This window comes from Melanerpes formicivorus, unplaced genomic scaffold (genome assembly GCF_026170545.1).
Source record: "Melanerpes formicivorus ecotype bairdi unplaced genomic scaffold, bMelFor1.0.p_v2 SCAF_56, whole genome shotgun sequence".
Classification (NCBI taxonomy): Eukaryota; Metazoa; Chordata; class Aves; order Piciformes; family Picidae; genus Melanerpes; species Melanerpes formicivorus.
In genome coordinates, this window is record NW_027142408.1 from 1474292 (window position 1) to 1686568 (window position 212277).

The 212277-nt window shown below is 46.9% G+C and overlaps 7 protein-coding genes and 1 long non-coding RNA gene across 12 annotated transcripts; 6 read left to right on the forward strand and 2 right to left on the reverse strand.

Annotated features, from left to right (window-relative positions):
- Positions 1 to 26803: 26803 nt before the first annotated feature.
- Positions 26804 to 35097, forward strand: LOC137452618 (uncharacterized). Of its 2 annotated transcripts, none has more exons than XR_010990120.1 (3): positions 26804 to 27729; positions 31788 to 31982; positions 34504 to 35097. It is a non-coding gene; the product is annotated as an uncharacterized lncRNA (long non-coding RNA). The 2 variants fall into 2 exon arrangements; XR_010990121.1 differs by having other exon boundaries at positions 31846 to 31982.
- Positions 35098 to 35986: 889 nt separating this feature from the next.
- On the forward strand, positions 35987 to 85535 carry RNF19A (ring finger protein 19A, RBR E3 ubiquitin protein ligase). 2 transcript variants are annotated; one of them, XM_068161147.1, is made up of 10 exons: positions 35987 to 36178; positions 66589 to 67340; positions 71559 to 71767; positions 73669 to 73813; positions 74327 to 74489; positions 77567 to 77681; positions 80023 to 80184; positions 80724 to 80937; positions 82479 to 82622; positions 83297 to 85535. In XM_068161147.1, exons 2-10 carry the CDS (start codon positions 66724 to 66726, stop codon positions 83976 to 83978), a joined length of 2451 nt encoding a protein of 816 aa, XP_068017248.1. In that variant the 5' UTR covers positions 35987 to 36178; positions 66589 to 66723; the 3' UTR covers positions 83979 to 85535. The 2 variants fall into 2 exon arrangements, with proteins under 2 accessions (XP_068017248.1, XP_068017250.1); XM_068161149.1 differs by lacking the exon at positions 35987 to 36178 and adding an exon at positions 40267 to 40288.
- Positions 85536 to 86283: 748 nt separating this feature from the next.
- Positions 86284 to 113797, reverse strand: SPAG1 (sperm associated antigen 1). Its single transcript, XM_068161146.1, has 20 exons — positions 113783 to 113797; positions 112533 to 112636; positions 111708 to 111849; positions 110514 to 110673; positions 110037 to 110162; positions 108354 to 108421; positions 107056 to 107174; positions 106485 to 106590; positions 105469 to 105599; positions 105122 to 105228; positions 103905 to 104067; positions 101260 to 101682; positions 100832 to 100931; positions 99273 to 99425; positions 94717 to 94892; positions 93857 to 93998; positions 92496 to 92622; positions 90168 to 90332; positions 88031 to 88402; positions 86284 to 87463 (listed from the first exon to the last, which is right to left on the reverse strand). The coding sequence occupies exons 3-20, from the start codon at positions 111845 to 111847 to the stop codon at positions 87332 to 87334; spliced, it is 2910 nt and encodes a 969-aa protein (XP_068017247.1). The 5' UTR covers positions 111848 to 111849; positions 112533 to 112636; positions 113783 to 113797; the 3' UTR covers positions 86284 to 87331.
- A 3004-nt stretch (positions 113798 to 116801) lies between these two features.
- POLR2K (RNA polymerase II, I and III subunit K) lies at positions 116802 to 119078 on the reverse strand. The gene is made up of 4 exons (XM_068161031.1): positions 119020 to 119078; positions 118657 to 118720; positions 117871 to 117963; positions 116802 to 116977 (listed from the first exon to the last, which is right to left on the reverse strand). The coding sequence occupies exons 2-4, from the start codon at positions 118715 to 118717 to the stop codon at positions 116955 to 116957; spliced, it is 177 nt and encodes a 58-aa protein (XP_068017132.1). The 5' UTR covers positions 118718 to 118720; positions 119020 to 119078; the 3' UTR covers positions 116802 to 116954.
- Positions 119079 to 125703: 6625 nt separating this feature from the next.
- FBXO43 (F-box protein 43) lies at positions 125704 to 130331 on the forward strand. The gene is made up of 4 exons (XM_068161032.1): positions 125704 to 127189; positions 127992 to 128094; positions 128923 to 129108; positions 129194 to 130331. Exons 1-4 carry the CDS (start codon positions 125724 to 125726, stop codon positions 129440 to 129442), a joined length of 2004 nt encoding a protein of 667 aa, XP_068017133.1. The 5' UTR covers positions 125704 to 125723; the 3' UTR covers positions 129443 to 130331.
- A 9297-nt stretch (positions 130332 to 139628) lies between these two features.
- LOC137452560 (regulator of G-protein signaling 22-like) lies at positions 139629 to 153491 on the forward strand. Its single transcript, XM_068161045.1, has 7 exons — positions 139629 to 139703; positions 140320 to 140348; positions 142652 to 142714; positions 148112 to 148333; positions 152496 to 152581; positions 153175 to 153328; positions 153429 to 153491. The coding sequence occupies exons 1-7, from the start codon at positions 139679 to 139681 to the stop codon at positions 153489 to 153491; spliced, it is 642 nt and encodes a 213-aa protein (XP_068017146.1). The 5' UTR covers positions 139629 to 139678.
- An 18-nt stretch (positions 153492 to 153509) lies between these two features.
- Positions 153510 to 196441, forward strand: LOC137452561 (regulator of G-protein signaling 22-like). The gene is made up of 23 exons (XM_068161046.1): positions 153510 to 153596; positions 153680 to 153785; positions 154798 to 155410; positions 155970 to 156131; positions 157039 to 157219; positions 159906 to 159979; positions 160457 to 160562; positions 162615 to 162740; positions 164288 to 164389; positions 170696 to 170890; positions 175098 to 175190; positions 175715 to 175881; positions 179310 to 179472; positions 180097 to 180255; positions 183814 to 183975; positions 186352 to 186531; positions 188578 to 188739; positions 189650 to 189760; positions 189879 to 189992; positions 192127 to 192234; positions 193881 to 193983; positions 194683 to 194790; positions 196288 to 196441. The coding sequence occupies exons 1-23, from the start codon at positions 153510 to 153512 to the stop codon at positions 196305 to 196307; spliced, it is 3402 nt and encodes a 1133-aa protein (XP_068017147.1). The 3' UTR covers positions 196308 to 196441.
- An 8253-nt stretch (positions 196442 to 204694) lies between these two features.
- COX6C (cytochrome c oxidase subunit 6C) lies at positions 204695 to 211322 on the forward strand. Of its 3 annotated transcripts, none has more exons than XM_068161150.1 (4): positions 204695 to 204801; positions 205958 to 206083; positions 207121 to 207259; positions 211196 to 211322. In XM_068161150.1, exons 2-3 carry the CDS (start codon positions 205970 to 205972, stop codon positions 207238 to 207240), a joined length of 234 nt encoding a protein of 77 aa, XP_068017251.1. In that variant the 5' UTR covers positions 204695 to 204801; positions 205958 to 205969; the 3' UTR covers positions 207241 to 207259; positions 211196 to 211322. The 3 variants fall into 3 exon arrangements, with proteins under 3 accessions (XP_068017251.1, XP_068017252.1, XP_068017253.1); XM_068161151.1 differs by having other exon boundaries at positions 204713 to 204818; XM_068161152.1 differs by having other exon boundaries at positions 204734 to 204835.
- The last annotated feature ends 955 nt before the right edge of the window (positions 211323 to 212277 follow it).

Here is a 212277-nt window from a genome sequence, read left to right on the forward strand (position 1 = left end):
TATTCTGACCTCCACGAGGTGAAGATGAGTGTTAAAAGGGGGTTCTCTCTTTGTCCTTGCATTTCCATGTTGGTCCTGTCCTGTCCCTGCATTGCCAGTCCAGGCACTCACCCAGGAGGGCAGTGCCTACTGCAGCTGGGTGGGCTGTCCCCAGGGAGCACAGAGGACAAGCAGGCATGGCACTGCAGAGGTGGAGGAGTGGAACCTGAATAACCACCCAGCTCCCTACAGCAGGCAGCTGGGTGCTGTGGAAAATCAGTGCAGTGAGAGAACTGATCACTGTAACTGCAGTGAGGCTCAGCAGCAGCAATCACTCACAGTTATTCCTGCAGCCTCTCTTAACTATGGGATTGCAAAGCTGCCACAAGGAAAGAACCAAAACCAAACACAAAGCACACACTAAAGAGCTCCCAACATGTCAAAGGGTTTAAATCAAGTCTCAAATCAACACTTCCCACTTGGTATAAATGCAAACACCATTGTGCAAACAAAGCCTCAGTTAGTTGGCAAAGTCAAGCACTCAAAGTCACAAATGCATTTCTGTCCAAACTCATTCTTGCTGGCTTTCACACAGGGACTGCACCTCTCAAAGCATCTTACAAACACCCCAAAATCTATCCTGGGCCTCTGTAAGGAGGTGAGGTATGGGCTGGGTATCATAGGAAAGTGGCAATGAAGGGGATGGAGAGCTGGCTGGGCTGCCTGCCTCAAAAGGTTAGCATCAGCAGCACAAAATCCTTCTGGTAGCAGGCCGCTACTAGCGGTGTCCCTCTGGGACCAACACAGGACCACACAGCAGCTTTAGAACAAAACCTAAAGACAAACCACAGGCACACTGCAGCTCCTGCATCTCTGAAAGGGAAGGCAATTGGGAAGACAAAGAAGTTGGCTGGTGTTTGGAGATGAGCATCCCTGACATGTGAAATATCTGTGGCTGCCCCCTGCCTTGGGACAGGAGGGAGCTTTGCTGTTGTCTTGCACACCAGTGATGTATTTCATCTGAGCAGGGACTTCCCACAGGGGAAAAAAGCAAGAATAAGGCTTCAGGCTTTCAGCTCACGTGGCAATCAGGCATCTTGTGACTGGAGTGCTTTCATGTGTAGTGGTAACCACTAGTTTTGGAGCAGACCTTCAGTGCTGAAGACTAGTATTGTCTTCCTTGCATCATTCAAACAGTGCACAGAGGCAGACATCTGTCCTAGATAGGACCCTGGGTGAGAGAGGTGATGCACAGTTTGGCTGTTAAGCTGTTAGCCTTAATAACCAGTTTTGTCTCATGGTGACAAGAGCAGCACCTCTGATGAGCCTGTGGCAGCAGCCATAAGTTCCATATCCACACCTCAATACCAGGAGCTTCTTACAGGGCAGAGCCAGGGAACAGGGCTGGGCACCCATCTGCCCTGGCACCTTGCATTCAAACAGCAGCAATGCTCATGGGGTAGCTTTCATCAGAGGCTGATGCCAGCCACAGTTACTCCCTCCTGTGGCCCTGTGTCATGTCTCTATTACTGGGGCCTTCACCAGAGGAAAAAGAACCCTGAGGAGCAAGGTAGAGCTAATTGGATCTCTGGATTATGTGGTCAGCACTGCAGGAGATGGCCTTGGGAAAGGTGTCTGAACCATCTGAGGTTTCAGAACTTCTCATCTGCAAAACAACCCTCTCATGTTCTTCCACATGTTGTACCTGGAAGCAGATGTGCCTCCAGGTCCATCCAGCCAGATGGATTCCCAGATAGGCCTCTAGGTCCATCCAGCTAGGTGGATTCCCAGATAAGCCTCCAGGTCCACCCAGCTAGATGCATTGTTCTTCTTGAGCTTCTGGATGGGAATCTTCTTGAGCTTTTCATGACTGAGCTTCATGTCTGTGTTATGACCTTTTGATATGTGGCCTTGTTTTGGGAAGGTGAGGTGGAATGTTTTTGTGTTTGTAATTGGTTTTTCACTGTGCAGCTCTCCCTAGAGGAGGGGGAGGTAGCTGTCATGTTTTTGAGAGGCCTTCTCATGCAGGCTGTGTCCTATATGGGGACCTTGTACCAGAGTCTGGGAACATTTATCCACAGTGTTCTCAAAGCTCAAATCTCAGACCAGTTCCAAAACAGGCAGCCTTTGCTCAGATGCTCCAGCACCCAGCCAGCACAGCTTCTCCTTCCTTTGGGTCAGTAATGGCCTACAGGAAGAAGGTAACACATCCAGCTCTTGCTGCACACTATTGCTGCTCTCTGACAAGCTGCTGGCTGAGAGGAGGAACCCCACAGGCAGTTTCTGTGAGGAAGAAAAAATAACAACAAGCAGGTTTTGTACTGCAGCCCCTTGCATTTCAATAGGAAGCACATGCAGGAGTCTGGTTCTTTTAGAGCAGAAGAAGTAAAGAGGAGTGACAGAATGCTGGAGCTGGGAACAAAGACATTGTCCTTCAGCCAAAAGTCTGTACTAGGGTGTGGGGATTTTTCCTGCTATGAAGACTTCTATGTTTGTCTGCACTTAATTGCTATCTTTTTCTCCCTGCTGTCTCTGCATGTCTTTCACATTCACACAAAGCACCAGAGATAGGGCAGGAGCCACTCTGCCTTTGTGAGAAGGCAAAATGTTCCTTGTTTGTGTGATCTGGTTCCAGGAGGGAGCCTAAGCCTTTCTACAATGCCCCGAAGAGGCTGAGTCCAGCCCCTGATGTTACCTGGCATTGTGGTGGCTCTGGAGGTCTAAGGACACAGCAGGGAGAGCACTGGAGGTCTGAGTTTCCATGAGAGCAGCCTGTGCACGCATAACTACACAGAAGTCTTTGGGGAGCCCAGCCTTTGCTTTACAGCTGAGATGGAAGCTGCAAGTTTCATGGTGCTGGTTAGAAATTAAGCCATTTTAATAGCCTATGATAATGACACCCCTGGTCCACAGAGGGATGGATGGTGGCAAAGGGAAAGGTGACAGAAGTGATATGCCTGGGGGGTACAGGAACAGGCAGAGAGCACCTGAGGCTCAGTGAGTGAAGGATGTGTGAAACCTGTGCAGCAAAGGTCTCTGCTGATCAGCTGGATTTCAGTAGCTACTAGAGGTGAATGTTATTTCTTAGGCTTATCTTTGGCAGGTCTCCCCAGAAGTGGGGGGTGGGGATAGGCTAGTTGTTTGGTGAGAGATGGCTCTCACAGGAAGCTGTTGTCTTAGAGGGGCCACCCTGCTGCCCAGGAGCCTGGGCTCCCTCCCTCGGAGCCTGCAGCACCTCACAGCTGGAGCTGTCTCCCCTCGCTGAGGACAACGGTGATGAGGAGTCCCAGAGGCAGGCTCCTGGGTTTTCTACTGATTTTGATACTTGTTCTTGTCTTGTCTGCTCAGCTTGCCCAGCCATCCCCACCTCATTTGGAATATCTTTCCTGACACATCCCAAAGCTCCCTCCCGAGGCCCTGCAGGTCAGCTTGGCTGCGGCAGGCGCTGATGTGGTGAGGTGTGGGTGTGGTGCAGACATTTGCTTATCAAAACAACCCCAGGAAACTAATTACAGCTTTTAACTGTCCTTGCAGTCCCTTTTCTGGAAGAGAAATGTTCACATGAGTATTTCTTGCACTGGAGGTGAAATCAGACACACACACACACACCACACACTTGCTGTGCTTGGAGCCCTGCCAGAAATCCCTTTTTAAAAGGCATTCCTGCTGCAGTGTGTCACCGACTATTCCTGCCCCTAGCTCTGACAGGCTTCAGATGGGAGCTGGAATGCAGACCTCCCAGTCACCCAGAGGAATGGCAGCACTGCATGGGCTCGCCTTGCAAGCTAGAGAAGAGAAGCATCAGGGCAGGGGCAGTGCTGCATGAGAACGACAGGGAGCAGCAAGCAAAACGCCAGGTGTTGCCTGTGGGGAGCTCAGCACGTCGGCAGCTCTACGGAGGTGCATTTAACACTGGCCACGGAACACCCAGTCTCATGTTTAGCTGGGGTTCACACGTGCATGCTACTCTTAAGAAGTTCTTTTCATTGCTTTTAGAGGCAGTATCTCCACAATGGAATGGGCTTTCTAAAGAGGAGAGTGAAAAGCAAGGAGAGTGGAAAGCAACTGAGCTGGGTTAGGTGAGAAATAGATTGTGGAAAACTTGTGAAGGCAGAGCAGTAGAAGCAGAGTCCTCTACATGAATCTTCTGGTCAACCCATCTCCCTTAGAGAGGCTCCCCTGATGGGAGGGGAAAGAAATGCACACATACATATTCTGGGGAGAATTTCCTTGTAGGCTCTTTGTTTCAAACAAGCAGATGCACACCCTCCCAGTAAACATCTCCTGCTTCCTTTGGGCTCCTGTGGGATTAAACCTGGAGCAGCTTGTAGAGATCACCTGGAAATCGTTGTGGCTTGGCCAGGTAGCTGCCATGAATATTAACACAGCAAACAGAACAGCCAGATAATGAAAATGGTGATCTCTGTGGCTGCTGCAAGAGTGGCATTAAGTGAATCTCCTTGATATTTAATTTGCAAACTGAATTGCACCTATTTAGGGAGTGGAAAACACTCATATTGATGAGAAATTCTGCATCTAAACCCACTCCTTATTCAGGATTCAAACCATACAGCTCCTAGGAGCTGTAAACAAGCTCAGGCTTCTGCACACTAATCCATAACCTTTATCATATGTACAGAACAAGAAGTTACTCACAACCAGATGTTCCCTCTGCCAAACCCATTCATTTAATGCACATTTGACTTTCCAAGCCCTAGTTAGCAACTTTCTGTAGTGGGCAGATGACATGAAAGGATGGAAAAGCAGGGATGAGTTTGCCTGCAAAGGAGCAGTGTCTCTTCATGTTTGTGCTGCAGACTTTTCCATCTTGTCTTGCAGTGGAAGAGGTACTCATCTTGAACTTGCTGTCACTGCCCTGGAGGGCACTCAGCTTTGTGTTTCCAGGCACTCTGAGAAGCCAAACTTGTTCTGTTACCAGAGGGCTGCATCATTAAGTGTACTCTGGAGGGACTGGTAATGAAGCCTGGCACTGCCAAGTGCTTGAGTTGTGCCCTGAGAAGGCAATTACCTTGCCATAGGTTAGAGGTGTACCCAGAGAAGGCAACACAAAGTTCTGCAATCATAGTCACACAAGCAGCCCAAACATATTCAGTGCATGAATATTTACTTTCAAGAGAGGTATCAAAATGAGGTTTAAAAAAGAAAGCAAGCAAGCAAACCTTCAAAAGCAGTTCAGAAAGCAAGAGGGGAACAGGCAGCCCAGATGCTGACTGCAAATCCTACATTAACATCTCAGCTAGAAGTTGTGCCACAACCTGAGAAGAAAACAATGTGGTCCAACAAGGCCCTTTCCCAGCTCAGGAGGAGCTATCCCAGGCCATAAGTGAATGTCTAAAGAATGGGAAGCTTACCCAAATTAGGAGAGCAGGAAAGGCCATAAAGTGTGGCAGAGATTCTCTGTGCTCAAAAGGAGTGGGAGCTGAGCCTTGCAAAGCCTGGTGGCAAACAGATCTTTCTACAGCAAAGGCAGGAAGCCAGCTAGGTTAGTGAGAGATGTGTGAAAGGGCACTTGGGGAAGGCAAGGAACAGCAGAAACACTCAGTGAGTTTTAGGTACCAGTCTGCCCTGCTGCAGACACAAGGGACAGCCACTGACCCAACCTATTCTTGATGGCAATTCATCAGAAGAGCTGGAGCAGTCTGAATGGAATCCATTGGACATATCAGACCAACCAGATAAGCTGGAAGTCAGTAAACCAGCAGGACCAGGCACCACTTCCCTGCCAGTCCATGTGTGAAGCTGCAGAACTGCTGCCCAGGGTGTGTCAGCTCAGCCTGGAGTGAGGCTGTGTGGGGTCTCCTGCCTGGGTTCCCTAGTCTGGGGAAATGCTGAGCTGTTTGTGAAGCACTCCAGGAGCACTGAATAAAACCAAGGCAGGGGGCAGAAGTGTGGCACGTGAGCTTCAGCCTGGGTGCAAGAATCTAAACCATATTTACATGGTGCTGAACTCATGACTGGTAGCCACTCCTCAGCAAAAAGCTCGTGGAGTCCCCCTTGACAGTTCCCTGAAAATCCCAGCTGAGTGGGCTTGGCAGCTAGAAAGCCAGAGAAGTTACAAGTGTCCTCAGGGAGACTGCTGAGAAGAAAACAGAAGGCCCCAGCTTGGTGCACCACACCTAGGGCAGTGGCTGTTGTTCTGTGCTCTGCAGCTGAGGAACGCAGAGGGTTAGAGAAGGGCAACCCAAAGGGCCAGGGGATCTGTTTCCTGGAAAGCCAGGGCTGTTCACATTAGAGGGGAAATGGCTGGGGCATGACCCAGGCTTTATCTTTGAGGGTGCAAAACCTGGTCACCTGGCATGAGGGAATAACTGGTGCAAAGCAGTTGTCTCCAGGAAGCCAGAGGCTTTGTTGATGGTGGTGGTAGTTCCCCAAAGGAGCTTGTTGTCACAGAGACCGGGACTGTGCCTCTGATCTCATCACACTCTGTGCCCAGGAGGCTCTGCAGATGACTAAGCAGCATCTTGTGTTCTGCAGGAAGCCAAGTTTGTGCTCTGTCACTCTTGAGACAGGGCCTGGCCCGCTCCGTGGGTGTGCAGCAGTGCTGAAGCTTTTGCTTGGGAAGAGGCAGAGGCCCAGCAAGAGGGCTGAGGCATTTCCACCAGCGCCAAGCGCTTGCTGCAGCCTTCTGGACAGCTTGTTTTGAGAGTCTTGCTTTGTGTTTGTGTCCCAAAGGAGAAGAAACTCTGTGCATGCCCTTTATGCTATTTAGAGTGTGTTTCAAAACAGGGGGGTGTGGGGAAACCTTTGTTTTGACTTTGTGGACTTGTTTTGTTTCACTGGTTAACGTCATCCTCCATCTTTCCTGCTTCTGCTGCAGGACTTCTTCCATGGCTCACAGAAGTGCCCTGGAAATTAGAAGGCAGCATGCTGCATCCTGAGCACAAACAATCTTCATTTGTCACTTGAGTCCTTACTGCTCACCGAAGCAGACAGAAGAGATTTCACTGCATCCTGCTGCTTTCCTTTCCCTTTCCCCTGGAATTCTGTAACCTGCCTCCCAATGCTTGTGCAAGCTCCAGAAGAGGCTTTTGCAGTTCCATCACAGCTCAGCTGGAAGCCTTCCCCCAAACACATCTTCCCTCATCCCACACTTTCTTCAGCCCCTTGCTAAACACAGTGGAACTTTCTAATCACCAGCCCACATTTTCCCCTTTCCCTTCACTCCCTGTGCAAAGCAGCTCATTGCCCTGTTCAAGAACCCATCTCTGTTGTTTACTGCATAAAGCCAGGCTGATTTATGGACACATCCCCCTGCTTCTCCCTAGCAGCTGCTCTCAGGATCCCCTTCATATTTGTTTCTCCACTCAGGCTTGTACTTGAGCTCCTGGGCATGACCCTCTCTCAATTTTCCAGGCCTAAGCAGAGGGGTTTCTGCCACATCTACTCCACAATGTGAACATCTTTGGAGATGCTGAACCTTTTGCCTCCCCTAATTTAGCCTGTTTGTGTTTCAGCCAGGACAGTCTCTTCTTAACCATGAGCCATGACTGCCAGGACCAGCAGTGGCAGCCCCCTGCCCCCTGGCCCAGTGAAGCAGCATTTTTAGCTCTTGCTCTGCGTGCACAGCACATGGTGTTTGTCTCAGAACTTGTGGTAACCCCCACTTGGCTGGCCTGTGAAAGAGTCACTGGAGATGGTGGCAAACATCCCCATGCCTGCTGTCCCACTAAGTGTTAGAGGTAGTCATGCCCCTGCAGAGCAGCTGCACAAGGATTCAGCAGAGGAAGCTGGCTGAGCACCAGGCCTGGGGAGCACCTCTGCAAGCTGCATGATGTTGTTTGCCTTGGTTTCCAGCTGCAGTAAGCTGGGCTTGGCTGAATGCTCTGAGGGAGTTCAAGAGAAGGGCTGCACACAGCAGACTCACTGGAGTGATGGAAAGAAACTGCCAGCAGAAATCTGTGTGAGTCATGCTAAAGAAAGAGGCCAGAGAAAAGGGTGGGGGTGCTTTGTGCTGGAGTACACAGGAGCTCCTCAGGAGCTTCTGCTTGCCTGCTCTGCTGGAGCTCCAGAAGGAATCTCTGGATTTCTGTGTGCTGCTCTAGGTATGGATGGGCTCTGCTGGGAACACGAGGGGCAGCCCAAGCTCTTACACCTCTGCTCTTCTTACACTCACCTGGTTCTCACCTGCAGCAGAGCCATAAACCTGGAAAGGCTTCACTCTAGAGCAAAGGTCCAGGGCTGCACAGAGACAAAACTGTGCCCAGAGACCTTAGGGGACCATGGCCTCAGCACCTTCCACTCTGAGATCCTGAATGTGTGGAGGAAAGGAGCTGCTCTCCTTGGGCAGAAGCTGGGAGCACAGTGCTGCTAGCAGCAGGGCCGTGTTTCTGCTCATGATCTTACAACAGGAATACTCTTTGGGGAATTATGATCTGTGTCTTCCCAGGCTAGTCCAGGAATAGTGGCCAGGTGAACAAATAGAAGTATAGCCACGAGGATGAGCAGAGGGCTGGAGCACCTCTCCTATGAGGACAGACTGAAGGAGTTGGGGCTGTTCAGTCTGGAGAAGAGAAGGCTCACAGGTGACCTCATTGTGGCCTTCCAGTATCTGAAGGGGGCTACAGGAAGCCTGGGGAAGGACTGCTCAGGATCTCAGGTAGTGATAAGACTAGGGGGAATGGAATGAAGCTGGAGGTGGGGAGATTCAGGCTGGAGGTGAGGAGGAAGTTCTTCCCCATGAGAGTGGTGAAGCCCTGGAATGGGTTGTCCAGGGAGGTGGTTGGGGCCCTGTCCCTGGAGGTGTTTAAGGCCAGGCTGGATGAGGCTCTGGCCAGGCTGATCTAGTGTGGGGTGTCCCTGCCCATGGCAGGGGGGTTGGAACTAGGTGATCCTTGTGGTCCCTTCCAACCCTGACTGATCCTATGATACTATGAATTCCCACAGCTTCTGCACATGCAGGGCTCCAGCAGCTGTATGAAACAAGCATCTGATAAATGCAAACCCAAAGGGGGTTCTCTGCAGACACTGCAGCAATGCCAGGGCCCTATTGGGGGGTGTGTGTGTGTACTGTGCATGTTGTGCCTTCCTGTGCCACACTCTGGTGTGTCTGGCTTGGGAGGCTGAAATGCAAGCAGCAATGGTCACATTTCCTTAGAAATCAAGAGATTTCAGAAAGTCAGTATGAGGTGAATTCTTTGGCTTCCACTTTTCAGCCTTCAAGTTCTGCTCTGAGCTATACTTTCAAGCTCAAAAAAAGAGCATTGTTGAGTTTCCCATAATCAAAACAGAGCTTGAAAAGACACCATTTGTCATGAGCCACACACTGAGGCTGCGAGAGCTGGCAGCAGCAACAGCACTGCAATTAAGGATAACATTTTTTCCAGCTAGGATAAACACCATTTGTCACTTCAGAAGCTTTAGGGGTTTCAATTGGAACTACAACTATTTCCTTCTCTGCTGCAGATGTAGAAGATGTTGCTTCATCTTCTGACACTGCAAGTGTTAGCAGACATCATTAAGTGCCCTGCAAAGCCTTCCCTCTTCCAGCTCCTCTCCCTTATTCCCTGACTTGGTGGACTGGCTTTTTGGGCATTGATGTAGAAGCCACCCAAGTGCTATGCTGCTGATAGGCTGTGCTGCTTCAGGCTCCAGATGCATGATAATAGAAAAGACAGGTCCAAAAAGGTTGGCAAAGATGTGTGTGGGCACACTTGAAGTGTCCAGTCTGGTACTTGTTGTGGCAGAACGTTTCAGAACTGCAGGGCTAGGGTCTGCATGGCAGAGGGGAGCCTGCAGCCCAACTGCATGCCTGCATATGTAGCTGCAGCCTGCATGGAAATGGCAGGAAAGCTGTTAGCTGTTCAGGGCATAGGGAGGTGACCACATCCAGGGCTGCAGCTGGGAATGCTTCCTGCAGGAAACCAGCAAGGACCCCAGCTGCATCACCCAGGAAAGCTCTGAGCTCTGGGAGTGCTGGGTGTAGGCTGGTCTCAAGCACCTCTGAGACCCCTTCAGCCACTGAATAAAACACAGCTGCAGGCTGCTGGATAAACCATTGTTTTTCTCAGCAAAGGTAAACAGGGATCTGTAATGACCCCTGATAAATAGGATCCAGGTAATGCCTGTTGCTGCTGAGATGTCCCCTGCGGGCCAGAGGTGTCAGTGGCTGTGTGAGCCTGCACTCTGTACTTGAGTCAAGGACAGCAGGAGTGAGCACCAGCGACCTGACCCTCCTGAGGGAAGAGCAGCTTCAGAGAAGGCACTGCATTGAGTTATGGCTCTTGAGAGAACATCCTGGAGCTAGGACTAGGAACAAAGCAATAACTTTGTGGGGTCACAGATGCCATGTCCCAGAAGATGAGGTGAAAAGCTGTTGGAAACTGCCAAGTGACATAAGGCCAAAAGCTGAAGTGAGCTCTGTGCAGCGGGCAGCAGGCTTCACACCGCCGCACTCGGGGCCCTCGGCGAGACCCAGCACGCTGTGACCAGCCAGCAGTGCAGCAAGTGCTGGACACAGGCCTCACCCAAAGGTTCAAGGCCTGCTTCTCTGCCCAGCAGGGAAGCTCAACCTCTGCTCCCACAGCAGAAGCAGTGTTGTGAGGCACAGAGCCCTGCTTGGTCCCCAATACAGCACCCCAGTCCTTGGGAGGATGGGCACCAGTGGAAGGATGGGAGCCAGTGGGAAGGATGGGGGCCAGTGGGAAGGATGGGGACCAATGAGAAGGATGGGAGCCAGTGGGAAGGATGGGAGCCAGTGGGAAGGATGGGGACCAGTGAGAAGGATGGGAGCCAGTGGGAAGGATGGGAGCCAGTGGGAAGGATGGGGGCCAGTGGGAAGGATGGGAGCCAGTGGGAAGGATGGGGACCAGTGGAAGGATGGGGGCCAGTGGGAAGGATGGGAGCCAGTGGGAAGGATGGGCCTGTCAGCCTCTGTTCCCACAATGCCTTACACCAGACTTTAGGATATTGAAACAGCCTGGGATCTTAACATCTCCACTGTCTTTGATCCTCTAACGCTCGCTCTGGCTGCCTGCAGTTCCCAGCCTGGGAAGGATGGAAATTTGATGATGGTGCCCCTCCATTTAAGCAGGTGGCTGTCCTGGCATTGAGTCATCCCTGGGGAGATGATTTGCAAACCAAAGCCTTGCTGACCTGAGCTCTTTGCTGCATTGCAACACTGCCTGCCCCCCTTGGGCTGTGAGAAGAGCACTCACAGGCACAAGTGTGTTCATGATGTACATGCTGAGAAGCAGCAGCAAAAGCATCGACTTGTGTGTGTGTGTTAAGTGCACTGGAGCCAGCTCAGTGTGGGGCAGCCAGGGGCACAGGTACCTTTTGTGCTGGAGGGAAAAGAAGCCTCACAAGCCTTGTGATCTGCCTCAGCAAGCAGCATCAGCACAGACAGGGAAAGATTTGGAAAGGCATAGTGTAACAGCTGAACAGCAAAGTGTCCCAAAGTGACAGCTCTGATGGCTTCAGAGGCAATCTGTGTTGTGCCTCACCTGCCCCTCGCTTTGCATTGTGTGAAAGCCTGAAATCAGGCACAGTCAAAATGTTCTGGAGAGGTAAATGACTGCTTCCTTTCCCCACTGCTGGCATCCTGCCTGGGGTGAGCTTTCTGCATTCTGAAGTCAAGAGAGAGAGGGATCCATAGGATGGGATGGTTTAGGCTGTATTATTTGGGGCCCTTCTGAGCGAGGAGAGAGACAAAGAGATGAGAACAGTCTTCCCCTTTGGCCTGAAACCTTCCTGCTTGCCCTACTGCAGTGAAAAATCCCCACAGCTATTGTCACCCACCTCCCACTAGCTTTGTTGTGACTCTGGGCCAGGGAGACCTCAGCTGTGTAACCAACAAGATGGAGGAGACCCTGAAGGACTGTGATTAATTAAGGTGTTAGCTTGTGAGCACATTCAGATGAAAACTCCTGGGAAGAGAAGACAAAACTCCCCAGCAGCTGTACAGTGGCTCTTTTCACCAACCTTAAAGCACAGGAGCACATCATAACTCACAGCTGTGCAGAGCTGACCCTCATCTAGCTCAGCTGATGCATTATTTACATCCTCCTCACTGGCAGTGGAGCTGGGCAGAAGTGGGGCTGGTATCTGTTACACCTGAGGGAGACCAGCTCACACCTGCAGAGCTCACGCTTGTGACCCTGGAAGGCGGAGGAGGAGGAGGTGGGAAAGCAACTGAGCTTGGAGAAGCTTGAACCCTTCAGAAAGCAGGAGAAGAGGGGAGGAAGATACATGTTTGGGAGTGTGAGCAGGCACTCAAGTGAATAGGAGAAAGCAAACTTGCTCACTTTACCTCTCCACAGTGCTGCAGCAAAGAGCAAGTGAAGAGAGGCAGGGGTGGAAGGTCCTGCAGCTTGAGGCAGCTGCATTCTGAGAGGAAGCTGAAGCCCTTGCTGGTAGCATTCTCTGACTGACATTTGATGGCCTGTGATAAAGGTAAAGGGTCAGGCATGCTTCTTGGTCGCTGGCCCAGGCAGTGACTCCCTGGCTCATAGACATCTGATAGGCACAGAGGGCCCTGGCATGCCTCTGAAAGGGGTGGAGAGGCCACCACACCCTGTGGTGCTCAGGTAGCCTCCTGTCATCAGCTGTCTGGGGACTGATGTCACGTAGCCTGGTTGTGGTGGTGGCTTTTGTATGGGTGACTGCCCATGTGGAAATGGATGGACACCACCAGCAGCACTCCTGCAGAGCACTCTGCAGCTGGTGGCAGCTGAAAACTTCCCTTCCATCCCAGAGAGGTCAAGAACAAAACCATGGAGAGATGCATTTGCAGTGCCTAAATCCCATTTTGGCTCCTGCCATGGTGCCCTGTGGGAGGCATAGGACAGATTCTTTCTGCTGTCCCGAAACAGCCGCTCCAAAGTCCTCACTGGACAGCAGAGACAACCTTCTCGGGGAGGCTGCCAGGCAGAGTGGTTTGGCTATTGACAAAAAGATATTCCAGGGCCACATCCAGCCACAGGCAGGGAGCAGGCACAACCTCCCTTACACCATCTGCTCCAGAGACTGCAACCAACACCCAAAGCAGCAGCAAGGTGAACAAATCCAGGTCAGCTGCAGCCAGATTCTCCCTTTGCATCAGCAGACCTCCAAGGATTCCTTCTCTGACACATGTGGCAGCAGAGTGAGCAAGATGAAGCTTGCTTGTGTCCTGCTGTGAACCCCAAGCAGAGGCAGCTTCAGTGAGTCACAGAGCAGTTTGTCCAATTGTGTCTGGTCCATGTGGGTCATGGAACAGGAGTGCCACGTTGCAAGAGCTCTGTGGGCCAGCCTGGCTGCAGAGGAGGAGCGTGAGGAAGCAGTCAGTGGTGTGAGGCTCAAGTCAGGTCAAGTTCCTGTACACATGGAAGGTTCAGATTCAAGTGTGCCACCAGCTGCAGCCCTCCAAAGCAGCCAAGACTCAAGAACCAGAAAATGTCTGTGGGGGAAGGTCATGGTAAGAAAGCAGCCTGGAGCTGTAGCAAAGCACCCTGCCTGTCCAGAGGAGCTCTGAGCAGTGGCCCCTCAGGGAGGCAGAGCTGGCAGTGTACACAGTTGCCAAGAGTTTTGAAGGGAAAAGCCACAGCACAGTCTGACTCTTGCTGTTGTCCAGATCAGAGCAGCTCTGGGGGTTAGAAAATGTGTCATCAGGGGGAAGGACAAAAAGTTCATGGGAGCCTCTTCCAGGACAGCCTAGCAGTAGGGAAGGGATAAGCTGTTAGGTACAGACAGCCCCTGTGAGACTCATGTAACGGTCACTGACAGCCTGGCAAGCTGCCAGCGGGCTTGGGGAAAGTGAGTACAGTGTGCCCCAGAGCAAAGCACAGCTCCTGTGCCTGGGCTGGCTCTGTAGGCTGCAGCACCTCTCAGCTGGCTCCGCTGCCTTTGCCCTCCCAGGCACCTGGGCGGTTTTGCTTGCTCTTGCATCTTCTCTAGTGTCTCGTGGTGGTTTGGGATGCCTCAGCTTCCCAGGACCTTCCCTTGCAAGGCTTGCGCAGGGCAGCTAAACTCTGTATTGCAGCCCTCCCTCCCCAGTGTCACATGCAGGGGTGAGGGACAGATGTAACCCAGCTTGCTGCTTGGAGCCAGTCCCACACTTGAGACCTTCGTCTGACTCTGCCGACTTGCCCGGGCTCCGTGTGACTGATGCGAGCCCCAAGACAAGGCTGCCGGGGGGGAATGTGTTTGTTAGCACATTCCACCCCACTGTCCACAGATGTTTAACAAGGCCCAGGAAGGCACTCATGAGGCCAAGCAGCTCAGGCCTCAGCTGTAATTGCTTCCTGTGCAGCAAGCTGCAATCATAGGAGAGCTGCAGACGTGAAGATCATTGCCCCAGCAGGACCTCACTGCGATGATTCTGGTGAATCAGAGTCCACATGTGCTGTGAGAGTCACAGTTCTTGGGCTGGGTCCTGCAGGCCTTGCTCAGGAGCCATGCAGAAGCTTTACCTAGCTAACCACTCGGAGAGCAGATGTCCTCCTCTCCCTCAGCAGGTATCTAGCTCCACAACAGCCTGCCTTGCTTTCCAAGGGACAGAAGAGAGAGAGGTTCTCTGTCTGAAGAAGTCAGAGTCTAGGAGCTGTCAGTAACAGGAGGATGGGCAGCCTTCAGTGCATTAGTTCCCATTAACCTTCAGGTCTTTCAGACTTTGCCATGTTTTGTAACAAACCAGAAGTTCCAGCATTGCAGTGAGTCCCTTTGGAACCTAAGGCAGCAGAGCATGCTTGCTTGTCTCGTGGTGAGACTGGGCTGGCAGGGCAGCTGCAGAAGAGGTCATGCTCTGGCCTTCCTGAAGTGATGGAAGGCACTGACTGGGGGCAGGTTTCTCAGCTCTGCCAGCAGCATGGGGAGAGAGCTGGGGATGAACAGGGGTTTGATTCCTCACACCAAACCAAACCGTTCAGTACTGTGTGTGCCTGCTGAACCCAGGGAAGGCAAGGAGGCCTGTGGCACTTGGCACAGGCACTCAGCCTAGTAATAGGCTCCCCCATAATTTCTTGCAGAAGGTGGCAAGAGGTCACACAGAAAGCTGTTTCTTCTGTTGTAATTTATCATTGGGGCTGAGCCTTGTTCAAGGACTCCCTGTCCCCCCATCCCTGACAGACTGAGTTCAAATAAGAACACAAATCTCCCTGATAAGGTTGCCAAAACATGCCAAGTGAATGTCAGGTATGATTAATAAGGCAGATAATGGTGATGTGATGGGTCATGGGGAGGAGACTGCTAAACCATTGTAAACATGGAGAATATCTTAAGGGAGGCAGCAGGCCAGCCAGAGTGAAGAGCAAAACACAAACCTGGGTGCTGCTGCAGGAAACCTTACTGTAAGCACAGCAGTCCCTTGGGAGGGCCTGGGACACCTTCAGGGAAGCATCCAAATGCTTTGGGGACAGCTTGGGGGACACCTGTGATTACACTGCATTCAAGTGGTGCATGGCATTCCCTGGCATACTGGTGTTCAGCTGGGACATCTGTCCAGCTGAGCTCTCTCTGACTGGGGGTGAGTTCGGCTCTGTTGCACTGTGGTTGTGCAGCGGACCAAGGGTATAGCAAGGAGAGGAAAGCTCTACACATGCACCAGTTGCAGGTTTATGAGTACAACTACAAGGGCCACAGCTTCCCTGCTCCTTAGTAGCATCAGCTGCTGTGGCACACATGCTTGAGGTCACCAGGGATGGCCACAGGCCTCCTGTCACCAAGATCCAACCCATTTGCACGAGAAAAGGCTGGAGGCTGAGGTGGAGGAGGAAGGGAAAGGCTGGGCACAGAGTGCTGCACTGCTCTGTCACAGAGAGGAGGTGAAAGGCAGGACAGGTTTTACAGTGCCCTTTCAGCCATCCCTAAGTAAGGTGAAGTGCAGTGGAATTGCAAAACTGTAGGGGAAAGGAATGGGAACGTTTTCTGAAGGCTTCTAGGAAACTGCCTTTCCAGTGAGGTTTGGCTGGAAATGTTTTGAAGCAGCATTTCTAAGGGAAAGGATTTGGAAATGTATTCATTTGTCTTTTTGTAGGAATTGTCCATTTTGCTTACTCAGATTGGGAGAAGGGAGAGCAAAACTTGATTTGGTTAGTTTCCAGTGTGCATTACAGGAAAATTGAGACTTAAATGTATGGGTTTTAATATCAGGAAACACTTTTGACTGTGACAACACTTTTGACTGGCACAGGTTGCCCTGGGAGGTTGTAGAGTCTCCATCCTTGGAGACATTCCAAAGCAGCCTGAATTAAGGCAGTGCTGGGTAACCACTTCTAAGTAGCTCTTCTTGACCAGGGAATCTGGGCAGGTCCCTTCCCACCTCAGCTGCTCTGTGATTGTGTTTGGCCTAAACCTCTAGCTCTGATGATTTGGATTTCTTGTTTATCTAATGTCATTTACTCTCATCTGGGAATGGCTGGTGGGACTCAGTCATTTTCATTTATCTTTGAGTCATTAAACCCTGCAGGTTTTCCAGGAGAAACATGGATTTATCTGCAGTGAAGTGAAACCTAACCACAGGAAGTTTAATTTTCTTATTCATGGTTTACTGAATCCCCAGGTCCTGGGTCAGAGGACAGCAGCAGGGCTACAAGCCCCCAGCAATATAATTGTTATCATTAACAGCTCTTTATTTTCTTAGAAGGGCTTTGAGCTGTGTGAGGCACATTCAAACAGCTACCAGTGAGTAATGTTTATCAGAGTACACTGAGACACAGAGCTCTGCTCCCATCCTTTAGGGCCTGTAAAGCCCTGAGGGCTGCTCTTGGGACACCTGCATGACCTCCTCAGTCTCCCTCACAGCAGCCTTTGCTTCTGGCTTCCAGAATGGTTTGTTTCTGGTGTTTCCTGGGTTCATTTTTGAAGTGGACAGTTGTCTGTTTAAACCCACCTGTGTGCAGACTAACAAAGCAGTGCCTGCAGTGCTGACTAATGCTTCCCTTGGGTCTGTGTCATCTGCTGTGCTTAGCAAACCTGCCTTTCCTCATACTCACCAGTGTAAATAAAGACTAACTTACCTGCAATCAGGGGTTGTACCAGCGACAAACTGGGCTGTAGTAGGATCTGATTCAGTCCCACAGGGGTGAATATTCAGTTATTGACAAATGTGAGGACCACAGGCCAATGCCTCAGCTTTCAAACAGACTGAGAAGCCTTGAAACTGTGTATTGCATCTGCACCAGCTAGAGCCTGCTCTCCCAAAGGAGCCTTTTCATCCTGACCTGAAAGGGGAAGGAAGAGGAAAAAAAATCCCCTGGTCTCTTTATTCTGTTACCAGTTAGCATTTCTGTACGTGTTGCCAGCACTCAAAATGCCCACCCTTCCCTCAGGCCTTGCTGTGAAGGGTGAGTGAAAGAGGAATGACTGACTTGGAAGTGGAGGGATCTGATGGGCCATGAGTCTAGGAGGCAGCTCCTTCCAGAACCTGCAGGGATGACAGGGAGGGGGTGACATGCTCCTGAGAGTCTCTGCATGGCTCTTTTCCTCATTCAGCTTCATTTCACAGCTTCATGCAGTTGCTGCAGCCTTCACACACTGACCTGAGCTCGACTGCCAGTCAGTGCTACCAGTGGTCTGGCTCTGGCTGCAGCTGGCTGCTCTCACTTGGCCTTGGTGTCATTCCTGGCTGCCTGAGTCCCCTCTTGAGCACCTCGCCTTAAGGCTGCAGTTAAACGCAGAGGTTTTCCCCCTGTTTCTGAGCTGATCCACTTGAAACACCTGCACTCAGCTCAGGAAACGTCTGCTGCTTTGTGTTCCTTGGTAGAGGCCCCTCCAAAGCCAGCAGCTTTGTGCTGCAGTGTTTGCGAGAGGCGCTGGCTAAAGGCTGCTCTGTGTCCTTTGGGCTGGCATTAGGATTGCAATGAATCATTGATAAAGCTAATAATGTGCTCAGTTTAATCTAATATTATAGCACAGAGGCTACACCCAGTGCTTACAGCACAGGAACATACAGAAGTAATTAATTGTACGCTGCTGAAGCTAACTGCAGCTGAACTTCTCCAGGTTATGAAAGCTTGCCAAAGCAAGTGAGGAAAAAACTCACCACAGACTCTGCAGGGGCTGAGCTTCAAACAGCTGGGGCAGGCTCAGGGGCCCTTTAACAAAAGAGGATGTGATATAGGTCTAATGTGTCCCAAGCAGCCCACAAAAGAGCCATCAACACCTACATATGAAACTGAGCTACATGGGAGGCATTCCAGGCAGACATTGCTGCTGCCCAGGCCTTTGATGGAGCATGATGGATGTTTACTGCAGCAGCCAACTCACTTCATTTGCAAAGTAAGAATGGATAATATGGGCCCAAAGTAATAATAGCCCTGAAACCAGCTCTTTTGTTGGTATGTACCATAACAGCTCTTGGATGGAGTCACACAGTCCTGCACCAGATGAAGCCCTGATCCACTCACTCCCTGAAACAGCAAGCTAAGCATTTCCCTAACAGCAAGCTAAGCATTTCCCTTGGCATTAACATTTTTTCACTTAAATCAGAATGTTACACTCCAGCTTACTTACATTTAAGTGGTATCTACAGACAGACAGCTCTTGTCATCTCATTCCTCTGACAGCAGAAGCCAGAACCAAATGTATCCCAAATTCATGCAGCTCTGTGGATCACTACAGCCCAAGACATTCACAAGGGAGTTTACTGCTACCTCCCCAGCAACAATGCTGCACCTCCTGCTTCTTCAGACACTGTAATGTTAGCTACACAAAAGAGGCAGTGGAGGACAGGGCAGGACAAGGATATGTCAGTGATCACTGACCCCAGTCTCCCACCACATGTAATTCTTTTAGGAACTGTTTCCAACTTTGAGTTCAGCATCACATTACACATCTGCCAGGCTCACTCTCAGGGAGACGCCAGCTGAAGCCTCCATCTCTGAGGGAAACCATCTTCTTCCTACCTAAATGCCCAAAGGAAAATCAAACAGATGGACTAGACAAAACAGGAATTTATTGGGCAGGAGAGCTGAAGAGCAGAAAAAGCTCCCCAAAGACAAACAAGCATCCCACAGCCCCAGTGAATAAAGGCTTGCCTCTCAGTGGAGGCTTCTCAGGCCAAATGGCCTCCACCCTTCACTGCATAGGGCAGTCCAAGCAGAGGTGTCCCTCTCCTCAGCCCTCTGCAAACTCCTCTGCTTCAGTGGCTGCCATTCAGTGACACTTTGGTGGTGTGCAGGGAGAGCAGTGAGTCCCCTGCCTGGCAGGAAGGCTTGCTAAAGAGTTTAACTCAGCCACCATTTCTTTACCTCAAGGTGACAAAAGCTGCTACTCACCCTGCTCCTGTGGGGTTGGTTTGCCCTCTGTTATTGGTACAGAATGATGTATTTTACATCAGGTTATGCCATGGCTACTCTTCTTCCTCAGGCTACCAGGGCTAGGTTCAGCCAGACATAGTGGGACAGAACTGGGCATCAGGTTCTCACAAAGTCAACAGTCCCCCCTCCAAACATCTACCAGGCTCCTGCTCATGTTTAGCAGCAACACTAAAGAAGCAGGAGAGCTCAGTGGAAAAAACAGTCCAAAGACAGCTATAAAACATTAACAGAGCTGGAACAACACGAGGAAACAAGAGTGCTGTAGCCAACTGAAATAACAGTGACCACTGGAAACTTGCTATTAATCTGGGAGATAACCTGCCAGAGCTGGAAAGCAGGGCTTCAGCACACAGCCCCCTTGGGTTTGCCCCCTCTCAGTTTGAGCTTTAAAACTAATCCACTTTGCAGTATTTATTCTACAAACCTTGTCCTGCTGAGCCATGGATGAGTTTCACAGAGGAAGCTCACTGTGTTGATCACCAAGGGGGTGAGCTTTGCCAGGAGCACAGCTCTGCTGGCAGTGTGTTGGGTTTTACCGTGCTGGTCACTTTGGGCTGTTATTCTGAGCATCCTGCTGGGCAGCCTTTATCACCAGGACCGCTTGTTTAAACAGAGAAGATTCCTACAACCTCCCAGTGTGGCTTTTTACCAGGAAAAGTTTCCACCATTTTATCTCTAAAGTTGCCATAAATTTCCATCAACTGCTTTCCTCTCTCTTTAGAGCTAATCTATAATGATAACAACAGACCATAAAGAGCTATGAAAGGTCCTAGACAGCTCATTTCTATCCAGAAAGGCAGAACCTGCTTTGACTGCTGACCCCACTGTCCACAATTCCCTTCACCAGCTGAAGTCTCTTCTGTCCTCTGCTCATTTTCTTGCCATGTGGCCTGTCTTTCTCCAGCTTCTGTCTCTGGCTGAAGGAGATTAAAAGGAGGGAAAAAAAAGAATAACTAACAAAAAAGACCAAATTACTTGAGATGATTTTTCTTCTTGGTGAGAACTTCTTCTGTCTCTTCAGAGAGACCAATTAACATAACCATCATCTCTCTGGACCTAATATAAATATGAATAAAATATCAAACCCTTCCTAAAATTGTTCTTTGTTCTTCTTGCCACACTGACATTAACTCTTTGACATGATGCCAGGCAGAACTTCAACACAAAATGCACAACTGCTCCCCCTCCACACACTGAAATGCCACTCCGTGTGTCACTGGGCAAAACCCCACCGGCCCTGTGTGACCATTCAGAACTGGTCCCAGAGCCCGGGGCTTTTGTCTGCCTGGGTTATAAAACCCCATTCATGACCATGCCACGGCCTCTTTCTTTGATCTAGCCACACCTTTGGCTTGCTTGAAGAAAGGAGCTTGTACTGAGCACTGAGCATCTCATAGAGGGATAAAGAAAAGCTCCTCTGTGGGAACATTTGCAGGGGTTTTGCTCGTTTCTGGCTAATTTATGGTCATTTCCACATGTAATTACCCAAATTGCTCTTGCAATCAATGTAATTGTGCTAAGTTGTTTAAAAATCAGTCTCATTAGGTTTTGCTTGGTAGAAATGTACTGGGTTGCAAAACCTTCATTTTGATCTTAGGTTAGTTGCCAACAGCCTTTTAAAGGCAAACAGGTTTTGTCTGCCTCCTTTTTTGTGCGTGTGTGCACCACTGTTCTTGTACATTCATTACAGCTTGGCTGTGCTTGGAGAGTTGTCTATAACCTCCTGTGGGCGCCTGTCGTGTGTGTTTGCAAGTTACCGCAGGGCTCTCTTTCCTTCTCAAGGCTCTAAAAGTCTCCGATCTCTACGGTTGTGGAATGAGAAGAATATGTCACAATGTGACTACTGCGTGTTTAGGTGAATTCCCCCCGGAGCCTGTGGTGGGCCGGAATAACAACAAGCAGAGCCCTGCGTTACTCCTGCTGCGAGCACACAGCCGGGGTTTGAAGGAGCAGAGCAGTGTGCCAGCAGCGTGTCCCCCGCTCCCGCCCAGCAGCTTCAGCTGCCTTCTTCCCAGGATGTCATGCACGGCCTCTTCCTATCCGACCCCAGCATCTCTGCCTGACCATCCACCTTGCTGCTTGCGTTCCCGTCCCCAAAGGTCGCCTCTCTCTGCCCCGCCACTCACAGCGGGGTGGCTGCGTCCAGCGCTGCGCTCCGGGCCCTGCTCCCGCTGCGAGTCACCTGCGGCTGCTGCTCGGAGCCTGCCCCAAGTGGGGCTTGTGCCCTGCGGCCGGCCGCGCTGTGGAGCTGCCCGAGACCAGGCGGAGGCTGGACACGGCTCTGAGAGAGACTTCGCCCCTGGAGTCAACCTGGCTGGCACCCTCCGGGGTGAGAAAGCCATCGCTTATCTGCGCCGCAGCGCCGGGTGAGGCCGGGAGGTGCGGATGGTGGCAGGGTAGCGGTGGGAGCCGTGCTGAGTGTGAACATCCGCTGACAGCTCCGCAAGCCTCTGTCCGAGGGGTGGTTTCTCCACGGTGTTTTCTGTTGGAATGAAAGCTGTCTGCTCACCAGTGGAAGCTGCTCGACTCTCTCTGTTTTGTTTGAGCTAAAATCAAACTCTTGCAGCCCTGAGGACACGCCGGGGCGAGGGTTTGCTCTGGAGAGAAAGGCACAAGCTGAAGGAAGATACAAAGAGAGTTTAATTCAACAGGACCTTGAATTTGGAGTGGGGCACTCACTGAGCTGCTCTCCCTGCCTTCAGTGCCTGGAAGTGATTGGGGTGTCAGGAGCCCCTTGATGGGCTGCATATGGAGCCAGGCTGAGCCCCTCGACTCTCCAGCCTGCAGTGCAATCCCACGGGTGTCAGAGCAGGACTTGATCCCTGTCTGCCTCTGAACAAAATAAATGACAAGCATAAGCACAGCTCCAGCTGATTTTTCTCTTATCTGAAGATCTGCAGCTTTCCATGCCTGCCTTTGACTGTGAAGGAGGTTATGTTGGAGTCATCTGTAACAGCTGCATTGTGAAATACCTCAGTCATGTGGTTTCAAGCAGCCAGTTCTTTAACGAAAGATACATGTATTCTTGTGACTTTTCCATACAATGGCAATTTTCAAGGGAGCCAAATGCTCATTACTACACAGGCTGTTCTTCAGAGGCCAAACCTGACCTTTAGTCAGAGAAAATTCCCATCTGGCTGGGCTTATTCATACAGCCTGCAGTTCTCTTTGAATGCTGCATTAGCTGAGAAAATGTTAAACTAGGCTGGAGAAATAATTAGATTATTAAAAAGCTGTGCTCTGGCAGAGAAATGGCCCTGCCTCTGGAGCTGAGGATCTTAGCCTACATGTAGTTTCCAGGGACCTAGCACCTCCAGGGAAAAGCACTTTATAACAGGGTGTACCAACTGCAGGGAGGAAGGTATGAGGGTATAGAATGGCCCCAAAGAGGTTAATCAAGCTAGGACTTAAAAGGCCACTCACATGTCCAGCTTTTCCACATGGTAGGACACAGGTCAGCAAATTCTGTTTCCCCTGCTTTCAGGGTTGTGGGATCATCTTTTCCCCAGTCCGCGCTCACACGATACTCCTGGGGCAGTGTGTTCATTATTTCTGTGGAATATCGTTTCCCTCTGCTTTTGTTAGAAGCTAGCAGCTGGAAAGGATGAGGAGCCAGCAACATGTGACCAGACAAGCCTGTGGGGACCACCAGGCAGCTCTCCACAGATCGCAGTTGGAAATTTCTGGCCAGCTTGGAAAGCCTTGGTCGCACTCCTGCTCCGTGCACTGACACTGAGGCCTTATCTTTAGCTGTGCCAGGAGGGATATTCAGCAGTGTTCTCTGGGCTCAGTTGTGGGGGTTCTGACATTTTCTATTAATAAACTAAAGGCAGGCACAAACAGCATGCAAGGTTTCCAAAGCTGTGCTTAAGTCTTGGCCATTTGGATAAGATGTTAGCAAGCAGGAATGCTCATTTGGAAAGCAAGAAGGGACAGGAAAAACCTGCAAAACACTGAGGGAAAATAAGCTCATTAAAGGGGAAGAGACATAAGAGCTGAGGAAGTGAGTGAGCTGCAGAGAACAGGGCCTGCATGGTAGGGCTGTGAGCTGCTAAACTCTGGCCAAGTCAGCCAGAATAGCTCCCCACAGTTCCCAGGGAAAGGAGGTACCTTCAGCACTCTCCTCAAAGCCTATCTGTGTATATGAGAGAAGGGAAGGAAAGAGGCTTCTTCCTGTACAGCTGGGTTTGACCTGGTTCTCATTTACCTGGTTCTAGACAGTGGCACTGGCATTAGATTATGTACCAAATGATCAGGTTTATTTGTTGATAAAATAACGTGCCCACTGACACATTGAAATGTGCAGAGATCCTTGGGCAATAGGGATGAGGGAACCTTGGAGTGGAAGATGTTAGAAGGAACAGCTGGGTGCTTTTCCTTAGCAACAGGAGCATGAGGCAGTTGGGATGCCCAAAGGTTTGCCTGACTCCTGCTGCAGCATTACAGATGGTTTTCTTGTTGCCCTGCTACTTCATTTCATAGATGAATTATTGTGGCTATTCCTCTGACAGGTGGTACAGAGGTACCTTATGCTCTGCTCCTGTCCATGTCAGCTTCAGGAAACATTATGCTTGGGTGTTCTGGATTATCCTTCTCTCATTAAGCTGGCTCAACGAGTTCAATTGCTCCATTTGTTTAAGCTCAGCTCCATTTGTGGCTGAGAACTTTTTTGTTTTCTCCAAAACAGGGCAGACTTGAGTGAAGTTCCCTTTGCCCTTAATTCCCCCTGTTCCACAGATACCAAGCTGTTCTCTCCCAGCATTTTGCTTAAGCTGATTTCTCAGCAGAATGCAGCATTTTGTCATCTTCTTCAGAATTCTGCAGTGCTACAGAGGTGGCCAGAACCGAGGCTCCATGCTCTGGCTGTGTGTGTGCCTGTGTGTCAAACAGAACACTAGAGCTTGCAACAAAAATACACATTCAAATTACAGGTTTACTGGCATCATGTCTTCACACTGCACTAAAATAATCTCCTGCACTCTATATTCAGTCCTTCTATTTATGCATCCTGTGTTTTGCTTAGCAGTAAGACAGAAAGAAAGCAGGCCACCATGGGCATAGCATGGTGAGGATGTTAACCCCCTCCTCTCTGGGCTCTTCCTAACCACTGAGGGGGACTCCTGTTTTTAGCAGTATGTTTAGAATTATTCTTGACTGGCTTCTGTGCTGGCAACTTGGGCTCAGACTCAGAGATGCAATGAGGCTGAAGAGCAGATGCATTCTGTCTCCTGGGTTTATATCATTCACTCCCTGAGAGACTCCAAAGGGAATCATGGAAACCCCTTGCTGGCAGTTTAGTCACTGCTGAGCAGCCCTTGCACTTCTCTCCAAGGCTGGCTTCGAGCTCCTCAACAGTGACACAAGCAGAGCCAATGCCTGAGAGCTGCTGGGTCTCAGTGCCCGTGCCAGCTACATCCCACACATGCCAGTCCCTTCCCTCTCTCCAAGCAGGAGATACAAATGGTCTTTTGGGGAGCCCTATCTCCCTTACTAAGCTGTATAGCTCACCCTGGATCCTTCAGGAAAAAGAGGCTCTGAACAGGGTAAAAATGCCAGTTCAGTATGGTGCAAAGACCTGGGACCTTGCACTTTCTCCTTCTGCTCATTCCAACCCTCCATTGGTGCTGGCATGCTTTAATCCCACAAGGGGCACTCTCGATGCCTTCCTTGGCTGTAGTGTCCCTTACACAGGGTGCTGCACAGAAACTGCACCAAGGCTTCCCGTGCAAGAAAGGGAAATAAAACCCACCAACTGGCTAGCTCACATCTTTGCACAGCAAATGAAACCCATGTGAAGAGTCCTCACTGCTTCCCTCCAGCTGCCTCTTGTGATCTGGCTGACAGAATCCTCCAGCTGTGGGGAAATTGGTTTAAGGGTCTTAGAAATGGGCTGGGAGTTTCTTTGCAAATGAAGCTGTGCAGACTGTCCTCACTGCCTGGGTGCAGTGTTTTGCTTTTGAAGTGTGAGCATTTATTACACAAATCATTCTGCAAGAATCATTATCTAGAGTTTTACTAATTCCATGGAGGAAGGGAGAAGAACATTTGCTATCTGTTTTGATATCGGGCTGCTCTGAGGGCAGAAGTCATTCCACCTAACCTTAACTGTTCAAACAGTCAGCATGAATCGAAGCTGATAGCCTGGGCTTCCTCTACACTGAAAGAAGAAAGACAGAAGGTGACTCATGCAGATTCTTCACAGACAGCTGACAGGAGGCTACAGTATGCCATGGGAAAATGGCTTGCCTTGGCTACCTGATCAGATACTTGCATCAGGGTCAGAACATTAACTGTCTCCAGTCCTCACAACACTATGGGAGGTGCTGGGGCTCCAAGTGCTTTGTCTTTCCATGGGAAGTAAATAAAAGTCATTGAACATCAATCTTTATGCTTTCCAGATGACAGGAACTCAGTCTGTGAGCTGCAGGCTTTCTCCTTTTTTGTCAACAAAGCATCCCTCCATCCCTTTGACAGCGACCTTAAACTCACTGCTGGGGTAGGGAGAGGTGTTTCAGGGGTGTGAATTGCAGCCCAGTCAAATGCTGAGGGTGACACTGGCTTCTAAGCACACAGAAAGAAACTGCAGGCTGGAAAGCTATCACACCAAAGCAATGGGAAGCTGCAAGCAAATAAGATGGAAAATGCTCAAAAAGGAAAACAAAAAAGTACAGAAAGCAAAGAGGAGATGGCAAGGAGTACAAAGATTTCATCAAAGCAAGTTTATTGTCATTGTGCCTTGCTTTTAGGCAGGGATGTTGGTTGTTTTTTCATGTAACCAAGCAATCCAGCTGTCATGAGGCAGGTGGGGAATCAGAAGCAGGAGCATGTTGTGAGATCTCTGCTATCAGGCTGTAACTCAGCACTCTGAAAAGGATTCAGGTTGATGGCAATGCAGCGTCTGTCGTTGTGCCTCAGCTAATTACTCTGCTGAGCCCCATCTCTATGCTGTGCTATGGAGACTGGGTGCATGTGTGGAGGTGCAGATGATTCCCTGGAGGGTGGTTAGTAGCTGGCATCGTTTGCTTATTGTCTTCATCAGCTCTGTAGTTGTGTGAATTTCCTACCTGACACAAACTCATCCAGCTTTTGTTCATGTCAGCTAAGTACCTGGCTGCAGTAATGGCTCCCAGTCACCACCACCATCACATTCTGTACTGCAGTGCCCTGACAGGTGGTGAACTGGGGTGACCTAAAGCTTAAAACACACACTTCTGGCACTGCAGAAAGACCTCCACATAAGCAGGGACCTCTGCTGCCAGTTTCTGTTCCAGGCAATAGTTTTGCACCAGTCCTCACAATCTTTGCTTTGTTCTGACTCAGCATTCCCTGCTGAAGTAAAGGGCAAAACAATCCAGCAGCAGTGGCAAGGTGAGGATCTCCAGATCTCAGCTGCCTGACTCACTCACTGGCAGCATTAATGCTGCAGCCACACAGAGCACTTCTCAGCCTGCAAGGCTGCTGAGCTGTTGCTCTGCCCTGTGCTCTGTGGTGGCACAGCCAGCTGACCCCATGTAGAGCAAGCCTAAATGCATCTGCATACCCTGCAGAACAGATAACCCCCACAACAATGCCAGAGAGCCTGCTGGCTAAGCAGCACAGCTGCCCCTTCATTGCTTCCAGTGGAAGCCAGGACTGCCTCAGCAGTTCAGCTTTACTGAAACTTGGAACAAAAGAAAAGTTTGAACAAGCTTCAGTGTCAAGTGTCAGTCCTGACCCTGTAGGCATAACTGTGGTGCAGAAATACCTTCCAGAAAGCAAGGACTAGCACAGCAGCCTCCAGAGGACTCACTTCTGCAGGCCTTGTGGTAGACTGCATCTGCAGTGAGTACAGGATTAGGGATGGTATCTGAGGGGAAAATGATCTCCCAAAAGGCAGGTGAAACCCTAACCCTTCCTTCTAATCATCCAGACTTTGTGACTCATTATCCTTGGGTGAGGGGAAATCTCTGTCCGTGTATCTTGGCCAGGAGTGAGTGGAGGGGGTGGGGGGATGGAGTGGGTGAAGTCTTAGGTGTCATGTGTTTAGCTGATCTAATGCAAAAATAGAAAGGAACCAAGGGGAAAGGAACCCTGTGAAGGCAAGCCAAGGGGAAAAGAAAGTTATAAAAAGGAAGCACCACCAACACAGAGAGCACCTTCTGCAGAGTTAGAGGCAGGCACAGTCCTGAGAGGAGCCAAACCCACTGAATCCTGCCTTGATTATTTTGGGATAGGAGGCAAATTCTAGCAGGAAAAATGTAAGATGCTAACTCAGGACACCTGGTTCTAGAGATTAGCAGCTGTGAGCTAACCCACGTGTTAAATGTATTTTAAACCCGTTCAGCTTTCTTTTTGAGGAGGGCAGGCAGAGTCAGCACGGCACCCAGGAGCTGGGTCACCCCTTTGCAGCATGACAGAGGTGAAGCCAGATGGAGGGCCAGCTCCTGGTGGGATCTTGTTGGACAGCAGGGAGCAGAAGACACATCCCAGCCTTCTCCTCCTTCTGCCAGTGATGCAGGTAAAGTCCCTTGGGTACAGACTGCACAGTGTGTGTTCTAGTTCTGTGGCTTGGAGCACCATGAAGAGGTGGAACTGCACAAGACTCTGCAAGGTGTGGTTCTGAGGATTATTCCATCCAGAAGGTTGTTAGTGTGGAAGCTGTTGTGGCCCCACTGCCCGTTGTCACCCATGTACAGCTGTCCTCTCATAGTTTGCAGCCAGTCTGAGGTATTTCCAGGGATGTTCTGCCAGCTATGTAGCTGAAAGGCTAATGGACAGCAGAACCCATGTCTGGTTCCCAGTCAGCCCTTCTATCCATGGAGCTGGTCTTTAAGGAAACTAAAAGAAGCAAGGGCTCACACAGTGCTGCTGTGGCCTTCTCACTCCTCACAAGCCCTCTCAGTGTGCAGGCTGACTGCTCTGGACTTGGAAAGAAGCAGCCTGTGGGATGTGTTCCCTCCCTGTCCAGGCCTGGAGCTTTCAGGGGCTTTCCTTGAAGCCTCACTCCAGACACTCCGTTGGTCATCTGCCAGTTCAGCCTCCTTCCTTGCACATGTAGGAGAAAAGATTCCCCTCAGGCTTGGATCTGCAGCTGATGGTAACACTGCTGGAGACAGCTCTGTGTCATTCCTGTGCTGTTGTGTCCTTCAGGTCCCCACTGCAGCATGGGCCCATGAGGTACCTGTGATGTCACCTCAGGGCCAGCACTGCAGCCTTGTGTGTGGATGCAGGGGCTTGGCTCACCCTTTGCAGACTGCATCCTGGGAGCATTTCTTGGAGCTAATCTCCAAAGCCAGCGACCCAGGCATGTGGGGGAGGTGTCAGGAACTGGAGCTCAGCCCTAGACAATGCACATTTCTGTGAGCACTAGCTTAGGCTGCAGGATGAAGCAGCTTGGTAGACAGAGCCTCACCTCTATCAAGAGTCTGGGGCACTGCATCAACGATTTTCCTTGATACTTCTCTTTCTCTGCAGCTTGGTCTGAGTGGTGATTAGACTGAAAACCTTTGGCTGCTTCAGATACTTTCCCTTGCTTGTATGTGGATGGGACATTTGAGACCAGCAGTTCCCTTCCAGTCATGTTGCATCATGGCCAAACTAGGCAGGTCCTGGTGTGCTGCCTACCATGAATCAAAACTATTTGGAGCTCTCTGTCAAGAGTGGTGCTGTTTCTGGGGAAGCTCTCAGCACTGCAGGTGTTGCCCTCTCTCTGTGCAATGACTTGGTCCAAAAGCTGCTTGAAGTCTTGGGAACTGTTTCAGAGATGATTGGAGTTGGATGCTCCTGGCCACAAGAAATTGCTGTTTAGCAACTTGTGTCTGAAGTCAGCTTCATGCAAGGAGGCAAGAGGTTCCCACCTCACTCTGGAGGGGGCTCTGAGAGGCCTGCTGCTGGCTAGCCTGAGGAGGGAGGCACCACAGAGGAGACGTCTGGGCAAGAGGTGAAGGCCACAACTGCTCCTTTGTGAGTGATCCCAGTAAACAGCATAGTTGGCAGAGATGTCAGAAAGGAGGCCTGGTCACAAGCACAAGACTTATGGTGAAACTGCCCCCTGGCAGTGGCCTCAGAGTGCAGAGGAGAGTGGCTGTGCCTGGTGATGCTGGGGAGAGCCAGGCTGCCTCATGTCCTCTGCCCAGCAGTGGCTGGGGCTGCAGGGTGTTACACTGCAAGCAGGAATTGCCAGGGAGCCTGGCAGAGCTGTGCTTGCAGCTCCCCATGCAGGGCAGGTGACCCTCCCCACGAACAGCTCCTCTGCCCTGCTGAGGCCAGGAGAGGATGCAGCTCTGCCAGGCTCTCTGGGCAGAGGCCCTGTGTCCTGCTGCTGCTTGGCTCTCACTGCCAGGTACCCTCTAAGCAGGGGCTAAAGCCAACCACTCCTCACCAGCCCACACCTCTGACCTGTTCCACCAGCACCACAGCTGTACACACTGATGCTGCAGCCAGGGCTCTGCTTCTGTCAGCTCCTCTTGAAGCCAGACATAGTCAAAGCTGTGTGGACTCTCTCCATGAGGATGTGATGGGGCCCTGGGGGCACCCACAGCCCAAATTGTCCTTGCCTAGGGACCCCATTTCAACCCTCTGGGGCCATCAGCCCCTGCCCCAGTGACACAGCAGGGCCAGTCTCCAGCTCCTACAGCCCTGTTCTGCCTGTCCACAAGTCCCACTGAGCCAGGCCCATCTGTGAGCTTAGGGCTCCAGCCAGGCCCCAGGGACATGCTGATGCCCAGGGCTGAGGCTGCCCTGGTGCCCTCCTGCTGCCTGGTTCAGGGCTGGGGTGGGGTGGGACAGGTCCTGGGCTCCAGGACCTGCCACCATGAGAAGTCCCTAGCTTGTGCTGCTCCCTGACAAGATGGTTTTGTGGCCACAGGAGTCAGCATCTGCACACTGCAGGTTCAGCCAAGGACCTCTGCCTTGGTTCAACACTTGCTCATGACAGATGTGGAACAGCTGGCAGGACCACAGGTGACAGCATGCAACAAGGTGTTGTGTGATGCCATGCCTGCCCAGAACCTCCTCCTCATGCTGTGCAGGCTGGCAGTGTCACCCTGAGTGCAGACTCTTGCTGCCTTCACACCCATGACATCCTTGTAGCTGCCCTGCCAGCAGACACTGTGAGGTGCTGCCATGGAAAAGCGCTCTGCTGCTGCATGCCCCAGGCACAGGGACAGAGGTACCCTTTGGCCCCTGCCACACAGATGCCTGTGAGGGACTGCTGGTACTCAGCTGTGGCTTGAAGACATGGAGAGAGACAAGGCCACAAGGCCTGTTGTGACACTTTTGGAGGCCCTGTACCGTCGGTAGCAGACTGTGGCCATGGTGCACACTGAAGTGGGATCCCCCTGGGCACCAAGCACCTCCTTCAGCAGCCTCCCCTGTCTGAGTTCATCTGTGGATACCCTGCAGATGAGCAGCCCCAGGAACTGGCAGTGCCTGGCCAGCTGGTGGTCTAGGACTTTGTGGTGCAGCATCTTGCCATGAAAATATGAAGGCAGCATTATAGACTCAAAGGACAGCTGAATCTGAGCAGATAACAGGGCCCCAGGGCAGGCCAAGTCTAAGTGTTCTTTGGCTCTGCCACAGATGGAGCAGGCATGCTGCTTGAAGGACCCTCTGACTGCTTTAGGACCACCTCTAGAGAACAGCATGGGGTTCTTGCCATCATGATTGAAATATTTTCACATCTGGAGAAGCTGGGGACAAAAGTTCCTTGGAAGGCCCTCAAGCACACTTACCTCTGTGCAATGTTTGCCCCTGCCCCACTGCTCTCACTCTGAAAATGGCAAAAATCCTCTTGCTCAAGATTTCCAGAAACAGCTTCACTCTAGGCAGAGGCTGAGCACATAGCTTCCCAACCCAGAAAAACACAAGTTTCAGGCTGCTCTGAGTTAAGAGATGAGGAAAGCTCAGGGGACTAGAATGGAAACAGTGTTGTGCAACAGAAGTGACAGTCTGCTGCTTTTCACAGTCTAATGCTTACTGCATTTGAGTTTCTGTCTCCAAGAAATTGCACTTAGCTAAGGATACAGCCAGTGAGAGCACTGACCTTTAACAAGGGCTAGTGCCAAGGAAATACACAGGTAGCGCATGTGCAGCTCCTGATTTCCAGAACAGTCTCCAGAACTTGAATATTACACCCAGGAGTAGAGCTTTGGATGTTCAAGAAATGCTAAGGTCACAAACCAGCCTTGTGCAGAGTTTTGGAGCCTTGCAGTTTGAGTGGTTAGGATCCAGCCAGTTTATTTCTAGTCTCTCTCTTTGGGGCTAGAAATAAACCTATTAAACTGAATCATAAAGTCAGAGAATGTTTTGGGTTGGAAGGGACTTTTAAAGGTCACCTAGCTCACCCCCCCTGCAGGGAGCAGGGACACCTTTAACCAGATCAGGCTGCTCAGAGCCCTTCAATGTTCAGGGATGAGGCATCTACCACCTTTCTGGACAATGTGCCAGTGTTTTACCACTCTCAGAACAAAAAAAAGTCTTCCTAGTCTAAATCTCCCCTCTTTTAGTTCCAAACCATGGCCCCTTGTCCTGCTGCAGCAGGAGCTGCTAAACCAACTGTTCCTGTCTTTCTTACAGGCCCCCTTTAAGTACTGAAAGGCTTTGCTAAGGTCTCCTGGGGCCTTCTCTTCTTCAGGCTGAACAACCACAACTCTCCCCCAGCCTTTCCTCACAGGAGAGGGGTTCCAGCTCTCTGATCATCCTTTGCAACCTTTCCAGCAGATCCACATCTTTCTTGTGCTGAGGACTCCAGAGCTGAATGCGGTGTTCCAGGTGAGGTCTCACCAGAGCAGAGGAGAGGGGGAAAACCACCTCCTTTAACCTGCTGGCCACATGTAATGGATTTAAACAGGTTTAGCAGGTTTAAGTGTGTTTTCTTTATTGCAGTAGGCATGTTCTGGGGGCTGCAGTTGTAGACATCTTGAGTTTTCTCCCCTTGCTTTTTCTTTATTGACTTCTACAGAAACTGTGTACCAGATGCTGTAACACTGAGATATCTGAGATGTGTGAAGGGGCTGTGGAAGACTTCATGTCTGAAGCTCTCAGCCTGCACATTGTTTACTGGTGTCTTGCCACTTTGTCACTTGGATCAGTGTGGCTGCACCTGTATCAGACAGCTGTTTGACACTAATCCCTTATCCTAGGCTTGTCATCATGGTAACCCTCTATTTGAATATCCTTTCATTCTTATCAGCACATTAATGCTGCCTTCTGAGAAAACCCTAACCTGGTTTTCTTATGGGGTGTGCATTCTGTAAGCCTCTGCTCTGAGTACTGCTGATGCCAATCAGTGCATGGCAAAGAATCTTTCACCAGGGGTGAGCAGAAACCTGGCAGAGTTCAACACCTACTCCTGTCCCCTGCGATTTGTATCCTAGCCATGCAAATATATCACAGTTATCAGTTCTATATTGCTATTGATTAGCATTGCCTATTTTTGCCTGGCTGCTCTGCTGTCAATGGCTATTGCAGATATTTTAGTTCATCAAGGGCTTTTAATCCTTCCCTCTTTGGTTTCCAGTCAGAATGCATTTCCACACTACATTTTCTCCAGTGGAAAAATTGATCTAGCGAGTTCTCATCCTTCCCTGTGCCACTTGTTCCTGCTGCCACATCAATCTTCTGCTGTGCTCTTTGTGCAAATGCAGCCATCTGTGGGGCAACACTGTAAGACAGATCAGGAAAATCTGGGGTGCTAAAAATAAACTCTCCAGGAGGGGAAAAAAAAAAGGAGAGGAAAAACTGGCAAGACAGTTGACCTGGAAAATGTAGGAGAGTGGTGGATCCCCAAACAAAGGGGGTTCTTCAGACCAAGATGAAATAAAGGTCAGGGACACAAATATGGGAAAGGCAGAGGATGTCTCCTTTTCCCTTAAAAGTGACATACTGGAGACCAGATGATGGTCGAGGCTGCAGGAAGTATAAACTGATCTGTAGCAAAAATGAGCTGGCCTTGCCAGTTTCATGCTGAGGATGGTGCTTGAATATTCAGATAAAGATTTCTAAGAGGGCCTCAGATGTAGGATCAGAGATGTAGAAACATTAACTCCTCATATTTGATACTGCTCCAACAGGAGTGTAAAGACCATAAACACGTGAAATCCTGGCCCAATGCGCTGGATCTCAAGTCCCCTTTCAAGTGAGATGGCAGTGTTTCCCATCTGAACACTAAACCTACACTGAGGCCAGCAGCCCACACAAGCACAGACTATGAGGGTATACTAAATTAAGACCATGTCATACCCTTTCTCCAGTCCCTACCACCAGGGACTGGAGGAAGGGCGCTGTTCTTCCTCAGTCCTGTCTGCCCACCTCAATTTTTGCCCATCCACATTTGGCAGTATGTTCTGTGTCCTTCCATCTCCTCACAACATGCCAGGTGCTTTGCTTGGAGGGCAGTGTCTTTGTATTCTGATATAATACTTCATACTTTTCCGCCAGCAGCTGAATTAAATACCCAGACTATTTCAATCCTAGATATTCTGCAGAAAGAGCCTTGGAAGGACAGGCTTGTTTGTGTTGGGACATCTTGCATGCTTCACAAAATGCAGCGTGTATGAGGCATTTCCTCCTTGGTAAAGGCTCTGGGCAGCCCCTGCTCTTCCCTAACACCTCTTTGTCATCCAGGTCTGTAATGCTAAGCAAGCAAGCAGATTAAGTGTATCTTCCCTGCGTCTCAGAACAAACCACTGCCAGTGTTTGCGTACTGCTTGTGCAGGATTGTCCCTCCTCCTCCCTCTGCTTTCTGCAGTTTGTTAATTGACTATTTTAAATGCTTCTGATGAAAAGCACCACCGACTCCCCTCCGGGCTCTGTGCTGCAGAGCTCTCAAGAGGGTGGCTGGCTGGAGGCTTGCTTTGTCCTGCATCAGCTTGAAGGAGAAACCATCTGACCCCCACAGTGACCACTCTCCATCTCCAAGTGCAGAATTTTAAAGCTCCTGGGCTCCATTTCCCTGCAGCTCTCCAGCATTAGCCCAAAGGCTTCAGAAGAGTTGCACTGATTCGCTCAGTCCCTCTGGGCACTTAGAGAGCAACGCACGGCTGTACTGCAGTGCCTTGCTTGGTGCTGGCTTTGCTTTGTATTGGTGGTTGCACCTTTGAGTTGATGGAATGGTTTGCCTCTCCCATTCCAGTCAAGATTTGTTCACTATCCTGTCATGCCATTGATATGCTAATGTTTCTGTCCCCTTCTTAATTTTCTTCCCCACATTCACCCCCTGCTCTTGGCTTTCCTTTTTCTCCTCTCATTTCACAAATGTTAATTCTCTTCATTCAATTTTCCTGTACACAAGAAAGTGGCCAAGGTTCTACCCTGCAAACAGTTCTGTGGAATACTCTTTTGCATGCTGAATACAACGGCACCACTCACGTCCCTGAAGGGGCACGGACACGTTTGTAGTACTGGAGCCTGAGGAACTCACCTTGCTACAAGCAGAGAAGGAGCTGCCCTGGTTCAAACACAACACACCAAAATTCCAGCATAATCTCATTGCCCTTACCCTCATTTCCCATTTCCCCTCCCTGTTTCTTGTAATCGCCTCTTCTGTCATACCAGATCAAGTGTTTCACCACGGAATGACTTCCATTCACTCTTAATTTGATGTACTGGAAGTAGTTCTATTGACTTAAATGGAACTATGCACATAAATAAAGGCAAGTCCCCAGGCAAGCCTGTGCACTGGAGATCCTGCAGGGCAAGCAGGGTACATTTCATTAATTTTACTTAATTAATTTATTTGCAAGTGTTGGGTAATTAGCAGCTTCTTCCAGAGCAAGCTTTCAGGTTTGGTACTAGCTCAGTGGAAGCACCACTAGTCATCCATAAGCACAGGACACACTACAGTGCCAGAGGATTCAGAGATTACGTCAGACAGCATGAATGATTACCTGGAAAAAAAAAAGGGGGAGGGGGAAGGGGGGGGAAGGCACACGACTTCAACGCAATGCAATAGTAATGATGCTCACATATGTCAGAGACAGAGCTGAGGGATTCAGAGCTGCACCAGTGGAGGTGAGGGGCAGCCAGCAGGCTGTGGCAGAGGGCATCAGCTCAGCCGGGACTGCGGGCAGAGGGAATCCCGTGAAAGACTTGGTGAAGGTGGGTGGCAAACGGAGACACCGAACAATGGGGATGGATGACGTACGCTGCACAGGCGGTGGCAGATCGGGAACTGAGCGGGCGAACGCCAGCGCCAAGGGAGCCAGGCGCTGAACTGCACTTAACTACAGGGAGCAGAGGCGTGCCAGGGAGGAAGAACTGGGGGCAAGTTCCGAGAGAGCTTCTTCAAACGGCAAGAAGCCGGGAGAAAAGAAGAAACGCCTTATGTTAGTGCTTTAGGACTAACTGAAAGCAAGGTGGTATGGGATCAGTGCTTGGCCCTTCCGGCGAGTGAATCAGCATTCGGCGACACGACCCTGCCGGAACGCCTCAACAGCTCGTTTCTCGCTTTGCACTCGTACGTTTCAATGGGTGCGAAGCCCCCGGCAGAGCCAAGAATGATTCGGTGTTGCCGCTGCTGGCGGTAGCGCTGCGGAGCCCCCGCGCATCGGCTGCCACCGGCGCACAGACACCGCCCCAGAAGCGGCAGAGAGCGAGGAAGGGGGAGGCTCGCCCGGCTCCCACCGCCCCCGCGGCCGGGCAGTGCAGCGGGGAGAGTGGCAGCGCCCCGCGGCGAGCGCGACGCCGGCGGCCTGCTGGGGCCGCCCCGCCCCAACGGCCGCCGGGGAGGGCGAGGGGCGGCACCGCCGTGCGCCTGAGCTCAGCGCGTCGCGGGCACCGGCCGCCCTCCCCAGGCAGAGCCGGCCCCAGCTCCGCGCCGCCGGGCTCGGCACGCCCCGCTCCGCCCCAGCCGCGGCAGCGCCGCCCCGTCCGTTCCTCACACACACGCACACCGACACCGAGACGCTTCCTGCGTGAGGCCGGGCCCGGGCCGCTGGGACGGCGCCGTTTCCTCTGCCGCCTCGCAGGTACCGGGGGTGGGCCTGTGGCGGGGCAGGAGGCGCGGAGGGGCCCGGCGGCGGCGCGGAGCGTCCCCCGCCTCGGGCCTCCGCTGGCGACCGGCAGCCGCCGCCGCCCTGAGCGTGGCGGAGGGCGAGGGGTGGAGCGGAGCCTTCGGGCCGGAGCCGCCTCTGGGCGGGGGCCCGAGCCCGAGCCCGGGGTGAAGTGGGCCCGGGGAGGTTCCCGCTGCGGCCGTGGGAGCCGCGTCCCGGGGGCGTCCCGGGGGCTGGGGGGAAGTCGGCGGCGTCCGGCGCTGCTCCTCACATTGCTGGAGGGTGAAGTCATCGTGCCCATTGTCTCCCCTCGGCTCCCCCCGGGCCGAGCGAGGGGCCTGTCCCGCCCGGAGCCGTGGCGGAGGAAAGGGGCACGGCCGGCCCGGGCCTCCCACCGCCCGCGGTAGCGGGGAAGCCCCGGCTGGATTCCGGCTGGGCTCGGCGCAGCGGGCGGAGGTGTGCTGGGAGGAGCTGCCGCACTGAGCCCACCCGGGTGGGCCGTGGCGCCGCGGGGAGCCCCTCGGCGGGCGCCTCGCTCCCCGCAGCGGCATCAGGGCGCCCGCGGGCCCCTGGAACTCCTGCAGTTGAACTTACAGGACACGGGCAGAGCAGTGCGAGCCTCTCCCGGGCCCTCCGCGCAGCCCGGGGGGCAGGGCTTGCACGGCCCCCTCCCCACCGCCCGCCAGTTTCTAGTTGGCCTCCCTGTGCTCCCATGGCCACCCCGGATGCGGGGGGAGCGGAGCAGCGGGGGGCTTCCCGGTGACGAGGGTGTTGCACCTCGGCTGTGAAGGCGGTAGGGGGACGAGCGGTGGCGATAGCCAGCGTCTTGCCGAGTGTTTTCCTTGCCCGGGTCCTGCAGAGCTGGGAGTTCTCCACCTGGCCGTGTGCTGTACGCACAGCAGCTATCGCAGGCACGTCTTGGGAGGGCTGGGGAAAACGGATAACAAACAAACAGCGTGAGTGTCAGTGGGCTGAGGAGGTGTCGGTCGGCGAAGGGGAGGTGTCCTCCTGCCTTGCCCCTCCTGCTCCAGTGCGCTTTTGACAGAAACAGCCGGGGCTTTGCCAAAGATACGGGACTGGAGTTATGGGGACATGCCGAAGGGAAAGTAGTAGAGAATGCAGTTGGTGCCGAGCAGAGAAATCAGAATTTGGAGCTTTCGTGGCCTTGTGGTCGCTTACTGGAAACGCGCCAGTGTTCCTCTGTGGGGAGCACAGCAGATCTTGTTTCTGTTAAAACACTCGGGTTGGCATTGGTACTGATTAGTGCTTTATCTCCACTGCCATCAAGGACGGCATGAGTTTGGAAAAGCAAAGGGCAGTTTGGGAAGTGGCTCTTGCAGGAGCTAAGTCAGTACACAAAACTATGAATAAATTCATTTAAAAAAATTACTTCCCCCCTTTTTTTTTTTAATGATGAAAAAAACCCAAACCATATTTGAGTATCTGATTAAAGGATTTTCACTAAATTCATTGGAAAGGCAGGTTTTCAGTTTAATACCCAGGTCGAACTGAAGTACGAATTGTGAGTTACCCAGCTACCAGAATTCCCTTGCGTGCTGAGAAGTGATGGCTGTGTAACGTTACCCAAGAGCTTCACAGATCTGACCGTTATTTAAGTAAGCATTTAAGTGCTTGTACTTGCAGCCTTCAGAAAGCCCTGCTAAAAAATTGCTGCGTGAAGCAGGCCTGCTCAGTGCAGAAAATGAAAACGAAAGTTTGACTTCTGCAGGCTGGCAATAATGCTGCATTAAGAAGCCCGGCTGGCTGGAAGGCTGAGGTGTGTGCGACTCTGGTGTGCGTTTCTTGAGGTGCAGCAGAGTTTCAGCTGCGCTCTGCCCAGCTCAGCGCTTGTGACATCCTGCATTCTAACTGCTGTGTTTGTACGGTCAGCTGGTTCTGAGTTTCAGGACATCAGATCGTCGTTTCTAAAGGAGAGCATTGAAATGTGTCTGGGTGGGTTTCTTCTGTTCCCTTTCCCTTCCGTCTACCAGACCAGTGGCACGTTTCTGACAGAGAGCCGTCATCAGCTTTCGGTTAGTTATGGTGGCTGAGGCTCAGGAGGGAGCAAGATGCTGGGCAGGTCTGTTTGTTTACCTTTGCAGTGTGTACAAATCCCGGCCTCTCCATTAGTAAATGAATCATTAAAGGCCATTAGCTGTGGGATTCCCAGCTGGCATTAATACAGGCATTAGGACAACTTGGTTTATGTGAATATTACCAGCCCTTGAATTCTTCTGGCACTTGGGCCTTTTGTGATGCAAATGTGTGTAGAGGTTTTTTTTCTCTTATTTAAGTGCTGCTCGTCACAGCAGAGGCTTCAGACTGAGTTTGTTCGGTGTGTTCCTAATCAGTCCAGTTTGTTGTCGTTTTGTTGGGGTTTTTTCCCTCTTTGCAGGGGCCTTTCTGATCCTTAGTCTTGCTGAAGTATTCCTCACAAAGATTCTATTCCTCCCCCCCCCCCCCCCGCCTTGCTTTCCAGGGAAACAAAGTAGGATGCCTCAATCTTTTCAAGTGATTTTTGAATCCTCTTTTGGAGGTGCTGAGGAAGGATCTTTGAACTTTGAAGTACAACTCCCGTTCAGCACCACTGTCCTCGGAGGGCTTTCAGCCAAGCCTGTGGTCTCCATTATGGGGTCAGTTTACTCCGGCCCATGGTCACACATCCATAATTAGATTGGTGAATTGTATGTAAACACCACATACCAGCCTAGCAGAATACATTTTAATACCTGACTAGGACAAGTTGGATGCATGCTTTAGGCTCTTTTGAGTGTGTTTTGCTTTGCTGCTGAGTTGCAGGTCAGTCCAATTCTGCCTCGGCGTCGGTGAAGGCTCCTTGAAGGACTGGTTTGCTTTGCTTCCATGGAAGTCATGGCATAGTTCTAAGAGGATTTAACCCTACCCTGAGGTTTATCCATGGAATAAGAAAGAGGAAGAGTGCTTCCATTGTAGTTTGTGTTTTGCATTGGAAAGACTGCTGTAGGTTTTCCTGCTCCTAAACTGTGGGTTGAAGTCAGTCACCTGCCGGGTGGCCGATGGTGTCTTGCAGATGGCCAGAACGCTGCAGCCCTAACTGCGATTTACACAACGTGAATAGCTGTAGAGTTGGTTTGTTTTTCTGAAGGGTGAATTTCCAACGGGTTCACTTCACATCTAGATCCCTGGCACCCATCTGGACAGCTGATAGAAAAGTTGCTTTAACCTGAAGCAACAAAGAGGTTTAATGAAGTGAGCTTAAATAAATGTTACGTCTACACAGGTGCTTCCTCAGGCGTTAGAACTTCCTCTCTATCGAGGCCCAGTGATGCCTTCAGCAAGACATTTGAAGGGTATCGTGCAGAAATAAGTGTTTGTACCAGTTCAGTCTGGTGTAGCCACTTGTTTTTGCTTCCTCAGTAGAGCACAACTCTGTTAATGCAAGTATCCTGTTATTGTTCAGCACAAGCTGTCATTGTGGGGCTATGTCAGTTCTGGTCTGTTTCCATTTATAGCTGAAATAAATTGCTGTTAAACAAACATTCTTCCATAGGTCCTTTGCTCCTTCCATAAGGCAGATTAGAGCTCTTACTCTAAATTGGAGCCCCTGGCTGTCCTCTTCAGTCGTTGTGTTTAGGAGGTGAAGAACTGCTTCAGCAGGACAGCTGACCGGCGAAACTGTCTGCAGCAAGGATCGCGCTGCTTTGTTCTCGCTGTGCTTGCTGATGCTGCATATCTTAAGAAACAGAAAGTGCCAGTTCTAAGGTTCTCGGTTAATGATCAAATTTTTCACATCAGACCAAACTCTGTCAGCCACAGCAAGGTAACTGCCTTCTGGTTTTATCTGAGAATCATTACAGAATACAGCATTAACCAGGCTGGAAAAGACCTTTGAGCCCAATCTATCAGCCAACGCCGTCTAATCAATTAAACCATGGCACAAAGTGCCTCATCCAGTCTTTTTAAACACTTCCAGGGATGGTGACTCCACCACCTCCCTGGGCAGCACATTCCAGTGGCCAATCTCTCTTTCTATGAAGAATTTCTTCCTAACATCCAGCCTAAATCCTTCCTCTGTAAGATAGTTCCAGCTGTACAGGAAGACTTCTGGTGAGACAGTTTTATCTCCTGTATGTTTTCAAGGAACGGTTTGTAGGGAGTGTGAAGTGGCCTTGCACTTTTGGGGGGGAACTGCTGAATATTGGAGGTTCAGGCCTGACTGAGGGGTTAAGTTGCAGCGCTGCCCGGACAGCATTTGAGCTGTGAGATCACAGCCCTTGTGTGCTGCACCTTTAGTTTGTTTTGAAATGTTTATATGGACTAGCCACGTTAACTGCTCTTAAATGAGAGCCTTTCTTAGCACCAGCGTGGTTGCATTCCAGGGGAAGAGACGACTGCTGCTGCAGTGCCTGGGTGCCTGGTTCGGCCATTGCCTTTGCTGGTGGGAGAGTTCAGTGAAACTGGATAAGGGGAGGGATGCTTTAGCAGCTCTTCTGCGGTATTGTCATTCAAAAGTCAGTCTTGAGAAGAAACGTTTATACCTTTATTTAGGAAATAGCAGGCTTTTGTTCTGTGGAGATTAGGTAGTTGGTGACTACTTGGGGCTTTCTGTGACCTGAAAATTGAGGGCCATATGCTCAGCCCATATTCAGTGCTGGAGCTCATCCTTGTGTCAAGATCTAATTGTACCTCGACAGTAAATGTTTTGGGTAAGTGTTAACTGAACACCTGCGTGGGGGCTGTGTGTGATAAGTGATGGTACTGGGAGTGCCTGTTGAGACACGTTGTTTGGCTTTTCTCCTTCATATCAGAATGCTTTATGTAGGGACCATCCTGTTGTCCCTCCAACACCTAGCAGTGAAAGAATGCTTGGGTAGGAGTAAACAGTGACTGTAGTGAGACCACCCAGCTGTCCAAGGAGAAGCCTGCTGAGAAACGTTTTCGTCTGGACAGCCCTGGGGATATCTCTTACTTTGGGTCTGCCTTTCACGTTTCTGTAACGAGCAGTCTAGTCTGTTGATGGGTGCTAAGAAAGGGGACTGTGAGGCTCTGTTCAAAGTTGACAACTTGACTTTTAGCATGTGTACTGGAAAAGTAATCTTTAACAAAGACTTCTCTACTCTGTGTCCTTATGGAGGTGGCCCTGACTGTCTCTTCCTCGAGTCAAATACAAACAAAGGAAAGCCTTTAAAATTACTTCTCTTCTTGCTGAGTTGAAGACCTTCCTTCAGTTCCCCGAGAAGAGCAATTACCTTCTCAGTTTCCTTCTACCTGTGAAGCTGTATCTGATGCTTTTTGTTTGACTTTCCATTCTCAAGTAGAAGAGTCAAGCTTTCCTTTGCATGACACTGCTAAAAGTACCATTTAGGAGAGATGAGGCCCTTTGATTCAGGGCCAGAGATTGAGTTAACTTCTGGGTCCCTTTTAAGCAGAGAGATATTTAGTGCTTATAGCCCGTGGAGCCAGGCTGTTTCCTTCCTGAGGGGTAAGGTTCTGCAGCCAGTGCAAGGTTATCTGTGGGACTGCAGGGAAGGAACCTGCAAAGCTGCTGTGCTCACCCTTTCACTTCATTTCACAGCAGCGCAGTTTTAAGCCATCTCCATTTGGACTGAAGGCTTTTTGTATCAGGTGACCAAAAATATTTTCCTTCCAAAGTTCCTGCCTGCCTGGTTACTTTTCTGTCTGTCTTCCCCTTCCCACTTCTCTTTGCTGTTGCCTTTCCCTCCCCTCCCCTTTATGTGGCAGTCCCCTTTGGGTCAGGCTGTGGCTGTGGTGGCTGTGCGTAGCTGCAGCAAAGCAGACTTTGCCTTCTGTGACCTGGCACTGGGCAGAATTTCAGCCAGGGTAAGAATAGAAGTGAGCCCTGTAAGCTCAGCACAGGAGTCCTGGGTCTTTCCATTATTAACAATTAAAGATGATACCAAGGTGAATTAGGTAAAGGATTAACTAACTAATGAAGAGAGTGAGGATGAAGAAAGAAAATGGTCCTGCCTTGCAAGAATTCGTGGTACTAGGATTAGGTGCTGCCTGCCTGTCTGGCCAGGCAAGGAGGAATCCTGTCAGTGTTTACTTAGTTAGTAGATAAGGTGTATGATGTGCCAGATAAGCTTATCTTCTGCTGATGAATTTGGAACTTTGCAAGGAGGAGTTGCTTGGGGGTGGGGGGAGGAATGGGTTAAAAAATAGAAGCATCCCTTCTCATCCTCCCCAGCAGTGCTTCAGCTTTTTCTCTAAACCAGTAGGCAGTGAAAACGGTTTCTTCCCACCTCCTACACCCTGCTCTAATCAACATAATCTCTGGGCTGGATCAAGACCAAGAAGTATTGTTTGAGTAAAATACAGAGACAGCTACATGGGTTTGTTTCCACCGTTGCTGTTGTCTGCCTTGTTCTGAGGTGTGAGGTCCTGCTGTACTTTTTAAGGGCTATACAGCCATATCCTTTTTCTTATCACAAAGGCCATACAGCATTACCTTTCTGTTTTAAGGGTAACAGTTTTGAAATCACAACTGCAGCCTACATTCACTCAGACTGCTCACAGTATGCATTTTAAAGCCATTTCATGGGGGGGGAAAAGTGTGAACCACAGGAGGCTGTGTTTGTGCTGTGGATTCTCTCAAACCTTCTGCAGATTTGCCTTGGTCCATCTCTAGTGCTTAAAAGTAAAAACAATCAAGAGTTTGTATTTGGATCTGGTTGGTGTTCCTCCTGAAATTCAGGAGAGCACTCTTGTGAGGGGACACTGAGTAGCTTGGTTGTGCCAAAAGGCACTCTAGTGAGAGCAGGAATTTGAACTCAGGAAGGAGGGAGCTTCCTGCTGGTGGTGCACTGAACAGCCCCACCACACTCCATAGCAAGCAAGCCTTGGTCGGTGCTTGTTTCATCTGAAAAAAGCCATGTAGGTGGTGAAGCTTTCTTCTGAAGCAGGAACTGTGCACCTTTGAAGTTTAGCTGAGATGCCTGCTTTGTCTGTATGGTACTGCTGTAGAGTAGTGGAGTGTGGGGAGTTTTGAGGAGTTTGGTGATGAAAATAAAACTTGGGTGATTTGATTTCCTTCCAAAAAGAAAGATTCTTAGCTTTACTGCAGCAGTTAGCTGACTGACTTGCTCTGCTCTTGTGATGTGCTCATGTCCACAGAGTGAAGATAACTGCCATTCCATGCATCTTACTGGCATTTTAAGGTTTCAGATCAGGTTCTCAAATGTTAAGAAATGCCAGAATTAGGGTTGAAGAAGTAGCTATAGTTTGATTACCTTCTGTGCCTGCCTTTATTAACTTCTAGTCCTTAATTCTACAGCTGTGCTTTCTTGATTCCTGCTCCTTCCCTGCAAATGCATTGCTCAGTACATCTACGCTGTCCCCTGGGGAGTCCAACTTAGTCTGTAGGACAGTTCCTGTGTTGGTGCAGGCTTCAGTTGTCCTTGCAGCTACCACTTCCATAGTTTGGGTTGTAAGATACTTTTTTTTTTTTTTGGGGGGGGGGGGTATAGAGTCCAGCCTGTGCTCAAAGCAGGGCTGCTCCTAGGTCAGGTTGCTCAGGGTCATGTCTCAGTGAACTTGGACTGTTTCTGTTCTTGGGGGTGTCTGCTTTTTGGCCCTGACCTCTCATCTCCATGAGTTTAATTATTCTCCCCCTCACCATATCTGCTTAGAGCATCTTCTGCATCACTGCCATTTAGTAGTGGGACTTTGGAAAGGATGTCAGCTTCCTGGCTGTCTCTTCTGGTACTTTGACCCAGCATATAGAATAGAATAGAATAAACCAGGTTGGAAGAGACCTTCAAGATCATCGTGTCCAACCCATCAACCAATCCAACCCACCTAAACAACTAACCCATGGCACCAAGCACCCCATCAAGTCTCCTCCTGAACACCTCCAGTGATGGTGACTCCACCACCTCCCCAGGCAGCCCCTTCCAATGGACAATCACTCTCTCTGTGTAGAACTTCTTCCTAACATCCAACCTGAACCTCCCCTGGTGCAGCCTGAGACTGTGTCCTAATACAAGATGTGCTTTTTGCTGAAGGCAGAGTATCTTCTGCCATGCCCAAAACGTGTGAGCACGTCTGTTGCCACCTTGGTGGAAGGCTGGTGAAATGCACATCCTAGATGCACAAACCAGAGAGAGTGCAGATTCCAGCTTCAAAGGGTGCTAGTGATGAACCTCTCCAGGGGAAAAAACCTGCACATTGGGGATAGAGTTTCTTATCTTCATTAAAGTGTGTCCTGGGTTTTGGGGGGAGGTTTGTTATTTGCTGAAGTAGTTTGGTTGAAATAAGAGTGCTGGGGGGGAAAAAAGTGTAGAACTTTCTGCCTAGTTTGGGAAGATTCTAAGCAGCTTTGGAAGTAGGATGTTGTGGTGGGAAGTGTCAGGCAGTCATCACAGTTACTAGCCTTCATTTTAATAAGAAAGTCTTCACTTCTGCAGAGAATGACACACTGAACTGTGCAGATGAGGTGAATCCCAGTGCACTTAACTCCTCTGCTTCACTTTCTGGTTTGCAGTCACATGGTTGTATTTTTTGTCGGTTTGACTTAATCTGTCTGCTTACATTCTCCTCCCCCATGACATCTGCTGTTTAACCATGAGAGGCTGTATCCATCCTTGCTGGAAGCCTGCTGCTGCCTTTTGTAGGGCTGCTGTACTCTTTTGTGTGCCTGTGGAGTAAGCTCTGGCAAGTGATTGCCTTTGGGGAGTCAGTCCCACAGAACAGTGCAGCATGGCAGCTATGCTCTCAGAGCAGCCTGCTAACGACAGTATTGATTTATCAAATAGCTGCAGTGGCTCAAAATGTTAAACCTGTTACCACCTCCTATGTATTAATGCCCTCTTCTTGGAGCCTACTAACACAGTCATCAATATAATGAAGGTGAGGCCCTTGCTTCCACTCAGATCTGGAGACTGAGCTGAAGCCTCTCTTAGAGGCAGCTAGAAACTGAACATGACTTCACTCTGAGGAGTGGGAGGAGGCCCTCTTCTGAAACTGCTGCAGGGTAGGTGAACCCACAACAGAGACACAGCATGGGCTGCTTGTGCTGGTGTACACCACCTTCAGGAGGTCTTCATCTGTAGGACTCCAGAACTATGTAGCAAAGCTTAGTGAGCATAAAACCCCTCTGTAGCAGAGCCCCTTGCTCTGGACGTTGCAGGCCATGCATTCCCTTCAGTGTGCTACATTTCAGAATGCAGGGAAATGACTTCAGAGCTTTCTGCCTTCCTGGGGAGCTTGTCTGCCATGTCTCTGTCTGCACCGAGTTGTTTGTGCATTGCTGGAGGAAATTAACGTATGAAAAAGCTGCAAGCTGCCTAAGTGCACATGGATATCATTTTGTAAAAGGCTTTTTCCCACAGAAATGCATTTTGTGAAGTTATCTGGGGCTTAATTAGCTCTAAGCAGCTCCAGGTGTTAGTGAGAGCTGCTTTATAAAAGCAGAAGGGAGGCTGAAATAAAAGAAGGGGACATGGAGAGCGGTGTGGGATCCTATGGAATTCACTCGCGCTTGGAAAGCTTTTTGTGTGGTGGTGGTGGTGGGGTTTTGTTGTGTTTGATTCTTGTTTGTTTGGGGTTTCCTAATCTGTCATGTCCCCAGGTGTTTTATTTTACTGTGATTTTGCCATTTCATTGTAGTGCTGTTGAGGATCATCTCCATCTAGGCACAGCTTGAAATGACATCCCTGTTTCCCTGCACCGTGAGCATTTGATTTTGTGCTCAGGGCCATGGAGCAGTGCCTGGGAAAGAATCTCCTGTGGTTGCCTTCCTTCTGTTGAGTAGTATGGTAAATATTCAAGTGTATGTTCTAGCAAGTAACTTAAGGAAATGCTTGAAAGAGCTCCTGTGCTGACAGACAGTTCCTTTTGAAGAAGTTTAAATAGCTTTTCAATGACATTATACACCTGCTTCCTCTCCTGCATTTGTGTAACTATTTTCTTTGGAACTGTAGGAGGAAATAAATGGTTCCACATAAACAGTGAAGCTCCTGATTTCAAAGAACTTCCCTGAGAAGTGAAATAACTTCACTTTCCTCTCACAACTGAACCAAACCCCAAACCTACCTTTGTAACACGCTTCTATGCTCCACGTGTGCAGATGTGAAGGGTTTGCCTCTTGGGGCTTTTCTGGGGAACAAATTACTGACACAGACACCTTGAGTGAAGTTCCATTAGGGCCATGGTTTAGAGGTGGACTTGCTAGTACTGGGTTGATGGTTGAACTTGATGACCTTGAGAGTCTTTTCCAACCTGCTTGAGTTAGTGTTGGGAAAGATTGCCTGGATTTACTCTCATTTGTTGCATGTCTTTGCTATGGTGATGTAAACAAGCAGGCTTCACTTGGACAGGCTCCCTGGATGAGAAGAGGCAGCAGAGCTCCCTTTTTTTCTGCAGTGATGCTGCAGGGCAGTGTCTTTTCTTCTTCAGTGACTCCTTACCTAGAGTATCCCCAAAATAGCCTAGATAGCATCTGTTCTCATGCTCTGCTTAACCAGGACATTACTTAAGGAATATAATTAAACCATAATAGTTTGTTGGGTTTTTTTTCCCTGCTGGCAAAGGCTGCTTCATTAGGATGCCTGCAGATATTTGATCTTCCAGCACACTTGTATATGCACCACAGCTCAAGATGTTCAGATGTTGGGCTCCCGTTTGTTTCCATTGTCCTAGCAGTAACTGCAGTGTTGGATGCTCTGGAAGTTGTAGCTTGCTTGGCCCTTCACTGGCAGCTCAGTTCTTGTGCAGAGCTGACCTGTGAGGGCTGCTAACCCCAGCCTCTTAGGCTGCCCAGTGCATGTACTCTTGCTGTGTCTGCAAGTGCTGAGCATACACTTCACAAAAACCTGATGCTTGTTTTTGTTTGCTTTGGTCTGCTCTCAAACCCTTCTATTCAAGTCTGCTCCCTTATTGTCATGGTCTGTAACCCAGTGCTTTCAGCAGCCTCCTGGAAGGAGCAGAATTGCTGAGATCTCTGTAAGTTCAGCTCGACTTCACAGCAATTTTTTTTGGTAGTTTGGGAGAAACAGTTTTCTAAGTCCGTGGTTAGTGAACTGCTGTGTTCCTATCACAGAGTGGTAGGGCTTGCTGTAAAGAATAAGAAAGGGGAATCACCTCTGAGCTACAGTGTGGTGCCTGTTTTGACTGTGGGTGCATGGTGAGGTGTTCAGGAGGTATCTGAGTACCCCTGCTGTATCCTTGTTTTCTTTTTCTTTCAGCAGCTGATGGAGTGATAGACAGGTCCAACTTCCCCTCCACCTTCAAAACAAAAGCAAACCAAATCCAAGTTCCTTCCACAGCCTGGACTGACTGGGGAAGGGAAGGAATCAGGCTTTGGGCTGGGGAGACCCTGTTTCTTTTTCACTGGCTACTTGGCAGGGGCTGGAACTTCACAGCCTGGGGTTAAGCCTCTAAACCAGACAGCAGAGTCAGCTGAGAGACATGCAGCGTGCTCCAAGGGAGTTGCCACACCTTTAACAATGCTTTGCAAATGGGAAAAGAGTGCTGGCAGTGTGCTGTGCAATGCACTGTGGTGACAAAAGCCTTATCTCCTCAAGAGGCAGTTTGGAAAAGGTTTGGGTTTTTCCTTCCCCTGTAGGTTATTTCTGTATAATCGTGAGGGGGGAATATTTCAGTCCAGAGTTGAAATGGAAGTGATTAGTGTGGTATCTAGTTGGGGCTACAGCCTGGCTCTGTTCTTCTGTATGTGCAATTAGGCAGCTGTCTTAGAATGTCCTGTGACATCCTGAGTGAAAACAGTTTGACTTTTGGCTCTCTCAGGAACGTTTTGTGGAAAGGCCTTTCCTTGAGGAGCTGGCTTGTGTGGTTTGCACATGGTTATTTTTCACTCCTCTTCAATAAGAGATGGGACAGGGGACAGCCCCAGGTGCTCAGGGGCCTTAGCATTTTCCCCTTCCCCACACCTTGCTCTGTCTTTATTCTTTCACTGTGAAAACTTGGTTATGAGCATTGTCTTTAAAGCCTAACACCCATGCTTCTGAGTACTTGACATGCAGCCAGACTTCTTCAGCCACTGTAGCCATTGGGAGATTCTTACACTTTGTCTCCCAGCTGGCAATGAGGGACCCAAGTGAGAAGGGGGAAATGCTTCCTCTGCTCTTAGTTCTCTGCCAGGTCAAGGGGCTTGAGACAGAGGCCTGCAAGATGCCTACTGCCAGCTTAGAGGAGGTACCAGAAGAGGTGGTGAGGAAAGGCAGCAGAGGGAAAGGGCTAAGTGTGAACCTTGAGGAGGAGCAGGAAGAGAAGGTTTTGTGCTGGGACAGGGGAGTTGTGAATGCTGAAGCTACTTAAACAGCTGCTTTTAAACATTTTGCTATTAGATCCCCCTGTTTCCCCCTGTTGTTTCCCTCCTGCCATACCTGTGTCTGTGGCTCACCACATTGAGCATTTGCAGAAGAAATGACAGAAGACAAGCAGAGGCTGCCCACAGCTGTTAGCCTCAGCCCCTACTGACTGCTGGCCAGCAGCTGGGCTGGCAGTGCCATGTGGATTTGGTGCCTGGGGAAGGAGGGTTGGGAAGGTTAAATGAAGCTCAGCCCTGGGCAGCCCTCCTGCTCCCACCCCGTGTCTGTTGTTGCAGGAGCAGGGATCTGTGTCAGGATTTATTGCACCTTCTGGTGTTCCTCCGTGAAAATGTATCCCCCAAGCTGTGGTTTGCAAAGCACTGCAGCACACTGTGTCTGCTGGGGGGAAGGCAGCTCCGTGGGGCTGTTTCCCACTTCAAAACTGCTTGGCCAGTAGGAATCAAATCATTCATGAGACAGAAGTTTCAGAGCAGCTAATTCTGCGTGACACTAGCTAAGCTTCTCACCTGGTATCTGCACCTTACTACATCATAACGTTAGTGTAAGAGAACACTCTTCTGCTCTAACAACAACAAATGCTGTTAACATATAAACCCTAAACATCAGCCACTGTAATCAGAGCGTGCCTGGGTAGAAACCCAGAAGGAATGCTAGAATGCCAAGAGTCTGTGGCAGCCTCTTCTGTAGCATGGTGGTGGGCAGGGCCCTTAGGAGTTAGATTTTGTTCTCCTGCATTCCCATCTGTAGGCATTCAGGTGTTGGTCTGTGGGCAGCTCCTGCTGTCAGTGCTCAGCAGTTTTGAGCCTGCACAGTCCTATACTGACACACAGCAGCCTTAGTGCTTTGGCAGCCTGCAGTATCTAAGTCCTCTTTCAGGTGGCAGTTTCAGCTTTGGTTTCTTGTTTCCCCTTTTGCAAATTAAAACAAAACAAAACAATCTTTCATTGCAGAACCCCTGTGAAGATTTCACTGGAGTGCTCCTGGTCATGTTTTTGAAGCAATGAGTCTGGTGAAAGTATCTCCTGAGCTTGTGTTTGTGAATTCAGTGCTGTATGTTGTTGCAAAGCAGAGGATGGGCAGCAGTAAGGCATGAGGCCTCATTTCAGAGGGAAGAGAGGAGCAGCCATCCCTGGAATGAGGCCAGTTCCAGAGAAATCAGGGTGTCTCTGATCTAACTGGAAGTTCAACAGCCAGACCCAGCCTTTAGGATTCTTCCACCTGGCTTGGTGGCCTTCTCCCTAAGAGCTGGAAATGGCTGCTGGAGCACCAAGTGGGCTCCAAGCAGCGGTAGTCTCACTGAGCTTCACTGTCCTGGTGCTGTGCTCTCAACTTGTCCCTGTAGTAAGCAGCCAGCTGCTTGGGTGAGAAGAAACTGGCCCCATTTAATCTACCCATCTGCCTGCAGCACCCTGGCAGTTGGATCTGTGTTGGGGACAGAGGACAGAGCTGGAAGTGGTGGCGAGGATTGGATGCTCACATCCAACCATCAGATGTGCTGGGGTTGGACCATTGCATCACCTTCCAGTGCATCAACTGTGCAGTCCAGTGGGATGCTGATTTGGGTTTTTATGGACAGGTTGCATTCTGGTACCCTTAATTTTTGTGCACACCAGTGTGCAGTGCTAAATGTCCAAACAGTTCTTGGTGTGGCTCTGTACACCTCTGTTACCCATAGAAAGCTGTGTTTCAGAAGCAGGTGGCACGAAGTGGTGTCTGCTGCAACCACTTCAGCACTGGTGAGGTGATGCTGGCAGCCTTGCTGTGCAGTTCTGCCAGCTGTGGCATAGCTGTGTTGGGCTGGCTGGCAGTGCAGGTAAGTACACTGCAGGAACACTGGGCTCCATGTGGAAACCATCTTGCTTATCACAAAAATGGGTCTGTCCAGGTCATTAGAGAAGGCCTGGGTCGCTGAACTGTCTTGGTACATCTTGATAGTCTAGACAAATGTAAAGGGTTCTAAAAGATGTCCTTACTCAGGTGGCAAGTTGAAGTAGAACCCCTGGTTATGGCGAATGCTGAAACAGGCATCACCCAAATGCGTGTGGTTGTTAGCGAGCGAAACCGAAGGAGGGGGAAGATGTCTCACACAGAGCTGAGGGAGAGCCTGGCAACAAAAGGGCATCTCCCAAAAACCTGTGCTTGCTTTCTGTCCTGGGAACAATTCCTGTCACATCCTCCCCACCTTTCCTGCTCTCAGTAATCTGTATGCCATGGTGTTACTGCTGAGGTGGAGCTGGTGAACCAGCAGTACTGTACCAACCTGCCAGCTGGGGACTTGTGACTTCCCTGGTAGCTTATCTCTCACTCTGCTCACTTGGTGTTTTCTTCTGTCTTTCTCCTTTTCCCCTCCTCCCCTTCTGTCTTGTCAGCACAGTCCTCTGTGGTTCCTGGGGTGACTGTGACTGGACACTTGGAGGACATGAAACAGAAAGGAGAGGGATTGTACCCAGACAAGGCAAGCTGTCAAGTTTTAATGGCTCGCTGGTTGTTTCCCACACAAACTCTTTCCTGTTCCCTTGAAAAGCCACAAACGTAGCTGAAGCTCCTAACAGGGAAGTGTGGGCAGACATAAACTACTCCAGTGGTGTCCAGACTTCAATTTAAACAAAGTGGTGTCTATTGGAGTGCAGCTGTTCTCTTCCCAGGCTGGAGGATGTCAGCCTGACCAGCAGTCCTTCCCAAAGGCTGCGCTCAGCATCGTTTTGGTTGGAGTTGAAGCCTGCTAGCATAAGGAAATGATGACAGTCTTGTGAGGTGAGATGGAACAGCTCCTCCTTGGACAGCCCTGTGCTGTGTGAGCTGACTTGGCAGGTTCTTGTGCTGCTTTACTTGCATTTATTATTAGTGTTCCCTAACCATTTTGATTCTGTGCTTCTGAGCGTGCCTTGAGCTCCACTGCAGAACTCTGTTACACAACTGCTGTGGCTCCAAGGTGAGGAGCTGCTTTTGCTGGGTAACAGGTTTGCCTCTTTGAAGAATTCTTTCATAATGCTGGTAAAAGCTTGCAGCTGGCTGCTTCTGTAGCTGCACACAGCTTTAAAAGAGCGAGGAATCATTTATGTTCCTTCAGCCCAGGGTTTGACAGCTTTCCTGGTTGGAGGCTGAGGCTGAACAGTGGGATTGCAAAATCAAAAGGGTCAGGAATAAGGACAGAAAGGGACTGAATGGTCAGGAATACTTCTACTGATAATGATGATTTTGCTTAAAAGGTATGAGCAGGAGAAAGGCCTGAGAGGAAAGGAGGAGGAGGGGAAGAGCAGCTAAAAGAACTTAGAACTTTTCAAGTGAGTTCTCAGTTACAGGCTTCAGTTTGTTTTGTAAAACAATGCAGCATGGAATGATTGGTTAGAGAGCAGCCTGCAAACCCTCCTTACTGGAAACAGACTGAGGAGAGCAGAAATGCTTAACAATTTGCCTTTTTTTTTGGCAGGGTGAGTAAAATTTCTGGAAGGATCTACTGGTTTGAATCACGAACTTGAAGCTAACTAACAATTAAAGCCTGAAAATGCCTGCTTTAAGGTTGGACTCTATGGTCTCTGGAGGTCTTTCCCAGCCTTGTTGACTGGATTCTAACTTCTCTGTGCAGAGCTGATTGAAAGGCCTCACTTTTAGACTGCTAGGACTTCATTTGGACGTTTTCTGTGCCCTGGGTGAAGTTGTTCACTTTTTTCCCCAGTGATTTTGAAATTTAATCCTGCAGTGGAACCAGACTGTGCTGTGGAGCTCTGCTGCTCACTAGCAGTGCTTGGGCCTGGTTTATTCTTTTGGCAGCTGTACAGTGTATGATTCATTTGTCTCATGCAAGGAAACCACACACATTGCAGCATAACAAGCTTAGAGAAGTACATTTAGTTTTCATTCTATGGAATTTTAGCCCCCTGTCACAAAGCAGACTGGGGGAGGGGGGGGAAAAAGTGCAGCTCTTGCACACAGGTTTCACCTTCACTGTTGGCAGTTCTGTACTGCCTGAAGAATGGAGCTGGGCATAATACTCCAGTCTTGAAACCTTAAATGGTTTTGGAGTTTGTTTACCCTGGCTGTTTCCTCCCCCTCCACCCCCTGAGAAAACATACTCTGTGTTTGGAGCTTCTCTCACTAGCCAGAGGAAAGAGCCGGGCTGGGACTAGAGCCCAGGATTTATACCTGTGGAGTAATCCTGAGAGCTGTGGGGAAGGAAGCCACGGTAGCTGGATTTTCCATGGAATTCCATGGCCTTCTGGGAGATGGCAAACACAGCTTGGGCCAGGTCACAGTCTGCTGAGCTGGGGCAGGGGCTGCGAGTACGCTGCAGCCGATTCCAGGGAGTGCGTCACAGTGTCACCAGGTTATCTGGAGGCAGGCGTGGCCTCCTTGAGCACCCAGCTCCTTGGGTTTGGTTTGCATTCCAGTCTCACCATCGGCTCTGGGGAGCTGCCTTCTCTGTCAGGTGCTGCTTTTTCTTTCTCCCAGGAGCTGGCTTTCCTTCAAGACTGGAGTCACATCGTCAGTGGCTGCGGAAGCAAAGTGGTGTTACCTCTGTCTGTAGGTTTGTAAAAGCCCTGCTGTAAATCGATTCCAGCTACTGCTGCCCCCTCTGAGGGCTCTGCTGTGTGTTGTGGCACTCACTACATGGCAAGCTCTAGTAGCAGTGAAGAGCCTTTTATTGTGAGTGTGTGTGGGCAGCTGAGAGTAAGGTGTAAAGATGGCTTGCAAGGTGCAGCGAGGTGACTGCAAGTGTCTTTTGTGCAGGGGCTTGGGTTCCAGGACCTGTGACATGAACCATCAGGCTTGTGAATGTGCCTTGGCGTCTGTGTGGCTTGCTGGGAGGGAATAGAGGAGGCTTCTGAGCTCCTATTTGAGGTGTTTCCAGCAGTCTTGTGCATTCCCCAGCCAGCCAGCCTGAGGTATTCTGCCACCACTGTGGGCATGGTGTCTGCAGGCAATTTCGGGAATCCCTTAGTCTAAAGTGATCTTCAGAGTATACAAACTGTTAGCTTTGGCTGCAGTTTCTGCTTGCAGCATAACTCACATATCTCTTACTTGAGGCATCTGTTTTGTTTTTGGAGATGGAAGAGACGAATGCACTGCTGTCTGCCCTTGCTCCGTCTGGGTCAGGCTGGGTGGCTTGCAGGGACAAGGTGTGCTAGCTAAGGGCTTGTGTTGCTTCCCTGCCTTGCCTGTTCTCTTGTCACTGCTGAGTTGGTTGCTTCAGCTGGCCTCTTCTTCAGCTCTTAGCAGCACTGCTTTGTTCTCTTCCTGGCCCTGTGATGCAGAGACTTTACCTGAGAACGATCCAGCCAGAGGAGAGGCTGTGCCTGGTGCAGCCGACGTCTCCCCCTGAAAAACTGAATTTGTCATCCCCCTCCTCCTGCTCTGCATGAGTTCCCCAGCTCAGGGATCCAAGCTCCGAGGTGCATGAAGTCTCCACTGTGCTGTTCCTCCTTCAGAAAGCATCTGCTGGCAAGCAGGCTTTGACGACAGCAGAGCCAGGCTGAGGCTGTGCTTTCTGCACAGTCAGCTGCCCTGGCTGCAGTGGCTTTGGCATGTTGGAATGGAAGAGAGTTGGGGGAATCTTTGTGTGTTTGCTGTGTCTTGTGGGTAGGAAATGTCCTTGACAGATCTTGTCCCACTTGGTTATTGCAGCCAGCTCAGGTGGTTTTGTTAAGTGTTTGTGCTTAGTACTGCTGGCTTGCAGGATATTACCTTTAGCACTTTAAACTGGGATTGCAGTAACAGCTGTCTGCTGCTGATCCCAGGGAAGACCTATTCAGAAGGAGACTGCATGTATTGCTCAAGGAGTTTATGTCCATCCCAGCCCTAGCTTTAGATAAGCCAGAACAGCAATCAGTAATCATCTACCACCACTTTAAAGTCGTAATGGTTAACCTGCAAGTAGAAGGAAAGCAAGGATTTAAAGCACTGTGTGAATGTGTCACCTGCCAGAGCAAGTGGCATTTTGGACTTGGGATGAACAGAGGACTGACTCTTGTTGCTGATGAAACAAGTATTTGCAACTTGGAAATGAATGGGAAATCCTGTGTGTTCCATTCCATTTGAGGTGCTGCTTTCCCCTGAGAGTTACCTGGATGCAGACAGCTCAGGAGAGCTGTGTTTAAGGCCAGTGGGGCAGAGCTGTGGCTGTCACCGGGACAGGATTCAAAGCCAAGCTGGAGGAGTGCAGCTGGTTTCAAAAAAAAATAAGCAAGAAGCTTTTGGAGTGTTTAAAACAATATTTACTCTGCTTTCTAAAGGAAAAAGTCATCCTGACGTTTGAAGACTCAGGTTTAGGCTAACAGGAACTCTTGGCCTGAGGCAATTCAGTTTACCAGATGTGTGTGGTCTAGGAAGCTTTTAGGTCTGACTTAAGGCATTGGGATGGCTTTTTGGAGCTTCACTGAGAAGGATCTGGCTGAAGGCAGGTTGCCAATGTCACTATTTACACCCCACAAGGTATGGGCTTACCTCAGCACCTGAACTAATGCAGGCTGGTTTGGAGACTGTCCCTAGAAAGTGTTTAGCTGTTTGAAGTGATGGAGAAAATAGGCCCAGGAGCTGTTCCAGGAATTGCAGCCTCCTTCCTTTGTTTCTTTTCCTTGTGTGAGTAGTTTGTAGTGGATGATGTCTCTGCTGCACAAAGGATGTGTCCATAGCTGTGTAGGAAGAGCTGTTGAAGGTGCTGCTGTGTGGAGAGCAAAAAGGTAACATCCAAAGGTGTATTTAAAGATGTGGTAGAATGTGAGAGTTTGCATGGGGAAGTGCGGGGTGGAGGGGGAAAGAGACTCTGTAATCCTTCCTGCAAAGAGGCCAGGGGGGTTGTATTTCAGAAATACTCCCTGTGTTGTGGGGACTGGCAGTGGAGCTTTGTGGTTTAAAAGCCATGAGGAAAGGGAAGGGTGCAAATCCACCTTGACCCACACTTCCCTGTCCCCTCTCTGGCAGCTGCTCACCGGGTGTGCCACTAAGCACTGCTGAGCCAGAGCGGAATCACCGCGGATCCCATGCCCTTTCCTTCTGATGTGCTATGCTGCTGTTCAATGTGTTAATAAGCACAGCAAGGAACCTGTGAGGGGTTTGTTTGGTGTGAAGCATTCTGACACTCCGGAATGTGGCAGCATTGCCAGGGCTTCACCAGCACCGTGGAGCCCGGAGTCTGTAAGGCAGAGGGGGTCGCAGGCCCTGCCGGCTTGCGTTGTGCTGGGATGCCGTTAATAAGGACCAAAAGTCATGAGGAGAAGTCCTTAAAGCCAAGAGCTGGGTGGCTTTGCACTAAATTTTCTAGCCATTTTGGTCTGTTTCTTGCACAGAGAAGCTCTGCCTGGTCCCCAGTCTGTTACAGTGACACCACACTGCTGTCGGGGAGAAACGTTTGGAGAAGCTTGCGTGAGACTGGCTCAACCCTGCTGTGTGCTGACATGGCAGACTGCTTGGCATAGGTGCATGGTGGTGTTGGAGGTGGAATAACCGTGCTGGCAGAAGCACTGCTCCTGGTGACATGTATTTCCAGCACAGGTACAGCAGCAGCTGGTCTTGAACAAGCCCTGAACTTTGTTGCTGTGTGCCTTTGATTGAGTGTTTGCACGGTCCATGATGCCAGAGCAGCCTGCCTGTGCAGATGGCTAGACCATTGCCCTTCTCCTGCCTCCACTCTGCTGAATGGGCTCTAGCTTTTACTTAGTTTCAGCATAACTGGAAGAATCCTCTCTATTAATTTTCTCCCCAAAGAAGCATCAGTGAGATGAAACTTTCCCCTCGTGTATTGACAAGCACAGATGTGTTTGGTGGCTTGTGAGGCAGTCGTGGTTCCCTTCCTTTTCCCCTCTGCCCCAGGCTGTGCTGTGGGGTGGGTTTTGTGGTACTTTGGCCATCTCCTGGCGCTGATGGTTTTTCTGGAGGCAGAGTTTCCTGTCTGGAAGCTGCAGGCAGCGTTCCTGGCAGGATACAGTATTTTTGTTTCCCCAGCTAGACCTTTCCCTGTCTTTGTTTTTGTCTCTCTTTCTCTCCCTTGTTCATTATCTTTTTGATCTTAGTCTGTGTTTGAAACTGCACCAGGTCAGCTGGGGCTGCCATTACAGAAAATCTGGGCTTGGTGATTTGAAATCCATCCATTTAGGAATTCTCAGTGACCATGCTGACAGAGCAGATCTCCAACCAGGCAGCAGTGGAATTAAGCCTTGTTACAGCAGGGCTTGCTCTCATCTCTCCTCTGGAGTGCACAGGAGCTCTTGGTTACCCTGGTGGAACTTTGTAGCTGACCTCAGGGTAGTTCCAGCCCTTGCAGCAGAATTCAGAGCGCTGTCTGTGTGTCCTGGGCCCGCTGCTGCCATAGCTTGGCATGGCTTAGTCACTCAGCCACCCAAGGTTTCCTGGCAGGTTTATATTGAATTGTATTTATCAAAAGGAGGAGTTTTCTGTAGAGGCTCTTCCACCACCGAGATCAAGGCACAGCAGCTGTTCAGCTCTCCAGGGCTGAGTTTCCAGTGGCTTAGGAAGTTGCTGTGAGTTGTCACAGTGGCATCCACACACCGTGACCAAGCTCTTATCCCATCCCATGGTAACACAGCCCAGCTTCAACCCACTGCAAGAATTCAACACCTATCTTGTTCCCTTTTGGTTCACTTCGTGTGTTTTATCCAAAATATATCTCAATACCCATTTTGTTAGTAAAACTGGTGAAATAGGGCCAGGGGATTAAGAGCTAATCCATTAATTGTTTCCAGCACTTCTTACTCTGAGGCACTGCTAGTTCAAGATCAGTGTGTGGCTTTTGGTTCTCCACCACCCTGAAAACAGAGGCAAAGCAGAGCTGGGGCATGCTGCCAGCCAGCTGGTCAGTAAGATCTATCCTTAGTGCAAGGCAGAAACCTCTGGCTTTTGCTGAACTTACAAATCAGCAGGAGCCAAGAGCTGAGATCTGTTACCTCTTACTTGTCCCCCAAAGTGCTGTCTTTCTGGTATGCTGTTCAAATCCTGTGTGGTCTCTCTGGAACTCCTGCTCTTGGTTTCGGACCCCTCTACTACAGTTTGCCCCCACCTTCTATCTTAGTACATTTTGTTTGGCTTGGCTTTATGGTAGGGCAAACTTTAAAGCCTGTATTAAATTTTTTAGAAGGAGAAAAGAAAAAGAAAACCAAGGAGGGAAAAAAAGGTGGTCAGAAAGCAGGATGAAGCCACGGCTGTTTCAGTGGGCAAGATGAGACACCTCAAATCCCAGCTGTGTCTTCTGGAAGTTGTGAGTCTTGGTGGTTCTCCTTTTGGAGCACTTTTTCTGCATGAATGATCTCAGCATCCAGGAGTGTTGCAATGTTTTCCATTTGCAGGACTGGTGGCACAGGAAGCAAAGCTTTCTGATCCTGTTTCACTGGGCTGTGCGTTCAGTCCACTTGCTCTGCAGCGTAGGGTTCAGAATGAGAAGCAGCTGCAGGAAATGCCAAGGCATCACTGGGCAGTAGTTTTGAGGAGTAAAGCCACACATGAGGAATGCTTGCTTTTCAGCTGAAAGAGAGGTAAAACCCCCTGAAGATCTGCTTTGGGACTGTGTTGCTATTGCTGTTGTCACATGAGTTACTTGGTTTCATAGATGCTTGTTGTAAGACTGCGTTGCTGAAGTATCTGGGTCTGTTCACGCCATCTAAGCATTGTCAGGAGGCAGAATTCAGATTGAGCTTGTTAGTTGTTGTATATTGACTGCTCCTACAGATGGTTAGTGTTTTCAGAGCAGAATTGAGGTTACATTTTTACCTGAGGGATGGGAAAGGTGATGGGTTCCTGGGGACGTTGGTCTCAGGCAGGTCAGACAGTGATCTGTCAGTCTTTTGAATGCTTCACTATGCTGATTTGAGCTGAGGACAGAGAGTGCATAATTGGTTTAAAGTGTTCATGCAGTTGGATGAAAACATTTTTTGGTGCACAGGCAGCTTGTGCAGCTTCCACTTTCCAGACCACTGGCTGGTCAGATGTTGTAGCAAATTACTCTGGGTGTGTATCTGAAATGAATCTCTCCATAGCGCTCAGAAGTGAAGGTACGTGCCCATCGCTGCACACAGGGATGCAATCCCACCACTTAGGCAAGGGTGAAAATGTGCTGGTATGAGGATGTTAACAATCAAAGGATTAAAATAGTTAAAAGTTGTGATGACATTTTGTTTTCTTCAGTGTTTCCAAGAGTGGTTTCTGCTGGCTCCGTTCGGTGCCCGTTTGCCTGCAGCCCCGCACCGCAGTGCATGGGATAAGCTTTCAGCACAGCGAGCAAGGGCAGGGGCAAGCAAAGACTGCTCTGCTGGGTTAGATAAGGGGAAATTGATCCTGTTAGTCTTCTTTGTCACAGATGTAAGCCTGGAGATTCACAAATAGAAAGCATCTCTTCACTGAGTTCTTAGCTCTGGTCAAGCATTGCATTCAATATCCCCAGAGTTGATGCTGCTGGTTTAGAAAATGAATGCTTTTAGAATGTAAGGAGTCCTTGCCTCTGACATTTGTTAGCAAAAGTGTCATGTGGGCCCTTAGAAGGAGCTCCATCCTCTCCTGGCTCACCTTGCTTCTGAAAGGGCTGATGAAGTCTTCTACTGAACATTTAGATCAAAAGGCAAAAGCTGTTTCTCTTCTCAGCACTTTTGGTTAGAGCCTGTTCCTCTGTGGTTTAAAGGGATGGTTACCAGCAATCCCCCAGCAGCTTTACGTGCACTCTCTTCGTCACAGGCTTTGTTTGCAAGGGGAACAGTTGTGCTGGAGTTGGCAATCAGTTACTCAGAAACTTTCAGAATGATCTAAGCAGCTTGCAGGACTTCCTTTCCCCAATAGCAGCCCTCATGGACACATGATCCAGGAGATATTGCACATCAGTTTCAAAGGAAAAAGCAGAACTTTCTTCTTCTTTGAGGTGTTGAAGATTGGATTTGCCTGTCTACCAGGGCTGGTCTGCCATGTGCTGTATGCCATTCTGAACATTAAAATGGAACATTGTGTGTCACTTCCCTTCTGGCAGTCCTGCAGTGCTCTGCAGGCTGCTGTGTGTGTTAAATGCTGTCACTCTTTAATGCCTGGTCCGTCTGAGTGGCTCAGGCTTTGAGCCCAAGTGGGTCCATAGTCTGTTTACTTCATTGTTTTACAGACAATATTGCTTTGTTCTGTAAGTGAAAATAGAATGCCCAGATAATTAACACAGGACTCTAAGGGAAGATGAAGTACAGTCAGAATAAACTGGGGCATGGTAACAGTGCAGCATGGCAGTTGTTCAGAGGTTTAAAGCACTGCTGCCTCACAAGTGCTCTTCTCTTAAATTCTTGTACAATACTACCCATGAACAGCAGAGGGGTTTAGAACATGGTTTAGAATATGGAGTAATAATCTGGACATGAAGGGGATTGGAGAAACCATCATGTTGTAGTGTTTGTGGTGGAGTCGCCGTCATTGGAGGTGTTCAGGAGGAGACTTGATGGGGTGCTTGGTGCCATGGGTTAGCTGTTTGGGTGGGTTGGATTGGTTGATGGGTTGGACACGATGATCTTGAAGGTCTCTTCCAACCTGGTTTATTCTATGTACATTCTATGATTTACAAATGAAGAGGAGTCCTGTGCTTCAGTGACCACCCCACCTGAAGTGCAGACAAACAGCTGAGAAGAGAGGTTTGCACGTGATGAGGGAATTGCCCTAACCTGTTGGCTGCTTTTGGTATCTAGTAGTAGTCTTCTGCTGAATTGTAAGAAGGCATCACAAAGCATCTCTAAACTGATCCTGATTATTGGAAGACTTTCCTAAAGTAACCTGACTCTGCATTATACAAACTCCCATAGGTTAAAGCAAGTCCATCTGCTCCTGGTGGATGCCTTGTGAACACTCAGCACTGCTGCAGTGGCCTATGAGTGTCAAGCAGCCTTGTCCTAGAGGGTGTCACTCCCTTTCAGTTTATGCATAAGGACCATACTCTGTTCTGCTTATCAGTTCTGTGCTGATACAGGCGTGTCCCAGATCCTGTCAGCACCTTCCCTGAGCCCCCTGCAAGCTCCAGCGTGTGGGAATGCTTGGTGCAGCACTTGCAGGCAACTTAACTCCTGGTCTTTTGCATTTGCACACACTAAAAAAGTGGAATTGTTTGTCTGAAGCTGCTCCTGTGTTGTCTAAAGGTTCTCTCTAAAGCTGGAGAGTCGAGGTGGCAGGTTTCTAAAGGTTTTTCAAAACTCACCTTTGACCACTTGTGGATTTGAGAGCCCTGGTTTAGAAACGGTGGCCCCTGGGCAGCTATCAACAGTCCATTGTAAGCATAAAGAAATGAGAAGCTAATTAAATAATTAAGCCATTTTCTCCTGTAAAACATTTGCTAGTAGCAGAAGCAGCTCTGGTAACTTGTAACAAATGCTCTTTGTACTTGAAGAGAAGTCCTCACTGCTCCTCTACCAAAGCAGAGACCCCTTGCAGAAAGAGCTAAAATCACTGGGTTTGCTTGGGTAAAGCCCATGAAGGGTCAGCTGCCATCCTGGTTCCCTCTTGCTGTGCATGGCTGGACTCTTAAAAGCCTCTGTGTGAGTGTATTTTAACAGTAGCCTCGCAGCCTGCAGTTTGAGGGAGGTGGGTGATGGCAGGCACTGGACATTTTCGCCTCCTGGCTTGCTGTGCCAAAAGTTTGGTATCTGTAGGTCTGGCTTTGTTTGAAGAGCTTGAGAAGTCTGCTGCTACAAATTGCTTAACTTTACACAGCATACACTTTTCTGTTTAATCCAAATATCAACCCTTTAGTTTCACCTCTGACTAGAAACAAAGCTGAAGACATTTCCATGGTGCGAGGTGTTTTGGTGTCTTTACAGTATTCTAAGCATGAGGTGGAACACGTTGCTGTCCTGTAGCCCTTGAGAGGGAGCACATGCAAGGGGTTAGGAGTACTCTGCTGATTGTTAGAGCTGAGTTTCACCTTCTGGTGCAGTATGCTACCACTAAAGGATTTTCTTCCCCAGCTTAGTTCATCTGAAAGCTCTCCCAGAATCCTGGCGGTCTCCACGTCATTTCCATTTGTTTACTTGCAGTCGGTTCTGCTTGTGCTGAGTGCTCTGTGATTAAACCCCGTGCAGTCCTAGCATGCTCTCACAGCAGGGCATTGACGTGAGTTAGGGGTTTCAGTGGGACATAGTACTACAGGAGCACAGAGCTGTCATAGCTGCTCAGCTCTTCCAGGCTGTTCCTCACTGCTTTAACTCTGTGGTGCCAGGTTTGTAGTTGAACTTGAGGCATGTGGTGAAGCCCTGGAGTGGGTTGTCCAGGGAGATGGTTGGGGCCCCGTCCCTGGAGGTGTTCAGTACCAGACTAGATGAGGCTTTGGCCAGCCTGATCTAGTGTGGGGTGTCCCTGCCCATGGCAGGGGGGTTGGAACTGGATGATCCTTGTGGTCCCTTCCAACCCTGACTGATACTATGATACTACGTGTAAAGCAAGCGGAGCTATCCTCTTCTACAGATCCTCAGCAAAAGTGTTTGGGTGCTTCCCCTAGTTTTAAAACTCTTGTGACACATGAAGAATGACATCTCTAATTGAAATGAGCACCTTGGTTGCTGGTCCAAAGCCCTGTGCTTCAAAGAGCTTCTGCATGCTTTTGGTTTGTGTTTGATTCCACCATTTTTACAGTTCCTACACCGTGGATTAAACACAAAGCACAGCATGGCTTTGATGCCTCTTTTGGGTATTTAGAGGTACTTCTGTGTTTAACACAACATGGCTTGTAAGTTCCAGGCTACTCTGAGACTGGAAGAGGGAAGCAGAAATGTGCCTCAGATCCAGGATGCATTTTTGGTGCATGAACTTCAGGCTCTGGGTGTTGGGTGTTTTGTTGCAGCTCCCCAGAACAGAAAGCAGCTACAGGGTACAGAGGTTGGGAGTTGCAGCTGCCACAGGAGGAAGCTGTTAGTAGTCAGTTTTCATCAAGGAATAGCTTTCAGTGTGCTCACACAAAGCTGATGCTTGGTTAGACTGCCAGGAGGGGCCCAACATGAAGAGTGGTCATCTGCAGCAGGGCAAGGCAAAGTTTGCCGTTCGAGCACCAGTGCCCAGCGTTTAAGGGTTGTAGTGAGGATGGAGCTAGAGCTGTGTTTGTGCTGGGGCTGCTTCTTTCCTACACAAATGTTTCAAGCCTGCTTTCATTACCAACTGTGTGAAACTGCTTGTCCTGATGGCAGACTCCCTTGTGGCTTCTGTACACCGGGTTGGATGTGTAATGGAAGAGCAGGCAGCCTGCAGAGCTTGAGCCTCTGGTGTGTTTGGAGGGCAGGCCGGAGCACAGAGGAGTGAGTGTCCCCCAGCAGCAGCCTTGCAGAAGCGGGGCTTTGGCAGTGCCTTCTGGCACAGGCATGGGGTTACACTCAGGTCAGTGCTTGTCCAAAAAGCTTTGAGAATGGTTAAGGTGAGACAAGCAGTGGTTATGGCACAGGGGGCCATGCTGGAAGAATCAAAACCTCCCAGGTTTCCTTTCCCTCTGCTGCCCATGACATGGACAAATACTGTTGTCAGCAGCAGCAGTTGCTTAAAGCAGCGTGGGTGACAATGGCCTGGGTATCAGTTGGGCAAACCCAGCAAGCAGCTGAGAGAGGCTGACTGAAGCAGCAGGTAGCAGTGAGGTGCTGAGCCGTGCCTGAGTTACGTAGTGAGTGTCGTGTGTGCTCCTGGAAGCCTTCAGCCGCCCGAGTCTGTGTGCGCTGCCGCCGCAGCTCTTTGTGGCTGCCTCTGGAGCCAGCAGAATGCAAAGCACGGCTGGAATTTGGATTTGTGCTGGGGTTTGGGGCATGGCAGGGAGCCAGAAGCATGGCTTTGTGTAGTCACTGAGGGCTTTTGAGGAAATGTTGAGGGCAGTGGTGAGCTTAGGTTTGCAGAGTTCCACCCTGTGGCTTTTCGAGCCCTTCACTCCTGCCCGTGTCAGCTTCCTCGGTACGCCGACAGCTTACACTGGTCCCTGCAAGAGGCAGGGAGCTGCTGTGGGTGCTGCCTCTCAGAATGAGCTTGGTCGTAACTGTGGCCACAGCTGTGTGGCTTGGCTGGTCTCGGCTCTTAGGATTTCCAAGCTTCATTTCTCACACAGCCTATCTCCTTCACGTGGACTCACTGTTACTGGCATGACACAGACGCTGTGTTCTGTGGCACTGCAGAACCAAAGCCATTTCCCTTCTTTTTGTCAGCAGGAACTTGCAGATGCTGCCAGATTGCTCTAGTGAGGCTGTTAAGGTTTGGTACAGTGCTGATCCTTGCTAGCAGTGGGCCATTTGTCTTCATTTTTTCCTGTAATAAATCCTCTGCTGGATCTTTTTCCCTTCAGCAAAGCGATCTTTGGACGTCACTGAAGTGGCAATCCAAAATGACTAAATAAGGAGAGGATGGCTTTTGAACCTGGCTGCATGCATTTAGATCTAGAGAGGCTGAGTGGAGGTTGTCTGAAATCACTGGCAGCTTCTCTAAGCCAAAGTCCTGCCAGTTTGAACGTTTCCTTTCCTTCAGAGGCTGCTTACACACAGTGCTGTGGGACCTGCACGGGACAACCTTTTTGTTTATTGTTTGTTTGGTTTTAAAAAGTCCAACTGCTTCACCACCAGAGCTGCTGCTCCTTGAGTCTGTCCATCTGGTGGAGCTGGCAGAGCTGCTGTAACCCAAGTTCTTTCCTCTCCAGAGAAGAGGAGGGGAAGGCTTGTAGCCACGGGCCTGGCTGTGTCACTGTTTACTTCCTGCTTCTTTGGATTTCATTTTTGCTTTTGACAAGACCTCACCTCCTTGCCTGTCAATGTGCCTGCACTCACCCAGCTTGGGGAGAAGGGCACTTCCCACTCTCCTGCTAGTGTCTGTGGACATTCAGGTGTTAGGAAGTGTGTAGTTACAGCAATGCCTTTGAGATTATTCACAAACTGACTTCAGTGCCTGCCATAGGCTGCAGCATTTGTGTGTCTGTGGTGTATTTCTGCCAGCTGCATCTGTCTATGACATGGATCACAGAATGTTAGGGGCTGGAGGGCACCTCAACATCATGCCAAGATCCTGGAGGGAAGTTGCCCTGTCACCATGGCTGAGCAGTGTCACCTTCCTGCTCTCCATAAGGGAATGGTTTAGGTTAATGAGAGAAAGGGGTTGTAAAACTGTTCCTTTGGTTCGGGAGCAGAAGCAGGTAAAGCACCCAAGATTCTTTTTGACTAGATTTTAGGCTGTAAATGTTCCCTTAGGAAGAGTGTGTTAGGTTCTTGGAACAGGCTTGATTTAGACCCTGAGAGGAAAGTAAGAGTGTTCTGGATACTCTTCCATGGAGCTGAGATGGTCCTTTCTTAGGGGAGCAGGAGAAAGACTATAGATTGGAATAGGTTATAGCAGCTTAAGACAGAAGCCTAAGGCAGGACCTCTTCAGCAGAAGCAGGTGCCAGAGGGGGGTTGTTGCTGTAGGTTTTTAAATTATCACTATTGTTAGGTATTGCTGAGATTTAATGATTTTAAAAATTTCTTTTTTCCTGGTGTTGTTTAGAATCCCTCCCCTGGGGGCAGGCAGTGTCCTGGTGGGGCACTGCTGCACTGGCTGGTGCCATAAAGTGAGCAGCGCCGGCTCGGCTACCTGCGGGGACGATTCTGACATCACCCTGTAGCTGTCTGAAGGGGGCCAGCAGTGGGTTTGCTGCCTGCCTTGCTCTGGCCAGCTGGACTATTTCTGTACTTCCCCTCTGGGGAGGGATTCCTGTTTCTGCTGCTGGTCAGTTTCCTCTGAAGCTTCCTAGTCTTGACCCCAGTGGTCATGCAGTGCTACCCCAGAGACAAACAGCATACAGCTGGCTGGTGCACAGGCTGCTTGTGCCCTGGTAAATGGAGCCACTCACGTCCCTGGTGCATTTTGCCCTCCTGTCTGCTCCATACCAAGATGTGTCAGTTAGAAACTGGGGTTTGTACCAGCAGTAGTGTCCCTTGACATTCCCTTTTTCTGCCTTTTGACTTACTTTTAGCATCCAGTTTCTGACTTTACCATTCTGTGGCAAAACTACAGAAATCCAGGGCACCCTCTCTGGGAAGTAAGCTTGGGAGACACCAAGGCAAGCAGTGGTGCCACCATCAGTCGTGTCCAGAAACACACCAGCAGTGTCTCTTAAGCAGTGCCTTCTCATTCTGCTGGTGCAGGAGCAGGTCACTGAGAGTTAGAAAAACTCCTCTTGTACAAGCAAGCTTCCAAGAAGTGGCTTCTCACTTGGCTTGTTTGGGTGATGCTAGTGTGTGTGGTTGGGGGTGATCTGCCACCTACTGCAAGCTGCCTGCTGTTGGGAGGAAACAGGAAACCAGCTGTTGCTGTCTCCTCTTGGAGCCAGTCAGCTAAGCAGCAGGGAACAGGAGGGAATCTTGTACAGAGGGAAGAGTAGAGGTGGGATATGTGCTGGGAATCTGGGGTTGGGTGTTTTTTTGGGGGGGGACTCTCTCTATCTATCTATTTATAAATGCAAGTCAATGTAATGAACAATTCAAGTGCTACCTTAACTCTATTCTTTGCTTCAGTTGCAACAGGCAAGTGAAAGAGCAAGGCAGTGTCAGCTGTCACTGGCTCTGCAGCTCTGCTCCCTGAAATACTCAGGTGCCTAGCATAAATGTGCAGCTAGATCCCTCTCTGACAGCTCTGAGGCTTTGAGAAAATCTGGAGTTGTTTAGCCACAGTGACTTCCTTTCTGCTGGCAGTCGACATGGATTCAAAACCCACACATTTGGTTCAAGGCATCATGTGTGTTTAACTACCATGTGTGCAAAAGGTGAGGTAGGGAAAAGAGGGAAGTTGGCAATGCTGAAAGCCTGTTCCTGTGCTTCACAGAAGAGCTTGTCCTGCATTTACTGAGTTGTCACCTCGGGCGATGGTAGTTCCTGCACACACACTCGGGGAGCAGGGCAGTGAAGATGCTGCTCTTGACGCTGCCTGAGTGTAGCAGAGGCTCCTTGACCACTCCTTGACCACAGGGAGATCTGAGGCTTGTTAAGATGAGAAGGATGTAAAGGATAGAAGCAGCTGACAGAAAGAATTACTGGGTCAGATGGTGAGAAGTTGGTAATGTGAATAACAGATCACTAGAGTGCTGTGATCTCTCAGTGATGGTTGTGATTCTAACCTAGCGTTTCTTCCTCTCCCCTTTCCTCCTGACACAGGGAGCTCCTCCGAAGGCTTTGCTGGAAGCAGACAGGTGTGAGCTGTCTGCATGAAGGCTATCAAACTGGCTTCCACAATACACCCGTGGCCTCTGACTCTCTTGCTTTGATGCTGAGCCATGCTTAGGGCTGCCTATGAAATCTGACCCCCTTCTGGTGAGTGGCCTCGCCATGAGTTTGCACCGGCAGATGGGCTCCGACCGGGACCTGCAGTCTTCGGCCTCCTCGGTGAGCCTGCCCTCGGTGAAGAAGGCCCCCAAGAAGAGAAGGATTTCCCTGGGCTCCCTCTTCCGCAGGAAGAAAGACCCCAAGCGCAAGTCGAGGGATCTGAACGGGGGCGTGGATGGCATCGCCAGCATCGAGAGCATCCACTCCGAGATGTGCACGGACAAGAACTCCATCTTCTCCACCTGCACCTCCTCCGACAACGGCACCGTCTCCGGCAGCAAGCCCAGCGGGGACTTCCTGGAGTGCCCCCTGTGCCTGCTGCGGCACTCCAAGGACAGGTTCCCCGAGATCATGACCTGCCACCACCGCTCCTGCGTGGACTGCCTGCGGCAGTACCTGCGCATCGAGATCTCGGAGAGCAGGGTGAACATCAGCTGCCCGGAGTGCTCGGAGCGCTTCAACCCCCACGACATCCGCCTGATCCTCAGCGACGACGTCCTGATGGAGAAGTACGAGGAGTTCATGCTGCGCCGCTGGCTGGTGGCCGACCCCGACTGCCGCTGGTGCCCCGCGCCCGACTGCGGGTAGGTGTCTGCGGGTAGGTGCCTGCGGCAGGCACAGCGCAGCCGGGCAGTGCCCACGGCAGCCTGCCGCAGACTGGGGGTAGGTGGCCTGCTGCCTGTGGCAGTCACAGCACAGCTGGGCAGTGCCCGCGGCAGCCTGCCGCAGACTGGGGGTAGGTGGCCTGCTGCCTGTGGCAGTCACAGCACAGCTGGGCAGTGCCCTCAGCAGCCTGCCGCAGACTGGGGGTAGGTGGCCTGCTGCCTGTCACAGCACAGCCGGGCAGTGCCCACGGCAGCCTGCCGCAGACTGGGGGTAGGTGGCCTGCTGCCTGTGACAGTCACAGCACAGCCGGGCAGTGCCCACGGCAGCCTGCCGCAGACTGGGGGTAGGTGGCCTGCTGCCTGTGGCAGTCACAGCACAGCTGGGCAGTGCCCTCAGCAGCCTGCCGCAGACTGGGGGTAGGTGGCCTGCTGCCTGTGTCTGTGACAGTCACAGCACAGCTGGGCAGTGCCCACAGCAGCCTGCTGCAGATTGTGTGTAGGTGGCCTGCTGCCTGACAGCACAGCCAGGACTGGAGCACTGCCCTATGAGGAGGGGCTGAGAGCCCTGGGGCTTTTTAGTCTGGAGAAGAGAAGACTGAGAGGGGATTTAATAAATGTTTATAAATATGAGGGCTGGGGGTCAGGAGGCAGGGGACAGGTTCTGCTCAGCTGCACCCTGGGATAGGACAAGGACAATGGATATAAACTCCAGCACAGGAGGTTCCACCTCAACATGAGGAGGAACTTCTTCACTGTGAAGGTCACAGAGCACTGGAACAGGCTGCCCAGAGTGGTGGTGGAGTCTCCTCCTCTGGAGACTTTCAGGACCCATCTGGATGTGTTCCTGTGTGACCTGTGGTGGATTCTATGGTCCTGATCTGGCAGAGGGGTTGGACTGGGTTGTCTTTGAAGGTCTCTTCCAACGCCAAACATCCTGTGACAGGCACCTGCTCCAGCCTGGGGGTAGGTGTGCTGCTGGCAGTGTCTGCAGCAGTGAGAGCACAGCCAGGCACTGCTCACAGCATCCTGCCTCTGGAGAGGGCCATGGTGTGACTCGAGCACTTTGTTACATGTTGGGGGAACGAGCAAAGGGCGGAGTTCTCTCTGAAACAAGACAACACAAAACAAGCCCCAGCCACAACCCACTCGCCAAAGGAAAACTCTTCAGGCAGGAGTTTTTTTGCTGCACACAGGGAATTTCAGCAATGTAGACACATAGCAGCCACCTACCAATAAAGTTCATGACAGCAGGCCACAAAAATTCAGATGTTGCAGTGCCAAGGCAATGGAGCAAAGTTCAGGCTACCAAAGGGACTAAATTAAAAGTGGTCACCACGCTTTCAGCTCTCATCAAGGAAGAGCAGGGATTTGGGGGGTGGTGACTGTGGCAAATGACTGAAAGTTACTTTATTTTTTCCCCATAGCAAGACCTCTCCAGCTCCAGATAGGTTCTGTCTTGTGGCTGCCTGAGACACTACTGGCTGCCTGTCAACAGGATTCTGATGTCAGATAATAATCAGCTTGTTCCTGCTTATTATCTGAGGGGTGTGAATTTTGCCCTTGCTTTAATAGCAGCTCTGCAGGCCTGAATCCTGCCAGGAGCAGGCTGCACACTACTGAGCAGCTCCTGCTGCTGCTCTGCTGGTGGTACCTCAGTGCTGGTTGCTGTTGTAGAGGTTGTTTGCTTTATCAGTGTCTAAAGGTTGTAGCTGTGGCAGTGATCCAGATGTGCAGTGCACACTGGACTCCTAGAAGATGACAACTGTTTCAAAGCCTCACAGGTGAGCAAAAGGTAGAAAGAAGGAAAGAAAGACCTGTTGGAGAAGCCTCAAAGTAGGACTGACTGTTAGGTAGATGGAATATTCCAACATGAATGTTCAGATGCTTCCTGCCTGGGAGGCTTTCACACGTCAGTATGTGGAGAAACACATCTGGAGTACAGGTTTGCTTTCATACCTGCATTGACACAGAATGTGCTGGTGTTGACCAGATGCAGGGCCTGGAAAGGTGATAGCTTCTTGGGCCCTCTGACCCAGTGGGGATGTAGTTTGGACATCACACTTGCAGAAAGGTCAGGACCAGATAAAGAGTGAGTGATGATAAAAGCTCTGATCCTGTGGGGGACAGTGAGAAGGAAGAAAAGGGAAGGAGGGCTGAGCAGATGTTACAGTGTTTGGTTGTTTTCTGTTGTGGGTCCCTTATGTCTTGGTAAAGAGCAAAGAACAATTGGGTAAATAGCTCTCTTGCAGATCTCTTTCACTGTTTGGGGTAAAAGCAGGTCCTAGAGATGGTAAAACTGAAACCAAAGAGATCTTGAATCCACATTACCTGCTGTATTAGGTGTAGTACTACTTCTCCTGTCCCAGGGGAGAAATTCATGGTCTTCCTCAGAAGAGAACTACAGATAAGTTTGGAAGAGAACCTGTTGCAGTAGCCATGCCCTGGACTAGCTGTCCATAGGCTGTGATGCCTCTGGCACTAAAGGACTCTAATGCCAGAAATGGTCCACACCACTGTGCCCCCCTGGACTGCTTCATCCTTGGCTTTTGTTGCACACTGAAATGCATCCTGAACATTGTTACCTGAAATGGTGTGGAAGTGCAAAGCAGCTGCAGCCTTGCTGCAGTGGCTTGGCAGCAGACACTAGAACAGAAATGATACTTCCCAGGGGAAGGAGCATGGGTGAGGAAGCCTCTTGGGCTTTGTTCCAGGCTGGCTTTTTGAGGTTCTGTTTCTTCACATCAGTTTTCTGGTGCTGTTTTAACAAGCCTCAGGAATCAGTAATCCCAAATGCATTCTGCCTTTGCTGTCTGGATTATTGGGTGGCTTTGCTCAGTTTGCATTGTTGGCATCAGCAGAAGACAGCAGCAGTTCCTAGATTCTATCTCTGTTGAGTGAAAACACAGGTTGTGCAAAATAGTGCAGGTGCTTCATTCCCTTCCTCAGTGCCCAGCCTTTCTTCAGTTCATTGATCTTTGCCTCTGGGTTTTGTTTTACTCCTTATTACTTGGGATTTGGTTGCCTGTCCCTTCTCTCAGCCCGACAGGAACTTCTGGCTTTCACATCACCCTTAGAAATGAGTGCAGAATGTTGCATTCCAACCTGCCCTCTTGTACACTTTGAACTGAGGCTTGCTTTGTCCTACAAAGTTCCTTTCTGAAGGTATGCCAAAGCATCACTGCCAAATGGGGACCTGCTCTTGACTAGCAGTGGGGGGCAGGATATAAAATGATCCTTCACTCTGCTCTTCTGGTTCTTTGGTATAAAGTTAGCCAGTCTGGGATGTATCCCTGCATGTCCAAGCAGCACTTGGATCAGTCTCTTTTGTGTACCTGCAAAGCAGCTCTCTCTCCAGCTGTATCAAGGGGGGGAAATAGAGCTGATTAACTTGGCAGCAGTATAGAAGAGTCACAGCATCACCAAGGCTGGAAGAGACCTCAGAGATCATCAAGTCCAACCTGTCACCACAGACCTCCAGCAGTTATTTCCCCTTGGAAAATAAGCAACATTTTAAAGCAGCAAAGTATGTGTCAGGCTTCTGTTTGCCACTGCATCACCTGTAAATTAAAGGTTGAGAAGTCTTAGTTGTGTGCAGAGCTTCTTGGAGGGGAAAACCCCAAACATACTGTTTTAGAGCACTAATGAAAGGAGCAGGGTTGACTTGAACCTTACAGAGCTTCAGCTCTGGCTGCTCCAAAGTAGCTGAATTTGCCTAGGAATAATTTTGTTAGTATCATTCCCAGTGAAGAATATTTTGCATTCATCTCTGCAGCTGCTGTAAATTGGGGTAAAAATAATCAATGCAGTCTGTTAAGGTGAAACTGCCTTCATGTGAACAGCCATGGAGTTAATCCCTGCTGCATTTGTAAAGCAGGTGAAGTTCATCCAAGGGGAGCAGCAGAACAACACCTCTGTGTTAAGTGTTCATAGCACTGCACCTGCTGTTGTTTTCTGTTGGAAAGAAAGCTACTGCACAAAATTGTTGACAATGTAGTTGAACCATTGCTGTACAGTCTTAATCTAATGCAACAGTGATGGAGTTGTGGCAGGAGGTGGTAAGGAGCCTGTGCTGGCCACCTGCTGTCAGCTCCTGACCTGCGCTGCCCTTGTACCCGCTTCAGCTGCTCTGCTTCGCTCCCCGGGCAGGAGCAGTTTCCATTAACAGAATTCTCTTTTGCCTCTCTTGCCTCATTCAAGGTATGCTGTGATTGCTTTTGGATGTGCCAGCTGTCCCAAGCTTACCTGTGGACGAGAGGGCTGTGGAACTGAGTTCTGCTACCACTGTAAGCAGATTTGGCATCCAAACCAGACCTGCGATGCTGCTCGCCAGGAGAGAGCTCAGAGTCTGCGCCTGAGAACAATTCGTTCTTCATCCATTAGCTACAGCCAGGAGTCTGGAGCAGCAGGTACTCAGGGTGAGGGCTCTGTGTCTGTAAAACACACTTCAGTACCTTGGTGCTCAAGGACTCTGGAAAGGAAAGAACTGGGTGGTAGTATGGCAGTTGCCAGCTGCTGTGTTTTAGAAACGAAGCGCACGGTTTTGAGTTGGAATTCAAATGTTCAGTGCTGTCGTTTGCCCTGCTCTCTGACCACAGCATCTCCTTCAGTCTTACACTTGTCACCATTTAAAGTACCTGAAAAGTGTGAGGTCAGGAGGATGCTGCAAAGCATTCCTTGTGCTTGGCAGGCTGGCTGCACACTAGTTGTGGCACTTCACCATTTATTTTCACCGCTGAAGGTGAAATTTCCCAAGGCTGCTGATAATAAAAGCTCTTAATAATGAGACTCAAAGCCACTGACTTTTCTGTTTTCCAAAGAGCCTGCTGGTCTGCTGGCTGTGGTGCTTGACATCTGTTTGTCAGTCCTAATTCCTCTTTCTCAGTAAGATGCTCATGTGTGTTGGCTCCCAGAAAGTGAAAAATAGCATCTCAAAGTCGAACGAGTTTGTAACCCTCCCAAGAAAGGACACATTCAGAAGAGTGTTCTGTGCAGCAGCAGCCCAGTTTGCTATTGATGAGAATTGGCTCCAGGTCTCCCCAAAGTCTGATCCCCTTGGCAGCTTTTGTGTCTGCCTGACCCAACAAGGTAGACAGTTACAAAGTCTCTCCTGCACCTTGGATGTGCCTCTGGAGCTGGCGTTCTCCAGCCCAGCCCTGGGCTCGGGAGGCTTCCATTTGTTGTCTGTGCTGGCTCACTTAACAAGGCACACTCTCTCTTGTCTTTAAAACTGGCACCTTGCTCTAATTCTCAAATAAAATGTAAACTTCAAGTGAAGTAGCATGCCAGCTCCATTCCTTGCCCCTTTGAGGTGCTCCCAGCATGAACAGCAGTAGATCTGCTGTGCTGTCAGAATTAGCTCAGCGTCGTTCCCCTCCTGTGGGGGTGTGCTTGTGTTCCCATCTGGAAGTGCATCCTTTCAGCTACTCACTGACTTTCTGCACTGCAGTTGGCAGAGGTACTGCTGCTGCTGGGTCTGCACCTCTTTTGGATGTTCTTTATACCAATTGCAACTCCCCTTTTGCCTTTAATCCTGCCTGGTAGCACAGAGGCACCGAACTCCTGCGAGTTATTTCTGCTGCTGTGAGTAAGTAGCTTGTCCCAAAGTGCAGATGCTAACCCCTTGTGTGAAGGAAGAGAGACCACAACTGTGGCTGTGCCAGTACTGCACTGTGCCTCAGTGAGCCCTTGGTGGTTCCTGGCAGAGCCAGGGTCACTCTGCATTTTGCAGTGTTTGACCTGGGAACCAGGGGAGCCTCCAGCATTATTCTTTATAGACAGTAGTGGTTTTTTTCTCCCTAGGGAGTGAGTATGTATTAAGTAGGGCTGTGGAAAGGACTCAATTTCATGTTGGTGACATCAAGAAAATGCACTTAATGTGGAAGGGAAGATGGATTTAGATAAGAAGGATAAATAACAGAGTGGAGGCTGAACATTGAAGTACAAGATCTGTAAAGGCATGAAATGCCAAAGAGGATTATGTTTACAAAGAGCACACTGGCAGCCCTGTGCTAACACAGATACTTAATAGCCAGCTGGGAGAGGCTGCGCTGAGCTTCAGGAAGCCCCTGAAGGAGTGCAGGCATTAACCACTCAGCTACCTGAATGTGAGCTGATGCCTCCTCCTCCTCAGCTTTACATCTCCAAGGTTGACAAAGGGCTTTGGAGTTACTGCCAAACCAAGATTGGTAAAGCACCCTTCTCCCATTTCTCAGCTAATGGTTCTCAGTTTCCCAGATGTATGCCTGTGTTTGGCTCAAATCTCCTGCTCTAAGGAGCTGAGCTGATCTTGCTCTTCCTTTTTGAACAGCTGATGACATAAAGCCATGCCCACGCTGCGCTGCTTACATCATAAAGATGAACGATGGAAGCTGCAATCATATGACCTGTGCTGTCTGTGGCTGTGAATTCTGCTGGCTGTGTATGAAAGAGATCTCAGATTTGCATTATTTAAGGTACATTTAAGAAGAAAAAGCTCTCTGTGGTGGGTAATTTTGTTTTCTGAAGTATACAGAGGTCAGTTCTGGGTGCTGTAAGTTTGGCTTCCTTCCTGTTGGCCTGGAGACTCACAACTGAAGCATCCATAGCTGAGTTGTTAGTTTTGGAGGCATGCATTTAAGTGACCCCTTTGTTACTTTGCACTGCAAAACACTTCTCTGAGTTTCATGCATGCAGTGTGTACTTAGGGCAAGAAATGAAGTGTGTCAGGTGCACATAGCTGCTATTTTTACTGTGTCTTACTACTGCTGTAGTCTTTTGTTGTGAGGAATAGAAAGGCTCTGTGTAAGCTCCTGGTGAAGCCCAGACTGGCATGTGGTGCTCTGCAATATGCTGTAAAGGGAACAAAATCAGACTAAATGGTGACTGATTTGGTGTCTGTAACATCTGGAAGTAGAGAACAGTTCAGTGCTGCATAGCTGTGGTGACGGATGTACAATTCCTTCACCCTTTTCTTTCTTCCTTCAAAGCCCATCAGGTTGCACATTTTGGGGGAAGAAGCCCTGGAGCCGGAAGAAGAAAATCCTGTGGCAGCTAGGGACACTTGTGGGAGCTCCTGTAGGAATTGCCTTAATAGCTGGCATTGCTATTCCTGCTATGATCATCGGGATCCCTGTCTACGTGGGACGGAAGGTAACGTGTGCTCCAGCTCCCGGCGGGCTTCAGGTGTTGCCTCCTGCCTTGGCTGGCACTGCTGCCTCCCTTCAGCCAAACCAAGCCACCAAGCCAGCCCTCAGCTGGCAAAGGATCTCTCTTTCACTTGCACTGCAAGGAGCAGCAGTGGATTTCAGGATGTTCCTCCTCTTGAAACAGGCAGAGCAAAGCACCAAACCATCCAGTTGCTGCATCTTGCCATGGAAGCTCTCACACGCTCTCAGAATCGCTGGGTTTAACCCCAGGCCTCCCTTAGGATTAAACAATCCTTAGAGGAGAAGGCAGGCAGAAAGAAACTCTGTTTTACTTTCTTTTTTAAAGCAGATCATGACCAATGTTTCAGTGTAGAATTCTGATGCCATTGAGCTGCTTCTTAGTCATTTCAGGCCGTTTGTTTTCAGCTTCTCAAGCCTGGTTTGAGTTCTGACATTGCAACTGTGCCAGGCTGTACTGGCCTGAAAGTCAGCGCACACATCCTTCTCCCTCCATCTTCCAGGTTCATGGGAGCATGGAATACTCTTGGCTCCAGGTCATGTGTTTTGGAAAGGTACAGGGTGAAGAGTTTCAGTTTGGGGATTAAATCCCCAGTGGCAAGTGGGCTGGTTTCCCTCAGCTCACAGGAAGCTGACAGTAGTTTGCTTTGAGTGCCATGCAAGGAAATGGCAACATTTGATTCAAGTCAGTGTGTGGTGGCATGGGCTTCTCTCCATCCTCAAGGCCAGTTGTCTTGTCACACAAGGAAATCAAACTGACATGAATTCTACTTGGGGAAAAAAACCCCAAACCACTGTGGCTTCTGTGTTTCTTCATTGGCTACAGCTTCCAGGTTTTCAGAAGTTATTATTAGTGGCTCTGGAATTGGGCCTGCTGAGATGTGCTTGAGATCAGATCATGTGAGTGCACTCTAACCTGCTGTTCTCCTACAGACCTTATTCCTTTGTCCCCAGCCTCCTGGCTCACAGTTGATCTTCAGTGACAGCTGAAGGGAGGAAAATTGAGCACACCTCCAGTTTCACCTGCTGGCTCCTGCCTTTTTCTTCAATAGCAACCTGATCCATTTTGCTCTGCCTCTTACTAGCAGTGTACTTGTAGGATTATTTCTTGCTGACTTTTTGTCCCCTGCTTTTTGTCTCCTCTCTTTAACCTCTCTGGTTTTGTCCTAACACCCTCATGCTGTTCCTTTGTACCCATTCATAGCAGTCTGACCTACTTTCTATTTTCTGCTGCTGCTTCAGAAAAGGAAGCTTGGTTATTCTCTTACAACATTCTGTCTGTCTTCTGTGTTGGAAGAGTTCATGCTTGTGCTTAAGGAACTGCTGGTCCTCTCTTTCTAAACACAGGTCTCACAAACTACCAGTCCTCTGCATGTATTGAAATCTCTCCTCCTGGCCCAGTATTCTGTTTGGGTGTTCTCTATTCCTTACTCAGTATTCTGAAGCCATTTATTTTGTGGTTGTTCTTCCAATCAAACCTTCCAACTGGCTGTTTTCAGTCAGTCCCTTTCATAGAATCATAGAATTGTTGGGGTTGGAAGGGACCTCAAGGATCATCTATTTCCAACCCCCCTGCCACAGGCAGGGACACCTCACACTAGATCAGGCTGCTCACAGCCAGGCCTTAAAAACCTTTCCATGCCTTGTTATTGCTTTAAGGAATCCAGGAGCCTGTACACATAGCTTTGTTGTTTGCACTTTGTTTCAGTGGTTAATGTTGCCCTTAACACTAAAAGTCAAGGCTTGAGATCATCAACTGCAGAGAGCCCCATGGAACCTGATCTTGCTCAGCTTGTGGTTCTTACACCCTGGTAGTGTGATGGTGTTCATGGTCAGTTTTACCATTTCAATCCAGAGGCATCCACACTCCTTTAACCCCCATTCAGGTACTTCCTTGCTCCATGGTGATCTTTTGTGAGCCAGCAGATGAATTCTCATTGCACAAAGGGCAGTGTCTGCTCTTGTCCTTGCCTTGCCTGTCCTGCCTGAACAAATGCAGCTGCTTTGTGTGCTCCAAAATGAGAGTGGCCCCACCAGATCCCTGCTTCAGGTTTTAGTCTGGAACACACCACATCTGACAAAACTTGCAGCTCATCTTTTGTCATTCTGTTGGATATGGGTTTTATCCTCAGTACTCTCTTGTGCTGCTCCCTGGCAATGAGGAGTTACATAGCCTGGTGACAGCCCTTGAGGTAGTGACCTGTTGCTGCTGTGTAACTGCATCCTAGCCGAGAATGGAGGCAGCTGAGGTGCATAGGCCTGAATAGCCATGTGCAGAGCTAGCAAATGAAACACAAAGCAGGAGGTGTCTGTAAAGCAGTGAGCTTTGAAGGCCTTTTAGGTTCACTTGGGACTGGCAGCAGGCAGTTTGAGGCAGTGCCCTTTTAGAGTTACTGCAGACTGGAACCATGAGTAAGGGTTTGGATTACTGGATTCCCCTGTAAATAGTAGCACAGCTAAGGCTTGTGAGATTCAGGTTGGCTGAAATATTTCCTGCCTCAACAACTTCTCATGAGGATGTCAGAGCAATGGAGTTCTTGCTCTCCTCTCCTCCCAGGCTGCCTTACTACAAGGCTTTCCTGACTCTGTTTCCTCAGGTCTAATAAGCTGTGAAGGTTTCACTCTGCACTGTTTAGGGGAAGGATGGCTGGGAATAGGTGTCAGGTTGATGTGGGAATCCTTTGATCCTGAAGCTTGTCTGTTTTTCCCAGCCATGTAAGCTGGAGCAATGATTAAACAGAAAAGCTGTTCAGTGGTTCAGCTCTTCTGAGTGGAGGCTGGGTTCAGCTCTTCTGAGTGGAGGCTGGGTTCAGCTCTTCTGGGTGGAGGCTGGGTTCAGCTCTTCTGGGTGGAGGCTGGCAGTCGATGCTTAGCTGCTGGGGCAGAGGACCTCTGGCTTTAGGAAATGAATACATTTTCCTTCCTTTGAGATAAGGAATAAATCATGACACAGAACATGGGCTCCCTGGGAGCATAGTGCAGATTCCCAGGTTTCTGTCAGTTTTCAGTGTATTGCTGCTGCTGATCATGCTCTGAACCCCTCTCTCCTTTTCCTCCCTCCAGATTCACAACCGCTATGAAGGCAAAGACATCTCCAAGCACAAGCGAAACCTGGCTATAGCAGGTGGTGTGACCTTGTCTGTGATTGTCTCTCCAGTTGTAGCTGCAGTAACTGTAGGTAAGCAAATAATATTTGATCTCTTGCCAGCACCTTGCAGCCAGAGCTCTGTCAGCACTCAGCAAACCCGCTGAGGAGTCCTGCAGTTTCCTTTCCTTGGTGAGGGAGCTGAGGGGGCTGAGGCTGAGCATTTGCCGGGGCAGAGCAGAGCTTCAGGAAGTGCTGCATCAAAGTGAAGAATTCAGAGGCTTTTGTGTCCTGCAAATGGAAGCTTGCACACTGCCATATCTGGCTCTTAAAAATGAAGTGGTTTTGTTAAATGAATGGCCAAGACACAAAAATACTGTTGCCACAAAGCCTGGCCCTGCTCAAGTAACTGTGTGCCCAGCTGGGCTCAAACTTAGCTGTTTGCCCTGCTCTGGGAGCTGGTGTGAAGTCTGTCCCATTCTGGCTCTCAGGGATTGTTGAGGATAGCTCTGGAGGAAAATCCAACTGTATTTCAGAGTAATTGTCTTCCCTGACCATGTGATTCCAGGATCACTGTAAGCAAACCCTGACCCTCTTGGCAAGAGGAGACTTGCCCAGCACTCACTGCCTTCCTCCTCCTCTGTTGCAGCACAGGCAAAGCTGCCACGGATAAGTGATGCAGGTTAAAACCCAGCACTTAGTTTGGGGCTGGCTCAGTCCCCTGATCCAATATGTGGTGTTCCCCCTTGTGCCACAAGTGGTGCTCAGAGAGGGAATGAGTGGCCTCAGGCAGACACAGGGCCACTTTCAGCCGATGATGATTTAAAGTGGCTGTGAAGCTGTGGCTTTAAACTGCTGCTTAAGGGCCGAGGAGCCCTGTGCACATGCTGTGTGCCAGGCACAAAACTCTCTGCTGGCTCTCCACATTGCTTTGTTCTCCTGTAGCTGTGGTGTCAGACCCCTGCTAAGCAGGTAGTGGGACATGAAGTCTCATGGATGGTTTCATGTAGGTCTGCTTCACCTCCTGCTTTCCAGCTGTTCCTTATTCCTGACCACAGACAAAAGTTGGCTTTCTGGGGCAAGTGCCTGGGTTTTGTTTGGTGGTGGTTTTGCTCCTGTGTCATCCACACATGGCCTGCAGCCTCAGGGCTCTGCATGGCTTGCATGACCTTCAGAACATGGATTGCCTTCCTGAATGCTGAGGACTTCCTGGTGGAAGAGCCTTTCTGTACCTGGAAGCCTTTGGTCAGACCAAAGAGGTCTGCTCCTGTCCCCTGCCCTGTTCAGTAGGTGCCAGCTTGCCGTGTTCCCAGCCTGCCATTTTTCTGTGCCCTCTGTGTACATCCATCAGCAAAGCCATGCAGTGCTTGCATTCTTGTGCCAAGGGAGTGACTGTCAGAGCCTGCTGGAAGTGGTGGGATGGATGTGTGTGTGCCTCTGGCTGCACTTCAGCCCCTGGTTCCTTTGGCTGGCTGCTCTGCATTCCTGCCACCCTGTTCCACAGAACTGCTGAGTTGGAGGAAGACTTCTGAAATTTACATTCTGAAATGGAATCACAGGGATCCAGGAAACAGGGAAGATCCCACAGTAATACTAACATTCTGGCCTCTTAAACAGCCAGCAAAGCCCTCTCTGACTTCAGTGGGTGCCAAAGCAAGCAGAGGCTCTGACATGCTCCTCGAATTACATTTGGAGTAAATCTGTTTCTGCTTCTCAGGTGGAACATTATTATCAGCCCCCAAAGAAGCTTATAGGAACCTTCAAAGCCCTTCCCTTTTGTTTGTGAAAGATGTTAAAGGATGTTATAGGAGAGGGCTGGAGCACCTCTCCTATGAGGACAGACTGGGGGCATTGGGGCTGGAGAAGAGAAGGCTCTGAGGAGACCTTCTTGTGGCCTTGCAGTATCTGAAGGGGGCTACAAAAAAGCTGGGGAGGGACTTTTGAGGGTGTCAGGGACTGGTAGGACTGGGAGGAATGGATCCAAGCTAGAGGAGGGGAAATTGACATTAGGAAGAAGTTGTTCCCCATGAGGGTGGTGAGACACTGGCAGAGGTTGCCCAGGGAGGTGGTGGAAGCCTCATGCCTGGAGGGTTTGAAGGCCAGGCTGGATGTGGCTGTGAGCAACCTGATCTAGTGTGAGGTGTCCCTGCCCATGGCAGGGGGGTGGGAACTGGCTGATCCTTGAGGTCATTCCAACCCTAACAGTTCCATGATTCTAAGTACCTGAGGTGTGAATTCCTCAAGCTCCTCTGCCTGCTGGTGCTGGTGGAGGCCAGCTCTGCCTGCTGCCAGTCCCCGGCACTTCACCTCGGTCCTTTACCAGGACTTCTTAACTCTGCTCCCTGGTTTCCCTGGAGCATGCAACACTCAGTGCTTGTGGAGCATGCAGTAGCTGTGTGCAGTCCCAGGTGCTGACAGCTGCTTCCCTCTGCAGGCATTGGCGTTCCCATCATGCTGGCTTACGTCTACGGGGTGGTGCCCATCTCGCTGTGCCGCAGCGGCGGCTGCGGGGTCTCGGCAGGCAACGGCAAAGGCGTCAGGATAGAGTTTGATGATGAAAATGACATCAACGTTGGGGGAACAAATGCAGCTGTAGGTAAGAACGTGCTTTGTCTCCTTTTCTCTGCCTGTGGGCTTTGCAACCCCTGTCTGGTGGCCTTAGAGCCTTGAGTAGTGCCTTGCAGTACTTCTGCTGGGAACCAAAAGCCCCCTCCCAGCAGTGGGCAGCTTCTCTGGGTCCCTGCTGTGCTCTGATGCCAGCGCTGAGGTTTGCTTGCCCAGCTGAACAATCCAAGTGCAGCTGCTCTGGGAGAGGCCTGCTGTGTGGAAGCTGGCTGGGCACTCCACCTGCACCTGGGGGAACTGGAGGCTGTTTTGTAATGACAGGGCAGTATCCTTTGTGACAGGCTCTGTGTTCCTCCTCTCCAGGTTACCTGTCCTCTGGCATGTGGTGTTAGGTGTAACTGTGACAGCAACTGCACAGAAAGGTCTCTCTTGTCTGGGGACAGTTCTCTTTCTGTCTGTGTTACAAATCCTTGCTCTTGGCATAGTTTCAGGAAGGGTTTCCATGGGCACCTTCTGGACACTGCAGAGCTGTGCTCCCCTAACTGACAAGGCCTCTTTGTCTCTGCCCAGACACCACTTCAGTAGCAGAGGCACGGCACAACCCCAGCATAGGGGAGGGAAGTGTTGGAGGACTGACTGGCAGCTTGAGTGCAAGTGGCAGCCACATGGACAGGATCGGAGCCATCCGAGACAACCTCAGCGAGACCGCCAGCACCATGGCCCTGGCTGGGGCCAGCATTACAGGCAGCCTCTCGGGGAGTGCAATGGTTAACTGCTTCAACAGGTGAGGGGCAGCTGCTGGGGCAGGTGAGGGGGGAACTGCTGGGGCAGGTGAGGGGCTGGCTGCTGGGGCAGGTAGGAGGCTCACTGCTGGGGCAGGTGAGGGGCTGGCTGCTGGGGCAGGTAGGAGGCTCACTGCTGGGGCAGGTGAGGGGCTGGCTGCTGGGGCAGGTGGGAGGCTCACTGCTGGGGCAGGTGAGGGGCTGGCTGCTGGGGCAGGGCCGAGGCTGCTGCTGTTGGCTGAGTTTAGGTTATTTGTGTACTTGGGTCCCATTAAAAGGAGCTGTCTCTGGGAGACAGAGGCAGTCCCTCTCTGGCAGCCTTCCTGCCACACCACAGTCCTCAAAGAAGAGGTTGGATTTTTTGTGTTTCCCAGGGTAAGTGGGGCCTGAGACCTTGTTCTGCTGCTTCCCTGCAGAGCAGCCTCTGGCCAGGAGTCAGCATGTCACACCTCAGGTCTAACCCAGTCCTGCTCACCCTTAAATCAGAACTGCTGACTTGTTCAATCGTCTGCAAGTGCCAAGCTGTGCTTTCTAGCACCTGGGTGGAGCATGGGTTCAAAGTGCACTTCGGCAGGGAGGGGAGGGAGCCTGGCCCCTGGGCTTGCCAAGCTGGTAACTTCATGTCACTTCCATGCTCAGTGCCTGCTCTTACTTGGGGCCTTACTGTTTGCAAGCCTGCACCCTGGAGAGAAAGGCAGTGTCTGGAAAGGACATAGAGAGCTCAGGGTGGAATTTGCTCCTTAAATCAGGTGCTAGAGCTGCTCTTTTCCTTCAGTAATTCAGAAGTCCAGGCTGTGTAGAATAGGGAGGGCAGGAGAGTTTCAAGAGTTCCCTTGTGCTGGGACAGGTGATTGAAGGCATGCCTGGGAGGGAGGTGTTCCTGCTCTGTTCTTGGCAAAGCTGAGAGTGGGAAGCAGAGCAAAGCCCTTGCAGTTCCCTGGCTGAGCACAGACCAAGCAGGCATTTGGCACAAAGCTGCTGGTTTGATTTCTGCCTTACCTGCTCAGCCCAGCTGGGATTGCTCAGGTTTCTATTGCTCTTGTTGCAGCTGATCACAGGGCAATGGAAAGCAGGGCAGGGAACAGAGTTCTCTGCCTGGTGTTTGAGCAGTAGTCATTCTGGGGCTGCAGAAGCCCTGGAGCTGTCATCTCTTGAGCCTGGGCAGCCCTCTGGTGGTTTTTCCCTCTGTAGAGCACAGTGCACTAACTGCTAAGAGCTGCAGCCATGCCTGCAAGCTGTCCTTGTGAGTCTCAGGGAGGGAAGAATCCAGAAGCTCTGGTTAGCAGAGGTGGCTTTGCTGGGCAATGAGCCTGGTTTTGCTTTGGAGTGGGCTGTGGGGGTGGCTGTGGGTTTTGTTGTTCTGTGGTGTGTTGTTTGAAATCCCAGCCACGTTAGGCATGGGAGGAGAACCTGCTTCAGGAGAGTAAATGTGTGTGTCTAGGCTGGAGCAGGCAATGAACCCTGCTGACACTGGTGCCCAGCGAGGGGGCTGGAGCTCGAGCAGCAGGGTCTGCAGCTTGTGTTTGTGTTTTCTCTTCCCCAGACTGGAAGTCCAAGCAGATGTGCAGAAGGAGCGCTACAGCCTGAGTGGAGAGTCTGGCACGGTTAGCCTGGGAACAGTTAGTGACAATGCCAGTACCAAAGCAATGGCAGGATCCATCCTCAACTCCTACATCCCTCTGGACAGGTGAGAGCAAAGGATTGAAAAGAAGATGGTCAGCCCATGCTTACTAAAGGACACTCTAAGCATGCCTCATCTGCTCTGCTTCAGTGGTGGTCCTTGTGACTGCCAGGGTTATTTCCACACAGGGAGGCTGCAGCTCAGTGAAATGTTTTGTCTTTCAGGCTTTGGTTTTCTTTGGGCTCTTCACTTGATGAAACAAAAGGCTTTCTTTTGCTGGGTAGCTTGGGAAGCAGTGAGCTTATTGTGCTCCCTTAGCTGGCTGGCCTTAGATGACTGCTCTGCATCTGGAGGTCGTCTCACTCTTCAATTTTTAGCACAAGTGTCTTTCCCTGGAGGTTTTTCCTTAGCTGTCTAAGGGCAGGAAGGGAGCTGTGGTTAAGGTTGAATTTCTGACTGTCCAGAAAGGAGGTGTGGTGAGGTTTGGAAAATCAGTCTTCAAGTTAAGATAGAAAGAGTTTCTTCACTATAAGAGTGGTCAGGCACTGGAGGGAGGTGGTGGAGTCCCCACCCCTGGTGGTGGTCAAGAAAGGTGTGGCCATGGCACTTGGGGACATGGTTTAGTGGCCATGGTGGCATTGGGTTGAAGGTTGGGTTTGATGATCTTGGAGGTCTCTTCCAGCTGAAACTCTTCAGTGATTCTGTATCTGCTCACACTCACAGACTCGTTCTTGTTCTAGGGAAGGCAACAGCATGGAAGTGCAGGTGGACATCGAGTCGAAGCCAGCCAAGTTCCGACACCACAGCGGCAGCAGCAGCGTGGAGGACGGCAGCGCCGCGGGCCGCGGCAACGCCGGCTCCTGCGTGCCAGAGGGTAAATCCAGCGCCACCAAGTGGTCCAAAGACGCAACAGCAGGGAAGAAATGCAAAGGGAAGCTGCGGAAGAAGAGCAGCATGAAGATAAACGAGACCCGGGAGGACATGGATGCCCAGCTGCTGGAGCAGCAAAGCACCAACTCCAGTGAGTTTGACTCCCCCTCTCTCAGTGACAGCATTCCCTCAGTAGCAGACTCTCACTCGAGTCACTTCTCAGAGTTCAGCTGCTCGGATATGGAGAGCATGAAAACCTCCTGCAGCCACGGCTCCAGCGACTACCACGCGCGCTTTGCCGCGGTCAGCGCGCTCCCGGAGGTGGAAAACGATCGCTTGGAGAACTCTCCGCAGCCCAGCGGAGGCCCTGTGCCTGTTCCCACAGCCCCGAGCACTGATCTCCCACAGCTGAGTTACATTGCTGAGGAGAGCATTACTCATGCATCTGCCACAGATGTAGATCTGGGTGCTGGGGAAACACTGAAGGAAACAAACAACAACCACTCACAACATGCTGTGGAACTGAGCACTGCTGTTCAGACTGAAATCTAAGCCTGTAAGTGCTGCAGAAATGTATTTACCACTAAAGAACCCTGTCTGAAAGCTGGCTGAAGTACCTGCCACTTCCCTAGGCACAGGTGACCAGCAGAAGCAAGGTTTTGATACAACTGCATTTTCTATCTCCTTGTCTGGTAAGGCAGAACACTTCACGTGGAGTTGGACCTGTGTGCAGAGACAGGAAGGCTTCAACCAAGTGCATTACAGCGGTGCAGATACGTCCTTGTTTTGTATTTTTGCCACAACTTTGCTTGAAAGCATCTCCTTGGTGTATTTAGAGAGAAACTGGTACAGTTCTTCACATGTTACATGCTGAAAGGGGCAAAATGTCCTGCACTGTTCCTTTGGAAACCAGGGGGTTGGGGTAAGTGGATGTTAGCTGAGCATTAGTGACTTCAAACCATTCTTGTGTGAACTCATATTTAAGGGAAGCAAAAGTTTTGCAGAGACCTCTACAAAGAGAGTGCAGCAGTGAGTGTGTGTGTGATAACTGGTGGTGGTGGTGGTTGATAACTGGACACACTCTCGAGTGCATGTGGAAGGAGCTGTGGAGCTTCAGGTGGCTGTAGCCTGCGCCAGAGGCCTGTGTGTGTGCACACTGAGCAAGGTTATGACATCTAACATGAATTTGAGAGAGAAGAAATTGGTTCTTAGTACAGGGTGGAATGGAGGTGTCACCTGGGAAGAGCAGTGGGGTTACTTATTTATTCATGCAACCAACCATGCAGCAGATGAGGCTACCCTCTGGTGTGTGACACCTGCCCAGCAGCCATCCAGTGATGGGTAGCATTGCAGGACGGCAGCTGCAGTCACCTGTCGTTAGGGCAGCAGGAGGGTGCCCCATCAATTCTTGGTGCCTTTGGAAAGACTGGGTTTGAAGTGCCTGGTCGCTTGAGGACGTTACTGTAGAGCTTTCAGAGCGTCCTCTTTGGCCACCTCGGATCACAGAAGAGCATTCTAGGGAATCAAACGACTGTGGTAGATAGATGTAGAACAATAAAACAAGTATCAGCCTACCAAAGACTCACTCAGGCTTTAGAGGATGTGACATCTCTGCCAGACATGCACAGCTTCAGGCCCAGGATCAGGCGCAGTGCAATGACTGCCCAAGTGCAAAGATGGGTTCCAAATATGCTGGGCTTTGGTTTTCCTGTGGCATATGGAATCTGTACAGCTGAGCACAAGCTGAGCACAGCTGCAGCTGGCCAAAGCCCCTGCACTGTTAACTCCGTTTTTGTTTTTGCTATGTAATTCACTAAAAGGAAAAAAACCCCAAGTGAGGCTCCCCTGTTGTGACTATCAGCATAGCAGTTAGCAATGTTCTGTCCTGTGTTTCATGTATTGCCATTATGGTGCTACTGGGAGTTTGGTTGGATGAGAAGAAAATGCCACGAGCTGCAGGGCTGTCCCATGACTCCTCACCAGTTTCAGTGGTGTGCTTACAACACTAGTGCCAGTTCTGTTCTTGGGGCATGCTGGGGGCAGTGTTTGTAGATTTGCTCAACACCCTGCCTGTAAACTGCATATCTGAAATAAATGTCCAAGTACTGACTCCTGCTGCTGCCTTCTTCACTCTGCTGCTCTCAGCCCTCTAAAGCCCTCCCTGTTCCCAGAAGGAGCTTTCTCGTCCCTGTAAGATGCTGGCTGCTGACACAGCTTTGAGTTTGCATCGGGTGGAAGGAACCCTTGAAGATCATCCAGTCCAACCCCCTGCAGTCAGCAGAGACACCTCCAGCTGGAGCCCACAGCCATGCCAGTCTGATGCTGAATGTCTGCAGGGGTGGGCCCCAGTCACAAGCAAACCTGTGCTGCTGCTCCTCAGCTGTGTCCTGTGTGGCAGTGTCTCAGAGCAGGGGTCCCAGGCTATGAGGCTGGCACCCATGTGCCAAGCTCCTGCATAACCCTTCTGGCTCCACTGCTAACCCACCACAGGAGGGCAGGTTGGTGGAGCTGGGTAACAGTTGGGCTTCACCATCCTAAAGATCTTTGTCAACCAAAATGATGCAGTGGATGTGCACAGCAAGGGGCACAAGGGATGCCCTTGCCAGCCTCCAGGCTGATACCTAAGCTGTGATCAAACCTGCCAGCAGGAGTGAAGAATAGAGCTGGCACTGTGGTGGCCAAGTGGCTGTGCATGGGGCAGATGGGGGACAGATCTCTCTTGAACACGACAGCCTCATCAAAAGAGGACATTTAAACCGTGGACCCATCAGCTGTAGAGAGAGCAGGAATCAAGAGGCACTCCAGGACAAAACTCCTGCTCCCCCTCTCAGAGTGTAGAAGCAGCAAGAAGCCAGAATTGTACTTTTCAAGAGAAAAAAGCTTTATTGTTTAAATTAGCATAGACCTGAGAGACCTTTTCAGTCAAACAACATTCCTCATGCCCTCTGTGCAGTTGGATCACGTGTGCAGAGAAGGCATTGGAGGCCTTCAGACATTAAGAAGCTTCATCTTGAGAAGAGGAGCTGTCAGAATTGACTACAAACCATTAAAGTGCTGTCTGAAATAAACCCTCAGTCATGAAACCAAGGGGTCAGCTTCCTTCTGGCTTTCTGTGTCTGCAAACACACCTAGCTGCTCTCTCCCATCATCTGCTACCAAAAGCCAGAGGCCAGTACTCCCATGGCTCAGTGCAGCCACTTGCTCCCCTGTGTGTCACTCTCATGGCTAACCAGCAGTCCTTCCACACAGGAAAAAATTCCCTGCTCTAAAAATGCCTCCTGTGTTATCAGCCTTTCAAACAGCAATTTCTGTGGTAATTAATGATTTTGACTCAAACTATTCCATGCCCAGCTGCTCTGCCATGCCTTCACCTTTGCTGCTCAGCTGTACCTCACCAAACCCCTTTCATCCTGTGTTGCACAGAGCAGGGAGAGCAAAGGAGCAGGTTGCCTGCTGCAGTTCAGCTGCAGGACATGGAGAATACTTTGTGTAAACTTTGAGCCAAGCTGCCTCCTGCCCCACAGATCCTGCAGCCCCTTTGGCACAGGGACACCCACCTCAGAACAGGACACACCAAAGGAGGCCTAAAGTGCGTTCCCTGGTACCACCTAGGTGTTCCCCATCACCCATGCCCTGTGGAGTGTGGTCTGTCCATGGAATCAGCACAGCCTATCTAAAGTCAGCCTGTAAGAGCTCTGGTCCTGAGCACCAAGACATTAAATCCTAGAGACTAAAAGTGGGTTACAGCTACAAGACAACAAAGAGAGCCAGTTCCAGATCTGCACAGGCTGCCAAACTGGAATTCACTCTGGGTAAGTCCCACTCAACCCATGCAAGGCTGCAGAGTTCCTGCCTCCACCTTACCAACATGGCCTCTATGCATGCAACCAGTAACATTTCACTTCCTAAAGTTCATAAACCTCTTTCAGGCTCTCCAGCTCCTCCAGGGAGTACTGCTTGCTGTGGCTTTCAGCAAGCAAAGCAAACAGGTGCTGCACCTGCTCTCTCTCAGTTTTGCTAAGAAGGGCCAGCACCACCTGGGGAAAAAGGAAAAGAAGAATTTATAATGAGCCCTGAGCTCCACTGAGGCTGCAGCAGCTCTGCTCTCAGGACTGGCTCAGGGGGCTGGGCTTGGGCAGCCTGGAGAAGACTCTGGGGGACCTTAGAGCTGCCTGCCAATAGCTGAAGGGGTCCTACAGGAAGGCTGCAGAGGGACTGTCCTGCAGAAGGTGTCTAGAGACAGGCCAAGGGGGAGTGGTTTGAAGCTGAGGGAGAGCAGGGTTAGACTGGAGCTTAAGAAGAAGGGTGGAGAGACTCTGGCACAGGCTGCCCAGGGAGGTTGTGACTGACCTCCCTGGGGGTGTTACAGTCCAGGTTGGATGAGGCCTTGAGCAGCCAAGTCTAGTGAGAGCTGTCCCTGCCCATGGTGGGGAGGTTGGAGGAGATGAGCTCTGGGGGTGCCTTCCAGCCTGAGCCATTCCAGGATTCTGTGATTGAAATTGTGTTGCCCAGAATAAGAATCAATGTATCCTTCCCTTTTGTGACAGGAAAGTTTCCCTTAGGTTCCTGTGCAGCTTTGGTACCCATCCAGTCCAGGTTCTTACCTTGAATCTTTCTGCTTTACTCAGGTAGAAAAGGTGCTGATAGACAAGGCCAGGATCCTTTCCAACCAGGTAATATTCCATGGACTGGATGAAAATCAGAAAGATTTCTCCTTCAAGCTTGTTGCTCATCAGTGCTGGCAGTTTCTTTGGCTCAGTAACTGTCAGAAGCTCTGCACAAGCAGCTTTATCTTTCGTGGTGTTCACTGCATTTACCATCTGCCCAAAGTCATAGGCATTAGATGCTTCAGAAATAGGCAGCTTCTCAGAGGTCCTCAGTGGCCCAGCCTTTTGATCTGCCTCCTTAGACGTAACAGCATCAGTCAGAACATCTTCTGCTGTGGCAGACTGCCTCTCCTCCTGGTCATCAGTCACCTTCACAAAGAAAATGGCAGCAGATCCTTTTAATGTGCCTGTGTGGATAACCCAAAGCTTGCTGCAGTGCATGCATGTTCCCATCAGCCTTGTCACTCGTTCAAGTTAGCCCCTCACCCTTGGCAGGAGAAAGTAGCCACCTTTGTCATCTCTTATGACACAGCTTTTCTGCCCTAGGTCACCTTTACAGGTATGTAGTCTAAAGTGCACAGTGGGCACTTCCTTTCCCTGCTTGCCACTCCACTGTAGAAAGCCAGCTGAAGACCCCCAGGAGAAAGCCGAGGTGGACTGCATGCATGCAGGCAATGTGGAGCTGTGGAAGGAGAAAGCTCAGCGTGGTCCAACTGCCTGGCACCCACTGAGCTTCTCCAGAGTTTGCAGCCTGGCTCAAGTTTCATCAACCAGTCCCTGGAAAATTAACCCTGGGTTTAACTCCACTTACTAAAATCTATTTCCAGCTTGTGGAAGTAGGAGTTGTAGTCAGTTCAGAGTAATTCCACAACTCTGGAGCACAGGGAATCTCTCTTCAGAGCATGCCAAGTGTTCTGGAAGGTCTGAAAGGTGCATAGCACAGGGGAGCTTAGCTCAGTCCCTGCTGGGAAATGCCACCCTGGGCTCACAGGCAGTTTGTTCTGTTTTCTGCTATGAAGAGAGAAATCTTGGCTGTCTTCTGTATAATTACAGCTTAGTTAAAACGAAGCAGTCCTGCTAAATCCCAGCTTCTCATTTCCTCACTTTCCTCTGCAGTCTGTTTTCATGGGCTGTCTGGCACTACAGCAGAGGACAGGGAGGGCTCTGTAAGGGGGTAGCTGTAGTTATCACAGCAAAGATAACTGCTCCTGCCCCACCCCTGGAAAATGACCACTGCCAGCAATGCAGGCAGGGTGAGCTGGGCTGTGAGCAATGCAGTAGCTTCCTCTAAGTGTTCCTCCAAGCACTCTGCAGGTCCTTCTGTCACAGCTCAGACCAAGGCTACCCCAGCTTACAGCACACCCAGTGAAGTGTTCCAATAAAGCAAAGAGTTTCTGTCCTCAGGGCTGCACTACCCCTTAGGCCACTGCTTGGCAATGCCAGCAGCAAATGGCAGTGTCACTGTGCAGCCTGGGAGCTGTGTATTTTAAACTGACAGGGGGAAAGCCCCACATTCTGAAAGGACAGCAAAGCTACAGCCCAAAGCCATCAGGTGACAGAAAATCCTATTCCTGCCTAATTCCCCCCAGCACTGCAAGGCTGACATTTGGATCCAGCACACACCACCACATCACAGATTTCTTTCACAGCTGCTCCCCCACACTCTTGCTCTTTAAGGTAAGATTCCGTTCTTCAGCCCAGTAAGTCACTGCTGGCAGGCCTGTTGAGCATGCACCTCTGCCAGCACAGCCCCAGGGGCTTCCCCAGCAGCAGGGACTTCAAAAGCCAAGCTGCTCTTTGGCAGCTGCATTCTGTACAACAGGTCTGTCACAGTCTAAGCAGCTTTTGTTTGCAAGGAGCAGATCCTGAACTTCACTGTCCTCTAAATGACACTTGTCCATTTCTGCTCTGGTTCTGAATGCACTCCAAAGCTTTGCTGTAGAGCTGTGGACACTGACACTTTCTATGCAAGAATCCTGCCTAAAGGCCCTCAGAAGACCAGGACAAATACAACCTCACACACACCCCCACCCCCCCAGCTCTACAGCTAAGAAGTGCAAAACAAAAGCTGTAGCATTGTCTCTTCAAATGTGTGGCTTCTGCAGTGCCTGCTTTTAGAAGTGAAGAGCAATACCTCTTGTATGGTTATTTTCTTCCTTTGCTTCTGCTGACTGCCAGCCACAGCACTGCTGCCAAGGTTAAGCAGTTGGGTTACCTCCTCTAGCTCCTTTTTTGCTTCCAGGACATCTGGATCTATTAGGAGTACTCTGTTGAAATCATCAACACTGGCTTGATAATTCTGTAGGTAGAAGGGAAAGTAAGTTTTAAATAAGTAAATCAGCAGGAAAAGCAATCTGAACTCCCAGCCTGTCCCTTCCAGCTAAGGAACATCACAATACTCTAAGTATGGGGTCCCTAGAGGGGGGCAAAGGAAACTGAGCCTGAGTTTGACTTAAAAGCATTAACAAATGACAAGGATGTTTCAAAACTGGAGATCAGGAATTAAGAATTCTTAGACTATGTTTTCTGTAGAGACAAGGTTAGTGGCATCAGTTCTGAGGAGGGCTGGAATATGTCACAGAAAAGTCAAGATACCTTGAGGGCTGGAGTAGCAAAAATAAGGCTGAAATACAGCAGTGAAGAGCAGGAGACCAGACAGACAGTGAAAGATGAGCATCATGCACTTGTGTGAAGGATCTCATGTTTTCTCTGGTCCCCAGCAGTACCATAAGGTCACTGTAAGTCATTCATACTATCATGGACAAACCCTCCTGTACCAGCTGAGCTGTCTGCTCAGCACCTCAGCTGTACCAAAGGCATTGCTGGCCAAGGCCCTCACATTCTCTTCCCTACACAGAATGCTCAGTGCTGAGGACCAGTACTCAGGCTGCAGAGGCACTGCAGTAAGTCTGTACATGAACTGAAGTCTGCTGTACCATGAAGGAAGAGTAAGTGTCTGGAAAGTGAATGCAGAAAGGGGGCAGACTGCTTTAATTAGAGCAGATGATAATTAAGGTAAGCCATTTGAATTACAGATGTGAAGAGTCACAACCACAGAGAAATGAGATTCTGGCAGAGGCTTCTGAAAGCAATCAAAGGGTCAGCAGGCACCCAGCCCTCCTGCATGTCAGACTGCTTCCTGACAGAGCTCTCAAGCCAAATCACCCAGATGCCTGCACCCAAAGCAAGCCACTTGATTTGCCACAGAGGAATTGTTTGTTTCTCATCTTCCCTGAGCTGCAGCTCAGTAAATCTATAATCCCCACTCTACTACATTCAGTTCCACTGCAGCTTAGTTCAGGGCCTTTGCCAAACTGCATGCTTTCAGCTCTGACAGTTCTTCATTAGACAGTCACCTCTCAGCCTCAAATCACTTTTCTTTCCTCCTCTGTTTTTACACATCACCCACATCCCTGGAATTAGCACTAATGGAAGCACTAAATCCAACCACAACAAAAGGCTTTGGGAGCTCCTGCCTCAGACTTATCTTTTTCAACTCCAACAATATAAGAAGGTAACAGGTGATTAATACTTGGTAGCTGAGTACAGTTACAGGAAAGATTTTACTCAAAACCAAAGCTTTGCAACTTCTTTGGTAATCAGTCAGAGCAAGCTTTCAAAGTTTCACAGCTATGGTACCAGAGGAACAAAGCAATCACAACCAGAAGCTCCTGTGGTTCCTATGGCTTCCACTTGAATGCTGACATGGGATGAGAACAGTTCAGTGTATTTCTAAGCACAGGCAGACTGTCCTCAGGTGATTAGTGAGAGATAATCAGGTAACTTTTTAAGACATCAAACATAAAGGAGGCCTGAGGGAAGTATTTGTTTGATGGACGCTGCTGAAACCTGGTGGATGCCTGGAGTGCTCACCTCCAGTTATAAAGAGCAACAAGGGAGAAAGACAAACACCACCCCTGTGTGATGGGAAGGAAAAGGCTGAGTGCTGACACATCCAGGGTGAGAAAGTGGATCACTGACAAAGGTTTGTAACATGTTTGGGGAAGGGAGAGAGAGAACAGAGATGATTAACCCCCTGATTTAATAGGACTAGGGCTCAAATATGAGCAGATGTCACAAGACAGTTTGACCTTTTAGTCTGGGTAGGTGAAGAGAGACTTGGAGAGAACCCATTGTCATCAGCAAAGATACATGGAGCACCTTGACAGCAAAAGCAGCCTGGGGTCCCCAGAAGAGTATTAGAATGAAGTTGAAGCTGGGTGGATGCATCTCCAGTCCAAGCTCATTGGTTTCTGCAGTGATCACACACCAGCAGGCAGGGCTGGTGCTGCAAAAACATGGACACACTATTTCATCTGTGCCTGATGCTCTGCAAAGTAAAAACTCAGCAGCACTGCCTGTTTGCTGTGTATTCCCCCCTTGGCTGCAACTACCTGATCACCTTTGAAGAGGATAAGCAAGTTTAGAAGTGCTTAATACCTGCCATGGTCTTTGTCCTCACCTGTAATCCTTTGTACGCTAGAGCTCTTCTATAAAAAGCTTTAATATTAGAATCTTCTAGCTGAAGAACATGATCACAATCCTGCTTAGCCTCTTCATATTTATACAGTTTCAAGTAACAGAGAGCTCTAACAGAAAAAAAGAATACACTGCAATAAAAGTCAAGTCTACAGTGCTGTAGTGCCAACAGTATCTGAGTCATCAGTATTAACTGTGATACTTCACACATTTCAGTCTCAACGTGGCATTGGGCAAGTACATCAAAGCCAGGAAGTGTTAACAACATCACTGCACAGGCTTGGAGAGGGACAGACAACTGCAAGGAAGCAAAACTTCCAGTCTGGTTCAATGCTTCAAGTTAGGCAGCCACCTAAGTATTTTAAAAGCAGAGCCCATGATAGTAGGGCAGCTGATAGAGTGTCACAGAATGGCTCAGGTTGGAAGGGACCCCAGAGATCATCTCCAACCTCCCCATCATGGGCAGGGACACCTCTCAACTAGACCTGGCTGCTCAAGGACTCATCCAAACTGGCCTTGAAGGCCAGAGAGGAGGCAGCCACAACCTCCCTGGGTAGCCTATTCCAGAGTCTCACCACCCTCCTACTGAAGAACTTCTTCCTCAGCTCCAGTCTAACCCTGTTCTCCCTCAGTTTCAAACCATTCCCCCTTGGCCTGTCTCTGGACACCCTCTGCAGGAAAAGTCTCTCTGCAGCCTTCCTGTAGGATCCCTTCAGCTATTGGCAGGCAGCTCTAAGGTCCCCCCAGAGTCTTCTCTTCTCCAGGCTGAACAACCCCAGCTCCCTCAGCCTCTCCTCACAGCAGAGCTGCTCCAGCCCTTGGATCATCTTTGTGGCTTCCTCTGGACTCACTCCAGCAGCTCTGTGTCCTTCTTATGCTGGGGACACCAGAACTGGAGGCAGGATTGGAGCTGAGGTCTCAGCAGAGCAGAGTCAAGGGGCAGAATACCCACCCTTGCCCTGCTGCCCACACTCTTCTGGATGCAACCCAGCACACAATTTGCCTTTGGGTAAAGTAGTGCTGCAGATTAAACAAGCAATACTGCTTCTGCACAGCAGTACTTGGAAGTCTCCCATTCAAGTAGTGGCCTAATCAAATCCTTCTTAGTTTGTGCAAGCTGATAAGATTACAGCATAAAGAATTATGCTGCAGAATTAGGTCAACCTTTAAAATAATCCTGTTGTATGACTGTGCTTCTGCTGTGGTTTGCTCCAAATGGCATCAGAAATGGTCAGCAGCTAGGGGACAAATCCCCAGGGACTGAGGGGATGCAGAGTCTGTATTTGCAGTGGGACAATATCATTATTGCTGTCTCCCAAAGAGGGTTAGATTCTGGATCTTTACCTGTTTGTGTAGATGGTGCATTCCTCAGAGTTTAACTTCAGGCACTCACTGTACTTGTTTACAGCTTCTTCATATTTACCCATCCTGACAAAATCATTCCCTTCAGTTTTTAATGTCTTGAACTTCTCCTCAGCCTTCTCACCTGCAGTACAAAAGGATCACAGTGTCACCTAAGAAGGTCACTTCATTAAAGGGAGATGAAGACTCTACCCAGACTAAGAACAAATGCCCAGCAACTGGAGTATCTTTATAGGTCTGCACATGGCCATTTCTGTCCTCTAAGAAAGGCAGAAGCCACCACAGCCACATTTGGCACAACACTGGCACAACAGACACTTCCCCATGCAGCAGAGTAACCATTTGGCTGGAAACAATGGGAATGCAGTTTCACCTCCCTCTGTCTGCCCCCTCTGTGTGGTGAGGAGGGGCAGTGTATCCCCACTGAGATACCAATCTTGTTTTCAGTGCTTGATCTGGAGCCTTCCAGATCAACACCATCGCACCAAGGTGGCCATAATTTGATCTAATGTTCTTTCTGCAAGCAGCTATCCACCTTGTTATGCTACACTGCCAATGACAAGCAAATCACCACATCACAGAGGTCAGTGAGTCAGCAGTAACAGTCTGTTCATGAGTATGCAACAAAGTGCTTTGAAGAACCTGAACAAACCTAAATAAACTTCTTTCAATCATGTTCTTCCACCTTTGTCCTCCCTCCTAAACTCCACATCAGCTGTTGCATATCCTCCTGGCTTAGACTACAGGTCTTAGCTATGTTCTCTGACATGATTCAATTGCATCCATGTTTCACTTAACAGGATTCTCTTTGGTGTCCAGGGATTTGCCTTAGCTCTACGTACGGTTCCTCTGCAGCTCCTCTTCACTGCTGCTGTCTGCAGTGCTTCTTGGGTTGTCCTCTGAAGCCAAGGTTCCTCCATCCCACCTGTGCAGCTGAGCAGTGACTGGGACAGCTGGAATTGGTGGCAGTTTCTCTCTCCACCTGGGGCCATCCTGATCTATTAAAATCTTTGTTATCCTGCAAAAGACAAGCCCCATCATCTATTTAACCCAGGCTTGAAGGACTTACACTCCAGTTAAGCAAGGTGGTGTTCCAGTCATTCAAAAACCAACCAATGATCCTTGAGACTAAGTCTCAAAAAAGACTGCCCCACCAGGCAGCAGTATTGCACTCATTTGAGATTCAGACTTTTGCCACCTTTTAGAGTATTCAGGCTAGCATTCAGAAGACAAGAAGCTGACTTTAGCATCATCTGGAAATATTTAAGCACATTCCTGCTTTTGCCACCAAGCTCCAAATGCTGCCTGCCACATGCCATGAAGAAATAGGGGAAAGCCAATATACATTGATTTTGTTTCCTTTTCTCAGCTCTTTATAGCTGCTATCTGTAACAAGTGTAGGTTACAATATCTTCACACCTCCATTTGCCAAGGTCAAATGCAACCTCTGAGGCAACAACTCTCTTAAATAACCAAGGCAGGCCACAAAGTAGGTATTAAATCAGAAATCTGTCCCTCAATCATTCTTTATCCCCTTCTGAAAATGCCAAGAAAGCAGACACAAACTGTTCAGCCTTTCTGGAACAAACACACACCCAGACAGGTCAAATACTGCTGCACATGAGGAGTGGGCAGCACTTCCAATGAGAGGTTCCCACTGCTGTGATACACTTTGGAGAAAGACTTAGCAAACACCAAGAAAGCCACAAGACTTCATGGTTCCATTACTGTTTCTGTGGGTTTGGGGGTTTTTAACCAAAAAAAGCCAAAAAATATCAATTAACTATGAGTGATTGCCCATTGGAATGGGCTGCCCAGGGAGGTGGTGGAGTCACCATCACTGGAGGTGTTCAGGAAGAGGCTTGATAGGGTGCTTGGTGCCATGGGTTAGTTGGTTGGGTGATGTTGGATGATAGGTTGGACACCATGATCTTGAAGGTCTCTTCCAACCTGGTTTTATTCTGTTATTAATCTATTCTATAATAGTAAGATACACATCTTTTAATCTTAGAATGAGTTCAACTGGTGATAAGTCTAATATCCAAGAAAGGGCAATTCCAAGTTAAGTAACAAAGCAAATCACATCAGGGCTGCAGGCAATAAACCTGGAATTTGGCTATTTGGTGCATGTCCACCTAACACAGGTGTAAAAAAACAGACTACAGGAATCCACACCCAACCCCAACCCCCCAAACAACAAACTTGAATGTGCCAGGAAGAATGAGGCAGCAAGAGCACGAATTACCCAATGAGTTTTCTTGCCTAATTTTGTTCTGTTAAAATATTTGAGCAACACCTTTAAAACTAACCAAAAAACAACCCCAAACCCAAGTCAGTTTCTTCACCTACAGAATATCCCATCCCACATCCCACAGCACTCTGTAGCTGCTTGTGTTGTTTTCCTGGTGAGTAAGAAGAGCATTGCTCTGTGTGGCAGCTGCAGTGCCCTCCCAGGGGCTGTATCATTCCTAAGCAGCATTTCACAGGCCATCCCAACAGAGCATCCTGCCCAAGTCAGGCTTTGCTCTAATTTCAGTAAAACTTAAGGGTTTTTTTTTAGTGATACTTTGAATTCAGTTGTTAAGGAAAAAAAAGGTGGCACACCAACATAAATGAAACAGCCCTAAGCTTTACTCAGGTTGTTTTGTTAGAGAACAGAACTGTGCACTTCATGTTAAAAAGGCAACTTTTTACATGTAGGTATTTCCCATAGGCAGTGAGAATTAATCCCACTGTAAGCCATGGTTCCATTGGCTTCCTGTTTAATGTTTCTCCATTTGCCAGAATGGGCTTAAAAATATGAAGAAACTGATCCAAGTCATGCAAATCAACAGAAAGACTCCTGCAGTATTGGATGATCAATTGATTTCTTGTAATACAGTAATTCAAGCAGAGCCCTTTGAGCAATGCATGCCTGTGTGCCATGGTTGGCTGAGAAAGCACAGGCATCCTCTGGCAGAGCTGAGACAAATGCATTGGCTCTCCACCATCCCCACCCTAGCTTGACCCAACCACCCTGCAGTTTTGGTGTTTCTCACCAATCACCCAACCACCCTGCAGTTTTGGTGTTTCTCACCAATCAATCACCCAACCACCCTGCAGTTTTGCTGTTTCTCACCAATCAATCACCCAACCACCCTGCAGTTTTGCTGTTTCTCACCAATCAATCACCCAACCACCCTGCAGTTTTGGTGTTTCTCACCCATCTGTTTGTGGAGCACCATACTCACATGGGACTTTGTAATAAAAGCTCCCAAGCTACCTGATGCAGTTTGCCAACTGATAGGAAAAGAGCTGAGGCAACTGGAATGAAACTTTAGTTTACTCCATGGAAATGCATCAACATATTGCCCCACCCCAGAGTTTCTGCCTGTCTACAGTGGGAAGCAAATAAGGCAAGGCTCACTCCCGAGGCAATGGAAATACAGACAGGAGGAAATGAACTGCTGGTCACAAAGCTGGGGAAAGGCCATTTGTTACAAGCCTGCTGGAAGTGACTCTGCCTTGATTTGGTACACACCACTCAAAGAAACAGTCCTTACAATTCCTATAAAAAACACCTCAGGGGGACCAATAAAACATCCTCTAACCAACATGACAAACACTCAGGTAGCTGTTGACTCTTGCTCTCAGCTGACTTCTCATTAAAGCAGGTACTTGCATCCTTTATGATTGCCATTTGGTTGCAAAATGGTCTGGTAAAAGCTTTGTACTCTAAATGCTACTTGCTCTTTAGGTGAGAATTACTAAAAGCATCAGACTGAACACCTCTTCAAGTCTAAAAGTTTTGGCAGGCCTGCTTAGTTAGATCAGTGTAAAAAGCCAGGCCTCACTACAACCTGGGAAACCCACCCTCAGACACAGGTAGGATGATGAGCTTTCCCTGTCAGCTGCCTGCAGCATCACCATCCAACTTCCAGCAGCAACTTCAAGACAAAGCAATCCTCCAGGTTGTTAAGACCTGATATTCCTGGTATTAAAAAGATCAACTTACAGTTTGTGGTTCTCCTTTTAGGTTAAAAGGCAGGAGGGGAACTATAATTCTTTTGTTACTTGTTTAGCAGTCTTTTACTTTGGAAATGAATACTTTGGTAAACAATTTCAGTTTAATCTATAAATGATAGAAGATTAAAAAGGAAATTAGAGCAAAAGTTCAGTTATGCACGAGGGCTATGCTTCAGAAACTAAGAATTTGCAAGCAAAAATTAATTACCAGCAGAAGAGAAGGAAGAAGCAGCTGAAATAAGGTGATGGGTTGCCAGGGAGGAAAGAGTAATGAGCAGTGAAGCTAAAAACATAAGGAAGGCCTAGAGAGGAGAAAAGGAAGAGTGTTAAGGTAAAGAAGGGAAATAAGCTCATTACTAAGCCACTTACAAGTCAAGGAAAAATGTCAAAAGAATATCTGCAGATGAAATAAGCAAGGGAGTTTTTAAACAGTGGAACAATCGGTTACCAGGACAAGCACTTCCCTCACCAGTCCAGGTGTAGATACAGCAGGGTCAGCAACAGTTTGTTGTGTTACCAAGAATAAGACTTCTAAGAGGAGGTGATAAAGTACCATGACCTCCTTGGGTCACCTCTGGTTAAACAGGTAGAGTTTAAAGGTATGAGGGACTTTCGAATGATGTAACAATGCAAGTGTGCACGGCCTTGCCTTCACACCAGAAAAGGCACCAGAATCCACTGTTAAAAGTCATCTGTATGTGGGTTCCTGCTCAGTGGTTAATGGCTGTTCTGCTTTCAGAAATACTTCCCCCTCCCCACCCCCATTAAAAGAAAGAAGGCAAGAAAAGGGAATGTAAAATCTTATCCTTCACACACTTAAATGCTTACCTCAGGTGAGCACACAATTGCCACAGTGTGTACACACTAATTCTACACTACTAACACTTAATGATAGAAACTGAGACCTCTCTTGGCAGCAAGAATTAATGCTGGAAGCATTAAGACTTCACTTAATATTCAGTTATATTTTTTACACCTCTTAACAACCACTGCATGGAGCTACTTTGGTGTTCACACAACTGCAGCATGCTCAAGGGGTTCACACCACGTGGATTTCCAACCACCACAGAAGACTGCTAACACAGAAAGGAAATAGAGATGTCAGAGAAAAGAGCATTGCTTTACCTGGTATCAAATGCAAGTCAGGAAAGAACAAAAGTTGGACCACCAGTGAAAAAGGACTTTAGAATATTGTATTTTTAAAAGAGAAAGTGACCTGCTGCTGGCAGAGAAGTGTGAAGAGAGGAGAAAACAACTAAATAAAGCAGCCAGTCCTCTAGCTGTGATGACTTGTGATGGCCTCTGAGGGATACAGAACAGAGGCAGCATGTAAAATACAAACCCAAATTCTACTCTTCTGTGACTACCAGCAGAAAAGTGTCAGTGGAGTTACCTATTAGCACTGTCATTTGCTGCCTGGATGCTGCTGTCTATCTGCAGGACTGTTTTATAATCGATGTAAGCCTGTTGGTACCGCTCCAGGGACTCACTGGCCATCGCTCGGCGCAGAAGAGGCTTCAGGGAGAAGGGCTGAAGCTCCAGAGCTCTGGGAAGACAACAGAGGGGAAGTGCAGGAGTGAAACAGTCTCTGAACAACAGTAATAAAACTGCACACAAGAACTCTGTGACATAACCAAGGCAGACAGGACCAAGTTATTCCTATCAGTACCTGAAGTGGCGTACAGCTCGGGATCTCAGGATCATTTTTGGTTGGAAAAGACCTCCAAGATCAACCAAGCCCAACCTTATGACACTGGTTAGTGTCACAGTTACTCAGATCCCTGTCTTCCATCTGGAAAACTGCTTTCACCACCATGATCAATGAAGTAACAGCTCCTTAAGAGCAAAAGCTTACGTTGTGCCTACATCTAGGGGGCGTTCAAGCATGTGGTGCCTTTGCCTACATCATTTGCAGTTCTTCTTCCTCTAGAGGTCCCTTCCAACCCCTAACGCTGATTCTATGATTCTATGGGGAGAATATGACCCCCCAAAGCTTTGCATTGCTGATTTCAGTTACCAGACTTCAAACCTGCCAAACAGCCAAATGTGCTGGCTGTCAAGCATGCCACCTTGATTTATCAGCCAGCTTGGTTTATCAGCCATCTACTTTAACAAAAACTTCTTAACAAGTCTGCTTTTTCAGATGACATTTTCAGAAATCTCTTCTGTCAGGCAGAATCCATATGGTAAGACAAATATTGAGGTAAAACAAAGGTATATGCATCATTTGTTTTCAGACTGGGGGGGAGGGGGAGGGTGTTTAACAGTTGAGTTGTGCTGTAAAGAAACCCCAGCTGATCAGTTAATATGATTTCTGTCTTGGGATCCTTCTTTTGAACCATAAGCTTCAGTCTTACTAACCCTATCTGTGATAATACACAAAAAGCTACCCAGAAAGCCAGTGATCATTTAGTGGAAGGCAGTGTTTGGGATTTATTGAAGGTGTCTATTCTCCAACTCCTGTATCCTTACAAACCATAATAAGCAGAAAGAATGTTAGCTTACCTCCTGAACAGCCCTAATTACTGTTTATAACTATGCCAAGCATGTAGTTAAAAACCCAAAGCAACAAACCAAACACAGAAACCCCACAACCATACAGATGCCTGAAAGCATTTTCCAGCACTGTAGATAAGCATCTGGCTCAACACAGCTTTGACAAGTAAGTTACTACAGAGAATGACTGAAGTGAGCCTGCTTTTACATGAAGAATTCTAATCCTGCTATGCATTTCTGCAGACAGAAGCCTAACAACTGCCCTCAGACAGTAAGCTCAACCTTCCCTAGGTTCCATGTGATTCTTTACATAACTGGCAAAGATCTCTGTCATTCAGAGAAGGAATCAGACCTTACTGAAGCCTGTCCCAAGTCAAACTGCAATAACAACATATCAGTTAAAGCTTTAGTCATCATCAGGAATGTTGCTGCTCTACATGGGAGGTTGCAATTTACCTGTTACAATCCTGAATGCAGTCCCTGCAGTTCCCTTCTTTGAGATAACATGCTGCTCTGTTGGAGTACAAGATACTTAAATCATCTGGACTTTGTTCTCCTAAAAGAAGTTACAATTAAAGTCAAAGATCATTACTAAAATCACATGCAAGAGTTAAAGACTTGCTCCCTGTAAGCTGCACTGCAGCGATGCAGCTTGCTGACAATGCAAAGCTGTAAGGAGCTCTCCTTTATCATGTCACCTGGAACATGTAATTATTCAAACACATCTCTGTCCCAAGGAAGCTGAACTATTTCACTCATCTTTATATATTTTATGTCATCTACTGAAAGGACAAAGAAATTTACTGCACAGTAACTCCTGCCAAAAATCCAAGGCTAGGCTGGGCTAGGTGAGCCCAGAGTGAAGCACAAGGTGTTACACTTACCTAGGCCAGTGACATACTCGATGGCCTCTGAGTATTTGAGCACAGCTTCTCCAAACTGGCCACTCTTAAACAGTTCATTTCCTTCACTTTTGAGCTTTGCTGCAGCAGGAGGAAGTGAAGAACTGCCACCACCAGCCGACTGACGCTCTGCTCCGTGTGACCCAGAGATCTCAGGTTCGGGGCTTGCACTCTCTTGGTGGCTGTGCAAATAGCCATTTGCTTCTTCCTCATGGTCTGATGAATGCTTTTGTGCTTTTTTCCCATGTTTGCCTTTTTTCACTCTGCTCTCGGTGGAGTCCTTCTGCTTCTGTGCCTCTCTGTCCTCCGCCTTGCCGCCTCCTCCTTTGCTATGAGACTTCCTCTGCGCGTTGCCCATCGCAGCCGGCTCCTCCGCAGCCTCCGCTCTCACTGGCACGCAGGTTCCTACGAGGAAGTTAATGAGCTGAGTTAGAGCTTGCATCATCAGAAGGAACTATCGTCCTGGCAGCAGAGGGGTGTGCAGCCAAGGAACGCGGCACCAATCCTCCAGGCGGCCTGACCTTAGCAAGATTTGCCTCAGAAAACACTTCCAAGAACAGAAAATGTCCTTACAAGTAACTGCAATTATTACCCACCAGGCATCACTATGAATCCTCCTTTCCCCTTGCTGGGCACACCGTGAACCCCTCTTCTGTAGTGCCAGAATGGTACAGAGGTCGCCTTGACATTAACTCTTTAACCACTGGCTATTACAATACTGAAGCTTTGATTTTCCAGGCTGAAATCCAGATGCTGTGTGTTAGATACACAGCTAACAGCCCAGTAATGCTGAACCCTTCAAAACATTCCTCAAATATAGAACAGGAAGGATAAAAGCTTATAAATCATTCCCAAAAAAAGCTTCATTTAAACATAATATCAAAAAGCCTTATATAGGTACTGCTGATCCTTCAAGTTTCCTTAGCAGTTGTGATGATGACAGCTCTGTTTATTTAAGGGCAGGAAGGCCACTACTGCAGGGACAGTAGGATACAGCACAGAATGGCAGGGGCTGGAAGGGACCTCCAGCAATCATTGAGTCGAACTCCCCTGCCAGAGCAGGATCACCCAGGGCAGATCACACAAGAACACATCCAGGCAGGTTTTGAAATTCTACAGAGGAGACTCCACAAGCCCTCTGAGCAGCCTGCTCCAGGGCTGCTCTGGCACCCTCACCATACAGAACTGTCTCCTTGTGTTGAGGGAGAACCTCCCGTGTTCCAGCTTGCTGTTCCTTGTCCTATCACTGGGCACCACCCAGAGGAGCCTGGCCCCTTCATTCTGACACCCACCCCTCAGCTATTTGTAGACATTGATCAGATCCCCTCTCAGCCTTCTCTTCCTCAGGCTAAACAGTCCCAGGCTTTTCTTTCTTCACAGGATATATCAGGTTGATTGAAATCCTGGACTGACCTTGTATGTGTTTCAGTTTGAACACACAGAGTAATTTAGGAAGCTGCCTCCCACATCTCAAACCCACTCGTGTACATCTCAGGAACACGTGGCACTGAGGTCAGCTGATAATCTTCCCTGTGTTTAGAAGCCTAACCTTTCATCAACAGAATGGGAGTCTTCCTGTGGAGCTAGAAGGCACTTAGTCACCCCAATGCTCCCAGTGAAGGGCAACCTCAAATTAACTGATATGTGAGCTAGGGACAGGATCCAGCTGTTCTCCCAGGGGTTTAGCTGAGAAGACTTAGTGGGCATATGGATTCTCCTTAAGTCTGTGTGCAACCAATCCTGCATTCTTAAAGTGATGTCCAGTTTGAAAACCCACAAGCTGATTTCATTTCAAGAGAAAGACCTACACAGCCCACAGAAAACACAGAAGTCACTTGTCATGAAGAGCCAACAGAAAGGAGAAGGCTGGAAATCACCCCAGGGATGCTGTTCTGTTGTGGGTTGAAGCCCAGACAAGCAGCTGAATCTAAACCCAACCGGCCAGTGCAAGCCTCAGTAGCCCCTGCTTCCTCACATCCTCCCAGTCAGGTGTTCCGATTGTGCCAGCAGCTTCATCTCAACACTCTTAGACACACACTAATCCAGGAGCAGGAGCTGCACTTGGACTTCTTGTAAACTACATACAGCACAAGAATTACATGGTGCTTGCCTCTAATACATACTTGCAGAGCACACAGATCAACTCTTGTATTAAAAGGCAGGGGGAGAAAAAGATTGATAGTTTTCAAAGCAAATAACAAAATCAAGTTATGTGCTACTTGGTCATTTGTACACCCTTGGATTCAATCAAGGGAGGAAAAATGCAGAAGAAAAGTGTGGTGATGGGAAGGCAGGAGAGCTGCATGAGAGAAAGAGCTAAGAAACACCAAATGTTCTCAAACACCAGGAGAAATCCCTCACTGAGCTGAAAAAGGGCAGGTGTAAATGACACAGGACACAGGCAGTAGGTATCTGTAGCAGTGTTTTCCATCTGCTCTGCTGTACCCTTTCTATAAACAATTCCAAAGGTGTGCAGTAAAACTGGATTCTAGATTTCACACTCAGACCTAATCTCAGTCTTCAAAGAGGCAAATACAGATGACTTGTGTGAATAAACATTGCACTAACAAAGGCAATGATTTCCTCTCATTTCCCACTGATTTTAAGCAAGGGATGACAGGACATACCTCGATCTCCACTGCTTCTTTCACTCTCTTCTGTATTTTCCTGTCTTTCTCCATCACCTTCTGAATCCTCTATATCTTGAATAAGTATTCTTCTTCCTTTGCCTTGACTCTCAGCTACAGGCTTCAGACTTCCCAGTTTCTTTTCAATCTCTAACAGACTTTTCTGCAACAGAGAAAAGCCAGCAATAGGAGAAACCATTTTTATGGGTACAGAAATTGTAACTGATATACAGAAAATAAATAATACACATAAGATCCTGAAGAACCCAAGTCTTCTACTTGTGGGTCAACTTTACCACTCTAACAATAAAAGCTTGGCAACCCTTTTGAATTTCACATGTGAGTTACATATCAAAGCTAAGCTCACCTATCCCAGTGGAGCTTTTTGAGAGACATTTCCAACTAACTTCCATCTGCTAAGACACTGACAGTGGCAGCACATACAGCAGCAAAATTGTAGGCACCTAAATTACATTAGTAGAGAGGACTTGAGTGCCTACAGATTCTCACAAGTAATGAACAGAAGATCTGGTCACAGGTCAAGAGAGGGCATTCTGCCCCTTGACTCCACTTTTGTGGGACCCCACCTCCAATATTGCATCCAGTTCTGGTGTCCCCAGCATAAGAAGGACACAGAGCTGCTGGAGTGAGTCCAGAGGAAGGCCACAGAGATGACTCAAGGGCCAGAGCACCTCTGCTATGAGGATAGGCTGAGGGAACTGGGATTGTTAAGCCTAGACAAGAGAAGGGTCCAGGGGGACCTTAGAGCTGCCTTCCAATAGCTGAAGGGATCCTACAGGGAGGCTGCAGAGAGACTTTTCCTGAGGGTGTCTAGAGACAGGACAAGGGGGAATGATTTGAAACTGAGGGAGAGCAGGGTTAGACTGGAGCTGAGGAAGAAGTTGTTCAGTAGGAGGGTGCTGAGACTCTGGAATAGGCTACCCAGGGAGGTTGTGGATGTCTCCTCCTTAGGGGAGTTCAAGGCCAGGTTGAATGTCTGTTGAGAGGTGTCCCTGCCCATGGTGGGGAGGTTGGAGTAGATGAGCTCTGAGGGCCTTTCCAATATGAGCCATTCCAGGATTCTATGACTTGATTTCCACCACATGCCCCTATGTGGTTTTGCAAAACTGATCATTGGCACAAAAGATTGAGTGTCTTCAAAATTCATCTTCAACAACAACATAAACTGTGCTTTCAATGAATTCCCTCATCTTTACCTTAGCCAGGGCATGTCCTGGTTCAAGACACAACACTTTGTTCAGATCCTCTATAGCTGTCTGGTAACTCTGCAGCTGACTGCATACAGTGGCACGGCGTATCAGAGCTACAAAGGGATACAGTGCATTACTGACCTGTGTAAAGCATAAACTGGATACAAATACAGGATGAGCTGCATAAAGCTTCCCTGACCCCCAAATACAGTTAGAATTATTTTGAGAGGCCACTCTCTTTCCTTAGTCAGATTGGATCTGATCTAAAGCTCAATAACTCAATTAACAACATGGAAGTCTATTTGCTAGAAATAAAATAATGCACAGAAGGTCAAGTTTGTGCTCTCCTTTACCTTTTATGTTGTGAGGTTCCATATCTAGTACCTTCTCACAATCCTGCAAGGCACTGTCCCAGTCCTGAAGTTTGATTTCTGCTTGAGCTTTGTTATTATATGCAGCTGCAGTAGGTATTACTGATATACTCCTGAAAAGAGGGAATGTTGGCCATGGCAGGCTTGTACTTACAAAATCAAATGCAGAAACATTTCACTCTTGGAAGCTGAAAACAATATCACAACAATATCAATGCTGATATTCTACCCACAAGAGTGGTTAGGAACCCCCTTCAGAGAGACCCAAGCAACTATCCATCAACTGGATTTACCATCTTCAGAGATGGTTTGCCAGGGCTTTGATTTGCGATGTCACAGAAAGATGCCATGGCACACCTATCACTTTCACTATTACCTCTTGCTGCCATTCCTGTAGACTTGAATGAAACTGCCAAATGAAACTTCTGAGTGTATTGAGAGTAACCACAGAGCTTTGGTGTTAGAATGAAGAATAGGGGGTCACATGGTCTTCAACCTGATCTTGCTTGTAAAAGGGAAAGACTCGGGCAGCAGTGGATGAATTGTGCAGGCCAATACCCACCTGTGTGGCTGGTACTGCAAGCAGGCTTCAGCTTCAAAGGCACCAGGATCATGTCTGAGGAGTAACAGCAACTGGGGTGCACATGATGAATGGTGCAAGAGATTAATCACTGATGTGATTAATTAGAACTAATCTGTAATGAACTTAGCTTCTCAACAGAGTGTATCTTTGTGTAAAAGTGCCCTTGAATCTCAGTGGGTTTGGAAAGGCTGCAGAAATCTGTGACACCTGCAGACTGCATCCTGTCACTACTTCTCTATTATCTCTGTTGTCAGAGATATTGAAGTATTCTTCTGTCAAATCTTTCTGCCCTTTGGAAAATAACCTAATTATCACTGGTTTCTCCAGGAAGAAGTTGCTGTAATTGCATTGTTCTAAAACCAATATTCACGAGTGAGATTCATTCAAACAAAAGAAGCCAGCAGTAGTTCCTCACCGAGCGTAGTAAGTCACTGCTTCCACATAGTCACCAGAGGCAAAGGCCTCGTTGCCCTTTTCTTTTTCACGAGTAGCAATGAAAATCTTCTCCTTCTGTGTCATGCCTGGAAAAAAAGTATTTCTACAGAACACCTAGCAGCTTGCACAGTGCGATCAAAACGCTGCCAGCTCAAATCTGCTGAATGCCATCACCTGTTTATTATTCTTTTGAAAGAACATGGATTGCTAAAAGACAAATTTGTGGTTCATTTTCTACAGTCAAAACCTACATTCTCCCGATAGGATGCAATTGAGAGTGCAAGGTGAAAGTGGTTGGCCAGCCTCTGCCATTGGTTTAGAATAGCAGATGTATGCTTTACTGCTTTATCTAAATACAACAGAAGTATTTTCCCTGATCATTCCACCAAGATTAGGTCTTATCCAAATAAATCTTCAAGCTCAATTGACTTCCTTGCAACTTTTAGCATCTCTAGGGGCTTTGAAGTCTATAATCTACTTCTACCATTTGTATTGACGCTCTCCAACACAGTTATTACAATTACAGAAGAAATATGTTTCTAAGACATTACCAGAGGTGTCTATTTTCTTTTGGATTACAGGTAGACTTGGCCTACTAAAAATTCTTGCTTTTGAGTTACTTTCTTCACAGTCTTCATCAATTTTAGAACACTCCTTTTCCACATCGAGCCTTAAATGAACACAAATAACAAAGTCAGTGATGCTGCAGAGCCAGACTCTTCTCCTAACCAAAAGGCATGCTGTATTTCCACTATAAAGCTAAGGGAAAGAGAGAGAAAGGCCTAGTTCCATTTTCTTTGACTAGTTAGGAAAGCACTGCTCAGTCTCATCTCCTGTCCTTGTGTTCTTGTTTCATGTGCTTCTGCTTGTACTTACCTCACTTCTTCTTCCTCCTTTCTGGCTAAAACCAAGAAAATGTCTGCCTCACCTCCTTGCCATCTCCACAGACGGTGGCTGCAGTCTCAGCCCCAGCCCTGTCCAGTAGCTCTGTTAACCTCTGCCAAAGCACCTAAGAAACAGCTTCAAAGCAACTCATACAGTAAAGGTGAGAGAGATTTTGAAACAGCACCAGACACTTCCAAGGCTACTCTGAGGCAGCTTTTGAAACCAGTGCCATAGTCCTATAAAACAAAGCCAGCAACAACCAATTCCCACACCATGTAGAAACACTCCACTGACTGCTTGTCTGTGTAGGATTGAATGAAAAGTTGCCTTTGCCTTCTACAAGAGGCTTGGCAACAGGAATAATTTCTGCCTGAAGCAGAGGCAGTTTTGAATATTTATTATGGGCTCAGTGCAGGAATTCATCAGTTTTGGTTTTAATTTAGAATTGTGGCTTTAAATACACAGAAGATCAAATTTAAAAGCCCAGGCTGAATAATCTTAGAAGTGCTTTAAAAATTGGGATAAGTGAAGCTAATTGTAATTCCTTGATTCTATCTACCTCCACAGATTTTACACTTTAGATGTTGAAAGGAAAAATTAAATCTGAAAGAAAATCACCTTTTTATTTGTATTTTTTGCTCTCTTGTTATATTTCAAGCAACCTGTAGCAAAGTAGAGATGATGTTGTTCTCAGCTGTTAACACCACAATCATAGACTCTCAGAATGGCTTGGGTTGGAAGGGACCTTAAAGATCACCTTCAAGGTCCCTAGTTCCATGGGCAGGGACACCCCCACACCAGACATTTGCATTTTAACAGAACATTTCTTCTGAACCCCCCACATCTCACCAATGTGCTGCAGTAGCCTGAAATGCTGACCTTAAATATTTTCAAATCCAACAACCAAGTTCCATCACTAAACAAGTAAATAAGAATTAGTAGCAACTTCAAGTACTGGACATACTTGTCCCATTCACTGTAATCCCGTGGGATGTTTCTCTTGTTTCTTTGCTTGCTTTGTAATGTTTTGGTCTGAAAGAGAAAGAGTCAGCCTGTAAGACCATTCTTCAAAGTGGAAATTCATATTTTACAAGTGTTGTTTCTGCAATACAGATTGCTAGTAGCTAACACTGCTTGTGACTAACCTCAGCATAGTCTTGGAGACTGAACTGCTCTTGCTTTGAAGCAGCATGCACTCTTCAGATCACTGCCACCTGAGAAGCTCTTCAGTCTCACACTTTCTCTCCACTGTCCTGCTACTTGGCATCTCTTCTCCCTCAGTCATGAGAGAGTACTTCTGATATGCCCCTCCCAGCTTGTTGACTTGAACAATACTTAATAGCAAGGTGTGGTTCCAAAGAGGTATTCCACAGTGGAACAGCCAGTTCAAAATATTCCCTTCCACTCTGTCCTGGCCATTCAGCCCTCCTCTTACCTTGCACTCCATTGTTCACTGTTAGACCACTGTTTATTGTTCATTGTTAGACCAATGTGATTGTCTGTAGAGTTGCAGATTTACAATTATCAGTGTCCAGACAAACACCTGACAGTGGTTACAGTACAAAGCCTAAATATCTGTGCCAGCTGGACTGAGCAGGTGATCAACTGGACCCAAGGAAGAAGCAGCAATTTCTTAAACTAGCTGTGGTGGTGGCACTGCAACAAGGAAATCATTCTGCAGGTGGATGTAAACACCTGCATTTACATAATGCAAATGGGACCCTTCCTGTAAACACTTGTGACTATCCATAATGTTAGGTTAAACAAACTTTGACATTGTAGAACTTCAGAATTGCTCTTCATGTCCTCAGCCTTTCAGGAAGCTAGACAAAATGACATGTTTGGAGGAGGAAACTCCTAAATATGGCTCTCTGAAACATGAGATACCATTAGCATGCATCCTGTTGGATATTACAAACATACAACACTAACATTTAAACCTTGTATGGAGTACAACAGTGATAAAAACTTGACTGGTTGCATGGTGTAAAATAGGAGAAAAAAAACACTTCTGAATTAAAAGAAAAAATGAAAGAAGACCATGAGGAAACTGATACCTAGGAAAAACTGTCAGTGCTTATTCTGTAGTCCTGAAGATTTAAGTATGCTGTCTAGCTAAATAAGCATGGCTAAAGATGGAATGCCAACTCAAGGTACAAAAGGCTACACATACACCAGTGCAACCCAACATAGAAGTGGCTATGGAGTGGAACAGCTGGTGCAGAGGGTCCAGCATCCATGTGTGTGTATCTCATGGTAGTTACTTTGGACTAGCTCCTGTCTGCTCTCATGGAACAAAAGCCTACTGGCAGCTGGAGAAAAGCTCCTGACACAACTTAACCCAAAAGAACCTAGTTCATAGGTTAAAACACCACTTTGAAATGTGAATCAAGGAATATAAAAGAGTATTAATGGAGATTTGCTCCAGAAGTAAATTCTTGGGCAGAAACATTACTACAGGACACATCCATGTACTAAGGAGGCACTTGTGTTTAAGAATTGCTCTCTTGCAAAGGAACTGACAGGGATTTAATTTCTGGTTAACAAAATAGCTCTTGTGAGAAAGGCTCAAAGACTAGATGTTTGTACATAGATAATGTCCACATTTTAGCCCTGGAATTAGCATAGACTAGAAAACTGGAGATACCTGATTAGCAGAAAGAGAGCTGCTGGAACAACGAACTGGAGGCAGGCTATCTGCTGGGTCATGTACAGTGTCTGTTCTCAGCAGCTGTGGTTTCTCATCATCTTCATTCATTTCTCTCACCCAGCTCTGAAAAATAAACAAGTAATGTATCTGTACCTTAAAGCAGTAGAACAGATATATTTCATGGTCTACAACAACCCTTTTAGTGGGGAAATTAATTAAGACAAAGAGCAGCTTCGCTTTCCTGAATATAAAGCAATCTACCACAAAAAAAAACCCAACCACCAAACCCAAAACACAGCAGAGCATTAAAAATTCTGTGACATTCATTCAAAATAAGGAACCAACCAAACAAAACCCAACACAATCCTTTGGTCATTTAATCATTTCATCAAATAATTACATTCTACTTAAGGCACAAGAGGAGGAAGGTTGATATCCTATCACTGGCCATTATAAACTGGAGTTCTACTGTACCATCAGTTCACCATTAATTGTTTCCCATTCTTCAGCTGTGAAGTCAGAGGCTGTGGCTGCAGGTTTGGCTTTTCTTAGAGCTCTGCTCCTTGGATCTAGAAGCTCAATACGCTTTTCACAACACAAGGTAAGTTCAGGATAACATCCTTCTTCCCCAGACCTTTAAAATGCAAAGGTAGCAAAGTTAAAAACATGATTAAACTGCACTGCATCCTCCCTATTTTTCTTCATGTGAAGTCTCTGCATAGTCACCACAGTGGCTACAGAGTACTGCTCTCCTATTACAATTGAATTCTACTATCACCTAGTAACATTTTTGACCAGAAAATTCTAGTGAGTTAACCTTCAACCACTATCCAATGCACACACATACAGAGTTCAGACTTGTCATCACACTGCTCACAGAAAAATGTTGTTGTCTAATTTTCAGCAAAAGTTAAACATGCACAGCCTCTGAACTGGATCTGGAGGTACTGGAACATGGCCAGAGAAGGGCCACAAGGATGATTGGAGGGCTGGAGTACCTCTCCTATGAGGACAGACTGAGGGAGTTGGGGCTGTTCAGTCTGGAGAAGAGAAGGCTCCAAGGAGACCTCATTGTGGCCTCCCAGTATCTTAAGTGGGCCTACAGGAAAGCTGGAGAGGGATTTTTTAGGGTGTCAGGTAAAGATAGGACTAGGGGGAATGGGAAAAAAACTAGAAATGGGTAGATTCAGATTGGATGTTAGGAAGAAGTTCTTTCCCATGAGGGTGGTGAGACACTGGCACAGGTTGCCCAGGGAGGTGGTGGAAGCCTCATCCCTGGAGGTTTCGAAGGCCAGGATGGATGTGGCTCTGAGCAACCTGCTCTAGTGTGAGGTGTCCCTGCCCATGGCAGAGGGGTTGGAACTAGACGATCCTTGAGGTGCCTTCCAACCCTGACAATTCTATGATTCTATGAAGTGACCACAGCCAGCAAGAGGGCTTTATGGCAGAATGGACTAACCTGCTCACACCTTCTGGAAGGTTGAAACAAAACATGGGTTTCTAGTGTTAAAAGTTTGGCCACTTCTAACATGATTCATGGGTTTGAATTTTTAAGTTAGAATGTTACCAAGAGTTTCAAGACAAACAGAGCATTTAGGCACAGGTTCCTTCAAATTTTACAGATCAGGAACATAATTAGTACTGGAGGCAAGAAAATAAAATGTTTACCTTAACACCCTGAGAATCTTTTCCAGGTATTTAACATCTGTGCATTTCTCAATAAACTTGTAGTCCAGGTGGCCAATAGGTATTTGATATGTTTTAGTAGTTCCTTGGTCCAGCAAAAATGGTACTGAGCCATCATCCATAACTAAATATTACAAGGAAAAAAAAATAATCTATAGTGATTCTGTAAGAACGTAGTGCTATTTTGAAGCAGTGCTAATTGAAGGAATAACCCTGCTTTTGCTCTGAAGCACTGCCCTGCTATGCAAGCAGATCTACTGCCACAAAAGGCAACTTTCAAACTTGCAGACCTGCTCTTGGCAGAGGTTTACTGACAGAAGTATATCTGTATTGTATCTGGTTTGTGGTTTGAAAAAAAACATAACAGACATAAGTAGAAACTCTACTGCCATTGCAAGCAGGACATTTAGGGAGAACACACCTGTATTGGCTGTGAGCAGGGAAATGATCTGCTGAGCCTGCTGGCTGAGCTGAAAGAGGAGGTCAAAAGGCTCAGGACTGTAAGGGAGTGTGAGAGGGAGATGAACTGGTGGAGCCAAGCTCTGCCCTCCCTGCACAGAAATGGGACCCCTGCCAGACAGCACCCAGGATCAAGGGGTCCCTGTATCCTGTCCTGGCCAGGTGGAAGACCGAAGTCCAAATGAAAGGGGTGAGTGGAGGCGAGTTCATGGCCACAGCAGAAGGCAAGCACCCTCTTTGCCTTCCAACCCTGAATATTCTATGATTCTGTGAGTGATAAAACAAAAAAAACTCTCAGCTTTTGTCTCCAACATTCACTGCTTTTCTTTAAACACCATGTGGTATTACCTGTTTCAAGCAGACGTGGTGGAGATGAAAGAGAAGCTGGTGCAGGACTCTCCACGCTTTTCAAAGGGAAGAAGTATCCAACGGAATGGCAACCTCTGCCTTCTCTGTAGCCAAAAGAAATCCAGTTGTTTGACTTTTGTCACTAGGTGCATCTCCTTGTCCTCTGATTCTATTACTGTACTAATGGAACCTTTTCCAGTGAGTCTGTAACCGATTAATTGAGGTGTTTAAACTGGACACTCCTCATCTCCATGCACCTTTGCTTATCTCCATCTTTTTCTATTCTAATTGCAAGCTCTATGGAAGAAAACTGGTCTGGTTTTCCCCACAGCAGAACGCGCTCCTGCCGCCACAGCCGGACGCGCTCCTACCGCCACAGCCGGACGCGCTCCTGCCGCCACAGCCGGACGCGCTCCTGCCGCCACAGCCGGGCGCGCTCCTGCCGCCACAGCAGGACGCGCTCCTGCCGCCACAGCCGGACGCGCTCCTCCCGCCACAGCAGAACGCGCTCCTGCCGCCACAGCCGGGCGCGCTCCTGCCGCCACAGCAGGACGCGCTCCTGCCGCCACAGCCGGACGCGCTCCTCCCGCCACAGCAGAACGCGCTCCTGCCGCCACAGCCGGACGCGCTCTTCTCGCCCGGGCGGCCGCGGGCAGCCCCCTGAAGCCGCAGCGCCGCGCCGGGCGCAGCAGCCACTGACGATCCAGCTTCCACCCGCCCCCGAAGTCAGGAATTTACCTCAGAAACGACACCACAGACGCCCCTCACAGCGCCGCGGAGCCGGGCACCGCTTCCACCTGCTCCTGAAGCCAGGAATTTACCTCAGAAACGACACCAGAGACTCCCCTCACAGCGCCGCGGAGCCGGGCACCGCTTCCATCCGCTCCCAAAGTCAGGAATTTACCTCAGAAACGACAGCACAGGCTCCCCTCACAGTGCGGCGGAGCGGGGCACCGCTTCCACCTGTTCCTGAAGTCAGGAATTCACCTCAGAAACGACAGCACAGGCTCCCCTCAGAGCGCCGCGGAGCCGGGCCCGCCCGATCCTAGCAACGGTTGCTATGTACAAGATGGCGGCCGGCAGCGCGCAGGGACGCGCCCAGGCGAGCCGCGGGGACGCGCCCAGGCGAGCCGCAGGGACGGTGCGGATACCAGGCTGCCCTCCCTCAGTGACCCCTTCCGAGCCCCCAGCCGCGCCCCGCCAAACCCCAGCGGCGTCACTGCCGTTCCGTGCCGGCCTTCGGCACCCACCTGCCTGCTGTCGCCAGGAGACGGACGCGAGCCAGCCTCTGCCCGCCGCAGCGCGTGTGCAGCTGGGCCTCGGTGCGCCCCGCGCTCCTGCTGGGTGAGGAGAAATAGCAGTGCTGCGGGGCAGGTCTCGTCAAGCATCAACTGTTTGCTTTCCATGTAGTGTTTATTTATCCACGAAAACCCAACAACAGCCAAGACCCTCCCAACGCCGGGCGCCTCGGGTGCCTACAGCACTGCCGTCAGTCCGACAGGCCCCCGGCCCCGTCTTCCACAGCGGCTCCACACTTTGCCCGGCTGCAGCAGATGCTCTTCTCGTTTGTATGGCAGATGCGGAGAGCCTGTCCGCGGCGCAGCCAAACGCATCCCCTGCCCCCTCCAGGCCTTTTGTAGTACTGGTACTGCGCTCTCTTCAACGGGCGACTCAACGCCAGACCTCATCCCTTGGGAGGGGGAGGAGAGTAGATGATCTCTGAGGTCCTTTTTCCAACCTAAGCCGTTCTGTGATATCACGACAGCAGCTGCTTCCTTGTTCCTGCTGTGCAGGCATGAGGCACACGCTATGCATGCCAGCGGACAGCAACTGTGTAGTAAAAATGTTATCATTTACACTTGAGTGTGCCTGGCTTCCAAGCAAAAAGCGAGGCAAGAAACCTCTCAAGAGTGAAGGTCAGGTAAGCTACCTAAGGAAATCTTAGCTAAACAACTACAAACTTTCAAGAATGTGTTTTTTTATTTCCTAACCCAACCCACTGCAGTTAATTTATGAGCCAGTACCTGGCCATGCCATCTGTAACAGGGACACTTTACCACACTGCTAAGAGTTAAACACATTATTTCAACATGAGCAGAATCGTTGGCACCATGGAGACTTGGAAGCGCTTTAATGAGGCTATAAGAGCATTAGGCACATTCCAGCAGGACTTTGTAGTACACTTTAGTTATAAGGGTGTTCCAGTATTACTTAACACACCTTCCAAACAGAGAGGTGCAGGAAGTTTGGGCTCATCAATACAAAACAGTCATTTGGATTTTTTTTAATCAGAGACAAAACAAGATGCTGGTTTAGTTTTGGGACACTATCCAAATTACAGTACAGACCTAGAGCTTTCCTTAAGTACAACCAAGTCGAGAAGCAGTCTGGAAATTTCTGTTTACCCATTGCTTCTTTTTTTTCTACCTTGCTTTCCTCCTCTCATCTCTGAGAGGTTATTTCTTTGATACTTCCTCCACAACTGGGTTTCCAATTGGGTGTTCTCAAGTTCTTCTGAGATTTCCCCTCTGGAAATGCAGACCCATGTTTCAGACCCGTTATGAATATACTAGTGATTCTGTGATTTGTGTTAAAGGGTGACTGGGGAGCTTGCAGGAGCTTGTTTTGACGACAAAGGGGGAAGCTGCGTATTTTACAGACTTAAACAGAGACAGTGTGTTTGGCTAATTGGAGACACCAAGGCTGAGGAGAAGCTGTATTAAGATAAACACTCAGTTCTATTCAGAACTGGGGATTTGTTTTCTTCAGATAAGAAGTCTAGACAACTGAGCATGTGTGAGAGTGGACAGCTTTGAGGATGACTCATTTACTTCATCTTTCAACACTCGGGAGGACCCTTACCATGCAGAGTGTGCATGAGTGGGGATCTACCCACCTAAGACTCATTATCATATGCCTGCCTTCTATTTAGCAGAAGTTTGTTTATGTAGATGATGTAACTATACAAAATGAAGAAAGCTATTGTAAAGCTGCTGTGAAGTTTGGTACCTTCACATGCCCAACCGGTTGCTTTGCTTGCTTTTATTGCCTTTTTATCATAGTATCATAGTATCATTCAGGGTTGGAAGGGACCACAAGGATCATCCAGTTCCAACCCCCCTGCCATGGGCAGGGACACCCCACACTAGATCAGGCTGGCCAGAGCCTCATCCAGCCTGGTCTTAAACACCTCCAGGGATGGAGCCCCAACCACCTCCCTGGACAATCCATTCCAGGGCTTCACCACTCTCATGGGAAAGAACTTCCTCCTCACCTCCAGCCTGAATCTCCCCACCTCCAGCTTCATTCCATCCCCCCTAGTCCTATCACTACCTGAGATCCTGAAAAGTCCTTCCCCAGCCTTCCTGTAGGCCCTCTTCAGATCCTGGAAGGCCACAATGAGGTCACCTCGGAGCCTTCTCTTCTCCAGACTGAATAGCCCCAACTCCTTCAGTCTGTCCTCATAGGAGAGGTGCTCCAGCCCTCTGATCATCCTCATGGCCCTTCTCTGGACACCTTCCAGCACCTCCAGATCCCTCTTGTCATAGGGGCTCCAGCACTGGAGGCAGTACTCCAGGTGGGGTCTCCCCAGAGCTGAGCAGAGGGGGAGGATCACCTCCCTTGCTCTGCTGGCCACACTTCTCCTGATGCAGCCCAGGATCTGATTTGCTTTGTGGGCTGCAAGTGCACACTGAGAGCTCCTGGTGAGCTTTTTGTCCACCAGCACCCCCAAGTCTCTCTCCTCAGGGCTGCCTTCCAGCCAGTCCCTGCCCAGCCTGGATTTGTGCCTGGGATTGCCTCGACCCAGATGCAGGACCCTGCACTTGCTCTTATTGAACTTCATGAGGTTGGCTTGTGCCCACCTCTCCAGCCTGTCAAGGTCCCTCTGGATGGCCTCCCTTCCCTCCAGCGTGTCTGCTGCACCACACAGCTTGGTGTCATCAGCAAACTTGCTGAGGGTGCACTCAGTGCCACTGTCCATGGCACCCACAAAGATGTTGAACAAGACAGGTCCCAACAAAATTGTGACCAGAAACTTTTATCTGGAGTCATCTATAACAAGACCCAACCTTGTGTAGCTTTCTATTACTTTTCAGTGGAATCTATCCAAACCACAACTATTTTATGCAGTTCCTAGGAGTTTAAGGAATGTTTACCAGCATTTTAACCTTGTTAATGTACAGATGAAAGTTTTTCTCAAAAATAATACAATACAAATTACTGCATGCTCTGAGTAGAATTTAAATGACAGCTCTAGAAACCTCTCGCTCAAAGACAACACAAAGTTTAATGTGCCAGGAAGATTTAGTATTACAATCTCTTAAAACAAATAAGGGTAGGCATTTGTACATAAGTGGATTTACAAAGCAGTCATCAAAGAGATCAAACTGCATCACAAAGTTGCTGCATCTTCAGCGGACATCATCGGGCATCAAAAACCACCACTGGAATAGTGCGGTTAAAGGAAATTAAAAAACAAGCATTGTAGTTGAAAACAGGTCAGGGAGAAAGATTTGGGGGATGGGGCAGAGGGGAAAAAAACCACAACTGCCACAACTAAATACATAAAACCATTTCAAAATTCATCTTTAATTGACCCCGTCCACTTTGCTTAAAAGGCTGAGTACAGCACACAGACTATCACAGCTTATTCTGTTTTGCATAGAAAAAGGGGAAAAAAAACACCACAGTGCCAGAAAAGAAAACAAGATGCCAAATCACACTGCAGAAATTTCCCTCCAGTATTTTGCTCTACTGTACTGACTTCTGGCCTTTCAGGATTCTTAGAAGGGTACTCAGATTTTCCATTCTATTTCCTGTGGCAATGCCAGCGATGAGCAGTGTGAGCAGCCTAGAGCCTGACATGGTGGTAGGCCATGCTCAGCATAAATGCAGAAGTGGCTAGCAGTGTAGCAAAACAGTGCTGTGCTTGCAGCATGTAACTAAAGCAGGGCACTGGTACCTATAAACATAAGAGTTATCTTGGAATAACAGGACACACACCTGCATCAACAACCTGGTGTGTTATTAGTAGTTTGACCAATAAGCTGTAATAGTATGATGTGTGGTCACTCGTGGGGAACCAATGAAGCTATGCCAGTGATGCTCTCCAAGTTTATAGAAGTTGTAGAAGTTCCCTTAATACACACTTTACTTTGCTGTACTATACTCACTATGCTCACACTATACTCGTACAATACTGGAACAATAAAGGGACAATACTAGGTCATATTGGTCATCCATATTGACTTCAGTCTCCGTCACCGACAATTTCCCTTATACCTTCTCTCCATTCTCAGCTTCCCAAATGCATCCAAGTGCATGTATAAAAGGATACATCTTTTTGTCCTTTTCTTGTACATTATTCTGTAGCCACATTCTCTGCATCTGATAGGATCTCTTGCCTTTATTTCATTTTCTGTATGACATTCTGAGGTGATGGAAGAAGATAAAGGCAGTGGGAAATAAACCCAGCATCATTAATGCACAGATAACATTCAGATGTCATAACAGTAAAATTCATATTTGTGGCAAACAAACATAACAGAAAATAATTTTAGTGATTTTTATATCAAGAGCTGAATGTTATTAAGATACTGTTGAAAAAAAAAGAAGCAAACTCAATTTATATTAAGATCAAAGAGGATCTTCCTAAAAATATCACCCAATTATTACTGCTCAGGAAATATTCCACTCAATAAAACTAGACTGTCTACTGACAAAAACTTTGGTTTGCCCTCCAAAGTCACATTTACCTTCTTAAAAGACAAAACACTTCAGAGACTTCTGAAGTGACAAATCAAAACAGCCAAGATGTGTTGACTTATCTGTAAGCGAGAGAATTTGACTACAGCACTTCAGTAAAAGCAACACAAGCTTCAGTGAATTAGTTGGTGACAGGTTGGACTCGATGATCTTTGAGGTCTCTTCCAACCTTAGTGATACTGAATACCCTCAGTTCCCCACCAGTATCCATATATCCCCCATGTATGTGGTACCACTGGTGTGCAAAGCTCTAAAAAACATCAGGATCCACACCGCAGATATTGGTATTTATGTATTCTTCATTATTAAAACACTAAGCCACCAGTAACAAGTAAAAAATATTCCCTGATGTCTTTACCTCCACAAATGTAAATCATTGGCTGCTGCTTTGGAGGCTGAACATCCTTCTGAGAATCCATGATCTAAACACAAATAGAAACAACCAAACAACACACAATCTGCACACTAGGCTTGGAGGGGGGGTTAATTATTTTTGTCAAGGCATACACAATCACTTCAATATCTCAATCTAAATTTAACAAAACACCGCATCAGGGCCCCCCCCCCACCGCATCGCGGGGTATTCGCGCAGAAGGGGAGCCCAGGAGGCTGTGCCGGGCTTTTCCCTGCTCGCCACAGCCACATCGCCCCTCTCCCGCGGCGACGAGGTACACCGATTACCGAAGGGAGAAGCCCGAAAACCCCAGGCGAGCCCGAATACCTGCGTGCACAACCAACGCCGCCGACCTCGCCGTCGCCTGGGCGCCGTCCGATGACGACACAACCAGCGCCGGCGGGAGGAGCGGTTGGCGTCACCCGCTCCGCTGCCCGCGCGGTGGCGGGCGGCTCGCCCCTGAGCCGCGTATGCCACTCCGCGTACCCCAGGCCGCGTACCCCAGGCCGTGCCGTTGCGCTGCCGGCCGCGCGAGCCAGCGACGAGCACCGTGCGGGGCGCGCGCGTCCGGGGCCCTGCCGCAGCGCGGCCCTGCCCGCGCCGTCAGCTCCAGCCTGCTCCCCGCTGAGTAACGGCACCGAGAAAGTAACGAGTGCTCGGCTGTCGGTGTTAGCCGCTTCGGGGAAAAGCAGGGAGTCTTTTGGGGGCATTTTAAAATGCCGAGGTTGTCGTATGGGTAGCAGCGTCGTTTTTCTCAGGAGAAAGCTGACAGCTTGCTTCGGGCAGCGCAGGTTTCAATAGCCGAGGCGTGGTCCCTCAAAGATGTTTCATGGTTTCGGAAGCATTTTAGCGAGGACTCACAGCTAAAAGGCCGTATATCGATACATTAATGTTGAGGGCAGTATCTTACGTGCCCGTATTGAAGGGAAGTTCCAAGCTGCGATGCCGTGTCTTTTTAAGCACGGGCTCGTACTAGAAAAGAGTTTCAAGTGCCGGCGAGTGCCGTGACGAGATTGGTGGTACCGGCTGCTGTCTCTCTCGCTGCTTCGCCTCCTCGGCGGAATTAACTTTGAATGTTTTGGTATTCTGTGAAATTAGCTATCTTCGATTTACTCCTGGAAACAAATGCTCAACAGAGTACTGCGTTTTGTGAATATGCCAGATGAAATTAAACCATCCTCCTAAAGCTTCCCTACTTTAAGGGAAGGTTTTTCTTTTTCTGATTCTGAATAAAACATGCTTCCTAAGCGCCCGAATGCCTTGGTGTATGTGGGGTTTCATCGGCTGTAATTTATTCATTATTTATTCTCGCAGTAGAAAATCACCTTCATACACAGGTTGTCTGAAAGAAACTTGTGGACAGCTGCGGGTTTTCCCAGTTTTGTATTTAAGTTACATGTAATGAAAATACAGCAATGATTGTTGACAACTCGCCTGCGTCTCCGTACTGCTGTGTGTGGATAAACCAAAGGTAACTTTTGGAGTGCCAGAATAAAGCAGATGCAGGAGAAACGCTGTGTGAAACGCAGAGGCTTTCGCCTGGGTTCTAGCGTCGCCGTGCTGTCACTACCGGCGTCGTCTCCGAAGGGGCGAGCATTTGCCCACACTCGAAGCAGAGGAAGGAAAATAAACCTGAGCCCTTCCTTCCCTGGTAAATGCTGTCTCGTAAATAAATAAGTTTAAAATTTGGTATTGTTTCTCCAGGCTCGTTTTATGCTTTAAAATGCGTCCGTCAACCTATAATTTAAAAAGGATGCAGTAATGATACCACCATGAAAAAGTCAGTTAAAGTTAATTCCGTGAAAATAAACTCCCCCCTGATAAGAAGGAAATAATACGATCGATCGATTATCGCCATCGTTTAACTATTCCCTTGGAGAACCAGGATGTTTTATTATATCTCAAAGCATCTGTTACTGCAGCCGTTTCTGATAACCAGTAAGAACCCACACTGACGGGATGACAAACACTAGCCCTAAAGATGCTCCTCTGATGTGGAGTAGCAGAAAAACTTGAGACTATGTGGGAGACCTCCACGGTCTCAAGAGGTGCCACAGCTCTTGAGGAAGGGGTGAGACAGCGGGAGGAAAGGCTCGTGGGGCGAGGCGGGGAAGTGCAGGGATGCTTTTTGACATGGGAAGGAAATGCGGCTGCAGGCGAGCGCAGCGCGGGGAGCTGCAGGCTGTCTTACGTCCATTTGCATGTTTAGAAGTGACTTTCTCAAGTTGTGGTTGGTTTCTTTTTGTTTGTGTGGGTTTGTTGGTTGTTTGGGAGGTAAGGCTTTTAAAAATAACATTCTTTCTGGCGTGATGCTTCCATGCGGTGCATTAAATGCCTCAATTACAACTTGTCACAGTTTTTTGATCCACATTATATAAATCCATCCAGGTTTGAGTGCCAGAGACGGAACTTGCAGCTGCTGTGTCCTGCCTTAAGAAGCCAGCTTCACAGAAATAATAATTTATTTTACAAACAAACACAACGAACTGAGAAACAATTCGCTCTGATTCATGTGAAATAGATGAGATTATAGAAAGCACTTTCACGAAACTTGCATTAAATTCCAAGAAGTTTCAAATTATTTCTCCCCCTAAAACGAAAACGGGAAGTACTCCAAGAGCCTTTGTCTTTTTTATCCATAACTGTTACTTTATAGTCACATCAAATAATGTTGTCTAAAAACACCGCAGTTTGGATAGGCAACTTTCCATCTCCGTGTTTCCTCAGCCCCTCTCAGCCTGCCAGGAGTCGACAGTCACTGTCCCCGCCCCGGGTGGGTTGTGTGAGGCTGGGAGGGGTGAAAGTTTCCGAAGGGAAGGCTGCAAACTTCCCAAACCTTACGTACGGGAATTGTGTTATTTAATTTTGGCATTTCTTTGGGAAGCCTCTCATTTCCTTTAGAAAATAGTGTTGCCTTTAAAGTCACACACGACGGTTTCACATCTCTCCTGCATCTCCGACGTTGTTCTGGTGGAGGGAGAAAGAAAACTGGGAGGTGTAAGCAGGGAAAGAACCAGAGAGTTTAAAGATAGCCGTGGGTAGATGTTGCGCTAGTGAGGTAAACGAGAGTAATACCCAGCAGAAGAGCACAGCGATGATGATGTATTTGGCCTTTCTAATGGCCCTGTGCGGCAGGAGCCCCTGGGGCAGCCGCTGGGAGGCCTGACGGTTCCTCATCACCGGCAGCTCCCTTCCTCCCGTCTGCAGCCAGCAGGTACCAGATAAACCTTTATTAGAATAAACCAAACCAGGTTGGAAGAGACCTTCAAGATCATCGCGTCCAACCCATCAACCAATCCAACCCGCCCAAACAGCTAACCCATGGCACCAAGCACCCCATCAAGTCTCCTCCTGAACACCTTCAATGACGGCGACTCCACCACCTCCCCGGGCAGCCCATTCCATAGCGCAATCACTCTTTCTGTATAGAACTTCTTCCTGTGCAGCCCCGCGTTGTCTTTACCCAGATCAGGAAAGACAGGCACCCGTGTACTCGTGGTTTATTTATCTAGTTAGTTATTATTTATTGTATTGTTTTAAAAAATACAGAGTGACTACAAGCGTCACAGGGCATCTCCCACCCGTCTGACAGCTGATTGAAAGGAGGCGGCACCAAGGCTCTGTGAGCGTTCCTGGGCCATCAGGTGGAAATATACTGCTTAACTCGCACTAATTAGCGCCCTTATAACTCAAAGGTCGCAGAGGCGGTTGGGTATCTGTGAAGTTTCTGTCTGGCTGTGACCGAGCTGCGCCCCTGAAGCCGCCCTTCAGTGGGGAGCTGAGCGGGCTCTCAGCGGCGGGAAAACTTCACCCTCACGGGGCGCCTGAGGGGCAGAGCAGGGGGCGGAAGGGCCTCAGGGGCGCTATTAATGGTGGGCTGGGTGAGGCAAGGACCGCAGGGCTGAAGTATGAAGTGAGGGAGAAGCCGATCTTTAACGGTATTTTCCAGTGCCGCGGAGAAACGGTTTCTCCCTTTGGGCAGCGCCGTTACACTCGGGCCTCCGCCGCCCTGCCCGGGTCCCGGGGCGGTGCCGCTCGCCCGAGGGCCGCAGCCTGGGGGAGGCGGGAAGGCAGCGCGGCAGCGGTTGGGCAGGGCGGGCGGTTCAAATCCAAGCGAGGGAACGCAGCGGCGGCCGCACGCGAGGAGCCGCTGTGTTTGGAGAGAAGCGAAGCGGCTTCTCGCTAAGGCAACGGGCTCCAGAGCCAGGCAGCGAGCTGCTGAGGCGGCAGGATTCCAGCTCTCTCCAGCCGGCCGGGGAGGGCGAGTTCCTTGCCTTCGCCCTTTCTCGGGGAGCCCCGCCAACAGCCTCAACGGCACTCGGTGGTACGGGACCTCTACGGTCTGCTTCCTGTGCCCAGTGAATTGCTGGATGAAGCTGTTGCTTTGCTCGTGGCCGGCATCCCAGGTGACGGAGAGACCCTAGGGTGTCGGTCTCTAGGCAGCCGTCGATTGTCTTCATCGCTGGGTAATTAGACATTGCAGCGAATACATATCGAGCTGAACTGAAAACTCTGTCTCAGACGGGTGATGTTTCTTTTATGCCTCTGTCTTTTCCTCCCCACATTCTTTCTCACTTCAGGTTATCCATAGGGGTACACAATACTCTAAATACAGCACTCTTGCTTCGGAAGATCTCGAGTTGCTTCACAAATTAGGGTAAGTGATCTGCCCCTTACAGACAGGACTCCACTCCGCTATCTTCAGGGTTAATAGCTTTGAAGATACTCACGGCCTTTCTGTTCTTAGATATGGGCGTTCAAAGAACAGAATCCCTTTTTGCTGCAGATGTGATACGTGTTTAAATAACAGAGAAAATAGTCTTGCATGACCAAAATTTTGTCTCTGTCTGTTATCAGTGGTGAACTGTGACAAATAGGGACAGAAAGCACTTTGTTCGAGGCATAAATGTTCAGTGTGTGTCCCTGGGGAATGTAAGCTAAGTACCAAACTCCATCCTAGGTCTCATGTCTCAGTTACAGGCACCGTTTATGTTGTCTTCTAGTAACCAATATTTTTGCTTCCTTAGAATATTGTAAGATTAAGCTTGTCAGAAGTTACTTCTTGTCTATACATCTGAACCCTGTCCTTAACTTAGTGTCTCTGAATATGAAATACTTTTTTTTTTGTCCTGTAAGCTGCCAGAAAGTTTGCAGGTCTCACAGAAAGCTGTGGATTTGTAAACCAATTTGAAAGCTACAACATTAATAATAGGTATGAAAAATGTATTAAACACAAGAATCTGCACTTAGTAGCTATGGATTCCAGGGCCTTCCTCTCTAACTGACTTGCTCTGTGACCAGTCTCCCCTTCCCTGCACAACTGTTTTAGGATATTGAAAGCAAGGTTTAAAACACTTTCAGAGATTACTTCAAATGACAAAGACTTGGTGCTACCAAACTAGTAGACGAAACTTTTCTCCTGATAAAAAAGGAAGTCCTTCTAGAACGCTAGACAAGTCACAAGAAATTTTATTAGGCATCTCTTACAGCTATAAGCAGCATCTTGCTCTATGATGAGAGATGCTTGGCATATCCAAAAAGGCTTTCCCTCCAGTACTGTATTTGTAGCACAAGAGCTTGTGTTAAATCCCAATTTGTGCAAGTAATACGTTCTGAAACAAGCATGTGCATACAAACCTGGGGTGTGTTGTGTCCTGGGTCTGTACAGCAGTGGCTTCTCCCAAGTTGGACTCGCCTCAAAATCAGTGGGAAGCTCTCAGGCTCCTCCTGCCGGGTGCTGCTGTGGCTACAGGACACTGCGGGCTTTCACTCGAGCTCTCCCTGTTTCATCAGCTGCTGTTCTGCTCTCCCCTACCGCTGCACAACTTTTTGTTTCCTTTTGCTTCTTTTTTATTTACTTGTTCCTTCCCTGTCATTTTGATGTTGTTTGAAGCGCAGGTTTGCTTGAATTATTTTAATAATATCTGAAGGGTGGGTGTCAAGATGAAGGTGATGGTCTGGTTTTGGTAGTGCCCAGTGATAGGACAAGGAGAAATGGTTACAAGCTAGAGCACAGGAGGTTTCACCTCAACACAAGGAGACACTTCTTTATGGAGAGGGTGACGGAGCACTGAAAGAGGCTGCCTGGAGTCTCCTTCTCTGGGGAACTTCAAAACTTGCCTGGATGTGTTCCTGTGTGACCTGCCCTGGGTGATCCTGTTTTGGCAGAGGGGTTGGACTTGATGATCTCTGGAGGTCCTTTCCAACCCCTAACAGTCTGTGATTCTGTGAATACCTTCTATCAATGTTTGCTAACTAACAGCAGTTCACCAAAATTTGGCATAGAAATTGAAACCTCAATTCTTCTTGTAGGTCTTTCTCAGCTTAGAAAAAAGAGCTATGGTGATGTAGTCCTCCGCTCATAGCGTGAATAATCAACTGAAGAGAAGCAATTCACCACACAGAGACTCTCCATGCATCTTTCCTATCTTTTGAAAGTTGGGTTGTTTTTTTTTCTGGACTTGTGACTTTATGATTAATCCTTTTAGTTTGGTTATTTTTCAAGGAGAAAATGCTGCTTTTTCCCCCCCCATAAGCTCCTCTGCTAGCAGAGCTGCTGTTAGCTCTTGAAGGCTGAATTATTTGGACTGTCACTGGTTGGATAAAGCAATAACACAGTCCTAATCGAAATCTTGATCCTATTGGAATGAGAGGGAGTTTTGTTGCTGGTTTCAGCACAAATTAGACTTTAGTTACTGTATCACTTATTTGAAGTGTTTTTCCTTGCATGAGAATTGAAAGATCAATTAGCTAACTGGATGTGTGTTGTAAATTGCTTTCCCTCAGAGTGTTTTATGCATTTTAATCAGTTGTTCTAACCATCCACTCGATTGGAAGTTATTTTCATGTTTGTGTATCAGCACTGATTCTACCAAGGTGAATGAAAAAAATTTTTTTCATGGTTGCTATTTTGATAGACTTGCACGAGGCTTTCTCACTAATTTCAGGGCATTTTTGGTGACTGATTTTATGGTTTGTTTCAGAAATAGCACTGGTATCTTCACTGACAAAGTCAGAGTGGCAAGCAGAAGATGTCAGACAGTCATTCAGTAATGTGTGATATTCTTAAAAGAAATAGACTGACATCTCTCAGCAGTCATTCGAGCTACTCCAGTTTTAAAGACACATGCTGCACCTCAGTATTTCTGGACAGCAAATGCAACAAGTCAGTCAAAGATCCTGATGAAGAGCATAAAGAAGCACTGAATGTAACGAGTTTATCACCCCTGCAAGAGCATTCCAAGCACATTGACCCAAGTGCTCTCTTTTCCATGTCATCTTCTATTGAAAATGAATTGAATTCTATCTCCTTATCAGAGAGAAGAGAAGCAAACAGAAGTGGAAATTTCTTTGAAACTCCTAAAGTGAGTAGAAAAAGCTCCTCACTGCGCAGGAGGCTGCTGTTACCTAAGACCCTTCTAGCTGCCACAACTGCAGGGTGCTGCGAAGAACAGGCTAGTTCTTCAGGAAGCAGCAGATTCTCTTCTGTTTTGAGCCCTGAAGAACAGCTATCACAAACTGCTTCAGATTCTCCAAAACATGGGAGCTGCAGACCCCTGACAACTAGCACTTCAAAACCTCAGGGCTTTCAACCCGATTGCCCGAAGCGGAGGCTTTCCTTCCTACAACAAAGAACTTCCACGCTGGATGAGTCCAAATGCACGGAGCCCTTGTTGCTAGAACCGGAATGCTTATCTCCTATTCAGTGCAAGGATGCTGCTCTTAGTACTGCCAATGAATTCAACGAAAGTGTCCTTATGGGTGGAAGTGATGGGTTGCTTAGGACTCCTGCTTACTGTGGGTTACCTGAAGTCCATGAGGGGAAGCTCCTGACTCATATCAACAATCTTGTAGAGAACTTCAACTGTGAACTATGCGATATAAACTCTTCCCCTGTGAAGACGGCAAGTTACCCAGATCTGTCCACACCTGAGGACAGTGGATATAATTCACTTCATTTGGACAAATCAGGAGATTTATCTGATCACGAGGGATCTTTCCAAGAGTGCTTCCAAAACCATAAAGGAGGTTCCACAACTGTGGACAGCAAAAGAAAGACAAGAAAACTTGAAAGAGTTAGAAGGCTATCCACTCTTCGGGAGCAGGGCTCACTGTCAGAGACGGAAGATAATCAGGGCTGTCCTCCTAGTTCAGCAAGTAGGGTAGCAGAAGAAAGAAACTTTGTTACTGAGGACCATGCCTTAGTTTCAGAGCAGCCCAGTAAAGACCTGCTTGTAAGTTACAGAGATCTCTCAAGAACTCCAGCTCTGAAAATGGTTCAGGAAATTTGCTTGCAAAGACAAAGATCAGACCAAAAGCAAATATCGGAGAGTATTGACACAACGGAGATATTTGCATTAGAATGTGTTCTTGCTGGACTTATTGGCAAGAAAATGGGCCTGGAAAAATTAGATATTTTAACAGAATTAAAATACAGAAATTTAAAACATGTTCTTGCTATAGTTTTAGATGCTTTGACAGTTGAAAGCCTATGCAGGTAAGTACTACTGCTTCTCTTCCCTTCATCCTGGAATAGCAATGTTTGCAATAGAATTTGTTTGTTTCTGAGAAAGTTAAGGAGTTGCTTCACCACTAACCAAATGGCTCTTACTATGTAGTTCTAAAAGTATATTGTATGGGGGAAATTAAAATCCCAGCCAAATATGGGGAATTAGTAAACTTAAAACTAAATTATGGCATTTATAACTTTTAGAAGCATCTTTACATCCCAGGCTTAAAGAAATTAATTTCTTCTGATTATGAGTTCCTCAATAATGCATAGTGATCCAAACACTTGTGTATTTCATTTCCTCAGTTATTTCTAGGCACAAAGTTGCTCACAATTTTCCTTCCTCAGTAATGTTCTAGATTAATTTTTTAATTGCTATAAACTGTCACTTATTTCAAGGAAATCTAGAGGGAGTGCCATATATACTCATAGAGAGGACAGATGTTTTCAGAACACTTCACAGAAATGTGTAACTTTTGAAACAAACTCAGAGTGGCTGATGTAGAAAAAAGAAGCATTTTTAATGTTGTAAGTCAAAGATCCACAGCATTGTTTATGTTGCAATTGTTCTCCAGACTTTATTATTCTATGCAGTGGTGTGTAAGAGTATGAGATATGTGTTTCCTAACAGATCAATATAGGGAACTAGTATATAGCATTGGTCTGTAAAATAACCAACAGTGTATGAAATGATGCAAAAAAATCTTTACAAAGGTAGTGTTGCTATCATGGCTTCTGTACTACTTGGTAAAAATGTGAAAGCAGATGATTTTTCATTAATTTATTCCAGCGTTTGGAAAGTAAGCAAAAACTGGCGTGAAATCATTGTGCAAGATAAGAGTGCAAATGAGAGGAGAAAGTTGTACATAAAACACCTGAGAGAAGCGGCTGGGGTAAGGTTCATCTCAAAGGTGGTTGGTTGTTTGTTTTAAGTGTGAAAGAAGACAGCTCCAAGGAAAAAGGAAACATCTTGTAAAGCCTCAGAGCAGGAGGTGATAGATACAGTTCTAATATGAGCATGTGGAGGATTCCAACATGAGAGTGTAATAGCTTTTGTTGCTCTTCAGCTGTCAGTTTGAGTACTAGTCTTTTAGCCATGTGTGGCTTTCTTCTTTCTTTGCCCCTTTTTCATCTCCTTCTCCCCCCCTCCTTGAGAATCCTGTAGGATCTCTTCATTGACTGATTCTGGCTTTAGATTTAAACCTTACTCATACATTTGTGTCATGCTGTTCCTCATTTTCCGTTGCACTCCAGTCTGCAGTGCTGTAGGATCCAGTCTAGAGTATTTCCTGGTTTTCAGCACTGCTAAAGGTTTCCTTCCATGGACATCAGTGGGATATACAGAAGTTGAAGGGCTGTGTAGACAAGTAAGCATATTACTAGCAGCATTACTGCTCAAATCTTCCACATGTGTATGTCCACACTTCAGCAGAGCCTTGCTTTTAATGGTGATAAAACTTCTGTTTGCTTTTTCCATGCTTGCCATTGAGATGTGTCCTAATTCATAGACTTGAGCATCAGTAGAGTGCAAAAAGACAGCTGGCTTTTTACCCTGCTCATAGGCCTCTGTTTAATGGTTCCTGTGTCTTGTTCCCTCATTGAATGTGTGCACTACACATAATTTCTTTCTTTTGTGCAGCAAAACCCAGCTGCAAATCCCAAATGAAATAAACCCTAACTTGATTCTTTTTGTTTGCTTTTTTCTTTATAAACTTTGACAGGAATCTCTCCTGAAAGCTGAAGATGCTGCCACAAGGCTTCATGTTCTCAACAGATCTGCTCTCAGGCCTGTTCAAGCTCAGGCCAGAACTCCTTTAGCACAGATGCCACCTTCACACATTGAAGTCACGCCCAGGAGATGCAGTTCTGTTCCCCACTCAACTAGCAGACGGGAAGCATACTTAAAAGTAGGTAGTAAGGAAGCTCTTTCAGTTTTTAAAAATGTTTCATTGCAAGCACTAAGTAGCTCTGCTCTTCTTCCTCTTGCCACAGGTTGCTAAAACTCTGTTCACTGACGAAGCTCTAAAGCCCTGTCCAAGATGTCAATATCCTGCTAAATATCAATTGGTAAAGAAACGGGGACAGTGCAGCAGAGATGTGTGTGCGTTTGAGTTTTGTATCTTGTGTCTGCAGGCTTTCCATGGGTCAAAAGAATGTAGCAGTTTATCTGCAAAACAGAAGAACAAAAAAGATGCTCCTCCAGGAAGTGCCCAAAGCAAAAGAAATTTAAAAAGACTCTAAATTTGTAAGGCATGCAAGTCCTCATATTTAATTCCTTTTCCTCTTCTCCTAAGTTCCTAATCTTGTTCATCCTAATTACACACCTTTTGAAAGTCTCAGTGTGTTTTTGGTGACTTACCTCAATAACTTCTCATGTATTAATCTGAGTTCAGTATGTTTTTGAAAAAAGTGAACATTTTATGTCTTGTTTTACCTGTTGTGTAATAGTTCGAACTTACTAACATCTTAATTATTAAATAAAGTGTCTTAAATGTAGTCTACAATACCTAGCTTACAGCACCTGATAGATGTTTTAAAATGGGAGTCTTGTCTTAATGACAAATTAAAGCAAATTTATTTAAGAATCTTCTTAAGGGGATTTATCTATTGTTGACTTGAAAATGTTTTAAATCTCTTGAAGTGGGGCACTCAGGTACACATGCAAAAAAATTGCATCTACCTATGTAAATGATGATACATTTTAAGCAATATATTGGTTCTCTGAGTTTCATATCAGAATAATTATTTGGTTGTTCTCTTAGCCTCTGTAATGCAAGGCAATAGAATAATAATTTCTAAACCAAGCTCATCTCATGTTGTCTAGATATTCTGTTGTGTTGGTTTTTGCACAGTTCTTGTCTTCATTTGAAAACATCCCATTTCTAAGTATGTTGTATTACCCTTTTTTTGGGTGAACTTACCTTTATACTTAATTTGCCTTTAGCTCCTAGATAATATGATCATCTTCATACTGCTGCTTGAATTAAATCATTATCTACTTCTAGAAACATCCTTTCTCTAGCTGTAGATTTAACTAAGGGAACTAACAGCCTTTGGTCTTGAATTAAATATGCTGATCCTTTACAAAAACAACTCAATCTGCCTCTCTGACTTCAAATTATTTGTGCTTTTGTGGGTTGGTTTGTTTTTTATTGATTTCCTAGCCATTGTAAACAGCATGGAATACAGGTGACAGAAATGGACACAGTACTTGCTCTGTGAAGATATCGTATCCATTTACTTCCGCAGTTGATAGTCAGTGCAGAACACTTGTAGTCAGCTGGTGTTTCTTCCCCACTGTTATAATTTTACTCTGTGTATTTGTAGGAGGTAAGTCTTCTCACTGAGCTATTTAAAAGGTAGTCTGACTAAAAAACCCAAAAGCTTTCAACTAAGCACTATGCTGTGTATTTTGCCTCCAATATTTATTCACATATAGTTTTATTGTCTGAAAATGACAAATAACAATTTCCAAGTTTTTTTTTCCCCCCTTTTGTTTTCTCTCTTTCCACACAATCCATGGATGTTTAAGCCAAATGGGCCAAGATAATTTGTTTCAGGATGTTCTAGAAAGATCACTTCCAGTTTCTCATCTCCAACTGTTGTAATTTGGTTAGTACTTCTAGCATACTTGATTCCTGGCATAATAGCTCCATATAGCACTTGGGAAGAGGAAGAACAACATGGTTAGTAAAATGCTATAGAAGTTTTAGTGCTAACTCCATTAACCCGATTAAAGATGGCATCAACTCAATATATCTGCCAGAAAACCACCTTTCTTGAATGAATACAGTTATCAGCACTTGCTTTTCATACTCATTTGTGTCTGCTAAACCTGTGCACTGTTCTTGTCCAGGGTTAGACTTGTAGCACTTGAATTGGAAGACTGAAAGAGGAGTTTATACAGAATCTATTCCGAGGAAAAGGATTCTGGGGCAAACGGGGGAACATAGAGGTGTGTTTTGCTTTAAGAAGAATAACATTCATTATGGAGGAGGAACCTCCAAGTAGGAAAATTACTGAATTATTTGATTCATTTAATATTTGCATTGAACTCTGAAAAGAGAGCATGGTTGTAACTGCAATGTAGAGTAAGTAGAGGATGTCAGAATGTTGTTGGCATAACTGCATTTCACATTTGATACTTACCAATGTACTTTGTCTCTAGAAGAAATTAAAAAAGGGCAGCTTTCTGTGCATCCCCAAGATTGATGGGAGAGTTGTGGCAGTGAGAAGACTTAGTTTGCCCTCTGATGCACAGTATTGATGTCCAGGCTAGAAGTACACCAGGTGCAAGCATTGTTTTGAACACTTCAGCAAGAGTTCTGGCAGTATTCCTGAAACAGGAGCACCTTTGTGTGGAAAGCCATGTGGGAACTCAGGTTAGGAATCAGTTATTAAATATCCATTCCCTTTGAGGAAAATATTCTAGGAAGTGTTATGTGACCTTACCCAAAGAACTTGCTTTGGCTAAAATCTGAATAGTTCAGAGAGCAGTGGGGGTGATAAACTGGTTCACTTTAGGCATTATTTGCTTTTAAAGGTAGTAGATTTGACATCTACTGTGTCCAACAAGAAGTAGCTTAAGGGAAAAAAATCCTTGAATTCTATTTCATAGGGGTTGGTTGGTTGGTTTTGTTATGTTTACAATCTTTTTTTTCTTTAAATCTGTCTCACAAAAAGCTCTTCTTGAGCTGAATATCCTACTCAGTAAGGCCTATCATAAATGTAACTCTTCTCTAGTATTCAGGTGAAATGAGTTCTCTGCTGTCATCTGCTCTTAGACCAGAGGTGTGGGCAAGTGAGAAAGGCAGGCTTCTCATCTCTGGGTAATGTTCCTCTCTATGACAGTGACTTTTCTGATTTTTTAAAAAACTACCTTTATGCCTTTACCTGAGGGAGAAGTAAAATAGTGACATACTTAATGTGTGGGTAATGGCTTAGAGACCACAAGGTATGGTATAGTAATGCAATAGCCTCTCATAGCCTGGGTAAAAGGAATCAAAAAATCTTTCATGATACTGGATTTCTTTGACAGGAATGATTTTAGATTTCCTGTTAACAGGCTTTTTCCCCCTCTCTACTCTATCCCCCAATTAGTCTCTATCAGGTACCATTAACCTATGAGTCTGGACCTGAATGAAACAATCAAGGAGAACAGGGGTTCCTACTTCACAAAACTGAACAAATTCCCCCCTCCCTCCCCAACAAAGAAACCCAACCACCCAAAGGAAGAAACAAACACTCCCCTGACAAAACCAAACAACAATACAACCCAACAAAGCCCAAACAAGAACACCCCAGTCCCTAAGTGCTAGGGAGTCATGAACAGAATCTTCTTCTTCTGGGCTGGGGTGATTCTCACAGACCTGAGGCCAGGTGCTTTAGCAAGCACAAAGGAGGAAAATGCAGAAGTGGTCCTTGGATAGAAATGACAAAAGTATCCTGCCCATGATTGCTTTTTAGCTCAGTTTTAATTTATTTGTTGTTACTGGCAACAGATTGTTGGAAAGGGGGGAGTGGCTTGCCTTTTGCTCTGGAAGGTGAGGATAATTAAATTAACATTCAAGATAATATTGAGTTTATTTGCTGAAAGCCTTATTTTTTGCAGTCCTTGTTTCCCTTCAGGCATGATGGGAGCAGTGATACCGCCGGCAAAGGATGTGAGGGAATGCATTTAGCTTTGTGGAGGTGATGGTTTGAACCAGAGCTGTGGATTTAAATTCTAAAAGCTACTACTTAGCAGCAATGCTCTGCTGCTGACAGATGTTGCTGCAAGACTCATGCTTCATAAATCTGCCGTGTTCTAAGCAGCAACCAGAAACCTCAAGTGGTTCATGAGAAGGAAATGGAAATTAATGAAGTCTCTGATTGTTTTTTTCCTTGGTGACAAGTATGGAAGAGCTCAGGCAAAAAGGTGTTATAAATCTTTTGAATTGTTTATAGGATAAAGAATGTGAGTATATTCTATCACTAGTTAAAAATGCTTCAAATTTTGTTGCACTTCAGGAGCTCATCAACATCTGCCAGGTGATTTTCTTGTTCTGTTTACTGGTTATTCAAAAGTATCCCTTAGGCAACTTAAGCCCCAAGAAGTAATTAGAATAAACCCTTTATTAGAATAAACCAAACCAGGTTGGAAGAGACCTTCAAGATCATCGTGTCCAACCCATCAACCAATCCAACCCACCCAAACAGCTAACCCATGGCACCAAGCACCCCGTCAAGTCTCCTTCTGAACACCTTCAATGACGGCGACTCCACCACCTCCCCGGGCAACCCATTCCATAGCGCAATCACTCTTTCTGTATAGACAATCACTCTTTCTGTATATATCTTTTGTTTCTGTTTTTGTAGGCATATGAAGAAATCCAACAGTGTCAGATTAGAAAGGGACTCCTGGAGGCTACTGCCAAGCTCTTGGTTCTGCTGTCAACTCCTCAGGTTCTGTCTTAAAACTGGATAGAGTACTGCCTTGTGACCTTTGTGTTGGAGATGTTCCAGATTTCTCTGCCATTCACATTGCCCTTTGTTTTTTTAGCATTGCTATTACACTTGCTATTCTATACATCTGCTTCTCCCCTTAGATCCCCCCCAGCGTTATGACTGCATTATATAAACTCCCCCTCTTCATTTTAACACAAAGCTCTGACCTTCATCTCATCTCTTAGATTCAGCCTTTGTTTCTTGGATTGTCTTAACAACTCTTTACTCTTTGCATTGGAATCTCCTCTTTGAATCAGTGCAACCAGTATTCTAGGTGAAAACCTCCTCAAGACCTTTACTAATATTAGGGCTTTATTTTCTTTATCAGAAATACTTGGAGCAATGCATACTAAGATCAGCACTGATTTTTTTTGCATGGCTTTCACACTCTTGCAGTTCAGCCTCCTGCTGTAGTACTCCCACGTTGTTCTTTCACAGATTTTGGAAGGAGCCCACGTTTTTCCACACATTTTTTCTTGTGCTTTCTGCTGCTAACATTCAGGGTAGTATTTGATGTGATTATATTATAAGTGCAAATTCTTTGTAGTGAATTGTGAAGGGCTTTTTGGTGCAAAGCATCTAGCAGATTTGGTTATCACTTGGCAGATGCCTCAACAAAATCTGACTGCTTCTTGGCAATGATGTGCTTATTTTTAGTAAAACAAAACCAAAGCTTGCTTTTACTTTCTGAGCTCTGATTAGTTGAAATTCTCATTATAGAAAGACCTAACACATCTTTTTCCTCTTAACTTGGGCAAGCATCTGTGAGGTGAGGGGAACCTGCTCGGACTTGTCAGAAACCTGAACGCTGGTAAGGCCTTTTTGAGCTGGGTGTTAATGGATGAGTAGTATAGAAACCAACCTTTCAGCTGAAAATACAGATGGTAAGGTGTTCTGAATGGACTCTGAAACACATGAATATTAGAAGTTTCATATAAAATAGACCTCTAGAGACTGAAGCTTGTGTGTTAAAAGCCCCTCTAATTCTTCTCTCTCTGTATTCCAAAACTCACTCTGACAGCAGTTCTACAAGGGCTGCCTTCAATCTCTGGCAAATGGGATGTGCAAACTGCTTGTATTTCAGCTGCAGTTCTTCAGTTTAGGGGCAGTGTGTATTGGGTTGGGCTGAGCTGGAGTTAATTCTCTCTGGAACATCTTTTTTTAACCACTCTCTCCTCCCTATTTAGATGGACAGGGAAGAGAGAAAACGTAACCAAAGACCTGTGGGTCAAGACAGAAGCAATTTGATGGGATGCAAAGTGAAAGTGAAGGCCAGGCACAGAAGCAGAGCAAACACGAATACTGTTCTCTGCTCCCCATCAGCTGATGACATTGGGTCACTCCCTGGGAAGCAGGGCTCCTTTATGTGTAGCAGCTGCTCCAGAGAACAAGCGCCACCACCCAATGGCCCACACTTCTAACTTTCCCTTAGCTTTTATGTCTGAGCTGATGTCATATGGCATGGAATACCCCTCTGGTAAGTTTGGGTCAGTTGGTCTGGTTATGTCCCCTCCCAAGAGTCTGCCCTTCCCTCAACCTACAGTTAAGTGGAAATGCTGGAAAAGCACAGTCTGGGGGCTTGGCTCAGCAGTAGCCAAAACCCTGGTGTGGTATCAACACCCAGCTAGAATACTGCAAAACACAGCACTATAAAGATGCTCTGGGAAGAACTAAGTCCAGCTCAGCCAAACCCAGTAAAGTCCTGAATCGCAGCTGAAATAGCTATTTCTGTAAGCTGTTTACACTCGGACACTGTGTCGTGGCTAGAACCAGCTGAGGTGGTAGGAGAGTAACAGAAAGGGCAACAAGAAAGCAAATTCTTTGCTCAATTCACTAACTTAAGTGTGAGATGGTCTCAAGGGTTGAGCTGCTCTTCTCACTGAAAACACTTCCTGATTTTTAAACCCATACAGCCTGATAACAATATTTTATCACAAGGGGGCACCAAAGGTTCTTCTTACAGAGCAGAGGTCTAGCTGTTTTTCTTCTTTCTTTAACCCTTATCCTGTAATTAAAAGTGCTCAGTTTTGAATATCTTAGAGCAAGGGTTGGCCCTAGGAGCTGCCTACCAAAATCTCCAAGAGATGAGTAGCATCCTGGGAAGCAATCCAGATGGGATTACTTCTCCAAGGATTCCTTTACAAGGTGAAGCTGTGCTGGGCACACAGCCAGGTCCTACAGCAACTAGGCAGGATCATAGACTGGCCTAACAGTGCCTGCTGGCTCAGTTTCATAACTGGCTCAGCCATGGACTTGGATTATCTGGCAGTCTCAGTGCCAGCCTAGTGTTGGCAATGCCACACAATGCTCTTGTGGAAGTGTTGCAGCTGAAATATTTCAGGATTGACAGTTTCAGGAGCTGCACACTCTAGACTTTATTTCCCAACTACAGAAGTGTATTTGATAGTAAAATTCAATATGGCTTTACAAAGTATGGAGAATCTATACAGGCCTCCTCAACCTGTTGTGATTTAAAATGATCACAGGAAAAAGACCTTATTGCATGCATTTTATTCATACTTAATTGATGTCCTGATGGCTTCAGTCAACAAGAAAAGCCTTCCTGTTGGGAAGGGGCTGAGTATTCCCATGTGAAGTATTTTAAACAACATCAGATGGCAGCATTTTTTTGGTTTAGTCTGTTAAATGATGACTGGGTGTGAACTTTGGAAGCTAATCTGTTCTTTGACTAGGTACTCCTGGAGTCCAGGAGCACAACAGGCAGGAAAGTAGACACACAAAATAAGCAGGCTGTAATTTGTGTTGTTTGTGTGCTTTTCTGAAGCATTATTGAATCATAGAATTGTCAGGGCTGGAAGAGACCTCAAGGATCATCTGGTTCCAAACCCCCTGCCATGGGCAGGGACACCTCATGCTAGATCAGGTTGCTCAGAGCCACATCCAGCCTGGCCTTAAAGCCCTCCAGGGGTGAGGCTTCCGCCCCCTCCCTGGGTACTCTTAAGGAGTCATTATGGATTCTTATACTCTTCTTAACACCTGCTCTGGTGACATTACTGTGTTCTGCAAACTGCTGTGCATAAAACCTCCTTCTCATTTCATCCTGAGATTTTTTCACTTTTTTTCCCATCTGGATCAGTCTCCCAGTGTGCTTCATTATACAGCTACACAGGCAGCTGGGGCAGAATAATGGGAAAGGTGGGAACTGGTGGTCCCTGGGATGTGTTGTCTCAAACAACATATCCAGGGGGCTGATGCACCAGTAATGTCTCACACAGATAGCGTAGTTCTTAGCTGACTAGTCCTGTTCTGGGGAGGCAATGTTGACATCTGATTGGAAGAGCATGACTGGAAAGACACCTCCATTCAGTGTTCCTTGTTGGGTGTTAGAAGATGATCTTGTTAATGGCTGTGTTTGGCATTGCTGCCATATATGGCTCCTATCTGCCTAAGCTGCTTCATATGCCTCTTCTTCTTGGCCCTTTACTTGGCAGGTGTTAAGCCAAGATTAAGAAACTGACCTGTCTTAAACTGAGCTGCAAGAAACCACAGAAAAATAAACCTTGTCATGAAATTTGCACACACAGCTGAAGACAGGAAGTGGTGGTAAACTTGCAAAGCTTAAATTTGCACAGCCAGAATCTATTACAAAGCAGGACTCCAGTTTACCTGCATGACAGAAAATACGCAGTGACAATGCAGCCTTTTGTACATGGTGCCAAAACTGCAGGGAAATCTCTGAGAAATAACTGTCACAGCTTCTTCTGATTGGTGCCTTATGTTTCAGTTAAGGGCTAGGCTATGTTAAATTTGCTTCTATTTTCTGAGCTCTGATTAGTTGAAGTTCTCATGAAAAGACTTTTTTGTATTGTCTTCACAGATTGACTTTATTTCTAGCACACTTCAAAGTGCTGCTATCCTTATCAACAGGTTTTTTTTCAGTGAAGTCTTAGTGCTCCTTCCCAAAATTGGAAGAGCTAGAGAAATACTCTCTTAAGGTTCTAACAGTTATTTCCTCAGACACTAAAGCAACTTTCTAAAGGGCTCAGGCCTTTCTGGTACTGCAGGTGTGAAGTAGGCAGCTTGCACGTGTCATGTAGCTAGAGTACAAATGCACAAGACAAATGGTTAAGTTGTCCTTCCAAATACCAATTCACTTTCCAGGTATGCCTTTGGATTCCACTTATTTTTTTCTAAGACTTGTATCTAACAAAGAGTTCAAAATTTATTTCAAGCCTTTCAACTTGATAAAACACCTCTGTCTGGGCCTGGTAGAATAAGGTTGTTATGGGAATCCTAGGACCATTAGTGACATGGACAAGAGACAAGGAATAGTCTCCAGTGACTATCCAAATGAATACTTTTTTTGGAGGTCAAGCCCTTTGGACTTGCCTTCCCTCTGACAGCCTCTTCCATGAGTAAAAGGCTTCTAATGGTGACAGACCAAAGCTGTGTGACATCTTCTTTTACTCTGTAGCCCTTCCTTTTTCATTTGTAAGCATTGCCTTTTTGTCCCCTCACCTAGACTATCTTCAGGAATTATTCTCCCCCCCTCTTTTCACCATTCTTTTGAGGGCTCCTATTCCAAATAACTGTTTCCTTGGGTGTCTGCATTAACTTTTTCTGACAGCCATAGAACTGCATTAAACTGTTGTAAACTATAACTACCACATTCAACACTGAGGCCATACCTGTGCCACTTTGCCAACAGGATCATTTAAGGGCTTAGCCATCTGATGACTGATTTGTACTTTCAGGATCTAAAGCCTGTTTTGGCAGTTCTGCAGTCATTTAAATAGCTTCCTAGCACTCATTTCCAGTTTATGAGACTGTTGCTTGCAGATGCAAAAGTAAAAACATGGCAATGATCCAAAGAAAGAATTGTTACATTTAGCTAAAGTTGGCTTTTTGTACAGATATTTAGTTATGAAAGCTATCACATGACAAAAAGCCCATCTGTATCTGAGATGGGATATTTCTATTTAAAATCAATGAGAAGTAGTTCACAGCTGCCCTTGGAGATCCCTCTAGATTTGCCTTTTCGTTTGCTTTTAACAGTGTTTGCCATGTTTTGAATGAGTAATTAATTATGGGGACTTTTGCTGACCGTGCTAGAAATGTGACTTTTTCTCATGTCCTGGAGTACCCCTTTAAACCAAGGAAGAAACAAACATTCTGAGGCTACTCTGTCTCTAATATCTTTTCTTCTTCTACTTAGGCTATTTATAAACATCTCCCTAAGTGGGGGGAAATGTAGCTGCCTTCGGAATTCTGCTGGGTCTGGGCCTTGGCAGCAGGAGGGAGCAGGGAAGGCTGTTACCAAGGCTGCAGGTTGTGTTGCTGGCACATCACAATGGAGCTATTTGTACCTGTTAGGAAACAGCCCAAGTTTCATCTCAGCCTTAGAAATGTGAAACTCCTTACCTTTTCTTTCTTAACTGCCATGGAAGTTCACTGCTGTAGATAGGACTGACTTTGCATCTTGGGATCAAGCCTTACTGCCTACTTTGCAGGTGCAGAACTATTTGACAGATGACATGAATCCATTGCTCAATGGTCATAGGTTTTGAGATTTTTATTTGAAAGGCAAAAATCCCTTGTGGCTGGAGGGTTTTGCTAATGTAGGGGAAGGTAGACTGTATCATTTTGGGCTGAGAAACTTCCAGGCAGTTGAAAAACAGAACATTCAATTTCATTTCTTGCTAGAAGTATCCTCAGGTGCCCAGTTCAGACACATCTCTTCTGGGACCATATGTTTAGCGTGCCTGATAGGAGTCTGCTTCAGGGAGATGTGCACCGGCAGCAGAAGCGTTTGCTCACCGCCCCGGTCAGCCCTTGCATTGTCTGCAGCTCCATAGCAACCCCACTTTGCTGGGAGCTGTGTAGCAGAGCCAGGCTGCCTGGCGCAGTCCAGCAGCCACCAGTCAGGCCCAGGAACTCGGCTGCTTCAATTTCTAGTCTGCAATCAAGGATTTCAAATGAGGTCACTAGCTTGCAGGTGTGGGTGCTAGCCCTCATGTGGGTAGATTGAGGATGCAGTCGAAGAGGATTACCACCGGTAAGTAATGCTTCCTGTGCGGGGGGGGGGGGGGCTGACCCCAGGTGATTGCCTCTGCTACAGGGAGTGGGATACAAAAGAGCAAGATTTTGTGCTGCTAGGTTTCACCTTGCCCAGCACAATTCATTAATCTGAAGAGAGAACTTTAATTCCTTCAAATGGCATCACAAATACTCTCCTAGAATGAGTGAGAATTGCTTGTCTGGTAACACCTACAATTAGGTTTTTATTCATTTTTATCATATGATTTATAATATTTACTACTTAAGCCTCCCAGAGTCTCATACAAATTATTTCCATTAAACCCAGCAAGCTTCTAATCAGTTTAGCAGAGGAAAGCTGACAAAAAGTTAACTGCTGCACATGAGAAATAATCTGGGTCAATAATGCTTGAATCACATTTGAATCACTCTTATCATAGCCACTCTTTGATGCATGGCTCAACACTGCTGCATATTTTCAAAGTTTATTTGGTTTCCTCAGGCTAAGTTATTTTATTTCAGCCTATCCAGGAAGGCTGTCATGCCTCCCTACTTCTTGTTTCTGGGCAGTGACTGTCGTTGAACAAGCTTGCCTGTATTGCTTGAATAACCTCTGTTTCACTTTTGCATTTCAGAGCCTCCCTCTATAACAGAAGACGTGTTTGTGAGTATGCTTTGTAAGGTTTGGCCATTCATTCCATCATGCAATTGTAAGGATAAAAATAACCAACAAAAAATGGTTTTGGACACTGTTGAGTTCCTTGTTTCTTCCTTCTAAGTACGGAGTAATGAGTAACTCCTCACAGTTTTCTCACACAAAAAACCCCACTTGGTTTGAAAATAATTAGGGGGGAAAAAGTTGCAGAAAACTATGGAGAGCAAGGACTGAAATGGAAAGGAAAGGGAAATTATGGAGAAAGGAAACAGCTGAAAGACATAACAAGACAGGTTTAACAATCACCTCTGCTTTCACTTTTCTTCTCTAGGAGCTGGGGTTGTACAGCCTGGAGAAGAGAATACTCTGGGGGGACCTAAGAGCTGCCTTCCAATACCTGAAGGGATGCTTTAGGAAGGCTGCAGAGGGACTTTTCATGAGGACGAAGGGGAATGGTTTGAAGCCAAGGGAGAGCAGGGTTAGATTGGATCTTAGGAAGCTCTTCAGTATGAGGGTGGTGAGGCTCTGGAACAAACTGCCCAGGGAGGTTGTGGTAGTCTCCTCCCTGGGGGTGTTGAAGGCCAGGCTGGATGAGGCCTTGAGCAGCTGAGTCTAGTTGACTAATCAACCACTGTGTTTGCATTTCTTGCTGTTATATGAGACTACAGAGGATTGCATTCTTGGCAAATTAAAAGCATGTTACCTGCATGTTCTTATAGAGTTTATACTTCAGCCAGTAATAACTGAATTCTTTTGTTTCAAAAGACTTACTCAATAGTATATTTTTATGGGGTATTATCATATCTAAGCCACCTTCAGATTCATCCTTATGAGTGTTAGATCTATTTGTGCATTACCCAAACCAAACAGAAGGCAGACTGCAGCTTGTTGCTGATGAATTTTTTGGTGAAATTTGGTAAGACTTGGTCAGTTGACTTCTGGATCTGATTGATTTGCCCAGTGACATTAGTGACAGCCTTTTCTGTTGACTTCAAAATGCTTTGGCTTAGATGCTTTGGTGAATTCTCTTACTCAGTGCCTTAATATCTCAAGGTCCATGGTACTGCAGCTGTATTGGACCATGTGCCTGTGATGCAATTCAAACATGATCTCTGTAATGCAGAAAGCCTTGCTTTCAGTGTTGTCAGTGTTTTCTAGGAACAAGTGGCAGCTGACTTGTCCTCTGTGAGTCACAGCTGCAACCATAAAAGCAAAGGAACAAATGTTGTCGGACTATGGCTGGGCAAATACCATCAGGTCTGGTTCTGACTTGCCATGCAGCACACAGGGGCTTACCTCAGGTCACATTAAAGGGCACTGGCTCAAGATTTCTTCCTCACTTGAGTACAAGCTGTCATATTGAGGTTAGACACTGTGGGATCTGGATCAGGATACTGGCTCCCCACAAGAGATACACTCTGCAGAATCTCTTTAATGCTGTTCCTCACTAGTACATTCAATGCTATCCACTTAGACAAAAGGTTTGTGTCATGAGACCTTTGCTGATATTGCCAAATATATTTGATTTAGATGCACTCTTCCTGTGTTGCAAGGCAGAAATAATAGAATAGCCAAGAAACTGCAATTGTTAAAACCTGTTTGAGTCTTCATTATACTGAGAAGAGACTTCTGAAGATCAGTGCAATAAAGTTCTAGTTTTACCTTCAGCTGAATTGAAATTGGTTTGTCAACAGCAAAAATAATTTCTATTCTGAAGTTGTTGAGTCTCCATAGGATTTGGAATGCAGGTGTCAGGGTACAAAAGTATCTGTAGATGCAGTCTTCACTTCTGATGAGGTCAACCAGCATCCTCCCACTTCTGTCAGATTCAAAGTATGGCTGCTTGCTTTGTGAGCCAAATTATAAATGAGTGAACTCTCTTTTCTTCCCCCAACATCTCCAAGCAGCAGGCTCTGGTGAGTTTTTATGCCTAATTCCTTCCCAGATGTGTGAGAACAAGTTACAAGGTGCAGAATCCCTGCACAGTGGGCTTGTGCAGATATTTTTCAAAAGTAAACATGCACATTTCCAGTATTTAGAAGCTGTTGGTTTATGAAGGCTTTATCTGAGCTTTCTTGGGAAAGGATTTACCTTCATGTGTGTTTTTGAAATTGCTGAGGACCTCAGCAGTGTGCAGTGGCTGGAATATAACAATGATGCAATGATGATATCCTCAAAAGTAGGCAATGCCATTTGCCAGATGTTTGCATGTCATATCTCATGGAAGAAACACTGCTTGAGGCACCAGTGCACTCAAACTGTGCTAGTGCAGACTGGTACAAGCCTTGCTTTCTGTGTTTGTTTCTCTGCAGGAAGAATGCCTGGCCACAGATGATATGTTGGTGGAATACTTCAATGAATTTTTGAGTCTTCCAGTAAGTACCTTACAGAAATCTCTTGCAAAATACAAGAACCTCCTTACCAAGGTTACTGATAAGGTAACCCATCTTAGAACATTTTAATGCTGCCTCTGGGTAGCTAAATGGCTGTCAGGGATTGTCTGTATCCTAATGGTAGCAACTCTTACTGCTCAGTGTTACTAGCAGCATCAGATAAATCACTCAGTGTCTGGACTCCTCTTGCAAATTTGTGTATTTAAATCACAGTGCACCAAAATAATCTTAATAGGAAATGGAAGAGACACATAAATACTTGTTTAGAAAGTATATGGAGTCTGTTTTTATTCCAGTATCATGACATGTCAACATAACAAATGTTTGTCCTTTTACATTCTTCTGGCAGTGCACTTAGTGGTTAATACAAACATTTTATTGCAGGGACCAGCTCTGTTTCTCTTCATGTCTGTGAAGGTCTCAGAGTTGGTACTCCCCTCCTCTTCGTCTTCCATCTGTAGCTGATCTGTGTGCTGATCCAGTTGCAGTTAGATCACCATACTCAGTGCCCTGTATTTAACCAGTTGCTGCATATTTTGCTCTCATGAAAGTCACAGGTCCTGTCCTGCTCCCTTGGTGTGGCAACCTCACCCAACTTCAGTCTTGACCCTGACTAGCTGCATTCTCTCCATCCCCACACCTCACACCCACAGTCCCCCGTGAGGTGGCACAGACTGTTCCACATTGTCACTCATGGCTTTCATGGGGTCTCCCAGCTCATCTAACCCAGGATTGCACCACAGGCTGTCCCCCTCCTAAGGCTCTGCAGACCAAAACTGTGATAATGTATCTGCATTTCTGTGACTTGCTTGGTAGGAACCACCATCAGTTTTAGGAATGGCTGGAATGTTTCTTGATTGCCCCTTGGACCTAAGACCATGGCACAGCCACTGTTGGAAGAAGCTCAGCTATGGTTCAGGTTTACCAAACTGAACTAGAGATAGATGTGCTCTCTAAGCCACAGCACAGACTGGTGTAAAAGTGCACTTTGTGGGAGTTGCAGAGCTAAGGATGTTAGAACAGGCTCCCCATGCCAATTTTTACCCCTGCACTAGAATCTGGAGCTGTTAACTCTGTCAGAGTGGGTTTTGTGCACAAGAGCACCACTGGCTTCTCAGGTGCTCAGCCTTTACCTGCTTTCTCCACACTGCAAGAGTCCTAAGAATAATTCTGGCAAAGCTAGGGAAACACAGATAGAAGAAACTGTGTGGTGAGAGGGCTGTGGTTTTGCCTCCCCACTCCCTTCACCCTTTTCTGCAGCTGGTTTAGGATATCAGCCTAAATCCAAGCCTAACTCTGTCCCTTTCTAATGTGGGTTGCCTTCTATGTGCCAGCTTGTTCTTAGCAGAGGGCTGCCATCCTCCACCCTTTGCTGGTTATTTGGAAACTATACTGCAAGTGTTCCCCAAATCACAGAGGATGGAGAGGGTAAGAAGTTCAGCCTGCTTAGTCTCTGGATCTCCTTGGACATGCACAGATTTCAGGAGATCTGTTAGAGGCCAAAATTCTTCTTGGCCTCAGAGGGCTCCTCAGCCCACAGTCCTGGCACAGCTCAGCAGCTCTAAACTGCAGCGATTGTGCAGGTGCTCCTGATGGCTCTGGAAGGTCACAGAGAAGAGTTCACAGGCACTCTGCAGTGAGCACCCTTCCACACTGGTAGTCTTGACAGTTTCTCAGATGACACATGGTCTCTCTTCTATGCATTTACATATCTTCATGAGAACAGATGCTCTATTAGCCATTTTCATCTGTCATGTTCTCATTATTTGGTTTATTTTTCTCTTTCATCTTTTCCTGGGGCTTTACCCTCTTCAGGATTAAGTTCTATTAGTGCCTTGAGTTCTGTGGTTTGAATATCTTATTCCCAGTTTCTCTCTCCTTCTCAGAAGGCTTCTGCTAAAACACAGCATTGAAATTTCCATTGCTTTATTCCTGTTTTGCTTATGAGCTGTTGCCTGGGAACGGCGTTACCCAGGTGTGCTAGTAGTTAGGCAACAAGTTAAACTGAAAATATTGTGTGACTCGATACAAGAAGTCAGGGGTAGCAGATGCCTATTTTAAGAGACTGCCTCTGACTTGATTTATAATGCACCACTGGTCTATGGAAAATTGTATCACTGGGGACCTGCCATAGCAGCAGCAGCAGCTTTCTCTGTGCTTTGATTTACAGTATAGCTTCTAAGTGATTCTGTTGCTATAATAATAGTCAGTGCAATCTGACATGGATATCTAGGTGTTCTAAAGGTACTGTAATGAAGGATAGTTTTCACAGAAAATATTTTTGAAAGGTAAAATAATACCAAACCCCTCTCCTGAGGGCACTTGTTGCCAGTGCTACGGTGATTTGACAGTAGCAGAAACCAATTACATGACATACACATGAGTTACACCTTCCTTAGTGACTAATCTGAAATGAAAGACTTAAGAAAAACACTTCTATTTCTGGCCAGTGAAGCATCCCTGGATTTGGAATCTTTGATCAATATATTTAAAACATCCAAGAATATATAAAATTCAGAAGTCAGAAATTGCCATCCAGCTCGGTGTTGAAGGCCTCAGTAAGCATGCTCAGTAATGGCAATGTGTATCTCCTGCACTCTACAACCTGCCTGCTACTCATTCCACCCCAAGTCCATGGTGGGGCCTTGGCCCTCATTTTCCGGTTACCAGTGGTCCTAATGGAGACAGCCCCCTCTCTTAGAAACCTCAAGATGCTGCACCAGAGACAAGAGCTAACTCCACTTCAGTCATAATCAGGAAATGATGTTCTTGGTGGCAAGTCCTTGGCTTGTGGATTTCCTTGCACAAGAAAGCTACCAAGTGACCACAATTTTATCAACTTCAGATCTGAAAACTACTCCTTTTGAAAGTCATTCTCATTATAAAAGATTTTAACCCAATGCTTTTATAAGGTAGTCTGAGAAGATGGTTTTTCTGTAAAGATGATCTTCTGGCTACTCTGACACCAAGGCATGCACACATCTTGTCTTGTGGGTAGGTAACTGCACCTTGATCCAAACCCTAAAAGTTTGGACTAGAACCACGTGGTTTTTCAGTCAAGTATACAGTGAATGGAGTCTTCCTCTTTTAATCCCACCAGTAGATGTTCTTCTGTTCTATTTGTAGATTTGTCTGATAGATAATTTGTCATCAGACTCCCAAAATATCCACAGGCTCCCCATTTAAAGAATTGTTACTAGCATCTGTTTTACTACACTGAAGTTTTTCCTCAGTGAATTACAATGTGTACTGATGTAGAGTAAGTTGCAAAGGGTTAAGTAAAAGTAGATGCCTGATCACTTAGTGTTGCCTTTACTTAGCTTTCAAGTTGAACAACATGGAACTGAAATAATTTGGTTGTGTCTAGTTAGAATCATAGAATGGTCTGTGTTGGAAGTAACCTCCAAAGGTCATCCAGTCTAACCCCTTCTGCAGTCAGCAGGGACATCCTCAACTGGATCAGGTTGCCCAGAGCCTTGCAGAGTCTCACCTTGAATATCTCCAGGGATGGGGCCCCAACCACCTCCCTGGGCAATGTGTTGCAGTGGTTAGCTAGCTGGCTCTTTATTACAGAAGTTGCACTTTGCTTTTCTCTGCAAGCAAGAGCACAGCAAATCCTGATACACAGAAGCATCTTGTTTCTCAGTGTGCCTTCTTCTGTTTCCTTTTTAAAGCATGACAACATAAATAAGGTAGGAGAGATTTGGAGGTTAAGGTTGCACAGCCAGTCACTTAAAAGCTGGGAACAACCCAAATGGGGTTTGAAAGTAAATGAAATGTACATGTAGCAAAGTGAGAGGAGGTTTGAATGAAGTATAGAGAAACCTACTGCACATGAAAAGCTCTTTAAAGTTCTGTTCCGTACATCTGGAGAAAAAACCAAACCAGAAAACACTAAAAAGTGTAGAGTACCCCAGAGAAAATGAATGCCAAAAGAGGCACAAGGTGTCAGAGAACAAAAAACAAGCCATGAGTTCAACTGCAGTTAGGTAACTAAAGAGACTAATGCAATTTGATGCCCCGCTTTGAGCAGTGACAGTCTGATGTCATAAGCACTAATCATACACTTAATGCTCTCACATGCTATGTGCTTTGCCAGGCTGAGCCTCCACAGTGAGACATTATGGGATAAGCAGGGAATGTTGTAACCACATCTTGCAGCCACATGGCTCAGTCCTGGGCACTGCTCTGCAAGGCAGTGATCAACAAAAGGGGCTCTGAACAGAAGCAACAAAATAGCTGACATGGACATGGTTACTTTGGACTTACATAGGTGTGAAGAGGAGTAAAACTGCTCTGTAAGATATTTTGATGTTACATGCAGCATTTATTCAGTATGTATAGAATGTATATGAGTTCTCTGTGTGTGTAGATGTGATACATGACAAAGGTCAAGGAAATGAAAAGTACAGTGCTTGAAAAATTCAAATAATCTTAATTGCAAGGGAATGACAACTGCACAAACACCAGGTGGGATCCTGTCTGGAACAAAGCCAAATGGAATCTTGGCACTGGCTCTGGAATCTGGGCAGGATTTTCTTCAGTTCTTAGATACAATGTGCCTTCCTGTCTTCCACCTCAGCGTGCAGATGCTCACACACTCTGGCTCTATCTAATATTCATACCTGTCCTGGGCATTCCCCAGTACTGCTGTAAAATCCACCCATATTTTTCTGCTTCCTTTCAAGGAAGAAAACTTGAAAGATGGTCTTTTAGGGAAATAATACTAGAGGTCCAAAGATGAAAGATGGCTCTGTTTTAGTGTGTACCAGTGGGGTTTTGGTTTTTTGAGCTGACAGAACTTAGTTACACAGCTAAAGCTGATTATATACACAGGCTCTCACTGAATTAGTGCTGTGTAACAAAATTCACTGCAGGCCATAGGGTTTGGTAGATGTTTGACCTGCAAGTAACAATATGGTGCAAAGCCTTTCCCACGTATGGAAATCTCCAGATTCATCTGCCTCGAAAGCACCTCACATGTAAAAGGTCAGCTTCGTTACCCATCTTTCCAAGCCTCAATTTATTATGGCAATAAATGAGGGAATACCAGTGGAGATCTGATCCTGTAGGTAAGCAGCCTCCTGCAGAACTAGAGTCCCAGTGAATTACACGTTCTAGACATCTGTGTACTGCATCTGTGGTGTGCATGTGAAAGACAATGCTCTGTGCTCTAGAATGAGTTACATTCCTGGCAGTTAAACATAGCTGAGCCAGAAAGTAAGAATGCTTTGGAAAGCTGTTCAGCAAAGAGACTAGAGAACAGCAGGGAAGAGAAACAAGCTTCATAGCTTGCATTCTGCAGGGTGCCTCTCATAAAAAGTAACTTTCTTAAATTAAAAAGTTCCCTCATCGCAATGTTGTAAACTTCTTTTGTAGACTTTTGCCCAGCCAGTGAAGTTTAACTCTGACTTTGGGGTTTTTGAAGTAGTTAATGATGCCCCACAACACCTGGAAAGCCAGCTGAAAAAAATTCTACATGATCAGAAGTCTCCAAACCTCATTTATGATGTCCTGAGGAAAGCAAAGGACAATGGGCAGACCTCCAAACCGTGCAGTGCTTCTCCAGCCCTTGCTATTGATCCAAATGACACCACTATGGTAAGCATCTTGCAGCCCCCCCCACATATATTTAGATCTTACTGTAGAGATACTGGCAGTAGTTGTTGTTGTGTTTGGCTTGGTAGCTTGGGAAAAATGTTAATTTATGTTAGGAAAACATAATGATGGGCCAAATTCTGCCCTGCCCCACACATGTGTCTAGCAGACAAGTGAATGGAATTACAGATGTACATCCTGCAGCACAGAACATTGGATATTCTGGAGGGCAGAACTCAGTTGTGTGGTCTGAATACTTCTGAATATTAAAAGAAAAAATATTATGACAACAGTTACTTTAGTAGTGATCCCTGGAATGTGCAAATTGACTGAAACTAATGCATCACAGTCTTTCCTTATTAATTAATTTCCTCATGTGGCTATGAGCTCATCTGTGGTCTGGCAACACACAACTCTCTCTTCCATTAATCCCCAAGGGATTTGCATAGTTAGCATCAGTTGAAATGGCCAGAGAAAATAATCTTTGGCAGCATGAAAGCTAAATTAAATGAAAGTTAGGTTGGATTGTATTTTTAAAAAGTATATATAATAATCTTGTATTAGACTTACTCAGACAACATCAGTTTGGGTCTTTGCTCTGCTTTTAGGGCTTTCTTCATCACCAAATTAGGTAGGTTAAAAGCAGGAGCTGAAGCACCATATGCACCTGAGAGAATACAAGACAGTGGGAGTTTAGCTTTAAGCAAGAGCTTTGGAGGAGGCAAAAATATTTCTGGGATACTTCATTCCTTCCTTTATTGCTTACTTTGCACTGGTGTGACTGATGTGACTGCAGTTCATTTCATTCAAGGCCAGGCTAAGGTCTCGCTACATTTTTAGTAGCGGCTGCTCTAGGTGATGTCATAGCTGGAAAGCTGAGAGAGAAGCAGGGAGCTGGAGAAAGCTGCTGCTCTGCCCAGTGTAAACTTAATGATTTTCAGAAAAGAAAACAGTGCTGAGAGAGGTCAAAAGGCAGTGACATTTAACAGAATAATAGTAATGTGAGATTGCAATTATCTGCACCTAAAGCGCCCGAGTGCTATACCAGGACAAGGCTCACAGCTAGCCCTACCCTGTTACATAATTGTTTAAACAAACACTTCACCTGAGAGCACAAAAGCATAACAGCTCTTCTTGATTTCTTATTTGCTCTCAGGATTCAGCTGAGGAAATGCTGTGCTGGTGCAAGTGTGACTAACATTGCCCTCTAGGATAACCTCACATCGCTGAACCCATGGATGGCCTTGACAAATTTAAAGCCATTTTCCTTTTACTTACATCTTTTATCTGGTTTGGAGTAACACAGCTCCTGTATTATTTAGAATACTTTTCTCTCTTTGGGCCATTTTCTGTAGATGAGGACCACTGTGGCCTTTTGAGGAGCTGTATCCCTCAGTAGGGTAATGTTTCTTCTTATTTTTCCTGCCCCCTTTATGGGACAGGTAACAGGTCCCTCCTCCAGTTCAGCTTGACATCTCAAAGCTGAGCTGGAACAAAATGGCCTGTAAGAGTATGCCAAAAATTGTGGCTGTGACTATCTAAGTTGAAAGAAGCCAGCTTCCCTCATTGTACTAGGCTGTGACTGAACCAGAGGAAGCCATCCATCCCAGACCAACTACATCAAGTAGCTCAGTCAAAATCAAACAGGATTTGATCATGCAGGCATCAGGTGCTGCTGCCTCCTTTGCTTTGACTTTTTCTTCACAAATGACACTTGCTTTGGGTGTTACATTGCTACAAAAAGACACTCTCAGTGGCCATCACTGGTCCATTACTAATGAAAATGAGGTAGGATTGGAGAATCCTAGGAGGTCTTTCAAGCTGCAGCCTTAGCTGAAACACATCTTGTCAAGGAATACACTCAGTAGTATTTTACTCTGTGTTCACCTCTCAAACTATAAGAAATTTACAGATAAGGAAAAATTCCCTGCATGTGTGCATAGGGAGGAAAATATCTTCTAATTGATACTCCAAATCAACTTGGTGTAAAATACAGTGAGAAAAAAAGCACTTGCAGCACTGGGTAGAATTGATCACAGCTATGGAAAGTAACTGGCTGGCATCCCACATACCTGACTTGAGAGAACCCCAGCTCAGCAAAGCACTTAAGTATGTGTTTAGCTTTAATCAAGGGAAGTTAAACACATCCTTAAACTTAAACACGTGCTAAAAGCTTTGCTGGATTGGGTCCCAGCAAGACTGGGGAAGGAAGCTAACCAAGGTAACAAACCCTATTGGATTGAATGTAGCATCTTTCTCTGGGTAAGGGAAAAGAGGAGAGGTTCTGTCCCTCTGGTAGGATATGCAGTTTCGTGTAGCAGCCACGTACAGATGTGAACATGTTATGAATCACTCAGACAAAAAAGTGGGCTGTGAGTCAGTAAATACATAAATACAAAATGCCAAAATAAAGAGACAATCTTCTGCATTTGAAAAAAGCTTTGTCAGCTACCCAAAAGAGGCAGACACTGTGTGGTGGGGAGTAATTAGTCTCCATCTCCACAAATTACACTCTAGGAGCCACTGCCAACATAAGCTTTCCATATTTTGAAATATTTTCTTCTCTCTAAATGAAACCACCCACTTTCTGAGTAATTCAGATATTTTTGAATCCCCTACAGATATAGATGAGGCAGAAATAACCCTTGTCCCTAATGGAATATTAGCTCATGGAAAGAACATTTAGCATCCAATCTGCATAAGCTGATTATTTGACACAGCGAGTACCACCCATCCTTGCCCAAAGTTTGCCTGCTTTTATGCACAAGGGGAGTGACTGAATTCTTCATAGCTTCACCTCCACTAAAAGGAGAAATGCACCTCAGATCCATAAACCAGGTCATCCCCTAAGGGTGGAAAAAGTCTGTTCTTAAAAACCCCCAAAACCTTAAACCAAATGTGCTGTGTGTCACTGCTGAAGGAGGCAGCTGTGGATCACTGTGGCCCACAGGCTTCTCTCTGCAAGAACTAGACATGGTTCTTTGGCTCTCTGTAGCTTGCTGCTTGGTCTGGTTTTAGCTTGGCTGCAGCTGAGTCCCAGCAGGCCACTTACAACAGAGAGTTTTCCTCCTTCCCCTCTGGGTGGGCAAGGAGGAAAGGAGCTGGGAAAGCTGAAATGTCAGTTGAGATAAGGACGATTTGCTGCTCTATTGCAGGGACGTCAGGTTACACAAAGGGGAAGCAAAAAAAACCAGGCCAAAAGGTACCAGAGTACACAGCAGGTGGAGCCATGAATAAACTGCCCCTGCAGCACAAACTGGATCAGATGGGGGTGAACCCCAGCCCAGAAACTGGGGAAAAGAACAAAAAGCCCAGAGGAGGGAACTTTTCAAACTACAGAACATACCACAAGTCCCATAAACCCCGGGCAGCCCCTTCCCTGCCACACAGTGAGCATGGTGTAGAACATAGGATCCAGCTCTGTGTCACTGGGGAAGCAGCCTTCCTGTAGGATCCCTTCAGGTATGGAAAGGCAAATCTAAGGTCCCACCTGGAGTCTTTTCTTGTGAGCATCCAATTTGCACTTGGTATTGTACAATAAAATCCCTGGGGGTGTTTAAGAGCAGGCTGGATGAGGCTCTGGCCAGGCTGATCTAGTGTGGGGTGTCCCTGCCCATGGCAGGGGGGTTGGAACTAGATGATCCTTGTGGTCCCTTCCAACCCTGAATGAAACTATGAAACTATGAAAAGCATGTTTCATGCATATGTTATTTCTGAAGATAAACCAAATCATGGATGTTTTAAAAGTGCTCAAGTTTACACATTTTTAGCTGTGAATCACAGAATGTTGGAGGCTGAAAGGGACCTCCAGAGATCATAGAATCAACAAGGTTGGAAAAGACCTCAAAGATCATCAAGTCCAACCTGTCACCCAAGATCTCATGACTACTAGGCCATGGCACCAAGTGCCACATCCCATCCCCTCTTGAACACCTCCAGGGAGATCATCAAGTCCAACTCCCCTGCCAAAAGCAGGATCACCTAGGAAAGTAAATGAACTCAATTGTCCCAGCAAGATTAAGGCTGAACTGGATAAGAGAGGTGATGTTCTCTGTCTTCCTGAAGTAATGCTTCTGTAGAAGGGGGATGGAGGGAGCCAATGATGTGGCAAGCAAAGCAGGAAAGCCAAGAATGCTGCCAGTCTCTGGTATTTCTGTTTCAGCAGTACCTTGATCGAGAGCAAGCAATGCAGTGGATTAAGGAAGAAAGGCTTCCAGCGTTTCTAGAGAGTGACTGCTACTTTGAATACAGGTACTGCAATCTTCTCTGCTGCCTCTCAGCTCTAAAGGTGTATGCTTTGGTCTTCTGTGTAATTCCTCTTGACAGTACTCAATGTTTTCTCCCACCTCTAGTCATGTTTGTTTAATTTTAGTGACCTGGATCAAGTAAAAACAGAGATTTTTTTTTTTCACTTGATTAATACTTTGAAGTCCTCATGCAGCAGCCAGCTGAAGGTTCAGTATCATCACTGCTATGACACTGCTGCTGGATGACTGCTGGTATCAGGAACAGGAACTGTAGTGTCTGGTGGTGATAGGGGGGTTCTGCAGTCTGGGACAATAGTTCTGTTTTAGTCATCAGAATGTTCCAAAGCTCCTTGGTGTGGCTTGGGACTGCATAGATACACACAAGATCACCCTGACAGAAATCAGTTCTGCTGGCAAAGCTTGTTAGTGCACAGCAGGCTACCACCTGTAAAGCTGCTGGACTATGGAATTGCAATGCTGGCAATTTATTGTCAGTTCAGCCCTGTCTTTTGATTACCTGTTCTAGGTCAAAACTCAACTGTCTCTGTGATTAAAAGCTAAAATTAGCTATTTTCTTGTCTCAATGTTTGATTTCAGGCTAGCTAAACTGATATCACAGGTGGAATGGAGCAAGACTGGCATTAACTTCATTATTGATAATGACTATTATCCTTGGAAAAGGAAGCAAGACCCAGGTTCTCCTCACCTTGAGGAGGATGACTCTTTGTTGACTCTGAAGAAGTTTGGCCAGGTAAAATCAACATGGTTAGTGAATGCACTGGGTTAAACTATTGTAATTGAGTACACAACCTCATTGCACAACTGATTCTCTGAGTATTCCTTACTTCCAGAGCTTTTTAGAGAAGGCTGTAGTATGTTATGGAAGAAGGTTCATGGGTTGTGATACAGCTTAAACAGAAGCTGTTAGAAGCATGCTCAGGTACTGCCATAGAGCTGTCTTCACTGGGAACTATCATTACAGAAACCTACACAAGCAGATTGCACAAGATGACTGCAGAGTAAGCCCTCTGTTCTCAGAAGCACTGCAATAAATGGAGAAACTTGACTTATTCTGCCATGTTTCTGTTCCTATGCCAAACAGAGTGAATCCAGGAATACTACAGATACATTTCTGCATCCTGTAGCTCCTGGTCAGACTCAGGATCCTCAGCATTTGCCTGGGCAGCGTGAGAAAGAGAGCCTTCTGGGTAAGTGAGAGGGGCTCAGCCATAGTATTTATAACACAACTCTGCAAGAAAAGGTGTTCCAAGTAACTGCTGTTAGCTCTACTTATTACCTTCTGAGTATCGCATGTTATCTTAGGCTTCAGATGGGGATTGGTTTCTTTCCATAGCCACAACCTGACCTAGCCATTACCTGACCTAGTAGCCAGGTAATCTGGGGACAAGAGAAGCCTCTTTTCTTACATATTTCTGTCCCATAGCTATCTGTATACTCCACCTGAGGGTTTGGTTTTGTTTTGGTTTTCCACTTGATATATTTTGAAAGGCTTTCTTGCCTAGATTCTTTGGCTAGTTGATAATGTATGATTTGTGTGGCAGCCACAGGAACATGTTTTAGTGTTGACCCTTCAGTGTCAGGTTGAGGTTTAGACTGGATGATCTTGGAGGTCTCTTCCAACAAGCCACATTCTGTGATTCTCTGATTGTTAGATGTTTCCAGAACCTTTGCCATAATCATTTGATTGCTGTCCTGTGTATGTCAAGGTCTTACCCAATTGACAGAGGCCTGTTGAATGTTTTAGTCTTTTGCAATTACCAACATAAGTAGACAGAGAATCATCACTGGCTGCTACAGGCTTAAACAAAAACCAGTCCCATGACATACTGGGATTTTGATCAAACTATACTCAAATGCTCAGGAAGAAACCAGGCTGTATGGCACAGGTGTTTTAACTAATGCTGAAGAGCCTGGATGTTCAACTGAGTAAATAATTGTCTCCATAGGAAGCTGTTCCTGAACTCTGCTGCCCTGCTGGAATTCAGCAGAGGATGAGTTTCAGAGCCATGGGGCTGGGTTTCTAGCCAGCTAGTGACAGCAGAAGCATCTCTGCCGTTCTCTGCTCTGCTGTGTGATGTGGTCTGACTCTTCCACAGCAGCAGCATCAAATATGCTGCATTTTTTACCTTGGAAATGTTGATGTACAAGAAAGCAGTCCAGAATGAAAAGAGATCAATGATCTTTTCTGATTTCATGCAGATGCAGGCTCCCTCTCTGAGGGGTGCCATCAGCAGAATTTCCTCTCCCCTTCAAGGCCAGCATCACCAAAAGCTGACATCATTAAGGAAAGATCCAGAGAAGATGTGGAAGGTTTTTTTGTTGCCATTACTGAATCTCCTTCCCACAATCAATTAAGAGTTTATCTAGATCCAAAATGGGACAATGTACCAAAAGAAGAGAATGGACAGGAAACCACAACTTTGACAGCCAAAACATTCCTATCAGCTCCTGTTCAGTCTGTAAGGAAGGAAGCTGTTTCAGAACTGACCCAGCAGACAGCTGCTGACATCGAGGGTGATGTGGATTTTCACAAACATCCTGAAGCATTTAAACATGAGTTAGCAAGTAATGAATTTGCCCATGGAACTGAAGAAGATGCTGAAGAATTTAGCCTGAGATCAGGTTCTGAAAGTGATGGGGCTGACAGCAGGGCTGCCTGGTGTGTTAGTCACAGGACTTATGACACAGGCAGCAGACACCAGTTTGAAAGATTCAAGAAATTCATCAAAGGAACACTTGGGGAAAGGTACTGGTGGCTCTGGATGGATATTGAAAGACTAAAGGCTCTTAGGGACACTGCAAGGCAGCAAAGGTACTTCCTATTATTTAACAGTTATTCCCATTGTTTTAATACTTGTAGCCCAGCTGGATCAATGCAGGTGTGGGGAATAAATGGTAATCTTTGAATAGAGCAGACACAATCCTGAGTGTCCTGACAAGTAAGTCAGGAATGACTCTGCTTAAACTGACAAAACTCTTTTTGAAGGGTCATGTTTCCAAAGCTGAGATGAAGTCAGAAGCACCATAGTATCTGAGCTTGGTTAGGAAGAGATGTGGAGAAATAGTTGGCAAGAGAAAGACAAGAAAAAAGAAACCAACTTAATGCTCAAGTAGGGCATTCAGTCTGGCTAAGTTCTCTGCTGAACATTCAGTCTGACTGCTCTACTGGACTCAGCTTGTCTCTCCCTAGGCACTGTGCAGTTGCTTTTGCAGACACAACCTGTCTCTAATTTGTGGGAAAATTGTTTTGGCTTCTGCTCCTTGCAATGAGAACCATGTTGCATGCCAGCAGTTTAAGCAGTATGATGAGCTGTACTTGGTTCTGTGTAGTATCTGATACTTGCTTGTGTGATTGATTTTGTTGACTCAAGGCACCTCAGCAAGATGAAAACACTCTATCTGCTGAGCAGTGGAGACTATTGCCTCAGCTCAGAAGTGTTGCTCAGACTGAATCTGCTGCATGGAGATCAGTGGAATATAAATCATTTGAGCTGGATTCAGCCTGAAGTAGTGAAACCTCTGCTGCTTTACTGGTATGGAAATACGAATAGGAACTACGATTCTGTTGTCTAACAAATGTCCCTTTTTTTGATAAGCCTATCAGATGTATTTCCTCTCTCTTAGCCCATTGCAATTGTGGGAAGCAATGTCATTGTAAATGCTAGCAGATGTTGTCTCTGAATTTTCAGTTGAGCCTAAAGTAAACTGCAGTCTGCTGAGAGGCCAGGTAGATCTGCCCTTGTTATTTTACTGCCAGAACTTTGGAGCTACTTTGTGTGTAGCTGCCTTGGATACCGTTCAACTAAACTTGAGGCTTCAGGGTAGAGAAACCCCTCCAGGTACAGAAGGTTAATTCTGTCCTAACCTATTCCCCACATTGCTCTTCTCAGGTTTCTGAGGATGCTCTGTGTATACATCTATGTGGAATTTGACCCTGAGACTTTACTGTTCCATGTCTGTCATACAAAATGCCTCTTACATACTGACAGCTTAATTGAGGATGCAAAGTCTAACCTGCTTCCAAAACATAAGCTGAATTTTGGCTCCCTAAGGGAGGTCAACAAGTTGCAGGCATCAGCAAATACCTGCAGCTATGAACTTTGCTATGGTGCCTCATGAGAGCTGTGCTCTGTGTCCTGTGACCTGCAATCCTTTGCTGTAGGATGGATGGGGCAGACCCTGCTGCAGAACTCATACAAAAGCAGCTATGTAGTGGTGCAAAATCTGCAACTGAAGTTCACTCATTTGTAACTTAGGTTTAGCTTTGCACTCTTCCAGTTCTGAACCCAGCTTTAGCACTAACTGATTTTTGATTCTAGGCATGCATAGCACCGTATCTTGACACAGCAAACACCATCCTGTGGAAAAAGAAGCCAAACAGCCTGGTATTGCTTGGTTTGGGAAAGTTCTACTTAGTAGCTTTTTTTTTTCCTTTCTCAGGGGTCCCAGATTTTGTGTCACTCATTCAACAGCAATAGAAACTGCCAGTGCAAGACTGAAGCTCTGGCACATGTGCCAGGAAAGACCAAGGGTGGACATTGATCCTTTTCCACAAATAGTATCATTAGTACCTTGGACACCTAAGTCTTGCATGCCAGGGATACCGCCATCCCTTCCTCAGGTAGGTAGGGTTGCAGGGTTGAAAACCAAAGCCTTGTCCCATCAAAACTAATGAAAAAATTCCCTGAACTCAATGAAACAAAAATTTGGAGCTTGGCTGTTAGGAAGCTGATCACAGAATCACAAGAATGGTTGAGGTTGGAAGGGACCTCGGGCCGTCATCTAGTTCACCCCTTCTACCAGAGCAGGTTAACCTAGAGCAGGATCACATCCAGGTGGGTTTTGAATATATCCTGAGAAGGAGACACCCCAGCCTTTCTGGGCAGCCTATTCCAGTGCTTTGCTGCACTCAAGGTAAGGAAGTTTTTCCTCAGGTGGAACTTCCTGTTTTCTAGTCTGTGCCCATTGCCCCTCACCCTGCTGCTTGGTAACACTGGAAAGAGTCTGGCCTCATCCTCTTGACACCTGCCCTTTAGATAAGCATTGATCAGATCTCCTCTCAGTCTTCTCTTTTCCAGGCTAAACAGCCCCATGTCCCTCAGGCTTCCTCATAAAAGAGATGCTTCAGTCCCCTAACCATCTTTGCAGTCCTCTTCTGGAGTCTCTTCAGTAGTTTCCCGTCCCTCTTGAACTAGGGATCCCAGATCTGAACACGGTACTCCAGCTGTGACCTCATCAGGGCAGAGTAGAGGGGGAGGAGGAGAGCCACACAACACTTGCAGGTGGCTACCTCACTTTTGGCTCTTTTCTTCCCTGAAATCCTGGTTTTGAGAGGCAATTTCATTGCAGCTTTTCAAGCAACTCTGTGTTAAGCCTCAGGACAGAAGGCACTTGGGAATGTGACATGAGGCTGTGGTTCCAGTATCAAGAACAGGATGGGCTGTGCCACACCAGTTTCTCTTGATTTGAATTGGATAGTTTTGGACTACAGTGATAATTTAAAAAGGGACATAGTGGGACAGAGCTCCTGTTCAGAAGAAGCTGGGCTCAGGAGCCAGATTCCTGCTGATCACAACAGGAATGGAAGCCAGAATCAGTTCCCTTTAACAGAGACTGCTTCTGGCTTTGCAAGGTGTGTGAATGACCCAGGATTAGCTGCAGGCCATGTAGACAGGAACTAGCTAAGTTGCAGGAACTTAGAAAGAGCAGCAGCAGCTCTGGGTGAATTACTGAGGGCACTCTGAATGCAGCTGATGTCTCTAAAACACCACAGAATGATTTTGTTCAAATCAGTCAGTGATGGTGTGGCAGGATGCCCCATTTCTCTCCTAGTCTGAGTGATTCTTCTCTCTTCCCTCTCTTCCCTCTCTTCCCTCTCTTCCCTCTCTTCCCTCTCTTCCCTCTCTTCCCTCTCTTCCCTCTCTTCCCTCTCTTCCCTCTCTTCCCTCTCTTCCCTCTCTTCCCTCTCTTCCCTCTCTTCCCTCTCTTCCCTCTCTTCCCTCTCTTCCCTCTCTTCCCTCTCTTCCCTCTCTTCCCTCTCTTCCCTCTCTTCCCTCTCTTCCCTCTCTTCCCTCTCTTCCCTCTCTTCCCTCTCTTCCCTCTCTTCCCTCTCTTCCCTCTCTTCCCTCTCTTCCCTCTCTTCCCTCTCTTCCCTCTCTTCCCTCTCTTCCCTCTCTTCCCTCTCTTCCCTCTCTTCCCTCTCTTCCCTCTCTTCCCTCTCTTCCCTCTCTTCCCTCTCTTCCCTCTCTTCCCTCTCTTCCCTCTCTTCCCTCTCTTCCCTCTCTTCCCTCTCTTCCCTCTCTTCCCTCTCTTCCCTCTCTTCCCTCTCTTCCCTCTCTTCCCTCTCTTCCCTCTCTTCCCTCTCTTCCCTCTCTTCCCTCTCTTCCCTCTCTTCCCTCTCTTCCCTCTCTTCCCTCTCTTCCCTCTCTTCCCTCTCTTCCCTCTCTTCCCTCTCTTCCCTCTCTTCCCTCTCTTCCCTCTCTTCCCTCTCTTCCCTCTCTTCCCTCTCTTCCCTCTCTTCCCTCTCTTCCCTCTCTTCCCTCTCTTCCCTCTCTTCCCTCTCTTCCCTCTCTTCCCTCTCTTCCCTCTCTTCCCTCTCTTCCCTCTCTTCCCTCTCTTCCCTCTCTTCCCTCTCTTCCCTCTCTTCCCTCTCTTCCCTCTCTTCCCTCTCTTCCCTCTCTTCCCTCTCTTCCCTCTCTTCCCTCTCTTCCCTCTCTTCCCTCTCTTCCCTCTCTTCCCTCTCTTCCCTCTCTTCCCTCTCTTCCCTCTCTTCCCTCTCTTCCCTCTCTTCCCTCTCTTCCCTCTCTTCCCTCTCTTCCCTCTCTTCCCTCTCTTCCCTCTCTTCCCTCTCTTCCCTCTCTTCCCTCTCTTCCCTCTCTTCCCTCTCTTCCCTCTCTTCCCTCTCTTCCCTCTCTTCCCTCTCTTCCCTCTCTTCCCTCTCTTCTCCCCTTTCTCGTGAGCTACAGCTTGTTCAGATGCTAACCCCTCTGGCATCCTCTGTAGTTCTGTACAAAGTAACATATTTCTGCCTCTTAAAAATGCAGCTGTAAAGCTGTGGTGTGCTGAAGAATCTTGCAGGATATCCAGGGAAGCTTTATGCAATTTGTGGTTTTATAGATTGTGTTTGACAAAGAAAAGTAGTCCTGCAAACCCTTGAAGGGTTTTTGAGATGTTCATGAGCACATGTTAAGAACTGGCACAGGTGGGAAAACCACCAGAATGGCCTAGTTTGTCTTTACTTCTCTTAGAAAAATAGAACAAACTCAGTAAGTTTATTAAAAGAAGCTACACCAAATTTCTCTTTATAGATATCATCAGGATTATCACCAACCTTGCCATCAGATCAGAGCTCCCCAAGGGATATTTCAAGCAGCAGAATGTGGTAAGTACAGCAGCCCCTTATGGATCTTTCTGTATACCAATGTACCACAAATCTTGATGAGAGGCTTTGAGATTCTGCTGGTTTCATTCATACTTGCCTTGAGGACAATAATCTGCTGAGCTGAAGCAGAGTTATGCTACAGACTGCATGCTTGGCTGGTAAGTTTCTCATTTGTTTGTGCCACAACACAAAAGGATTTATGTCTCCAGTTGTTTCACTTCTCTTGTGCAACTGTTGATATTCTTTACACACATTTGCAGCCTTTCCCCTGTCTCTGGTGTTGTGGCAGTGACTTCCATGTGAAAAAAAAAGTTCCTCTACATTTTTCACATTTATTACTCCCTTTTTCCTCTGCTGTTCACCATGGCACACTACTCTCTCCTGCCCCTTCTTAGTTGTTTGCTTTATTGACTTTCCTAGGTTTTTGGTTTGTTTTCTTGAATGTGTGTTTTAAATGTTGTTTGTTTGTGGATTCAGGGCAGAGTCAATGAGCAGAGACACGATTCGTTGCTTAGGTTTAGAGGACACCGAAGTCTCAGGATACCAGGGTCAGAGAAAGTACACCTATGCTGAGCTGCTCTCAGTAAGTACCACTTGACAGTATCAGCTGTTTGGGATCCTGGTGTAAAACACTTTACTCTGTAGTATGGAAGAGAAAGCAGACACAGTGTTGGGGAAGAACTGGTGTGATTATGTGACTGTCAATGCCTTCTGCAGAGGTACAACCAGAACATCAGCGTTTGCTGTGTCCTGTCACCTATTTGCTAGGAAATCATGGCATGTACAAGGGGTTATTTTCACCAGAAAGTGTTGATCTTCTCCATGGTGACCATGTGTTCAGTTGGCTGCTATGGGAAACTCACTGGAGAAATGGAAATGCTTCAGTGGAATTGTTGTCTGGGAAAGTAGAGCAGGCTTAAAGTGAACTGCATCTGCCCTCCCAGTCATTGAAGTAGTCACATTTGTAAGAAGCAAATGCTTCACTTGTGCAGTTTCTCCTTATTGCTTGTGTACTTCAGTCTTGTATTTCCTGAATTACTGCCTGCTAAGCAGGCCTTCCATCCAGCAAACCTCAGGAGGAGCAGGCTGCACAGCAGAGCGTTTTCTCAGTAACTGTTAAAATGCTGACAAATTGACTTTGTGAGATGTCAAGACCTGGCCATTTAAAATATATCCAAAACTCTCACATTTGTGGAATGGTCTTAAAACAGCCTACTGTTTCCTGCAGCTATTAATACCCATGGCCTCACAACTCAAAAAGCCCCCCACACTGTGGAATGTGGGCCCCTTCACACACACACGGTGTCTGCTGATCACTTGAGCGCAGAGAATCAGAGAGTCATAGAATGGGTTGGGAGTGACCTCCAAAGGCCACCTAGTCCAACCCCCTTGTAGTTCACCAAGAACATCCTCCACTAGATCAGCTTGCCCAGAGCCTTGTCCAGTTTGCCCTTGAATATCTCCAGGGATGGAGCCTCCACTACCTCCCTGGACAACCTGTGGCAGTGTTCCAGCACCTTCATGGTGCAGAACTTGTTCCAGAGCCCCTCTGCAGCCTTCTCTTTTACTTCAAAATCATACTTTGTTTATCACTTTGTTACAATACTTTTACTTCTCTGTTAATTTTGACAGAGGAAAAGGTTAGTCTTTGCACTTAGGGGACACTTGCAGGCAGAAATTTATATTCAGGAGACGTTCCTGCCATGAACTAGTGGTTTTTACACACCTTCCTCATGCAGAATTTCTCTCTGGCCAGGGCACTTACAGGGCTAGGCTGGAACTTGGGGTCTGATCCCCACAATTTGCCATTGCAAATCTGATGCAGAGGGGAGTGCAGGGATTCATAGTTTACCTTTGTACTGGGGAGGAGTATCTTCTCTGCCTCAGGAGTCTGGCCTCTGCTTGCCCTTCTCTATCCCTCTCACTGTTTGGTTGTTAGCCACCACACTCATCTGCTCCCACTTTGCTGTCAGAGATGGCAAGTAAGCTGAAGTTTCTCTCTTGTGATTATCAGAAGCCGATTTATCACTTTGTAACCTCCTCTGGCTTGTCTGTGGGCATTGTCAAAATGGGTGTCTTCTTCCTCAAACACTCAGGGGCTGGCCACATTGAAGAGCATGGATTTCTTGCTTCCTAAAATGCTCCTGACTTTGTTGCTGATGTCAGTGGTGTAACCCCGGGAGACACATCTTTTGTTCCATGGTAGTTAGTTGTTTTGAGGCTTGACCAAGTAACCACTTGTTAACTTGCCTTAATTCAAACCTCAGTAGCCTGAGCTGAGACAACTTTTGACATCTAAATGCTATGGTTTAGTATGATTGGGATTGCCCAGCTTCAGAGCTAAAGAGTCAATGACAGAATTAAGGGCAGGATTGTTTTTCTGTTTCAAGTATTGAGGAACCTCCTAAGAGATGCCGTGGTCATTTTGCTTCTCTGTGTGCCTTCAGCCACCAGACTTGTTCCATTGGCTGTGAATATTTAATGGGAAAATGCTATGGAGAGCTGTGATCAGCTGCATGGGGTCTAGTTTCTGGAGATGAAGATGCTGATTGAGCACACTGCATGGCCCTCTATGGTATTTGAAAATGCAAAAGCCTGCTAGTCATTGCTGAATAACTATCTTCCATTTGTCCAGGGGAACAGTGCTGCTGGCAGTGTTGTCTTAAGGGGATCAAGAATGGAAAGCATGCTGCAGTCTCTTTATTTGGAGAACAGGGCAGGCTACCACTTCACACAGTTCTGTGAGAAATCAGGGAATAAGGTATGAGGATTTTCCTACCCTGTGATAATTTAGTCCACAGTTGACTGAATGCCAAGTTACAGAGAGCAGCCAGACTGAAACAAAAAAAAATGTAGAAAGAAAGATTGATGACTGAATGAATTATTACTGGTGAGCCTCCAATCCCTCAACAACAATAAACTGTTCATGTGTATATTCAAACTAATGACGGGTCTTAACCAAGCTGTCAGATCCTAACTGTCTTAAACCCATTGGAAAGCTGATTGTACCATCAGGGATTAAAAGAAAACACACAAAAAGAATAACCATTTTCAAAAAGAGCCTTTCACTTGGCAGGAAAAATGAGGTCTCAACCCATCAACCCCTTCTTTTTTTTAAACCATGGAAAATGCATGATGCTATTACTCATGATAATCTGCCTGCTTCTTGCTGCTTGGGTGAGTGCTGTCCAAAATCTCCAACGTTTTAAAAACCTTCTTCTGCTTCCACGAAGCTCCTTGGATTTCTGAGAAGTGTAACACCATTGCTGCTCTGCAGGCAGCAGGGCCATCAGTCATTGCTGGGTGTGAGTTTTGGATTGATGGGAGCGACTCACAAACCTGAGCCAGCCTCTGGTGAATTTGCAGAAGACTTGAGTCTTGAGGGAAGGTCTGAGTGCAATCGAGCTGCCTATCTGTTTCACCACTGGCACAACCCAGAGTCCAGCAGCAGTAGCTAGAAATGCCTTTGGCTGCCAGAAGGCAAGAGCCAGTCTTTCCAAAGCTGAATGCCTTCAGCTAAAAATGTTAGATGTGCATAGATAGAAATCTAAATAGCAGCAAATTATTTTTCCATGGGAGACAGGCACCCACCCACATGTCCTCCAGGTCTGCAGGTGCCAGGCTCCTTTGGAATATTATTTCCTTAAGGTTTTGTCTACAGCTGTGGAGCCTGTTTCACTCACATGCCAGGTCTGGCAGGCCACCTTTTGAAGCAAAGTTTCCTGTCCCTATCTTTTTGGAACACTTTATTGGCCAGTGGTGAGGGTTACAGGGTATTTTTAAAGATCCAAATCTCATAGGCACATGATTAAAACAGGATTTGGGGAAGTCTCCTTCTTCTGAAAGATCTTTTGATGTTTGTTTGAATTGATGAAATGGAGCCAGGACTGAGAAACCCACACAGCAACCATGTAATGGTGGTCCCAGTGACAAAGTCAAGTGCACAGTATTCAATTGTTCTGGTTACTGCTGCATCACACAAATCCTGCATGTCCATTATCAGCATCTCTGCTGCTGGCATTATGCCAGCGAAATGTGGCTACTCTCCAAATGTTAACTACAATGCTAATGATTTTAATGGTCAATTATGCATAAAGGATACAATAAAAGATACAGCATCACAGTGATGATGCCATTAAATATCTTGTTCTTCTGCCAGTATGCAACAGAATATTAAATCCATCTTAAATTGAGCTTGATTTATGATGACTCCAAGGAGCTAAGTAATTACTTGCCTTGGAAAGTCAGCCTTTGTGCTAGAGCTGTGCTGTTTGGGTAGCAGTAACTTACAGCATTTTTCATCTCCAGTTGTGGAAGAACAGCGTGTACTTCTGGTTTGACCTGCAGGCATATCAGCAGCTTTTCTACCAAGAAACTCTTCATCCTTTTAAAATATGCAAGCAAGCTCAAGTAAGTTGTAAATAATCTCTTTTCCCTTCACAAATACATTTGTTCAGTGTGAAGACTGAAAAGAAGATAGAAAGCAGGAAAGTTTCCAAATCTTGACAACCCTCACCAAAGTATATCTGGGATGTGGACAGGAAAAGAAGTTCTTTGGATTGTTTCCACAAAGTTTCTTGATTTAAATGTTAAACATGCAGAGTTTGATTCCTAGGCTCAGTTTGATCTGCTATACTCAATTTACCTAATCTCCCCTTTGCTACTCTGTCATATTTGGAAACTGCTGCTTAGCATTAACATCAAAGAGAACATATTTTAATAGATCATTTAATTCTTTTTGTACCTTTCCTTCCACCTCCTGTGTGGAGTAGAATTACAGGTCTCACAGTCCAGGCCTCTGATAGGTCCAAAGTCCAAACATTGGTCATAAAATCAGATCTTAATCATCAGTCCTGTTTTTCTTTTTCTGATTGTCAGGGCATCATTATGCTCTTTTCACAGTCCTCATCCCCCCTTTTGATCTGTAGACCCTCAGTTACTGATATGTCCTATAAATGAGCGTTCTTAATTAACCATGCACGTTAATCAAACAGGAAACAAACCAAATGGGAACTGGTAAATGGGTGAAATGGGTACTGGTGGCTATCACTGACTGCAGAGGGGTCTGATATTGCTTGGGAAGGAGGCTGCAGCAGTGTGATCTCATTAGAATAACTCCAAGCAACTTTTAAAATGACTCTGTGAAGCTTCAGTCTGTTTTCTGCTGCAGACCTTGCGTAGGAGTGGATCCTCTCTGCCTATTCTGGTACAGGCTGTGACAGAGCACAGGCTGCTTCACATGGCGGTGGAACAAATACCTGCAGAGAGCAGTGAGCAGTGATCTCGTGTGGCTCACGTTACTGAGCATCTGGACTGCCTTAAATTTGTCATCCTGCTTGGAGGTTTTATTAAGGCAAAGAATTTTGCATATTTGTCCAGAATTCTCAGCTGAATCAGTGTTATTTGTACAGAAACTCCAATCAGAGGCCAAGGCATCGATTCCTCCCCCTCTCCTGTGAACTTGAGCTGCTGCCCTATTTAGTGGCTTTTCCCTCCAGCTCTACTCGTGGCCCAAGGCTGAGAGCCACTGACTGTCTCCCATCTCTGCCCAGGCCCATTTGTGGCTAGGGACCCCACTCACAGCAGGTGTGTAAGTTAACCATATCTAGATCATGCCTTCATTTTCCACTATGCTTTGTTGTAGGTCATGGTTCATGAGGGTTTTTGGTTTGGTTTCTGGACTTGAACATCTCTGCTGTGAAAAAAGGTTGAGAGCCCTGGAGCTGTTTAGTCTGGAGAAAAGAAGGCTGAGGGGGGAATCTGATCATTGTTCTATAAATATCTGAGGGGTGGGTGTCAGGATGAAGGTGATGGTCTCTTTTGGGTGGTGCCCAGTGACAGGACAAGGGGCAATGGGTGCAAACTGGAACACAGGAGGTTCCACCTCAACATGAGGAGACACTTCTTTATGGTGAGAGTGACAGAGCCCTGGAGCAGGCTGCCCAGAGAGGTTGTGGAGTTTCCTTCTCTAGAGACTTTCAAAACGTGCTTGGATGTGTTCCTCTGTGACCTCCCCTGGGTGATCCTGCTCTGGCAGGAGGGTTGGACTAAATGATCTCTAGAGGTCCCTTCCACCCCCTGCCATTCTCTGATTCTTTCCACACCATCTTAAACTCTTTCTGCAGTGGTTGCAGGGCTGAGAATTGAGGCTCAGGCTTTATTTGCCTGTCTCATTTCCAGTGCTGGCCTGCTGGTGCCAGCAGAACATCGTACATCAGGCACTTGCAGAGAGCAGCAAACACAGAGCCATTAAAGTAAATACATCAGACCCAAGTATGTGAAACTGTTCCATTAGCATAACTAACAGCTGAAATGTAACATAACAAATCAACACATGTGCTGCAACATTTGGTATCATTCTCAAGCTTGCCTTTTAAGGCTGCACAAAAATGATTCTTGTTTTCATTGGAACACAGCAAAGAGTCAAGCTGCATCCAATCTGCAGGGTCTGCTTAGGGAAGAGATGCCTCCCCAGATTCTGTGCTCACCTTTGGCACAATGAGATAGTCATTCCATACACTCCTGGGAGAATGTGGATCAGATTTGCACAACACGTTGTGGTGTACATGTTGCTATTTGTTACAGTGAGAGACATCCAGAGTATTCTGCATCTGTTCTGCCTGCCTCCTGTTGGAAACAAGAGCAAACCTGGATTGCTGTGTATCTGCTACTCATTGTTTCAGTTGTTAGGCATTTTTATCTCAGCTTTACAACAGAGTAAGCAAATACATTCCAAGGTGCATATTCATTCATCCAGGGAAAGGAACTGCAGTGAGAATTCTATCTGATGGACAGGAGAAGCAAGGAGTAGTAGACATCATCCAGGAATGTGGATACAAATACAGGGATAGGAGTGCAAAAGAAATGGGGAAAGAAAAGCAATAAAGAAACACATTGTAGTATTCAATAAAGAAATGGTTTTGAGTTAGAAAAGACCATCCAGGTATGGGAATCACAACGTTTTAGCAGCAGAATCAGTTCAGATAAAGGTAGCTGTCATTGTGACCCTGCAGGGTAGTGTCATCTGTAAGGCAGACACAAGAGTTGTGTTAGAGGGAAGTGATGACAGCAGTTAAGGCAGTTTGGCCTTTCCATTTAAGATCAGCCAGTGCATTGCATTCTGCCACCAAATGATTCTGCCAAGCAGCTGCACAAGTTTTAGATCAGAGCAAGCTCCACACCATTGGGCAGAAAAACAAAGCACTTGGACTTCAACCTTTTTTGTTTCGTGCTTCACTCAGGCAGCTATGAGCTTGCTCACCAAGGCCTCCTCATCTGGGGATGGGTGCACACCAAACCCCAAAGCTCAAACAATCCTTGATTTGTGAAATCATAAATGACATCAAAGATTTAATCTGAATTTGCAAAGCATTTCTGACTGCAGGTTCAAGCCATTAAAAGTAATTTCAAGATACAAACTCTGACCAAATTTCCAGATAGGGTTTTGGGTTCAGTCCATCTCTTATTCCAATACATTTATAGGAAAATAGATAGCTGACAGGAAAATTCTGTGTGTTTTACAGAAGGAGCAACTGAAGTATGGTGTGCATTTGATAGCACATGCTTAAGAGTCTTGTATGAATCCCATAACCTTTAAGTTCATGTAATGTAACTTTTCCTTTTTGGCCCTTTAGGAGATTGGCAAATAAACAGTTTCACTATCCCACCCAGTTTCAGAAAACTACAAGGCTTCCACAACACGGGAGTCAAACCAGGCCAGGAATATTCCTTTTTAAAGGATGCAGTGTATTTTCCCCCAGGATCTTGCTAACTTCATTGCTCCAGTGTTGAAGGATGTGAACACAGACACTTGCCCTCCTTTATGGCATGCCTAGAACTCTCTGCAGTTGGCTTTCCTGCAGTCTTTGTATTCAGATCAATGCAGATCTGTGGACACAACTGAACCTTTAGCAAAAGACAGTGAGATGAAAGCTCCTCATTTCTCCTCTACCTGCAAGTAGCATCACAAAGTGGTTGTGTGCATCTTCTCACTTGGTGGGTCAAATACCACAGAATGGATTCTTAAAAGAACTTAAGAAAAATAAGAGAATCCTTCCAACGCCTCAGACACTCTAAATCCTTCAAACGTGAGGAAGCCATCTGTAATGGTTTTTTTTTACAGAAGGATCTGGTCCTGTGAGTTTGGAAAAGTGCACACCTCCAGCTTGCTTTCCCACTTCTGCTTCACAAGTATGACCAGCTCTAGCTCTTGTTCCTGGGGAAAGTATCTGTATTATGTTCCAGTTTTGCATGTGAAATTCTGCAGGGCTGGGGGCAGCTCTGCAGGTGCAGCAGCCTGCAAAGGCAGTCCCTACTGTGGCAGCATGTTCTGAGAGTGTTTATGTGAGCAGATTGGCAACAGGGTTTGGCCAGAGCTTTCTTAGACTAGGCTGTTTCTGACTCTGTAGGCTGATATTTTTTGTCAGCAGTGAAGAAGAATAGCAAATGTACTCAGGAGGCCATTTCATACAAGATCTTGATGGAAGGGCTACACCCAAGAGTCTTGTGGGGTGTACAAAATACAATCTGCTTTTGGTTTTGAAGCTATGCTAGAAGGGATCAGCCATTTAAGGCATTGTGTCAAATGTGCACTAAAATACTGGGGACCTCCTTTGGACCCTTCTCACCAATGAACAGATCCCTTGTGTGTTTTTATGTGTCATAAGAGGTGGAGGAATGTAGCAAAATAGCTAACCCCTCTTCTTATACCACATCCTTGTATCATTGGTCTGGTCCGTTCTCCTTTGGCTGTTCTGTGTGTTAAACAATTGGCATCAGGCTGAAACTTTACCACTGTTAGGGTTCTTCAAAATAACTTCCACATTTTTAAATCACTTCTGATCTAAAAACCCTTTTCACTGTGAGGGTGCCAGAGCCCTAGAGCAAGGCTGCCAGGAGAGGCTGTGGAGTCTCCTTCTCCGGAGACTTTCAAAACCCACCTGGATGTGTTCCTGTGTGACCCATCCTGGGTGATTCTGCTCTGGCAGGGGGGTTGGGCTGGGTGACCTCTAGAGTTCCCTTCCAACCCCTGCCATTCTGTGAGTCTGTGCACTGCTGTCTCTGTTAAATGTAAATGTATTTAGCAATTTGCTGAGAAGGACACAATTTAGGGTAAATATGGTCTTGTTCTTCAGCTAGGACTCTTCCTGTGGATGTCCTCATTCCTTGTTGTTACTGTTACACGTGGGAGCCTTTATTGCACTGATAACATGGGCCACAATAGCCACAAAGCATCTTTATATCTTTATTTTCAATTATTTAGATCTATCTGAAAAGGGAGTGGAATCCTGCTAATCATAACAAGTTCTAAGTGTAGGGATGTCAGCCATCATAGCACAGTATTGCTTGGTGACCTCATAGCAGGAGAGTCTCAAGGATCTGTTTCAAACTCTCAAGGTTCAAAATAATGGGAATGTAGTCTGGCACTGTTGCTGTTGGAAAGAAAGAGCCTAATAAATCAGAATTTCATTTAAAACAAACAGAAACAATTCTTTAATGTACTCAAACGTTCTCCCACTGTGCTAGAACTCTAAACACCGCAGGGTTTTATTAGTGCCTGAACACAGAGTAACTGGAGGATTTTTGTCCATCTGCTAGTTACAGCTGGATTTTAGCAATGTAAGGAGGAGAACTATCAGAGACCTGCATTCTTCCTTGTCAAAACCTTGATAATAAATAGTGAGGATGGGCTCCTTAGTTCCATGCAAGAGAGGAGTTCTGACTTAAGCTGCTAATCAGCTCCCCTGCCCATATGTTTGAAAATTAGTTAGACTTTGACAGCATGGAGAAAAGGTTTATGGCTACATGAAATTTATTACAGCAGCATCTTTTTTTCAGTTGAGTCCCTAGCTGTACTCAGAACATCATCTATTGGAAGGATATTCTGGAATAGCTTCTTCCAAGATATTCCTTTACAAAAAAAAAGAGAGAGAGAAGTTTTTATCTTTTCAGAGCAATTTATGAAATGTTAGAGGAAAAAAAAATCTAAGAATCTGACTTCAGGAAGCATCTGAAAAAGAAAAAACCCTCAACATTTGAAATAAAAAATATTTACTCTGTGCCTCAGGAATGAACTAGTGAGCAGGAAACATTCTGCAGGTTCAGCTCTCTTCTGGCTGCACATGCTGAATGGCAAACTCTGTGTGCTTTGTAAAATACCATCCTGGGATCCTTGCTTTGGGAAGGAGCTAGGCTTCAGCTCTTCACTGCCATCTCTCTGCTATGGATTCTCTGTGGGGAGGGTGCTGATCAATGTCACAGTGCCCTGCATGGGCATCTCTGTGCACAGAATGAAATCTTAGGATTTGTCATGACATCAAACCTGAAGTTTGCAAATCCCCAGGTGTTCAGAAGAGGTAAGACTCCTTCACAAGCTGGCCCAGCACATGTCCTGCAAACAGCAATGCAACTCCATGCCAAGTGATGTTGCTGTAAGGGTTGGGGTTACCTGAACCTAACAATCAGCCAAATATCTCCAAGCCACAGTTACATGAAGATTTTGTGATCTAAACTTAGGAGTAAAAGCAGCAGAGAGGTCAGTCAGTGCAATAACTGAACTTGGGACAAAATAGTTGTATTGGTAAACCCAGGGTAGATGTAATCAGCTATCTGCTCAGAATATACAGCAGGGCACTGCATTCGTTCTCTCCTTCAAAGGGCTTGTGACCACTGGAATGGATGGTGGCTGAGGGACAGTTCTCTTCTGTTTTATTGTAGTTCCTTTATGCAACCTACATTGCCCCATCTGCCAGTATGGACATTGGACTTCATCAGAGTAAGAAAAACATGATTTATCAGAAAATTGACCCAGCCTTTGAGGATCTTTTTGACCCAGCAGAAAAATATGTCCTCACCATTCTGCTAGAGCCATGGATGAAGATGATGGAAGCAGACAAAGACACTTATGGAAAGGTAACTGTTCTGGATGACACCATGAAAGAGTCCTGTCAGGGGAGAAAATCAAAACAGCCTTCACATGCAATTCTTTTACATTTCTAGTCAGGAAGGAAGAAGTATTATGGGATGTTTTGCTCACCCACTCCTTTCTATGCTGCTGTATGGAGTAGGCTGAGCTTTCTGTGGAGAGCAGAGTTCCCACCTGAAAGGAAGGTGCAGGCTCCATAGACCCCTTGGTCTGTGAATCAGGGAGGAATGCATCTGGCTAGGGTGTAATCTTGGTTTGCATTCAGGAAGTGTCCTGTTCCTGCAGTCTTACCATTGATCAAAAGCACTTTGCTTGTGATGACTTGTTCAGAAGCCTTCTGTGTTTTCAGTCATAAGCACAAAATAAGCTGTACAGTGTCAGCACAGGGATGCTATGTCCATACTGAATGTAGAAAGGATTTCTTGGTGGTTAGGATTCAAGTGCAGCTACTGCTGAGCATAAGAGAAAATGTGATAAAGTGGTCCAGCTGCATTTGCCCCAAACACTTCCCGATAGCTGTGCTGCCTGTAAAGGCAAACTGCCCTGCAGGCTCGCTGGAGGAGGTAGCTTGGTGTGCTCAGTTCTAATCTCAGAAAGGCCTTGAAGGCTGGAACTCTGCAAGGTCATGGAGGTCAGAGGAGATGCCTGCAATCCTGACTGCTTTTGACAAATAAGAGCAAGAAATGGTGGAGGCAGTGGTGGATGCTATGGTTCTCTTTGTAAACCTTCCTACAACTTGCCATGTGTAGGTCAGACTTTTGCATCCAAGGCTTTAACATCTCTTTCTTGGACATGGAAGGAGAAACTTACAATGGTGAATGAGGAGTTGGAGGGCAGGGTGCAAATTCTTGTTCTTGTTTTGCTCCACTCTGACCTTAGATGAAGCATCTCCATTCTTACAGGAAACATCATCACTTACTGCTGATACAGCTGTCAGCAAGTGCTGAGAATATGCAGACATTGCCCCCTCAGAAGATTGTGAAATCCTTTTGTGGAAATTTTGTAGTGCAGTGTGGTTCTGTTACTATATCATACAGGCAGGTATGCACAACTAGGAGAGCAGATACTTCAAATCAAAGCTGAGAAGAGTCTTTTGAGCCTGTTAGGTGGTGGTCAGTATTAAACATGTAAGAACAGAGTATAAGAACAGAAAAAAACCCCACACAGCATCGTGGTCAGCTTCAGCACTTTGCTGCTGAGGAGGTTCATGAAGCAGAGGCTTTATCCACATTCTGGTGTTTATAGTCTTTAATGAGGATTATTTCCCTGTGGATTTGTGTCAATGTGTCTTCAGTAATTTCCTGTCTTCCACCTGCCCATAGCAGTGTGTTCCATGGCTTAATCATGTAACAGGAGGGCAAAAGGAAAAAAAAAGCTTATGTTGGTTTGTTTGCAATCCCCTCCCTGATAACCTCACCCCATGCCCTAGTTTTACATGTCATGGCAAACAGGGCACAATTGGTACCTTCTCCTCTTCTCAATGTTACGCTCCTACACGTTTCTGTTCTATCCCACTCCAATTGCATCTCTTTGAAACTCAAGAGTCCCTGACTCTGACCTCTCCTGCTAGGGAAGGAGCTCAATACCTTTGTTCCACTCATCAGCCTCATCTGTGTTTGCTGTTTTACCTTCTTTTGATGCGATGCACGCAGTACTCAAGATCTGCTGCGCTGAGGATGCTTCAGGGGCAGAATCACGTTTTCTGTTTTGATCTTTGTTTCTTTCCTAATTGTTCCTATGATTCTAATTGCCTTTTACTCCTGGTGAACTTTGAGTGGATGTGCAAACTGTAAGGTGATAGCCATCTGCAATGATTCCAGGATCTCTTTACTAAGTAATAACAACTAATGGAAAGTCCTAATTTGGAGCTCACTGGAATGGTTTCATGTTTATTGCCAATGAATTCCGCTACCCTTTTATCACGCAGATGCTAAAGAGTCCTGAAATCCTGCAGCTCTTCACAGTCAGTTTAATCTTTTCCTCTGTGGATTCATTTTGCAGCCTTTGTTGCCTCCTTGCTCACCTCCTTTTCCAGATAATTTCTGAATGTTTAAAACAACAACCTTAGTGGAGATCCCTGTGAGACGGCGATAGGAACCCCACCCCGTAGCTGAAGTTATTTATTTCTTTATCTTGTGTTCTCTACCTTCTAACCAATTCACAAAGGAGCCTTCCCTCTCATCCTGTGATAACTGAATTTCATTAAGAAACTTTGAAAGTCTGAACACTGCAGAAATTTCTAAACTGAAATGTGCTCAGCCAGACCCAGCTGCAAAATCTCCACTTTGATTTCAGCAGCTTTCCCGAGCTTTTGGGAAAACAATTTTTTGCTATTTCAGCTACAATTGCTTGTGAGCTGCAGAACACCTTGTAACTGATAGATGTTTTCACTCATCTGAAATTCCATTTCTCCCAGATGAGCTTTGCAGGCTCTGCTGGCTGCACGTTGCCCGTGTGTGTTATCAATACTGATTGTCTAGGGTCGATATCATCATTTCATATATAAAGCACTCCACTTCTGAGCACTCTCTGAAGGCAGCATTCTGTTGTCACTGCTTCTAGCAACGCAAGAATTCCCCCAGAGCAAGAACTGCAAACACAACCTTTTCCTCTGCCTTAATGCAGCTGATCCCTGCCGGAGTTAACCATGATCATTCAGGCTGGATTGTCCTTTCAGCTCAGACGTCGCTTTGCTTTGCACGTGCTGCTACACGCACACTTCTCCCTGCCCGAATGATGCAAACATCTTCATCGGAGCACGAAAAACCAGACCTAACCCTTTTAAGCGCACAATACCAGCATTTGTAAAGAGCTATAACACAGAGACACAAACCGACCTGTTGTAGGAGGCACTAGAGTCTCTTTGTGCTAGGTGCAGGCTGATGCTTAGGCACACTGCTTCCCAGCACAGACAAGGTCTGCTTCGTATTTTATTTAGTCCCTGGCTCTACCCTTCCCCTTTGTTCTCCCGTACAACAGGATCCATTTGGCCCATAATGAAACGAGGTATTTTCTCAAGAATTAGGTGAGTCCACAGTAGCTTCTCTGGGACAGGGTCAGTGCGGACCTGTCTCTTTTTATCTTTAAACGAAACGATTTTCTTTTTCTTGCTGACTGTCATCCTGCCTCTGGCAGCTTTCTGTTTAAACTTCAGGGGAAATGTTCTGAATTATTTCCTATTTACTTTTAAACTTTGAAAGGGAAGAACACCCCAAAGCGCGTTAGAACGGCGGAATACATTTCCACTGAGCCCGAAGGCATTCGGCTAACAGGGCGATTAGGGTGGCATTCGCATTTAGACAAAGGAGTGATGAATAGTAATCGAAAAACTCCCTTGTCTCTCTGGCGTAAAAACTCTTGCCTAGTAACACCACAGCTTTCTGACCTTTGTGACGAGCTTGCTGATCAGTGTAATGCATTGGTTCAGTTTTGCTAAATATCCTAACCTTGCAAGGCAATGGCTTAGGTAGCTGGGAGGGGCAGCAAACTATGCCTTGTGCAGTTGCTGATTGTTTGCACGCTGCACGGAGAACTGCTCCACTTACACATTTAAGGTTTCTAATGAAGTTTTAGACTGTCAATACTTCATGAGTTCTAATCGTCCACAATTTATTCCTTTAAGGCATTGTCTGCTATAAAACTGAGGAAGGGGATGAGACTGAAGGTCTGAAAGCTTTCACCTTCATTGTTTAAACACTACAGCATCTTTCTTGTCTGAAATGTTCATTTCTGGAGCTCTGTGGCACTCTCTTTTTTGGCATTTCCCAGGGAAAGTCACAATTTTAAGACCTGTTTTTCTACTTCTTAGTGGCACTCTGGCATACAATTTCCTGGTATAGAAGGTCAGGTAAGTGGCACAACATACACAATGTATTATATACAAAATATACACATGAAATAATGCAGCATATATATAAATATTAAATACAAAGTTCTTTTCTCAAAGATATAATCAGGTTTTTTAGTGGTGTTCTGTAGAAATCCACATGTGATGCTGCACAGATCTGAAAACTTTGTTCTACAAGAACTTTGAATTATTTGTCAGAAGGATGTGACTTCTAGGGTCTCCTAAACATTAGTCTGATTGCTGGCAAACATCTTCCCTATCTCCTGTCCCTGGCAAGATGCCCACCCAGTTCCCCATCTGTCTATAATGTGCACTGTAGGGATGACCTAAGATATTATTTTTATTAGGTGGAGTTGGTGGAAGAAGCTCAACAGCTGGACTCTGTGTACTTTAGAAAGCTCCAGGCTTTGCATCACAAGAGTAGTTCCAAGAAGGATGAGGTAAGACAAGTACCTACTAACACAAACAAACTTTTGCTGTCAGACAGGGTTAACACTTTGAGTCTCCACAACGAAAGCCAAGCTACAGGTCAGTCTGGAGGAGCAAGCAGCCTAATTTCTACCATTCATTTTGGGGAATGATTGACAACCAACGTGTTAATGACAGACAGGTCTGTCAGTTGCGTCCACATCAGACCACTCTATGATTGAAATCAACAGGACAGTTTCCACTGGTCTGTGGAATGTATTTTGGGGCCTTAATCCTGTGTAAATACCTCCATTTCAAGTAAATTAGAGGTAGATATTGGTTTATTTGATTGGAGAACCTGCACATACTGGTGTGTTTGAAGCAAACAGAACAATACAGCTAATTAAGAGCTGGAGCCTTTAACTCAACTTGTTTTCTCAGCAATCAGAAAGCTGTTTTGCAGAGACAGAAGTTGTTTAATGCAAGGATTAAGAGACTGAGCAAAAAACAGAGATCAACAAAGCAGCTAAGCAAGTGAAACAATTTCTTCCCTCAGAGTGCTGTTGCTGACACTGGTGTGCTGCCCTGCCTTGGTGCTCTCAAAGAAGATCAGCACTCAGGTCAAGTTCCCAAAGAGGTGGCAGGTCCTAAACTCTCTGACCTGATCCATGACAAAGAGAAGCTAGAGCAGTTCCGGGCGTTCCTCAGCAAGCGCTCTGCTGGGTATGTTTCTTTACTGTCATTCTTTTACCCATTTCTAAGCTCAGAGTCTCTGCTGGGATTTGGGCTATCTGGATTTTCATTTTCTTTTCCCAAAATGCCTGGGTGCATATTTACAAAATACACATGCACATTTCAGACAACTGAACCATCTTAGCATTTTTTTGGGGGGAATTATCCTGTCATAACATGTTTGCATTACAGTTCTGCTTTCAGTTTCTGCTTTGATTAGTGGCAAACCCCCGCGTAGAGCAATTAGCCTGTAATGAGTAAAAACTTCTCATTTTCAGTACAGATTCAATTTAGGACAATTTAGAAATGTAAAGCTGGATGTCATAAAAAAGTACAAATAGAAGACAGCCACATTATTCTCACAGTGTGAGAGCAACCACAGCTTTGTGTTTGCACTGATCTGAACAAAATTAAGTGCTGGCTCCTAGCAGATACAGCTTGTGCAGGGCTTTGGGAAAAGGGAACCCATTTGCTTAAAAGTTCTAGCAGAAGTAAATGTAAGCTTGCCTCCTTTCTTTTCCTTCCCTCCTTTCTTTTCCTTCCCTCCTTTCTTTTCCTTCCCTCCTTTCTTTTCCTTCCCTCCTTTCTTTTCCTTCCCTCCTTTCTTTTCCTTCCCTCCTTTCTTTTCCTTCCCTCCTTTCTTTTCCTTCCCTCCTTTCTTTCCCTTCCCTCCTTTCTTTTCCTTCCCTCCTTTCTTTTCCTTCCCTCCTTTCTTTTCCTTCCCTCCTTTCTTTTTTCTCTTTTTTCCCACCTCCCCAAGCTCCTCACTAATCTCTACCCTGTTGTAGGAAAAGAGAAATATACTTTAAAAGTAAATGCTAGCAAGTCCTTAAATTGTCACTTCCTTCCTTTAAGCTGGGTTCCGCTGAGCTGATGCTTTACACATTGCCTGTTGCTTCTAGTCAAGCACTTCTATCATTTATCTGATACTGGTCAGCTTTTACAGAGTGTTCAGAGATGGGCATCTAGTGAAGGATTCCTCTGGCCAAGACTCAATGCCATCACCTCTGCTTATTGTCATAGGTTGCCTTTGTAGTCAGAGAGAGAAATAGACACTTCTGGACACAATTCTTCTAATTCTGAAGGTAGCATCTAAGCCAAGTTTGAAAGGATCATTCCTCATAATGACTATTTCTGCTCATGGACTACAAAAAGCTTGCAGGCACTGAGTTCAGATGGAAATTCTTATGCTGTGGGTGCCTATGGTCCAGTGACTTCTGAGTTAGTTGTCTAGACCAGTGGTCTCCAAACTTCTGTGCTTGTGCACCCCATCACTAAGAATTTTTTGGCATGCACCCTCAGTATATGTGTATTTATTTCTTTATAAATTATATTCACATGAAGTTCTAATGTTTTCCTCCTGCTTCCCAATGAATGTCTGGCACAGCCCCTGGGCAAATGGTAGGCATCAGGCACTGGCTAGGATGAGATTCTGAGCAGGTACACTGAGTCACCTCTGGGACTTCCTGCCCCTGTGTTAATCAGTGGCAAGTCCCATCATAAGTGACAGAGCCAGGAAGAGAAATGTTTCATTTCTGTTGAATTTGTCTTTTGTAAACATTCATAATGAAGTAAACCATTTTAAAAAGTCATAAAATTAGAGCTGAGTTCAGAGCTAGTAACTCTGAAGTCCAGCTGCCATGCTACAGTAAAGATGCTCAATGCTACTATGAGAGGAAGGGATCCTGGAACTACTGCAAGCCAGAACATTTCAGCAAAAGCCCAACAAATGCATCATTAGCCCCCTCAACAAAACTTAGGGTTCTGTTATTGCCCAGTTGTAGGTGATTCAAGTGTCAGGAAGGACAGGCTACTGAGTGCCTGGGCACAAATCCGGGTAAGAAACTAACCCAAGTTCCATTCATGACTGGTTACATAACCAGGGTCTGTTCACACGATTGCAGGACAATCGGCATCACCTTGGCTCAGTTGGTTACCACTTGTCAGTCTTGGTAGCCTGACTCAAGCTGCACTGGGGGAAGTTTAGGCTTGATCTTAGAAAGAAGTTCTTCACAGAAAGAGTGACTGCCCATTGGAATGGGCTGCCCAGGGAGCTGGTGGGGTTGACATCCCTGGAGGTGTTTAAGAAAAGCCTGGATGAGGCACTCAGTGCCATGGACTAATTGATTGGATAGGGTCAGGTGATTGGTTGGACTTTATGATCTTGGAGGTTTCTCCCAGCCTGGCTGATTCTGTGATTCTGTGACCATGCACATGCTCCTGATCCAGTGAAAAGCAAAAGTGGAGTATACTAGGACAGGCCCCCTCTAGAAACAGTTTAACCTCACACACTTTAAGATTAGAGGTTGTGCTTTGTCAACAAGACAGACACATTTGATCGGGTGGTATAGGTAGATGTCAGCAAGTAACCATAAAGCAGAGGAACTTGGATTGCTTACATTTGGTGAACTTGCAAATCAGGAAACTTCAGTCTGAGCAGAAGTAGGGTCTGGAAGGATTTCCCCAGACTTTTGAAAGGGAGACATCTGTTCCTAAAGCAGTCGGATGCTTTGGAAAGCTTTACCCAGAGCTGAATGCTTTGAAAAGTCATTTATTGACTGGATGGAAAAGGGAACCAGACTTCTCTGGATTTAATATTTCCTGCTGCAAATACAGTGAAAATGGGCACAGAACAGTCCTGTAAATTCAACTGAAATTGCAGGTATGACACTTGTTCTGTCCTCTGGTTTAAAACCCAGAACCAATACATGTTCCACTAAACCAAATTTAAACTGATAATATCCACTCAGATGATTATGAGCAATGTGTAGGTCAAGAACTGCATATGGAGATAATTTGTCATTTACCATGAATAACAAAATAATTAGCAGAATCAGTAAATGATGAAAAGACAGCCCACAGAAAGCCCTAGAAACAAAATCTGCCATAAATTGATTTTGTCTGCTGGACTGCAGATGGACTTCAGCTCGAGCACTTCTGTAGGAGTAGGAAGAGGGTGATTCTTGGGGTTGAGGTTCCCAGCTGTCATCCCTTCTCCTCTCAGGTGACTGAAGGAGGAGGCAGAACAGGGGGTGTCATCTTGTCTCTCTGCAGTACTGCTTCTCATTCTCATCTGTCTCATTTTCCACTCTCTCTGTGAGCTCTGCACTATGGCTCTGGTTCACAATCCCTGATGGATTTAGCACCAGCACATTGAAGGAGGTTTTTCCTCTCAGGGTATCCCAGAAGGGACCTTAAATGAGGTCCTTAAGCTATGTGTTTGATCTGCCTGTTCAGCAAGTGCAAGGTCTCACCAGATGGTGCTAGCAAAGGAAAAATGACATAAACTTTCAGTCCAATCTGACCTGGTATTTAGGACTTGAACACTGTGGTGGCTTGTGGTTAAACCAATAACGTCTTAGAATGTTGATGAAATTAACTCAATATTGAAATAACATTCTGTTTACATTTGTTTGTAGCATGGATCTCATGTGCTGGCTAGATATTGAACAGTTCAGAAAGATGCTCCACCAGGATAAAGAAAAAAGGGAGGAAAAGGCTGAGGAAATTCAAAGCAAGTACTTCAGTGAAAAATACTTATTTGGACCTAACAGCCCTGCCAGCAGAGAACAACAAGAACAGGTAGCAATTATAGAACCATTCTCAAAGGACAATCACACTGAGGTCACTGAGATGAAAGACCATAGGAAGCTTTACTCCACCTCTTCCCCAAGCTGTCTCCTCAGATCTTACCTATATTCTTCCCCTCCCCCTGCAGCACATCTGTTTCTGTTCTGGTTGTGGGGACCCCCTCTTCCCTGCTCAGGCTCTTCCTCCCTTGTCCTTACAGAATACCTCCCTTAAACCCTGATCTGAGGCCACAGCCAGAGCATGCACACCACATGCACAGAAAAAGTGTCAAAAAACCTTTCAGGCAGTGCCTTGTTTCAGCTTTCTATTTTAGTCCATCTGGAAAGCCACAGACAGCAAGTCTGAGCTGTGCTGCTCAGATATGTCTTGATACTTAGCAAATTGACTTGGTCAAGCTGGGGTATTACTTGCTGGAGTCTGTATTCTATTATAGGTAGGGACAAATGTAATCTCTTCCCTTTTATGCAAAGTACATGTGAGCCTTGGCTAAGCAGGCACTAAACGCTTTGCTTACAGCTAAGCTCCTGCTTTGCTAAATCAAGGATGTAGCGAGATAAAGGACTTTGGGTGTACACAAAAGTTTATGTCATGTGTTATTGTGTTTGGATTGCTTAGCTAATGCGTTCAGGTGGAGGACGGGGACAAATCCCTCACGATCAACTTTCAGCAGCAGTTCTGCTAGAAGTTCAGCAGTGCGTCCAGAAGAGATTAGAGAAACAATGGCTGCCATTGTTCCTAGCCGAGCAACACCGCAGGGCGCGGGGACGAGCAAAGGTAATTTTGTAACAACAGCAACACATCCACGCACTGATTTTGTTTGGCTCATAACTTATCACTGAGATAAAATGGCATGGAGGAAAAGCAGTTCCCAGCTCACACGAAGCTTACATTGAACGAGATGCTGTGGCATGTACAGATTGAAGCATTTAACTTGGTAATTGTGAAGGCAATTCCTCTGAAGGCTTAGCCTAACTGACAGTATTATTGTTAGAGCCTGAATCTGAGGGAGCTGGTGTCAGTTCTGCTGCCAGCCAGGCTGCCAGGGGAGTAAACTAATCTTTGCTGTAGTGCAGCACTCTCCACATGACATTTTGCCCCAGCCATACCCTTGCACACAGAAGAAATGCTGCTGTGTGTGAAGGCTTTCCCCAGGGGAAAAAGGACCCAAGCAAGTGGGCTTCCCGTGCTGCATTCTCTCTCTTACTCTGCCCATGTTCTCCTACCCTTAGCCTATGGACCACGCCTGTCAAATAGCTGTCAGATGTCCATAAGCATGCACAAATGTCCTCACAAAGTCCACTGAGTTAATTTTGTCCATGACTTTAGGCTCTGTTAGTTGTGGTGGTCACTCAGGGCAGGAGAGGTGGTGTGCTCTGTGGAGTTACTGGGCACCAAGGCCAGCTCAGGTCAGGCTGTTGCTGCACTTCCAGTGCTTCTTGTGAGATTTTCCAAGCCCTGGTTCGGGTGGTTCCTGCTAGAGTAATTCTTGTAACATGCAACTCAAGTCCCAGTAGAACAATTTCAAGGTGTATTGATTACAGTCTCCACTCTAGATGCCTCTGAAACTAGACCACAGGGTTTAACATTGCAGTGAACTCCTCCCTTTGCTGCTACTCTGGCTTGGACTTACCCAGGTCTGGACACTAGCTCATGCCTCTTCTTGCACCTGCTGTACTGTGCTGGCAGGGAGAGCAGCCCATGCAGTTTGGAAAATGCTGTGTTCAACTCTAATGAACAGTTTATGTGAAATACATACTTCCAGTGAGCTTTTAGTCTTTTCCTAACTCCAGACTGCTCTTTTCTTTTTCTTACTGCAAATTCAGAGGATGAAAAGGTCCTTTGAAGAAAGTATTTTAGGAGAAATGAAACCAGATGACATTTCCACTGGGCTTCGTATTTCACAGTGACCAAACTCTGTGGGCATGCTATGTACTCGTTACTCAGAAAATCTGCCCTTGATTTGAGGTGTATTTGTGCTGCAAAGAAGCTGCAGGATCGAGTCTGTACTTCTGATATAGCTGTCCAAAGGAACTAAAACCATTTCATACTCTCTCCCCCCCCCCAGAAAAAAAATCCCAGAATTTGTTTGTAACATCAGCAGTCCCCCAGAACATCATGGGTAAGGTAAAGCAGTGGGAGCACACAGTGTGACTGCTTCTTGCCTTCTCTGACTCCCCAGTTTTAATGAGCAAGTGCTCATTGATAGCTGAGCAAGGGCTGGCATTCAGTGTGGGTCCAGAAGAAGCTTCTTGTCTAAAGGTCCACATGAAGACATCAACTGCTCTACCACTGTGGGCTCAGTCGTTACAGGGCTGGGCATGAAACCAGAAGAGGTAAAAAGTACAAAGAGCAGGGGAAGACAGCTAGGGTGTCAAAGGCAAGTGAAGTTTACTGTGTTTCTTGTGCCTTCACTTTCACTCTTTTCTGTTTGGACCTTGCACATCCTTCACAACTTTCCTGCTGAGAGCGTGAGGCCCAAATGCAAGGCTGTCAAAAGCAGGCATGATTATGTTTGCTACAGTGGGCTGATGGCTCACATCACTGGTGAATTTAGCTCTCTGCTGGATGCTCATGGTAAATTTTTCTCCCTACCTGGCTAGAGAGGTCATGCTTGGAAAAATCCATCTCTTGTGCTTGGCTTTGGAGCACTCTTAACCCTCCTCAAACTGGTATTGTACCTTTAAGTCACATTTATCTGTATTTTGCATGCAGTGGACTTATTGGGACAAGCTGTTCATTCCAGCATCTGGTAGTTTATTTATTATTGTGAGTGGATTATGTGCAGACACAAAAGGGAATGTGAAGTATGCAGCGGAGTGGGCAGGTTTAATCGTATCTCACAGTATCTGTTTCATTTAGAACTGTGTTTTAATCTTACAGCACCGAGATAATATCAATTTTAACCATCTTAAACCTTTGTCATAATACATTTAATCAGATGGCTGCCAGTTTTTTTTCTTCCTGAAGAGCAGTGAACTCTTTGTGATTGCCAGCATACAAGCTGTGTACATTTATTCAGTTGAACTTTTACTGTCTGTTGAAATCACACTGGAGGCCTGGTCACCAATTATCCACGCAAAGCATCAGCTCAGAAGGGATCCAAAGTGCTCATGGCTTTCCCTGTTGTGTGTCAGGAAGATGGCTGTTTCCCATGTGCTGCTTCAGGGCTGCTGATCCATGAAATGAGCATTGTTCATATATCAGCCTAAGGGTGGGGGCAATGTTTTCTTCTTCCCTTCATGAATACGTCCCAGAAGTAATTTTTTCCCCCAAACTGCCTAAATCTGGGTCACAGGGGTAGAGCACGTTTGGAGAACTGGAATAGGGCTGAGAAGATGATGCTCACTGTCTTAGCTGAGATGACTTTATCTTAACCAAGGACCCCTCTTGCCAATCACCACCCCCTCTCTTGCAAGGGTAGGCTCTCATCCCTGGCAAGCTCTGTGGCAGGACATTAAGTGTAATTTCTGTTTTTCAGAGAAGCTGCAGCATTATCTTAGGATGAGGTTAGATTTCCAGGACTGTGTCATGATGAGCACTGAACAACACCATCCCTCCAGAACTTGAAGAGTTTTATCCCACTGTTAGAAGCTAGCTTTCATTCATCTGTCTGATAAAGGAGGTTGTTTGGCTTGCTGCTCAGTGACAGCACAAGAACTGTTTGTTCAGGAAGGCAGGCCAGCCTGAACTTCATTTCAAACTCTCTCAGCATAAACCATCTTCCTTTCTCCACCCTTTCTTGGCTGCCTACTGCTCTGTGCTTTGCAGCATGAGGACTTCCAAAATGTCCCAATGACTTTAAATTCTATTTTACTATTGGTAGCTTTACTCCACAAGAGAGCAATCTCTCCAGCTTCTGTTGGTGCTCATGGCAACACATTTCAAAGCTCATTTTGTTGGTGAGATCCCTGTCAGAAGCATTTTACGGCTCTAAGCTGTGTGGTTTGTCTGTTCCCTTTTCTTTGTTGTTTGTTTGCACAAACCTCAAACTGTTCTCTAGAAAAGTAGCCCCTTGCCATAATCAATAACAATAGCTGGTTCCATACTTTAGAGTATGTAGTCATATGGTCTAAATCATTGTCAGTCATTTCCTCTCCCATCATGTCATCCAAAAAATGCTGCCCAAACCAAGCTGGGAAGAAAGGGAAAAAAAAGGAGAACGAAAGAAAGAAATGAAACCTTGCCACATTCTCTTGTACCCATGTCACAAAGTCATAAAGCACTGAAAGCTAGGGGCACTGCAGAGATAAGGATCAGGCAGTTTAACTAATGGCTTTGTTGTTGCTGTTTGGATCAAAAATCATCTGGCACATTTGTTTCTTCTTGTGACAGCATGTGGACACTCAGTGGCTGGCTTCACCCAGTGACATCATTGCCTTCCGCCAAGCGCTGCTGAACCCAGTGACAGCAAAGGAGTTTCAGTGCTTCCTGTCCCTGAGAGGGGACCTGCTGGAGAACGGGGTGCTCTTCTGGCAGGAGGTGCAGAAGTACAAGGTATGGTGGGGAAATGGAACAGGGGGAACAGTGTGCAATTGGTCAGTGAACCCATTATTGCATATGAGGAGAAGTTTAAGGAGAGTATCTCGAGGCACTTTCTTCTGTATAGCAAAACTTCCTCCACTGTTGGAACTGCTTGGGATTTGCCAACAATCCTCACTTTTTAAGGGTAGCTATTTTCAATGGCTTGCATCCAGTTGTGGTGTCCCCAGCATCAGGAGGACACAGCTGTTGGAGAATGTCCAGAGGAGGGCCACAAAGATGAACCAAGGGCTGGAGCACCTCTGCTCTGAGGATAGGCTGATGCTTTCCCAGCACTTGGAAGCCTGCTGCAGGCACGTGGGTGGATTTTCACTGTTTGACTTCACACATTTGCAGTTGGGGTCTGATTTAGAAGCTGCAGCTCCTCTGTTTCCAGGGGGCAATCTAACCTCCTCACAGAGACTCTCGTCCTTAAGCAAGGAACCAGGGGGTGAAATGCTCTCTCAGGGTGCTACTATCTCTTTTGCATACAGAGTGGCTAGTTTAGACTAGAAACAGGGCATAAAGGCCCTTGAAATTCCATGGCACAAATCCTCAGAGCACTCCATGCTATTTTCAGATTTTTCACTTTTGCCTGCTAACTTGTGGGGGACATGGAGGCTTCCTGCAAATCAGTGCAGAGCACAGTGTAGCTTTTTTCTTTGTGGGTCTGCTCACTGAAGAAAGCCTTCATTGTTTTACAGCCCACCCCCTCTGCTTCACTGAGGTTAATTCTCTTTATCTCCTCATCAAGACAAAGCACAACCTGACCATTATTTCTACACACATGCAATTTGTCATGGCTGGCAGCTGATGCTCTTTATAGAAGCAAAGGGCTGGAGTAGCAGGAGTGTTGTGGGTCAGGCTGAACTGGAGAAACACTGCCAAAGCCGTGGGCAGCACTTTGCACAGGGCATGCTTGTGTCATCTGAGCCCTGCCATGCCATCAGCTCAGCCAGAATCCCCTTTAGGAGTCAGTGACTGCATTGCTCCTCACAACCCATCAGGCTGGTGGCACATCTTGGGAAAATCAACCCCAATTTAGTTTTCTTAAACAAATATGAAGAAATAAAACTGTGTGGGTCATTCCCATCTGTTCCTCTCTGCTCATGTCTTACCCTTCTTTATACCATAGAGCTGGCCATCTTTCCTCTTACCTCAGCTTTCTGCTTTTTCTTCTGTGCTAGACAAGCAAAGAAAGCCATAACATATTAGAATCATAGAATGCATCAGCTTAGAAGGGACCCTTGAAAGTCCCAATATCCTTAGGATATACTGAAGATGCTCTTGTGTTGCCTTGCTGTCTTCATTGTAGCTGTTATCATGCATTTTTTTCCCTTCTCAAAACTAAAGAGCATTCACAACAAAACAAGCCAGCTCTCACATATCACATTTCTGGTGAAAGGCCCTGGTTTTAATTTCCTTGCAAAGAAAATATCCAGCCTCCTCCTCCTCCTCCAAAACTACAGGCACCTTCTTCATTTAGAGAGCCCTCTTCCTGAAAACTCTCTGGAGTGCTGGTTGTGTATCCAGTAGATGTACATGATAATCTCCTAGTGTTAGAGACATTTCCGGGTGGCTATGGATCAATGCAAAGTTGTGATTCAAAGCATCTGAGGGAAGTTCTTGGAATGATTTTTCCTTCCTGTCCAAGCCCAATGGTAGCATTGTCAGTGTGTGAATTCACAGTAACAATGGGTTTTACAAGGACAACTGGGTCACATCAAAAGAAATAGACCCCCCCCCACACACACACCCACAGTGTTCCTTTGAGCTCTCACCCTTGCAAATTGGGGTTTGTTTTGTATTCTTTTCTGCACAGAGTTATCACAAACACTGAGGTTGTGGGGAACTAGGAACTCTTAACAAGCAGATTTCAGTGAATGGAGGATTGTACTAGTAGCTGAAATTGTCCTCTCTTTTGCCAGCATTCCTGGTTATAATATCTTGTACCTTCTAAAGAATTCACCTCTTTTCTTGGAGTATTTAGAGCATATCTTTTGTCCATGCCTATGCTAGCCACAGCAGGTTCATTATATAGGAAAGCAGTGTTTCACACCTGCAGGTGTGTTTCTCTGCTCAGAAATGCCTATTGTCAGCAGTGTACCGGGGCTGAATTCAGGGTGCAAGCCCTCCTGCTCCATCAGAACACACAGGCAGAGCTTGTGACTGCTTTATACCTACAGATGCAAAAGAGAGCTCACACTCATGTCTTAACTACGGCTTTGCCCACGCACATTGCCTGTAAGAATGCTGCCCTACACACTGAAGGGAAATGTTGCATAATTACAATAGGGGGACCCTGTAAAAGGTCTTGTGTCTCTCTCTTCATTGCTATTTTCCACCTTTCAGGACCTGTGCCATTCTCACTGTGATGATGCCATAGTCCAGAGAAAGATCACAGCTATTATCGACCGCTTCATTAACTCTGCCATACCCCCAGCTCTGCAGATTGACATCCCAGCTGCACAAGCAAAGAAGATTTTGGAGCACAGGAAGGAACTAGGACCTTACATTTTCAGAGAGGCACAGGTAAGAAGCTGGGGGAATCTCTGTAACAGGTCTGATAGAGCCTGTGTGCCTCATTCTGAGGACAGTCTTTGTCACCTATGGGAAGATTTGGACTTGATGCATAAGCCTAGCCATGAAGGAGAACACTACGGTCATGCATGCCAGTGAAGACTGTCTAGTGGAGCTGAGAGAGATGTTCCAGATAGTTTTGGCTCAATGAACTGGACAATCTCTGACAGGTAGCTGATCCTGGAAAGGTGTTATCCAGCTCTGCCTTAGGAATTCTGGTAGTAGAAATGAATTCTGTCTGTGTTTTCCTAGTTCCTTGCCCTTTACCACTTGGTTAATGTCAGAGAAGTAATTTATAGTTAGAAAGCTTGTAGCTTTTGTAGTTTATGGAAACATGCAGATGTGAGTAAAGCACAACGCTCAACTTACTGAATGCCTTTCCCTTACTACAGAAAGTATGCATGAAATAGCTGGAGACAATTTTCCCTCTGATCTTTGTCCTCATCAGGCTGAATGTGAATTTGTGAACCTTTACTACAGACATATTCTTTTCTTATTCCTTCTTACTCACTTCTCTTCTCAAATCAAGAAAGCCAGTTCCTCTTCCTTTAACACAAGGTTGTCACCAACATCTCTAAACATCAGCTGTGGGCTCATCAAGTGTTTTGATCAGGAAAGGTTTGTCAGAGAAAAGGGTTCACGCAGGTCTTAAGAGAAACAGAATACATAAAATAAACCAGGTTGGAAGAGACCTTCAAGATCATTGCATCCAACCCATCAACCAATCCAACCCACCTAAACAACTAAACCATGGCACCAAGCACCCCATCAAGTCTCCTCCTGAACACCTCCAATGATGGTGACTCCACCACCTCCCCAGGCAGCCCATTCCAATGGGCAATCACTCTCTCTGTATAGAACTTCTTCCTAACATCCAACCTAAACCTCCCCTGGCACAGCCTGAGACTGTGTCCTCTTGTTCTGGTACTGGCTGCCTGGGAGAAGAGACCAACCTCTGCCTGTCTACAACCTCCCTTCAGGTAGTTGTAGAGAGCAATAAGGTCACCCCTGAGTCTCCTCTTCTCCAGGCTAAGCAGCCCCAGCTCCCTCAGCCTCTCCTCACAGAGCTGTGTTCCAAACCCCTCACCAACTTCATTGCCCTTCTCTGGACTCGTTCCAGAAGTCTCAGTGCAGCCCATGTAAACCCAGTGAACTCCAGAAACGTGGCACAAAACCAAGGGAAGGACTTGGCCAAGAAGCTGTGACTGGGACAGGACAGTGACTCACATGTCGCTTTCAAGTGCATTCAGCCAGAAGCAGTGAGGCGCTGAGCATGCTTGGTTCCTTTGAAGCCAAGTTCCTCAGTGAGAATTAAACATCTAAATAAACTGAAACCCGTGAGCCTCAGTACGTGCATCACCAGGATTCACTCAGCCCCCACTGTTTGCTTTTCTAAAACTGTTTTGCTTATTCTGGTTCAAAAAATTAAAAAAAAAAAAAGACCCTGTGAGAGATTATATCATTTAAAAATTGTCCAAGATTTGCTCATAGATCTGTAATGTGGTTTGAGAGCCTTTCCAGAGGCAAAAAAAAAGAGAAGTATTTCAGTATTTCCTTTCTCTTAAGGAGGGGGGAAAAAAAAAATTGCCCTCTCCCTGGTGAACTGAATGCTTGCCATAGCTGAGCAGAAGGGTGCTGCAGATACACTGGTGAGTGTTCTAGCAAGGATGCTTGCACAGAATGATGGATGCTTTCATTAATGCAAACAATTGTTTAGGGAAATGTGAAAAAAAGAAAGAAAGAAAGAAAGAAAGGAAAAAAAAAGTGCCTTTTAACTGTGCTGTAGGAAGATTTCTCACCAGTAATAAACACGCTGATGAGAAGCATGTGCTGAGCAAAGCCGGGCTGCAATGGCAGCACACAGGACGTGGGAGGAACGGGGCTGTGTGTTCAAAAAGAAAGAGTTGTTTCATTCTCAGGGTAAACTGCACTTTGTTTTACAGTAAACCCTGTTTGCTTAATATGGTTGGGATTAACTTCCTTTTTCTTCCTGTGCAGATGACTGTGTTTGCTCTTCTCTTTAAATTCTGGCCAAAGTTTTGTAAGTTTCGAAGCAACGCAGACAGCGACAAAATTCTGCTTGCCTTGGAGAGAGAAAGGAGCAAAAGGATGCGGAAGAAGGAATGGAAAACAGCAGAGGAAAAGCTTGCAAAGTTTCAGGTGACAGCTGGTAAACTGCACAAAGTCTTCTTGAGCAAACGAACATGAATTAAACAATCTCTTTCTTGGCCTGATCCAAAGCTTCTGAAGTGTTTTTGTGAGAATTGAAGCTTTACATTGGCCTAGTCCTAGGGCAATCTGTTCCCAGCGCTGCCAATGCATGTCCAGGTGTTGAAGCAGATGACTCACTAGAATACTCCTCCCATTAAGCAGAGGGGAAAATGTATTTTAGCCATCCTTTGTGCCAAAAGAGCAAAAAATGTGTGAAATGGGTAGCTGCAGACCTGTTTGCACTTCCAGTATGTCCTGTCCTGCCTTAGAAGTTACAGTCCTGGCTCACTACTGAAAGCAAACCAAAACCCCAAGCAGATTTCAGATCTATTTTTACAGAAGAAGCATTTGTCAAACCTGCACATTATTTCCCAACTATGCATCTGCTAATTGCTTTGTGTGCTCTTTGTGCTCTCTAGACCATGTCTCAGCTTTGAGATGGGATTGTCAGGCTGTTCACAATGAGCTCCCAGACACTTTGAGCACACTAAGAGAACTTGACCTCTGCAGCAGAATGCTTGCTTGTAAAATTGTTTTGCTTGGAATTTCATTATTCAAATCTAATGGAGTTTTTCTTTCTTTTTTTTTTGGTCCTATTGACCATAGGCTTTGCAAAAGTTTATTTCTCACACAATGTACTTGTTTGGCCAGCTTTGAGGAGAGAACATTCCTTTAAGGGCAGGAAAGTTATTTGCCTTGCAAACTATCCTGTCATTTAAAGACCTTTAGGCTATTTTGAATCCCCTGGACACATGCGTTGGGATAATACCGATGGTGAGAAGCACCTGAACACCTGGGCAGAGCAGGACATCTGTGCCCACAGGAACAGGTGTATTTGTGATTCTCTGTGTGTTGTCAGACAAAACTGAAGAGCGCCGAAGCACTGCTCAAGGCCACGCACCAAGGTCGAGCGAACTCTAAACTCCAAGAACTTCCGCTTCTGTCTCCAAAGCACGCTGACTCCAGGCAGGTAGGTCTGGCAAGGCCACTGGCAGTGCTTAGAGTGCAAGAATGAAGTATTTCAAAGTAAGGCACTTCTGTCTTTCCACATACTTATTTTTTCCATCTGTTTGTTGCCTCTCTATAAGATTTCTGATGAAGACCGAGGAAGAAAAGAGCGAACTTGGCCAGGAGGGCAAAAGCCTAGCTTTTATGGGGAGCAAATGGGAAAGATGAATTACCATTCTAAGCGGGGAAGCAGGGTAAGAAATGTTAGAAGGTGACAGGCAGTTCAGTAAACAGTCTGCAGACTCTTCTCCTCACAAGAAATCACCAGGCAAGCAGCTACTTTTAAAACCTCTTGAGAGAATGGGTGGAACAGTTATGTTTCTGAAACCCTTTCCCCCCTTCTACTATTGTTTAAAGAGTTTGCCTTCCCTCTTCTCTTGCTTGAGATTTCTGGCCCCTCAGTGACAACACAACTATTCAAATGATTCAGCACCCCTGAAGGATCCTGCAAGGGTTCATCCCCCATCAGTAACAACATTTGGCAGCTTCAGAAGGTGATGATTTGTTGGCATTTAAAAGAATGCCCCTGCACCATCATCATCATCATAATGATAAAGAAATAATAATTAAAATGAGTAATGCCTGGATCACCAGGAGAGGAAAGATCTGGCAAGAGTTAAAAATTACTTATTTTTCCTTAGATTTATTTATTGATGTATTTATTTTCCCTGCCACACCCCCCAAGATCAGTTGCCATTTTAGGTTTAAGTCAAATAGAACAATCATGTCCCTGGGGGAGGAATTTCATTTCCTCCCTTCTCACAGACTTGTCCATGGAGCGCTCAGTCTACCTGGGCTCATCTCCCTTTCTGAACTGACCAGATAGGTGTTGGACTTTTATGCAGTACAGTGAGAAAAATGGGCAGACAGGAGGCTTTCAGGGACTTGAAAATGTAAATCCCAGCAGGCACGTTTTGCAGACTGCCTTGGTGCCAGAATTTGTAATTCGTTGTGCACACAATCACATTTTACCCACAAAGCAGAGCTTCAAGTTGAACTTACACTGTAAAGCTGGACTTACTCTTTCCATGCTCTTAGCAGGCAAAGGGAAACCCATGAGCATTCATTTTCCTTTTCCACATTTCCTCCATCTCACTTTAAGCTTCTTAGCAGTCAGCTTATTTGTTAGTCAGTGGAGAAATGCCATGGGATGCAACACTGCCATAGCATTGCCTAATTTACATTATGCAAGACCTCATTTGCTGCACTACACTCACTGGGAAAGCCAGCAGAGAGAAGCTGTAGTACATCAGCATATACACTGCCTCTCTGTTTGCTTTGGCATCCCTGTTCCTCAACTGAGTGTGCCACAGAAGTTCGTGAGCCTGCTTCTGGAGAGAAGAGAAACGTGACACTACCTGAGAGTTAACACTCAGAGTCACCCTTTTAGCTGAGTCCATAGAACAGTGGAGATGATGAGGAAGGAAAAGGCACTTTGGGAGCAAGGAAGCAGGATATTCTGATCCTTTTCCAGGCCTTTTGAGCACTTTCTGAGGAAATCTGAGAACAATTTCACTTCTTTTTCTCATTTTCTCATATTTCCCCCCCCTCATTTTTCACAGGCATCCTTGCCTGTGTCAGGAGATTTGGAGTAGATGATCACTGAGGCCCTTCCAACCTAAGTCATTCCATGATTCTATGATTTGCACCATGGGAAGGTTATATTGCTTGCCTCATGGGCATGTTGTGGGGCTAATTTTGTGAGGTTAAATATGAACATTGATTGATAAACAGTTTTAGGAGCATCAGACAGAATGTGCAAAGGTGCAGCCTTAGTAAAACACTAAACCAGCACGAAAATGAGCAGCAGTTAATAAGCAGAACAGTTTACCAAAGGCCACAGTGCCTTGGCCTGCACTGTAGCTGTTTGGAATCAGACTGGCTCATTTCCTAACATGTACACTGCAGTTCACTGCCAGCTACTGCACCAAGCTGGAATCAATCACCACAAGTCCTGTGCTCCATATTTATACCTGAGGCTAAGTCCCTCAAACATGTTTTGCTGCCCTCTCACTTAGCTATGTTTTGGAGCAGGTACTGAATCTGGGGTTGGACTAAGTGATCTCCAGTGGTCCCTTCTAACTCCTAAGATCCTGTGATCCTGTAATCTGAAAGGCAGATAGCCTGCAGGAGTGTGCAGGTCAGGAAATTCCAATTAGGACAAATAAATGCTTTTTAAAAGTTCTGTCTTCTGCTCTACGGAACAGCATTACAACGCATTACTGCACACAACACTCTCTTGTTTCCAGTGCTTCCTCAGACTTTGCTTCTTATTTTGGGTCAGTCAACTGTTATTTTCATCTAATTATGAGCTGTTCTTATTGGCAGAGTAAAGAACTGGAGAGAAGGCTCAGCAGTCTGGCAGGCAGTGTTTTGGCAAATGAGACTGGTATGGAGAGAGGCCTAGCTGCATTTTCAGATGGATATGGATGGCAGGTGAATAACAAACATGTTGCTATTGATAGAATCATTCAAGAGAGATCAAATGATCTTGGGAGTGTGGGAAGGTGGGATTTGGTTTTGAATGCTGCTGTCACATGATTCTCCAACAACTGGGCATTCTCCTCCAATTAATTTGACTGTTACAAGTTTACCTACCTCACAGGTGATTTTCTTTCCTAATAAGATTTAGGTTCTAAGTAGCATCAATATCTAGCAACACAGCTAGCCTCTATGTGTGTGGATTTAAAACACGAGAATAATTGAAGAAAAGGAAGTTAATTCTGGAATAAAACCTTTTTGTGACATGTGAAGTTCATATCCTGAGAGGATTTGGTTTAGGCTTGAGTCCTGTTCTGCTCACATGAGAAAAACTGATGCTGAACTGATTTAGGAAATCTGGGAGTTTGCACAGAAAATCTCTGAGAAGAATCACTTTTTACAACTTCTCCCAGAACAGTTCTGATGATGCATCTGATCTGCAGTGAACATGTATCACTCATTTTATTGCAGAATCAGGAAGAGAAGACATGCCACCTCGGGTATCTCAAGGGATCATTCATAGCTGAGTTAGCACTGCCACAGTCTGTGCAGCCACATCATCACAGCTGTGTCACACCACGAGGAGCCAGTCACACTTTGGCCACTGGTTCTATTCCATGGAGCTCTTCCTTTGGCATCACGTCAGCTATGAGCAGAACACAGAAAGAGGCTGGCTGAAACAACCCTGGAATGTGAAACCACCGTGCCAGTGTGAGCTGCATAGCTAAGCTCACACTCTCACCCCACACATGAACCTTCTGCACATGAAACTTCTGCTCACAGCTATTTAAAAAAACCCAAACAAAGAACAAAAAGAGTTGAGAGAGGCAGTGGAGCAGTGTCAGTGCCTCAGCCCTCAGCAAGAGGCAGGTAACTGCAGGAAGAGCAATAGTGCTTCTACAGAGCACTTGCTCCTCCAAGCCTCTTTCTGCTACAGTAAGATGCTAGACATTCTTCCTTAGTGATGCCATGACAAACTAGTTGCAAACTTCTCATGCTGAAAAAAAAAAGGCCAAATAAAAGCAGAGTTTCCAGACTGCCTTGGGAGAGTGACCTAAAATTGACATGGCACCTGAACTATGGCTGTGGCACTCTAAAGAGCAACGTTTTTCCTTAGCAAAGGAAGGGGTGACAGCCCAGTTGATTTGTCTCTAGTGGTAGCAGAATTCTCCTGGAGTGGGCACAGACAGAAAGAGCTGTGAGGCTAAGAGACCTCTGACAATGTGAGAGAGGACATAGTGGCAGGATGTGGCAAGGAAATAAACCTCAAGTCCTGAACAGCACAAAATGCCAGTGTTTTATGCCAGTCTTTTGGGAGGGGACAGGCCTGCTGTATTTAGGTTTTGAAGAAGAAAGGGGAGAGAATAGGACTCAGAGCAGGGATGGAGAATAGGTGAATGGAAGTATCATTATCTGTCAAGCTTGCTCAGGATTTCATGGTGTTTTGAGATTTGCTTCTCTGCAGCATTACCATTGACCCCAGTATGGTCAGGACAAAACTTCTTTGTACTGATTGTGATTATTCAGCAGCAGTGATAAAATGGACAAGGAACTACAAGTGACATGGTCAGGAGGCTGATGGTTTTCAATGGCTCTTGCAGGCTTCCTGGTCCTTCTCCAAATACATAGAAGCCTTGGAGCAGGAGAGAATTCTCCTTAAATTGCAAGAAGAACTGGAGAAAAGCTCTTCCTCACTCCTCACAGGTTATTAACCAAGCTTGTTGTTTAAATCCTGTTTAGTTCACATACGTATTTCACCTTCCCTGATGGCTTAGAATCATAGAATCATCAGCACAGAATCCTAGACTGGCTCAGGTTGGAAGGGACCTCAGAGATTATCTTCTCCAACCTCCCTCACCATGGGCAGGGACACCTCTCTACTAGACTCAGCTGCTCAAGGTCTCATCCAACCTGGCCTTCAACATCCCCACAAAGGAGGCAGCCACAGCCTCCCTGGGCAGCCTGTTCCAGAGTCTCAGCACCCTCGGACTGAAGTACTTCTGCCTAAGCTCCAGTCTAACCCTGCTCTCCCTCAGCTTCAAACCATTCCCCCTTGGCCTGTCCCTAGACACCCTCAGGGAAAGTCCCTCTGCAGCCTTCCTGTAGGATCCCCTCAGGTATTGGAAGGCAGCTCTGAGGTCACCCCAGAGTCTTCTCTTCTTGTGCTTCATCAGCTCATGTACAACAAGAGAGATGAGACTTTTCTGTCAGTTTGTCAGGGTGCTATGCAAGGGACATTGCTTCCCCCTTGTGTCTCCAGGTATACTCTTCTAGGACTTGCCCAAGGATATTGTGATCTCTTTGTTCCTTGAATATCTCCCTTTAGCAGTTGTGCTCTAATAGCAGCAAGTGAGATGCAATCCATTCACTTTCCCCTCACTTTCATTTTATTTCCCTACACAGGAGCTCCATCTGTGTCCTTCCCAAAGCCTGGAAACTCTGAAAAATCAAGCACTTCTTCAAGGACTAGTGTGACTTCGAAGAAACAAGCAATTCCTCTCAGGAAACAAAGTGAGTAGCAGACTGCCAACAGCACTGCTGTCAGTGCTGATGCTCATTAGAACCAAGTTATCCCACTCCCCATCATGTTTAACTGAAACTGTATAGCCTTACCATGAAGGCAAGATTATTTTTCCCTCTAACCATTGTTAGAGCAAGGTCACAAGAATGATCAGGGGGTTGTGAGGACAAGCTGAGGGAGCTGGGATTGTTCAGCCTGAACAAGAAGAAAAGGCTCCAGGCAGACCTAATAGCAGCCGCCCAGTACCTGAAAGGGTCTACTAGGAGGCTGCAGAGGGACTGTTTGCCAAGGCCTGCAGTGACAGGATGTGAGGCAGTGGTTTGAAATGAGAGAAGATCAGATTTAGACTGGATATTAGGAACAAGTTCTTCACCACAAGAGTGCTGGAACACTACAACAGGTTGCCCAGGGATGCAATTGAGGCCACATCCCTGAAGATATTCAAGGTCAGGCTGGACAGGGCTCTGAGCAACCTGATCTAGTGGAGGATGTCCCTGCTGACTGCAGGGGAGTTGGACTAGATGGCCTTTGGAGGTCAATGGTTCTATGATTCTATGACCTAATGTTGACCAGATGTAATTTTTTGGTGTGTGTGCAAAATGGTGGTCTCTGAAAGTTATCTAAGCTTTCAAGTTAGAGTATGTTAAATATAGCATGAGATGACTGGAGGAAGCTGACAGGAATTGCTGGCAGGGGTCTGACCTAGCAATAGATCATCCCTGCCAAAGCAAAGTAAACATCAGAATGGGAGAAATAAGTGGGACTGCAAAGAGATCTGCTAAAGACAGGGAAGCAGATTTTGCTTCAGAGCTTGAATTCCTAGATGGAAGAATCCCCTAGAGCCTTTGTGGTTTTGGTGGTGGCTTTTCTGTTTTAAGCCTTTGCTGAAATTAAATGGATTTATAAAAAAAGTAATAAAACTTGGACTAATCTCACCCTTCCTTCTCTGCTCCTTCTTCCTCTTCTAATTCTGTACTGCAACAGTGCTATTTTAGGCAAGGTGGTGTCCTGCCCTCTCTAGTACTCTAAACACACTCTTCCTGTAGCAGCGTTCTCTGCATGCAGCTTCAGAGAAAACTGCAGCATTGCTTGGTCTTCCCTTGCGTTCTCTTTCTGCCCTCTTCCCACCTCCTCTATCAGTAATCATTTATTCTAATTGGCAATAAATTAATTTCCCTCATTTGAGTCTGTTTTGCCTGCAACAGAAATTGTTAAGCAGTCTCCCTGTCTTTACCCTGACTCACAATTTTTCTCTTTCCTGCTTTCCTTCTTTTCTCTCCTTGTCCTGCTTAGAGGGGGGCAAAGCGAGTGGGCACCTGAATGAGAGACTGTGTAGTGGGTTGAGAGAGGGCCTAGCTCTCCCTCCCCCACAAAGGGCCAAGCTGACCTTGCCTTGGTTCTCTCTTTTTGATGCACTTTTCTTGATGACTTGTTTTGACTGTTTCATCAAGCTGCAACACAGAAATGACATTCTGGTATCTTTGCAGGCAGTGGAAAATCTCCTTGAGGAAGAAGGAAACACAGGGAAATGCATTGGAGATAGGCAGGAGACACAAACCCAATCTGCATCCAAGGTTTGTCCTTCCATTTCCAGAGCAAAGATGACAGCTTGGAGTAGTATTAAGAACCATGGGACATCAGCCAAAGGTAGAAAATAAACATCTTCCACTGTGTTCCATGTCAACATGGCTGTGGTACTGACTCTTGTGTTGCTAATTTGTTTAGCAGTGAGATTCCACTGAAGTATGCATAGCCCAGACAACCAGGTGGTCTTGGTCCTAAAGATCTTAGGATCAAACCCAGTTCTTCAGTGCTTGATCTAATGACTAAGTAAAACACTGCATTGAACTGATGGCCCTGAAGCAGTGTCCTGGCACACTGTGCTCTCAGTACTGCAATTCACACCACTTCTCTTTGTCAAGGGTAGCTTATGAGGTGTCTGAGCTATCACAAAATCAATTGCTGCTGTGGCTGGCTTCCAGTCCAGTCTGATTCCTGGTCAAAAGTGCACCTTTTGCCTCCCTTCTGAGTTTTGATCTACAAGAAAGGCTTAAAATACATCAGGACAGAGATGTGATTGAGAACGTCTGTAAAACATCCTGAAGGCACTGCTCACTGGAAGGTTGCAGGAGCTCACAGTTCTTGTGTAATTCTCCCTCCTTTCTTGCTTCTTTTTAAAATATTAAGAGTTTTAAAAAGAATTGGGCTAGAGTTGATGTTGGAACTTAGGTCAGAGGATTAATTGGGAGCTTAAGAGGGGGCAGAACTGACTGCTAGGCAGGAACAAGATGATGATAGACCTCTCCACATTTTCCAGACCACTTTAGATGTCAGTCCACAGCCACAAGGTTGTTGGCTCCATTCTTCTCTGCAAACTGTCTCTCAGGCTGGAGGAGCCATTGACAAGAGCCATCTCAACTTGATTCAGTTGCTCAAGGCCTCATCCAACCTGGCCTTGAACAACCCCACAAAGGAGGCAGCCACAGCCTCCCTGGGCAGCCTATGCCAGAGTCTCTCCACCCTTGTACTGAAAAGCTTCTTCCTAAGCTCCAGTCTAACCCTGCTCTCCCTCAGCTTCAAACCATTCCCCCTTGGCCTGTCTCTAGACACCCTCATGAGAAGTCCCTCTGCAGCCTTCCTGTAGGATCCCCTCAGCTACTGGCAGGCAGCTTTAAGGTCCCCCTGGAGTCTTCTCCTCTCCAGGCTGAACATTCCCAGCTCCCTCAGCCCATCCTCATAGCAGAGGTGCTCCAGCCCTTGGATCACCTTTGTGGCCTCTGGACTCACCCCTTCAGCTCTGTGCCCTTCTTATGCTGGGGACAACTGTATGCAGTATTTGACATGGGGTCTCAGCAGGGCAGAGGGGCAGAATCCCTTCCCTTATCCTGTTGATGTACAGTAAAATGGCAGGTGTCCCTTTGTCCCTTCACTGCTCCCTCTGTGTACCTAGCCCTCTACAGCACTACACGCTTGGGGACATATCTGTCTAGCACTTGCCCACTTCTGAAGTGTCCAGCCTCATCCACAGCCAGCACTCCAGTCAAAACTCTTTGACTTCAGCTTGTCTGTACAGAAATGACTGCAAAGACAGCAGTGGCCTCACAGTTCTGTCCCAGCCTCAGAAAGAAAATCCTTACATTATTTATGCTTCTAGTATTAAAGACTGTAGCAAGCCAATCACTGCACTGCTGTCCGTGGCCAGGGGAGCTGCAGCAACCCAGCTTGAATCTGCCCTGTTGACACTGCCCCCTTGCATTCAGCTGATGAGTGTTTTACTGCCTGTGGTAGAAATGCTTTCAGTCAGCCATTGTGAATCATGTCTGAGTACAGCTAGGAGTGGGCTAAATGGTGCTTTTGTAAAGCTTATGGAACATTGCTGGGTTTAATACATTCAGTAGTTGCTGTAAAAACGTTAGGAAAAGACAGGTTTGAACAAAAAAAATTTAGCTCTGGATCTGTGCTCACAGTTCAAACCTGCCTCTAATGGCCTGATTTGGAGCATTCCCAGCATCTGAGAGAGTTATAATTCACATCTGTGCTTCTAACCCTTTCAGGCATGGTGGTTTGAATGTGCACTTTTGGAGCTGGTCCACGTCTAATAGGCTAAATTGTACTTCCCAAATCAGAAGCCACATGGTGTAACCACATAGTTTTTGATTTTTATTCTTCTTATGTAGTCTTCAATAAGGTTCTGTCACTCCAGCACTTTGGATTAATACCAAACACCAAAGTCTGCACTTTTTACCGACCTGCTGATGAACTAAACCATTTTGATTTCTACCAGGGATTTAGTGGAGCATTTGCCCAATGGCTGTGGTGGATACTTCTCTGCCAAGTAATAACAATTTACCAGAGTGCTGGAGCAGAGTGCAGTTATGCAGGACCCACTAAGCTGTCCTAGTATGGTAAGGCTTGTCAAGGTATAGACCAGGTTCTCTTATCTTTAATATTCGCTGAGCTGAGCTAATTTCCATGTCAAGCACAGGCTGCGTTTGCTTGGATTTCACAGTATCACACAGTATCACAGTATCACTTAGGTTGGAAAGGACCTCGAGGATCATCGAGTCCTGGTTCTCAGCTAATGAAGGTATCTGAGTTTCCTGGTAACACATGTGAAAGCCTTGACAACAGCACTGCTTATCCCACATGTTCATGATGTGTTTTCCTCAGAGTGTGCTGATGAGCTGTGTGCATTTCTCATGTTCTCATTTCATGACAAAGTGGAAGTGTAGCAAGTGGATTTATGCTTTTAATTTTAGCTATTTCTTTTTCCTCTAATACCAATCTTGTACACGATTGCCCTCTACCACGTGCATTTGGAAGTCTGTTGTTGGCAAGAAGTTTAAAAAGAAAGCAATGCTCACTTCTCAGAGAAGGCTTTTTGAACAAAGCAAAGCAATTGTGCCATTAATGAGAAAGTAAATGAAACAAGTGATATGGCAAGCAAGAATAAACCCCACAGCATCACCCTCAAGGAATGCACAGGCACAAAATAGCTTATACAATATCCCCTAGCTGTCCAAGTCATTACATACAGAGATTTCACTGCAAATATTATAGAATCATAGAATGCTTTGGGTTAGAGGGGACCTTAAATCTCATCCAGTTCCAAACCCCCTGCCACAGGCAGGGACACCTCCTTACTAGATTTTTATTGCTCTTCCATGGTGCCTATGGCACGGTGAACGCAACCAACAAGCTGACAGCAGCCTCGGTGGTTTTTCACCTGTAGACAACTAAATTAATGTCATCCAGCTGTGACACCCAGCTGGTCACTACTGGTTTTATAAACCCTGGACCCTAATTGGTTTGAATCCCACTCATTTCTGGAAAAAGGTACTTTGAAGATTGAACAACTCTGGAGTAATTTCCACCATTAGAGCTGTGTATGAAATCTCTACTTGGTGGCTGTGTGTGTGCTTATGTGTACACACTCTACACACCAATTACCTTGTCTGCTGAACTGCTGTCATAATTACACAGGGCTTAAGCTTGCTATATGTAATCTATTTCCAAAGACAATATTCCAGCCACATTCTTCTGTGTATGTTTGGAAATGAAGGTTTCTAAGTGTTTGGCTTTGCACTCGCTTGCATCTGAGAGGACTGCTTGTTACGCTTGTGCTGCTGAGGAATAGGCATGGCTCTTTCCAGAGACCTGCACAGCTGCTGCAGAGAAAACAAATGCACTTTTGGGGAGTTCCTTTTCCCCTAGAAAGCACATGCAACAGGAAAAATTAACTTCATCTCTGTTTTTGTGTCCTTAATGAGGATGTAATTAACAGGACGTGTTGGCCATTCACTACAGACTACGGTAAATGATTTACTGGTTTCAAGCTAATGAACCTGATCTGAAAAAGGAGAGTGTGTGATTGTGTTCATCCACCAGTTATGATCTTCCAGTTCAAAGATCACCTTAACTCCTGACTTCCTCATCCTGAACTTGTTCTCTTACTTCAAGTCTCCAGAGGTGCTCAGCACCTGGCAGGAGCATGCCTTCAGAAGGCTGTCCAAGGGACAAAAGCAGTGTGATCTTGGCCTTTCCTTTCCGAGTGGAGCACCAGGAAAGCACAGCTTTTCCACTGCAGCTCCACATGAAAGTCTGCTAGAAAAACAACAACAAAGGACTAGAAAATCAGACCACAGCAATACATATGCTTCCTGGGGCTTGCCAGGGGAATGTAGCACTAAGCACAGGCTGGATTTCCAGACAATAGTTCAGCACTGGAAACAACTGCCCAGAGAGCTTTTGCTATCCTTATTGTCACCAGAGGGGTTCTAAAACCAGATAAGATGTGAGTATCTGTCCAAATGACTACGTATTTTCAAACCCATACTGGGGCTGGGCAATGAGCAGATGAACTCTTGAGGGACTTATTTTCTCTGAATCCATGTTCAGGTTGTTCTGAAGGCAAAAGCTTAGCCTCTGCTAAGGAATCTTACGAGAGTCCAGGGCTGTGACACTTCATTTGCTCTGCACCCGAAACTCCCACTGAAGCCAATTATTCAATCTAATTGAACAAAGACCACAGCTCCTCTGGCTGTGCAATTGTTGGTAACCATCAACAAACTGATTCATCTACCATTGGGCCAAACGTTACAAAATCTGTTTCTGAGTTCTTGTTTGTACCCCCATCAGAAGATTACACCAAAATTAAAGCATGCAGTACTTGAACTAACTTCAAAGACTGAGCTTGCACTTCTAGCGAGTTCAGCCTTTTTATTGGTTCATGTTTTCCATTTGGCTCCAACATCCTGTTCCTTACTGATGCCCTTCTAGAGTTTCATTTACAAATATTACGTCCCTGCTTAGTAAGCCATGCTAATTAATACTGTGGTAGAGGCTGTGGATTAGAGTAATCTCATGCCTCCTGCTTGGAAAAACATGGCAAGTTTTCCAGACGTTTACATGTAATGCTGGATTGAGCACAGCCAGATTTGCCTTAGGAAAATATGTCCTGAACTCATTCAGTCACAATACATTGAACTAAGGTTGCTTATGCTGTTATCTGTTGCCAGGTTTGTTAATCACAAAGCTCAACAATTTCAGTGCAGTAGAAACCTGAGAGTCACAATTTCCTAATTAGATTATTTCAAACAAAACCAGCCAAGCTCAACCAGACTGGTTTCAGTGTACTTATTGTTAGAAGTTTATGCCAGTAACAAGTTTGTTAAAAAAAAACCCCATGAGCTACTTTCTGGAAGCCTCACAGGTCTGACTGTGCCTCACCTTTCAAACCTGGGACCACAACCTCATGTGGATTTTAGCCCCACTGGGGATTTTGTAGTCAGAGACTCCTCGAGTGTTGGCAAAGTTAGGGCTGTAAAGAAAATCTGTTTTATTTGCAGTGCCATCAAATATCCCATAAATGCTAGGGAGCCTTTCCCCAGCACAGTAGTGCTGAATCAATGGGCTTTTCCAACCCCAAGGTAAACCAGAGCAAGGGCATTTTTGGGAAGAGGGGGATGTCTTTTATGAGAGCAGGTGATGTAACTGGAAGCAACAGACAAGTGTTCAGGCTCACAGTTTGTTCACCGGGTCATAAAGAGGTCAATGAATTCATCATCTCTGGGGTACTGCTTGTTTAATTTGTGTCTCTCTGTTCAGGAACTCACTCTCCTCATAAATGGACACAATTTGGTTGACATGGCTGCAGTGTGATGTGGACACAAGTCAGAGCAAAGCTTAAAGAGACATCCTTCACTCCTGCCTGTCGCTTCGAACCCAGAAGGGAAAGTTTGCCAGCGTCTTCCCACACTTGACCATGTCATCACCACAGTGTGAATTAAAGCACAAATGAAAAATGAGAGGTTTAGAAGCCTATGAGAAAAGGTCTTGAAACTTGCCACAGGAAATAGCTGCAGCAGTGCACTTCACACATCATCAGGGTCAGTCTCTTGTCAGAGTGAGCTCTGTGTTGTGCTGGGTAAATCAAACAGAGGACATAGAGCTCTCCAGGGTACAGAGACATCTGCAACCTAGAGACAGCTACATCTCCAGCTGCATGTTTTTAAGGGGTCACTTTCTCAAGGTGCAGTCTCTGATCTGAGCAAGACCTCTTCTCCTTTCTATGCAGCTCACTCTTCTGAGAGGAGTGCACTGAGACACACCTGGAAAACAAGGATGACGAATGAAAAACCTTTCTCAGGGTAAGGCAGCGCTACACAAACACAGAGGTGTAAAGAGCAGTGCAAACCCATTGTCTTGGATGACTTTATTGCCATTGCAGACTCACTACACAACATTTTAAACCACGAAAGACAAGAATCTTGGCATCATTTAGAGAGCTTTGACCAAGGAACAGGAGGGAGGTGTTTCTGGGGGTGTGTTTTTGTTTCATCCTGAGACATCAGATGACAATGAAAGATGAAGGCAGACTTGTCTACCTTAAACTTTGAGGTAAGAATGAGACAGATAGAGAGTATTACTTGATTAAGAATCCAGTTCATGTAGGCAAGGTTGTCCAAACACCCTAAGCAGGGTGTTTGTTCCAGGCAGGCTCTCTGAACCTGGAGGTCTTCAGAATGAGAACAATTAATACAGAATCATACTCCAGAAGAATAGTCCAAACAACCCCACGACCCTGCCACGGGAGTGTGAACATCTCAGCTGTGAACCTGGTGTGTTTGCTAGCTCTTGGACACACACATTAGCCATGGCTTGACTGGAGGCTGGGAAATGAACAATGAACTCCTGCTCAGTCACAGAATGGTATCACTCTTTGATCTGTATAAAAATACCCAAATCCAACTCCTCACAAGTTGAACAAAACTTAGCAAATTGCCTTTTTTATTTTTCTCTCAGAAGCATGCATAAAATCAACAAAGGCTTGTGAAATCCCTGTCTGCTCCATTTACTCCTGTTTAAACTTTTGCTCTTTGTCCATCATGCCCAATTTTCCTTCCCGCTACTAACTTTGACTTTTTCCCATTTAGGAATCCTTAATTCACCCTCATTTATGGTACAGCTGCCACTCCAGTTCTGCTAAATAGCTTCTTGTGCCACAACATCTTTGCTGGTTCCACAGCACCCTAGATGGATGTCGACACAGCTGTGGTAAGAGAGCATTTCCTTAGTTAATTTCTGGCACAGAAAGGGGAGCAGGAGCACCCAGATGTGTGCATTTTCATCTGTGCCACACAGCATTGCTGAATTTTATTACTGATAGAGGTTGATTTTGTAACAAATTATTTAGGAATGCATCTGGCTCTGGGGATTACTGATGCCCCATGTGATCTTTCTCCAGTAGATTTTTGGTTCTAATTTGATCCAGATCATGATTATCGAAAGGCTTCTTGTGGCATATGCAAAATCGCTGGACTGTCACAGCGGTGTTCCTGAGCTGGCTCCAGTCTACACCACAGAAAGTGTCACAGCTGGCACTCTGTGGGAAAGACAATTCACTGCCTACATTTTCTGTCACTAAAGCCAGAGGTAAATTTTGTTTTAAATTTCAGGGAAGCACAAGCAAGAAATGATTTATCATTAATGCCTGCCTTCACGCCTCAAAAAAATGACCCCTTTCAAGGGCACCATGGAAAAGCTTCACCTGTTGCTGGTGCTGCTGCGTTTTGGAGAGGCAAAGAGGGCTGCAGACTCTTTTGGGAACTGTGGCACCTTTAGAACAAACAGTCCTCATAGTAGGTTGCAAAAGAGAACTGGAGCAGGTGCTGGAGACCCCAGGGCTGGGTGGACTGCGAAGGGAAGGGCTGCTGTTATCTCTGCATTGCCTCAGTGCTGTCAGGACGTTTATGTGCTCTGATGTATTTGGATGCACAAGGCTCACTCAGGTCCAGAACCGCATACAGCCTTATAATCAACTCAGGAACTGAAGTGACAGGAAGCAACTCTGTGCACCGACCTAATGGAGCCGACTGTCTGCTCTCCTTCCCTAGTTCTCCCTCTGTCCCTTTTTTCATCCTTTACTTGCACAGTCTCAACGTGTCCTTCTTACCGAGCGCCAAGGGGCTGGCTGTGTATCCCATGGTAATGACGTCAAAGAATACAACAATTAGCACTTCATTTAGCATCCTAAATGTAACACAAAGATGCACTTTGCATTAATCCACACAGGAATAATTCTTGAGCAGCTATCCTTCATTTCAACCGCACCTATTGTAGAACCAGGTGCCTCAGCAGCGGGCGGCGGCTGGCGCGGTGCTCGCCATGCCCGCCGAAGCTGTTCGGTGCGCAGGAAGCCTGGGGCGAGGGAAGGGCCCGCACTGAGCTCCTTGGCACAGCAGCGTCGCGCCGGGCGTCCTTCAGGTGGGCAGTACGCTCCTGATTGTGGCGCAGCCCACTGCCCTTCCCTACGCTCAAACTGCACGACACACGGGCGCGGTGCAACGCCGAGCACTGCCCACCTCTGGAACGCGCATTGCGGGGATTGAGCCGAGCCGCTCGCCGTACGCAGCCCGCCGCCTCCCGCGCATGCGGAGTCGCGAGGCCGCAGAGGGTGCCCGGCCGGCTGGGCGGAAGGACGTCGGTGGGCTCGCGCTGAGGTGAGGCCCGCGCTGAGGTGAGGCCCGCGCTGAGGTGAGGCCGCGGTCGCGCTCCCCCTCCTGCCGCCGAGTCCTGTCTCTCCCCTCATCCCCACGGCCGCCAGCCGCCGCTCTCCCGGCCGCTCCCTTCGGCCCCACGCGGCAGCCCCTGACCTCTGCGCGTCCCCGAGAGCGTCAAGGACGGGTGCTGTGGCGGCCGCCCTGCCGCAGGGCAGCGAGGGGGCGAAGCGCCGTGTGTGAGCGGGGAGTTTGCCTCAGGCCGGCCACGGCGCTGCTTCCTCCGGGATCGGCGCTTGGTTCTGGTCGTTTCTTTTAAATGCGAGGGGTAAGGGCGTGCGGAGCACCGGCAGCACCAAGGCCTTGGGGAACCGCAGGGCCACCTCCTGCTCTGTGGCCCTGTGAGCGCAGGAGGCCGCGCAGGGAGCAGCACCCTGCGGGCAGCGCTGCCTCGGGGCCGCTCCCATCGCAGGGCACCTTGGTTTTAAAGACAGCTACGTGCTTCAGGCCTTCTCGTTTTTAAATAAAACCCTGTCAAGTTAAAAAAAACCCCATCCTATAGTGGGCAGGGTTTGCAGTTACATAAACCAAACCCAACCCGAATCACAGGCTGGCTGGAGAGATGTGCTTTGGGTTTGCAGTTACATGAAGCAAACCCAACCCGAATCACAGGCTGGCTGGAGAGATGTGCTTTGGGTTTGCAGTTGCATAAACCAAACCCAACCCGAATCACAGGCTGGCTGGAGAGATGTGCTTTGGGTTTGCAGTTGCATAAACCAAACCCAACCCGAATCACAGGCTGGCTGGAGAGATGTGCTTTTCCTTGGGAAAGAGTAAAATGTGACCCCTGTTCTGAACGTGTCCTGATGTAAAGGCCAGAACAGCAGGGCTGAGGTGGTAGGCCCTGCAGGCAGGGAAGGATGCTGTATGAAAAGGGAAGGGCAGTCTGGATCCCATGAGTGCTGGGTGCAAGGAGTGTTAGACCTTGCCTGGATTCATGCTGTAGTTTGTCCTCGAGTGCTGTCCCTTATGGATTAAAAACACAGCCAGGAGCGCTGTGGCTCATGCTGTGAAGGTGGTTGTTGCACATTACCAAAGGATCAGAAGCCTTCTGGAGCAGAGTTACAGAGAATGATGTGAGATCTTCTCCTGTGCTTAGGAACCAGTCACCATGTCGGCCGCACTGTTGCCTAAGCCTCAGATGCGGCGCCTTCTGGCCCGGCGGATGAAGATGCACCTGTTTGGGGCATTTTTTGTGTCTGTGGGATGTGCAGCTTTATACAAGGTGAGTTCTGCAGTTCAGCTGGATGAATGCATGGTCTTTTGTGTTTTGTTGTTGTTGAGATTTGGTTTGAGAGCTGTTCAGCAGAGAGCTTTAGTAACGTGTTTTTTTGAGCACGTTTCCAGAGCATAAATAAATCTTCCTAATCCTCATTTGAAGAAGTGATGTGATGCTTTCAGCTGTGTGATCAGGGTCATGCAGTTTGTGAGCACTCACCCTAGGCTCCTAGGCTGCTCTCCATCCTTCACACGATGGATGCACGTTAACTCTGGGGACTCTGTGTCTCCCTGTCACGGTATTGAAGGCTCAAGAGAGCTGTCAAGCTCTTGTCTCTACACTGATTGAGAGAGCTTGTGCACAAGCAGTTTGAAAAACACTGAAGGTCTCACGGTGGGGAAGGCTGCTGTGGTCCTTTCATCCTTTCTTTTGAGTACCATTTGGAAAAGGAGGATTACATTTCCCCACAGCCCCACTTACAGACTGGAGTTTGTTTTTCATGGCCCCTAAGAGCCTTCTGACAAAGATGAGAGCAGTAGGTGTCCTTCAGTGGCTTTAGTAAATCATCCTTGGATCTCATACAAAAGGCAAGCAACACAGTTTGCATTACTGTGGAGGAGCTGGATCTTGATTTGCCCACTGAACTCACTCCTATACTACTTGCAGCTTGTCAATACACAGGAAGCTATTGATAAAAGTGACTGGAAATCAATTTAACCTCAGGTTGTTCATCACAAAAATGCCACAGTTGACTTAAACTTCTTTGAGGCCAGCAAATGTCTATCAGAGTCAATAAGCTTGCACAGCTAAAGGTCAGTATCTGCTTGCACATCTGGTGGGAGGCAGGCAGGCAGGCTTGTTTGTGGTCAGACTTAGGATGTCCTTTTGTTTAACAGGCTGGGTTTAGGCCTGACTTGGCAGCCTGCATTGCTAGACTGGGAAGGCAAAAGAGCATATTTAGGACAAGTAACATGGAGCTAATAGAAGAAAAATCCTGTTGCTAAAACTCAGCAAGCTTTCATTTTCTGTGTCTGACTTTCCAGTTTGGAGTTGCTGAACCCAGGAAGCGAGCTTATGCAGAGTTCTATAAAAACTATGATCCCATGAAGGACTTTGAAGTCATGAGGGCAGCTGGTGTCTTCGAGTCTGCACCACCCAAATGATGGTGACCTGCATTTACAGGTAATGTGCATCTCTGCATTGCACCCAAGCCTAGCTCAGGTTGTGTCAGTGAAAAACTGTGCTTCTACTTGGAGATTCTTCCTTTCTGATAAATTAGAAAGGTGTTGCCAAAGGAAAAAAATTGCACTTGAGAGACCTCCAGGTAATAAAACCATGAAGAAATGTGGGAGCTGGGCAGCAGGGAGTAAGGGCAGATTAGAAAGCTCCTGAAAGCCTTTTGGGTAATGAGGAGGCCTGCCTTTTATGAGGAGGTTAGCAGAAAGATGCCAGGCCTTTTGCTCCTCATGCAGCTATGGACAGAGCTGGGGTGTTAACTGGAAGACTTGCCTGATGGCTCTGCTATGCTGATGCTGCTTCCCTTTGGGCTGGCTGTGTCTGCTGCTTTGGTACCTGTGGTGGCACAGTGAATGAGAAGAAGGAAAGGCTGTTTCTGCTGTAGAATACAGCTCAAGTTCTTCTGTATTCTGAGGTTGGTGAGAGGTGGAATGTAACTAGTCACAATGATTACAGCAAGGTTGAATGTTTATGGGTGAGAATCAGGGGGAAGGCCAGCAGGGCAGGTATCATGGTGGGCAACTGTTGTAGACCAGCCAACCAGGATGAAGAGACAGACAAAATATTCTTTAGGTGTCTGGGAGAAGTCTCACAATCACTGGCACTTGTTCTCATGGCGGGACTTCAGCTTCCTTGGTGTCTGCTGGAAATACAACTCAGCAGAGAGGGAGCAGTCCTGGAGGGTCCTGGAGTGTGTGCAAGGGAACATCTTGACACAGCTGGTGAGGGAGCCAGCTAGGGAGGGTGCTCTGCAGGACCTGCCAGTCGTGAATAGAGCAGGACTGGTGGTTGATGTAACAGTTGATGGCTGTCTTGGGCACATGGATCACGAAATGATGGAGTTTTCAGCTGTTGGAGATGGGGTTCAGCAGAACTGCCAGTGGGCAGACTTTGGCCTGGTTTGGAGACTGGTGGACTGAGTCCCTTTAGAGGGCCAGGGAGTCCAGGAAGGCTGGACACCCTTCAAGAAGGAAGTCTTAAAGGTGCAGGAACAGGCCCTGCCCGTGTGTCAGAAGACAACTTGGTGGGGAAGAAGGCCAGCCTGGCTCATCAGAGAGATGTGGTTGCAGCTTAGGGACAAAAGGAGAGTTCCTAGGCTTTGAAAGAAGGGTCAGGCCACTCAGGAGGGGACTACAAAGTTGTTTTGAAGCTATGTAGATAGATTAGAAGCCTGAAGATGAGCCAGTGAGCCCAGTTGGCCAAGAAGGCCAAGAACATCCTGTCCTGGATCAGGAATAGTGTGACCAGCAGCACCAAGAAGGTGATTGTCCTCCCCATACTCAGTGCTGGTTAGGCCACACCTGGAGTACTGGATTCAGTTTTGAGGCCCCCACTCCAAGGAGGACATTGAGGGGCTGGAGTGTTTCCAGAGAAAAGATGGTGAAGGGTCTGGAGAGTAGGGCTGGTGAGGACTGGCTAAGGGAACTGGGATTTAGTTTGGAGAAGAGGAGGCTGAAGGGAGGCTTCATTGCTGTCTGCAGCTAACCTGAAAGGAGGCTGGAGCCAGGTGGGGGTTGCTCTCCTCTCCCTAGTGACAAGTGACAGGACAAGAGGAAGTAGCCTCAAGTTGCACCAGGGGAGGTTTAGGTTGGACACGAGAAGAAACCTCTTGTCTGAAGTTTTCAAAGCCTGGCACAGGCTGCCCAGGGAGGTGGTTGAATTACCACCCCTGGAGGCAGAGATGTGGTGCTGAGGGCCATGGTTTAGCCCCAGCCTTGGCAGAGTTCAGTGGTTGGACTGGGCAATCCTAGAGGGCTGTTCTGGGACTCTGTGAGGGAGAATGTCAAGTCTGTGCACCGAGCAATGGTAGTGGCTTACAGGTCAAGATTTGTGCCCTACTGAATGAAGCTGGAATATTTTCCTGGCACTGATCTCTGCCTTTTGTTTGAAGGTTACCAAGCTTTGTTCTCTCTTAGTTGTCATAACAGCAGGAGGAAGAAAAAAAGTCTCCGTTTGAGACGTGTTGTAGTTATTAATAAGCACAGTCACCAAACCACACGGGCTCGGGATGTGACAGCTCAATGCAGCATTCCTCCCCTCTTCCTGATCCAAGTTTTTTACACTGAGTTCTCTGCTTCTCTTAAAATGCCTCCAAACTAATGTGGAATGATGGCTTTTTCATTCTTCTGGAATGTTTTCATATTGGGATCATTACATGATAATCTGGGGCTCTAATTATCCCGGGCCAGCTGGATTTTCTCAGCCTCCTTGCTTAAAGCAGCAAGATTGAATAAAAGATTAGTACTTAACACTTAATACTGGATCCTGTTGTGTAATCTACACCTATCTGGTTTCTGCATAACACAGTTACATGAAAAAAACCAACCCAAAAGCAAAGCTCCACCTTCTTTAGCAAGCTTGAAAAGAAAAGATAAGCGTGGCCATCCCTCTGGGGTTTGGTTTGGTGTTGGGTTTTTTGTTGTGAGAGGGGGAAACCTCTGTTCTTGTCTTGCAGTCACAGCTAAATCAATAAATAACCAAATTACAGACTTACCTGGGTTTAGCCTTGGTAATTGTGCCTCTGGTTCCAGCCAGTTGCTAATGTATAGGCACTTTGAAACTGTCTTAGAAAGTGGAATTGCATTCTTGAGTCAGGTGGCCTTCATCAGAGTATTCCAGAAGGCCATCTGGTGTTAAAATCACTGGAGACAAACACTGTCAACAGGGATGCCTGTTGAATATTTAATTGGAGTCATGAGCAGGCTTTCACTCGGTGCAAACAGAGCTGCACTCTCAGCTTATGTTCCCATCTGCAGCCTAAAAAGCAAGTTGCACGTTGTGTGCACCTGTTAAATGTTTCCTGAGTGCTGCTTCTGTTCCTGGATTGCACCAGCTGAAAGGGAAGGTGAAACACAAACCCTTAGGTGTGATTTTGTTTGAATTGCTGATGCTTCTTGTTCCTTGGCCTATTCATGTAAGAGCTGATACTGCTCACTGCTTCAGAGCAGGAGGTTGGGGTTTGGTGCCACAGGTGGCTGTGTCAGCAGAAGCAGGGGAAGCCAGTGCCAGTGTGTCAGGTGTTCTGGAAGGCTTGTGAAAAGCAAAGCACAGAGCAGACAGAAAGGCATTTTCCTTTGCCTCAGTAGCATCAGTCTTAGCTGTGGAAGTAGAGTGGAGGTTGAATCTGCTGTGTTTTCTTGGATACAGTTACCTAAAGGTGGGGTGGTCCTGCATGCTCCACCTCTCCCCTTGTATTGGAAGCTGTTCTGTGCCTGGCACTCCACAGAACAGATCAGCTGCATCGAGTCCCACCCTGCAGGCAGCACCTAGCCTGGGGTAGGGTAGGCAGGGAGGAGAATGCATGAGTGCTGGTGTTAGCCTTTGTTCTGCTGGGCATGCAGGCAGCTGGGTACCTAAGTGTGAATTCAGCTTTCATGGCAGGCCTTTGTGTGGTGGCAGTGGCACTGCCAAGGAGGGGCAAGCCACGCCTTCAGTGCTGCCTGCTCGCATGACTCTTGTCGTGCAGCACAGCTGCTCTTGGGCTGTGTTCAGTGTAATGTGGAGAAGCAAATCTGAATTTGGTTTTCTTCCTTCCTTGGTAGGTTGCCTACACCACTTGTTTCCTCTCTGGCTCCTATCTGAGAACTGCATTCCTTTCTCTTTCAGGCCCTTAGCAAGAGTGCTTCAGAGCAGTGTGCATGTAGAGTGACTCTGACGAGCTGTGCAGTCTCGTTCCAGCTCTTGATTTGTTCCATGTTTCACTGCTGTTTGCCACATGAAGGGGGTGTAAATCTTAAACCATCAGGAAATAACAGGGGGAATTCCTCTAGACTAAACCACCACAGAAACATTTCTCTGTTGGCTTTGCATTCATACATACTGATATGCTCACTGGGGCATGAAGTTTGTCCAACATAACTCAGTATTTTTTTTATCTTACAGATCCCCTCCAGTCCAAGGAGATTTGATGACTGAACCTTACCTGCTGACAGAGTTGTGAAGTGCAGTGCACTCGGTGCATGGCACACCCTCATGTCACTCAATGAATAAAATACTGCACCAGTGACAACTTAGTTGTCTTCATTAATGTCAAAAATGCAGAAATGCTTAGCTGCTGGGGAGTGTGGTAGAAAGTCTTCATCAGCTGCTCAAGGTGACCATGTCTGGTTTCTTTGCCCAGGAATTACTTGCATCTGTCTGGCCACATTTGATAACAAACTATCCCTAAGCAGTTACAGCCAGGTTGTCCCAGCTGCTGATGGGGACTGCAAGAGGATAGTTGTTACAGGAAGGCAGAGACTGCATTTCTGGAAGGGCCTCTTTTACCTGGAGCTTCACAAGGTGAGCTGACCTGCAGAGGAAATCTGTGCTGTCTGTTGCTGAGGCTGAAGATGGTACTAGGCCTGTAGCTCTTGATTGCTGACTGTGGGTACCGAGAGAGGCACAGAGCTGAGTGTGTGAAAGGAGGGAAGGCTTTGCATGGCGAAGCCTGACAAATGAAGCCATCTGTGTTGTGTTTGAAGGGCTTGAGTTCAAAGCCTCTTTGGAGTAACTCTTTATTATTTTAAATGGCTCAATAATTACTTAACTCCTAATAGGTACATGAGCAGCCCTGGACTAAGGCAGGCACGTGAGTAATGGCTTTGAGCTGGACCTCCAGCTTAGAGCAGCCTGGGCTTTGCTCAGCACTTCCCATACAGGCAGTGCTGCCCTCAAACGAGGACAGGGGTGCAGGGGAAACCATTGAGTAATCAAAATACCCTGCTCCTGTAAATGGAAACCAAAGCCTAACAGCAGCAAGTGACACCCATTTATCTTCCCAGTGCAAGTATAAACACTGCTGCCATTAGGCACTGACAAACACCTTCCCAGGCCTGTCTGCAGGCTTGGACAGCCAGTGGTCCTTAGTCATGCTGACAGTCACAGAGGCAAAGTCTCTGCTCCAGGTGTGCAGGCTCATACAGCTGACGCCACTTGCAGCTTTAGCCTCTGTGTTCTTGCCAGTTGCTATGAATTGATTTACT

What these genes read in the sequence shown, in the direction of transcription:
- COX6C (XM_068161150.1), top strand. Translation starts at nt 205,970, where the DNA reads ATGTCGGCCGCACTGTTGCCTAAGCCTCAGATGCGGCGCCTTCTGGCC. An exon ending in GATGTGCAGCTTTATACAAG is followed by an intron (nt 206,084 to 207,120) that starts GTGAGTTCTGCA and finishes CTGACTTTCCAG; the next exon opens with TTTGGAGTTGCTGAACCCAG.
- SPAG1 (XM_068161146.1), bottom strand. Translation starts at nt 111,847, where the DNA reads ATGGATGATGGCTCAGTACCATTTTTGCTGGACCAAGGAACTACTAAA. An exon ending in GCTCTCTTTCTGCTAATCAG is followed by an intron (nt 108,422 to 110,036) that starts GTATCTCCAGTT and finishes TTTCTCTTTCAG; the next exon opens with ACCAAAACATTACAAAGCAA. An exon ending in AAGAAGCAGTGGAGATCGAG is followed by an intron (nt 101,683 to 103,904) that starts GTATGTCCTGTC and finishes ACTTCCTCGTAG; the next exon opens with GAACCTGCGTGCCAGTGAGA.
- RNF19A (XM_068161147.1), top strand. Translation starts at nt 66,724, where the DNA reads ATGAAATCTGACCCCCTTCTGGTGAGTGGCCTCGCCATGAGTTTGCAC. An exon ending in TGCCCCGCGCCCGACTGCGG is followed by an intron (nt 67,341 to 71,558) that starts GTAGGTGTCTGC and finishes GCCTCATTCAAG; the next exon opens with GTATGCTGTGATTGCTTTTG. An exon ending in GGGAACAAATGCAGCTGTAG is followed by an intron (nt 80,185 to 80,723) that starts GTAAGAACGTGC and finishes GTCTCTGCCCAG; the next exon opens with ACACCACTTCAGTAGCAGAG.
- FBXO43 (XM_068161032.1), top strand. Translation starts at nt 125,724, where the DNA reads ATGTCAGACAGTCATTCAGTAATGTGTGATATTCTTAAAAGAAATAGA. An exon ending in ACCTGAGAGAAGCGGCTGGG is followed by an intron (nt 128,095 to 128,922) that starts GTAAGGTTCATC and finishes AAACTTTGACAG; the next exon opens with GAATCTCTCCTGAAAGCTGA. An exon ending in GACGGGAAGCATACTTAAAA is followed by an intron (nt 129,109 to 129,193) that starts GTAGGTAGTAAG and finishes CTCTTGCCACAG; the next exon opens with GTTGCTAAAACTCTGTTCAC.
- LOC137452561 (XM_068161046.1), top strand. Translation starts at nt 153,510, where the DNA reads ATGCTCAGGTACTGCCATAGAGCTGTCTTCACTGGGAACTATCATTAC. An exon ending in CCTATGCTGAGCTGCTCTCA is followed by an intron (nt 160,563 to 162,614) that starts GTAAGTACCACT and finishes CCATTTGTCCAG; the next exon opens with GGGAACAGTGCTGCTGGCAG. An exon ending in GCAGAGAACAACAAGAACAG is followed by an intron (nt 179,473 to 180,096) that starts GTAGCAATTATA and finishes TGGATTGCTTAG; the next exon opens with CTAATGCGTTCAGGTGGAGG.
- LOC137452560 (XM_068161045.1), top strand. Translation starts at nt 139,679, where the DNA reads ATGCAGTCGAAGAGGATTACCACCG. An exon ending in CTATAACAGAAGACGTGTTT is followed by an intron (nt 140,349 to 142,651) that starts GTGAGTATGCTT and finishes GTTTCTCTGCAG; the next exon opens with GAAGAATGCCTGGCCACAGA. An exon ending in CTCTGAAGAAGTTTGGCCAG is followed by an intron (nt 153,329 to 153,428) that starts GTAAAATCAACA and finishes CCTTACTTCCAG; the next exon opens with AGCTTTTTAGAGAAGGCTGT.
- POLR2K (XM_068161031.1), bottom strand. Translation starts at nt 118,717, where the DNA reads ATGGATTCTCAGAAGGATGTTCAGCCTCCAAAGCAGCAGCCAATGATT. An exon ending in AATGATTTACATTTGTGGAG is followed by an intron (nt 117,964 to 118,656) that starts GTAAAGACATCA and finishes CCATCACCTCAG; the next exon opens with AATGTCATACAGAAAATGAA. An exon ending in CAAGAAAAGGACAAAAAGAT is followed by an intron (nt 116,978 to 117,870) that starts GTATCCTTTTAT and finishes GCACTATTCCAG; the next exon opens with TGGTGGTTTTTGATGCCCGA.